General features: G+C 46.3%; 4 protein-coding genes and 3 long non-coding RNA genes across 13 annotated transcripts; 4 read left to right on the forward strand and 3 right to left on the reverse strand.

Annotated features, from left to right (window-relative positions):
- Positions 1–79,604: 79,604 nt before the first annotated feature.
- LOC129386651 (doenitin-1-like) lies at positions 79,605–213,135 on the forward strand. Of its 7 annotated transcripts, none has more exons than XM_072287280.1 (4): positions 79,605–79,906; positions 83,048–83,215; positions 123,804–123,989; positions 212,743–213,135. In XM_072287280.1, exons 1-4 carry the CDS (start codon positions 79,645–79,647, stop codon positions 212,775–212,777), a joined length of 651 nt encoding a protein of 216 aa, XP_072143381.1. In that variant the 5' UTR covers positions 79,605–79,644; the 3' UTR covers positions 212,778–213,135. The 7 variants fall into 7 exon arrangements, 2 of the variants coding, with proteins under 2 accessions (XP_072143381.1, XP_072143382.1); XM_072287281.1 differs by lacking the exon at positions 212,743–213,135 and adding an exon at positions 148,326–148,501 and having other exon boundaries at positions 79,615–79,906; XR_011893434.1 differs by lacking the exon at positions 212,743–213,135 and adding an exon at positions 171,885–174,118 and having other exon boundaries at positions 79,622–79,906.
- On the reverse strand, positions 95,688–100,756 carry LOC126537801 (uncharacterized). Its single transcript, XM_050184880.3, has 4 exons — positions 100,640–100,756; positions 100,429–100,568; positions 98,841–99,009; positions 95,688–98,582 (listed from the first exon to the last, which is right to left on the reverse strand). The coding sequence occupies exons 1-4, from the start codon at positions 100,754–100,756 to the stop codon at positions 97,974–97,976; spliced, it is 1,035 nt and encodes a 344-aa protein (XP_050040837.2). The 3' UTR covers positions 95,688–97,973.
- LOC129386655 (uncharacterized) lies at positions 111,037–113,290 on the forward strand. The gene is made up of 3 exons (XR_008613955.2): positions 111,037–112,632; positions 112,710–112,741; positions 113,167–113,290. It is a non-coding gene; the product is annotated as an uncharacterized lncRNA (long non-coding RNA).
- On the reverse strand, positions 127,822–131,460 carry LOC126538271 (uncharacterized). Its single transcript, XM_055073882.2, is given in 5 exon segments — positions 127,822–127,939; positions 128,869–128,932; positions 129,175–129,285; positions 130,919–131,037; positions 131,114–131,460. Coding segments are annotated over 5 exon segments (759 nt in total).
- Positions 213,136–219,550: 6,415 nt separating the features above from the next.
- LOC126538240 (uncharacterized) lies at positions 219,551–221,455 on the forward strand. The gene has a single exon (XM_050185125.1). The coding sequence runs from the start codon at positions 219,551–219,553 to the stop codon at positions 221,453–221,455; it is 1,905 nt and encodes a 634-aa protein (XP_050041082.1).
- Positions 221,456–225,855: 4,400 nt separating this feature from the next.
- Positions 225,856–228,347, reverse strand: LOC129386270 (uncharacterized). The gene is made up of 2 exons (XR_008613713.2): positions 226,298–228,347; positions 225,856–226,233 (listed from the first exon to the last, which is right to left on the reverse strand). It is a non-coding gene; the product is annotated as an uncharacterized lncRNA (long non-coding RNA).
- Positions 228,348–253,898: 25,551 nt separating this feature from the next.
- Positions 253,899–262,831, forward strand: LOC126539145 (uncharacterized). The gene is made up of 3 exons (XR_007601241.3): positions 253,899–256,002; positions 256,993–257,097; positions 259,763–262,831. It is a non-coding gene; the product is annotated as an uncharacterized lncRNA (long non-coding RNA).
- The last annotated feature ends 25,527 nt before the right edge of the window (positions 262,832–288,358 follow it).

The following is a 288,358-nucleotide window of genomic DNA, read 5'->3' on the forward strand; positions in this document are numbered from 1 at the left end:
TATCAATAATCCGTCGGCTACTTATTATTGTCTTAGATTTGTGTGCAAGCTTAAATTCCGTTTCTTGAGTACGCGCAACTGCACCCTCGGCTTATAATCGTATCCACCTTTTAATCGCAAAACAATGTGTTCATGGGACTGGCTGCTCCTTTGCAAATGGTAGTTGAGTTTCTTTAGCTCAATCAGTACGTAAGTCAGAGGTCGAGGAAGATGGATATTAGTAATACTAGTGGAGAAATTCATCCTGATGTTAGCGCTTTTTCCAGAGATGACCTGCCTTGGTGGATGGGCCACGTCATATAACTAAAGTGAAATAGAGCTCTTCTCTCGACCTCTGAGCTTCCGGCAAATAATTTGGACTGAATAATGAGTGTGCTTGTAATTCGTGATTGTGCGCGCTTACTTGCCTTAGGCAACTTCTTATCTTGATATCTTGTCGTTGAGATCTTGGATTCTTGCGTATTGCCTTCTCCGCAGTTAGCGTATTTCATTGGATAGTCTGTCGTTAGCTGCGCGACTTGACGATAGTGGGTTTGTTTTGAAAGATCGCACTTCTCATAGCCGCTGAAATGAAGCTAATATTGGGTGCTGCCCACCACGTTAGAAAACATGGAAAGAAATTCGGAAGCGATCTCTACAAATCTCTCTGCATTTGTAGTTATTTTCGTATTATCAACGAAATTCACAAACGCATCCACGTGAGTGTGCACGTGATCCGCGCATTCTTGAGAAACGCACTAAGCTTGGATGCCGTCCCGCAGCGAACGCTGCTTGTACACAAAGCATTACATGCACGTCTAACAATTTGCGATAACATGGTGCCTATGGTGTTCCGCGGCTGGGATTGAGGTTACTGACTAACGTAAAACGTAAAACTATTTCAGTATCTTTTTATTCCAATCTCCTGACGTCAAATTTGCGTAACCGCCGACGCACGCATCGGGCGGTCACCCGCAGGGTTGTCTCAACGAACGAAACAAATACTCCCCTCGTTCATAGGAGGTCATTTTTCTTTGCTTGAAAAACGAATAACATTGTTTGCACTGAGCGGCTTGTCTGATCCAATTGGCTGACAAGAGGCGAGGAGCATGCTCAAGTGGAGAGGGATTGGATGGGGCCGAGCCACTGTACTGAATATCGATAACCGGATGAAGAGGGTAGTGCCGGCGTCTGCGATTTGTGCGCTTTCACGTACTTAGCTGGCGGTGGCTCGTCGATAATCGCGGCGGCATGCAACGGAAGCTTAAGAATGACGCTAAAAGGGATCCTCAGCAAATAAGAGTTGGCAGAACGAAGCCGTAAACATGGCGAAAGTTCTGGAAAACGTTACACAGCCACGCCAAAAAGTCTTCTTACACGCAGATAAACCCATCCTCTCCGGCAGGTGCCAGTAGCCAGTGGCTGAGCGATCGGCGGTAGCCATCTTTTATTCCTTTCGGAACAGGGCAGCCTGCGGCTATTGAGAAGAAAATTCAGTTTTGTTCGGCATATTAATGCATCTTTAATGCGTACCCATCACTTGACTCGATAAGTTTTTGCCGTTTTGTGACGTCGCGTGACAGGCAGGTTAAGTAGGTGCAGACCGAAAACTTTTGACAAATAGCCGAGCGCTAATGGCAAAAAGGCGTCGAATCAGAAATAACTATTTTTGTTTTGTTTGGTCGAATCATGCATATTCAGCGTGTACACGTCATACCAGATGGGGAGCTATCGCGGTTTTCGTTACGTCCTGTCTGTGACAGACAGGTGAAATGGTGGTGGTCCAAAAAGTTTTTGACCAATCGCGGTGGGCTAATTGCAGAATTGGATAGGAAAGTTTGGAATAGTTTTACGTTATAGCGCCCTAGATCCCAGCTTCGGCTGCCCTATTCCAATGGACTGAACGTGCACTGAACTTTCAGTGAACGTTAAAGATCTAAATGTTGTTAAACTTATTCACTGCAATGTGAATCATGATTCGGTTTTCGGATTTAAAACCAAATATTTTTTTCATGTAAATTTTTCGCTTGATTTCATGTAATTTACAAGTCTGGAAACGTCGTTACTAATAAATAAGTACCCAACAACACCTGTGGCACGATTGAGAGTTGCTTGAAACCTGCTTTTGGGGTTCGCCGAGACACCGCCGGCGCACTGCAGTCGACGATAGACAATTCGCAACAGTCGCATGAAGGGACAGGCATTGAAGCCGAACGAAGCATAGGCGAAATTTCTTATGTTTAGATGTAATGTTCAAAAAAGAGCGTAAGGAATGAACACAAAAGGAACATCACTGCACGAGAAATGCGTAAATGCTCATTAAGCAATTGCTTTTTCTCCCAGGAAGCAGCAAAAAGGAATGGCTGTCTCATCGAGCCTGCTGCCCGCTTTGTGCTCAACGGCGACTCGGACGACGACAGCAGCGGAGCACGAGCGATCGAGCTTGCCCACCACCAACCACGGCTCGTGGACCTCATTCGGCACGGCGCAGGTGTGGAGATCGTCGAGGCATTGGTGATGGCTCGGTCGTCGCTGGTATCGGTCCGACGCTGCAACCTGGACGAAATTATGAGGCTAGCTGGTGTGGTGCAACAAGCGGAGTGCTTGGGCCAGCCCGACGCAGGTTTCCGGCTTCCTGACATCGGGGAAACCAACTGATGGCCCACTCTGCAGACCATCAGGCTTGCTGACGTTGTGCGGTCGTGAAAGACACTCCCGTAAGCTAAGCTCAAAGAGCATTGTCTCTCTGTCAGTGCACATGGGACTAACGCTGTCGCAATCTGCAAGTTCAGATTGATTATCCCGTTTAAAGACATTTCCTAGGAGTAGACGTTACTTTTTCGCGGAGAGGATTTTTCCCCTTGAAGGGGCAGCGCAATATGACGAAGACAGAAGGCAGGAACACAGAGGGCACACAGGATGTTTGCAGTGTGAATTTTACTATGAGGGCTTAAAGGAGAAGTGATGCTGCTGTTTTCATGTAGTTCATTATTATTATCATCATCATCACCCTATGTTCCTGTCCAGTGCAGGCCGTCGGCCTCTCCCAGTGATCCCCATTACCCCTTTTGTGCACCCGCAGATCCCAATGCCCACCTGAATATTCCTCAAATGCGCTGCAAGTTCCCTTCGCACCCATTCTGTAACTGTAAATATGCCGGCTGCCTGCGCATTACATATCCCACCCAGAATCGTTTTTTTCTCTAATACAAGCTTCAATATAGAAGTTTAGCTTGTCCGCTAATCCGGTAAAACGAAGGCGTTGGGGCGGAGGCGTAAACGTGAGTGGTCTGCATGGTGCAGCCACCTGGTGGCGCAGAGCTCAAACAGAAACGAAAAGCTAATATTGCATTAGCCGAATGTATTCTTCTTCGCTCCTGGCGTAAATTTTTGACCGCAACACGATTACGCCAGTGCCGAAAATTGACACGCGCTGCGAAGAAGAATACGCTCGGTTAATGCAACATTAATGTTTCTCTGTTTCAGCAAAGCGCCACCAGGTGGCTGCACCATGCAGATCGCTCACGTTTACGCCTCCACCCCAATGCCTTCGTTTTACCGGAATACCGGACAAGCAAACTTTCTCTGCTACCTTCTTTCCCAGAGCGCCTCTCTGGTCCTAACCGCTCTCATCCTTTCAATTAATGTTAGGTCTAATATTTTCGGGAAATCGCAGTCTCCGCTTCGCGAGTTCAAAGTGCAACAGGTCCTTATGCGGAATATGTTTTCGCGGTGAGCTTAATTTTTTTTTCACGGTGAGCTAATGCACGTGAACAATTTATCTTTCACGACAGGCACCTGCGCTAATATGATTTTACAAACACACAATTTTTTACATGGATGTAACGATAATGCAGGTTACTTCCATGCGCGTCTACAAACCTGTGTCTGTGTATAGGTGTGACTGCAAATGAGAACCAACAGCTCAAAGAACAAAATGTAGTATGGCTACATACATGCGTATGGTACCCGAAGTTTGTTCTTTCCGCGAGTGATGCTTTACTGCCTGCAAGAGACAGGCTCGCCATAAATTGGCGACATTTATCTATATTCAGAAAAATCCCGCATTGTTCTGGATGCGAAACGTGCTTATCACAATTGAACCCACAGAAAAATCTATACGGTATAGAGACGGTAAAATTTTCAGGCTGAGTCTTTCATTTGGCATGGAGGTACTTGAAAAGCTTCGTTTTTTTTCTCGCTCTGAACATGGCCCTTCCAGTTGACATTATGCTTGTCGTGGCGTCCCATAGACTCGGGTAATTAGTCCGACCCTATGTAATCTCGGCCTTGTAAGGCTTGTACATCATCAGCCAAAAATGGTTATCGTTTGAATCGATGTAGACATATCGACGATTCCAATTAGACGATTACAATTAAAGCAGTGAATGTGCTGCAACACAAAAATGCAAACAAAAAGCAACAAAAAAGGCAAAACAATCGGACATCCGTACAATACATTTTCAATAATAGTTCTCGTTTCCTTCGCTTTTCAGTGCTCTTCGGAGAGGACGCAAGAAGGCCAGCCAAGCCTGAACAGAAAGATGGACAGCCGTACAGTGGCAGAGGTCATCGGTACTGGTGTTCAAACAACGGAGCCTCTCGCTCATCTATGCTTCCCCTACACCAAAGAAGAATGCGCTAGCTGCCAGCTCTTATGGCGCCTCAACGAGTGCAACAAAGTGTGCATACACATATAAATCGAGCTTAGCAAAGAGGAGCGGCTCAACAGCAATCCTGATCTTCGCGACAGCATCGTCGCGAAGATCCAACCCGTGGTCTCGGGCCCTGCCAAGAAGGGCACGAGACCAAGGCGCTGATCCTTCTTGCAGTACTTCTAGAAAAGTACCGCTGCATCCCAGCTCTGGAGTCCAACGAGAGCTCGACATATTCGGCGACCGTACCCGCGGCGCACAGCAGGAACCGGGCCTTCAAGAGCCTGACATTTAACGGTATGCAGCTTGAGAGCTTTGCGGAAGGGCGTAGCGTCTTCTTCTGGCCTATCAGCCGTCTCGACCACCTTGAAGAGCTGCTGTTGAGCGACAACTGACCAGCTGTTTACAGCAACATGAGCCTCTTCGGGTTACCGGTGCTGGACCTTGGCAAGCGCAAGTTGACCACGCTTGACGTCGGTGCCTGGATGTGATGAAAAAGAAGCCAAGTGCTTCATCCAGGCTCTGACACACAAGAACTGCGTTGTCGAACTGACTGTCGCACGCTGCGTGTTCTCGTCTGGCAGTAGATGCGACCAATCGGGAGCGCGCTTCGCCCGGTGCCTGCGCTATTCGGAGACGAATCTGCAAATGCTGACGTCGTGAGCGAAGGTTTCGCCGGACGAGCGCCTCCTGAGGAGCTCGTCCATCATATCTCGTTGAGGTTCATATAGAACCGTACTTCGACATCAACGCTCCGCTTATTCGTCACCTGGCATCTGGAGGGAGCAGCCATTTCTCCTTGCTGCAAGTTGAGCTGCACGGCTGCGGCGACAACATCGCTGAACTGGCAGCCATCCAGGTAACGGGTTGTGTTTCGATTCCTGTTTTGAAAAGTTATCACAAAACTTACACAGGCATTACGAGTATGCGTGCGCGGAAAACACTAGACAGTGCATTAAATCAGAAATGCGATGTCCGTCTGCTACACGAAGGTGCGCATTCGCAATTTCAAAACATTTTCAAAAATATTCGCGGTGAGGCGTTGCAGGTGAACAATTTATTTTTCATGACAGGCCCCGCTACACAAAATTTTACATGAACGTTACGGAAATATATGTTCCATGCAGCTCTGCAAACCTGTGTCTGTGTTAGCTGTGACTGTAAATGAAACCCCACCAGGAGCAATATGTAGCATGGCGTGACACGCCACCTGCTGCGTGAAAGACTTCGGATGGTTTGTAAGGGTGTAGGGCTCGTATGCAAATATCACGTATAATATGCGCCATATTCAACAGCCTGCAGTGATAACATGGCGCCGTTGGTTTTCCACCGCTGAGATTGAGGTGATAGACCAGATATTTTGGTGGCAGGTGTAAACTCGCCGTGTACTTTAATGTACCAAGGGTTGTTAAACGTAATCCACTACAACTTCTTTTTATAATTCAAGTGCAACTTGAATTAGAAGCTAATTATGAGCTAATCCTACTGTAGTTGTGCTACTGAGAGCCATGGGAAATAATTTTCGTGGAAATATTCTGCTTGATTTCATGTAATGTACAAGTGATGTGATGTACAAGTACACAACAACATCTGTGGCGCGGTAGATCGTTGCTTCAAACCTGCTTTTGGGATCCCCCGAGAGCTAGTCTGCGCACTACAGTCGACATTACAGAATTTGCAGCAGTCGCCTGAAGAGACATGCACTGCAGCCGAGGAAAGCATCGGCGAAATTACTAGTTATATTTAGATACAATGTAGAAAAAAGAGCGTAATGAATGAACCAAAAGAACATAACCGCACGAGTAATGCATAGATGCTTATTAGATTATTATTATGCAATTTCTCTTACTCCCAGGAAGCAGCAAACAGGAATGGCTCGCTCGTCGAGCATGCGGCCCACTTTGTTCTCAACGGCGACTCGGGCGACGACAGCTACGGGGCACGAGCGATCGAGCTTGTCCACCAGCACCCGCGGCTCGTGGACCTCATTCGAGAAGGGCGCAGGTGTGGAGATGGTCAAGGCACTGGACATGGCTCGGTCCTCACTGGCAGCGGTCCAACGCTGCAGCCTGGACGAATTTATGAGGCTCGCCGGTGTTGTGCGAGAACGCGTGGAGTGCTCGGACCAGCCCGACGCAGGCCTCGGGCTTCCTGACATCGGGGAAACCAACTGATGGCACATTAGGCAGATCATCAGGCTTGCTGACGTTGTGCGGTCGTGAAAGACGTTCCGGTGAGCAAAACACACAGAGCACATGGAACTAGCGCTTATATCGCACATGGGACTAGCGCTGCAGCAATTTACAAGTTCAGATTGGTTATCGCGTTTAAAGACATTGCTTAACCAGAAGACGTTACTTTTTCGCGGAGATGATTTTTGCTGTCTGGAATGTACTGTGAGCTCATAAAGCACAAGTGCTCCTGCTGTTTTGCAAGGTTTTCGTGCATTTCAATATTACCATCACCATCAACCTATTTCTATGCACAGTGTGATTACCAATTATTCCCAGTGATCCCCAGTGGTCCCCAATGACTCCTTTTTTGCACTCTTTGATTTCAACGTCCGTCTGCAAATTTCCTACTTTTCATCACGCCACTAATTTCCTGCTTTCCTGGAATGCACTGCCCTTCCCTTGGCACCCATTCTGTAAATGTGATTGGGCCGGTTATCTGCCTTGCGCATTGCATATCCAGCCCAGGTCCATTTTTTCGCTAATTCCAGCTTGAATATCTTCTTTCTCTGTTGGCTCTGTGGTCCAAGCCGCCCTCATCATTTTTAGTCAAATCGCTCCCTGCGCTGTCCTTAGCTCATTGGCGAGTTTCTGTCTACTATTCGCACCGGTAGAATGCAATGATTTTACGCTTTCCTTTTCAATGACAGCGGTGAGCTTCCAGTCATTGATTTTGGTAATGTCTGTCCTATGTACGCAAAAAAATATTTCTTCTGTAAATGGGTAAATAACATTCTTATAATCAGGTTCCGATATGAGTAATTGACTTAGATGACTCTATTTGTGCAGATACTCTAGGGAATAATATGCGATTAGGAATACTTGTGCCATGGCCAGGCTAGTGGACATTACTAGTCTCCTGCGTACTGATCTTAAAACCTACTCTTACAGCTTCTCGGTTAAGGTGCTGAGTCGTTTCTTGCATTTCATCCACAGTGTTGCTCAAGACGGCAATGTAATCCGCGAACAGTAAGTTATTGAGATATTCCCCGTCGTGCCTTACTCCTCAGCGTTCCGACTCTAATAGCTTCTTTTAGCATGGAGAAGGAGAGCTTGTTGCCTTCTTGGTAGTACTTTTCAACTTTTATTGTGCAAGGTGGCTGTGGTTTATATAGATAGTTGTCAAGATATTCACGTATGACTCATGTATTCCTTAATTACGTAATGTCTTCATGAACCATGTTATTTCTACCGATACAAATGCATTTTCCTAATCTAGCAAAGGTATGCATATAGATTTATCTACGCAGATTTCCAGATTGCCGGATAGATGACACGGATGTAATCCATTGTAGAATAGCTTTTCCTAAAACTTGCCTGTTCTCTTGGTTAATTCCGCTGGAAATTATCTTGTTCATTTTATGCAATACTGAAATCGAGATATAGGGCCGATAATTCTTCAATTCTTTATGGCCCCTCGTCGTATGGATTAGCTGTCTGGTAAACTTGAAGGAGTGAAGCATTGCATAAAACGGACCACAACGATATAAAGCATAAAGCCGCCTTTACTTTGGTTATACTGAATGGTAGCACTAAAGTGGAATTACTCAAGTTCTAAACCGTAATCACCTTCCCTTTGTACGCTAAGCACATTCTGAACTCGAAATCGCGGTGCAGCTCTTTTTTGTGCATTAAGGATACATGTGTACGTAAAGGCTGCCGTAATCTGCCAACTTTAGGGTAATTAATCGTAGGCGTCACATAGTGCGTGAGCTTTCCGACTAGGCAGTTGGCTATAACAGCTATTATGCCAGGTCATAATAAAACCGTGAAAGGCGTAATAAGAGGTGAAAGCAATGAAACTCGACGCACTCAGTGTGCACTGAATGGTTGGAATACACGGTAAAATAATGTGAACCGTTAAAAGTGAGAAATGTTGCAAATGTGTCTTTAAATGAGACCCTAAGGGTGTAATTTATATAACTCAGACCCTAAAGATGCGAGTTATATACATATTTGCATCCTTTTTCACTCCTAAGGGCGTAAATTTTTTTACAGTGTCCTGGAATTTTGGCACGTTATATTTTTAAAACAATATTTTGAAGCAATCAAGGAAGGAAGCTAGCTGTCGTCCAAAAGCTAAATTTCATTATTGATAATAACACATTTTTGCACGCTTTGTCTCTGTTAGCAGTCTGCCTGCTTTAAATAGTTGTTAAGCACAAGCCAGTGGTAGGTCAAAGAAGTCTCTAAATTAAAGAATCGTGACGTCATAAGCCGTATTTTGGGCACATACATTTTAGAGGAATTAAGACGCCCTTCTTACTTGTGCGTCATGCTGCGTTGGGAATAGTTTAATCAAAATGCGATCTTCACACAAGATTCCTTTCTGAAGCATTAATGCTTCTGAACTCCCTCTAGAATCTTGTTACCGCAGGCCACTTCCAGGTTAACCTATGCCACCCAGAAAATCCATTAATGTGCATTAACGACAAAATAAGACCGCTCTCTTCAGTAGAAGAGACTCGGAAAACAAGAAGATGTGATCTATACTTTCAGTAGGCACGCTAGCAGAAATTGGACATTTCTGGAATAAATTGATGAGCCGGATCCGCTCTATTTCCAGGAACCGGCCGCCTTGGTGATTTGACTCGCTGCATTGGCCAGGAACCGTTCACGGGGTAGTGTCGTCACCAGGGCACATCCAGGATGAAACTTGCCAACATCGACAAGTGCCGGCGGCGCGTCCACCAGTTCCTTATGAATGCGGCCATCTCCAAGACTTGACTCGCTTGTGTGGCCTGAAACCTCTCCGGCTGCAGCGTGGTCACCAAGCTAAATCGTGCATGAAGCTTGCCACCATCGACAAGTGTTGGGGTTTGGAGGGGGGGGGGGGGGTGCGCGTCCTCATGACTACGGCCACACTGAACATTTGAATTGGCTTGCAACAACCCCGCGCACAGCGTTGTCACCAGGCCAGCTATAGACAGTTTTACTGAGGGCGCCGCCATTTTTCGATCGCAGTGCCGTCTATCGTGCGGCGCCATGCGGGGTCGCGCTGGAGGGTGGACGGCGAACGTACTGTTGACAACAAGTGACACGTTTTCGCGCTTCCCGAGAGGTGTGAACAAGTTGTCTGGATTTGAAACGTTCTTAGTGTGCCGTCACTAAGCTTGCAGCTTCGATATAGCCGCAATATCGAACGGCGACAGGCCTAGAGGCTCTTCTGATCGATAGGAGACGAGTGAAGTTTGAACACTGTCGATACGTAACGTTTGCATGGTACGTGCTATTCTTGTATGTCTAGCCTTGAACACTAATAAGGTATCACTCAGGTGACAGCAATGAGAGGTGTCTCCATGTGTCATGCGGTGTGCCGCACCAGCGTACATTCCTATCCAGGTAATTGCGAAGCTCCGAAGAAGGTCCGAGACCTATAGGTCTCGGATGGGGCCTGCGCGTGCGAGAACTAAAAAAACGAATAACTACTTTTTGCAGCAGCAACTTTATTTTCTGCACTAATACTGCGCGCAATGAGCGGCGTTGAAAGCTTGCCGTTGAGATTCGAGAGCACGGGGGAGGGAGCCCATGTGAAGTAGGGTTGGCCGGCACACGGTAGGCATGGCTTCGTCTACAGAAGGCAAATAACTCACTTTAGTTTCTAAGTTGGCACGTACTGTTTTCATTATATGTGGTCGGTCTGCTTCCGCCAGAACGTTGGTTGCCAATCGTGATAAAATTGGAATACGTTTCAACAGAATAAGTTTAATGTGCGTGCACGAAGAAATAGTTAGCTTCATCCATTCGCAATAGTTGACCGACTCGGATACGCACATTTAAAAGTTAAACTTTGGGGTTTTACGTGCCAAAACTACGATCTGATTATGTGGCACGCTATAGCGAGGGACTCCGAAAATCTGGGGTTCTTTAACGTGCACATAAATCTAAGTAAATGGTGTTTTTGACCCCATCGAAATATGCCCGCTATGGCTGGGATTCGATCCCATTACCTTCTGCTTAGCTGCCAAGCACTATAGCCACTAAGCAACCAAGGCGGGTAATGCTCACCTCTCTTCCATTACCCAGTTTGATCATGGGTGCCCAGTTCCGAGTTCATTGCCGAGCGCTCCCTATAGGAACAAAGCCTCACGAACATGCACGCGATGGTGTCAAATCCTTTCTGTTGATGCTGGCAATACAAAACGGAGGCTTCTCTGCTATCGCAGTGGCGGTGTCCTCGAAGTCGCCACGGCTGAAGATCCATTTCACGCTTGCTTTATAAAGTTATTTATTTAGCCGAATACAGCAGAGTGGTAGCCCCTCAACCTTGAGTCATCTCACATCGCAGAAATCCCAGACAGCACGCGTTAGAATCGCACTAATTTGAAATTAAACCGCTACTTTTCCAAACTTCCGCTGGCAGAAAATGGAATCCACACATACAAGTGCGAGAGCGAGAGTGGCGCGGAGCGCTGGTTAGAGGCTACGTCCCTCCTCGCCAATAAAACGGTCTATAGGATTAAGCTCGGACCACGGAGCCTCTCACATAGCTTGGCTTGCGACAATATATCAGGGGCCTGCTGACAGATGTTCAAGCACCTGAACGACAACAAAAAGTACTCCTTCATGTAGGAAACGAGCTCCGAATAGACGAGCCGAACAAGAAGGGTCCTCTCTATCGCGTCGGCATCGTGTAAAGAAGACCGACTGGAAACCCCGGAAGCCGCAGCTGACAATATGGGCCTGGGACCACGGCGCTGAAACATCTTTCAGTCGTGGAAATGCTCCGCTGCATCAAAGATCTAGAAATTACCTGGAGCTGGACGAATTCGAGAACCGACAACAACGCCAGACGTTGGATGCCTGGATGTGAGCCGGAATGAGGTGAAGCGTTTCGTCCGGGAGCTCACGTATTCGCCACAACTCGGTCGGCGACCAGATTGTTGGGTGCTGCCTGTTCACGTCTGGCAGCCTTTACGGCAACTCAGGATCGCCTTTCTCCCGGTACCAGCGTAACCACGAGACGATGCTGCGAAGCTGACGCTTAAGGCGTGGTCCTCCGCGGAACAGAGCCTGCCGCGGAGCATTGTCAGCAGAATGTCAAAGATGGAAACGCTACGCCGCTACAACGAGACATCTGGATATACCGTAAAGCCCTGTACGTATAACCCACAATCTATTCTCGTGCCTAGTTATTAACACCTAATGTCAAACAGAAGAACTGTGGGCCAGCACTTCTATGAAAGGACTTGTTTTTTATAAAGTTGTAGAACAAACATTCTTTTGTCGCAATGGAGAAAAAAAAGAAGCAACGCAATATTTCCAAATTTTCAATTTGTTCTAGTTATACCACCGTAGTCATATGTAATGGGCTATTAAGATCATTTGAATGAAATAATCTGGTTTAATTAAAATGCTACTGTTGAAATTCGCGGCGTATATTTATTGGATATATTCTTTCAACGCTATACTACGAAGGAAAGCCTAAATTCATGCCCTTTCTAGAGTTATCATGCACTTGAGCAGGCAAACGCCGCATGCAAAACCTAGTTCAAAATAATATCACTATATATGCCGTTGCGTCAACAAAAATGTAGAGATGTCTTTCTTTTCAATGTAAGTCCACTTATTGTTTGCTTTTCAGTTCATTTTCGAGAGCGTACAAGAAGGCGAGCCAAGCCTGAACAGAACCATGGAGATCGGAAGAGTGGCAGGGGTCATCGGTAGCGGTGTTCAAACCACAGAGCTTCTCGTCACCTATGCTTTCCAACACCAAAGTGGCAGGCGCTTGCTGCCAGCCGGCACAGCGCCTCAAGGAGTGCAACAAAGTGCTCCTGCACATATTATTCGAGCTTAGAAAAGACGAGTGGTTCAACAACGGTTCGGTTTTTCGCATCAGCATCGTGCCAGGCCTACCCAGCGGATACCCTTGGAGCAGCGGACAAGGACCCGCGCCACGGCGGTCAACCTTCTAGCAGTTCTTCTAGAAAAGCACCGCTGCATCACAGCTCTGGGTTCAACGGGAGCTCAAGGAATTCGGTGCCCGTGCTCGTGGAACACCTCCCGAGTTCCACTGAAACTGTCACGCCGAAAAGAGCGTGACAGTTTGTGGGATGCAGCTTCTTAGCTACGTGGAAGAGAGAAACCTCTTCGGGACGACCACCAGGCTCGCCCAGCTTGAAGAGCTCCTGTTTAACGACAACTGTCCAGCTGTTTACAGCCACATGAGCCTCTCATGGTTTCCGCTGCTGGACCGCCGCAAGCGCAACGTAACCACTCTAGACATCGGATGCGTGGATATGGGCCGAAAAGAAGCCGAGGTCTTCATCCGGGCTATGACACGCAACAACTCGATCGTCGACCTGACGAGTCGGACGGTGCTCGTTCACGTCTGGCAGTGGATGTGAGCACTCAGGAGCGCGCTTCGCCCGGTTTCTGCGCAATGCCAAGCCGACTCTGCAAAAGCTGACGCTGAGAGCCAAGTGTTCGCCTGACGAGCAGCTACCGTGGACCCATGTGAGCGCCGTGACACAAATGACCACGCTGACAGGTATCAACGTGGACTTCTGCATCTACGGTAAGGGCTTGAACGTATACTATATTTTCATGCCTATATAGTTACAAACCTTAAATGCACAAGTGATGAAATGCAGAACGATGCCATGGTTGTGCCGATGCTTCCATGAGAAGGCGCCCCCCCCACTTTAGGATGTTGTATAGAAGATATTTTTTTTTTGCTCAATACTTGCAATGATACTCCGTTCTTCGTTCATTCTATCTAATATCGCTATCTGATATGGTTAATCGAACTTGATTTAGACATGAAAGTGACTATTGAAGGTTCAACACAGCGGGAAAATTGGGGTTTATTTACTTATTTCAATCGGGCGGAAAAAGCGCCACATTTCCGGCAAATCATATTTTAGACAGCAGCACATTCTAAAGTCTTGGCAGGTGATGCAGTACCGTATTATATGGCTCCACACCAAAAACAACAACAAATAAACTAGGAGTGAACGTGGGGGTAATATATGAATTTTGCCTTCAGGTGGGAATTAACAGCCGTGGAGTACACGCTACCGCAAAGCCACTCATGCGGGCGATAATTGTATATTGCCCGCTCCAAATATTCTGATGCCTTCTGATTATTAAGTATTTCTGACAACCTCTCTCAGTATCAATAATCCGTCGGCTACTTATTATTGTCTTAGATTTGTGTGCAAGCTTAAATTCCTTTTCTTGAGTACCGCAACTGCACCCTCGGCTTATAATCGTATCCGCCTTTTAATCGCAAAACTACGTGTTCATGGGACTGGCTGCTCCTTTGCAAATGGTAGTTGAGTTTCTTTAGCTCAATTAGTACGTAAGTCAGAGGTCGAGGAAGATGGATATTAGTAATACTAGCGAGAAATTCATCCTGATGTTAGCGCTTTTTCCAGAGATGACCTGCCTTGGTGGATGGGCCACGTCATATAACTAAAGTGAAATAAAGCTCTTCTCTCGACCTCTGAGCTTCCGGCAAATAATTTGGACTGAATAATGAGTGTGCTGGTAATTCGTGAGTGTGCGCGCTTACTTGCTTTAGGCAACTTCTTATCTTGATATCTTATCATTGAGATGTTGAATTCTTCCGTATTGTCTTCTCCGCAGTTGGCGTATTTCATGGGATAGTCTGTCGTTAGCTGCGCGACTTGACGATAGTGGGTTTGTTTTGAAAGATCGCACTTCTCATAGCCGTTGAAATGAAGCTAATATTGGGTGCTGCCCACCACGTTAGAAAACATGGAAAGAAATTCGGAAGCGATCTCTATCGATCTCTCTGCATTTGTAGTTATTTTCGTATTGTCAACGAAATTCACAAACGCATCCACGTGAGTGTGCACGTGATCCGCGCATTCTTGAGAAACGCACTAAGCTTGGATGCCGTCCCGCAGCGAACGCTGCTTGTACACAAAGCATTACATGCACGTCTAACAATTTGCTATAACATGGTGCCTATGGTGTTCCGCGGCTGGGATTGAGGTTACTGACTACTGGCCGTATAACGTAAAACTATTTCTGTATGTTTTTATTCCAATCTCCTGACGTCAAATTTGCGTAACCGCTGACGCACGCATCGGGCGGTCACCCGCAGGGTTGTCTGAACGAACGAAACAAATGCTCCCCTCGTTAATAGGAGGTCACTTTTGTTTGCTTGAAAAACGAATAACATTGTTTGCACTGAGCGGCTTGTCTTATCCAATTGGCTGACAAGAGGCGAGCAGCATGCTCAAGTGGAGAGGGATTGGATGGGGCCGAGCCACTGTACTGAATATCGATAACCAGATGAAGAGAATATAGTGCCGGCGTCTGCGATTTGTCCGCTTTCTCGTACTTAGCTTGCGGTGGCTCGTCGACAATCGCGGCGGCATGCAACGGAAGCTTAAGAATGACGCTAAAACGGATCCTCAGCAAAGAAGAGTTGGAAGAACGAAGTCGTAAACATGGCGAAAGTTCTGGAAAACGTTACACAGCCACGCAAAAAAGTCTTCTTACACGTAAATAAACCCATCCTCTCCGCCAAGTGCCTGTAGCCAGTGCCTGAGCGATCGGCGGTAGCCATCTTTTATTCCTTTCGGAAGAGGGCAGCCTGCGGCTATTCAGAAGAAAATTCAGTTTTCTTCGGCATATTAATGCATCTTTAATGCGTACGCGTCACTTGACTCGGTAAGTTTTTGCGGTTTTGCGACGTCGCGTGACAGGCAGGTTAAGGGGTGCAGACCGAAAACTTTTGACCAATAGCCGAGCGCTAATGGCAAAAAGGCGTCGAATCAGAAATAACTATTTTTGTTTTGTTCGGTCAAATTATGCATATTGAGCGTGTACACGTCATACCAGATGGGGAGCTATCGTGGTTTTCGTGACGTCCTGTGACAGACAGGTGAAGTGGTGGTGGTCCAAAAAGTTTTTGACCAATCGCGGTGGGCTAATTGCAGAATTGGATAGGAAAGTTTGGAATAGTTTTACGTTATAGCGCCCTAGATCCCAGCTTCGGCTGCCCTATTCCAATGGACTGAACGTGCACTGAACTTTCAGTGAACGTTAAAGATCTAAAAGTTGTTAAACTTATTCACTGCAATGTGAATCATAATTCGGTTTTCGGATTTAAAACCAAATATTTTTTTAATGTAAATTTTTCGCTTGATTTCATGTAATTTACAAGTCTGGAAACGTCGCTAGTATTAAATAAGTACCCAACAACACCTGTGGCACGATTGAGAGTTGCTTGAAACCTGCTTTTGGGGTTCGCCAAGACACCGCCGGCGCACTGCAGTCGACGATAGACAATTCGCAACAGTCGCATGAAGGGACAGGCATTGAAGCCGAACGAAGCATAGGCGAGATTTCTTATGTTTAGATGTAATGTTCAAAAAAGAGCGTAAGGAATGAACACAAAAGGAACATCACTGCACGAGAAATGCGTAAATGCTTATTAAGCAATTGCTTTCTCTCCCAGGAAGCAGCAAAAAGGAATGGCTGTCTCATCGAGCCTGCTGCCCGCTTTGTGCTCAACGGCGACTCGGACGACGACAGCAGCGGAGCACGAGCGATCGAGCTTGCCCACCACCAACCACGGCTCGTGGACCTCATTCGGCACGGCGCAGGTGTGGAGATCGTCGAGGCATTGGTGATGGCTCGGTCCTCACTGGTATGAGGCTAGCTGGTGTGGTGCAACAAGCGGAGTGCTTGGGCCAGCCCGACGCAGGTTTCCGGCTTCCTGACATCGGGGAAACCAACTGATGGCCCATTATGCAGACCATCAGGCTTGCTGACGTTGTGCGGTCGTGAAAGACACTCCGGTAAGCTAAGCTCAAAGAGCATTGTCTCTCTTTCAGTGCACATGGGACTAACGCTGTCGCAATCTGCAAGTTCAGATTGATTATCCCGTTTAAAGACATTTCCTAGGAGTAGACGTTACTTTTTCGAGGAGAGGATTTTTCGCCTTGAAGGGGCAGCGCAATATGACGAAGACAGTAGGCAGAAACACTGAGGGCGCACAGGATGTTTGCTGTGTGAATTTTACTATGAGGGCTTAAAGGAGAAGTGATGCTGCTGTTTTCATGTAGTTCATTATTATGATCATCAGCATCACCCTATATTCCTGTCCAGTGCAGGCCGTCGGCCTCTCCCAGTGATCCCCATTACCCCTTTTGTGCACCCGCAGATCCCAATGCCCACCTGAATATTCCTCAAATGCGCTGCAAGTTCCCTTCGCACCCATTCTGTAACTGTAAATATGCCGGCTGCCTCCGCATTACATATCCCACCGAGAACCGTTTTTTTTCTCTAATACAAGCTTCAATATAGAAGTTTAGCTTGTCTGCTAATCTGGTAAAACGAAGGCGTTGGGGCGGAGGCGTAAACGTGAGTGGTCTGCATGGTGCAGCCACCTGGTGGCGCAGTGCTCAAACATAAACAAAAAGCTAATATTGCATTAGCCGCATGTATTCTTCTTCGCTCCTGGTGTAAATTTTTGATAGCAACACGATTACACCAGTGCCGAAAATTGACACGCGCAGCGAAGAAGAATACGCTCCGTTAATGCAATATTAGATGTTTCCGTGTGTTTCAGCAAAGCGCCACCAGGTGGCTGCACCATGCAGATCGCTCACGTTTACGCCTCCACCCCACCGCCTTCGTTTTACCGGAATACCGGACAAGCAAACTTTCTCTAATATCTTCCTTCCCAGAGCGCCTCTCTGGTCCCAACCGCTCTCATCCTTTCAATTAATGTTAGGCCTAATATTTTCGGGAAATCGCCGTCTCCGCTTCGCAAGTTCAAAATGCAACAACAGGTCTTTATGCGGAATATGTTTTCGCGGTGAGCTGATGCACGTGAACAAGTTATCTTTCACGACAGGCACATGCGCTAATATGATTTTACAAACAGACAATTTTTTACATGGATGTAACGATAATGCAGGTTACTTCCATGCGGGTCTACAAACCTGTGTCTGTGTATAAGTGTGACTACAAATGAGAACCAACAGCTCAAAGAACAAAATGTAGTATGGCTCCATACATGCGCATGGTAGCCGACGTTTGTTCTTGTTTCTGCGAGTGATGCTTTACTGCCTGCAAGAGACAGGCTCGCCAAAAATTGGCGACATTTATCTATTTTCAGAAAAATCCCACATTGTTCTGGATGCGAAACGTGCTTATGACAATTGAACCCACAGAAAAATCTATACGGTATAGAGACGGTAAAATTTTCAGGCTGAGTCTTTCATTTGGCATGGTGGTACTTAAAAAGCTTCGTTTTTTTCTCGCTCTGAACATGGCCCTTCCAGTGGACATTATGCTTGTCGTGGCGTCCCATAGACTGGGGTAATTAGTCCGACCCTATGTAATCTCGGCCTTGTAAGGTTTGTACATCATCAGCCAAAAATGGTTATCGTTTGAATCGATGTAGACATATCGACGATTCCAATAAGACGATTACAATTGAATCAGTGAATGTGCTGCAACACAAAAATGCAAACAAAAAGCAACAAAAAAGGCAAAACAATCGGACATCCGTACAATAAATTTTCAATAATAGTTCTCGTTTCCTTCGCTTTTCAGTGCTCTTCGGAGAGGACGCAAGAAGGCCAGCCAAGCGTGAACAGAAAGATGGACAGCCGTACAGTGGCAAGATCATCGGTACTGGTGTTCAAACATGGGAGCCTCTCGCTCATCTATGCTTCGCCTACACCAAAGAAAAATGCACTAGCTGCCAGCTCTTATGGCGCCTCAACGAGTGCAACAAAGTGTGCATACACATATAAATCGAGCTTAGCAAAGAGGAGCGGCTCAACAGCAATTCTGATCTTCGCGACAGCATCGTTGCGACGATCCAACCCGTGGTATCGGGCCCTGCCAAGAAGGGCACGAGACCAAGGCGCCGAACCTTCTTGCAGTACTTCTAGAAAAGTACAGCTGCATCCCAGCTCCGGTACAGCTGCATCCCAGCTCTGGAGTCCAACGAGAGCTCGACATATTCGGCGACCGTACCCGCGGCGCACAGCAGTAACCGGGCCTTCAAGAGCCTGACATTTAACGGTATGCAGCTTGAGAGCTTTGCGGAAGGGCGTAGCGTCTTCTTCTGGCCTATCAGCCGTCTCGACCACCTTGAAGAGCTGCTGTTGAGCGAAAACTGACCAGCTGTTTACAGCAACATGAGCCTCTTCGGGTTACCAGTGCTGGACCTTGGCAAGCGCAAGTTGAACACGCTTGACGTCGGTGCCTGGATATGATGAAAAAGAAGCCAAGTGCATCATCCAGGCTCTGACACACAAGAACTGCGTTGTCGAACTGACTGTCGCACGCTGCGTGTTCTCGTCTCGCAGTAGATACGCCCAATCGGGAGCGCGCTTCGCCCGGTGCCTGCGCTATTCGGAGACGAATCTGCAAATGCTGACGTCGCGAGCGAAGGTTTCGCCGGACGAACGCCTCCTGAGGAGCTTCGTGTGCGCCCTGTCACAAATGACCACCCTTACAGACTTCAACGCGCACTTCTGCATCTACGGTGAAGGCTTGTACGTACACTATATTTTCATGCCTAGGTACGAACCTTAAATACACAAGTGGTAAACTGCAGAAGAGCGCCATAGATGTACCGATGCTTTCATGATAAAGGGCCTCGAATTACAATGTCGTATAGCAGATAATTTGACCACCAAGCGTGTCATTGATTGCGTCACATCATTTCCGCGCAAATTTTCCTGTAGACAAAGATGCATAAATGGGTAAACTTATAGCACTTGGACAACAACAGCTTTACGGAAGTTTCACTTTACATCCATATCAGTATGTGTGTCAGGTTGCACATTCATTTTTTTAATTTGGAATTTCCTCTCTCGCAGCGCCCAATAGATCAGCAACTTTACAGGGCTGGTCAATCGGAACAAATTGCTCCGACTACACTCTCGAGAGAGCTCCATGAAGCTCTCTCGAGACGCGGCTTCTACATCGGTCAGTGTAGACCCCGGAAAACAACGCTACCGAAAGGATGCAGCCTTGGACGGAAGCATTGAGACAGGACTGCGCGCTCCGTCAGCTGGTAATCGAGTGTCGCTGTTTCGGGGAGCCCTAGTGCCTCAGTTTCCTCCAAGCGGTAGCAACAACCAGAAACCTATGCAAAGTCACTATTCTTCACCTGCCTGCAACGGCCAGCATTCACAGCATCTGCGGCCACGGGAAATAGCTACAGGCGGAGTGCATACGTTTCGAGGAAGGATTGTGCATACGTTTCGAGGAAGGATCGTACGCCTGCTTGGCTGGTTACATCGAAGCGTCTCCGTGCTCGCCGAGCCTAAGCTGGTCTTGCCTGTATGACAAGATGAGCTGAAGGAAGATCCGCGGGAGCACGTCAACGGCAAACTGATCAGAGGAATTGCCCGCAACGCCAGCACCAGGAGCGTCACTCGAACTGAAATTAAGCTGGACAGTGGAAGGTTATAAAGCCTTCACCGAATCTGCGCTGAGACATCTCGTTGAGCTTCATATAGCACCGTACTTCGACATCAAGGCGCCGTTTATTCGACACTTGCCCTCCGGAGTTGCCTGCTTTTGCTCCTTGCTGCAGGCTGAGCTGCACGGCTACGGCGACAACATTCCTAAACTGACAGCCATCCAGGTAACGTGCTACCATTTTCATACCCGCTTCTAAATTATTTTATCAAATAACTTACACAGAAATTAAGGATCATGGGTACACGGCAAACTCTAGACAGTGCATGATATCCGAAATGTGGTTTCCGTCTGTTACCAAAAATTGCCCATTCACAAGTTCAGTATGCAACAACAGGTTCTCACGCGGAATATGTTTTCGCGGTGAGCTTAATTGATGTATTTTCATGGTGACCTGATGCACGTGAAGAATTTATCTTTCATGACAGGCACGTGTGCTTATACAATTTTACACACGCACAATTTTTTACACGGGCGTAACGATAATGCAGGTTACTTCTATGCGGCTCTACAAACCTGTGTCTGTGTATAGGTGTGACTGGAAATGAGAACTAACCTCAAAGAACAAAACAAACGTATTATGGCTCCGTACATGCACATGGTAGCCGACGTTTGTTCTCGTTTCCGCGAGTGTTGCTTTATTGCCTGCTAGAGACAGGCTCGGCGAATACGGGCGAAATTTATCTATGTTCGGAAAAATGCCGCAATGTTCTGTAGAGGAAAGGTGCTTATTACAATTGAACCCACGAAAAAAATCTATACGCAATAGAGACGGTAGTATTTTCAGGCTGACTCTCACTTGGAAAGCAGGTACTTGAAAAGCTTCATTTTTTTTCTCTCTGAACATCGCCGTCCCAGTGGACATTATGCATGTCGTGGCGTCCCATAGACTGGGGTAATTAGTCCGACCCTATGTAATCTCGGCCTTGTAAGACTTGTACATCATTAGCCAAAAATGGTTATCGTTTGAATTTACGTAGACATATCGACGATTCCAATTAGACGATTACAATTAAATCGGTGAATGTGCTGCAACACAAAAATGCAAGCAAAAAGCAACAAAAAAGCAAAACAATCAGACGCCCGTACAATACATTTTCAATAAAAGTTCTCGTTTCGTTCGCTTTTCAGTTTTCTTTGGAGAGGACACAAGAAAGCGAGCCAAGCTTAAAAGAAAGATGGACAGCCGTAGAGTGGCAAGGGTTGTCGATAGCGATGTTCAAACAACGAATCCTCTCGCTCGTCTATGCTTCACCTGCACGAATGTGGAACGCGCTAGCAGCCAGCTGTTACGGCGCCTCAACGAGTGCAACAAAGTGCGCATGCACATATTAATCGAGCTTAGAAAAGACGAGCGGCGCAACAGCAGTTCCGATCTTCGCGACAGCACCGTCGCGGCGATCCAACCCGTGGTCTCGGGCCCTTCTTGACAGGGCCCGAGACCGCGGCACTGAACCTTCTTGCAGTACTTCTGGAAAAGCACCGCTGCATCACAGCTCTGGAGTTCAACGAGAGCTCGATGAATTCGGCGACCGTGCCCGCGGCGCATAGCAGGAACAAGGCCATCAAGAGCGTGACATTTAACGGGATACAGCTTGAGAGCTATGCGAAAAAAAGCCTCTTCAGGGCGATCAGCCATCTAGACCACCTTGAAGAGCTGCTGTTTAGCGACAACTGTCCAGCTGTTCACAGCAACATGAGCCTCTCCGGGTTACCAGTGGTGGACCTTGGCAAGCGCAACTTGACCACGTTTGACGTGGGATGCCTGGATATGTGCGAAAAGAAGCCAAGAGCTTGATCCGGGTTCTTACACGCAACAACGCCATTGCCGACATGACTGTCGGACGCTGCGTGTTCTCGTCTAGCAGTGGATGCGACCAATCGGGAGCGCGCTTCGCCCGGTGCCTGCCCTATCCAGAGACGACTCTGCAAATGCTGACGTTGCGAGCGAAGGTTTTGCCGGACAAGCGCCTCCTGAGGAGCTTCGTGTGCGCCTTATCACAAATGACCACGCTTAGACATCAACGCGGACTTCTGCATCTACGGTGAAGGCTTGTACGTACACTATATTTTCACGCCTAGTTACGAACCTTAAATACACAAGTGGATAACTGCGAAAAAGTGCCATAGTTGTGCCGGTCCTTCCATGAAAAAGGGCCTCTACTTTAGAATGTCGTATAGAAGATATTTTTGACCACCAAGTGTGTCATTGATTGCGTTAAATCATTCGCGCGCAAATTTTCCTGTAGACAAAGACGCATAAATGGGTTACCTTATAGCACTTGATCAAAAACAGCTTCACGGAAGTTTCACTTTACATCCACATCAATATGTGTGTCAGGTTTCATATTTCATTTTTTTTTAAATTTGGATTTTCCTCTCTCGCAGCGCCCAGCAGATCAGCAACTTTACCGGGCTGATCAATCAGAACAAATTGCTCCAGGTACACTGTCGAGACAGCTCCGTGAAGCTGTCTCAACACGCGGCTTCTACATTGGCCAGTGCAGACCCGGAAAACAGCGCTACCGAAAGGATGCAGCCTTGGACGGAAGAATTGAAACAGGAATGCGCGCTCCGGGAGCTGGTAATCAAGTTGCGTCGTTTCGGGGAGGCCGAGTGCCTCAGTTTCCTCCAAGTGGTAGCAACACACACAAACCTATGCAAAGTCACTGTTCTTCACTTGTCTGCAACGACCAGCATTGACAGGATCTAAGGCGTGATCCTTGAGCTCGGAATTGAGCACCGACACCGGATCTGTCTACATCACGTATCCGAGCTTGAAGTAAGCGCGCGACTTAACGCGCGACTTAACGCGGCATTCGAGGACGTAGGTGTCGGATGCCACGTGAGATCGCTTCATGCGGAGTGCATGTGTTTCGACGAAGGATCGTACGCATTCTTGGCTGTTTACATCGAAGCGTCTCCGTGCTCGCCGAGCTGAAGGTGGTCTTGCCTGCATGACAAGATTAGCTGAAGGAAGATGCGCGAGAGCACGTCAACGGCGAACTAATCAGAGCAGTTGCGCGCAGCGCCAGCGTCACCAGTGTCACGCTAACTGAAATTGAGCCGGACTTTGAAGACTGTAAAACCTTTGCCGAAACTGCGCTGAGACATCTCGTTGAGCTCCATATAGCACCGTACATCGACATCAAGGCGCCGTTTATTCGTCACCTGCCCTCTGGAGCGGCCAGCCATTTCTGCTTGCTGCACGGCTACGGCGTGAACATTCCTGAACTGACAGCCATCGAGGTAACGTGCTGCGTTTTCATACCCGCTTCTAAATTCTTTTATCAAGTAACTTACACTGACATTAACGAGTATGGGTGCACGGCAAACTATACACTACATCATATCCGAAATGTGGTTTCCGTCTGTTAAAAAAGTTGCGCATTTTCAAGTTCAAAATGCAACCACAGGTTCTCATGCGGAATATGTTCTCGCGGTGAGTTTAATTTATTTATTGTCACGGTGAGCTGATGAACAATTTATTTTTCATGACAGACACCTGTGCTAATATTATTTTACACACGCACAAATGTTTACATGCACGTAATGATAATGTAGGTTACTTCCATGCGAATCTACAAACCTGTCTGTACAGGTGTGACTGCAAATGAGAATTAACAACTCGAAAAAGAAAAAAGTAGTATGGCTCCTTACATGCGTATTGTATCCGACGTTTGTTTTTTCCGCGAGTGTTGCTTTATTGCCTGCAAGAGACAGGCTCGCCGAAAAGTGGCGACATTTATCTATTTGCGGAAAAATCCCGCATAGTTCTGGATAGGAAACGTGCTTATAGCAATGATAATAATCTTTATTTCACTCATGAAGTGAGGGCGTGCGGGAAAAAAAGCTGTCAAGTCAGCTTGACTAGTTCCCACCTCACCGGAGTAGAAATAGAAGAAACGGGACACTTTTGGCATGGCAACATAAAAACCACAAACAAATAGTAATAGTAATACAGCAATACATTTTCAATAAAAGTTCTCATTTCCTTCGCTTTTCAGTTCTCTTTGGAGAGGACACAAGAAGGCGAGCCAAGCCTGAACAGTAAGATGGACAGCCGTACAGTGGCAGGGGTCATCGGTAGTGGTGTTCAAACAACGGAGCCTCTCGCTCATCTATGCTTCGCCTGCGCCAAAGTGGAATGCGCTAGCTGCCAGCTGTTACGGCGCCTCAACGACTGCAACAAAGTGCTCATGCGCCGTCAAGAGCGTGACATTTACCGGGATGCAGCTTGAGAGCTATGCGGAAGGGAGTAGCCTCTTCTTCTGGCCTATCAGCAGTCTCGACCACCTTGAACAGCTGCTTTTGAGCGACAACTGACCAGCTGTTTACAGCAACATGAGCCTCTTCGGGTTACCGGAGCTGGACCTTGGCAAGCGCAACTTGACCACGCTTGACGTCGGATGCCTCGATATGGTGAAAAAGAAGCCAAGTACGTCATCGGGGCTCTGACACCCAACAACTGCGTTGTCGGCCTGACTGTCGGACGCAGTGTGTTCTTGTCTGGCAGTGGATGCGACCAATAGGGAGCGTGCTTCGCCCAGTACCTGCACAATCCGGAGAAGACTGAAAAAGCTGACGCAGCGAGCCAAGTATTCGCCGTACGAGCAGCTCCTGCGGACCTTTGTGAGCACCGTGTCACAAATGACCACGCTTATAGACTCCAACGCGGCCTTCAGCGTCTACGGGGAAGGCTTGTACGTACACTATATTTTCATGCCTAGTTACGAACCTTAAGGGCCCGTACATGGTCAGTCCGCCCGTCCGTTCCGCCCTCGTCCGGTCGCGTGCGGAAGCCCAAAAGGCGGAAGGTGTCGCAAAATTCGATGCACGCTCATCCGCACGAGCGGAACGCACGCGCACTCCTATTGGGCGACGCGGCCTGTTGACAGCTGGCAACCGTTCGGCGGAGCAAAGGTGTTCAAGGTTGGCAACGACCTTTGACAGCAGACGACACTGGCATATTTTTGCAGATGTGATTTCAAGTTTCCGCGTCCCGGTGAAAATGCGACTCTAGGCTGCCACATTCTGTTATGCAGCCGTATGTGTTGCATTGACACCGTCATCCTTCTTCGAAACATTGCAAAGTCGTCTTATCTGTGCCACCTTTTACAGATGTATTGCAATCGCATCACGCGACGTATTCTCGGATGATTACTTTCAGTGCGCGCTGCCTTAGCTGGTTGAACAAAACCTCCAATTATCCCACGTGCTGCGTTCTGCGTCACGCGAAACTGATAGTGTCGCCGGAAGCGCGGTGGCGCGGTTTCTGTAGTGCTAGTGACAGCTTGCAAGAATACCGAACACACGCACATCTGTCGCGGAATGCATTTGCGTAGGTCGCCAAGACGCACCTTTTTACTACTGAGCACACGTATGAGGCTCCGAGTACAGCTTGCTGACACGCTTGCTCGTGCTTTTTTTTTTTTTTTTTTACTCTGCCAATTTTAAGAGAGTGCTTAAAGCAGTTGGATGCATGGAATGCCTTTTCCTTTCTTTACAGATATAAAGGCACCAAAGATGAGGCATGAGACATGCACCTTAGAAATTTAATACTTGCTGCTTGTAAACTATCCAAACAACATATAACCTTAAATGACGTGCTCAGCGATGAATGAAGTTCTCACCGTGTGCAAAAAAGTTGTGCATGAGTGGTTAACTTCATGCAGCAAAGAATTGAAGGTTAAGCAGTGAGTGTGCAATTCATTATGACTGGCTTAAAGCAATATGTATGTATAGCGGTGACCTTATGCAGATATATGTATACTCATGAGATGTTTCCAAGGGGAGTATTTATTTGAAAGCATATAATTTACATTGCTGATAAGAAAACTTATTTGGAGTGAAATCGAACAATTAGATTCTTTCTTGCCAGCCTGGGTGGCCAATATGTTGCCACCTTACTACTTAACATACCTAATTTAACATTTCAACAATGTACAAACATTACCAAAGCGCACAAAATAAAGCAGTACCTTGACAGACAAGTCGAACATCCATGTTTGGTGCCATGGGTGAGAGAGGGAGCATGAGACTGTTTGATACTGTCAGCATCATACGTGCGCGTTCTATTTTGATTGCTCTACATATAAAAAATAAGCTCTACTCAGGTTATATGAGTTAGTTGGGCATGGGCTGCATGTTGTTTATGTATTTATGCAGTAACAACCTAGCTAGTTCATGCACAGCCATATTTTAGGAAAATGAAAAATGCATAGCATAACATAACAGCTAGCCAGTGCCTGTATTTATTTGAAAGCAAACAGAGATTATCAAGTGTAGCTTAGCAGTGAGATCAGTGACCTCTTGTGGTGTGAAAAAGTTGATATAGTTAGTAGTTTTGTGTTTGTCTTTCTTAATTAGTTGCTGTTTTAACATGCACATGACAATGAAATGAAGGCACGTAGGGCAGAAGACAGGGCCACACAAAAAGTGAGGAAACATTCATTGCCATTTTTTTATTTCCATAACAAAGCAGCGAATAGTTCCTTAGTTTCAGTTTTCTGAATAATGCACAAGGTGCTATGCGTAAAACTGAAAGATTGTAGTGTTCTATTACCTATTCGGGTAGCCAAATGAATGATACTCCCATTAGCACTGTGAGAGCACAGAAATTTGCAGTCAAGAGGCCGTAGTGGCTCAGCCTCTGGGCCAAATGTAAAATTGTTCCAAAAGAAAACATGCATACTGGTGAATTGGGTATGCATTCACATCTACTATTCAAATCCACACATCACAAGTAATCTTTCATTCCTTGGCGCATTTCTCACCATTGTACAGACTTTGTTTCAGCGCTGTGTGTGTGCAGCAATATAACTTGGTAAATCAAAGCTGTGGTTATTCAGTACACTGAAAGCAACTTTGCGTGTGGGTTAGCTAATATAATGCTCCTACATATTGGTCAGCTTAGTATTATCAGCCGCTTTGTTTACTAGTTCACTGTTACGCCTGAACTATACGGTGCCACTGGACAATGCTGTATCCCTGCAGGCACGCTAGAACAGCTTGGCTATGCACAAACAACCCTTTACATCGCACTTAAATTAAGGTGGTGTAGATTTGCTGTCACAATGTGCTTGTAAGCATAACTGCCGAGCATTCAGCAAAGTGTTTGAAATGTAATGGTGGATGCTCAGGTTTGCAGGTGTCACATTTTACATTTATAGTGCAAGGACACACCGATGAACAGGAAGGATACCACACAAATGCTCGTGTTGTGACCTCGCAGTCACAATGCAAGTAGTTTTCTGTGGGTTTTTAGCTATAAACATGTGAAGCAATCTGTAAATTCAGAACTGTATTAAGTAAACTGAGACACCATGGAAAGCAACATAACACTAAGGTGTACACATTTTCTTGTCACATCAGCGCTTTGTGGTGCAGGTCAAATATGTATACACGCTATTTGTAGCTGAAAACAGCATGCATCACATTTAGAGCTCAGAATGTTCAATGCAAAAGATTTTTAATGTGTCAGACATACATATGGTACCTTGTGCAATGCTTTGCACACAGATAGCTATGCTTGGCACAACTTCAGTAGCACATTCATAAGGAACTACTGCATGCAAAATCCGTTTTGCACCTCTCCTTTGATATTCTACCCTCCGACACAGAAGTACAGACTGGAATTTTTCTTTATGTCAGTATTTAAAAGGCAGACAAGTTTTTGGCATCACAGGTCTCAATCTCCCACACAGGGCACTTATTGAATGTTCTGAATGTGCATTAATTGCCGATGGTATATCTTCTATTGTGAAAATGGTTTGTTCGACATAGTTTTACCTGTTTATTTTTGAACACACCCACAAGTGCTCTGCCCTACTTGTATATACCTCCTTCAGTACTGGTATCTGTGCTGTGCCTTCATTAGCGCAGTAAATGTTGTGAAAGCTGTTAATTCATAAAGTAGGAAGCCTATCTTAATATAAACAAGAAACTTGCAGGCAAGGTAATCACGACAAACCAGCCGAGACGGTGGTACTATTCTACTTGTTTTCGCTTGTGATAGCACAAGTGTTCCCGCTTGTGCTGCTGGATGGTTGTGACTGATATGCTCACGGAGATTTGGGTCATTCACATTTCAAGGGATGAGTAACTGTTACATACGTGCATCGTCTTCCTCTGCCTATATCAATGACTTAACTATATGTGGCAGGTTTAGCTGTGTGATTATTGTTGTAGCTGAAGTGATGTATCACACATAGTTTCTGCGCACTACCCAATTGGCGAAAAGCATGCAGGAATTGGTTTTTGAGCTATTGGTTCAGTGGTGGCTTTCCACTAAACTGACTGTTGAAGAGGCAGATTTCACTTCATCGAAAGGCCCATGTGAAAATTAGCCTAGAACTCATGACGCCAAACACTGTCACCATGTGTGACTGAATAACAACACGTTACAGAACAATGAGCAGTGGAATTAATCTCACTAGTATACAAAGAATTGCAGCTGCATTCAGTATTTCACTGCTGGTATACTAAACACAAACCTTTATATGAGTTGTTTGGATGGCAAAAACAACAAGATTCCTCTAATAAGCTGTGGCAAAAGCTAGCTAAAAAGCTGCTACCCCAGGTACTGCATTGGCCTAAAATATGCATTCTCACATGCAGTGAATACAGGTCTTAAATTGGTTTACATAAAGGTATGAAATGTTGTAACTGCACCATGTGATAATATTTCAATACGATCAGCTGAATACCACATAGAACATCTTTAATGGGTATAGTTGGTACAACGTGCCTTGATATTAGAAGTTGTGCGGTTTTATTCAAACACACATGCACATAAATGCAAGGTACACATACATTTGTGTTCACGTGTTACTGTGTGCATCAAATGAACAGCACCACTTATACTACAAGCCATAAAGACAAATAATTTTTTCGTACCAGTCTAATTCCTATTAGCTATGCAGTGATTTTTTTTCTCACATGCAGCAACTCAACTCCATGCATAAGTTAAGCTGATGTTGCTAATCTAAGCTAGACATGGGCGTCCCATGTCCAGAATATCATAAAATAAAGAAGTGACCATGTGTACGGGCCTAAAATTGATGGTTTGGAAATATCTTGTCTGGCTGGGTAGTTAATTTCTGTCAAAAAAAAAACAATTCAGCATACTGACAAAGCAGTGTGGCTAACATAATATAGGGAGCAGACACTCTGCCTGCAGAGTCGCTTGAAAATTTTGCCAGCAGTTCGTGCTCATTGGCTGGCTTCGGTCACATAACTAATGCTTACATAACTGTGAAAATTCGTGTTCAGGATAAACTCATAGCAGCCAATAGGCACGTTTTATATTGTGATAGCAGCTGACTTCTCGGGACAATGCACTGTGGCCATGAAAAGCTAAAGAATGACAAGAGGCCAGGTCCCCCTTTCTATAGTCTGGCAGCGCAGCTGAAAACGGTTCAGTTAATGAGTGGAACCGTGGCCTATTCAAAATAAAGATCAGTCAGATAGCCACTTATAGCGTCCAACATCCCACACCCACGAATGATAGGTAGCAGTAAACTTACTGGCAGATGAAAGTGCACTGGAAAAACATTTATTGGACATACTTTACAGGCCCAAGTCAGTTTAATGCACATTATTTGCTAATGACTGTTGGCAGAATGAACACAAGGAAAGAAAATAAAGCACTTATCAGGCATATAATGCTGGTACTTGTGCTATTGTTCGCTTTAAACTGAAGGCTCGTGCCAAAACAGGCGACACGAACCAGGTAATCAAATAGGGTGGATAAACAAAGTAACCACAAACTTTCGCTAACCCAATTCTGCCTGCATTAGTAACGTGACCATGGCTGGCTAGTGAGGAAGAACTCTGGGCAAAATTTCTTTCACGCAGTTCTGTTGGCTGCTAGCAGAATAATATATAACACCATGCCTGTGACACTTACTTGTTACTACTCGTCCTACATGTTCATTTTTACATTCATATTGCTTTTTGTCAGCAAGCGTAAAATTTTTAGTTAATAAGAAGGTAGTATCCAGTTCTTACCTATAACATATTCATCTACCACGCCACTGGTGTCTTCATAAACAGACGCTGTGCTTAGTCACTAGTCAAAAACAAGCAGCTCAGATTTCTGGCTATGTAAGCCGCTTGCATCACAATATATAAAGCAATTTACTTCGTGAAATCTCGAAATTCTTGATCTTCACACTAGTGTCCACATTATGAAAATCAAGGCTGCCAGAAATTTGCATTCATGACATTAGTGCTCTCAGGCGCGTCCACATTTCACGACAGCGCTGAACGTCTTGACGTATGCAATTATTATAATGTTCCCTAATTTCCCCCCACAGATAGAAGCATCTTCAACCATGCAGTAACAACATTTGAAAGAAAAGATAGATGTACGAAGCAGAAAAGGCCGGTGTGATAGGGCTTATCTGTAAGGGTACTAAATATGAAAACGCGATCGGCAACGCTTCTGCACAGTTCACTTCTGAGCAAACGCACATCGCGTAGAACGAGCACTTCTACACCCAGCAACGCTGCGACACATCGCACATACATATCACTGTTTGTAGCTTGCAAACGCACTTCATAACAGCAAGAACACAGCTCGAACGTCGCGGTCACCTCGACGCGTCGCAGCCGGCAAAACGGCTCACACGCAGTATAGGACACACTTCATAACAACAAGAACACAGCTCGAACGTCGCGGTCACCTCGGCGCGTCGCAGCCGGCAAAACGGCTCACGCGCAGTATAGCACACGCGGAATGGCAGCGATAACAAGGCGATAAAAATTTATCGCTACTGATCGTATCATTACTTCTGAAAGTTGCGAAGGGCTGGCGTTCACCACTTCGCGGCAACGATCCGCATACACAGAGCAGAAACCAAACGTGTACGCTGGGTGCGCCAATCGGACGCTAGTTATTTCGCCACGCACTGAACATGTGTCCTGCTGCTCAGAATGCACGTGTATGTGATGGACTTCTCGTTTGCGACACGCACGCGAAGCATGGAACAAAAAATCACGAAGTCGACGGCTTCAAATATTTCTTCCGACGCTCTCGTAAACACAACACACACTTCCTGCGCTCCGTCTGTTTCTGTTGGCGATCGCACGCACTGATGAGGTCTGGAAGGGTACGCCGGCTTGCTGCTTTCGATGACTATCTCCGTGGGTGCCAGATAACTAGTAAAAATCACAAAAAGGAGAAAAAATAGACTGTTTGTGACGCGGCTGTAGCTTAAGCCTTACGTCCCCGCTTCGCTTCGCTTCGAGCAAGCGCCATTTTTGCTGTGACGACAGCCGAACTGTCCGCCTCGGACCAGCCATAGAGAGACGAGCAGGCGTGCGGAAGGGAAAGTTGCGACCGCTCCTCGCTCACCAGTAGAGAGCCATCAGCACGCGACCGGACGAGGGCGGAACGGACGGGCGGACTGACCATGTACGGGCCCTAAATGTACAAATGGTAAATTGCAGAAAATCGCCATAGTTTTGCCGATGCTTCAATGATAAAGGGCCTCTACTTTACAATGTCGTATAGCAGATATTTTTGACCACCATGTGTGTCATTGATTGCGTGACATCATTTGCGCACAAATTTTCCTTTACGCAAACACGCATAAACGTGTAAATGTATAGCACTTTATTAAAGGGAAGCTGAAACACTTTCCGAAAAAAGTGAATTCTCTGCGGCATTCTACACTTTTCAGTTTACTGAACACGAATATCTCGTTTAAAAAGGGCGGAAACAAACGCAAGCGGCTGTTTTTTGCAAGAAAACGGGCACCAGCGCCTCAGGACATCCCGCGAACGCCGCCGTAGCCCGTGACTGGTTGGAACCGCTGTGACGTCATTCACGGGGATCACCGGTCGGCACCGCCGTTTCAGAGCGTAGCATGCTGTTCTGTTCTGGCTTCACAGCTGAGTTGTAAGCATTAGGGAACGTTCTCGTGTCTTGGACAGCTTGTATTTTCGTTGTACATGTTCGAACCGACAGCCGACACAGAAAACTATGGCGCCAACGGGGGCAACGACGATGTGGATTCTGCCAGCAGCGAGAGCGATGTGTGCACCTTCTCGCGCGTTGGAAATCTTAGCTGGTACGCATGTTGTTGTTTTTTTATGTAGCTGCATGTTCCAATGACACGACAAAAAACGCGCTAAAGCGTCACTGGGAACTTGCTGCTGGAAGAATGCCGAAGCACTAACTTCTCATTAGATTGTAAACACGGGTGCAATTCCGCGATGTCAAACACCTTGCCGCTGCTTGTCAAAAGTTCCGTGGTTTTTTGCTTGTTGATACACGATCGCGAACATAAGTGCCGCGTTTGGCTACTTCAAACTCTTCAACATTATATGCTTCTGTCACACTGGCTGATTCAAACTCTTCGATTGGTGGTGGTAATGGAACAGGTTCATCAGGGGCTCGGTTCTCAAGGTGCTCTGCTAGAACCTGAAAGAGTGCATGGCATGGATGTCATGAATTTCAGCATATCATGCATGTCAGCAAACAGTTGGATGACTTAGTTTTGAAATACTTCTTCAGTAATTTATGTGACGGATTAGTTGTCTAGTGATTTAGTAATGTGAATTATTTGGTGTCTGTAATATCATGGCTAAACTAATTTATCAATTGCGTTAAATATGCACCAGTAAGCTGTGTACGGCGCCAGAACGTTGGTAGTGTCGAGAGGTGTCGTGGAGAAACAGAGGGAGGGGCATGAAATGTTGGCAAGTGTATGTTACCTTGAAGAAAGGTTTGCGTCCCTTTATACTTTGCTTTTTGCTTCTTGTATGCATGAAAACTTTTTGGAAGCAATCGTAAAGTAATACCATTACTTTCTTGCAAGCGGCAATTGGTAATGTAATTCAAATCAATGAGCTTAATACAAAAGTAATGAGTAATTTAATTAATTTCAAATAATAATTTTGCCATGCGTTATGCATAGCTAGTTCACTAGAAAACGAAAGTCAGCGGCGGCAAATTTCTCGTAGCGTCGTTTATTAAAGGGCAGGATGTAAAGAAACACGCCAGTACATGCCAGCACGCCAGCCCGGTGGCCTGTGCTGGCATGTATATACGTAACTCTCGACGGTCCTCTCCTCCGGCTGCCTCTTCACCCGGCGCTCCGGGAAGCGACGGGGGCGTGTCCGCGCGGAGGGGGGGGGGGGGGGGGGGGGGGAGTTAGAAAGCGATTTCCGCCCCTTATATTAACAAAACGCAGAAAAAATTTCACAACCGTAAATTAATAAGTCTGTTCTTCCCAACCACAGCAATTCATGGAATTTGAAAACCGTTTCAGCTTCCCTTTAACAACAGCTTCACGGCAGCTTCACTTCACATCCACTTCAATATGTGTGTTAGGTTGCATATTCGTTTTTAATGTGGATTTTTGTCTCTCGCAGCGCCCAACAGATCACCAACTTTACCGTGCTGGTCAATGAGAACAAACTGCTTCGGCTACACTGTCGAGACAGCTCTATGAAACTGTCTTCACACGCGGCTTCTACAGTGGCCAGTGCAGACCTCGGAAGACGACGCTACCGAAAGGATTCAGGCTTGGAGGGAAGCATTGAGACAGGACTGCGTGCTCCGGGAGCTACTAATCGAGTTGCGTCGTTTCGGGGAGGCCGAGTGCCTCAATTTCCTCCAAGTGGTAGCAACGCACAGAAACTTATGCAAATTCACAGTTATTCGCCTGTCTGCAACGACCAGCATTGACAGGATCTGCGGCGTGATCCTTGAGCTCGGAATAGAGCACCGACACCGGATCCGTCTACATCACGTATGCGAGCTTGAAGTAAGCGCGCAGCGAAAATGTTCGTCGATTTCCAAAGTCATGGTCAACATCGTATGTTTTGTTCACCCCTGGCAGCACGGCCCGAAGCGACTTAACCCGGCATTCGGAGTGCGGAGTGCATGTGTTTCGAGGAAGGATCGTACGCCTTCTTGGCTAGTTACATCGAAGCGTCTCCGTGTTCGTCGAGCAGAAGGTGGTCTTGCGTGCATGACAAGGTGAGCTGAAGGAAGATGCGCGGGAGCACGTCAACGTCGAAAAGATCAGAGCCCACATCGCCCGCACCAGCAGCGTCACGTTAACTGAAATTGAGCTAGACATTTGAAGATTGTAAATCCTTCGCCGAAACAGCGCTGAGACATTTCGTTGAGCTTTATATAGCACCGTACATCGACATCAAGGCGCCGTTTATTCGTCACCTGGCATCTGGTGCGGCCAGCCATTTCTCCTTGCTACAGGCAGAGCTGCACGGCTATGGGGTCAACATTCCTGAACTGGTACCCGGTTCTAAAAATTTTCATGAACTAACTTTCACAGACATTAACGAGTAGGGTGCACGGCAAGCAGTGCATGATACCCGAAATGTGGTTTCCGTCTGCTACAAGAAGGTGCGCATTCGCAAGTTAGAAATATTGCAACATTTTCTAATGCGCAATATATTTTCGCTGTCAGTCGAATTTATTGGTTTTCATATCGAGCTGATGCCCGTGAACAAATTATCTTTCGTGACAGGCACCTCATTTATGGTTTTACACACGCACAAATTTTTAGATGGATGTAACAATAATGTAGGATGCTCTGATGCCGCTCTACAAACCTGTGTCTGTGTGTAGGTGTGATTGCAAATGAGAACGAGCAACTCAAAAAACAATATGTAGTATGGCTCCGTATATGCGCATGGTAGCCGACATTTTTTCTTGTTTCCGCGAGTGTTGCTTTATTGCCTGCAAGAGACAGGCTCCCCGAAAACTGGCAACATTTATCTATTTTCGGAAAAATTCCGCATTGATCTGGATGGGAAAGGTGGTTATGACAATTGAACCTACTAACAAATCTATACACAATAGATAAGGTAGAATTTTCAGGCTGAGTCTGTCAATTGGCATGGAGGTATATAAAAAGCTTCGTTTTTTTAAGCTCTGAACCTGGCTCTCAAGTTCCAGTGCACATTATGCTTGTCGTGGCGTACCATAGACTGGGGTAATTAGTCCGAGCCTCTGCAACCTCGAACTTGTAAGCTTTATACATCATCAGCCAAAAATGATTATCCTTTGAATTGACGTAGACATATCGACGATTCCGATTAGACGATAGCAATTAAATCGCTGAACGTGCTGCTACATGAAAAAAAGCAAGCAAAAAGCAACAAAAAAGTTAAACAATCGGGCACCCGTAAAATAAATTTTCAATAAAAGTTCTCGTGTCCTTCGCTTTTCAGTTCTCATTGGAGAGGATACAAGAAGGCGAACCAAGCATGAACAGAAAGATGGAAAGCCGAAGAGTGGCAACGGTCGTCGATAGCGGTGTTCACACAACGAATCCTCTCGCTGATCTACGCTTCGCCTGCACCAATGTGGAACGCGCTAGCAGTTAGGTGTTACGGCGCCTCAACGAGTGCAACAAAATGTGCATGCACATATAAATCGAGCTTAGAAAATAGGAGCGGCTCAACTGCGGTTCCGATCATCACGACGGCATCGTCGCGAAAATCGAACCCGTGGCCTCGGGCTCTGTCAAGGGCCCGAGACCTCGGCTCTCAACATTCTTGCAGTACTTCTAGAAAAGCAACGCTGCATCAAAGGTCTGGAGTTCAACAGGAGCTCGATGAATTCGGCAACCGTGCCCGCGGTGCTCTGAAGGAGCTGGGCCGTCAAGAGCGTGACAGTTTACGGGATGCTGCTTGACAGCTATGCGGAATGGAGAAGCCTCTTCTGGGCGATCAGCCGTCTCGACCACCTTGAAGAGCTGCTGTTTAGCGACAACTTTCCAGCTGTTTACAGCGACATGAGCCTCTCCGCGTTACCAGTGCTGGACCTTGGCAAGCGCAACTTGACGACGCTTGGCGTCGCACGCCTGGATATGTTCAAAAAGAAGCCAAGAGCTTGATCCGGGCTCTTACACGCAACTACTCCGTTGCCGACATGACTGTCGGACGCTGCGTGTTCTCGTCTAGCAGTGGATGCGAGCGATCGGTAGAGCGCTTCGCCCAGTACCTGCGCTATCCGGAGACGACTCTTAAAATGCTGACGCTGCGAGCGAAGTGTTCGCCGGACGAGCACCTCCTGCCTACCTTCGTGTGCGACCCGTCACAAATGACCACGCTTACAGACTTCAACGCGGACTTGTGCGTCTACGGTGAAGGCTTGTACGTACACTCTATCTTCATGCCTAGTTACGAACCTTAAAAGGACAACTGGTAAACTGCACAAAAGCCCCATGGTTGTGTCGATGCTTCCATGATAAGGGCCCTCCACTTTACAATGTGGTATAGCATATATTTTTGACCACCAAGTGTATGATTGATTCCGTGACATCATTCTCGCGGAAATTTTCCTTTAACCAAACACTCATAAATGGGTAAACTTATAGCATTTGATTACCAACAGCCGCACGAAAGCTTCAGTTTACATCTATTTCAATGTGTGTTAGGTTGCATATTCGTTTTTTAATTTGGATTTTTCTCTCTCCCAGCGCTGAACAGATCAGCAACTTGACCGGGCTGGCAAATCGGAACAAACTGTTTCGGCTACACTGTCGAGACAGCTCCGTGAAGCTGTCTCGACACACGGCTTCTATACTGGTCAGTGCAGACGCGTACCGGAAGGATGCAGCCTTGGACGGAAGCATTGAGACGGGACTGCGCGCTCCGGGAGCTGGTAATCGATTGTCGCCGTTTCGGGGAGCCCGAGTGCCTCAGTTTCCTCCAAGCGGTAGCAACAAACAGAAACCTATGCAAAGTCACTATTCTTCACCTGCCTGCAACGGCCACCATTGACAGCGTCTGCGGCGTGATCCTTCAGCGCGGACTCGAGCACCGACTCTAGATCCGTCACCATCACGTATCCGAGCTCGATGTAAGAGCGCAGCGAAAATGTTCATGGATTTCCAAAGTCATAGTCAACATCGTGCATTTTGCTCACCCCTGGCAGCACGACTCGGAGCGAGTTAATGCGGCATTCGAGGCCGTAGGTTTTGGAAGCCATGTGAGATGGCTTCATGCGGAGTGCATGTGTTTCGTGGAAGCATCGTACGCCTTCTGTGCTGGTTACATGGAAGCGTCTCCGTGCTCGCCAAGCTGAAGGTGGTCTTGCCTGCATGGCAAGATGAGCTGAATGAAAGTCCGGGGGAGCACGTCAACGGCGAACTGATCAGAGCAGTTGCCCGCAGCGTCAGCCCCAGCATCGTCACGCTAACTGAAATTAAGCTGGAGGTGCAAGATTGTAAAGCCTTCGCCGAAACTGCGCTGAGACATCTCGTTGAGCTTGATATAGCACAGTACATCGACATCAAGGCGCCGTTTATTCCACACCAGACCTCTGGAGCAGCCAGCCATTTCTCCTTGCTGCAGGCTGAGCTGCACAACTACGGCGACAACATTCCGGAACTGGCAGCTATCCAGGTAACGTGCTGCGTTTTCATACCCGCTTCTAAATTCTTTTATCGAATAACTTACGCATGACATTAACGATTATGGGTGCACGGCAAACTCTAGGCAGTGCATGATATCCAAAATGTGGTTTCCGTCTGTTAAACCCGTGTCGCATTCGGAAGTTCAATATGCAATGACAGGTTTTCTTGCGCAATATGTTTTCGCGGTGAGCTTAATTTATTTTCGCAGTGAGCTGATGCACGTGAACATCTAATCTTTCACGACAGGCACCTGTGCTAATATGATTTTACACTCGCACAAATGTTTACATGCATGTAATGATTATGTAGGTTGCTTCCATGCGGCTCTACAAACCTGTGTCTGTGTACAGGTGTGACTGCAAATGAGAACGAACAACGCGAAAAACAAAATGTAGTATGGCTGCTTACATGCGCATTGTAGCCGACGTTTTTTCTTTTTTCCGCGAGTGTTGCTTTATTGCCTGCAAGAGACAGGCTCGCCGAAAGTGCCGACATTCATCTATTTGCGGAAAAATTCCGCATTGATCTGGATGGGAAAGGTGCTTATGACAATTGAACCCTCTAACAAATATATACGCAATAGAGACGGTAGAATTTTCAGGCTGAGTCTTTCAATTGGCATGGGGGTACTTGAAAAGCTTCGCCCTTTTTCGCTCTGAACATGGCCCTTAAATTGCACATTATGCTTGTCGTGGCGTCCTATGGAAGGGGTAATTAGTCCGAGCCTCTACAACTTCGGCCTTGTACGCTTTATACATCATCAGACGAAAATGGTTATCGTTTCAGTTGACGTAGACATATCGACGATTCCAATTAAATTGCGGATGCGCTGCAACAAAAAAGCAAGAAAAAGCAACAAAAAGTAAAATAGTCTGGCACCTGTACAATACATTTTCAATAAACGTTCTCGTTTCCTTCGCTTTTCAGTTTTCTTTGGAGAGGACTCAAGAAGGCGAGCCAAGCCTGAAGAGAAAGATGGTCAGTCGAAGAGTGGCAAGGGTCGTCGATAGCGGTGTTCAAACAACGAAACCTTTCGCTAATTTATGCTTCGGCTACGCCAAAGTGGAATGCGCTAGCTGCCTGCTGTTAGGGCACCTCAACGACTTCAACAAAGTGCTCATGCACTTGGGAACCAGGGCTAGAAAAGACGAGCGGCTCAGCAGCGGTTCCGATCATCGCGACGGCATCGTCGTGAAGATCGAGCCCGTGGTCTCAGGCCGTGCCAAGAAAGGCCCGAGACCACGGCTCTCAACATTCTTGCTGTACTTCTAGAAAAGAGCCGCTGAATCACAGGTCTGGAGTTCAACGGGAGCTCGATGTATTCGGCAACCGTGCCCGCGGCGCTCTGAAGGAGCCGGGCCGTCAGGAGCGTGACAGTTTACGGGATGCTGCTTGACAGGTATGCGGAATGGAGAAGCCGCTTTGGCGATCAGCCGTCTCGGCCACCTTGAAGAGCTGCTGCTTAGCGACAACTGTCCAGCTGTTTACAGAAACATGAGCCTCTCCGGGTTACCAGTGCTGGAACTTCGCAAGCGCAACTTGACCACGCTTGACGTCGGATGTCTGGATATGAGCGAAAGGAAGCCAAGAGCTTGATCCGGGCTCTTACACGCAACAACGCCATTGCCGACGTGACTGTCGGACGCTGCGTGTTATCGTCTAGCAGTGGATGCGACCGATCAGGAACGCGCTGCGCCCGGGACCTGCACTATCCGGATACGACTCTGCAAATGCTGACGCTGCGAGCGAAGTGTTCGCGGAACGAGCAGCTCTTGAGGACCCTTGTGAGCACCGTGTCACGAATGACCACGCTTACAGACTTCAACGCGGACTTCTGCCTCTACGGTGAAGGCTTGTACGTACACTTTATTTTCATGCCAAGTTAAGAACCTTAATTTGACAAGTGGTAAACAGCACAAAAGCGCCATAGTCGTGCCGATGCTTCCATGATAAGAGGCCTCCACTTTACAATGCCGTATCGCAGATATTTTTGACCACCCAATTTGTCATTGATTGCTTGACATTATTTGCGCGCAAATTTTCCTTTAGACAAAGACGCATAAATGGGTAAACTTATAGCACTTGATTAACAACAGATTCACGGAAGCTTCACTTTAAATCCATATAAATATGTTTGTCAGGTTGCATATTCATTTTTTATTTGGATTTTTCTCTCTCGCAGCGGCCAACAGATAAGCAACTTTACCGTGCTGTCCAATCGGAACAAATTGCTTCGGCTACGCTGTCGAGACATCTCCGTGAAGCTGTCTCGACACGCGGCTTCTACACTGGCCAGTGCAGACCTTGGTAAACGACGCTACCGAAAGGATGCAGACTTGGACGGAAGCATTGAGACAGGCCTGCAGGCTTTGGGAGCTGCTAATCGAGTTGCGTCATTTCGGTGAGCACGAGTGTCTCAGTTTCCTCCTAGCGGTAGCAACGCACAGAAACTGATGCAAAGTCACTGTTCTTCACCTGTCTGCAACGGCCAGCATTGACAGCATCTGCGGCGTGATCCTTCAGCGCGGACTCGAGCACCGACTCTAGATCCGTCACCATCACGTATCCGAGCTCGATGTAAGAGCGCAGCGAAAATGTTCATGGATTTCCAAAGTCACGGTCAACATCGTGCATTTTGCTCACCCGTGGCAGCACGACTCGGAGCGAGTTAACGCGGCATTCGAGGCCGTAGACTTCGGAAGCCATGTGAGATGGCTTCATGCGGAGTGCATGTGTTTCGAGGAAGGATCGTACGCCTTCTGTGCTGGTTACATTGAAGCGTCTCCGTGCTCGTCGAGGTGAAGGTGGTCTTGCCTGCATGGCAAGATGAGCTGAATGAAGATCCGCGGGAGGACGTCAGCGGCGAACTGATCAGAGCAGTTGCCCGCAGCGTCAGCCCCAGCATCGTCACGCTAACTCAAATTAAGCTGGAGGTGGAAGATTGTAAAGCCTTCGCCGAAACTGCGCTGAGACATCTCGTTGAGCTTCATATAGCACCGTGCATCGGTATCAAGGCGCCGTTTATTCCACGCTTGACCTCTGGAGCGGCCAGCCATTTCTCCTTGCTGCAGACTGAGCCGCACGACTACGGCGACAACATTCCGGAACTGAAAGCCATCCAGGTAACGTGCTGCGTTTTCATACCCGCTTCTAGATTCTTTTATCAAATAACTTACACAGAAATTAAGGATCATGGGTACACGGCAAACTCTAGACAGTGCATGATATCCAAAATGTGGTTTCCGTCAGTTAAAAAAGTTTCACATTCGCAAGTTCAAAATGCAACCACAGGTTTTCATGCGCAATATGTTTTCGCGGTGAGCTTAATTTATTTTCACGGTGAGCTGATGCACGTGAACAGTTAATCTTTCATGACAGGCAACTGTGCTAATATGATTTTACACAATTTTACCAATTAGACGATTCCAATTAAATCGCTGAATGTCCTACAACAAAAAGAAGCAAGCAAAAATCAACAAAAAATTTTCACATCCAGGTGATGCACGTGAGCAATTTATCTTTCGTGACAGGCATCTGATTTATAATTTTACACACGCACAAATTTTTATATGGATGTAACGATAATGTAGGATGCTTTCGTGCCGCTCTACAAACCAGCGTTTGTGTATAGCTGTGACTGCAATTGAGACCCAACAACTAAAAGAACAAAAGGTAGTACGGCTCCTTACATGCGTATAGTAGCCGACGTTGGTTCTTGTTTCTGCAAGTGTCGCTTTCTAGCCTGCAACAGGCAGGCTCGCCGAAATGTGTCGACATTTGTCTATTTTCGCAAAAATCAGTCCGCATTGATAGTAAAGGTGCTTATGACAACTGAACCCACGAAGCAATTCTCGGCGCAATAGAGACGGCAGAATTTTCCGGCTGAGTTTTTGGCACAGAGGTTTATTTTTTAGTTTTTTCGTTCGCTCTGGTGCCTTTGACAACGAAACCCATGAAGAAATTTTTGATGCATAGAGACAGCAGACTTTTTAGGCCGAGTGATTTGGTGAGCACAGAGGTGCCTGAAGAGCCTTTTTTTGTTCGCTCTGAAAATGGCCCGACTAGGGAGCATAATGCTTGTCGTGGCGTGCCATAGACTGGGGTTATTAGTCCTAGCATTTGCGACCTTGGCATTATAAGTTTTGTACATCATCTGCCAAAAATGATTAGCGTTTGAATTTAGTTATATTTGGCCTTGAGCCGTAACACGTCTCCAGCTTCACGCAAGACTTGCGCGGGAGAAGTTATCGTGCATAGCTGGTATGCAGACATCAAGTACAATACGCACCCTAGTCAACAGGCTGCAGCGATCACTTGATGCCTATGGTCTTCCGCTGCTGAGATGGAGGTGAGCGACTGGATCCCAGCTTCGGTGGCCTCATTTGGGCGTTAGCGAAATGAAAGAAATCTTCTGTACTGAACTTTCAGGGCACGTTAGAGAACCAAAGGTTGGTAAACTTGATCTGGAGTCCCCCACTGCAACCTGAATCATAATCCTGTTGGAGTTTTGGGACTGAAAATCAAATACCTTTAATTCAAATTTTAAGCTTAATTTCATGTAATGTGTAAGTGAGTCTTGAAATGTCGTTAGTAATATATAAGTGCCCATCAACATCTGTGGAACGGTTAAGAGTTGCTTCAATTAAGCCTGCTAGTGCAATTTGCAGAGAGGATGTTGGCGCACCACAGACGACAATACATAATTTGCCACAGTTCATGAAGGGATAGGCATTGAAGCCGAGGAAAGCATACTCGAATTTACTTGTTACGTTTAGATGGAATTTAGAAAAAAGAGAACAAAGAATGAACCAAGATAACATTAACGCACGAGCAATGTGCAGGCCCTCATTACGCAATTCTTTTTACTGCCAGGAAGCGGCAAAATGGACTCGCGCCCTCGTCGAGCATGTGGCCCGCTCTGTGCTCAACGGCGACTCGGGCGACTACCGCAGCGGTGCACGAGCCATCGAGCTCGTCGACCATCACCCGCGGCTCGTGGACATCATTCGGGACGGCGCAGGTGTGAAGATCGTCGAGACACTGCCGCATGGCTCGGTCCTCAGTGGCAGCGGTCCGACGTTGCAGCTTGGACGAACTTATGTGGCTAGCTGGTGTGGTACGACAACGCGTGGTGTGCTGAGACAATCCAGACGCAGCTCTGCGGCTTCCTGCATTCGGCGAAACCAGCTGATAGTACATTAGACGGATCACCAGGCTTTAGGTCCCGTAAAACCATGTGGCAATAAAATTGGAGTAGATGTGTCGTCAGAACCGTGCTTGTCTTCATTTAGATGTCGGAACGGTTTGGTTCGGACTTTCTTTGCGCTGCTGGTTGTGGAATCTTATGCGGAAAGAAATCTCAGTCAAACTTTTTCAACAACCGTACTCTTTTTCTTTGTATGTATAGTCATATCATAAGACGCCAACAAGGATAACACAGGGGAAATTTATTCTACGTATCACCGGAATGTGGGAAATAATCATTCGAATCGCAAGTGGATGTGAAAACAACCGACCGCAGGCGGGATATAAATACAAGTTTTGGCATTACGCGCGCGATGGTCTTACCAATTCAGCTACCCCTGCGCCGTTTTCCCATCTATTTTAATTTTTATTCTGGTGATCTTTTTTAACGCGAAAGCGTTAAGGAGCAGGTGTCGCAGAAAATCTAGCGTCGGCTTCCGGCGTCGGGTGTTACTTAAGAAAAAGATTTTCGAACCACCCATACCGAGGCCATCCTTGTGACGCAAGGAATTTACTGAAATAATTCAATTTCTGAAGCTAAACCATGTGTAAAGATTGTAAACTTCGACCTACACGGAACCCACAAACATGACAGCTCTCAAAGTAATATTTGACTATGCGAGAAAACAGAATTCCGTAACTCAAAAACTGAAAGAAACCACTTTTCCAGCGTTGCTACAGTTGAGACTAGCCGCCCCTTAAAAAAATTATTGCGGACTTGCTGCAAAAATTCTGCAGACCCCGAGTCACCCGGGATGCAGAATATCTGAAGGTGACAAAATTTCTGTCACCCCCTGTCACCTCCCAGCGCCCAATTGGTACACCCTTTCTGCACAAAGTCTGCTCAATCTGTGTAGCTGCAGGATACAGCATTTCTGCAGAAAGCATGCAGAGATTGTGGTGACAGGATGCAGCATTTAAGCAGACATTAGAGAGAATTTGTGTAGCCCCCCTACCGGGAACTGGCATGCGTGCATGCAATGAAATAACTGACGCAATAGTGTTCTTTGCACTTTTTATTTGTCTCAAATTTCTTCTTGGTTGGAACATTTTCTTCTTGGTTGGGACAAAAAATATCTCTTCCAAGGAATGAAGTAGTGAGTAAGGAAGGTAAGCAAAGCTTAAAACGGCTCTAGTTAGTGTAGCTTCATTGTTGCATCGTGACACACAGATTTAGGGGAACTGAGTCACACAAGTGAAGCGCGATATATCAGCTGAATTTAGTGAATAAGAAGGATTTGTACCCATAACCGCAAGCATTAGCTGGAAGTTACATGCACAGACAAATTGGAGAAAAGAAACTCGGAATGAATCGCAACCGAAAAGGCAACTCACTTGATGAGGTAGTCACATATACGGCTCGCTCATAAAGGCTTCAGCACCATTCGCAAGCCCACAAAATGCTTCCCATATTTCTCTCTTCACTTTGCACTTTTTTCTGAGCAGGTTTTCTGTCCCGTCAAAAGGCCATGTGCAACCGCATCTTGTGCGGTGCGGAGCCAAGTTGTCTTATGCATTTACTAGGCTGAGTATGTGTGTCCCCAGAGCCTCTGATTCAAGCACCAGCCCGTACATCCAACGTGAGCATGGTTGCTAGTGAGCAGTATCTTGTAAACGACTGCCTCTTCGTACACGACGAATTTGCGCACATGTAACGTCAAAGAAGGAGTCATTTACAAGATGTCACTCAGATGCAACTGCGCTTACACTGGACAAACAGGCCAGTGCTGGAATCAGAGGCTCAGGGATCAGATATGCTATCCGCCTATAGTAAATACACCGGACAACTTGGATGCACACTGCACGAGATAGGGTTGCTCAGAATCTTTTGACAGCGCGGAAATCCTGCTCAGAAGCAAGTGTAAAATGATGAGAGATATGAGAGCATTCTGCAACATCTAGGCTGGTGCTGAATGAAGCCTGCGTGAGGGGCCGTGTGTGTGACAACTAACCATCAAGCGCAACTTTCAACATATCGCATCGATACGATACGAATTGTTGACCTTGTGGGTTCTGATTCAATCTGATCATCCTTTTCTGCTCTTTTACCACATGCATCCGGCAGCAGATGATTGCAGCTATCGGTATAAATTCTTCCTACTTGTTCATGAAACTATGCTGACAGATTGTGCTTCACTTGTCGTTTGCTCTTGTTTCCACTAAATTTGTGTGTAACCGTGCCTGTCACAGCAGAACGAACGATGAAGCGGTGAGTAGGAATATTTACTCGCCACTTAATTCTTTGCGAGGAGCCGCTTTCGGGCCCTATTTTCTGCAGCATAGAATCTGTGCTCCTCTTCAATATGAGGTCTGCGCACTTTTACTTGCTGCGTGCATATTCTGTAAGAGAATGAACATTCATTTTAGAGATATAATCTAGGGACATATTTTTGGAAGTAAAAGCGTGAAACAATCTGATGTACAACGTCTTGCCATATATTGGCAAAATACAAGGGTCATACAGTTTAGGCAATTTCATGAATATTGGTCAGTCGACCGAGATGAGCTGGAATCCAATGTGCTGTATTATAGTCAATATAATGCTGGACAGCGCGGTAAGATTGCTAGCGCTGCTTGTTTGCCTAAGCATCACCCTACTAAAAAATCCTATTTGTTTTCAAAAGGGTCCTATGAAATAGGATTGTTTAGTTGGCCAAACAGGCCAATAAATAAATGACTGGATGCATAACCATAGAAACTTGATGCGTGGCTCATTTCAATCAATGCGAGATACAATCTCAGCGATGCTTCCTCGATTTATTTTCTGAATGGCTGTCTATCCCTTTAAGAGAAAAGCGGCTTCATTGCCTGAATGGAAAAAGAAAACGGTGCTTTGGATGAGGCTCATTATGGTACTATCTCAATATCTTAACAAGTGCCTATTCAGTTTGTACTTATCCCAGAGGCTTATAAATGACATAAGCCTCCCTTTGCACCACAGTTATGTCTATGCCAAAAGGGGATAAGGCTAGAAGTGGTCACACGCACTTCAGCCGTCAAATTATAATGCGTTAGGACCTTTGTTTGCCACATTTAATACTGGGTAGCTTTGTCGACATAACGTGATATATGTTTTTAAGAAATCATGGCGTGCCTGACCCCGTTTGTTAGGTGAGACAATATTGTTTCTGGTCCTCTTTAGGCGAGGTGACTATGCATTATACAACAAACAAAACCTTGATTTCCTAAGATTGTCACAGACAACAGCATATATTAAATTGACCATATTAAAATGCATGCAAAGTACCGCGTGGCTTCAAGGGTGCCACTACATCTATTCAGGCACACGTCGGCCAAGTTCAGCAGTCAACGCCATAATGATGTCTCCAGAAGTGGTGCATATCAGCAAGTTGACAAAATAATAAGCGACAGTGAGCGGGTGGGGTGCCTCTGCTATAAGAGATGCAATAGTAGAGTTGGAGCTTTATCCTGTGTCATGTGTGGAAGGGCCAAGTATGCCGAATTTTCGGTTACTATTACAACAGGCTGACTGACATGCACAACCAGACGTTTGTGGAACATTATCATAACATGCAATTTTTGTGATATCTAAGGAGATCAGCATGAAGCTTTATGCTACACTGCACTCGGGAAACATGCGAAAGGGGTACCCAAAAGTAAGTGGAATTATTTTTAAAAAGCTATGTAGTACTTATTTTTTACAAAACAAGCTGATCACCATGACGGTACTCTCGATTACACTTATTAGATTTGTCCCATCTGCGATTCCCTGCTTCGATACATCTTTTAAACTCGTCTGTTTTGACAGCCTAATAGCTCCCATCTCGTTTTTCCATAACCTCTTCTACGTTGCGAAATCGAATCCCTTTCATGTAATTTATCTGAGGAATACAGTTAGTGTGGGGCATATGATGCTTATGCACTCAAGCACACAATCATATTTCACTCAGAGGAGGCTACTTACGTAAATCGATTAAGCTGAAAGTAGGCCAGATTCTTGGTATATGATTCTAGTAGACCGAAACAGAAATTTACGAATATGGCACTACAGAAAAATGTTGTATGGTATGTCATACCTGCCAAGCTGCGAATTTAATATTTTGTTAAAATGCTGCAGACATGAAATCCTTTGTTGGGGAGATAGCACACATTTTCTTAAAGCTTCCTCTCAGTGGCCGAATTGTGGAATACATACACACATTTTTAACCATTATTTAACTTGAGATGCTGCACACAAAGCAGCAGAAAACTTCAAAAGTAGAAAGTGACAACATTGTTTTAGATAACAGAGCTTTTTCAGTGCTTTTGCTGCGGCTGATTTAGCCTGCTGCAGGCATTTATCTGAACTTGCTTAAAGCAAGAGTGCCCTCTGGTTTACTTAAGAATTTTGTGTTGATAATAAGAAAGCAACGAAAGTACCAAGCCAATAATTTTGTTACATTCATTTTTGCAATTTCTGGCAATGGGGACAGAGGATCCCTCAAGCCGTCATTTGCACTGCTTCTCCTTATAAATCCTACTGCACGGTACTGTGACAAAGGAAATAATGCAATCAATCAATCATTCATCTTTCAAGTGCTTTAAAACATGTTAAACAACAGAACTTCATTCTAGTAAAAACTTAACGCGGCATTCGTAAAATTCTACAATGAGTGCAAATTTGTGAACGTCAAGAAAATTCTGGAGAGTTGCCAAGTATGAGTTATACCAAGAAAACCCAAAGCTCATGTGAGTGGCAGTGACCGTCTAGCACACGCCTTGTCGCAGCATGCAGATCAGATGCTTTGACGCGCTGTTCAGGCTGCAGAAGTGCGGCAGGCTCCCAAGTGGTGTACAAAATTTGGCACACAAAATCGTGACATACCTAAACAAGAAGAAATGTTCAGTTTACTGTAAATGCTGCTGAAACTGTAAACGTTTGACACTGTGAAAATTCTCGTACAAACAGCTACATGAAGCTGCATGGTTGCACAAATACCCGATTATTACATCCCAGGCGGTTAGCATGCAAATGGAACTGGAGCAAACATGGATCTACTATCAAAAACTTGACACAAATGCACGTCTGTACAAAGTCAAATGCGACTTGCACAAGCAGAAAACTCCCTAACACATGATAAGCGTTCAAAAGCCTAATTTATTTATGCGGTGCAACAAAGCCATGTCCCAAAGGACGATGCATTGAAAAAGAACAGACTCCCTCTTTTTCAGGTGAGAAAATTGTTTCCATTAAAAATGATTACTGGTGCTGAAACCTCGGCTTCTCTGTGAAATTGGAAACCTTTGCAAATACACGAAGACACACGACAGCCAACACAAGAAATAAAGGTTGCCTGAACACACTATTTAAATAAACAACTTGCATAAAAGCTAAAATCTGGCCATGCGTCAGACAAAGCACTCGTGTGCCATCTCCCGCAGTCGTTAGCTGTGAAGACGACACATCGACGTAACTCTAGAAATGGCTATACGACTTCTCACTGAAAAATTACGTACACGAATAGTAACTTTCCGTGCTTGAATTTTCTCGCCCATTCAAATCAAACAGACCCCGGCGCAAGGAAACTTCATAACCGAAAGCAAATAATAGATAGGTTTTGGCCAGTGGCGTAGCCAGAAATTTCGTTCGGGGGGGGGGGGGGGGGGGGGGGGGCTAACGTTGCAGCTCGGCCTCCTCCTAAGAGGAGACATTAGGTCGGATGCTCTTATCTAAATACATGTAGAAGGAGAATTGGTTTTTCTCGGCAACCACTGCACCAAATTTGATGAGGTTTGTTGCATTTAAACGAAAAACCTAAATTCTAGTGACTGTTTTGTTTCGAATTTTCGATTTAGGTAGTCAATATTTTATTGAAAAGTGGCGAAATCGAAAATTTTCAGGAAACGAAACAATGCAGTTTACAACTCTGTATATCAGCAATGAAAATTGATATCACAATTCTGTGATTTGCACATAACAGGACATCTACAGCGGACAAAGTTGATATGTTACACATGACTCTAAAAAAATGAAGTCTTATGGAAATACGGCTTTTGCAGAACCCTTGTACATAACATAACCGATTCACGTAAGATACAAATAGACATATCGAATTTGTCCGCTTTGAATGGTGCAATGGATGCTGTTTACAGAAGCGGGATACCTGTTCTTGATGCAGAGCTATTAATTTGTAAACTTCGTGTTTCTATTTTTTTGGAAGTTTCGAATTTTTCAAAATATTTTAAACAAAGTTCAGGCCCTAAATCGAAATTCCGCTTCCCCGCTTCCAACAGACACTAGAATTTAACTTACTCTCTGAAATGCGACAAATTTCATTAAAAGCGATTCAGGAGTTATCTCAGAAAAGCGTTTCTACGTTTTACATGTATCTGAATAGGCCACGTCGGAGTTCGGCCCGAGCTAAAGCTTCCTCTTAAACAATTTGCCTATGGATCAAATACATGAATAATAACTGCATTATCATTGCCAAAGATGCTGCAAACGAATTCTTGAACGCTACGCACTGTCAATACAAGTAAAATATGTATTCTTTTCATAAAATATTATACTCGTATGTGCCGAAAATTGTGCCCAACATAACTGGTGTCAATGCTTCCATGTTTTTCGTCTATTTAATAAGTAAAGAAAATATCACACGAACTTTAGAACTACATCAGTTCGAAACCACCAAAGCATTCCATGCCGCTGATATGAAAAATGTAAAGGCCATGAAATGAACAAGTTGAGGACAAATATGTTAATGAAACGTTGTCATTCAAGATCCTTGTTTACATTCTTGTACATATGCAACGGCCAGTGAAAAATCTCAATGACGCTGTCATTTGTTCCAATGTATTACGCAGGAGCAGCTGTCACCAGTCGTGTATCGTGAGTAATTGCACCGAAATTATAGTCGCAACAGAGAGCACGTATAAAAAGCAGGAGTTTTGCAGAATATACGAGGGTGAGTCAAATGAAAGTGATCCAGTGCGAATATATGAAAAATGGGGTACTTTGTTTAAAAGTAGCCTTCATTTGCATTCAGACATTTGTCCCATTGACAAACGAGTCGCGTAATTCCCGTCTCATAGAGTTGCTTAGGTTGCTGCTTCAAAACGTCTGCAACTGACATTCACGTCATCGTCCGAGACGAATCTGGTTCCCTTGAGCTGTTTTTTCGGTTGCCCAAAAATGGGGAAGTCGCAAGGCGACAGGTCTGAGCTGTCTGGCGGATGTTGCAGCGTTCCCCGCTTGAACTTTGCCAGTTTTGTATTAACCACATCAGCGACGCAGGGACGGGCATTGTCGTGGAACAACATGACCCCATTCGTCAATTTGTCACGTAGTTTGTTCTTGATAGCGACACGCAGCCGATCCGGCGTTTAGCAATATCGGAAACAATTGATAGTCTCTGAAGATTTAGCAAATTCTATCAGTAATGGCCCCTGACAATCGAAAAGTAAAAGTCAACAATATCTGTCCGGCGGAAATGACGGCCTTTGCTTTCTTTTGGGGTGGTGAATTCAAATGTTTCCATTATAAGATTTGCTGTCGTGATTCAGGCTCGTAGTAGTGGCATGATGGTTCGTCTCCGATCACAATTGCAGACAAGAAATCGTCACCCTTATTGTCATACCGGATCAGATGAGTGAAGGCAGCGCCGAACATCTCCGTATTCTGGCGGTGGTCCAAAATCTTGGGCATCCATTGCGCATACAAGAGCCGATAGCCGAAATGTTGATGAATTACGGCGTGAACGGTGACGGTGAACCGAACCGTGAGCGATGTTCACACGCTCTGGCAGTTCATCGATGCTTATCCTCCGTTCTTGTGTCATCAGCTCATCAACCTTTGCAATTTTGTTAGGTGTGATTGCACGACGGCTTTGGCCCGGTCTGGGGTCGTCTTTACAAATTTCACGTCCTTCTTTGAACCGTTTGTTCTAACGCTTCACAGTGGCCAATGAAATGCAATGTTCGACGTACACGGCAGCCATACGGTGACTTAATTTCTTTTTGGGAAACACCTTCAGCTATCAAAAACCTCACGGCACTACGCTGCTCCACTTCTGGAGCGTCCATTACGTCACGCAACCATGTTCATCCCAGTGTATGAAAGCGTTAAAGAACATTTATCCTCAAACCTGCGTGTCACTTTTGTAAATCACAGATAATGAACAGAACCATAATTGCGCGGGGTGGGTAGGCTCACTTTCATTTGATTGCCCTCGTACATTAGAAATGCGAAAATACAATGGAATATACAAATGCGAAGACACAGCTTGATAACGGGCAAAAAAGTGTCACTGGAAACATAGTTCACTGCACGTATACACAAAACATACGTATAAGTCTCCAATAAATCTACGTATCTAAGAAAGAGTCACGCTATATAATGGGTCAAACAAGGCAAATAAACATGTTACGCAATCACAGATTCACAGAATCCTACATTCCATCCACTCACCCCCGATGTATTGTGCGCGACCGAAGGCGGCGCGCTTGCTCCTCACTTTTCTCCCTTGCGCACGCAAGACTGAGCCACCATCGTCGGCTCACCCATTTCCCCTCACCCCCCACATGCTTTCACTCGCACATACAGCATGCGGTGCACGGTCACGATGTTATCGCCCTTAGAATTTATGCGGAACGTGAGGGCGACGGCGACGGCAGGAATGCGCCTAGAGTCTCCATATAATTGCTATTGCAATAATATAATAAGAGTATCCGCAGCTGAAGCGTCCCATGGCCCATTACTTTCCGCAAAATAAGTAACAAAATAGAACTTTCACCACGCGACAATTCGCTGCGCCTCAACTTTCTTTTTTTTTTCCTTTTGTGGGGCGGGGGCACCATAATGAAAAAAAAAACGCAAAGGAAAGTATGTTGGTCACAATCGAATGCCTACTTTGGGCAACTAATGTGGCTATTAAAGGAATATCGAAGAAAACACGAGACGCTTGGTCCACCAAGAACCATGCGCATACTGCTCGGTATCCTACACCGGCGAGGCAAGACATTTTGGAGAGGTTGCGCTCAAGCGAACGCGGTGCGATCCGTCGTCCCCACAGTGATGGCGGCGAGCGACCATTGTTTCTTTTTCTCGTCTGCTAGCCAGAAAGCGTCTAAAACTGCCAGACGAAAATGCACTCGGCCAGAGAAAACCGAATGTGCACCAAAGTGCGCCGCGCGGTGGTCGGGGCAACACGAGAAAAACGCATGCGCTCTGGCTGGCTCTCGCAGCCCGCGGGCAGGGGAGCGAGAACAAAAAAATTGAAGGGGATCAATGTGTCCTCGCGATTAAAAGTCAAAGTAGAAAAAATAAATAAGAACGTAGTTACCTTGGCTGGCTTTAGTGTCTTCACTGGATGCTTTGGCGCAGGTGAAAAATATGTTGATATTTTTTTATGTGACATGACGGCAGGAATGAACCACCACAACGCTTCGTCCCATCGGGCCTCGCTGCGGGCTTTGTACAACTTGTCGGATAGTGTGTTGATTTGGCTTGTCTCGTTGTATGGCCCGATGTGTTACTTTGGAAAAGTTAATGCACCTTTGGCGTCAAATATTTATGGGAACATTAAACTTACAAAGCTCCGCAATTGAAAATCTAAAGCACATGTTTTGAAATATCAATGCACCTTTCACATCAAAAGTTTATGAGAACTTTATACCCATAAAGTTTCGGAATTGACATCCACGCGCTCCGTAGATTCCATGATAGAGTGTAGATTCCGCGGCCTCCGCGAGATGCCGTGCCAGCCCGTTCGCCATCAAAAGGTCCTTGAAATTTTGTGCTCGGATGGGGCTGCTAGCGTTATGTGACTCCCGGTGCATGGGCGTTGCCGCGAAATCCAGCCCGAGTTGGCAATTTTCGCGGTGAAATGGCTTTTTGAGCGTGAAAAAGACGTTCTAGACAAAATCCAGAATGATTTCCGGCGCCGGGGCTTGCTTTGGTCGGCGGTGAATGGACAGCACGAAAAAATTTCGGGGGGGGCTGAAGCCCCATAAGCCCCCCCCCCCCCCCCCCCCCCGGCTACGCCCCTGGTTTTGGCAACATCACGCTTTCGGGCAATTTTCATCAAACTGTTCGCTAAATGTGCCCTGCAACACGAACGAACATTCGAAAAGCAAATTACTAATTTCTCGCCACTTCACTAATAATCTTCTTATCCGTACAGAAATGCACACTTCACGAACTACAAGAATGCGCACACGCGCCGGACTTACCTTTCTAGGCGCGCTCGGAAACGCTTCTCTGTGACACAGGTGCGGCCGCATCGCACAGGTACCGCGGGAAGGACAGTCGGTGCACGGTGCTTCAGGCGTAAACAGTTTAGAATTGCAGATGAACTACAGCACGTGATAGTACAACTTTCAAAAATTTTTTTCGCGCATGCACAGTGATCCAATGCGAGCGCCGCGAGTGCCAGGGGCTTTTCATGAGCCGGGAACAAAAAAAGCACGAACGGGCCATAACTACGATAATTGGCATCGGCGCACCACACGAAAAATACTCAGAGCTACATAACGCCATGCCAGGGGTTTTGAATCATTACTACACACAAAAATCCCCACAATTGCTCTCGGCACGGCATACACACGATTACACTACCTCATCGGTCGCCGTCAGAGCGGCGTGCACGCCGTGACATGACCGTGGCAGTTGAAGACGGGAAAATAATCTCACCCGCAATTTTTCCGGCGCTGATGCCCGATGATGCCCGATGGATGGATGTTATGAGCGTCCCCTTTGGAACGGGGCGGTGGGTTGCGCCACGAAGCTGTTGCTACTATACTGCCTAATATACTACCTAGGTTAAACAATGAAAAAAAAAAACTCTATGAACTACCACGCCCAAATTTTCTGATCCCCTATCGCGAACTGTGCTTTTGTACGTCTCCGTCTTTTGTCGTTTCCCTACTTTTCTTCCACCAATCCTCCAATCGCCTCTTACTAATGTCTATTGCGGACATGCTTGCTTTACCACTGCTCCCGCTGAACCCAAGGGCTTCAAGGAGGCCAGTGGTGCCTAAATCGACCGCTGGGTAGACGTCTTCACATTCTCATAAAACATGCTCCGTCATTTCCCTAGCTTTACCGCAGCAGGCACATGCTTCTTCCTTCTTATATCTCGCCTTATAGGTGCGTGTTCTAAGGCATCGCGATCTCGCTTCGACAAGTAATGAGCTTCCCTTTGCGTTATCATAAATGGTTTCTTTCCTGATTTCGTTTTTTCCTCTTAAGTAGTTACTCATGGCAGGTTTCTTTTCCATTACCGCCACCATTAGATCAATTGAGCCTCTCTGACTTTTCGCTTGACCTTCTTTGTTGCTGCATTGCCCACCCTACAGGCCGCATACTTGTTGGTAAGCTTCCTAGTTCTTTTCCTCCACTGTGAATCAATGTTTTTCCTGTACAGATACCTGAACACTGTCCCAGCCCATTTACTTTCTTCCATATTCATCAGCCGTTCTTCATACTCAATTTCACTGCGAGCTTCCCTCACTTCAAAACTAGTCCAGCCCGTATCACCCTGCACAGCTTCATTTGTAGTCTTCCCGTGAGCGCCCAATGTGAGGCGACCCACTGACCTTTGGTTCCCGTCGAGCCCTGATTGTAGCCCTGATTTAAAGCAAACAACCGCATTTCCAAAAGTCCTGGAACCATTACACCTTTCCACATACCGCGGAGAACCTCGTGCCTATTGTATCCCCATAGCGCTCTGTGCTTCATTGTGGCTGCATTTCTCTTCCCCTTTACTGTTATGGTTTTTTCCTGTGTTTCCATATATCCATTGCCTTCGTTAATTAGATAGTTAAATGGGGTTTAATGACGCAAGAGCAGCTAAGGCTATGCTGCGCCAAACACGAGGTGTTTTAAAATTCAGTTTAAGGAAAAAGCTGTATTAGCATTTTCTATTTCATGTAAAAATCCAGTGTCGTCTAAACATTTACGGACGTCACATAATGGGACTAGCGGATCATCACCTAAAATTAGAGCAGGGTGTAAAGGTAAGTGTAGTTGATATAATTTGTGCAAAAGTGTTCGTCTGTGTGTTTCAGTCTCCGTACATGTGAGTAATATGTGTATAACTGTTAGTGGCTGTTGACATTTCTCGCATGTTGGTGTGTCTTCTTTCGTAAGTAAGTAATTGTGTGTGAGGTGTGTGTGCCCAATGCGTAGTCGGCATAAAACTACTTCGATGAACCGCTCCTGATGATAGCATGACTTCCACTCGCCGACTATGGGTTTCGTGAGATGAAGCTTGTTGTCTGTACAATGGTCCCACTCGCGCTGCCATTTTACCGTGAAGGGTTTTCTAATTGCACGGATGCTATCATTATATGGGAGTGTTGTGTTTGTAATTTCTTTGTGCGCTGCCATCAATACATGTCTATCAGCTGCTTCGTTACCCGGTATCCCAACATGGCTTGGGACCCAGCAGAAACGAATTGACCTCCCGTATTTGTTAAAAGCCACCATGTTTAAAATGTCTCCAATCAGGGGTTCACACTCAGATTTAAGATGTAGAGCCTTAAAGTGTAGTGTGCTTAAAGAATCTGTGTATATGACTGCATTTTTGTGTTTATCAGCGATAATCTTTTTCACGACAACCCAAATAGCGAAAACTTCGCCCGTGAAAACAGAGGCGTGTTGCGGCAATCGAATACTTTTTTCCCAATTTTCTGTTACGACCCTCACACCCACGTGCTCTTTCGTTTTAGAGCCATCAGCGTAATATTTCATGTTATTTTGATATTTGTCCTGAAGTGTACGGAATTCTTGTGTGATGTGTTCGCGTGGGGTGTCTGCACCACACAGGCGTGTTCTATTGTGATTGCTATACACATAAAAAATAAGCTCATATATGATGCACATGATACATGAACTATTGTAAGCTCTACTCAGGTTACTTGAGTTAGTTGGGCATGGGCTGCACGCTGTTTATGTATTTATGCAGTAACCACCTAGCTAGCTTATGCACAGCCATATTTTAGGAAAATGAAAAGTGCATAGCATAACATAAACAGCTGGCCAGTACCTGCATTTTATTTGAAAGCAAACCGAGATTATCAAGCGACTTAGCAGTAAGTTCAGCGACCTCTCGTGGTGTGAAAAGGTTGATGTAGTTAGTAGTTTTGTGTTTGCCTTTCTTAATTAGCAGCTGCTTTAACATGCACATGTCAATGAAATGAAGGCTGAAATGTGGAAGAAGTGGCGGCACAAGAAGTGAGGAAACATTCATTGCTATTTTTTTTTTTTTTTGCATAACAAACCAACCAATAGTTCCTTAGGTATGGTTTTGTGAATGCACAAGGTATTCTCCGTAAAAGTGAAAGACTGTTGTGCTCCATTATCTATTCACTATACGGGTAGCCAAATAAATGTTTACCCCATTAGCACTGGAGAGCACAGAAATTTGCAGTCAAGAGGCTGCAGTGGCTCAGCCTCTGTGCCAAATGTAAAATTGTTCCAGAATAAAACACGCATACTGGTGAAATAAGTATGCATTCACATCTATTATTCAAATCAACAAATCACAAGTAATCTTTCATTCCTTGGTGCATTGCTCATCATTTTACAGAATTTGTTTCAGCGCTGTGTGTGGGCTGTTATATAACTTGTCAAATCAAACCTGTTGTTATTCAGTACACTGAAAGCAACTTTACGTGTGGGTTAGATAATATAATGCTCCTACACATGGGTCAGCTTAGTATTATCAGCCGCTTTGTTTACAAGTTGTTCACTGTTAAGCCTGGACTATACGATGCCACTGGAGAATGCTGTATTCCTGCAGGTATGCTAGAACAGCATGGCTATGCACAAATAACCGTTTACATCGCACTTCAATTAACAAGGTGAAGACTTGCTGTATGAATGTGCTTAAGCATAACTACCGAGGGTTCAAAAAAGCGTTTTTAATGTAAGATGGATGCTCAGCTTTGCATGTGTGACATTTTACATTTATAGTGCAAGGCCCTATCGATGCACAGGAAGGATACCACACAAATGCTCTGTTGTGACCTCGCAGTCAAAATGCAAGTAGTTTTTTCTGGTTTTTAGCTATAAACATGTGAAGCAATCTGTAAATTGAACACTGCATTATGTAAGCTTAGACACCATGAAAAGCAACATAACACTAAGGTGTACACATTTTTTGTCACACAAGCTCTCTGTGGTGCAGGTCAAATATTTATATGCGTTATTTGTAGCTGAAAACAGAATGCATTTCAGATTTAGAGCTCAGAATGTTCAATAGAAAAGATTTTTGATGTGTCAGACATACATCTCGTATCTTGTCCAATGCTTAACAGACAGTTAGCTATGTTTAACACAACTTGTGTAGCGCATTCATAATGGACTATTACATACAAAAATCCGTTATTTTCTTTTTCTTTGTATATATACTCTTTTTCTTTGTATATATAGTCATATCATAAGATGCCAACAAGGTAAACATAGGGGAAATTACTTCTACGTATTACCGAAATTAAGGAAACAATAAATTATTCGAATCGCAAGTGGACGAGAAAACAACTGGCTGCAGGTGGGATATAAATACACGTTTTGGCATTACGCGCGCGATGCTCTTACCAATAGACACATGCGCCGCTTTCCCGTCTACTTTCATTTCCATTAATGTTATCATTTTTAACGCAAGGCGTTAATGAGACCATGTCGCAGAAAATCTAGCGTCGGCGTCTGGCCTCGGATGTTGTTTAAGCAAAAAGATTTTCGAACCACCCATACCCAGGCCATCCTTGGGACACAATGAGTTTACTGAATTGAATGCCTGAAGCTAAATACGTGGAAAGATTGTGAACTACGACCTACACACAACCTACAAACATGATAGCTCTCGGAATAATGTTTCACTATGCGAGAAAACAGAATTCCGTGACTTGAAAACTCAAAGAAACCCCTTTTCCAGCGTTGCTGCAATTCACAGACCGGCCGCGGCGTTCGCCATTTCTGCGCACTGGCACGCGGGTGTCTTGGAGCCCACGGAGCGGCGCACTCGATTCCGTGCAATACTTCCAGCTGGCGCTCGCCTCCGCCGCATCGTGACCCACGCAAAAGGCCGCGTTTATGCCACAAAGCCCGCCTCCCAATGACGGCCCGTGTTTCCCAGTAAATATTACGGTTACATACGCACCGGTTGCCGGAAAGTGTGAGCAGCAGTCAGGGATCTTTGAATGCCACCGGGTTCCAGCCCTAAAGGGTAAGTATAACTGTCGTCAAAATTTTTAAAATTCATTGATTGATTTGTAGAGTTTATTGGCGCAAGGGCCAGATATGGCCAAAGAGCTCCAAGTAGATGATCCGTGCTTCTCAATGATATGCGAGTGTTAATTGTGGGGAGTATATGATACACGGCTGCATAGTGGCCTAAAAATATTCGCTAAAAAGTGCAAAATATACATCTAGCGCAATATGGCTGTAAAAGGGCGTCATATTTATTCGCTCCGAAGTGCGTAAAATACAAGTACAAAAAATGACAGTGATTGATCGTTTCTGCGATGACAATAGATGTTTCTCGGGATGAGAGATGATCAGTAAAATATGTAGCGTCTCTAGCACTAGTGCCTCAGCAAGGCCTTGAAGGCAAGGGCTGGGAGGCACGTGCTCTATGAAGTGTTTTCATTGCAGCTACGACCTCCAGGTGGAGGCCGTGCTACAAGTAGCCTGGCCAAATCACGTTTAGGTTTTCAGTTTCAAATAAAAAGTTTAACACTGATTGAAAAGTAAAAAGGGGTTCATTGCTAAGAACTAATGCTGGTTGTAACGGTATATGTTGGAGATAAGCGGAGGGAAAGTACTTTTTTCTTTCTGCCTCTATTTCAGCGCATTGGATAAGGACATGAATAACTGTAGGCCTGTTGCCACATTTGGAACGTGTCGGAGGTTCGCTTCTCGTCAAAAGATAGAAGTGAGTGCCGTAAGCATGTCCTATTCTTAATCTACAAAGAAGCACTTCCTTATGCCTTGCTGCTCTTTCAGATATCCAGTTGCCTAATTTGGGTTTGATAACGTGTAGCTTATTCTATACTGCATTATCCCATTGATCCTGCCAGTACTTCCTCAGTTTATGGCGTAAGAAGGGCTTCAGTTCTGTTGCTGGTAGGGGTTTATTCACATTTGTTTCATTAAAGGCGACTGGCGTTGCACTTTGATCAGCAGCTACATTACCTTTTATGCCCCTATGGTCAGGTACCCAACATAGGACGATATTTTGGTTGTACATTAAGGCTAAGCATAGTTGTGTGCATAGTTCATTAAAAACAGGGTTCTTATGTTTCAGGAAACTCATCAAGCCCGTATTACGCTTAATGAATCTGTGAAAATGATGGCCTTATTGAGATTTCTTTGTCTGATGTGTTTTACAGCTGAGAGTATAGCGTACGCTTCAGTTAGCGTAGTTATTACGCTTCAGTTAGTTCAGTATAGCGTGCGCCAGTTGTTCTTTCTGCAACGTGACAGCCGCGCGTCCCGCGGTGTCCATCGAAAGTGGTCTCTCCTCATATTTTTTTCAGGAGGTCAATATGAAACAGACTGGTGCGGGTGCCAAGATCAACAACACAGTCGATTTCCCTACGTTTTTCCACTACAGTGAATGGGCCTTTCTAGGTTAGTATTAGCTTGTGGTTATCGGAAGGTAAGAGTAACAACACCTTGTCTCCGGCGCAGAGCTGACGTGGATTCGCTTTGCGATCGTAATATTTCTTTTGTGTCAGCTTGGCTTTCTGCAGCTCCTCGTGAGCAATTCTGCAAGTTTTCTGTAACCCTTCGCTAAGCTCCTTAACATAACCATATGTGGTCTTTGTTTCTTAATCAAGAGTTGCTTGTGTCCATTATTCCTTTAGTATGGCCATTGGTCCTCTAATGTATCGACCATACCGTAGGTCGAAAGGAGAAAAGCCGAGACTAGACTGAGGCACCTTTTTGTAAGCAATTAATGGCGCCAAGTATCTGTCCCAATTCTTTGGGCTTTCCTGGCACATGCGCCGTATCATTTGCTTTAACGTGCCATTAAAACACTCCACAAGGCCATTCGCAATAGGGTGGTATGGGGTTGTCGGCGAATGTCGGAAGGACAGTAGTCTGCTTAGTTCTTGCATTACACTTGAAGTGAAGGATCGGTCTCGGTCACTCAAGATTTCCCATGGTATTCCCACACGCGAGAACATTTCTACCAGGGTTTATGCTATCCTCTCCGTTTCAATACTTGGTAATGCAACGGCGTCAGGATAGCGTGTTGCGCAGTCCACCATTGTTAGGATATCATCATCATCATCATCATCAGCCTGGTTACGCCCACTGCAGGGCAAAGGCCTCTCCCATACTTCTCCAACAACCCCGGTCATGTACTAATTGTGACCATGTTGTCCCTGCAAACTTCTTAATCTCATCCGCCCACCTAACTTTCTGCCGCCCTCTGCTACGCTTTCCTTCCCTTGGAATCCATTCCGTAACTCTTTATGACCATCGGTTATCTTCCCTCCTCATTACGTCTCCTGCCCATGCCCATTTCTTTTCTTGATTTCAACTAAGATATCATTAACTCGCGTTTGTTCCCTCACCCAATCTGCTCTTTTCTTATCCCTTAACGTTACACCTATCATTCTTCTTTCCATAGCTCGTTGCGTCGTCCTCAATTTAAGTAGAACTCTTTTCGTAAGCCTCCAGGTTTCTGCCCCGTACGTGAGTACTGGTAAGGCACAGCTGTTATAAACTTTTCTCTTGAGGGATAATGGCAACCTGCTGTTCATGATCTGAGAATGCCTGCCAAACACACCCCAGCCTATTCTTATTCTTCTGATTATTTCAGTCTCATGATCCGGATCCGCAGTCACTACCTGTGCTAAGTAGATGTATTCCCTTACCACTTCCAGTGCCTCACTACCTATTGTAAACTGCTGTTCCCTTCCGAGGCTGTTAAACAATACTTTAGTTTTCTGCAGATTAATTTTTAGACCCACCCTTCGGCTTTGCCTCTCCAGGTCAGTGAGCATGCATTGCAGTTGGTCCCCTGAGTTACTAAGCAAGGCAATATCATCAGCGAATCGCAAGTTACTAAGGTATTCTTCATTAACTCTTATCCCCAATTCTTCCCAATCCAGGTCTCTGAATACCTCCTGTAAACACGCTGTGAATAGCATCGGAGAGATCGGAGGATATAACGGTTTCCTTTTGCCGATGTCGGTGAGAGTGGCCCGATTATATCAATCGCCACACGTCGGAACGGCGTGTCAATCACCGGCATGTTCCCTAGGGGGACACGTCCGACTAGGTGTTTCGGAACAGTGCACTGACAGATGCCACAAGAGCGCACAAATCGTGTCACCTCAGCCTACCTGGCCAATAAGATTCCAGCATCCACTCAGTGGTGCGTTTAATACCGTAGTGGCCTGCCAAAACTCCTTAGTGCGCCATATTAAGGACGAACTGGCGGAGGCTTTGGGGAACGACCAGTTGATCGACTTCCTTCCTCGTCAGCTAGCTGTAGTACCGGTAAAGTATTCCCTTGATAAAACCATATCGTACTTTTGCTGATCGCTTGCTCATTACCTTCCCGATGGACGAAAAACAACCCTCCAGGGTAGAGTCTGCTCTCTGCAACTCTTCCAGAACTTGTGGATACACTTCCAGTGCGTTTGATGCAGCAACGGGTAGCTTCTTTTCCTTGGTTCCCCTTGTTGACGCTACCCTCAAGGTAGCTCTATCTTGGGACACGCTTTGGTGCCGAACAGGCTCCTCTGCTGGTGCTGACTCTTTGTGCGGTTTTGACCTATCAGAAGGGTCATGTGGCGCGTCGAACCAATAGGGTCGAACACCCCGTCGATGTTCCCAAGGACATCATAGAGTGGCTTTTCCATGCAGAGTGCCAGTGTCGTTCCTCGAAAGAAAGGGGAGTCTACGTAGACCTTTGCCTCTGGAAGCTGCTTAAATGAACCGTCCAGAAAGTAAACGGTGCGCATGATACCGGCGAAATTCTTTTCCGGCACCACTGAACGTCTGACGACCACCGTATTGCATCCGGAATCTCTCAGCTTCGTCACAGGATGTACACCGAGATATCGGGTTGCCGTCGTCATCTCTTGCGTCCGAAGACCTAGACAGACCTCACACATTTGTGGGCGATGAAGCCTTTCAGCAGAGGCAGGATTTTATGCGGCCCTATCCGGAAACGGAATACAGCCAAGCCGGAAAGTATTCAACTGTAGGCTAAGAAGAGCAAGGTAACATGAAAATAATTGCTCTGGTTGCAATGTAAAACTCGTGTTTGAAATAAAACAGCCATGCTTATTAATATGTATATAGGTGGACAGTCTGTGAACAGCACATTATTAACCTGATAAATGTTTTGTTCCAGGCGCATTGTCGAAAATGCCTTTGGGATTCTAGTGGCACGATGGAGAGTCCTTCTTGGCCCCCTCAACCTCCTGCCAAAGAATGCAACCCATGTTGTGCTGGCCCGCTGCGCGCTGCATAACTTTTTGTGCTCAATGAGCAAATCTACGTATTCCCCGCCTGGTTACGTAGACAGTGAAGACCGTTATGGGAACGTTAACCAAGGCCAGTGGAGGGAAGAGGCTCAGATAAACGAGCTTTGTGGCTTGGCAGGAACGTCAAGAGATCACACGGTGGATGCTGCTTAGACGCGCGACCTCTTTGCAAAGTACTTTGCGGTGGAAGGCGCTGTGCCATTGCAGTGGACACACACTTACCTTCCAACCCCGTCTAATTATTAACATCTGAACGCTGCATTAATGAGTGCTTTAGGATGAGTCGCTACATTTCTCAAAACTATGTGGTTTTTCGAAGAGATCAAGCCTGCTCTACATTGGTGAGTGGCGTACTGATGGTTATGAAAGTGTTTAGTACTCCTCCAGTGTCACTGTAAAGCAAGACACTTGACTGTTAGAAAAATGTTTCCAGAATAGCGATTGTGGTGCCAGTTCATAGATGTGACGACATAGGCAGAGAACTGTAGGCTCACACCTTTGTTTTCGTTTGCAGAAGTTTCTGAAATGGTTGTACACAAACATTTGGCCTCTTATTTAAAGCACATTCCACTGGAACCTGGCTTCATCAGTGGGCAATCTTCTGAAACAAATCTTGCGTTTGTACATGAAGTTCAGGTCAACTGTTGATTTTTGAAAAGACCTTGATGTAGTTATCATTGAAATTAAATATTCCAATCGAAGTTTACTGAGCAGCCGGGCATGGAGCCACAGACTGGCTCTATACCTGTTGGGCTTCGAGCACCAACTAAGCAGTAAGCAAGAACCTATGGTGCACGTCACATGTAATTTTTGTTTCGAATACAAGAGTGTTATTGTGCTTTCTTATAACTCATGTATTTTATGTGTGAGAACTTCTGCACCATACGTTTGGCAGCTCTGTTGCAGGTGATGACAGCTGTGCCATGTAAATGACAAGGTAGCAGTGAACAAATAGTAGCGTATACTTTTATTTTCACTCATAATCGTGCCTGTTCAACAACTGTAAAATTTCTATTTCCAATTCCGACTGCTGTCGTTCTGAAAACGTTCTCAATTTATGGGCACCAAGCTGCCCAAAAACAGCAGGCGCATCTTCATTTTTTTAATCAGGTGATCTACAGTTGCAATTTCGTCAGCAAGCCTGTATCTTCTCCTTTTCGCTGCTACTGCTTGTGTTCGCTTTGGCGTAGCACTTCGGCATACTTAAGCTGAAGTTTCCTCGTCAGTTGTGCTGGAAGTCCCAGGCATAGGTGACTCAGTGGCCGGGGATCCGCATTCGTCGGTAGTGTCTGCAAGAAAAGCGGCTAAATTTAAGCCTCGCTACCCTCCTTTAAAGAGTGCCTCAGGCATAGAAATACTTACACAATACTATGTGACATGTGAAGACATGGAAACCCTGAGCAAGTTTGTTGTTATATGCACTGTAACTTGATATATTTATGATGTGATAAAGAAATGTTGTCTTACATTCTTTTTGACAGCACACGTTGATGAGGAGTATTTCCGCGCTATCGGGCTCTGCCTCAGCTGGCGGGATATTGCTTGTAGTGCTGAAAGAATAATGATGCTGCCTAGCAACTTATACATTACAGCATACACAAACACCGTCTTGTGCAAAGGTCATATGAAGGTAAATGTTCTAAGGACACTTAGCAGCTCAACAACATATCAATGATATACCAGCAGTAGAACAAATGTTTACTTCATAAAACTCTATTTGAACTTCACGCTTACCTTCCGATGTCAACTAAATCCTTCAAAACAAATTGCAATTTAAAATAAGTCCAGCGGACTTCTTTGCTATCGCTTGCCCCAGACCCACTTGGCGCACCAGTTTTCCAGGTGCGGTGCTTTTTTGAGAACATGTCCCTCAAGCTCTTCCAGCGAGCTTGGGCAGTCGAACCTAATATATGAAAATATGCCATTATCAAAATACACAAAGGTCAAATATGCTGGCAAGAGATAGATGTCACAGTGAGCAAACAGTGTACGTGCGGAAGGGAGTGTTAGAGCAACATCTAGGCGCTGTAATACAGTACAAACATATAACCCTATACAAGTTCTTAAGCAACAGCAATTCGTCAGTCGCGTCGGCCATTCCTATTGCATGAGTACGCTCCGCCTGTACCCTATTTGTTTGTTTATTTTTTTGGCCAAGGCCTCACCTTTCTATGCAAGCAGCTACTGCTTTTTGCTCATGTACATTTAGGTGCTGATTTACTTCGAAGCGTACTTTCCGCGGCCTGTTCACGAGCTACAAAGCAGTTGCACGGACGAAGGAAACGTTTATCGATGGTACATGGCACAGGCGGCACGGAGTCTGTATACTCCAGAAGGGAGACGCCGGTAGTGGTCAAGTAACATCGCCAATCCCTCGACTCTGGGAGACATGCGTTTTCGTTGCTGAATAGCATATAAACAGGTAAAAAGAGGCGCGCGCATGCACGCACTACCGAGTTTCAAAGGCAACGTAGAGCACGGTAGTGGCGACCGGTACGGGACGTACACGGTCGCCGTCATTTCTTTTTCAAACTCGTAAGACTCGACGAAGGTTCGACAATGACTCTAGCACTGGAAGTAGTGACGCGGGGGAAAAATCAGAACGCCGAAGGCAAACCGCGAAACGTGAAAAGTTTTGTTTACATGCAGCCCACTGACACGGGCCTGTCTGCGCTGCCCGTATACCGAGGGTGATGTATGCATCGTTCGCTTATATAAAGGAACAGTCACTTCAATGCGACATTGGAAACTTACCTTCTGGGTCGCCACTGATTTCAGCGACGACATCAGTTTATCGTTATATTCTAGCCGGGCCGATCTTAAATTGGGCCTAGGCGCCACTTCTACCGCCTCTCTGCACTCCTGCGAATTCATCTCTAGTTCGGCGCAGACACCAACACTAGCGCAGGCAGCTACGTGGTTGCAGCAGCATTCGCAGAAGACGCGGAAAGGGCCGCGGGCGAAAGACCAGCATGCCCAGCGACCGGAACTGGTGCCTCCCGATTGGCTGTCGTCCGCCGCTGCGCGCTCGACGCTTCGGCGGTCTCACGAAAACATTTGGACAGTCAGGGCGGCGGCGGCCGTCAAATTTTTGGGACAGTCGCGTCTGAGCTGCGATCGGAGAAGGTCACGTTGCTCCTAGCTCTGACGACTTCGCCTCGATTGCCACCACGTGTTTCGGCGTCGCACATGTTTGCGCCCGCTTAGGAGCACGTTGCCGCGCTTTTCGCTGCTTTCGGCTTTCTTCCCGCACGCGAGAAGAGGCCTCGGCAGCACAATATGGAGTTTCGGCCACCCGGCGAGCCGCCGCCACGCGTCCGCCATCGACGCCATGCCAGCTTGAGCCGGTTGACACTCGGCCCCGCGACCCTCGATGAGCTCCGGGCAAGGGAGGACCTCGAGCGTCGCGCCACTCGCATGCTGGGCGAGTGGCTACGTGTACGGGCCCCCTCGTTGAAGATCCCTGCAGTTCCCCCCGTGCCTACGACCGCACCGGCAGCCCCAGCGGCAACTTCGGCGCCATCCGAGAACGGCCCTTGCGTGCAGGAAACCCACGCTGAGGTGCCGCTTCCCCTCTCGGAAGACGAAGAAATGGACTTGACCAGTTCTCGGAAACGCGCCCGCGAGAGCGAGGATGACGAACCTGCCGGGCCACGCAAGCAGCCGCCGAGCGTTCCCCCCTGCACCGTCTCCGAGCTCCAACTTCCATCCGACCCTGCCACCCGTGTAACAGCCGTCGTCTCTAATGCACCGCTCCCCGTCGTTGCGCCCCAACTGTCACAGACGCCGGCTGCCGCAGACGAAAACGCCGCCGCAGTGCTCTCCGAGCGTTCAGCCCCTACTAAGCCCGGCCGAAAAAGGAAGCGACGCTTCCGCCAGTTTGCCGAGCTCATCACGGATGCGTCGCAAAACGCACATGCCTCCCCTGACAATGCCGCCGACACTGTGCTCTTCCGTCCCATCGGCCGCAAAAACAACTTTTTGAAGCTGTCTAGTGACCTTATCGCCGCCCAACTTTGCCGCATTGATGGTGTCAAACGCGTGCGAGTCAACTTTCGCCGTAACGTGGTTGCGGCAGACTCTGTGCCCGGTGCGGACCTGTCCCGCTTGCTGGATGTACGGGCCATCGCGGACATACCAGTGAAGGCGAAAGCTCTTGGCAAGCACTCTTGCGTCGGCGTCCTTTTCGGCGTTGACAGCTCCTTTGACAACGACACACTGAGGGACAACATAGAGGCTCCCGTTCCCGTTCTCTCCTGTTCCCGCAACGGCGCAAACGTGAGCGTCACCTTTGCCGGCAACGTCGTCCCCACGGACGTACTTCTCTTCAAGCAACGACGGCTCGTCCGACCTCGTCTGCCACGCCCACTCCAGTGCGACCGCTGCGGTGTGTACGGCCATGCCGGCGCCACTTGCTCCTACGACGCCCGTTGCCTCCGCTGCGGAGGTGGTCACGCGACAAGCGACTGCGCGGCGCAGCACCCCGCGTGCGTAAACTGCAAAGGCCGCCATGCAGCAACTGAGCCGCGCTGCCCACACTGGCAGCTCCAAAGGAAAGTAGCCATCCTGCTAGCCTCCTCCGAGCAGCCCATGACTCGGAAGAAGGCGCTCGAGCTGGCCAAAGCTCGCGTCGCGCAACCTGAGCATCGTCAGCATCAGCAGAACGTGCCCCGCCCTTCAGCGACGGTACAAGCTGGCGTGTCGTTCAGCGATGCTTTACGTGGCCGCAGCGTCAATCCCGCCGCGCCGGAAACCACGCCGCCTCCCGCAGTTGCCCCTGTTGGCGACCCGAGGGACGCCCTGATCGCGGCGCTCGCCGCAGCTCTGCGGGCGCTCATGGAGACCGCCCCGCACATGGACGACACGGTGCGACAGATGTGCACCGCGGCCCTGGCCGCACAGCAGTCCCTGCCTCGTCATGGCTAGCCGAGCAGCGAAACGTCGGCCGCGCATACTGCAGTGGAATGTCCGCTCGATGCGCCGCCGGCACCCGGAGCTTTGCCAGCTTCTTCTCCTGCACGAGTACGATGTGCTCGCGTTGCAGGAGACACACGTACGCGACGGGGAGTGCAACCTTCCGGGCTTCGTCGCCTACCACAGTGCCGTCACGTGCGAACTTCAGTCTTGTGCCGACGTTCCGTGCCGCGATCCCCTCCACCCACCCGGCCGCTCTCGAGCGTCTGTTTATGTGCGAGCGCGCTTTGGTCAAGCCGCCGTCTCTGTGTCCGACATCGTTCCCACCTCCGTGGAGTGCGTGGCTGTGACTGTGCGCGTTGGGGGGGTCGACACTTGTGTCGCCAGCGTGTACGTCCAGCCCGTGCAGCGATGGGATACCTCTTTCGTGGAGAGCCTCGCCGCGCGCATCGACGGTGACTGTGTTGTGTGCGGCGACTTTAACTCTCACCACACGGTATGGGGCAGCAGCCGCTGTGAGCCTAACGGCAGGAACCTGCTGAACTCTATCAACTCCTCTGGTCTGCTGATCATCAACTCCGGCAGTCCCACTTTCGTGCGTCGGAATGTGCGCGGGAGTGTGATAGACTTATCGCTGGTGAGCGAACGGTGCCATTACGAGTGGGTACGCAGCCCTGACACGCAAGGATCGGATCATTATCCGATCTCGCTTGACCCTCTCGGCCTCTGCCGCGACCGGATCCGCACCTACCGCATCACGGACTGGTCTCTCTTCAGGACGCTGTGTGCCACGCCTCCTCCTGTCAACACTGACTTCCTTTCACACATCTCAAGCTGCGTTGCCGCCGCGACCAAGTCATGTACGGTGCCCGCTGGAACGCCGGCGCCCGACATGAAACTTTTGAACTTACGCGCGGTACGTCGACGCGCCGAACGCCGCGCCATCAAAAGCGACAAGGTGGAGCACTGGACTCTTTACAACCGCCTTGACGCCGCGTGCCGTCGTCATGCCAGGCAGCGCCGCAATCAGAGCTGGCAAAGTCTCTGCCTCTCCTTGGAGGACACTCGCGATAAAGCCCGCCCCTGGCGCATCCTCGCCGCCCTGCTCAGTCCCAAGATCCCCTGCCGCCCTGCACTCTCCATCGCAGTGGCTCAGGGCTTGAGTGCCGAGCAGTTGGCCGAACTGTTCGCGGATACGTTCGCCCCGCCGTCTGTGTGCCCTGTCGCAGCCGCCGTCGAACTTCCGCCGCACAACATGGTTGAACGCCTCGCTCCTATGCGCTACTTCCCAACGAGCGCAATTATGGAGCATGTAGAAGTGTTGTGTTCTGCTGAGTTCACTATCAGCGAGTTGCGCATCGTCTTGAACAAGCACAAACGCCGCTCCGCTCCCGGTTCCGACGGCGTTACTCATCAAGTGCTCAGGAACATCGACGCAGCTCAACTTCCCTCACTTCTCGAGGTTTTCAACTCCGTCTGGCGCAGCGGCATCATCCCCGCCAACTGGAAAGAGGCGATCGTCGTTCCCATTCTGAAGCGCGGCAAACCAGCCTCGAACATCAGCTCCTATCGCCCAGTATCACTGACCTCGGTACCCGGCAAAACGATGGAGTCGATGGTTTTGAACCGACTCGAATGGATCGCCTCCGCCCTCGACGCTCTTGCCCCGGAACAGAGTGGCTTCCGCCGACTCCGCTCGACAGCTGATTCCATCGCGGACGTTGTCGCCACTCTCGAGCACGCTGCAAGCCGCCACGAAGCCGCATACCTGGTGCTGCTCGATGTCGAACGCGCGTTTGACGGCCTCCCGCACGGCACCATCATCCAAGCGCTTCGCGAGCTGCGCATCACCGGCCGCCTACTGGACTATGTGTCGGCCTTTCTTAGCGACCGAACACTCAGAGTGCGTGTTGGCAACGCGCTCAGCACCCCCCGCAGCGTGACCGCTGGTGTTCCTCAGGGCAGTGTTCTTAGCCCCTTTCTATTCAACTTGGCGCTTGCAAGGCTCCCCGATTTCATCCCGAAGCTGACAGCCTTCGAAGTCCGCGTGGCGATTTACGCCGACGACATCGCTCTTTTCGCTTCCGGGCCCACGGACTATGGCTACCAAGTGCGGCAATCACTGCAGTCTGCTATCAACGCCGTGGACGAATACCTCACCAGCGTGGGGCTTCAGCTCTCGGCGTCTAAAACCGAGGCGCTAATGATCCACCCCCGTGCTAGCCGTGCTCGCTCCGAAGTGCCCACGCTCTCGCTGCGCGGAAGCCCCCTCCCGTGGCAGAGAAAAGTTCGCTACCTGGGCCTTCACATCGACTGCCGCCTGAACTTTAATGCGGCAACCACACAGCTCTGCAGGGACGCCAGGAAAGTTGCAGGCGCCGCACGCTCCCTGCTCGCCCGTGGCCGCGGCTGCACACCGCATCTTGCGCTCCGAGTTTATAACTCGATCGCTACTTCGCGAGCGCTCTACGCACTCCCGCTCACCAACGCCAGTGCAGCCAACTGGAGGGCCGTTGACGTCGAACACCGCACTGCAGTTCGCCAGATGTACGCGCTTCCCCGCTTCTCGCAAGTGGGGGCAACTCTCGCCGAAGCGGGAAACTGGCCGCCCTCACTTCGTGCGAGGAAACAGGCGCTTCACCACATCGAGCGCCTGCAACGGTCGCCACAGGGCCAGTCTCCCGTGTGCCGCCTCCACACCCTCGAGGGCTCGGGCATGGGTCAGCATGCCACCGACTTCAGCGCCCGCATCGCGTCTCTGCCGCAACTGCTCCCCTTGCCGCCATCGCCGCACGCCTCCCCGCTCCTTGACGTTAACACCAGCGTCCCGGGCGTCACGAGCAAGCGCCGAACAGCACTGTGTGCCATGCAACAGGAGACGGCTGCATTGCTTCACGAACACCTACGTGATCGCCTCCTGGTCTTCACTGACGGCTCTGTCTCCAGTGATGGTTCCGCTGCTGCCGCGTGCACGGCACCGGACATCCCTGCGTCGCGTCAGTGCCGCCTCCGTTTCCCTGCCTCATCAACAGTCGCCGAACTCGCGGCCATTGACCTCGCGGCTGACCTTCTTTACGAGTGCGGTGCTTCGTCTGCTGCGATCCTCACGGACTCGCGCGCGGCTCTGTACATGCTGCGGAAAGACTATGCCGGTCTCCCACTTGTGCAGCGCGTGGGATCGAAACTGCGCCATGTCGTTAATCAGGGCTGCGACTTGGTTTTGCAGTGGGTCCCTGCGCACATTGGCCTACCCGGAAATGAAGCAGCTGACGCCCTCGCGAAGGAAGCTCTCGCAGCTCGCTTCCCCCTCGCCACCTCTGTCTCCCGCTTCGACGTGGCCAGGACGACTATCACGCGCACCCTCCGCGCGCATCACCCTGACCCACGTGTTGCGGCGGGGACACCCCCTCGCCTCCTCCCCCGCGCCGGACTCTCCCGCTGGGACCGCTCCTTTCTTCTCCGTCTCCGCGTCGGCTGCTACAACACCGCCGCCCGAGCGCACAGACTGCGCGGAACTGGCAGCCCCGCATGTGCGGTATGCGGCGAGGATGAGACTCTCGCACATCTCCTGCTGCGATGCCCATCGTTCGACGCTGAGCGCACCGCGCTCTGTACATCCTATCGTCGTGTGGGTCTACCCTGCAACACGGAGACAGAACTACTATTTCCCGCAGCCCACGCCTCCATCGCCAAGAGAGCGTTTGCTGCCCTTCTCGACTTTTTTGTCGAAACTCAACAGAGAGCGCGGCTATAAGCCCCGCATTGCTTCTTCTTTTTCAACCCTCTTGCCTTTTTTTTTCTTTTTTTTTTCTCCGCTCTCTTTCATTCTCTCTTAATATTTTCCTTCCCACTTCCCCTACCCTGTGCAGTGCTGTTGAGGTGTCCTCCTTTGAGAGACAGTTACGGCACTGCACTTCTCTCTTCCCTTCACCCTTATAATCACTACACATACACACACACGTCAAATTTTTGGACGCCGGCCGTCGGGCGTTCGTCGCCTGAGGAAGTTCGTCGCTCGGACGCCGGTTATTCGCTCCATGCATTCCGGGCTTTAGTCTATCGTGTTTCCTTTTCAGGACTTGCACTTCACGAAATTCGGGGGTGCACATCTTTTCCCTTCTTGTTCATTTCGATTTGACAGCGATTGCGTCGAAGTAGTGCACACCACCCCCTGTCCTATGGAAAACAATACCTAGGGGAAATAGGAAGATGCCTTAATGATCGAGCACACATGATCACTTTCAGGTACCCCTGGCAGCAATCTGTCCTTGCACTGCAAACGTTGCGAAATGGTTAATTAACATCGCCTTCATTACCACAAAAGATCAGGGGTTTAACTTCCACCAATGGTCGTGGGTGTGAGTGCATCAAAAACTCTCCTAAATAACTGTGTCTTAATTAACTGTCTTAATTAACATCGCATTCATTAACACTAATGGTCGAGGGCTCGACTCCTACCAAAGGTCGTGGCTTCCAGTGCCTTTATTAACTCTATCCTAATTAACTGTGCCTTAATCACACCAAAGGTCGTAGGTTGGTAGCCTTAATTAACACAATAGGTAGTGGGTTCGGCTCACACGAAACGTCGAGAGCGTAACCTTTTTGTACTTCGTGTGCTCACGCAGACAATGCCTGATTTTACGCCTCATGAGCCATATAATGCTAACACATTAGAAATAATTTTTACGAATTGACATCGTACACATTATTATATGATGTCCTTTGACATTAGCAATAACACAAGAAAGCTGTCTACTCTTCTCATCAGAAATCTTAAGGTGCATTGTCATTTGAGTTTCTGCTGTACTTGTGATGCCAAAAACATTAGACGATGCATTTCTCATGAATGTCTGTTGTCACATTAAGAACACATGACCTTCGCTACAGAAACTCATTGTTCATTTTCATAAGGGTAAGACCCAGAAAAGCCCTTACGGATGTCTTGTCAGATGGTTTGGGTGCTTGAAGTGTAGCCTCAACCTCTTTCTCGGTAGTGCGAACACCATTGGCGTCAATTCAATGTCCCAGAAGCTCAACTGACGTAATTCCGAACCTGAACTTTTCTTTCTTGAGGCACAGGCCTTTCTCAATTAGCCTCGATAGAACCTGATTCAGACGCTGTGCGTGCTCATTTGCACGATTCGCATTGACAATGATGTCGTCAAGGCAAACACTCACCCCTAGAATTCCAGGTAACATATGATTGGTCTGCAGTATCTAAGACAGCCGATCTCGAATTGCTTTTTACGCAACTATGTCTTACTTTTGATATGGTCATGTTGACTGGAACCTGGTGTGGTGAACATAGCAGTCTACTCAAGCTTCCTTCATATCACACATTTGTTTTAAATCGCACGAATAGTTGCGGTGGTGGCGTACTGTTGATGGTAAAAAGGCACTTTCAGTGTGATGTGTTATCTCAATTTTCTACCATCAACCCTGATTATGAACTTCCGTCACTTGTTATTGAAAACAAGTTTATCGTGGTCACACAACACCCCGCGAACAGAAATGTTAAATTCTTCGCTTTTCTTTACCTTTTCTTGTCCTTCATAGGTGAAAACAAATAAGATGTCATTTTAGGTGGTGATTTTAATGTTAACCTCCTTGCAGATAACTCCGCAAAAAGAATTTGAAAATCTATTGAATTCTTTTGCCCTCTTAAGCGTGATATGTAGTCCAACACGCGTTGCAGTGCAGGCCGAATCACTACTTGATCTACATATAAGCAAAATGCACATGCTTATTCTGAAAGCAGGCAGGATAAATACTGATATCAGTGACCACCGAGGCATTTTTATGTGCGTTCCGAAATGCAAATTTCCTAATAAAAGAAAAAGTACCAAGGTTATTTCAAGATATGTTGACTAAGAACCTGAAAAATTTCAAAGAGAAAGTTGATAATCATGACTAGAGCTATTTTCTTAAGGAAACATGTGCCGAAAGGACCTATGCTTTGCTGTTTAACGGTTTTTTTATGAATATACAACGAGTGCTTCCCTTATAACCATGCACAGGAACGACGGAACATTAGGAAGCCATGGATCACACGTGAATTTCTGAAGAAAATTCACAAAAAGGATAGGCTATATAAGAAGTTTGAAAAACTCGAGACCCTGAGATGCTTAAATCTTTTAAAGTGTTTAGAAATAAACTGACGGTGGAAATACGCAGTACACGTGATCAATATTTCTGTAACTAGTTTTTCTGCTCGATGAATAAGTCGGGCGAATTATGGAGGAAACTGAATGGACTCCCAAACAGATCTCTAGGCCGAAGCCCAGCGACAAAACTTCTGACTCGGGATAAGGAACTCACAGACATTGATTTAGCTAATGCATTCAACAGCTACTTTACAGAGATAACTAGTAATTTGGTGATTCTAATACTCTTCATATAAGAAACGAGAAGTCAACGTTCTTAACGCCAATATCAGAATCAGAGGTCATGTCGGTTTTTTATGGGGCTAAATAATAGCAAATGTGGTGACGCAGACGACATTGAAATAAAACCTGTGAAGTTTTTGATAGAAGACAAAGCAGAGTGCTTAGCTCACATATACGATCTTCGCTTATGTCAAGGAACATATTGCGGGGCACATGCAGCTCGCCGAAGTGACTGTATTGCACAAAAAAGAAAGAAAGAAAGATTTCACAAATTCTACACGTTTTCTCAAAAGAATTTGAAAAAAATGTTTCTTACCAGAATACCACATTTTAGCGAACAATGCAATATCGTTCACGCCGCGCAGTATGGTTTCCGAAAATATCGATCAACAGAAATAGCACTGCTAGAACAAAAAGAATTTATCCTGCAATCGCTCGAAAATAAAGAAGTAGCCCTTGGAATTTACGCCGATTTTACGAAAGCTTTCAATTTATTCACTTCATCCAGCTAAAGAAAGTTGAGATGTACGGATTCTGCGGCACGGTTCTGTCGGTTCTGACGTCCTACCTTAGTGAGCTCAAGCCGTACGTGTATTTAAATGGCTACTCTTCTAATATATTAACCATTTCTGCTGGCGTACCTTAAGGGAGCATTCTGGTCCCATTTCAGTTTAACTTATATTTGAATGACATTGTTAACGTCGATCCCATGGTGAAATTTCTCATTTACGTTGAAGATGTGACACTGTTATTTCCTCCAGGAAGTACGAATGAGCTAACTATGAGAGCGAACCGAGCGCTTGTAGAATGAGATACATGGGCGGAATTTAACAAATTGAAAATAAACGTTAGTAACACGAAGGATGTCATATACCGTGCAAAAAACAAGATTAACATTACCTCAGTCATTAAGCTGTACAACTCAAAGATTGAAATAGTAAGCGCATTTAAAATAACTGAAGTCTACTTCAGTGAAAATATAACCTGAGACATTCATATTGACCACTCTATGTCCAAACTCTCACATCGTCGGGCTGACGTATGCCAACAGATATATTTTACCGCCAAAGATTAAGCTTCTATTGTACAATGCGCTGTTCTACTCACATAAGAAATACTGTCAATTAGTTTGAGGGAACACAACAAAAGGTAATTTCCAAGGAATCATGATATTGCACAAAAAAATATATTAGGAAGTATTGAAAACGTCCCCATGAGTCACCCTTCCCACCCTCTGTTCTTGAAGTACTGCACAATGAAAATACACGTGCTACATCCGCATTGCTTGTGTTAACGTTATAAGCTTGAAGTAAAAAATAACAGCTATTCCCTATCACGGTTGGCATCGCTTTCCAAAAGGACCCCACCTTATGAGAGTCGAAGCACACACCCATGGCTAATCAAAACGTCTAGAACCGGATACGGACAAGAAATGTTAAACAGAACGCTACCGCATTTGCCAAATTTCTGCAATAACAACGGATTCACTCCCGAAACCGCGTCGAAGCTGGAACTGGAATTGTTTTTCTGTGGCAAAACTCCTTTCTGATGACAGAATTTCATATGGTTTTTTATCTCTACCCAAGTACACCATATGCACTGCAAAGTAACAATGTGCTGTTCATACTCCACAACGTGTAACATATTTTTGTCATTTCCTTCATTATGTAGCGCTTTTTACTTGCACTTTCTTCATGTTTGTACGTTTCCTTTAATACTGGTGTTTCACGCAGTGTAAAAAAACTTTTATTTCTAGGGTAAGTTATTCCCACTGTTGACGAGTCATTGTTGCATTACTATTTGTTTGTGCTTTTTATGTTGCTATGCCAAAAGTGTTCTGTTTCTTGTATTGTGTACTCCGGGGAGCTAGCTGGGAACTAGTAACGCTGACTTGTCAGCTTTTTTTCCCGCACTAGCTTACTTCATGAGTGAAATAACGGATATTATTATTATCTATTTTGGTATGCTTTCTTTTAAAGAAGCTCCTTCTCCAGCCAATAAATCTATCTTAATTCAGGCAAGGAAAAAAATTCTTTTGGCAGTCACCATGTCTGCAATACATTAAAACTGTGTGCCCAATGTGGTACCACGCTTATCTTCAACGAACACGTACATCACACCTACAAATATCTCTACGTGTATGTGACGCATGCCGTTCTTTAATTGCTTCGTTATTGTCCTCATTATACTGCACAGGGTAACTGAAAGCAGCCGTTCATCATACAGAAGCTACTTATTTGAGCGGACGTAAAGTTGGGAACGGCATAATTACATTTAGGTATGAAATATAAGCTAAGCCTAAAATATTTTTCTGAGATATCAGGCTCGAGAATAATTTATTTCGTTTATACCACTACCATAAAGCCGGATGACGCAGCTATCTTCTTTTCTTTTTTTAATTACACAAATTCTAATGTTTCTCGTCTTGCGATGTGATTATGAGGCACCTTACCCTGTTCATTCCTAACCACCTGGGGTTCTTTAACGTGCACCTAAATAGAAATATATGAGCGCTTTTCCATTTTGTTCCCATCGAATTCCGTGACCTGGTTTCGACCCGTGAGCTCGAGTTTAGCAGTGCGACGCCATATCCGAATGTAGCGACTAGTTCGGCTCCCGCGCCGCTTTCATTTTCTTTTTTTTTTAACATGGACTGCACACAAATTTCCCACGGCTTAGGGGCCAAAGGTTAGAATACATAACGGCTATTTAAAATTGTTTTCAGCAGCCGAGGTGCGACCGCAATAAAGGGACCCGTACCAATTATTCCGCATTCTGTTACGCGGGGAAGACGGAAACATGAGTGGAATGTTGCACTGCAGTTTTTTTTTTTTTTTTTTTTGTCGAAGAGAATACTTCTCGTAAATGTAAGTACAGGGCGCCGGATAGGGCACATATGTTTTATTTGTTCGAAGCGGTAAGCAGGAAATTTACCTATGTTTTTCCTTCTGCGTTTCCCAATACCTACTTATGGAAAACTGTATGTCCGAAACACACACTAGAGATGGATGCTCCTTGAAGAAGAAAAATATTTGTTCGTAAAAGGGAACCGTACAATAACATAGCAGAGTGAAAATCGACAATGCGGCCGCAATGCACGCACAATCACCGAGTGACATTACAAAAAATGAAAAAAAGAATAGAAAGAAAGATACCTATTCCCAAGGCATAATCAAATGTCATATGCAAATAAGCACAGTTTGGACTGTCTGAAGCATGGTTTGGGTACGGGCTAGTTGGTATTCCATTGTTTCAAACACAGCTTACAGCGCATACACAGTCAAGGGACCAAAAGAACGAAGACAGCGCTTGGCCTCGTCGTTCTTTTCGTCCCTTTTCTATGTATGCGCTGTAAGTGATGTTTGAAACATTGGACTGTCTGAACGCATATACAGGCGCGCGAAGTAGTAGGAATAACCCTTTTGAGAAGTATCGCCAGCAGTTTCCAACGGCGCTACCTTGACGCAGCCGAATAGACATAGCTCGCAGCGCCACCACAGTATTTTTCGTCGTCGCGCGCCTCCCTGCAAAGCCAAGTGCTGCACTCAGTCGCATTTTATTACACTCTAATACTAGTCTAGTACACTCTAGGCATAGGGAGAAGTAGAAAATTCCAATCTCATTCTCCCTATCCGTCTGCCCGTCGCGGCGCCGTTTATCACGGAGAAAGGAAGCTCCTGGAATTTGTTACAGTACGGCGCCAGCTCTGAAATGCAAAAGGCTTTCGACGTTTGCTCGAAGCTCCCGTATAGATACATGAGAACGGTGATGTAGCTTTTCTCGGCAACCCTTGCAACAATTTCGCTGACGTTTGTTGTATTTAAAATATAATGTGAAATCTGGTAAGTGCTGGAAGAACATGTTCGTTTTATGCCGTCACTGTATTTAGAAAAAGTCTCGAAATTTGGAAAGTATCTAGTCTACAACTCAGCGACATAGCAGTAAAAACGATATCACGATTTGGTATACTGCGCCTGATACTACATATAAAGCAAACAAAGTATATTGAGTATACGTGGCTAGTAAAGATACCTCTAATTGGCGAATGTGATTTTTCAGAACCTTTGTAAACAGTGACGAGTTCACGTGGACTGCAAAGCTATGTCTATAGCAAATTTGTCCGCTTCAAGTGCTCCAATCTATATAGAATAATGCAGAATACACTCCTGCCTGGCCATGCATCGGCTGTATACGGCTGTACTGAGCTGCGGACCAAGTGAGCTGAGGCCTGGTAGCTCCAATATCGGTTATGGTGAAAGTACGAGTATGTTAACTTCATGTTTCTATTTATTGTGTTATATTCCAAGTAAATATGAAAGGAAAGTTCACTGCAAACAAATTTAAAAAACGTCGCAAATAAACTTTGCAGCATTAAAATTTGTGAAAATGCTAACTATAATTTGTGGTGCACTTCTAAATGTGCCCTGCTCTGGTTGCAAATAAGGCAAAACGAAGAGGTCTAGATGAAATGCACGATATGCTGCTCTCACCTTCAAGCGCACATGAATATTTGAAGCACCTGTTTTAGCTGTAGCTTAATTATGAAAGTATATATAAGTATTTAATTTGAAAGAGTGATAAATTGAACGATTCAATCTCAAAACTTAGGAGTACAGGATGGTGCGAAGGTGTAAAAAACTTAGGAATTATTCAGCTTGCGAAATTACCTTTTTACTACTTCACTGAACACTTGACAGCACAGTTGTGATGCAGCGCGATGTGCAGATTTAGGTAGAAGCCAATAACTGGCAGATAACGCGCTGGTGTGGAGGTCAAACCGGTACTGTGAGAAAAACGCCAGCTGTGTGAGCCTGGGGAAAGCCGGCCAGGTGGAAACCCGCGTTACTGAGCGCGACTTTCTGCGACAGGAATATATCATTGGAGTCACCTATCTATATATCTGAAACTAGCGCTCACACTAAATTTGCGCAGCTGCTCAGCGTAGGGACACGTTTTCTGCTACCCGCCGCGATAGCTTAGGGTGCTGTGGCACCATGCTGTTGAGCTCGACGCCGTAGGTACGATAAAAGCGAAACGCAACAACGCCCGTGTACTTAGACTGAGGTGCGCGTTAAGTACCCCAAATGGCCAAAATTATTCCGGAGTCTTCATCTACGGTCTGCTCCATAGTGAGATCGTGTATTTGGCACATAAAACCATTGGATTTATTTCGCACGTTTTCTGTGTTCTCAATTAAAGAGCTTAGAGGCCTTGGGTCTTGTATGTAGGCTCATTTCAGTCGAGCACTATCGTTAACGTTCGCTTCATGCTTCTTCTTGTGAAATACGTATAGAAGCTACGACTGGAAGTACAGCGCGATGACACATGTACCGCTAACAGAAATGTGAACCTCTCAGGATAAAAAAAAAATTACAGACTGAAGGGAAGACAGTGCATGTACGTGTTGTTTAAGTGCTGAATATGTGGCCATTTCGGGCGCTAGATATGTAACAGCCGTAAAAGCAGAAGGGCCTAAATGTATATTTTAGACTTACACCTGGATAAAGATCAGCACAGATATCTTTTTAACGTTCTCACACAACGTTTCCTAGCCATCCTAGACGTAAATCCAAAATCGCGTAGCGAGACGTCCTCCACGCGTTTTATGTAGGACGTCCTTTAGACGGACCTAAAAAGACAGTTTGCAGCTGTTTTAAATATATGGACGTTTATTCCATTTTCGCTGGTTCAAGACGCCTACAAAACGTCTTGTACTCAGTGGGAAAGTCCCACGATTGAAATGGAACATTTTTACAGTGCAAGTGTCAAAACAGTGCGCAACGTCCCGACATTTCCGTGTATCATCGAGTTAGCACCGCTACACTTACACGCCTATCAGGTGCTTGAAGTGAATTGCGCAGATACGCGACTAATTCGTTTTATTGCCCGCCGTTCAATTGTTCACCTTTGACGCTTTTTTTTTATTTTGAGCTCTAAGCCGTGTTTTATGCTTCTGCCTAGTGAAAGAAAAGGGGCAAGAAATAAGAAATGTGCGTTTTACTTGTTCGAACAGCTGGGACCTTCTTTCCGCTTCAACACAAGCTCCCATTGTGCAATGAATGTCAGTTGCTTGATTCGAGCCTTTCGATTATTTCTGATGCGGCGGAAAACATCTCCGCAAGTGCGCACTGGGTGCGAAAAAACACAGTGCATTGCGATAAACGCAGTGTTTGTATTAGCTCTAGCGACAAGCTCAGGGGCTAGGAGAGGTGAGTATGCGACCCGTGTGGGGTTTATTTCTGTTGTACTGCCCAGCTTGACTGCGCCAGGGACATGTGAAGTAGGGTTCCTCGAATTATAAGGTAAAGTTGCCTCGCGACAAAGCGTATATAGACGAATGTTTAGTGAACGCTGGCAGTAGTTGGGCTAATCGAATTACGATCGTCGATATATCGTAGGATATATCTTTTCTTTCGACAGCTTGCTCTTCAAGTTTGCTTCTCTATCGGGACACACCCTGTCACCTATTCAGACAGAATTCACAAAGACAAGATTACATTACTGTTTTAATACAACTTACTGAACTCTGTGGAAATCTGTCGCAGATCTTGAAGGCTATTCTCTCCGCTGAAATAATTAGTTAATAATTTATTCATTTTTTAGTTTTTATTACTTTGTAAATATGCAGGCTTATTATTCGGCTAAAACCGGATTGGGAAAAACTTGAGAATAGCAAATTAGAAAACGACAAGGCATTTGAATGAAGAACAACTAGTAACTGGCTATTTTGTCATCAGTTACGCTTATGCTCATTCGTATTAAAATTACAGCGTGGCGATTTTCACATTATGTTCATTCCAAAGGTTATGGATAGATATTAAGGGGCGTTGAAGCAGCTGCTTCTTTCGCGAATATAATAACGGAGTGTGAATTATTTCGCCAAACTACCAATTATTTGTGTAGTGCTTGTCTAAGCAACCCGGCAATCGCGGATACCTATTAGGAAGCAGGCTATCGAGGATTACCTTTTATTGCCCTCTTAGCTATCACCAGCCTTCAAGGTGTCCAATAAGCTGTATTCCAAGAGGACGCTGTGCTTACAGTTGTGTGAGAATATATGCAGTGGTGAATACTGTGACCGGGGACTAAAGTATCTATGAATACTGCTATGGATATCTTAGCCTAATTTTTTTCTGCAGTGGAATCAGTGAGGTTCTGGAGACCTGAAGGTCTCAGTAAAGGCTTTCTCATCGAGCAAGAAGAAAAGGGCGCGTCGCAGGGCTTTCTTGCTATCTGGCTTGTGCAAGCCGGCAGGGCACTGACTGAATGTGCTGCGATTTGGATAATTAGGTCGTTTTTCTACAAATTAATATGATATCAATATATACAAGATCGTCGGGGAACAGCTGTGTAGGCATTGGCTGAAGCAGTAACTCTAGTACGCGTAAATTTCTCGTGGCTGCGCTAACATGCAACGTGCATCACAGCTGCGATGTGTGTGTGTGTGTGCGTGTGCGTGTGTGTTCGTGTGTATGCCGGGAACTATTTGGCTGTATCGCTTTAGACTCGACGGAGATCAGCGGCTTCTTTGAATTGACTGCCTGGATTGGAATTTTTCTTCTCTATCTGAACGCGTGGCTGGGGAAGTGAAACAGGAGTTCTCGTGTGTATGGCCAACCCATGCAACCACAGAACATCTAAGGGCCAATCGTTAAAGTAGAATACCTGCGTCATCCACCCGCGGCCTTCTCACATATTTCAAGTCTACCAGGATACGTCGGCGTTAGCCTCCTGTATCAGGGTGGTGGCGTTACTCAACACACAGATCATTGCAGTTGGTAAACCAGCATAATATAGGGCCTATTTTACGAAGACGTTAAGTAATGTTTAAATATAGACATTCTTATATAAAAGGACGTCTCCTATGGAGACTTTCCGTCAGTGGTGGCGCCGGCCCGGTGAGGGTTACATGAGGTAATCAGTACCTAATTACAAATCCATTAATTCGCTTTTAAGCTTTTAGTTTCAGAGGGCTCATCATATTTGAGTAATTAAAGCGAGTTCATCGTAGAAGCCATATGAACTTTTGGGTATAGAAAGCTGCGATTCAGTGCGGACCTGTGGCACGATGAATTTTGGCTTTAAGAGCCCGCGAAATCGACTGGGAGGCCGCAACGAGCGCAAAGCCACGCCCATCAAGGCGACGTTTTCCTTACGTCACCTCAGAACGGACAGCCAGTGCGCATTAACAGGGAGCAGGAGCCGAAATCGCAATTTAAGATGTTTACTTCTGCACAAGAAATAGCTGGTAAATGCGCTCCGCGTCAGCAGCTGAAGAAAAATATGAACAGCACCACATGTTTACATTGGGTTATTTGACCTGGTCAGAAATACGTCAAGAAAATTCAAACACTGCGTAGAACTGATAAGTGATGGCCGAAATTAGTATTCCTTGTCAACAAATATTAGCAAATGTAGACAGGATGATTACCACCATATATGGTGATGGTAATAACGAGACCGGATATGTATATATATAAACGTGAAGGAAGGGGTATTACCGAGGCGCCCTATATTTTTTATTAGCCATATCATAATAAGTCAAGAAACACTGACGCCAAGGACAACATAGGGGAAATTACTTGTGCTTAATAAATGAAATAAAGAAACGATAAATTGCTAGAAAATGAAAGTGGATGAACAAACATCTTGCCGCAGGTGGGATTCGAACCCACAACCTTCGCATTATATATATATATACATATATACAGACAGCGCTTGGCAGAGAGCACAAGGAAAACGCTTTGTGGAAGAGATGTTTTGAGTGAACTTATCCTTCACGGATTACTACGACGACAAAGACAGATAAATGAGTTTGGGAAAAACCTTAGGCCCGTGCTGCAACAGCGTATCAGGCCGAGATTGAAGTAAGTGTAATGAATGCTGCTATTACGATTACGAAAACTGTTCGAGGGTTCTTGTAAATGAAAGTTACCTGCATCTTATGGAATGGACCGGTCTGCCTGCATCTCTTGTTAGTATAAGTAATCTTCTTCAATTTAAAAATGTTTTAGTTAACTACATTAAAATCATGAAACTTGCGTCCAATATATCATGTAACTTTTCATGGTACAAATACTATATTTGCAAATTAACTAAGTATGTATTGACCTATCATTCCCAACTTGTGTATTGAAAAGTGTATCAAGAGACTTCTATGATGAGCTAACTCTATTATTTTTTTGTTTATGATGCATAAATTAGTGAGCTAGAATAATTTTTCATGGTTACTTATAATGTGCCTTTTCTGTATATCATTTTTACCACGTTTATGTAGCCTCTCCCCTCTATAATGTATACTTTCTCTGTGGGTACTGTAAATAAATAAATAAATCTTCTCCTTTCCGCAGTGGAAGGAAAGAAGCACAAGTGTCTGTACGTGCCGATAGGGGGCGTCTGCAATCTATCGTCCATCGTGTACTACTATTCGCCACTGGAAGGTGACTGCAAGAAATGGGACGGCTGCCTGGGACGAGGGTTCTACTTCTCCAGGCCACGCTGCGAGAGGGCTTGCAGAGGCAAGTGTCTATAAACGCGAACAACATTCTGCGGCATTGAAGGGAAAGAATGCTTCGGAGGTGGAACTACTACACCTGTGTTACTACACCAAGTAGCCTGGTAGAGCTCGGCAGCCTTTTCTCTTTCGGTTGCTAGGAGTGTAGGTACTCCCTTTCTTCTCGTTCAGCACAAATCCAGTACGACAAACGCGTTGCATCTGCGTAGCTTTTACAAGGGCTCCGTGGTTTCCGATAAATCGAAAAAAACGTCCGACAAACCCTCGTCGGTAAAATTTTTGACGATTCGGATAAATCCTATGCACTCAGATTTCAACGGCCCATATGACTCTGTTCCGTTCTTTATCGAAAGTCTTCCGATAAAGGACATTTTCTAAGCGGTTACTGACACATCGGCCGGTCTCCTACATGCAGAAGCTTCACAAAGACTTGCAACTCTCCAGCACCGATTTCAAGGTACTTCAGTTCAAAGATCTGTACCACTTACCTAAATACGCTCGGGAGGATTAAATTAAAACCAGCTCATTTGAGTAGTTCACGATTTGGATGTGCACTTTTCTGCCCTGTTGAAGTCGTCGCTGCCCCGTAAGCTAGGTCTTGCGTGCGTGGCCATAGGCATGACCATCGAGTCGCTGAAGAGTATGTCCGTCTAGGTGGTTCTCTCTTTTTGAACCCTAAAAGATGTTCTGGATTGCATACGTGCCATTTTGTCTTTCTTGACAAGCGGCTATGCCAAGGGAAATAAGTGTGAGAAGCTCAAAACTCTTGTTTCGTCGCCTGAAGTTGTGCACGACTTGCTGATTAAGCTATGGTTTCTTCAGACAAATTCGTGTTCTGTGCTCTCAATCAATAAGGAACTTAAGAGTACCCTGGTACTCCAGTTTACCCCATACTGGGGGTTCCTTTGCACGAGTTCCTCAGTCAATAGTGTGACCCACCTGAGGTCTTCACATCAGATGTCACAAGTCTGTTGGATCGCCTTGACGAGAATGACCGCCCAACGACTGTCGCAGATCTTCATGGAAAATACGTACGCTGCTGTCGCTGAAAAGTGGAGACAGACAGTTGAGAGGAACCGTTGCGATGTACTCCAGTACACCAGTGAATCGTTTCGGTGCAGTGTCCAAATAGTGAATCCAAATGGGAAGCATGAACTACCCCGTTCATTCGGAACATATGCGCCGACTTTTAACTTAGTGTTTCTTGAAGCTGACGACTTGAGCGAGCTCAAGAGTGATTTTTCCAAGCATTACAGCTATAAAATAAGTAACATTGATCAGCGCCTGTCGTTTTGGAGCCTTCACACAGTCCAGTTGCCAGTATTTTACCACTGCGTGCTGAGTCTTCTGACTCATCTTGTTTCTAGCGCAAAATCTGAAAGGGCATTTTCAAAGCTAAGAATCATCAATCGAAAGAAGCGCGCTTCCATCAGTGACACCAACGTTGTAAAGTATGCTTGCGTCTGTTACAACAAGCTATCAGGTTGTAACACTTACAAATGTAGGTGTGTTGTATTCAAGTATTTACGCTTGTGTGTATATGTGGTTGTCCGTTCAAACCTTCCAGACAACTAAAGATCGCTTCGTGTTTTCTGATGTTTTCGCATTCAGGTATATATTCCTCTAAGATTTTGGAGTATTGAGAATAATGTAAAATTAAACTCCTTATGTCGGAGAATTGGGACTTTCGAGAAATAAACACAGAGAAACGCCGATATACCGCGAAAGAATAAACTCCGTACAACACCCTCCGAATTTTAAGAAAAAAAAACTCCAGCAACAGGGAGCCGTACTTATTACTTACACAAAGTTCGGCGTATCCAAGGGAAGGAAGCGTGAGCAGCGTGGAAGAAGTGTAAAAAATGCGGATGAGCCTAGCGGCAATGCAGAATTGTAGTTTTAACATTGCATGGTGTGCTTTATGCCTTGTTTTCACATGATCACGTTCTAATGACTATAAAAATAATAAAATCTGCAAATAGTGTGAGTTAGGAATATACGGGTGGTCGTGCAGGAGCCACCCAAAGATGCAGTAACCATTTCAGGTGGCCGCAAAAGGGCGCTCCTACTACCGTCGGCTACTTCCTTCAGATTGCTTAAATCCGACATAGTTCACCCCGGAACGCCCTCGCCGACAACTTCTGGCCGGCTTCCACTTACGTGCGCGCAAGGCAGCTATCTTCAGTCAACACATCCTCAATGTGTTACATCAGCGCCTTCTGGGCAGCGCGTTGGCTCGACCATTTAAGCGTTTTTGTGATTGCGCTTTGACCCTATATAGCTTCGTGCTGTCGTGCTTTGTGTGCATCACGTCGATGATGGCGAAGCGGCAACGTTTGCATTTGTTAGCGGCACCTTCAGTTCATTCGAGTCGAAAGGCTAGCTGAGGCAGCCGCTCCATCAGAGGGGGGAAAACATGCCATACTAGCGAAGTGCCTTGGAAGCAACGGCTACAATATTAGCCTCGAGAACAACCTAGAGGGGCGCTGCGAGCGGCGCTCGCGCGTGAGGGCACGGACTCGCGCCTGTCGTCTGCTGCAGTTCGGGCGGTGCCCGGGCGCCTTCTGCAGTGTTTCTGTTTGTTTGCTCTCGTTCTCTATGCGTGTATACTTATAACGGGCCTCTCAAATATATCTTTTACAACGTCTTCGTTCGCGAAAATGTAATCAAGGAAGTTATTTCCAAGACGACAATATATTTCTAAAAGGCAACGCTATAGTGCCACTCACCCGCCGTGGTTGCTCAGTGGCTATGGTGTTGGGCTGCTGAGTACGAGGTCGCGGGATCGAATCCTGGCCACGGCGGCCACATTTCGATGGGGGCTAAAACACCCGTATACTTAGTTTTAGGTGCACCCTAAAGAACCCCAGGTGGTCAAAATTTCAGGAGTCCTCGACTACGGCGTGTCTCACAATCAGAAAATCGTTTTGGCACGTATAACCCCATAAGTTTTTATAGTGCCACTCAAGGGAGCTCAGACCAGCCCCTTACGGGTTTCTTATGCGCGGATCGACACTTTGCAGTGGTAGCTCACATGAATAATAGTAACATAGACACAAAAGCACAGCACATAAGAATCCAGTTAGGATACCATACCCACCATGGTGCAACATGCTTGTCACAATCAAACGATGGCTGTGTATGACTTGTACAACATTTACCTTGATTTTCACCCACTAAAACATGTTTGCTGACGACGAGTAGTTCACGGTACAATATCGAGTTGTTCTATTTCTTCACATAAACGCTCGGCAGTAACACGAGGACTTAACTAACACTGCAGTTTAGATTCTGCCAACAACACTTGCGTCTTTAACTGCTTCTCCAAAGGCCGTTCTGCACCGGTTAAACTTAAGTGGGGATAATTTGAAGCAAAGCTGATTGAGGCTTACAGCTCTTTGCCGCACACGGAAAAGAATGTACCAATATTTATTCCCTTTACATGCTACACGTTCCGCTCACTTGAGCAATTTACTGGTGCTTTTTGCTTGTGAAAAAGAGATGATGAAACTCTTTGGAGAACTGACACATTGCTGGGCCCAAATATTTGAGTGAAATATGGCTTTTGTACCTTTTCGCTACAGCCAGCAAGAAGCCGAAGCCTCATCCATTAGTATTGTGGCACCTACTGAAGATATCATTGTTCCCCAGTGAAGGTCGAAAGTCAAGTGAATTCGTGTGAGGCTTGTGGTGTCTTCTTTATGAGGCGGGTATGCGAGGTTTTCTTGTACGTACGGACGAAGCGAATAGTTTTCACTTCGTATAATTAAATAACGCTGGATCGAGACATGGTGAGGCGGAATGTGTTTGAATTTTCCATTTCAAGGGAGCGTAAGCTGCGCTGTAGTGCCTCGAGTATGCTATAGACATGGTAATTGACGCTGTAAAGAGCTACTTCATGTTTTCAATTGGAAGTTGTAGTTAAGGGCTCCGTGTCGCCAACAATGCGTGCCTCGCCGTAACGACAGTCGGTTGCTTCCGTTGTGGGAGGGGTGTGCCATGTCGTCGATAAAAGCTAGCGAGGGCCACTATGACACATTTCATCGCTTGCAGTTGACTGGTTCTTGATCTTAACCACAAACTTTTCTTTCATGTGATTGCTGTTATGGTATTCGTTAAGCATACATATACAATACATGATGCGCCGTCGTGTTAACAGCCAATGTTTTCTGGGTGACTGTTTCAGAGAAAGGTGAAAGAAGTACCCAACCTTTTCACAAAAAAATGCGAGCCTAACTCTTCATTTTAGGCCTTAGTCCAGTTGCCACATTTGACTAAAGCTCACCAGAGTAATAATAACCATGATGAAAGCTTCCTTCTTACAAGATTTTGTAATGTTGACACCAAATATCAAGGTTCCCTTCAATGTAAAATGCGATGTCTCTCACAGCTAAGTACTAAGAGAACGTTAAGTGTTTAGAGGAGCATCATACATAACTTCGCGTGTTGAGCTTGCAGACATTCTTTTTAAGCAACATTTGTGGACAGACACAGCGCATACATGGAATTCAGGAACAGTAGACACTTTCAGCGCTACATAGCTTGCGATATCCTAGTCGCAAATTTTCTCGATTCACGCGGTTTTGAAGAAGAAACTGCGGTTCAGGCGTGGCAGCAGAAATAATCCGAAATATTCATCTGTAAGTACGGCTCGAGCCGCCAATACCCCAGGCACGCACGAAGGGAACGAGCGGGCATGGCAGCCGAGCGAGCCGGAGCGAGCGGCGTCCTGGCCGGGACGTCACTCGAGAGAGGGCGCCACTCCAAATTCTCGCCGCTAATAGTAGTAGCAGAGTCCTTCCATTTTGGAATGACATGGAAGGTCTGTGGTAGTAGTCACTCTCATAGCCCAAATTTTGTCTGGCATCGTGCGCCGTGGGATGACATGATGCGGTGAAGTTCAATGCTCGTTCTTCTTTTTTTTTTCTTTTTCCTGTGCTGTCCTCTTCCGCACACCGCTGGAAGCGATTTGAAATGGGTGACGGTTGGTTTGTGCACGTGCACTCATGTTTAGTAGGTATTACTTCTGCGTCTTCTAGACGGCAATTAGTTATCGCTACTCCGTAGCAGCGCATCGCTTCTGGAAGCCATGCAGCACATACCAACCACTGGGTGAGAAGGCCTCATTGCACTGTTGTGCGAACCGTGCGGCCCAACGCTAAGTTCCGTCTGCAGACGCGGCTACCTTGGAAATTTGTCGCTGCCTTCTACGCTTGCAGCTCACTTTTTGTATTCCTTTTCTGCATTCTTTAAACATTTCGCATATTCAAGAAGCCTTTAAGTGCAGCCTTCCACGTCGGCTTTACCAAAGCGGTACATTCGCTTACGTCGACACCTTCAATCCCCGAACCTTGATAGCTTCAAATGTTGTGGAAACGGCGCACATCGCTGATATGAAATACTGTCGAAACCTAGCAAAACAAAAACACATGTACATATGGGCCCCGTTCTTCCACTGTAAGACAATGCAATATGAAAGGTCGAGCCCCTTAAACAATGGCTACTGTGAACCTGATATATAAATTAGGGGCTGTTATTCCTGCTTCTCGAATTTCTTCAATTTCAGTATAGTTATACTTTGCGCGTTTCATAACATACTGTTAGAGAAAACTATTCTCGCCTAAGCGCTCATCTATAGGTTATGTAGTTCTCTCACGAAAACGCGGATGCCACTGCTGACACCGTTTAGTATAACGGTGTGCGGCAGTTGTTTATCCTGTTGAACCGAGTGCGCCGTCTTCTTTCCCGTTTGACGCAGAGCTAAACGGTATATATCAGGAATTAAATAAATGTGTCTGCCTAACAACACATACACAGACCCACCCATATGTATACGTAGCGAGTGAGACAGGCCGCCTTCGGGAACGGTAACGTTTACGCGGCACCTAACTCTTCATTTGAGGCCTTAGTCCAGTTGCCACATTTGACTAATGCTTACCAGAGTAATAAGAATTATGATGAAAGCTTCCTTCTAACAAGATTTTGTAATGTTGACACCAAATATCAAGGTTCCCTTCAATGTAAAATGCGGTGGCTCTCACAGCTATGTACTGTGGGGATGCGCAACTCTCACGCGTTCCCTGTTATGTTGTTTTTCCCGCAAAGCTTCCGTCTCCTGCAGTGCGGCTTCGCCGCGTGGCCTGACGCCCGCGGCGGTCGGCGTGTATGAAGCGCAATACGAGAGATGTCGTGAGTGTTCCGCTGCTAACGCCGCCTCTCACGGCAGGGTTACTTGGGGGCGCAAGGGACAACACGCTTGCTCTTTGGTTCGGAACGGCAAGCAGCGCGGACGTGGCGCGCGTGCGCCGATCCATGCTTCTGCGAGACCGTCTCGCGTGGCCGCCTTCGAACGCGCCACCGTTCGCGTGACCGTACACGCGAACGACCAGGCGTTGGGATACAGCATGGGGCGAACATATTCGCTCGTTATCCGGTGGCGGTGAGTCGGATTTCTAGATTTGTCGCGCGCCCATCGGCATGTTTTTCGGATAGCAACTCGGCTAGCGCGGTGTATAAATGAACGGTGCAATAAACGCCCTCGTGATTGTTTGCAAAACTGTGTTGTCGTTCCTTTGTCCCCAGAGTACGGGTGAGAGAACCCTACATCTGGATGCCCAACGTGGACCTCTTGGGGCATCGGACGATAGATTTAACAGTTTTGCTTCGTTCGAGACGTTTGTTTGAACCGAAGCATAGGGCTAGCGTGGATTTTGATCGCTAGCGTTGGCGGCGTGCTTTCTTGAGCGAGGCGACGGTGGCTGTAGTGTGTTTGAACATGTCAACATGCTAAGTTTTATCGCAAGTGTTTATTTTAATGACATTCCTCGGTACGAGAGCCACGTGGTCTGCATCCTGGGAGAGCGAGGCTTAGCGCCCACGGAGCATTGGCAAGCCTGAAGCGAGTGAGTACGGAAACCTCGTGGGTGGTCCGAATTTCCTATGTAAATAGCTTCTTCTATCTCTTCGACTCTGATGAAGTCGCGGCTCTGGGAGCCGAGTGGCCGCGGGCCACGGGTGCCACTACGGGCTGACTGGTATTGCGGCCTGGCACCGGGCGCTCCGACACCGTCTGGGACGGTGGGCGCCGTCAACTCGGATGCTGTGTGCACCGAGCGGGGTAGGACCACCTAACAGAGCTGAAGTCTCCTCGCGGCTGCCTGTTTTGCGCCCATTTTGGGTGTTGTTTTTTAGATGCCGGTTGTTGTCAGGGTAGCGACGCTTTAGGCCCAAGGCTTAACGAAGCTGCCTGTCGCACGTGGAGGGAAACAACCTGGTGGACCGTGGCGTTGAGGTGTTGCACTTTGCTTCCCTCATTCTAGTTAGCCTCGCACGAAGTGAAATTACTCGTTCGACTCAAGGAAGCGAGCTTCGTTCACGTGAACTTAGCATCTGAGTAGCTGCCCGATGTTTTGCTAGCCGAGTTGAACATCGTACCACGTGGGCGATGCGCATGCAGACTTGCTCTACCTTGCCCTACTTTAGTGTTTGCTGAGTGTGTTGAGTGGGTACGCAGCATGAGTGGGGCCACCCCTGGTTTGCTGAAACCTGCACATCGTCTGCGCTGCTGCCCCGGACTACGATCGAGCCACCCCGAGCGATGGTGATGCTGTGGCCAGTTCGGTGCAGCGACTTCGGCGGCCGCCTGTATCCAGCTCGCAACACTCGGCGGCGAATAAAAAACTGGCGGTCACCGACAGCTACTGCGGCTCTCGCCAGCAGGGCGCGTCGGCGCGAGCGACGCTTGCTCGTTCCGACTACTGCATCGCCGTTTGCGGAGTCGTGGCCTGGAATCGTGCCGTCGAGTCTGCAAAGCTGCTGCTGTGACCGGCGGACGCCAGCGGTGTACCCAAGGACAATGTCGGCTTGCATGCTATGGACAGTGTGTGGACATTTCCTCAGCGCGGCCACTGTTGCATGTACTATCTTGTTCGCGAAGCATGGGTTGATGTTAGACCGTGTCACATGTTTCGCCGGAATAAGTAGTGATGTAAGGTTGGGGGGGATGTGGGGATGCGCGACTCTCACGCGTCCCCTGATATGTAGTTTTTCCCGCAAAGTTTTTGTCTCCTGCAGTGCAGCTTCGCCGCGTGGACTGGGGCCCGCGGCGGTCGGCGTGGTTGAAGCGCAATACGAGAGATGGCGCGAGTGTTGCGCTGCTAACGCCGCCTCACGGCAGGGTTACTTAGGGGCGCAAGGGAGAACACGCTTGCTCTTTGGTTCTGAACGGCAAGCAGCGCGGACGTGGCGCGCGTGCGCCGATCCATGCTTCTGCGAGACCGTCTCGCGTGGCCGCCTTCGAACGCGCCACCGTTCGCGCGACCGTACACGCGAACGACCAGGCGTTAGGGTCCAGCATGGGGCGAACATATTAGACAGTTTTAGTATAGCGTAAAGCAGCAAACGCAAAGAGTTAGCGTTAGCGTTGCGTGCAGCACACTGCGCATGCGCTATACGTAAACGCTGCTGGAGCTCTTACGTACGTACGCTATTTTCAGGATTTAGCGTTGAACGCTAACGCACGCAAGGGGAGCCTTACGTACGGCAAGATGGCTGCGCCAGTCGAAGTGAGAGCAGCCCGCTTCGGATCTATCGAGTCGTCTGCCTGCACTGCTAGGCTCTATCCTTCCCCACTAATGCTCGTGTTCGCCTTAGATTTGTGTGATGATGCTTCGGCAGCGGCGCACAGGTGACAAATGGGCGTTGTTTGCGATATACGTCCTCGATTAGCCGGGCAGTAGGCTTAACTAGAGGGTTTGCAAATGTTTGCTCATGTTTGCTGTATCCGCCTCGAGATGACGCCCAAGTGTATTTCGCTCGTTCGCTTGGTGTAGAGCCGCATGTGAAGCCGATGCATGTCATGTTGTCCGCGGCAAAACACAGTAGTGTGGTCGGTGCTGTGGTCACAATGCGTGTGCGTTTTACCAACGACGACGATATGAACCTCGTGAAGGAGGTTCTCGCCTTGAACCCATTCGGATGGACGTCAAGGTGGGCGTCCGTTGCAAAAAATTGGAAAGAAGTGGGAAATCCGCTTTCTGGAAGCGAAATTGCCGGCGATACGTCCCCTCCGGTATAGCTTCGACGTTGAGTGAATCTTGAGGACACGTATAACCTGCGCGGTCGCTCTCATTCCCGAAGCATAAGGGCGTCTATGTCATCCCAACTTAAAAAGGGCACGTATTATGGTTCCCACAGAACACTCGATCGCGGCATGCCAAGATTAATCGGTGTGTTTCGCGACTCTCGACAAGACAACGCTCAAACCAAACACCTACATGCGTAATTAACGCAGCGACTGTGGCTTTTGATGAGCTTGACTTAGGGACACACTTGCGGATTCGGCATTGGATAAGCTCGACATTTCGTGTGGATTTGGCTTTCCAGTACTTTGTGTTTTTACATCTAGATGGCGATGTATTTGTTTGCGTTAACGTTAACGCTTTTCTCCGTTCCGCTATTCTAAAACACTACCTTGTGCCGCGCAGTGCAGTGCAGTCGCACGCTAACGCTAACGCAAGGATTTTACGCTATACTAAAGCTCTCTATTCGCTCGTTATCCGGTCGCGGTGAGTCGGACTTCTAGATTTGTCGCGCGCCCATCGGCATGTTTTGTGGATAGCAACTCGGCTAGCAGGCATTGATCTATGAACGGTGCAATAAATGCCCTTGTGATTGTTTGCGCAACTGTGTTGTCGTTCCTTTGTCCCAAGAGTATGGGTGAGAGAACCCTACAGTACTAAGAGAATGTTAAGTGTTTAGAGGAGCATCATACATAACTTGGCGTGTTGAGCTTGCAGACATTCTTCTTAAGCAACATTTATGGACAGACACGGCGCATATATGCATCACAGGAACAGTAGACACTTTCAGCGCTACATAGCTTGCGATATCCAAGTCGCAAATTTTCTCGATTGACGCAGTTTTGAAGAAACTTTGAAGAAGAAGAAACTGCGGTTCAGGCATGGCAGCAGAAATAATCGAATATTCATCCGTATGTGTGCAGCTCGAGCAACCAATACCCCAGGCACACACGAAGGGAACGAGCGGGTACGGCAGCCGAGCAAGCCGGAGCGAGCGAGTTCTATAACTGATCTATAAAAGCAGTTTCCTCCGTCCTATAACTACTTATGGCGTTTTTCACTGGTCGATCTGGAGCAGCCGCCTGAATCCTCGAGCGAGCGCTCGGCTTTCACCAATCCGAATCTGCCAGTGGAGCGCGAACGCTCCGCGGGGGATCACACAGGAAGTCTGCGTGCACGTGACACAAACCGGTTCCGAAAACTATGCCCAACTTCCGCTTAGTACATTTCCACATCAACCAAAGCCTCCGTCCCACCTGCGTAATTTGACCGCGGCAGCACAGAACACCTGTGCGGCAGTCGTATAGAGTCTATCATTTTTGGTGTCGCGCCCGCAAGGACTGTGCATGGACAACGTAGGGTTGACGCCTGCAGTGCGCCGGCTGTTGCAGGATCTCCTCAAGGAAGGTGGAAATGAGTGCAACGGTAAGTGGCATTCACTCAAAATGCATCATAACATCAAATCCCGCGTGACATTCAAGGCTAATAAATTAAACAGCTGGTCTAGGTGCACCTCAAGGCAGGAGAAATAAGCGCAGGCAAAATATCGGAGCATTTTAAACCGCATTTTTGCCCCCTTGATCCATGCTCCGGCAGCATGCAGTGTGGTCGTGATTCCGGAAAAGTTCCGGTCATGCATTTTATAGTCAGTTACCCAACGAAAAAGTGTTGTCGCTTAGTATATTACGAACACATGTTGTTGATGAAGCGTATGCTCAGATATAAATAATGTACTTCAGGCGTCGAGCTCGCGTATGCAGCTTTCTTGTTATATTTAACAGCACATTTCACTTGTCAAACATTCTAATTATGGAGCAAAATTCATGCCAGCTGGAGAGATATACATTTATAGGGTATTGTAAATTGTGCTGCTTAGAGGGATTTACCGGCAACGGAAGCCTTTCGCACATACGCAAACACAAAAACGGTCTATAGTGGTCAGGTATAAGCCTCTGTAAATATCCCACTGTTTTATATGCTACACACGCGCACTGTCGTGTATTTCGCAATGCGCAGCTTATATCGAGTTTACCCTCTTTATAAGAAGCATGGCGAGCTTCGTGCGATACCATGTGTTCATTTTTTAGAAGACCTTGTTGCTTTCGATTCTGCCCGTGATATTTTATTCTTGTTTTATGCTTTCTGTACATGAAAGTGCTACCGATTGCGACGCCGACGCTACGACCACTGAAGAACACAGTGGATCTTCAATAAATGGCAAGTTGTTCTGCACTCAACAAAAATCTGGACAGAACTACTTTCTACGGCGAGTCCGCGCATTGTACCGTTCTCCTTTCACTATAAAACCCTCACCACCCGGCGCGCCCGCTCTCCCTGTTTGTTACAAAAATAAGAAACAGAAAGGGTCAGTCTCCTTTACCACTGCTCTACAAGTCTTTATTTATTTTTCTGTGGCTTTGAGGAAGAAATACGAAGTTTAGGTGTTAGGTGTTCATTTCACTAAACTAGAACATTACTGTTTCTATGCTAGTTCCTTGACCTTCGCAAGTGCTAATTGAAACACAGGAAACAATGTGCAAGAATTTCAGAACACATTCAAGAACTGCTCAATTTAGGAGCAGGCATCCCCCAGAGGAGTACTTGGAGCCATACTTCAGGGCGTTATCTCATATATGAACAATCTATTCAAAATATGTGCAGCCAAATACATTAGTGGCAGGGGCTTTTGCCAAGACGCTAGAAAACGCTTTCTTTTGTCGTTGTCGTAACATTTGTACTATTTGTTTCGTAAAGAACAAATGCTCAATTAAATTAATGATGGACAAAAATATAGGAGGCAATGTCTGAGTAACCAACATTTAAAGATCATGCCTGAAGAATTTACGTGCGCTGTCAAGCCTACCTTAATGGTTCATTTGCATTACTGCTTTTGAACTATCAAACGCAGGTTCAGCTGCATCCATTGGTGTACCTGCAAGTGGGGCTGGCCAGTTAAGAAAGGCTGCTGCACGTGGTAAGTATGCTTTCAATACAATCACCATTGGCTCTAATGGAAGCGGAGAGGGGGGCAGAGCTTAAGGTTGCTTTCCAGAAGAGACTATTGTGCGACGTTTCTAAATTTACACCCAAACAAGTTCCTTAGCTTCGAAAACACTTTTACGACGTCGCAAACGAAATGTAGACTGTGTGAATTTTTTTTCCATCTGCTAATTGCTGTAGGGGGATACCCACCATCATTCGTTGTATACAGCTCCAAAGCAAGTGTGGATACAGCAAAACTCGCTCCAGGCTTGGAATAAGCAGTTTGCTGCTCAGAATAGGCTGCCCCATTAACCAAAGGCTAACCTTTATTTCTTCTCGAAAACACAATTTTATCCCCTACAAAACCAGTTTGTGGTATCGCCACTGATCATTCTCTATAAGTGAAATGCTTTGTGCAAGTAAATGGCAGCCAAGGACAGTATGTAGCTCATCTGGTTTCCGACAAACATAGAAAATTTTGCAATATTATGAACAGTTGAAACTTGTACTTGGTGTAGAGTGATTCAGTTTGCTCCTGTTAGAACAACATTCTCTAAACTGGATCCCCAACTTTTTGCAAGTGCATCTAACACCCATAACACAATCTTCCTGCATTGCTTTTTTCCCTTAGGTGCAACTCAAACTTCATTGCTGAAGCAAATATGCCCTTTACCTTAACAAGGTTAGTGCTGGGCACAGCAAGTGTAATGGTTATCAATGATGAAAATTTATTTTGCTGTTGTACATTTCAGCTCCAGGGTGCGAGTGGACAAGCGGGGAGACAAAGCTGCTGCTTCATTTGTATAGCACTTATTTTCCTCAAGTGGGGCCCTCTAAAAAATTCAGAAACAAAAAAGCCATGTTCGAAAAAATTGCAGTAGAGCTGCAACGCAGAACTGGTACGATCAAGAGTGGAGAGCAGTGCTGCACGAGGTACAAAACAGTGCTAAAGAGGAAAAATGTGGCAGCCGTGGAAAATAACACATCTGGCAATTCTCCAGCTGATGTTCCCTATGAAGATGAGCTGGAGAAGAACAGGTGGCTTGACGACAGCCTGGAACCAGAGGTAGTGAGGGATGCGAGCGGTGTGGTGTCAAGAAAGACACACCCACAGCTGCCAGCATCAGAGTCCGTCTGCCATGGCACGTCTAGCTCTGCAAGTTCTACTTGTGCCACAGAGACTGCAGCTTGTTCCCTTGAGCAGGAGCAGCAGCCAAGAGACGATGGCAGAAAAAATCCCCCAAGTACAGCCCGGATGCTACAAATGACTGCATATTTGGAAAAAGTCGAAGAAATTTAAGAGCGCAGGGCAAAGCGAAAAGCTGAGAGACATAAAAAAAAGAAGAAAGGCGACTTGAAAAGATGCAGAGGCGGGATCAAATGCATGCAGAAAAGATGAGCCTTCTGCGTGAAGCTTTTGGCTTAGACCACAATGATTAAAATGCAATAAAAACATGTTTATTGCAAAGATGGTGCTCCTTGACATTACGAAGAGTATTGGACACATTCCTTGAAGAAAATAAAGCAATCACACTTTGACAATGCATAACATGGCACATACATGTACACAACACCACTTTTCCCCCCTATGAACATTGTTCTGACAATGTAAAAGAAAACTGTTACACAAAGATTGTATTGTAACATTTTTGTTGCTGTGACTTCTTGTTTTAATTATTTTAGGTGCTTTTGCTTTATGTAATTACGTTTCATAAATAGCAGCTGCAAAAGTGTTCTTTCTTAATAGAATACAAAGTTTATTCCTCTTGCGCAGTACAAAGCAGTACAGGGAAGAGGGGACACTGGGCAAAAAGCTGCTAAAGGCAGCTGAGAGAGCACCCAGTGCCCCAAGTACACATGAACAGCAATGGGCTGGTATATACAAGATTTGCATGCAACATTTCTCAACGGAAAATCAATATATGGTGCATTCATACACTACAAAAGAGAAAACAATACATAATGTCAACCTAAACGTTTTACAATATAATAATTCATGCCTATTTACAATGTAGGAGGAGTGCTTTCAAAATCCAAAAGCATGGATGACAGCTCATTTCAGGATGTATCTTCTAAACATACATTATTTTCAGCAAATATGTTGAGATAATGAGACACATTGTATGATAAAGATTGTCTGCGATATAAGGTGCGGCGAAAAGGTAGACGACAAGGCCAGTTATGTCGTACATTGTGGGGAGGGGTATAATGATGGGGCTTAAACTCTGTTAGTATAGGTTCATTACTTGATATAATTGCATTTTTGTACATATACAATAAATTGAATGGATACAAAGCATTAATGCTGAGGATACCAAACTGCTTAAAGTACAGATAACTATGGGATTTCTATGGTAGATTTGCAATTAACTTGATTGCCCGTTTCATGTTCTAACTGTTAGGTCATGGTCACGCAACTACTTTTCTCATCCCTGTGGAAGCTAACTCATTCAGATGTTTGGTGCAAGCAGCATGTCGCAGAGCACGAGCCTGTGGCACATGCCAGTTTTCATAATTATTTTCCATACATTACTTGATTACTTATAATTTCATTGCATTACAATATTTACATGACATATTCACATTATCCCTTACATCATACACAAGAAGCTACCAGTTTGCATTTCCTGCTCAAATGTACATTGCTTGAAGCAAGCATTCCCGCTTCGCTTCCCCTTGTCGATGCAGTGCAGCTTCACTTTATGTCAGGGGGCCGCAGTTCTGGCTGTCGTCATCTGGTGTTGCTTGCCAGTCACATGCTGAGCTTGCGTCGTCACTATATGGTGGCACATCGACATCACCACAACTAATGCAGAGGTTGCGCAAAACACAACAAGCAATGATGAACTTGTTCATCTTATCAACACAAAAAAAATCCAAGTGCAGCAGCTGGCGGAGCCTGCCCTTGAGGTCCCCGAAGGCGCTCTCAATTTTGACTCTCGTTGCCGAACATTTTAGGTTAAAGGCTCGTTGTCTTGAATTTAAACGTCCATAGTCGCGAAATGGGGTGATGAGATAATCACGAAGTGGATAAGCAGCATCCCCAAGCACATGGAACTTCCCAGAGCAACAAATGCTAGGCAACCGCTCGGCAAGCCTATACTTTCTGAAGATCCTTGAATCATGAATTTTACTCGGATTGCCGATTGTGACGTCCAGAAACCTCTTCTCGTAGTCACACACAGCTTGTAGAGTCAACGATGGGTAGTTGTGCCTGTTTACATATGAAGAGCGCACCTTTTTGGCAGGACATCGGACGCTTGCATAGGAGCCATCGATACATCCAATAGTATTGGGCACACCCGACACCTGCAATATTAAGAGAAATTTAGGAGCATCTGTGACAGATATTTAAAATTTAAGCATCTTAACTGAAAGAATGTGCTTCTCTTGAATGACTAGTCATATCGCCTAAATGGGGATTGAGTTTAATAGGGCTAGGTTTACTCATGACGATATAAGCCCAACTCATGTCAAGATATATAAAGGGAAAGCATGATGGCACAGACTATTTTTGCTAAATAGAGTGCATGACATGAAAGAGTGAAATATCAGTAAAATTCTTACTTTCTCAAAGTCTGCCGATAGCTGATTGCGGTCTGCTGGGAATATTATGAGTTCTTTGGCGATGTCCACTAGATAATCAAGTATACGCTCAACAATCCTGAATGCCGTTGCATCCCCGATGCCGAATCGACTGGCCACATTCCTCAGGCACGCCTTGTTTGCAGCGAACCTGAAAAAGTATACAAATTTTATGAACAATCTGTGTAAGCTAAAAGTAAAAAGTAATACCAGTTAAAAGTAATACCTTTAATAAAATGCTAGCCGTTCAAATAATGGCATGCCCTTTAATCTCTTCAGGTGATATGTACGATAATCGAGCTTGCAAGCTTTGTGCCTCAAAAGTAGTAATATTAGCCATTGCTACGTTTCGCCTACGACGCGCGGTATAGCCGGCGCGGATGCAACGGACGCCGGGGCTTCGTTCAAAGCGGCGGACATTTTGGCCCGTTCGGAGCTGCCGCAAAGCCTCCCCGCCAAGCGCGTCCAGGCGTGTTTCAGTGCCACGTGTCTTCGTGTGTGCGTGTGTGTGTGTGCCCACGCTTGTCAAAGCGCGGCAGCCGGGGAGAGGAGCTCCCCAAGTGTGAAGCGAGGAGGTCTGACCGGCGCCGGCTTGGCGGATGCGTCACTACATTCGTCTCAACGTGTCTCTCAGCCTGTCCGTGCCCCGCCGTCACGTGGTCTCGTCAGGAGGCCTTCCTCTTGCCCTCAACTCCGAGAGTATAAGAGCAGCTGCCCCCGGACGCCAAAAGAGAGGCTCCGATTTCTTCCGTTGTGTTACGTGCTCTCCCATCTCTCCACTTCGGTCGACCTGACCGCCCGCTCTTTTGCGATGCTAGAATAAACAAGTTGTTCTGTTACCAGTCGACTCATGCTTTGCCGGGACCTTCGGATGCTTCCAGTTGTGCCCCAGGCCGCCAGGCCAACGCTACCCTTGGGGCTTGCGACCCAGTTGCAACAACTCGTGCCAGCGGTCCGATTGCAACAACGGGCGTCAGCGCCGAGATTCCAACACCATGTATACAATGTATTGCTCACTCCTCACAACTTTTTTAACGCAAAAAGGGGTGGAAGCCTGGCTACTACAGGCTGCTTTTATCGCTATCCCTATGATATATGTACAAGTGTGTGCACAAACGTCATTAAAACATTCATCCTTCAACATCTGTAATCAAAATGTGCAAGATAGACTGCTGGCTAGCTTGTAAAAGCTACATTGTGTATAAAAACCGCCCTTGCGTTCCCTGGTTTTCTTCATCATTTACACCCATCAGTGTGTGTGTGTTGCATGCAACCAGTGGACCTTATACTGGACATTTATGCACTGTCATTAATTCTCACATGCACTAAAGAGAGACAGAAACAGGATTTCTGCGTGAAATTGGCATTTCAAACGAGTAAACATTTGAAGTTTGGAATGACCTCGGAAATCAAAAATACTACCGCTCGATCTAAACGCGCACCTTGTGCGTTTTGATCACGCCGCCGTGACAAAACGAACACCAAAGAATTGCATTTCACTACTTCAAGACAGCATGACGTAAGGTTAAGTAAACAGGCGCACAATACTTAACGCAGCTCGATGACTTACCAAAGGAAGATCAGAACGTGCTCTTCAGCGGTTTTCGAAGGGGACCCGCCACGATCACTACGTGGATAGAACTCGGAGTCCTCAAACCTCCTTATCAGGTCCTCCGCTGATCTTCTAGAAACTCTGAAGTTCCTGCGAAACTGCAAACAAGCAAATATTTAATAAATACAATAACGAGACATCTGCACTATTAATGTGGCGCTATGCTTACCTCCTCATCCGAGTATAGCCGCACAACTTCCTCAACGAATCCGACAATCCTAGGACATTTGCGCGGTGGTTCTGAGAATGCCTCTGAAAAGAAAACTTCGTAGAGTACTTGCGTCATCTCGCAATCGCTGTCGTCCGACCTGGAAGAGCTGCTACTCGAACTGTCATCGCTAAACGCGAGCTCTATAGCAGCACCGAACGCAGCCATTTTGCGAAGCAACACAATGTTGTGCGTACCGACCGGGTACCGATTTCGCTTGATGACGGAAGTGACGCCATGTGACGCGTTCTATTTCCGCCCGAATCCGCGTCTCGGCGGCGGAGCAAGTGAGAGCGATCCGGCGCGGAGCGAGTTGATCCGAAACGACCAGTGGAACGCACGAACCCGCTCCAGATCGACCAGTGAAATTCGGATTCGTTGCCGCGGAGCAAAAAATCCTGCTCCGAATCGACCAGAGAAAAACGCCATTACTTTTCAGCTCAGGTCCGCCGGTAGGTGGTGCATGAACTCGACGGCCCCGCTTGGCCTTACCTTCGCTAAAACTTCACGTGCACGGCTTGAGAGGGCAAAATAGTGCGCATTTCAACTTGGAAACCATATTTCGAGTCTTGTTGAGCGCAATCATATATATACCGGGTGCGGCAGGTATTTGAGAACAAAGTTACGCCCGCACGCAAACAGACACAGATACCGGATACACATAATTTATGACTATATAACGCTGTGTACAGGTGGCCATGCATGCAATGAATGTCGTCATTCAATGAAACCACCGGGAGCAGAAATCACAGACTCTACACACTGCCGAAACCGACCGAAGGCTGTGATGAGGTGTGTCTTCGGAAAATTCGCTATTGCATCAACAACAGCTTCCTTGAGAGCCTGAAGGGTGTTGTGTGGGTGCCTATTGGACTCCCTCTCATCTACGCCCCATACGTAATACCGTATTTACTCGATTCTAAGCACCCACTATTTTTCATGATCGCGATGCCTAAAGTGAGGGGGGGGGGAGTGCTTAGATTCGAAAAATCAAGAATTCCCACCCTCCCCCTTTTCGCTGCGACATCACGACGAGACGGGTGCGAGAAATAACATTTTATTTTGCAAACATCCAAAAGAAAAATCGGTGCAGACTGTGAGCCCACCGCTTGTGTCGGATGCTCAGTCACTATCACTGCCACTCACGAGTCCACGCGGCTCTGCAGTCCGGCTGTGCGACAAGATCACGCCGCGGGCGCCGTTCCACCTCGGGACTGCGACGGCTCCGGCTCGATGACAGAGCGAGCAAGCGCGCTTGGCGGCCTCGGCTACGCGCTCTTCCTAAAAAATAGGGGGGTGCTTAGATTCGCATCCAAACTTTTTTCCCAATGTTTTCGCGAAAATAGAGGGGGTGCTTAGAATCGCGAAAATACGGCAGTCCATTTTGTTGAGATCTGAGGGGCTGGGAGGCCGAATGTTTGGAGCCACGTAGTCGTGGAGGTTTTCGGCCATCCATTCTTACGTGGTATGGGTTGTGTGGGATGGTGCAGTCTTGCTGGAAAACATACAGGCTCTCACCTGCTACAGTAGCATCCAGGGCTTCACGACAGTGTTCAATACCTCAGTGTAAGCAACAGCGCAAACTCTGGCACTTTGGAGAAATGACTGTGGAGGCACCACGTCTACTTCACTGCTGACGACACCCCTGCAGGACCATCAGTGATGCTGGAAATTTTGTGCGCGTGACCTGGAACGTCCTCGGGGCTTTTGCACAGCCACCGATCATTTTTGGGGTTCAGGCTCTGGTCTTGGACGAAGTTTTTTTCATCCGAGGAAAACCGCAACATTCCAGGCTCGCCTGGGTGTATCAGTTTGATCAGGAGGCGCTTATTCAGGCAGTTCTTCGTTTTCTCAGACAAGAACTGTCCTCTCCACATAATATAAGACTTGTAGCGAAGGTCCTCATGAACCACACGACTGACAGTACCCTCGTCAACCTCCACTTCCTTGGCGAGGGCTCTTGTCGACTTGACAGGGTCTTCATCAATGATACCTTGGATGCGACTAATGAATTCTGGTGTCCTAAGAGTGTCAAAGCGCTTACAATGCGGTTTCCATTGTGAAACAGCGTGCAGTCACCGTTTGCAGCCTCCAATTCTTTCCGAACTTTGAACACCAATGATCGGGCAACCTTCAAGAATGCTGCAATCTCTGTCCTGCAGCCAAGGATGCGATAACTGCATGCCTCTTCATTTACTGAGTTAGATGAAATTCTGCCATGGTTACCTGCAGCAAAAAGTATTTGCAGCTATTATGTACTGTTACGTTTCGCCTACAACGCGCGGTAATGCCGGCGCGGATGCAACGGACGCCGGGGCTTCGTTCAAAGCGGCGGACATTTTGGCCCGTTCGACGCCGCCGCAACGCCTCCCCGCCAAGCGTGTCCAGGCGTGTTTCAGTGCCACGTGTCTTCGTGTGTGCGTGTGTGTGTGTGTGCCCACGCTTGTCAAAGCGCGGCAGCCGGGGAGCGGAGCTCCCCAAGTGAGGGTTGGCGATGCGTCACTACACTCGGTTCAGCAGGTCTCTCGGCTCGACCGTGCGCGCCGTCGTGGGCTCATGCTCCGCCGTCCCGTGACCTTCATCCCGTGACCTTCATCCCGTGACCTTCCCTTTTGGACCGCGACGCCGAGAGTATAAGAGCAGCTGCCCCCGGACGCCAGGAGGGAGGCTCCGATTTGTACTGTTGAGTTACGTGCTCTCCCGTCTCTCCACTTCGGTCGACCTGACCGGCCGCTCTTTTGCTATGTTAGAATAAACAAGTTGTTCTGTTACCAGTCTTCTCTTGCTTTGCCGGGACCTTCGGATGCTTCCAGTGCCCCAGGCCGCCAGGCCAACGCTACCCTTGGGGCTTGCGACCCATTGGCAATAACGGGCGTCAGCACCGAGACCCCAACAACTCGTGCCAGCGGTGCGATTCCTACAACTGGTTGCCAGCGGTGAGATCGCGACAACGGAGGCCAGCAGCGAAGAGATGCGGTTGACTGTATGCTGAGCAGCACAACGACCATCCGGGAGCAGCGCAACGAGCCCTGTGTGATGACTGGTTGCCTGCAGCGGAACGACTGCGCTGAAGTCTTGGCTGCGAGGTTTGGTGAGTGCGGGACTTTCTTCTTCTGAGTTTTGCCAGGCTTTTGTTAGTGTTAGAAACAGAGCTGGTAATTGGGGTTGTCGTTGCTGCCGGGTTAGTTTGCGGCAAGACAATAGTAGGCAGTAGAGAAAGCAGCATTCAGAGCAGCCATGGATTTGAAGTCGTTGCGAAAACCGAAATTGCTGGAGCTTGCGAGAGAGTTGGGTCTGGATGTCTCAGACAAACTCAGAAAACCAGAACTGCTAAGGGCTATTCTTGAGTTAGAAGCTGAGGATGACGAGCTGTCGGAATGCCTTGAGACCATTGAGGAGAGGGAGGAGCAAAAAGAGAAACAGGAGCGCGAACTTAAAGAACAGAAAGAGAAAGATGAGCGCGAACGTAAAGAACAGAAAGAGAAAGATGAGCGTGAACTTAAAGAACAGAAAGAGAAAGATGAGCGTGAACGAAAAGAACAGAAAGAAAAAGAAGAGCGCGAGCACGCTTTGGAAATGAAGCGTCTCGAGGTAGAGATGGAACGCGCTCGTAATGGAAGTCAGGCACACGGTGCAGGAGAACGAGTATTGTTCAAAATGACTGACCTGATGCGGCCGTTTAAGCTTGGAGAGGACATTGGTTTGTTCCTGGTTAACTTTGAGCGAACGTGCGAGAAGCAGGGGTTCTCTCGGGAAACGTGGCCACAGCGCTTGCTCACTTTGCTACCCGGCGAGGCGGCCGACGTAGTCGCTCGCTTGGAGAGAGAGGAGGCAGAGGATTTCGACAAAGTGAAATCGAGTCTGCTAAAAAAGTACCGGCTGTCAGCGGAGGCGTTCCGTCGGAAGTTTCGGGAAAATGAGAAAGGCAGAAGTGAGTCATATACAGAGTTTGCCTACAGGCTTATGTCAAACATGCAGGAGTGGCTCAAAGAAGAGAAAGCGTTTGGTGACCACGAGAAAGTTCTGCAGTGTTTCGGGCTAGAACAGTTTTATAGTCGGTTACCTGAGAACGTGCGGTACTGGGTCTTGGATAGGCCAGATGTTAGTACGGTGGCTAGAGCCGCTGAGTTAGCCGAGGAGTTTGTGACGCGTCGGGCTCGCGGAGCTAAGGACGGTCAAAAGGGTGAATTTGGCTCCAAGTTTGAGAGGCCGAAGTTCACACCCATGAGAGCAAAGGGGGATACACGTAGTGCGGATGCGAGTGAAAGCAGTCCGACCGAACGTAAGGAGACGGCGGCAACCGAAGCCGAACGCAGAAAGCGGTTCGAGACGAGGCAAGCGCGCGTTTGTTATACGTGCCAGAAGCCGGGTCACTTTTCGGCGCAGTGTCCAGAAACAAAAACACAAGTCGTGTTTTTGTCTATATGCAGCACTGACGAGAACATGAAGCTTCTCGAGCCTTACATGCGAGACCTCCTCGTGAACGGGAAAGAGTGCCGAGTGCTTCGCGATTCCGCAGCTACAATGGATGTAGTTCACCCCTCTTACGTAGAACCCGATATGTTCACGGGCGAGTGCGCATGGATCAAGCAAGCAGTGGAAGCTCATAGCGTGTGTCTGCCGGTAGCAAAAGTGCTTATTGAAGGACCTTTCGGAGCACTTGAGACGGAGGCCGCAGTGTCATCTATGCTGCCCCCCCAGTACCCGTACTTATTTTCAAACAGGTCCGATCACCTCCTGCGCGAGAAGGGGCTTTTGTTTGGTGAGGCTAGCGTTCAGGCCTTAACCAGATCGAAGGTTCGGGAGCTCGCTGCAAAGGCGGTAGTTGCGGGGCCGACGTTGTTGAACGATGAAAAAGGGTCAGAGGCGCAGCAAGCTGGTATTCAGAGCACGCCCGAACTGAATAAAATTGAGCCTGTAGCGTTAAAGGCAGCAGATACTGGAGAGGAAATTCCCGACACGGGAAAGTTAGAAGAGCTGTCTCCAGATTTGCTCATCGCGCCTACGTCAGACGGACTTAACAGGTTGCTAAAAGTCAGCCGGTCGGCTTTGATAGCCGAGCAAAAGAAGGATGGCAGCCTAGAAAACATACGCTGCATTATCAAGGAAGGTATCGCCAAGAAAAATGCTCGCTTTGTGGAAAGAGGTGGGGTCCTGTACCGGAAGTATCTAGACCGCAGGGGAGTGGAGTTCGATCAGCTGATCGTGCCTCAATGCTATCGTCAGGATCTGTTGCGCTTGTCGCATGGGGGTTCGTGGTCCGGACACCTAGGAGTTAAGAAAACTAAGGACCGTCTCTTGCAGGAGTACTATTGGCCAGGGTGTTTTCGGGACGCAGACCACTTTGTGAAGACATGCGACACCTGTCAGCGGGTGGGCAAGCCAGGGGACAAATCGAGGGCGCCGTTGAAGTTGGTACCTATCATTACGGAGCCTTTTAGACGGCTCGTTATTGATACAGTGGGACCTCTGCCGGTAACAGCCACGGGGTACCGACACATTTTGACTGTGATCTGCCCAGCGACAAAGTTCCCTGAAGCAGTGCCGCTTAAAGAACTCAGCTCAGTTGAGATAGTCAATGCACTACTGTCCATATTTGCGCGAGTTGGTTTTCCTGCAGAAATCCAGTCAGATCAGGGTACAGTGTTTACTAGCGCTTTGACGACAGCCTTTCTCGAAAGGTGCGGGGTAAGGCTGTTACACAGCTCAGTGCACCACCCCCAGTCGAATTCCGTTGAGAAGCTCCACTCCGTCATGAAGCGCGTGTTGAGAGCATTGTGTTTTGAACATCAAACTGACTGGGAGCTGTGTCTGCCTGGAGTGATGTTTGCTTTAAGAACCGCGCCGCATGCGGCTACGGGGTTCTCGCCAGCTGAGCTGGTGTACGGTCGCTCGCTGCGATCTCCGCTTCGCATGCTTCGAGAATCATGGGAAGGCAGGGGCGACGACCCAGTCGTGGTAGAGTACGTGCTTAAGCTCCTCGAACGCTTAAGAAGGGCACAGGAGTTGTCAGGTGAAGCAATGGCAGAGGCCCAGCAGAGGGCCAAGGTTTATTATGATCGGACAGCCAGGGCCCGTTGTTTTGAGGTGGGCGATGAGGTCATGATATTGCGCACATCGCTAAAGAACAAACTCGACGTGCAGTGGGAGGGCCCAGCACGGATTGTTCAAAAACTGTCGGACGTTAACTACGTGGTGAGTCTGCCAGGAAAGCGGAAAGCACAGCAAGTTTACCACTGTAATCTGCTCAAACCCTATAAGCAACGGGAAGCAGTGGTGTGCATGATGGTAAACGTGCCCGAAGAGCTTCCGGTCGAGCTTCCGGGACTAGGCTCAGTGACAAACAGGAAAGACACCGATCAAGTCATTAGTGACTTAATAAGTAAAGCATCGCTGTCGCCTGAGCAGAAAACAGAACTACACCAGCTCTTACAAGAGTTTCAAGGTCTGTTCTCTGAGAGGCCTGGTAGGACTTCTGTCCTTACTCATGACATAGAACTTACCTCCCCAGAGCCAGTACGATCCAAGGCGTACCGGGTGTCACCCCGCCAGAGCGATATTATGGAGGCTGAGGTAAAGAAAATGCTACAGCTCGGTGTTATTGAAGCGGGTGAGAGTGATTATACCTCCCCTTTGATTTTAGTTGAGGTACCGGGCAAGGAACCTCGTCCTTGCGTCGACTACCGCAGGCTTAATTCCATCACTAAGGATCAAATTTATCCGATCCCTAACATCGAGGAGCGCCTTGAGAGAGTGAGTAGCGCTCAGTTTATTTCCACCCTAGATCTTGTCAGGGGTTATTGGCAGGTTCCACTTACAGAAGAGGCTAGTAGGTATGCGGCGTTCATTTCACCAATGGGGACATTCCGTCCTAAAGTTTTGAGTTTTGGTTTGAAGAACGCGCCATACTGCTTTTCAAGCCTCATGGATAAAGTGTTGCGGGGACAGCAAGAATTCGCTTTACCGTATCTAGACGACGTAGCGATATTCTCCGCATCCTGGCCTGAGCATATGGCGCACTTGCGGGCAGTGCTAACCCGCCTGCGCGATGCGGGCTTGACAGTCAAGGCTCCCAAGTGCCAGTTAGCACAGGCCGAGGTTGTCTACCTCGGACACGTGATTGGTCGGGGTCGACGCCGCCCCTCTGAAATAAAGGTGGCCGCTGTGCGAGACTTCCCGCAACCGCGCACGAAGACCGATATTCGGTCGTTCTTAGGTGTCGCCGGCTACTATCAGAGGTACATCCCCAGGTACTCTGATATCGCGGCTCCCTTGACGGATGCTCTAAGAAAGACAGAGCCGCAAACAGTCGTCTGGGATGAGACGAAGGAAAGAGCTTTTAGCGCCCTAAAGAGCGCCCTAACAAGCCAGCCTGTGCTACGATCGCCCGACTACATAAAAGGGTTCGTTGTTCAGTGTGATGCTAGTGAGCGAGGCATGGGCGTTGTACTGTGCCAACGGGAAAATGGAGAAGTAGAACACCCCGTCCTGTATGCTAGTCGTAAGCTGACCAGTCGTGAGCAGGCGTATAGCGCCACCGAGAAAGAGTGTGCGTGTATCGTGTGGGCCGTTCAGAAATTGTCATGTTACCTAGCCGGCTCGAGGTTTATCATTGAAACGGATCACTGCCCTCTCCAATGGCTGCAGACCATCTCTCCCAAAAATGGCCGCCTCCTGCGCTGGAGCCTCGCTTTGCAACAATATTCCTTTGAGGTGCGTTACAAAAAGGGGAGTCTCAACGGTAACGCCGATGGCTTAAGTCGAAGCCCCTAACGTGGGAATCAGCCTCAAAATTGCTTGTTACTGATGTTTTTCTTCCTGAGGCAGGATTTTTAACCTATTGCTTTTGTGTACTGTTTCAAAGTGATGATGTGCTTTTTAGTGCAATTTTTCCGATTTGTGGACGCGTTCTGAGTGCTGCTAAACTACTGTAAGGAACTAGGCAGCAGTATAAAAGGGGAAAGAGCCTGGCAGGGCTTAGTGAGGGTTGTGCCGTGCTTGCTGACTGAGCGGTTGACTTTCGGCGTAGTTCTAACGCTTGCCGGAAACGAGAACAAAAATGTCGACTCTCCCGAAGTCACTTTGCAGTGTCCTGTGTGCACCTGAACGTGAGAACGAGGCCTTCTCTGTGCGCTGCGCTCAAGAAACGCCAAAGGACGCCCGACTACGGTTATGAGCATCATCGAGCGACATCCCTCCGGACAGCGGATGCATTCCCCTGACCATCGGGATCTCCTTCCCCCGGCGGGGCGGTCTGTTACGTTTCGCCTACAACGCGCGGTAATGCCGGCGCGGATGCAACGGACGCCGGGGCTTCGTTCAAAGCGGCGGACATTTTGGCCCGTTCGACGCCGCCGCAACGCCTCCCCGCCAAGCGTGTCCAGGCGTGTTTCAGTGCCACGTGTCTTCGTGTGTGCGTGTGTGTGTGTGTGCCCACGCTTGTCAAAGCGCGGCAGCCGGGGAGCGGAGCTCCCCAAGTGAGGGTTGGCGATGCGTCACTACACTCGGTTCAGCAGGTCTCTCGGCTCGACCGTGCGCGCCGTCGTGGGCTCATGCTCCGCCGTCCCGTGACCTTCATCCCGTGACCTTCATCCCGTGACCTTCCCTTTTGGACCGCGACGCCGAGAGTATAAGAGCAGCTGCCCCCGGACGCCAGGAGGGAGGCTCCGATTTGTACTGTTGAGTTACGTGCTCTCCCGTCTCTCCACTTCGGTCGACCTGACCGGCCGCTCTTTTGCTATGTTAGAATAAACAAGTTGTTCTGTTACCAGTCTTCTCTTGCTTTGCCGGGACCTTCGGATGCTTCCAGTGCCCCAGGCCGCCAGGCCAACGCTACCCTTGGGGCTTGCGACCCATTGGCAATAACGGGCGTCAGCACCGAGACCCCAACAACTCGTGCCAGCGGTGCGATTCCTACAGTACCTAGAGGGTGGGGGTCACGAAATGTGTATTCACAAATACCTGCCGCAACCTGTATATATACAAGCAAAGGCGCTGCGTCTAATAAGGTTGCCGGTCAGGCAACGGACCGCGCTAGGATCGGGCGAACGATGGTTGGCACGTTGATGTAATAATAAGCGCCGTCGACACTCAAACCTAGTGTCCCTGCATATGGTCCCGGTGGGAGCATACATAGGAACACTACCAAAATCCGTCGCTCTGCGCCATCTCGCACTCGTAGCTTGCGTCGTTGTCGGCCTGGTATGACAAAACGGCCCCAGCAACACACAGTGCTGAATAGTCGGCCAGCCGTTGGCGTCGGCGTCTTGTGCGTCTCGTATCGAACCAGTGTTACCGTGCCTTAAACGAATACGTGGAGCCAGACATGACCTGCCACCACCACCAAGAGGGGGCCGACGCTGCAAAAAGCGTTCGTCAACAACGTGATATTATGCTAGCCATTAATGAATGGCGACTGCAGCGTTGTTCACGGTGCAATATGAATGAATCCCTGGTCGCTTTCTGTTTTAAACGTAGAGTTTCAATGGTATGCTACACCCGTTTTCGGTGCCGCACCGACGTAGAGCTACGGATGGAGCTCCATTTTACTCGATGCGCGGCACGAGTGTTTCAGCAGTGCGCGTGCGTGCGCTTTTTTTTCGGGGAATTTGCCTCCGAGATCGGGTCACGCGGGCGACCCTTTCAATACGTTTTCACGACTAACCCGCTAGGGCAAGGCGCTGCGCCACTGCGCCGTAGAGAAGGCAGATGCGACATCACAGGAAGTGCACCTCGGCCCTGGCTTTATGTTATGGTTCCTGAAAGTGACTCGACGTACGTGTGGCGCGTGCTTTCTGTGATTCGAATCTGGAGACTGTGGCACTCTGCTTAGGAGAGAGAGAGAGAGAGAAACAACTTTATTTGCCACTGCAGGGTTGGAAGCTAGGGACTGGTCAATCAAGTCTTCCTAGACAGAGGGCTAGACCTACCTGCCCTCTGCCTAAATGTACTGGATCAACCACCCGAGAAATAGAGAGAAGGACAGGAAGGCAGAGAGGTTAACTGAACCACGGCCAGTTTGCTACTTTGAACATGGGGAAAGGGGTAATGGTGTGAAAATAGAGAAATAAGGGAAGAGAACTGGAACACCATTCGAAGGAGCCAGACGTACACGAACGGTCGCAGAGACGTACCTTCCGGTTTTAAATATTGTAAGAAGGATTTGAATTCAGAAATCTATTCATTGAGAAATATTGTGTCCAGAACAGTAAAGAACGCTGAAATCACAGCGTTATCAGCGGTCAGGCTCGCCTATGATCGAATACATGAACTCACGGGTCAGGTTTGTCAGCTATTCATGCATGTGTCACCGCTGTTGTGCCATACTACATGCACCACGTGGCTACCACGAGGCGACGAGTGCTCCCACTTCTCCGCGACGAATCAAGGATTCGACACGGGAGGCGACTTCAAGGAAGCGCTATGCCAGCTCCGCGGCGCCCAAGCATGTCTGCGACGAATCACGAATTCGACTCGGGCGAAGTCATCACCCTGCTCCGCCTGGTTGCTGCCGACGAGAACTCGCCCAAACCGGTACCTGCCGACGAGGGGTCGCCGAAGAGATTAAGGGAGAACCGGCCCAGTGTGAACTCAGAGTCGCTTGCAGCCGCCCAGTCGGTCTGATGCGCTCCTACTGCTACCTGTAGGCTATCACCCACTATCTGTAAATATCGTATAAAGTTTTTCGTTTCTTCTTCGTCTGAGGAACGAGTCCGCCTTTCGTCGTCCACCCCGAAGTCGCAACACCGTGCATTTCAGAGTATTCGTTGGTTCTCGCGTACACTTAAGCATCTACAATAGTATTCGGCTCGTGCACTCAAGCTGCTCAGACAAGACTCCTTCGGAATAGCATCGATGACAACATTAAAGAGATTCGGCATATGTAGACGCGTCTTTTGCCAAACGATGAATTCGTAACAGGGATAACATTCTGAAAAAAAATTGCAGTGAAAAAGTAAAATGACCTATACGAGTGATAATATTCTTGCTGCAGTAAAAGTCAGGTCTCCTCAGCGATTTTCGCGTCCACAGGTACCCGAATCCACTTAAAATATGTCGTCGAATGCGCACATTAGAGGAATTCACAGGTTCACCAGATGATAAAATAGCTTTCACATTTACTAAATGTATAAAAGAAGGCAAGTTTTGTCCATGTTTTATAAGTATTGCGCGTGATAACTGTTGCATCGTTCACGTCGGTATGTATTGGAGTCGCTTTATGCGTGTGGAATCAAGGGAGCACAGGAGCATAACTACACACGTGGGTGCGTGCCTTTCTATTCCTTTGTGCTTACGAACTGTTATTTCACCTCATATAGGCCTCGAGATCTGGTTACGCGGCGCCACTGTACCGGTACATGCAGCGCCACATGCGCCCATCCGCGGAGATTTCAGTTGGGGGCACTACTGTTTACGGCCGCGCCGCGCGCAGCGCTATGTGTGGAGATGGCGTTGACGAGTGATCGGCGTGTGTTGTTTTGCGGCTTTCGAAAAATAGAAAATATCGATCGCTACTTCAAGAAGAGCTGCTTACGCATGGGTGCGAAGTTGTGCTATAGCAAGCACGTTTACGCAGTAAGAGAAGAGTCGGTGAACGCAAGAGGCCCGTCGGACATCGTCGGCAAATGTGTCGCCCAGATGAAAAGCGTGGACTACGATGTGCGTCTTGAGGTGAGCCAATCCTTTCTTAAAAAAAAAAAAAGAAGTGCCTCAATATCGCTAACCGCTTCATTTTTTGTTTCTTTTTTAGTTGTCAGTAAATTGCAGAAATATCTTGCACGCAAGCTGTACATGCAAAGCTGACTGCGGAGGCTGGTGCAAGCACGCCGCGGCCGTGGCGATATTCGTAAATGAATACGAATATACATAGTGCACGGATGTTCCATGCGCATGGAAGAAAATATCATCGCGTCCCAACGTCGATGTCAAAAAATCAATCAAGGAACTCTTTTCCCGTACAAGAAGTTCGTTTTTTACGTTGTTTGTGTTTGTGATGCGACTTTGCCGCTGATTGATGCAATCAATTTTGCAGGTCGACCTTCGCGAAAACCAATTCTGCAGACGGTGAGCCCTGCAGCTCTTTTCTCGCAGTTTGCAGGTGTAAATTGTGTCATTAAGGAGCTTGAGGAGCGCGGGGACATGATCCAGGTGTCGGCGACGGCACATCTAGCAGACGCAGACGACAGCTTCGACCGAGAGTTGCTAAAAAAACATACTAGATAAGGAGGGCAGCATACACAGTGCGCTAAGGGTCACTTCGACCTCTCCTTTTATTCTGAAAAGTGAAAACATGGTCTCAAAGATGTCTATGCCTGAAAAAGATTTCTACAAACAATTCGTCAAAAAAAAGAACATTGATCAAATATTAGAGATTGCCGAAATCACCAAGGGCCAGGCTGCCGTAAGGAGGTTTGATAATTTTTTATTAACATACACTTCTAATTTTAAATACATGTGACTTGTTTTAACTGAGACATGTTTTCTTCCAGATGGCACAAAGAGCGCCGCATCCGCCTAACAAGTTCCAGTGCCCACAAGGTGAAGACGAGGAGAAGTGATTTTGATCGTCTGGCCCAAGCACTAGCTGCACCGAAATGTTTTTCTACAGCTGAAACTTCATATGGTAAGAATTAAAATAAGCTATATGGGCACCATGATTAGCCTTCCTGCCATTTCTTCTTTAAATGTCTCTCAGTATGTGCAGACCATGCACTCGTGCAAAAGATAGCAAATTCTACTCTGCACCAGTGTCTGCTAAATGGAAGCATCTTATCAGCAGCCTTTTTATTGTAGTGCAGGCAAATATGAGCATTTTCTGCATGCAGGAAAGAACACCGAAGGAACAGCAAGAGAGGAACTCGAGGTTTCTATGGGTCTTCGCATACAGAAGGTATCAAATCTGTATAATTTCCATCAATGCGTGGAAACTACATAATATGTTTTGTTGCATATCGGACTTGTCATATCAGAGAAGCAACCGTGGTTGTGCTGCAGCCCAGATGGCATCATAGATTTCGGCGACTCAATTCATTTATTCGAGATCAAGTGTCCATTTTCACTACGGGACAGTCCACTTATTGATCCCGTGAATGAAATTAGCTTTGTCCCTTACATCCATTATGTTAATGGGCAACTTACTCTAAAGAGCATTCATGCATATTTAACGCAGGTGCAGCTCATGTTGTACCTATTAATGCTCAACCATGCTTTCTCTTTTGTTTACTCGAGCAACCGGAGTGTGATAGTTCACGTCAACCGTGATGACTGCTTCCTCGCTGAATATGTTCCTAAGATGGAACATTTCTACTTCACATATTTTTTGAAGTGCCTCGCTCAGTGTTATCACTCTGCTCTCCGCTAAAAGTGTAGCTCGGCAAGTAGACATGCACAAACCTCATCAAATGCTTCATTAGAGACAAGTGTTCATATTTATGTGCATGTATATCCCACAAAAACACATTTTTTTTACAAAGCTAGTGTAGAAGTGCTCATGCACGTGCTTTTGTCACTGCTTCAGGAATGAGCCTAGTGAGTGAACAGAACAAAGCATTTCTGAAATAACAGCTCACAATCACACATGCTACAGTGCAGAGCCAGTCACATCCTTTCTTCAGATTGGTGCTATGTTCTCTTGTTTTCTTACTTAGACACTTACCCCTAGGCTGATTCTTAAACAATAAAAAATGGCAAGTTGAAAACCCAGTATGTGAGCACGACTTAACTAGCTCTCTCAAAAGGACCTCTTTTAACGCGACATAGAGCACACATGGCATCTTAACTTCGATGTTAGTGTGATATATATACATATAAATATGTGCAGGCGTCTCTAAAAGCCCGCATTGAAGTTAGGGCTTGCGCATGTCCACTTCGTTCTCTCCATCCATCACAGTGTTTAAACAATCATAAGTATGTTTACCAACAAGGCTAAAGCCCAATGACCAGCTAGTTATGTTTTTTCTGATGAAATTGTCAAGGCAATGAAGGACCTGTTTTTTAAAGGTTTGTGTAAGGAAGGTACCTGGCAGATTGCTAGACTGAAAAGTGGCGTTACTGACAAGACTATTATGTGTGAATATTGGCATGAGGTGGTATATTCCAAAATTTATTGTGTACGAGCTTTTTCACATAGACGAGTTCTTGGCCAAATGTAATGGCTTATAAGCTGTTGTAGTATGGTGCGGCGAGTGGCATTGTCAAAAGCTTCTTAGGGGTTAATGGCTAGGACAACTTTGAGTTGTGCTAGTCTGAGGTCGTTAATTATGTTGTCCTGTAGTTGAGCTAAAGCATCCTGTGTGGACATTTTCTGTAGCCAATGAGTGTGTAGGATGCGTCACATTAATATGTTTGTGTTCGGTTGAGGGCTATTTCTCTCACAAGTTTTCCCACACATGAGGTTAGTGAGGTGAGGCATAAGTTCTCAACGGAGTCTGTTTTGCAAAGTTTCATGTTGGTGGTTTTCTGTTTAAGAGCTGTGTGTTGTGTATGCCAGGCAGAATTTGCTTGCTTTAGCCAGAATTAGTAATCAGTCTGTGTGAGCTTGTATAATGGTTAGCTATTATTGAATTTGGCCATTATTTTGAAAGGTGTAAGCAGCTGTGAGTAGTACTTTGATAAGTGTAAGGTCAGGTACTATGTCATGTTTTATAGGCTCTCTGTGTTGAGTTGGTCAGTCTTGATAAATCAGGAATGTGTGTTCGACAGCGTTAAAGACTACTGTGCCTTTGTAAGTACACCTGTAGACCCAGACCATATTGGGTGCTGAAATTCCACATTGTGATGCGCATGAAATACTGTATGTGTTTGCATTGTTCAGCTTAGTGCTTTGAGAAAGCCAGTGTTTTGCTTAAGTGGGCTGTATATGTTAGCAATGTAGAGGTGATGTTGCATGTGGTATTGTCTTGTGCCAGTGACCACAGGTAGTGCTTCTGGAAGGGTATGTGGAACAATTGAGTGTATTACTCCTATGCACTCCTTGGATCATTTTGCTGCTGAGGTTTCAGTTCATATGATTATCGCAAGGTTTTGTCTCTACATAGCTAGACTGTGGTGTGGTATTCTATGCCGCTACATTTTTCACTAAGGCTTGCTTTTTTGTGTCTGATCTGAAGAAAAACTGATCAAGGAATAGCTGTGTTTTGGCCTCATGATTAAATGGTTCAGCTGGTGTGGTAATGTCTGGAACAAGGGTGGTGTTTGTTTCCATGATCCAGGAAGAAATTCGCATAAATTTCAAGTTTCGGTTACAGTAATTTAGAGACCTGCTTGCTTGCCACGACAGTTGCAAGCAGGCATAACACAGTACTTCTGTGCAGTTGCAATAGCCAGTCACGAAATTGCCTTTCTTTATGTGAGGCAAATAAAACAGTTGTTTTATTACACAGTGGTATTTACAGTGATATTTTTAGGTCTCAATGTAAGCTAATAACAGTGATACTTTTAGTTGGAGCTGAAAAGTCAATAAGCATCCTCAGAGAATAGAGGCATGTAATCAAAGTTGACTTTAAAAAATACCTGCCAACCTTTGAACATTAGAATTCTTAAAAATCTTGCCAACATAGCACTAGGGAGAGTGGAGAAGGCACGTATCCCCATTTTTTAACAAGCTTGCCTGGATAAATGTTCTGTGAGAAACAACCACACTTTCTTAATGATAATTTATGAGTCAGCGGAGAGTGACAGATGACATTCATATTATGTCACAGAAACTAGTTTTGTTTGTGATGATTTTGTCTGCATAAACTGGTGGTATTGTTCCACCATCAAGAATATGGTCATAGATGGATCAGTGAAACATTTCAGTGAACAGAATTTATCATAAAACTTCACATGGCCTTTGAAAAATTAGCGAAATTTTGCAAAAGTTACAGAAATTCGGTAGATTTGATAGATACATAAAGGTCAATAAAAGCAATGAGATCCTGTACTTAACCACAATTGCAATGTAAAAACAGCAATCAAGTACTTCACACTCAACACAGATCACACTCAATGCTGATACACTGGTTACAGGTGCCAAAAAGATTATCAACCATCACAGTGAACTTCACCAACATGAAGTTGAATTTTCACAAATGGGCACAAGTTCTGTTTCTTTATACTTTGCACTTGAATTCGGGACTTATGGATAAATGTCTTGGGCCAATAATGAAGGATAAGCAGCGTCTTTGTTGGGTTACAGGAGGAACAGAAGACATGGATAAAGCGACTAGCTTTCTTTTAAAAGCACTGTCCGAGGAGAAAGAAATGACAAATCTCTAGCCACAGAGGTATCCCGCAGGTAATGCAGAGAAAATGGAATCTACACCCCTGTTTCAGATGTGATGAGAACACTGTGCCAAGCTATTTCAAATGTTTGACAATAGGGCAAAAAAATGCAGCTGCAGTCTTAAGGAAGATAAAAAATTCACAAAATGCAGAATAGGTGTTGTGTACTGGCTTCCGTTAACATGTGGCAACGTGTACATAGGACAAACCGGTCGGTGCATAAACACCCGTCTAAAAGAACATGAACATTCTCTCGGTAAAGAAAACTATTCGCACTTGTCAAACCACTGTAATCTATGTCATTATGATCCGGTATTTTTCGACACCGACATTTTGTTTTCGGATAAAAACAAACACGTGAAAGAAGCATTTCATATCCAAATGTGTGCTGAAAAATGCATAAGCCAAGCATCAGTTGCAATCACTGACAAAGAATTTGCTTTTTTAAATACAGGTCGAACCTTTTTAATCTGTTTTTAATCTGTTTCTGTTTATACTGACGACTCTTGTTGCACATGCTCAGTGCTGATAGCTGGGGTATTTATGTTCTGTGTCTTTCCGAAAATAATACAGTTGTGAGTAAGCGCTCGTGTGTCTCCATTTCACTCTGCCCTTGCCAATTGTGCGTACTAAATATTTCACTAAGAAATATCTGTACGAGTTCCACACAAGGTCATTGGTAGTTTGCTAGTGATCTGCCTAGTGTTGCCTACAGGCCACAGACCTGTTGCTTATATAGTTGACTTTTTTCCCTTTCCATTAAATATTCTTGTGCTTTGTCTGCAAGCGTGAGTGCAAAGACAATAAATGTGAAACAAGCTTGGTGTTATTACAACAGAGTGCAAATGATGCAGCTTGCATTCACTGAGTTCCACTTTAGCCAAATCATATCAAAAGGAACCTCATTAAAAGTACTGTACACAGCGCCATGTGCACTATGTCAAGTCAAATTTTGTTATTTTACACACAACATAGATGAACATGTTGCAGCTGCTCTTTTTAACTTTTCAACTCTAAAGCATGATTACTAAGGCTCTGTTTGAGCTATGAGACACCATGGCAGAGGGCTTTGCATTAATTTTCACTGCCTGGGTCTTCTAATGTGCATTAAATTCACAAACACAGGTCTTTTGCATTTCTGCCCAAGGATACAGCTTGTTCCATTGTTAATACCAAGGTGAAAATCCTCAAACTCAACACAGTTCCTATAAAATCTGTACACAAGAAGAATGATGGGCCTAGCTCTCACAATTAAGTACTCCTTGCAATACACGCCTGAGGTCACATGCAATGGTTCCCTACATGATAAATGCTGGTAAAACGACTAATGCTGTCCTGAATTACCTGCAAATGCATATAATACAACAGTGAAGGTGAACATTTTCACGCCAGTTTCAATTTGAAGGAGTAAATCTTCGTGAAATTTCTTAATTTATTGTAGCATGTACATTAACATATAATATAGGCTGACAGGGTGAGAAGGTTCATTTCCTAATTCAGAATGAATAGCACGATGTTCTACGGCATTTGTCTTATGATTGTGTGTTTATAATTGGCGGTTGAAGATTCACCAGGATGCAACACATTCGCATGATATCACTCATATAAGGAATGAGATCATTAGTACACGAAAATTCATAATATTAAACAATTTTATTCGCTGGGTAGCTCTTTCAACATGGATGCGTAACTGAGCAATGTGGTAAGTTTGCTGGAGCTCATCATATGTAAATTGCATGTTTCCTTTAGAGAAAGGGGGCAAGACAACAATGCCCTTGTTTCCTTCCGCTGGTGCTTTTATGCCTGGAAAACCTTTGTCGGCTAACACAACATCGCCTGGCTCAATTCGATTGAGAAAGCCTGATTCTAGAGTTATGTGCGTGTCTGAAGCTCGACCTCCATAAGCCTTTGATACAAAAGTCACTGCACCATTGGGCAAGATTCCAATTAAAAACTTCAATGTGTAGCATCCCTTGTAGTGTGAAAAAAGAGCTCGATGCTGTTCTACAGTAGGTGGCTCTTCCGTTCTCACTTCAGTGCAGTCTATAATAAAACGACAGTTCGGGTAGTGTACCTTAAAGCATGCTGGCATAGTTGCCTTGACAGCAGCTTGCGACGGTTCAGGAATGAAGTGTTGCATTGAGTAAAGAAGATTCCTCAAAACGAAAAAAAAGATACGGCTAACAGTTGTACGATGCAGGCCAAAAAGTACAGCTATACTTGCAAATTAAATGCCAAGTTTCATCTTCATTAGGAAGATCACCATCTTTTGAGGGATAGGGACATCAACAGACCTCACGACTACAGATGAAAATAAAGACATTAGCATGGCAAACACATTTGCACTGACTCCACATAGTTCTGTGAATGCATCTTTCCTTTCGCAAAGAGAGCTGTATCCAAGGAAAACGCAGCTTCGCTCTTCTGGCCCAGTGGCGGTTGACCTCACTGCAGGTTCTGCTTGCACGCTGCTGTCTCTAGTTTCAATATGAGACACATGTGTCGATGCATCACACTGTGACACCACAGAAAGGAACAAGCTACATGGCCCCTTGAATGAACTGTTCTCTGTCTGAGTCATCTGAAAAATTCAATATTAACATATATTATTGTCACACCTTATTGTTGTGTTGCCATAAAAATGATCAAACAGACCAAAAATATAGGCGTTGTATGTTGTCTGGAACAGTATACAAGTCATGGACAAAAATCTTTGAACCTATCTGTATCAGTGTCAACTAGTTAGGTGCAGAAAAATATATTTTGTAGAACGGAAAATAGTAACAGAACGTAATCAGCACAACAGTTCATGTTAGCCCATAAGATTTCAAGATGCGCCTGCTTGGAACACAAACCGACTGTGTACTGTGTAAAAAAACGAGAGTCTTGCCACGGACGCAAACTCGTTGCATTCTTCCGACGCGGATGTGCCCTGTGCCGAGTCAAGACTGAAGGAAACGGTGGCTTCCAAGTTTGACGTTTCGTTGCGTTCTTCCAGTGCCGCTGTTTCGTGCTCTGAATTCAAGGAGACGGCAGTTTGACACGTTGGAGCAATGACTGGTCGCAGCGCGCTCCGTCGCTGAATCCTAGAAGAACAAGACAGAAAGCATGAGTGTTACTGCGTAAAAAGGTGCCCGAATGCACCATCGGGGCAAAACTACGAAGTTTCACTTTCAAGGTTCCACCAAGTGTTTCAAAACTTGTACTCAGAAGACTTTCCTTACGTAGTACTGCCCATGATTGATCGTCGGCGCTGCGATTTCGCCTTTATCAAGCCGATTATTTTCACGTGTTGCGGGCGCCCGCGCGCCGGCCGAACGCTCACGTAGTTTTCCAAACAATGATTCCGAACTTCCGATAATCATGTTACACTAGTAAAAGTCGGCACGAAACTATCCTCTGCTTACCTTTCAAATTTTCCCAGTTTTGTCTGGGGCAAGGCGGCATCACTCTTTTTGTAGCAAGGTGGAAATATTGTTGGAATGTACAGTCGTGAGCACGCTTAGCGTTAACACGGGAGCGCGTGCCCCACGGTGCTATCAGTGACGCCTACCGATGCGAACGCGAAGTTCTGCACATGCGCAGCATTTTTGCGGCGTTGCTATTTTACCATCGCGCGCATTGCATCATCGCAGCGCGCCGTCGTCGTCTGCTATATTTTGCCTCGGCTGCTATCGTCCGGTTTACCGCGATCTGCCAGTTACGATCAATGAAACAAGAGCTGGCTAGGTCTGTGCGGCAGTACCGGCCTTCGATTTACTTTTAGCTTAGATTTTGCGTGTCTTCTATACCAAATAAGCGCCCATTGAATTACGTTTTAAAACAATGTTACTACGTTACACCATCTCTTGCCTGCTTCTGAAGCTACCACCGTTCGTTCTTTGTCACTTCGTCCTTATTTAAGAGCGTTCGCGTGGGTTCCAGCTTTCGCCCTGCTTGCCGCAACAATTACTAACAACAAAACGTGTAAATAGCTAAATGGAGTCAGCACTCTAGGAAAGGATCCTGGACTACTGCTTTGATGATTAACACATCTTTATCCTCCGTCGTATCCTTTTCATCTTCATCCTGCGTCGTATTGCGGATGCCTCCTTCATGCTTAAAAGCCTGAATTATTCTATTCACGGTCTTCAATGGCCTGTTAACCGATGTTCCGATTTGACGTTGGGTGCACCCCTTATATGCAAGATGCACAGTTTCACGCCTCTGCTCCTCGGGAAACCTAGCCATGGCAGTATGCCGTCACCTGTGGAACGTTCAGAAACACCATCTCCATTTATATATTTGCTCATAGCATGCTGGGTGGTGGCGTGATCTTTATCATAAAACGTGCGGCAGCCGGCGCGCAACATAGCAGACGATGAAGGCGCTTTCCGATGACGCGATGCGCGCGGTGGTAAAATATTCAAGCCGCAAACGCACTGCGCATGTGCAGAACTTCACGTTCGCATTGGCAGGCGTCGCTGATAGCACAGGGCGGCACGCGCTCCCGTGTTTACGCTAAGCGTGCTCACGACTGTACGCTGGGTGCTGCGCGATGTTGCTTCTCTCGTTTCCCACGAAGTGAGCACTGCATATTCGCGTTTCATTCCTGTTCGGTTGCCACAGCTCTCGCTCTGAGCTGTTTGAAAGCAAGGAAATAATGTGTCTGAATACATAAGGCGCACAGACTGGCATTATAAAGGCATGGCGCAGCCCATCAGAAACAGGTCAAAAGAACACAGACGACACACACATTTGGCGCTTTGTTGTGCGCTGTCTGTGTTCTTTTGTTCTGTTTTTGATACGCAACTACTTTGCCTCCATCATGATATACCAAGAAGCCCAATGTGCAACATTATACTGGCATTAATCGATAGTAAGAGATGTTTACCTTGCTCGGCGAACAGCTGCGATCCACCTCTGTCTTCTTTCAGTCTCATACGATTTCCAAGGAAAACGGTAGAATTTGATCGGCGGCAATTTTCCAGCAGTGTTCCTGTAGCTGTTGTGACAGCCATAAACGCAGCAATACGGCGAATTGTCTTTCCTGGACCCGGTTTTCACAACCACGCGACGAGGCGCCATGCTCCCCTACGTTGTCAACGCGTCCACTTCGCATTCACCCCCAACCTATAATCGCCGTCACCCGCGACAGAGGGCGCTACGTGCGCGGCTTGAAGCTGCAGTGCACGAGCCCTATATTGTGCTCTGCGGTGTTCACATGATTCTTCTGATAAGCCTATGTATAATAATCTTCCATGATTTGCTGTAGGTATAACTTACTAAGTCTTTCTTTCGTTCTGGAACCCAGTTACTTACTCTTGTGTTATTACAACAGAAACCCCTCTAAACCAACGCGTTTTCATGTACTTGAAATAAATAAATAAATAAATTGTAAGAACAGGAGAAGAATCTGTCAGCCGTTACAGCTATGTGATGCATGTTGTTGTCAATTTTTCCTGGTCTTACAAGCAAAAGTACTAATGGAGCAATGGGAACAAGCTCGTCCGAATCACTGTTAAGAATTCACAGCCTACAGTTTCGATCAGAAGGAAACACAAACGCAAGAAGTGAGGCAAAGGAGTGTCACTCCTGTATTTCTATGTTTTGTGTTATCTTGTAGTTTGCTATACATTTGTCAACATCATGTCACTGGTCAAATTTTGTACTTGATAAGCTGTGTATGTGTGTGTTGCAGGAAATGGGACAAGAATGTTATGTTCCTATTGTTGAGTTGTATTCACGCTTTGTATTAATTTCGAGCGAAACAAATATGTGGCAGCACAAAGTTGAATCGCACATGCAAACTGTAAAAGAATGCAGGAAGAAAACGCCGGCTACTGTCTGCCGCATGACCACAGGATATACGAATGCAACCTGAAGAAATGTCAACGGGCGCGAAGCACGCGGTGAAATTATCTCAGATTTCAGCCTACAGAATTTCGGATCACTGGCTTTTCATAGCTATATGCAAGTGCAAAAAGACAAGGCCGTTGGAATGAAGTTACATGCGAGCAGTGTCAAAGGAAACAATTTTTGCGATGCTGTTGATATAACCGTGCTTGAAAATAAGGTTTCCCAGCCTACATATGATAGCGGGGGAGGAAACGCAGAAAGTCAAGAAGGGAATAGAGAGAAACAGAGCGCATGCACAGTATAACTGCCATTCCCAGCACAGTATAACAGTAAGCGCGTTCTCAGTGCTAGAATCGCTTGTGCAGGTTGGCCCTCCGCAAGAATTGCACGCTTTTTTCTTTGGAAACCTATGTGGACGCCGCCAAAATGTTTTCTGGACTGTTGCATGCTTATATCACCACCTGCTCGAATACAGTAGAGGGAACACGACGTATGCGCTCTACTTCTTCATAGCAGCCGAAAAACGCATTTTCTCTGAGGCACGAATCAAGCAGCGGGAAAGTGCGAAGCACATTCCATCTGCTTTCCAATTTTCTCGGAGTTTTTTAACTATGGTGTATACACCCCTTTGTCCTAGTACATCTTCACAAGCTGGCTGCTTGTCATGCCGTATTGTTAAAGGCATCACGCGGAAGCAGCATGTTTTGGCTTACGGCTTAATGCAAGTTGTGGACGAGCAAACTAACACAGTCTGATAACTCCTACGATGAAAAGCTTAGTGTGGCTGATGAGCTCTAAAAGAATTGTAGATGGTACCCGCGAGGCCGCAAGAAGTACGCGCTGATGACAGGCGTGTGCAAACACAGATACGCAGAGAGAAATTGGAAAAAATAAGTTTAGAACGCCAAGTAAACAAGTATTATACACAGAACTAATCATTTTGCATCTCTCCCAAATGTACTTGTAAAGTCATGCCACGGTGTTAAGCTGCTATTTTTCTCGGCCCATTTATGTTCGCTAACAGATGCTCCATACGGCATTTGCGCTCTGGAGAAGGACGAGGGCACCTTCGGCGTTCCGCCGTTCCAGAAGAAGTACTTCTACAACCAGATAACCCAGCAGTGCGAGGCTTTCGACTACCAAGGAAACGGCGAAGAGAATGCTAGGGCCAACCGATTCGACGACCAGTATGAGTGCCAAGTTAAGTGCGGTAAGCTGAGCGCGCAAACATTTCGCCAGGGCCGTGTAAGCGACACGTCGCAAGCACTTTTGCAGCGTTCGTGTAGACGATGCCTCGCACGCGAAACAGATAACTGCCGGCCGCATATCTCACTATGCATAGTAGCGTGTATTGTACGATATATACATGACGTATATGCTGTCTTCATCGCGTATAGCTTATGTGAACTAGCCTTCACCCCACCTATAGTCCACTTCAGAAGTTCACTTTCAGTTCTATGCAAACTACAGTCATTCTGAGCCAACAAGGCCGCACACGCATCCAGGACTGCGTTCGTGCCTCGTCAGCTACGTGCCATTATCGCGGAGTTGCTCAGAGGCGACCAATTGTGCTTGCGTATAGAAGTACAAATATGCCGCTAGCTTCAATGTAGCAATATCGAAAGAGCTAAGAGATAAATGCATTGTGGGGTAGGTTCTTGATATCGATCACTTGTTGGAGACGTTTATTTGTTAGCAGAGTAGGGAACTTCTTGGAACGTTGTACTTTCATAGCAATTGCCTGTGTTGGCAATTTGATTGGTTTGAACAGCGCTAAAAATCAGTCTCAAGATCAAAGGTCGATGAACTATCAGCAATGTATTCCATCCATTGCGATAACTTCATAAATTCTTAACTGGATGACGCTTGGTGGCTCATTTCTTTTACAATGCACGCAAAATTACTGATACCGTGCGATACTGCTTCTTGGAATGTGTCATTTAAGTGACATATTCCATTAGCTTCCTCATTAGGCTAAACGCAGCTTGAAATCAACTTTCTCTGAAAAACATGGCACAGACTAATTCTCTCGTAATGTATCCAATTGATTCCTAATGAAATTCACATTATTTGAATGACTCGATGCCTATTAAGGGAGCTAGTTCACAGCAAGTTGTCAACAATGACCCAAAAAAAAGGAAGCCTCATCGTGGAGAAACGTTTCTGTGAGGAAAAAATATTCTTTACTCAAGTCAAGAACTGTTTTTATTGGCAGAATTCATAAAGCTCATTCTATAACCAGGCGTGAGGAGATCGAGGCTTAGATGAAGGCTTGGTAAATGAAAAATTGCAATGTTCGGATGGCCAGATTTATCGACAGGATCAGAACCAGGAAGCGGGTGCGGCCGAAATTTCATTTCAGAAGCATATAGCGGTGGCTAGCCTTATGCGAACATTTAACATTATCAAACATATTCCAAATAATATGCTGCTCGATATTCGCGTAGGTTGGAATTTCCCTATGCGGGATTTTCGAAGTATTTTAAATGAACGGATAATAATTTGAAAACACGTACAATCGTCAATTTTGGTTTCGGAGAGTAAGTCGCGTTGCCATTAACCTAAATGACACACAACCAAGACTACTCATAAGCGAAGCATTCGTTTATAGTGGCCGATCGATATTTTTTTTAAACCTGTCGGGGTATTCGAATCGGTATGCGGCACGACGCCGCATTCTTTATAAAACTAATGCATAGCGCAGACCGACATTTCTAACGCCTCATGGCGTCTCGCTCAATATTTCGGGACACAGCGCCCGCGCGCGCGATGTCGGAAATGATGGCCTGCCTACCACTCTACCCGTCGTCTCCTTCGTTGGCGATGTGGCTTAGGTGGTTTCTACGCTTCGCTAGAGCCGCACCACCGTTGCGAATAGGTCTGCGTCGACGGGCACCTAACTTTTGAGCGCCGAAAACCGGCAAAGCAGCCCTATTTAGGCCTAACAAGCAATGTTTCAAACATCACGTACAGCGCGCACATAGACAGGGACAAAAAGAACGACGAAGAAAAGCGCTTACTTCGAAACTGCTTTGTATTTTCAGTAACACGCATATATATATATATATATATATATATATATATATATATATATATATATATATATACCGAGACAACAAGGCAAAAGCGCCCCCCCCCCCCCCCCCCCGAACCATAAAACCGACATGAGTATGCATTCAAAATTCAAAGAAACCAAGACCGCCGCCTTAAGATGAACGAGAGCGCATGCGTGACCTCAAAAAAAAAAAAAAGTATCATTACCTGTTAATGTAATTGACGGCTTACTAACCGAGTCACCTTCAGCGATCGCTGCTGCTTCAATGATAAGTCTAGTGCATTCATTAGGATGCCTAGTTTCGATAGTGTTTTTTTTTTTTTTTCAGAAGGCGGGATACAGCCGCATTGTGCGCAATGGAACCTAGAAACCCTTCCTGCCCTTCGCACACTTCATTGCTATGTTCTTGCAACCTAACATTGAGACAACGATTAACATTGAGACCTTACGGCCCTATATAAGACCGACCGCATTTCAGGGGTATCTTTTACACAACGCCTTTTGAATAAACTGTATACTTTTTTCTGTGATTAATACTGCAAGTCCTACGTCCCTTAGCAACAGGATTAGTTTTAACACAAAGCTGGGAAAGTTTTTTTGGAGTTGAGAAAACAACATCGATACATACTTTTTGTCCTATTTTTTTTAAGTTTGTGGGAGATCCCATGAACGTACGGTACAACAGCAGTTCTGTTTCTTCTATCTTACACCTGAGGCTCAAAGCTGTGAGGTTAAGCGATTAACTTACCACACTGTAAAAAATCGTCCGTTGTTTTTACGGGAATTTGACCGTCAGTTTTGGCTGCCAACTTGTTCCCGTAAAAATTACGGATCTCAGTTATTCTTAGTCACGGGCCTTGCTTGTGAAATTCACACCTTTCCCGTAAAAATAACGCAGACCTGTAATTTTTTACGGGTACCGTCAGTAAAATTTACAGGTCCTCCTGAAAATCACTCGTCAGTTGTTTTACTTTGCTATTAAATACCACCGTTACGGGATCAATTCCGCGGGCGAAAATGAAGCGAGACATTGCACAACTGCATCTTTACTTTCAATATTGAACATACTGTCCCTTAAAAACAATATATTTGCGTACTGTACTTTTAATCGCTTGTTTCACGCAGTCTGACTGTTCCAAATCTGAATGTTCTAGTCAGGGTAGTCGGGATGCGGAACTCTTTCTTTCCTGCAACAAAATATATCGCACTTGCTTACTGAAGCTGAAATAGGCTGCAACACAACTAAGCACCAATGCAGTGCAAATACCGTATCAGAGAAATATGCAATATACTGAGACAGCTGCCAGTAATTTGCAGGTAATTAGGGGCACCACAATCCTGGCCACTATATTGTAGCGATGCCTTATTCTTTGCTATTCTTATAATCCACCACAAACGGCTGTCTGATCCTATTGATAATGAGGGCACACCATCGCTCTGACCACTGGCCAAGCACGAAAAGCCATAAAAAGTACAGAATCGGAAAAGGCATCGCTACAAAATGTCAGCGCTGTCAACGGAACAAATAGAAACAAAGTAAGCAAGCAGCTTAACTTATTGTAATGGCCAGCTCACTTTTTGAAACACCACTGATACAGAATGAAAACTTTACACTCGAAAACATCCAGTGATGTTTTATAATGAACAACAAATATTTCAAAACACTTTATTGCACTTTACGCAGCTTTAAAATAATTTCTTGTGTAGATGACTTGGTAAAAGGGAACCATTTCTGTAGTTCGCATTGCAGGTTCTGGGCTGCTTGGAAGATGAAAAAGTATCCCTGCGTGTGGTCAACTAGTTCATGCTGTGGGGCAAAGTAAAAAGAATGACTCAGTGGGCTTTCAAATGCTATAAAGAGGTGCTTACATAGAATGTGAGTGCTCTTTAAAAGAGTGGTTTGCATTTTATGATAGGTAGAATCACTTATAACATATTTTCAAAGTTAGCACAAAACAGAGAAGGCAGGTATATGGGGCAGACTTACCTAGATGTTCCATTCACACTCAGTAATGCGCTGCACCAAGGCAAGAACTTTCTAGCTGACCGTCACATTTCATTTTTTGCCCTTCCTTCCACGGTCTGGGTTTATACCAAAAAATGCCCTAAATGCCCCCCCCCCCCCCCCCAATAAAGAGAAGGCAGGCATAATTGCAATAAAGCCTATACATAACGGCATTAAAGAAATAATTCGGATAATCGAATTTTTTTGAATGCCACAGCTCACGCTGATTTCAAACATGGCATACAAATAATGATTTTTTTAAAGAACAGCAGCCTACGAAAGGATTCAAAGTTGGACAAGTTGTTTCATGAGCAAGTTGAATAGGAAACAGCGCAAAAAAAAAAAAAAAAATCTAGTAACCGACAAAGCCTGCTGTGTACTTCTCGTCTTGTACCCGATTTTCCTGCACCGCTTCTCCAGCTAACACCCAGGAGATGTGACTTGACTTTTATCATACAGGTGCATTGGTGTAAAGTGCACGTGGGAGGTCTGACTGACTTTCATCATAGAAAAAAGCCACAGATGGGTTTTGATTTTAGATGCAACAAATCTCTTTTATTCTTGTGAACACATTTTACCTAAGGATATTTTAGATCTGCCTATTACCTTGGGGGCTTGCAAACTGAATATAAATCTCGCTGCTATAAATATGGGAGCAGCATGACCTTCCGATTAACTCCAATAATTGATGGTAGCTCGCAGCAGGAACCGGAACGCATTACTTTTGTGTAATTTGAAACTTAGGCCTCAACATTTTTCAGCTTTACAGACGTGTACTGTGAAGCTGAAAAAAAGTGAACTAAGCTTCAAATAGTCCAGTGTTATTTTTGATTTCACAGCAATGTCTGCTGGTTCCTGCCGCCAACTACCGTCAATTTCTTGTTCAAGCTAGGACACTGAACTTATAATATCCACAGCACTATTAAAGGTGCTTGTATACAGTTTCTTCCTCTTAAGGCCAGTAAAATATATGCTATTAATGCGCATGATGCAAAACAAATACAAGCATAAACAGAAAATAAAATATACCTTTGTATGAATTCAAGTGTGCATGACGCCTTCTCTGCATAACAAATGTGGAAGCAGAAGTAAGCTAAAAATTAAATTATGGGGTTTTACATGCCAAAACCACTTTCTGATTATGAGGCACGCCGTAGTGGAGGACTCCGGAAATTTTGACCACCTGGGGTTCTTTAACGTGCACCTAAATCTAAGTACACGGGTGTTTTCGCAATTCGCCGCCATCGAAATGCGGCCGCCGTGGCCGGGATTTGATCCCGCGACCTCGTGCTCAGCAGCCCAACACCACAGCCACTGCAGCAACCACGGCGGGTCAGAAGTAAGCTGGAAACAGCATGCAGAATGCTTGCTTGAACGTCTTTGCTGCTGCCACAACATGGCCATCAACAAGCAACAGGTACTCTTCAGGCATCCAGATGTCATCACCTAAACAAAATGAAAAGAGTACTTGTCACTTTTACATGATAGGGCTCACTGCTGCAACAACTGTTCTGTACCAGTCGTATGCAAAGTATGTGCATTCCAAAAGTTACGTTCTAAGGCACTTTCTAATTTTCACTGAGTGTCGTGTGCCACTTGTTCCTAAACCAACAGTTCTTTAGCTTTCTTTCAACCACAAAATAGTGTTGCAGGAAAAAAACTATAAATGCCTTTTGAAAACTATTTTGGGAAAAGTTATGAAGAGTATTTAAATAAATAGAAGTGAAACTATAGGCATCCTCAAACAAAGAGAGCGTGTACCATGTGCATACCCATTCAAATACATAAATTTTCGAGAAACTTGACCCGATTTTTTTAACCATTCCTGTATATCTGTGCTTTTAAACTTGACTATGACTCATTTGCATACAGTTAGCAATTTACAAGCCATTGCTATACAGTTACTTGTGAAGACTGCTGGCGCATAAAAAATGCAGATACTGGCTCTCTGGTAGCATACTGAATAACAGAAAGCAACCAGAAAATGAACTGAATATTAAGGATATGTCCATGTAGTTGGCAGACTGCGTAACCCATGGAACTGCTACATAAAATATATGGAAGAACATTAAAACTGCGATTCTGGAAAAAAAATTTGCATATTGCAAAGGCAACAGGCTCAGTGATCAAATGTATGCTCTTTCACTTGTTTTCAGTCAAATTAACTATATAGCATGCTCATACTTCCCTACATGGTGCGTACGAAGATCACAGTTTAAAGGGAATAATAGCACATATTGGGTGCATTTTGTTGCTGAACTGTCCTGAGAAAACCGAGTACTAAATCTTAATTTTCGCTGTTGAGTAGTAAGCTCTGTCGTTAACATAATGAGACACTAACATACTGGCAGCATAGTATATTCACAGGAAGTCATTAGTTATATTTTTAATCAATGGTTTCATGGCTTATGTGGAAATTCTAGAAATGGTGCCAGTGAATGTTTATTGCAAGTCAATATTTGTAAAATTCAAGAGAGAGCATGTGGTTTAAAACACTTGTCCTGAAATATCAGCATCAAGTATACCAACATTCCATATTGGTTTGTAAACCCTTGCATATGGAGGTCTCAGTTGTAGAACCATATGGAATGCTAATGTACTTGGCACCTACATTTCCAGCCAAATATTACGAACTAGGTGCTTGCGTTAGATATTTCCAAAAATGCGCCAGCCTGAAAGAATAACTAGCCCCGATTCTCCTATCACTATACTTGGTGTAAAACAGAGAAATAAAGTTACATATTTTAGTTTATTACACCGTCTTAACGTTCATTTCGCATTGACTTCTTTTCTCAATAACTAGACTGTAAACGCGAAATTTTAATGGTCTGGCATTCCGTAAATAAAAGAGGCCTCTACAACGATGCAATCACTACTGCCTGCTTTCTGTAGTATGGCAGTGTAATACGACAGCCCATAACTGCAAGTGCCTGATGTAACTCCTTAAGGTAAGTCATCAAAACACTCTGGGCTATACGGCTGCTACATTACTTCTTTAAGTACTTATCCTATAAAAATTGAAGCTTTTTGGCCCCATTTACAGTCAACAAAATGCCAAATATACTTTGAATGCACGTACCTGCTGCGATTATGCAGGGAGAAAGCGATGTGTCCGGGCACCTTTCTATCGCCTGCAAAGAGACAAAATGGATGCGATATATGTAGCACCCATGGGATGGAGTCAGGACTTCCACTGAGCTGGCCACCACACATTAATGTTGAGGGCAAACATACTTCTTTACTCTGAATGAGTCCATCTCGCTCTTCTTCAAACCATGCCATGGTCAGCAACACAATGAGAAGGAATTCAGCTTCTTCCTGCGTTGAACAAGGCGCTTCTCTCCATGCACGCATGATGTTTGGTTTGCCATGTTTTTCCTTGTCGAAGAAGCCTAGGATCACCCTCTTCTTGTTTCGGAGTGAATGATCCAATGTTTCCGTGACATTTACACCAAAAAGTTCGACGTGAGTCTCGAGCCCGCAGGGCATAAACAAAAATGGCCAAGCTCTCTTCAGCTCCGTAATAGAAGTGCCCAGCTTGATGCCGAATTGTTGAAGCCGGTGGGTTGATGCCATTAGCACCTGTACGTCTTCAGTGTACGAAGAGTCAGCCTTAAACATGGTTTGTAGTGCTTCCTGCTCCCTTCGCATTTCCGCATCGTCCTTTGTCGACGTTTCTTGTTCTGGGTATAGTACGCAACTTGACCGCTTTTCGCACACCGCATATCACGAACTTTTGCTTCATACACATCCTCCCTGTTTACATTTTCAACCCGGCACACGAGTTGGTTAAGCAAAGAGTCATAGCCAGTTCCAATTACAGTGCTATCAAATACATCTTTGAAAGAAGAAGGGTGCAGTTCGACGACCTTCCTGGCAACAACGGCAAGGTGTTTCCGTAGAGGTTTTAGGCAGACCTTCTTGACACTATGTATGATTACTCGAACCATCTTCCTACGGTTTCTTGGTGTCGGACGCTTACTTTTCTGCAAAGCCTCCAGCAGGGTTTTTGGCATGCTGTCCCAAGGTATGTCGAACGATTCTACCCAGTTGGAATTCAGGAAAGGATAGCCTTGTTTCATTTGTTCCAGCCCGCCATGTGCCCTCGACGGTGTTGCAGGTTCACTTTCGTCTGTTTCAGTTTGATCCACAGTGCCTGTGAAAAGAATAAAAGAGAATAAAACTGAAGTATAACTTCATTATAATTTATTCGAGTTGAGAGTGAAATTGCAAAAGATAGGTAAGGCCTTGAAATACCAAACTGTTTAGAAAGATTTATTGTTAAGAAAGTAAAATGAACATCGGAACAACACAGATGATGATACAAACTGTAGCGATGGGCTGCAGATTAATAGACCAACTAAGTTTCTTCAACGTGTATCCATATATTGCGGACACGAACATTTTTGTATTGCGCCTGCATCAGATTGAGTCCTCGCAGTCGGGAACCAAGCCTGCAAACTCCGGATTAATAGTAGAACGCCACAGCTCCTGCTACATCGCAGAAGCTCATTAATTTTATGGGCACTTTATGATCTCAGTGCACAATGTTCTGTAAAAGCCTGTATTTTCAGCCAACAAAAACCCTTGTTCGCACGAACATGCAATTGCGAGTATTACGCATACATTTTCTTCATTCACCGCATGAATAAAGAGACGGTTCACTACTGTAGGTATTTGTAGATATTGTACAATTGAACTGCATGCATACCCTAAGCCAGCCTATTAAACTCGCCTTCAATTTTTCTGATATTTCAGGACCACGTTTTCGATGCAGAAATACACAACATTTATTTGACTTACTTTTACTTTTGAAGTAGGTGATGAGCTTCCGTGCTTGTATAGGTTTCATCACGTCACATAAGTCTTGTTCAGTCAGCCAACAGAGGTCACCACACGACTCTACACCGAGGTCCAGCAGCTTGCTCATGACATTCTGTAGAATTTCAGCACTCAAGTTCGGAAGAGCATTCACCACTTGCAATCATGTGCTTCAACACGATGATCTTCTGTGCGCGGATATCATAAGCAGGAAGTGGGGAGTAGTCAGCAAGGTCACTTATGGGTAATGCACTGCAAGTGTTTGTCTCTCGCAGCACATAGTAATGAAGATGCGGCAAAAAGTTGGCTTGAAACACCTTGACAGCAACAAACACGCTAGCCCGGTTTTTCACGACAAATAGGCAGATTTCCACGAAGCATAGCTCTTTGTATAAATTCAATGCTACAAAATCACCAACAGTGTAGTCCGTGCCCTTCCACACAACTGTGGAAGGACACGGTGTCAAAAAAGGATCTACGGGACTCACGACTGTGGCTCTACTGCCTGCACGTGCGGCCTTATTGCGCCTCCCCCTGAGCACCACGGCGCCTGCGCTGCCTGGCTTGAAGGGGGTATAAAAGGAACCACTGAGGCACTCGGTCCACTTGTGAGCAGCAGTCGCTGGAATTAGGACATCCTTTGAAAATCTTTCTGCCTTTCCACTGCAGGTTGGTTTTTTTTTTACGATATTTCTTCCCATTTTGTGCTTCTGCCTGCGGCTGCTGCTCACTAGTGTTTCTTTGGTTATTGCCTGTGCTATATAACATGCCTTCAAATGCTGAACTGGCTAAAAAAATTGAGCAACTTGAATCACTCCTTAATAACAAACTTGACAACCTTGTTGATGAACTTGCTTCTAAAATTACAAAACAGCTTGATGACCAGGGTCTTGCTAACCTTACATCTCTGGCTGAGAGTGTGCGTCACATGAGTGACCAGTATGACAAAATGCAGACTACCGTCAGTGAATTGCTAAATTCAAACAAAGATTTGAGGGCCGAAAATGAAGCGCTCGCCAGGAGGATTGCAGCAATGGAACAATACAGCCGGCTAAATAACATTGAAATCAAAGGCATCCCTTGTACACAGGGGGAAGACTGCGCTGTCATTTTGAACACAATTGCAGAAGTTGTTGAATGCCCCATTGCATCGACAGACATAGACGCAGTTCACCGTGTCGCCAGCAAGACTCCAGAAAAAAGCATTATCGCCCGTTTTTGTTCGCGTGACAAGAAAAACGAGTTCCTTCGGAAAGCTCGAAAAGCACGTTTGCATACGTCTCTGATAGGTCTGACAGGTAGCAAGGATAGCGCTATTTACGTCAACCAACATCTGACCATTGACAACAAACGACTATTCAGCAAAGCGCTGGCCCTCAAAAAAGAAATGAAATGGCGTTACCTGTGGACTGAGAATTGCCATATCAAGGCGCGCAAGACTGATGACAGCAGGGTCTTCAGAATAAGTGCCGAGTCAGATCTGCGCATCTTCACATAGATATCAATTCGCAACATTTGTCATTTTCATAATCTGTTCTTGACAACATTTCCTCAATGGCATTGTTCTCAACAACGGAATCAAAATCGTTGCTCGCTGGTTCTAACTACTCATTACTACACTTCAATGCGCGAATTTTATGCAAAAACCAAGATAGCATTACTGCCTTTATTGATTCGCTTGGACATTCCTTTTCATTTTTGTGCATATCCGAAACTTGGCTTGACTCTTCTGATGGTAATTTATATGGTTTTCGGTCGTTCCATTCCGAATACTGTCACCGCAGTTCGGATCGGCATGGTGGTTCGGCTATCTTCATATCATCGAAAATCAAGTACGAACGTAGGCTTGACCTATGTTTAAACGTATCTAAATGTGAATCAGTGTGGATCGAAACTAACCTATCGTCTACTAGTAATCGCAATGGTCTAATCATTGGTTGCATTTATCGCTCCCCATCTTCATCTATTCCTGATTTCTTACACAACCTTTCCACAATTCTTCATAAAGTTTCAGTTGAAAATAAACAGATTTTAATAGTTGGTGACATTAACATCAACTTACTGGATACTGATAATAGTTTAGTAATATCATATAGCAATTGTTTTGTTGGATTCGGGCTTGAGTGTTTAATTACTTCTCCTACTAGATTTTCCGCTTCTGGAAATATTACACTTGATCACGCTTTAAGCAATCTCACACCATCTCCAAGTGCGGGTGTCATTGACATGTCTATCACAGATCATCTTCCCATTTTCGTTACCTTTGCTACAGAAAAACCTTATTATGACACTAATTACTTTACATCCAGGTTCGACCGGGATAACTTTGTTAATACAATAAATAGTACCAACTGGTCATCAATTGGTAATCTATGTGATCCTGAAGAGGCACTCGAAAAATTCTGCTCATTATTTTTGAAGGCTGCGCACGCTAGCACTACAACTGTCAAATGCAAAAAAAAAGTTTAAATTCCCACGTAATCCCTGGATAACTAAAGGTTTGTTAACGAGCATGCGTAAAAAAGATAATCTTTACAGGAAGACTAAAAGACAGCCGTTCAATGTGAATTTAGCGCATCGCTATAAACACTACAATACCATGTTGAACAACCTACTCAAAAAATCAAAACGGCTTTATTACGAGAAAGAATTCTGCAAAGCTAAAAATAATCCTAAGAAACAATGGCAACTTTTCAACGACTTTTTGAATGTTCCCCAGGCTAGTAGAACCATTGATAAAATAACTTATAAACATGACACTTGCACTGCATCGTCTTGCATAGCTAACTCGTTCAGTGATTACTTCCATGAAGTGTACAGTAATTGCCCGATAGCCTCTTCCTATCCATGTAACCGTTGCAATCACACATTCTTTTTCCCGTCACAGCCGATGAGGTCTGTTCTGCTATATTAAATCTAAAAAACACTTGCCCAGGTGTAGATAATGTCTCTGCCTATCAATTAAAACTTGTTGCCCCTTGCATTGCGGAAACACTTAAGCAGCATAATTAATCTAATTTTTAAATGCGGTACCTTTCCAAGTTCGCTTAAGAAGGCAAAAGTAATTCCTGTCTTTAAAAAAGGTGATAAATATCTTGTGTCTAATTATCGCCCAATCTCCATTTTGTCCTCCATTAGTAAGCTTATCGAGAAATTATTTCTGAAACGTGTAAACAGTTACCTAACAAAGTTTAAGTTGTTGAAATCTTGTCAATTCGGTTTCCGTCCTGGCAGTTCGACGAGCTTAGCTCTTATTGCCTTAACCGATTACATAAGGTGTTCTATTGACAGTGGTAAATTTGATGGCTCAGTATTTTTAGATTTTACTAAAGCTTTTGACACTGTGAATCATACCATTTTATTTGCCAAACTAGAATCTTTAGGTATAACAGGTCCAGCTTTAACTTTTCTTAAAGATTACTTACATGACCGTGAGCAAACAGTCTGTGTAAGGGGCGCTTATTCCGAGTCGAAAGTTGTTAATCAAGGGGTACCACAGGGCTCAATACAGGGACCCTTGTTATTTTGCATTTATATTAACGACTTACCCGATGTTCTTGACCTTTCTAATGCCATTTTATATGCTGATGATACCACTATTTCCATGTCTGATAACTCATTAGCAACCTTACTCCTTAAGCTGAACAATGAACTAGCAAAAGTTGTTGAATGGTGTCGTTTAAATCATTTAATTTTAAACCCTCTCAAAACTCAGTTCATGTTATTTAAAACAAAGCAGAAGATCGTGCCGTTTTTCCCCCGAGTAACTCTCGACAGTCACCTTATTTCTGCAGCGGACTGTGTTTTGTTCCTTGGCATAAAATTAGATCCTCACTTGAAATTTACTAATCATATTGCGTTTATTAAACAGAAAACAGCTTTCGGCATAAGAGCTCTCATAAAATCACGTGCATTCTTTTCAGAACACGCATTATTATCTTTATACTTTGCGTTCATTCACAGTCATATCACCTATGGTATTGCTTGCTGGGGAAATACGTATAACTGCCACCTCTCGTCTATTCAACACATACAGAACCAGGCTATTCGCATTATCACCAACAGTTCCTTTAACTCAACTGCTCTCCCGCTACTCCAGGCAAACTTTATACTACCTGTATCTGGCTTGTTTAAGTATCATCTAAGCGTTTTCTTTATTAAGTTACTTAACAAACAGCTTCCTTACGAATTTGTGGCCTACAAATTACTCACTAATACCAACCACACTAGGTTTGCGCATAATTACAACTTCTTATTACCTAAATGTAACACTAACTATGGGAAAATGGCATCCTCGTTTTCAGCTTTAAAAATATGGAATGACCTACCCCATTCACTTAAACTAACGTCATCTTTGAATATATTCAAACATGAGTTAAGATGCTTTATTTCTTATTGTAAATAGTTTCATGTCCTATAATATGTTCTCTGTATAATTATGCTTTTTGATATATGTACTTTTTCGTTTGTTGTCTCTTACTAATGTATTGCATTACGCGCATTCATTTGTTTTCCTTGTACTCTTTTATATTTGCTGCTTTAACCTACGTTTTGTATACATCTTTCTTTTTTTCTTTTTAGAACAGAGGGTCCCGTTGCAGTCATTGACTTTGGGACCCTCGTCTGCATACTATTTGTCGTTTACTTATTGTTTTTGGAATGATGAATAAAACTGAAACTGAAAACTGACCGACATGCTACAGAAGTACCAGGCTCCAGGTTGAACTGAGCAAGGCAAGCCTGAACATTGGCACTATATTCTCCAGCACAAAACGGTATAGCAGATTTGAAAGAGATATCTGGTCCAAAATATGCTTCACTATACAAGAATGCTTGCAACAGTTGGTGTTTCTCTGCAAGGGTTTTAGCAACTGCCTTAAAATTCTTTGAGGATCAAACACAATTTTTGAAGAAGGAGTGCTTACTCTCAAATCTGAGGGTCCACACATTTATCAAGGGCCCAAAATGAATCTGCATGCTTGCATAGTGAAGCATGTAGTGGTGCTTTGGCTTCAAAGGCTCCGAAGGAAACAGTTCCCATCTGTCCTCCAAGTACTCCTGAATAACCATACACAAGTATGCTGATTGCCCTTCTGTGATTACAGGTGCACACACGTCTACTATTTTCCTCAAGTTCAATTACAATCTCCACACTGGATCATTGCCGTGTTGAATCTTATGGCCAATCATGGCAGGCAGTAGACGAAACAAGACCCATGCTCTTACAGCTTCACCACCTAACTTATTGCTCCGTGCGTTCACTTCACAGGGTTTACTGTGTGCATCTGCTCCTTTGTACTTGAAATTCATTATACAGTCGTTGAGGTACTGAAAAGTAAGCCAGCGTTTGTTTTCAGCAAAGTACTTTAGAAACAGCAACATGTCATAAGCAACTACGCCTTCAAAAAGATCGTGACCAATACAGGGTGGAAGGCCTGGGTTACAAACATGGAAGTGGTCTAGCTTGTTAAAAATACTAGCACACTTCACACCTTCGAATGGCAACCCAATGTTCTCAGCCTGAGAAACAGCTTGGTTATAGTTAGCTGGTGTTCTTTTCTCCCCAGTTAATTAAGGCTTGTGTTGAAATTCTAGACATGTGATTAGGCAGTAGCGGCAGAAGTAGACAAGCTAAAGTTTTCTTGAAAGCCGCCAATGAAGTGCGATCCCACATTGTCACCCAGTATTGCTATTACTGTTCCTTTGACACGACTGTCATCGTGGTGAATTCCATCCTTTTCCAGTGCTACAAGATCGTTCAGCAGCAGTCCAAAAATTTTCTCCTGACCAAACTGCTTGAGATCGGATTCCAGACACAAAAGCGCTAACTGAATGTGATCTCTGCTTGATCGATTGTGAATACTGAAGTTGGCGAGGGTATAGTACACCCCCTACAAGCTTGTGTTTTTTTCGGGCAGAGCCAAGTGGGTTGGCCACCTCGAAGGCATCCTGATACAGCACGAATTGAACATTTTCAGAGGTGAGAAATTTGTTAGACTTGCAAATTAATCCATCAGTTATATCCGCCAGCTCCCCTCCAACTCCTGGAGGCTGCGGGTCGTACAAACACTGTGCTACTTCTTTGCTGGTCAATAGCTTTGCTAAAGTCTCCAAGATCGGAATGTACTGAAAACTTCTCTCCCTCCGGTATTTGTCACGACCAAGCCTGACATTTTTGGGTGCAACATATGCAAGTTTTTCTTTAAAGTATGATTTTCGCTTATACTCAGTGCTAAATAATGAACATGGTGCCTTGAAGATATTTTCTGTGTCAACTTCGCTCGCAATTTGTGACGCATCCCTCCTAGCCATTTTCTTTTGCTAGTGTTCGCGCAACTTTAACAAGGTAACTTGCCGATTTATATTGTGAACACGGAGGATGCTCTCAGCGATTACTTGCACTGTGCTAGAAGGCACCATCAGCTTCGCTTCAAGCTTAAGATAAAAAAGAGCGAGTTCATGCTCAGCACATTGAGTTTGGCTCATTGCTAGGCCCTGCAGTCTTCATTAATTCTCCAGTATCGTGAACGGAAGTAGCACCCTCGGGGCCTTCACTTTCATTAGGAGGAACCAAGGAAACTTGTTCATTGGTCTTCGCTTTGCTACCATGATTCCTTGATGAGTGACATGATAACGAAGACGTTGTCTGGAATAAATTCCCGCATCTTCTGAAGGGGCACTGAACAGCAACTCCCGACCTTAAATGTTGATATAAATGTTTCAATAAGGTAGCTCTGTTCTGAAAATCTTTTACGCAACCCGCTGCACTACAAAGAAAAAGGAAATCATCCCGGAGCTCGAAGCCAGGTCTGCACAATGGTGACTTGCTTGGATGCTTCCGGAGAATGTGACATCTCAGCGCGGCGTACGTCATAAATTGGTGAGAACAACAAACATGTACAGAAGGAATTGTTCGAGAACAGAAGCTTTCTTCGCCAAAATGACGACAATATCCCACAAGTGTCCCCGACTTAAACTCACAATTATTGCATGAACACATAGTGCTGCTTAGCTAGAGTAAAGATGAAATGAACGCGAACGCGACAATAGTAACACGAACACACGGATTACGCAATCATTCAATGTAATAAATCTACGACTCATGGATAAGACCGTTCTTAGCAAATAGATTCAAACGATGCCTTTTCTTCTGTGTCAGCTGAAATCCTTCAATTTATGTTCGTGCGCATATTTTCACGCTCCCGTTTCAGTATATCATAACCTTGCTCTTACAAAAAAATAGTTCAAATTTTCAGCACTGTATTTAGGTCAGTATGACAAGGACACCTGCACCATGTCTCTGCAGCACGCGCGAAATACACACGAAAGCAACCAAACACGAGAAAATGAAATCGAATTAATTTACAATTTCACTTTCCGAACAAAACACAGCATACAGAGAATACACGCCGCCTTGCAACCACTGCGCTAACATCAATGAAATGCATCGGCGAGCAACCTAAGCGCGGAAAAACACGATAAAGTTATTTGCGTGCGTCGCCAAAATCAACCTGTTTTACAATGAGACATGGCTCCAAATGCGTCGCACACAGTCCGTGGCATGCGAGCACACCAAAGAGAGAACGTCCAGAGTAAAATCAACCTGTTTTACAACGAGACATGGCTGCAAATGCGTCGCACACAGTCCGTGGCATGCGAGCACACCAAAGAGAGAACGTCCAGAGTTCCTGCGGTGAAGGGCGGAGAAGAGAAACATAGTTGAGGAAGCCGCAACGTGAACCACCTCGACTTCCCCAATGGCGCTGCCACCCCCGCTGCCGCCGCCGCGTCGCGATCTGCGGACAAGGCCACAACGCTCACAACAAACAAAGGCGGCAGCGGGCGCACGAAAGCATACAAAAGTGACGAAGAGCACTGCATCACGTGTAGTGCTCAGACTGGATAGCGAACAATTCGCAACATCACTACCACGTTCGCACGTCAATGAATGTGCCAAACCCGTTTAAATCAAAAGCGGGAGAAAGCAAACATGGCGAAGCCGAAGAGTGGCGCGGAAGCGTTGCGCAGGCGACACCGCGGACTTGGCAAGCTCAACCGCTAGCTCAACATTCAAACTAGATCGTATACGCTTCGCAGAACACCAATGACCCGTGCATAATCACTCGACCTACCCGCACTTACAAGGCGACCAACCGTTCTTTGTGTGCACTTATACGATTTCCACTTGGTTCAAGAGCCGCAGCGCCGGGACGGCCGAAGTTGCTGTAATGTGTGTCTTGCCTTCTACAGCGCGCGCTAATGCCTTAGCGCATGCGCGTTTCGCGCGCCGCGAGCGGCCGGCGCGTCAATGAGCATCCGCGCAGCTCGTCTTTCTTATCTCTAACTCCTCTCTCTTGGTCCCTCTCCAGGCTCTCGAAGCTTTTTAACGGCGGTGGCGCTGCTTTCTAACTTACGGTATAGATTTGGCATATTTTACGGCATATCTGCCGTAAGAAAACGCAATTTTTTACAGTGTACGCAAGTTCTCTGAGTCTGAGACAAGAAGGTCGCTAGGGTACCCTGCCGCCCTCAAGCTAGCAATCTGTGAACTAAAACTAGGTTCTATCAAATGATAACAGGATTTTGTTAGTGCGGTATGCAAGCAAGCATACACGACACCTCTCTTAACCAGTTTTAAATGGGCAGATGCATAGGATAATAGAGGCTTATTACCTCGCGGCTCATACATCCAGCATACATGTTGCCAGGTAATAGATAAATTCAAGTCTAAAAAGCTGAGTGACCCATTCGCCTGAAGCTCATGTGTGAATGTGAGTGGATATAAGCATTCTTCAAACAGATCCAACGTGTGACGAACAGAGGCTGCCACACAGCTGTGGTCACAGTTAAACAGAATTAAAAAATCATACACATAACGAAAGGTTTTTTCGATTTCTTTATTGCCCAGCCGTGACAAGACGTTCCTGTCTAGGTTATGATCCCTTCCTGGTCAAAGGATCTTTCGACGTTATACTCTTCCTTTCTCAACTTTCTGACGTCCCCTTTAAGGCTAGGTCCATAGATATAGAAGACTTCCTTTATTGTGTTCCGCATCAGGCGCTCTTGGCTGTTATCGAAGAAGGCATTAGTAGTTTTGGTGCTCTTGTGTTCCAAAATGAATGTGGTGTGTCCGTTTCACACTTTATAAATTTGCTTCAACTTTACCTTCCCTCAACTTTCGCCGAATGGCGTGGGAATGTTTTCTTTCAAAAAAGCGGGATTGGTATAGGGTCTTGTATCGCTACCTTGTTGAGCGAGTTATTTTTGGCTTACCTAGACAGGAACGTCTTCTCCCGGCTGGGCAATACAGAAATCGAAAAAGCCTTTCGCTATGGTTATGATTTTTTAATTCTGTTTAACTCTGAGGACAGCTGTGTGGCGGCCTCTGTTCGTCACACGTTGGATCTGTTTGAAGAATGCTTATCTCCACTCACATTCGCACATGAGCTTCAGGCAAATGGGTCACTCAGGTTCCGAGATTTGAATTTATCTTTTACCCGGCAACATGTATGCTGGATGTATGAGCCGCGAGGTAATAAGCCTATATTATCCTATGCATCTGCCCATTCAAAACTGGTTAAGAGGGGTGTCGTTCATGCTTGCTTGAATAATATGCACTAACAAAATCCTGTTATCATTTGATAGAACCTAGTTTCAGTTCGCAGATTGCTCGCTTGAGGGTGGCAGTTTACCCTAGCAACCTTCTTGTCTCAGACTCAGAGAACTTGCGCAGTAAGTGAAGCACTGAACCTCACGGCCTTGAGCCTCAAGTACAGGATAGAAGAAGCAAAACTGCTGTTATCCCGTGCGTTCATGGGACCTCCCACAAACTTAAAAAAACAGGACAAAGAGCAGGTATCGACATTGTTTTCTCTGCTCCAAAAAACCATGCCCAACTTTGCGCCAGGACTAATCCTGTTGCTAAGGAACGTAGGACTTGCAGTATTAATCATAGAAAAAAGTATACAGTTTGTTGAAAAGGTGTTGTGTACAAGATACCCCTGAAATGCGGTCAATATTATATTGGGCACACAGGTACGTGTCTCAATGTTAGGTTGCAAGAACATAGCAATAAAGTGCGCAAAGGGCAGGAAGGGTTTTTAGGTGTCCATTACGCACGATGCGGCTGTATCCCGCTTTATGAAAAAAAAAAAAGAACGCTATCTTAGCTAGGCATCCCAATGAATGCACTAGACTTATCATTGAAGCAGCAGCGATCGCTGAAGGTTACTCGGTTAGTAAGCCGTCATTTGCATTAACAGGTAAAGAACTGTTTTTTTAGGTTGCACATGCGCTCTCGTTCATCTTAAGGAGGCGGTCTTGGTTTCTTTGAATTCTAAATACATACTCATGTCGCTGTTATGCTTTATAGGGGGGGGGAGGCTTTTGTTTTGGTTTCTCGGTATATATACGTGTTACTCAAATTAAAGATCAGTTTGAAGTCAGCGCTTGTGTTCGTCGTTCTTTTGGTTCCTGTCTATGCATGCACTGTAAGCGACGTTTGAAACAACGGAATACCGACTAGCCCGTACCCAAACCCTGCTTCAGTAACAACCAAGGCCGCGCGGTCGTGATTTTCGCCGATGGCCTGAGTGGTGGTGGGCAGCAACGCGCCCCGTGAGGTTTGACGCTTATCGATGCTTGTTCATCGGTGATCTAGTATTAGATCACGCGGCCAGTGAGGGCTGTAGAAGCCCCGCTCGTGTTTGCGGGAGACGTCCGGACAGCGAGCGCGCCGGTACTATAGGTTCGTCTGGACGATTACTCCACGGAATGGCCGGGTTAGGCTTGCGTAGGAATGCAGACAGCCACCGAGCTGAACTCAAGGCAGCAAAGTCAAACAAACTGCCAGCCTCACGCAGTCAACGCCACGTTTCACGCCATGGCGACGATGCGCGATGGGCGAACGCGAAACGCTCCCGTGGCCTCGACGATCGCTAAATTTTAACTTGGCTTAAGCACAACACCTACCGAAAGTCGGTATATGGATTTTCTGTACTGCTGGCGCTGAAAAAAAATGTTGAGCTTCGGTTTTTTCCATAAAGTATACTCCTATAACAGCCTTAACAAGAAGAAGTAATTACAAATACGAAAATACTCTATTTTGTGCTTGGAAAGCACTTGCGTTTTCTTTTTTTATGCAAGTGAACTTCGGACTTTTTTAATGAAAGTTTTATTTCAATCCCACATCTATTTGAACTATTCGCTTCGAAAGTGTTCGACTATATGAATTTTCGCTTCGAAGCAATAAGTTGATACCTGATAGCACAAAAAAAAAGAAACAGAAGAGAGATCGGGCAGGAAAGAAACATCGCATGCAAGCAGGGACTGTCAATTTAGCAGAGGCTGTCAGAATTTCGCAGCTTGAAAGATTAAGCCGAACGACCACGGGGAGAGCTATCCTCGAAATGGTAGGCCTGCAAACAGATAGGGGACTACGAGGCAAGACAAACATCCCGCTGGACTGCCGAGAAAATATAATCATTCCCCCCCTCCCTCGTAACATGCATCCCATATTCAACACGGAGAGGAGGGAAAAAAGAGCAGAAGCACTAATCAAACGCTTTGATTCAATGGACAGCAAGTCGGTTGCGTACGTGGACGCGGCAAGTGGCAAGTCGGGTGCGGCTGTCGCCTCGGTGGTCGACGGCCGAGGTGCCCCCGTATCGGCCGCCACCATAGAAGCCGCAACTCGGAAACGGCTGAAGAAGTTGCGATAGCGCTCGCTTGCGTGGGAACGGAAGCAAATTTCATAATTAGCGATAGCAAAACGGCTATCTGGAATTTTGGAAAGGGCAGAATCCCGCCGGAAGCGGCAAGGGTTCTGGCCAGTAGACGGCTGAACAGAAAAATTAGCCTAATTTTGACCCCTGCACACACGTCCGTTCCTGGCAACGAGGCGGCCCACGAGTTAGCCCGAGCTCTTTACTTCCGGGTGGCTGTGGAACCGCCCGACTGCCGGAACATGGACGAGCGTCTGCAAAAGTATACGGAGATTGTCGAAAATTATCGGCTACGCAGGAGACTGGTGCCACCACCGGATAAAAGTCTAAACAATAGAGAGGCAGTCGCATGGCGGCGCCTGCAAGCTGGGAACTTCGTAAACCCGGTCTGGGCATACCATGTTATGCATGATAGAGAAAACGATGAGTGCAAACACTGTGGGGCGAGAGGGACCCTCGATCACATAATCTGGGAATGCGCTAGCTCACCAGGGGCTAAAGCAAATATAAATTGTAGAGAGGCCTGGGAAGCCCTGCTGCGGAGCGAGGACCCTACTCCACAGCAACACGCCATCCGCCTGGCGGAAGAAGCCGCGAAGAGTCAAGACCTCTTTGCTTGCTTCTAATCGCGGAGGTTCCGGCCCCCGTCCCCAAGGCCTGTGTGCCGGGGACGGGGAGTAGGGGCCTCCTTATCCGGCGGTACAATAAAGTTGCTATCATCATCATCAATTTAGCAGGTGGTTATTTTTCCCCCAAAATTGGAAGTACGCAGAGATAGATTTTGCGAAATTAACAAACAAGCTAAACGAAATCTGCGTTTTACAAGAAGTTCCTACTTAGAATGAAAAAGTGTCAATAGAATGCGTAATCGACGAACACAAATAAACGCGTGTTTTGTCAAAAGTAGAATGAAGGAAAACTGATTTACTAAACATAACTATAAATAAAAAAACGACCATAGAACTTACCTACAGATATGATGAAGTATTTAAGAGAGATTAATAAAGATACTGTAAGTTTGCAAGCATGAGTTAACAAAATAATGTTGAGAGGAGAGTATTAACTCAGAACCTCATGTTTTCTACAGTTTATTATTTATTTTTCTGTTGCCTTTGTTTGCATTTTTTTCTTTTGAGCTTATGTATGGCAGTTTCACATCGCTGTTTCCCCCCCCCTTATGTAATGTCCCCGAAGGGACCCTTAAGGGAATAATAAATGATGATGATGATGATGAAATGCTCTTTTGAGCAAGTCTAGCACTCCAAAAGTTAAGCGTTTTTACTGATAGCGTTCTGATTATCTCGTATAGCAATGAGATTCAAGAGTATCTTCTTGAAATATTATCGCCAGTGTGTTCCAATATGTTGCAATTGTAGGTATGTCCCTATATTTTCCAGCTTTGTGAGAATAAGATTTCTGAATATAAAATGCCATGTTTAGGCTTTTCGTAGCTGTGACCTTGCAGTTTTATATGTTCAGCGACTGCTTTCTTAAGTTTCTTTTACTTCGTCTGCATGGTGTCCGTTTTTTTCTAACACCCAATGACCGTCCCGTTCATCAATTGTATTCTTTGCGGCAGAAAGAACATTTAGGTATGAATAAGAGATTAGTGCTGGTACAATTAGAACTGTATTTGTGCTCATGATTAGTTACAGTGCTTCTAATGTATATTTTCCTCCTCCTCAACTGTAGGGTAGCCAACCGCACACGTGTCCTTGGTTTACCTTCCTAACTTTCCCTCTTCGTTTCTCTCTCTCTCTCATTTGTATGCCGTTTATTGACCCAAAATACAACAAAATTGCGAGAACCGGCTGCACACCACACAGGTGTTCGGCGCACGAATCGCCACAAATATTCGCTCTTTTTTAACGTTTTCGGTTCCTTTACCGAACCCTCAGAATTCTCATTTGCACCAACTTATTCTCCGAACTTCCAGGAAACGAGTAAGTCACATAAACGCTGCTTAGAAAAGCAGTTGTTCGGGAAAAGAAAAAAAAAAGAATTCGTGAAAACCTTTTTTTCCCCGCTGAGGCTTCTGTTTTTCGGCCATCGTTGAAGCTATTAGTGCATTATGAACACGAGTGGAGAGGGATAAGAAAGGTACTAAGGTAATACTGAAAGAGCGTTGTAACATTCCGGGAAGTAGATGTGATCAATATTTCCATGTATTGTTAATGTAGTTCAATAAAACTTATGAGAATAACCTTATCTTTTTTGTGCGCATATTATCCTTCACGGAATACCTAATATTCTATAGGTATACACTACAGGAGCGACAGCTTCTAACGCTTTGTCGAATCACAATGTGTCGTCAACTGTTATATGTTGCATAGGCATTTTCATTAAGGAAAACTATGTACAGAGCTGTCCCTTAGCGATTACATCACCGCTGACGCTTTACACCGACTGTTTCGTAAGTATAATAGTTCCTGTCACAACAGCAAACTGCTACTTAAATTTTCGCCCAATGATATTGCACCGCCGATACGGTTGTTCGCGTTTACGGATTCCCTAAATTGAATACTGGGTTTGGAATGTTTGATGGAGAGGTTGAAATTCTCTATGGCTAGGCTAATTCACGGAAAGGTCACACGAACCCCGTCACATAGCACTTGGATCAATTCGGTGCCCGTCTACTGCTTTTCTGCAATTGTTATAATTTTTTGATCGTTCCAATCGGTATGAAGCCGGTCGACGAGTCTCCCAAAATAATATTAGTTGGTCTTTGCATTCAAGAGATATTAATAAGTTAGAGTGCTATCTTGATGAGGTCGCCATTTCAATTTACCATGGCAATACGGCATCACAGTAAGAGGAATTTTCACTTTCCCTCATTTTGACCATCACATAAAAAGATCTAGTGACCTAATGTTAATCAATCAATGATGAAATAAACCAATGAATACCTTCTTACACAGCACTGAATCCGGTGCCTTATTACAAAGATTGTTGGCCCGAAGGATGTTGTGACACCCCTCCGGTGTGTAAAACCGATGAAATAGCCCACTTTACACTAAACATTGTCCACTGAAACTTATTGCAATGAACACGTGCCTAACAGACAGATCAAAACAAGTCCAGCCCATCCATCCATCCATATCAAAGTGACCGCATACAGATGAATATTTTGTCCAGCAGGGAACACTAATTAGTATGCTAATGATAATGATGAATATTGTGAAAATAATATGCAGAGGAACCCTACACCAATATTAGACACGTATAAAACAAGGAAAAAAAGCCCCTGCCACCAGACACTATACAAATGGTGTACATGTATTGGATGACTTCCTCTCGAGAAAAACCTTTAGCTCCATATTTTGCTTAGTTCAAGGAGTTCACGATGAATCAATCTCTCAGTAATCGACCGCAAGCTTTATAGAACAAGAACACTTAATTGCACCGAATACCATATCTGCGGCTTTTTATTCCTTATGAAAGTGCTTTTGTCCACATGTTTCTCATGCCTAAATTATTTAAATTTTGGGATATTATGTGTCACGATCACGATATATGTGGAGCGCCGTAGGTGGGGGCTCCCTAATTATTTTGACAGCTGTGCAAGTTTGTAATGGTTTATTGGCCTTTGTGCATTAGCATTTTGAAGCATATATACAGAAGTGTAAGATGCGCTTCATCTTCTGGACCCATTGCGCCGACAAACAAGCTCAACAAAACTTTCCTGCCCGTGCTTTGTTTTGCAGGACGTTCTTACAGAGCGCATAATGCAATAAAGCAACGTCACGTACAGGGTCTCACGTGGCCACCAGAGTATTATTCGTAATCTTCTGGAAGCATCGGAATAAAACCAATAAAGCGTTTCTTTATATTCAGAATTTCAAGAAGGGCTGTCTTTTCGTGTACCACGAACATCTTACACTTTTGGGCCGGACATCCAAAATGTTGTCGCTCGGTCTAACATTCTTTTTATGGCCGTTTTAGGTGAATAAACAAATGGAAAGACTGACACCCCCAGTCAAGCACCCCACTGAGCAACTCCAACGCCATGCACCTGTTGGCACGGCCTATCACTCCCACTCCTACAACAAAACGAATGTATTCAGAAGCAATGTCCTGGATTCGAGTGCACTGAAACGCCGCTGTTCACTGCTCAGAGTGTAATCACGTTGTGCCCCAATAACAATAAAAAAGAAAGTCAATTGGTGGGTTTGGTTTATTTATTGATATATAAGAAATATTTCCAAAGTCCGAAGGCATTGCATGGAGGAGTGGGGAGAAGAATTATGCAGTGCAGCAAGAAGTTATTCAACAGCAGGAATTGTCTGCAGCATTCTGAAAGTGTTTGCCGTCCGTGATGGCGGTGATGGAAGTGCAGAGGAGGCGCCATTGCATAATTGTTTTCCGGATAAGAGTCATTACACAAGCTAGTTCGGCATGACGGTACTTTTTTTTATTGCGAGGGTTAATGCCTCAGGCATACAGGGGTATGAGATGCGGGCGAATAAGGATGATGAAATAAATGAAAGTGATTTGCGGATCTAATGAAGTCTAACATGGATTGATAATGTGAACCCGGCGTCCAAGAAGTGTAGTAAGTAAGATTATGCGGTGAAAGTCCCGCTGCTGCGAGGTGCCGGAGCCTCGTCAGTTTCAATGCAGGGCAAACCCACAGCAGGTGGTGGATGTCGGCTTCAGCGTTTCGCGACTTGCAGACTGGACACCCAGGGTGAGGATATAACTGGCGAAAGGGCGGCCACTTCCGAGTCACGGCAAGAGTGAGGGCAACCCCGACCCGGATCCTCCTAAGCGCGTCCTCCTCTGCACGGGTAAGACCGCGGGGGAGGGTTGCCGCACACCGAACTACCCTTACTGTAAAAGCTTGATCCGAGCAACAGGAAATCAGGTAACATTGCCAGTTTTGATCGTGCGCGCATTACTAGGGGCTTATCTGCACTATAGTGTGGTGATATAGTTGCTCCTTAGACGAAGTGACCATGCTCAGTTACAGGAAGGTCACCGCCTCACCGCAGTTTAGCGCCTTCGTTGAACAATAGTGTTCAGATAACTCTTCTGTAATAGCTACTGTTTTTTTTCTTTCGTGCGTTACAGCAATGCCATTTCCTTTTTCGTGTTTCTTACTTGTTCAGATTTGCTCGTTGTTATGCACGTTGACAGATGGTACAACACCACTGTGCACAGTGAAGGGTCTTGCTTATAGGCAAACCCTGAGCATATTTAACTACATATTTCTACTCGTGAAGGAAATCCAACTACTACACCTTGCCCCAAAGTGCAAAAGTGTCCCCAAGATGGACTCACCGTGCATGTGCGCATATAAATGCGAAACAGTGTTCAGGCCAACCTTCATTGAAAGGAGCTGACATTGACACAGATGGTCATCGACAAAAGCTTTCTACCGGATATTTATTTTACTCCCAAGAATTTCTTGTCATCGGACGTGCAAAGGTGATATGGGGCGAAAGAACGTGACCTACCCTTGTTTCAACCTGGTGATCGTTCATCATGGACTCCTGTGATGGGCCATACGCCGAATTGTATTCGTGCAGCGATAATTCAATTTATATTTCAATATATATCCCGCTTCATATATAACAGGCAATGCCATGAAGTCTACGTAAGAATTATACTTCTCTCGCTGCTCGCCCTCGCCACAAAAAATTAGTGACGTTTCATTTCGAGAAAGCGGGTCACGCGCAAGCGTATGGCTGCCACTCCTATATAATTGCGATAGCAACTACATGGACATTCCAGGCGCATTTCTGCCGTCGTTGTCGCATGGACGTTCTGTATAAAATCCGAGTGCGATAACATCGTCCTCGCGCGCCATATGCTATATGTGCGAGTGAAAGCGTGCGACGGCGACTCCACGATCGCCGCTCAACCTCGCATGCGCTAAACAGGAAAGAAGGGAGGCAGCGCGCTGTCTTCCGTCGCGTGCATGGTGCCGGTGGGAGGCGACGGAGGGGGGGGGGGGGGGCGTTGTACCCCTTCATCAACAGCGTATTGTGCGGCCGCGCTCACGTTATCTTGAACACGATCTACAGAGTGTAGGTGTACCGACGGCGCCAGTGGCTCATCGGCGCTGTGTTCGCGCCGCTGAGTTTGCGTTGAAGCGCAAACTCAGCGCTTCGTCGCCTCAACTCGTTCGCTGCTGCTGCTGCGGTTCCTCACGGCAGCGCTTTGACAGGGAGTGTAATTTAGTTAGGAAGCCAATGTATGGAAGTTTACACGGCTGGTTAAACTATTATCCTTGCTTCGCATAGCTGTCTACTTATTTGCTATCGCAATCGATACTTCTGTTCGCTGTTGCGCTTCCGGGCTTCGCGCAAGACACTACGTTGGGCTTCCGAATGGGCTTCACGCTGTTGTTGAGTTTCCAAGCTACGGCGTCTTCGCTAAAACGCCCGCATTGTCGCAAGCCACCTCGGGAGTCTCCCGGGCACGCGAAGCCCGCACCTCTTGCCGGACTTGCTCAGCTTGTATCCGGCGCTTAGGGACGAATTCGGGGTCGGTCGAATCGTGGTCGGCCTGCTGGCGCTTTCGTTGCTGCTATGTTCTTCTTGCTCGGCGCTCGGCCACTCGATCACGAGACAAACCTGGTACCTCTACAGCTCATCACACAAGCCGTAGAAGCTGCCACAGGAGGTGAATCCTGCGCGCCTCCGCACACCTTACTCCTCCGCGACGCTTCGCCTAGTTTTCCCGTCCCCCTTCGCTCAACGTTATCTATACTTTCCTCTAGGCCTCGTTACTTTGCCATACATCCAGCGGAAGGACATTTACGACAACAGCATTGGTAGCAGTCTGTTTGAGGCGCGGGCTGGCGCGCATAGAACGCTGGCATATCGCCACCACTTCGGCCCAACCATAACCAGCACAATCTGTAGGGCATGCGGCGAGGAGGACGAAAGCATTGAACACGTAGGGCTACTGTGCAAGAACCTGCCCACTTTTCCGCCAGAGGACGCCACCTTCTCCCGCGCGCTGGGATTTCGACCAGCCGACGATGTCACATCAGGCAACGGGGACGAAATGCTCTTGGCTGCGGCGAACGTGACGAAAAGACGGCTCTCCGATTGGTGGACTCTAGTGCGCCGCTAATGAACCGACTCTCTCTCTCTCTCTCTCTTTTTACAACGCTGTCTTCTTTTTTTCCTTTTTTTTTCTTTTTTCTCTGACCTGAGTAGGTTGTAATACTATTCACCCGTTAAATTATGTGGTTTTACGTGCCAAAACCACTTTCTGATTATGAGGCACGCCGTAGTGGAGGACTCCGGAAATTTCGACCACCTGGGGTTCTTTAACGTGCACCTAAATCTAAGTACACGGGTGTTTTCGCATTTCGCCCTCATCGAAATGCGGCCGCGTGGCCGGGATTCGATCCCGCGACCTCGTGCTCAGCAGCCTAACACCATAGCCACTGAGCAACCACGGCGGGTGTTTTTATTCGATACCGCATCACTATGTATTCTTCAAGCCAGAGGTTCACGTTCTAAAAGACGCATTCCCAGGTAGAATGAGGAATGTAAGCAAGCACGAAGAACGCAGAACACGGCGTGGTGTACGTGATTCTCCAGCGGCAGAAAACTCATCAGATTTAAACACATGAAATCACAAGGTAGGCGAACACGACGGATTGCTGATAGGGAGAGCTGGCAAAAGTACATATCGGGAATTAATTGCAAGAAGGCAAAGCATAGAATCGTGTAATAAAATGTATAGGTCGGCCTTCTCAGCGTTTGCCTTTGGTTGATGATCAAGGCCAGAGACTGGAAGACCAGGCCACTTCGCTTGGAAAGCATTTCGTGCGAGTTTCCAGCTTAGAGCATTACTTCAAAGCTTTCGTGAAGTACGAGATTAGAGAGCAAAGTAAAGCGTTGAATCGAAAGCGAAGCGGAAATTAACAATACAACCACCATTTTGTTATAGCCGAGCTCCGAACGGCTTTCAATCGGGGGCGAGGAGTTATGGAGTCGCCATCTGTCGGAAACGCCTCCCTTGCGTAGTATGAGGGATCGCGCGGCGCGCTCCTCATAGGTTTCGCTTACGGCGCTCAATAAAACACCACGCGGCAGCCCTCCTGGACACTTATGTAGGTACTCTCAAAACGAAGGAAGCTTTAGACTGTCGATATAATAATCTTGGGCAAACTGAAAGCACAGAATCGTTTACAGACGCCATCTCATTGCCGAGTACGTACAGTGAACGCCACTGCGCGCGGTCGCCGTGATGGAGTCTCCCGAACCGGCTTCTTGCGTTAAAGGTAGGCAAACGCTGAGAGTAAGCTATGTGAAGTATGTTCTTATAATGGCTGTCTGTATAACCAAATGGGGCATAACAGAGTGTAGTCTCAATGCAGCGATCGCACGGGTTCGCAGCGACCGACTGCGCGTCTGCATGCATGTCCGCGCACAATATTTTGCTTTCGCTGTGAGCGCGTTTTCGCACCATGCCGTGAGCTTTAGGCCGCCGCAGATGAGCATTTCACAGCACACTAGCAACCACTGTTGCGTGGACGCTATTAGAACTGTTCAAAAATAATTTCGTTATAGAGACTTCGACACCTACGGCGACTGTGATGTGCCGTCGTGACAATTCAATCTTTTTTTTGTGCTCTAAATTCTTGGACATTTCAATATTATTTCTCATGTTGCGTCGCACTCTATGTTTTTCGGTATTCTCCGCGTGCGATTTCCCTTAGCTTCTTTTTCGCAATCCAGTGCAATAATTCATAGCACAAACATGATCATTTGCCATGCCTTCTTTATGCGCATCTTACCACTCCCTTTCCATTCCAGTGAACTTGCCAGAATCTAGTATTAACACGTTCATAGACCTAATAAAACGTCATGACATTAGCCGGGCAGAGTGCGCGGGCAAGCGTCCCAGTGCGCGTTTTCTGCTACTCGCTGAACATCGCAGTCCCGGCGCCGTAGCAAAAATCTTCCTCGCGTCTGTGCATGTTGCATACCCGAGTTGTAGTCGATGGCTGTCTGCTGGTTCTAAGTTTCGCGAGCCAAGCTTCACGCAGCTCCTTGGCCTGCGGCTACGTGTGAATAAGGCTGGCACCGGGCTCCGTTGCGTACGTCCGGCACTGTTCACTGAGCAGTAGCCTACTATGCTGCGCGCTTCCAAAGGCAGCCACTACCTATTATAGTATTTTCAAATGTTGTCAAGCAGAGGCCCAAGGCTGTAAAGCTTCACCACTTAATCAGATCCGCGGCGCAGGTGTGACTTTAAACTTTCGTTTTCAGGTCGCTTCGGCACTTCCCAAGCAGCCGACGCGGCCGCTGTGTCCACGTGATCCCTCATGCCACGTCACGCCTACGGTGGCGCCAGCTTTTCCAGTGGTGGAGCTCGCCCCCAATACTGGTGAAGAGTGTTCTCCGGGAAATTATCGGATTATGTACGTAATAATCAAACGCCTTCACCCTATTAGCCAAATGGTTATGTTGTCTTTTTTCAACACTATATCTGAACAACACGATACATTTCTTAAGCATGGAAAGATATTATTGTAGTACATATTTTTAAGCAGCGTAAGGATGCATGTTATGTGGCAAGTTACCAGCGTATAGCGTTCACTAGCTGTCTCCGTAAACTATTTGAAAAACATATTAATCGCCAGCTATTACACTTCCTAGAAGTCAACAACTTCTTCAACCTTATCAATGTGGATTTAGAAAAGGCTGATCCACAATCGACCACATAGTGCGAGTTGAGGCACACATTCTGGAAGCTTTTGTTCACTAACAGTTCTTTCTGCCGGTGTTTCTCATATTCAAAGGCTTATGACAACACCTGGCGCTACGAAATCTTGCGAGATATCTCCGAAATGGGTATACGCGGCAACATGCTTAACCTAATAGAAAGTTACTTATCGAACCGCACGTTCCATGTTAGAGTTGTCAATGTTCCGTCCAGGCCATTTATCCAGGGGACTGGGGTACGACAGAGTGGGGTACTTAGTTGTACCCTTTTTATTGTTAAAATGAATTTTTTATGCACATGCATTCCAGGATGTATGTTCTTTTGCATATACAGGTATATTGATGACGTTCAAATGGGATTTAAATAATGTAACTATGTAAATTGGAACGACCGATTCAATGTGCTCTGAACAAAGTGTCCAGATAGGCACAAGAGAATGGATTTAAGCTAAATTCCTTGAAAAGCTCCTGCGTCCTGTTTACGAGAAATACAGGCCTGGTCCAGACCTCTATTTTGAGCTGCATGGATGAAATATACGTGTTGACAGACAGCAAAAATGTTTAGGCATCATTTTAGACACGAAATTAACCTTTATTCCACACCGGAAGTACTTTAACAACAAATGCCTAAAAACCACGAACATTATCAAAATTCTGTCACACACAACGTGGAGTAGTGACCGGAAGTTCATCAGGAGTATTTACAAAAGGCTCATGCGAACAGGCTCAGATTACAGGGCGATAGTATACCAATAAGCTTTTCCTAGTGCATTGAAGATGCTGGACCCTGCCCATCACCTAGGTATGCGCCTGGTGACCGGTGCCTTGAAGGGCCCCTGAAACGGTTCGGACAAATTTTGTAGACGCGTAGAGTACAGCTTAAGTAGACATTCGCACCACAATTTAGGTGAAGCGTTACGTATTAATGGAGCTACAAGCGATTACAAGTTACCCTCCTCCCTAGCCATGCTTTTCCTCCTCAACTCGTTCGCCGAGCGATCGGGGCTAAGCTCCGCCTTCACTGCTTCTGCGTTACGATGCAATGTCACATCGTCGACTTCCGGTTGTTTTGGAGCTCGCCCGCGTGAAACCGCTCCGCTAGCCGCTTGGCCGTCGACCGCAAGCGAGAGCTATCGAAGCAGCATGCGTTGCGAGCCGTCTGTCGCAGCACCGAACGTGTCTGGTATTCCGGTAACCACACACTAGCTGAACGCTTCGACGGAATGGTGGAGGCATGAACTCAAACTGATGAAGGAACTTTAGCGTAGACGTACGTGAGCTGCCTGATCGGTCTCCACGGTCCAGCCACTCGTTGGCGCAGAGTTTACCCAACATAAAGAAAGAGCTAATATTGCTCTAACCAAGTGTAAAACATTTTAAACATTTACAAAAACAACGTGTTAACGATTACACTCCTGCGAAAAATTTGCACCAGGAGCAAAGAAAAATACATTTTGTTACTGCTACTGTGTCTGGTTGAGCTCTATGCCACCAGGTGGCGGCACCGTGCAAACCATTCACATTTCCGCTTCTGTTAATACCATGAAACGACACGCAAGGGGACACGGCCAAGCCCTGTCCCCTCGCGCTTGCGTTTACCCTAATACCGGACTCGCGAAACGCTATTGCGTCAGTAATCTTCCGGTGTAAAATGACAGCCGCAAGCGCGAAAACCCTGGCGCCAATCGGATAGCGGCAGTCCGAGGCGCTGCAGCCAGTCCGCTCGTCTACTGGCTTGCAGAGGGACACAATGTTGCAGCTTGACATATTGCGAGTCGCTACGTTTGCACTCCGCAACTCAACAAAGTCGAACCATAGCGCTCGCGAAAAGACAGACCGACACTGACGGCGGAGCTCTCGTCAAAGACGAAGAATGTTGTAGCAGAAGCAGACGACACATGCTGTGTGCCGGAAGTGCTTAAGTGTACTTAAAAATTGTTCTTGTGCATTCCCTTTATGTTGCTTTCTTTATATAAAAACGAATTAACTAACATTCCAACTGTTACGAACATCATTTGTTTGCCATAAAGTTGGAAAAATTATCGATCACGCGCCCTGATCAGCCAATCGGATAGCTAGCTCCACTGACGTCATATGGGTGATTTGCGTCGTATGGGTAGGGGCGGCTTAAAATTCCGCCGCGCAGTGTGCTGCGATCGGCAGCGATATGCATTTTTAAAACCTTGTACTAAATTACACGCTTTACGCGAAGCACTTAGATGCGTCAATTAATGATGAGAAGGACCTGCTCTAACGACTCAGTACGTTTGTAGAAAATCGCCAAAATCGTTTCAGGGTCCCTTTAAGGAAAAGTCCTTAAACTTCATCTTCACAGGTCGTACTGCCGTTTCTCGTACTTTCTAAAAGTGAACGCAAATTGCGACCAGCTTTTTTATGTAACCATAAATGACGTGGCAGCTGCAACGCTCTTTAATATTCGACCTGGAGCTAGAGACCCATTCTCTGCGCGTAAGAAGATTTTCTGGGGAAATGTGAGTTCCAGTTCTTGAGAAGAACCTGATGGTCTTAGCTGTCATAGCCGCCGTTGGAGTGGGAGCTTAGAATATGGCACATTCTTCAAAGAGCTTACAAGACACATCCCAGAAGCGCATAATCGAATGCATTTCCTAGAACTTTAGTCAAAGTACTATGTGCATAGAGATTTACACTGACGCTTCTACGTCACATGCCGGCGTATGTTATGCTGGAATTGGACCATCCTCCTCCGAATTCGATGACTTCATCCGGAAGCAAGCACCTTCATCGCAGAAGCTCATGCAATACTGTCCACTGCTAAGCATGAAAGCCAAGCTATACAAAGCCTTAAGGTCATGGTGTAAACACAGAATACCTGCACTTACCGAGCTTTATTCCGTTCTCTGCACACCGTGCATGTCGCAGTAATATGTCATATACTGGCTACGTGGGCATAGGGGCATCGAGCTTAATATTCTAGCACACGAAATGGCCACATCAATTGCATCGAAAGCTATCAATTCTACCTCTGCTGCCCCTTTCTTAGATGTAAAGCCGTTTCTCCGAAAGAAACTGAGAAGCCACCGACAGCGTATGTCTGATGCTGAAACAAATAATAAGCTTCACTTCAATGAGCCACAGTTAGGTTATTGGCCCTCTGCAAACAAAACATGGCGAACTGATGTCCTATTCTGTTGTCCCAGAATAGGACACAGATATGACACCCATAAAATAATTGGCGGGCCATATTATTATATAAACTAATATCGTGAACTGATATCGTCGCGGAACGTCAGTGCTTTCGTAGGTGCGTCTAGCGGCCAGCGGAATCGATCGATGAGTACGTTGTTGCATTACGTGAGCTCGCAGCTGCTTGTTCGTTCGCTGCACTTTAAGATGCGCTCCCTGATCAACTGGTGACAGTCATTACTTCGCAACATTTGCGCGAGCGCCTGCTGCTCGAGGGCTCGAGTCTTTCTTTTTCACGCGCTGTGCATCTGGATACTAAACGACTCGAGATGCCCAAGCATTCGCTTCCACAAGCGTACAACATGTTACTACTAAAAGCAACACCTCCTTCCACTGCTTTCGTTGTGGTTCTAATCAAGATTCTGCAGCTTCTTTCCATTGTCCGGCTAAAGGGAAACGTTGTCATTGCTGTGGTCTGGTTGGCCACTTCAAGTCAGTGTGTAACAAAAACCGACGCTTTGCTTCTATTCGTGAACTAAGCAGTGAAGCAGGCAACGACGTTGCAGATACTCTGGTTGTGACCGCATTCGCTCACGCTGGTATTCACGTAGAAGTTTTAGTAGGAAAGCTGAACATAACGTTCTTAGTTGACTTGCGCTTCACAGTTTCCATAATGTCGTATAAGCTCTTCAATCAGCGTTTCGCCAGTAAGGCACAATGTACTGTGCTTCGGACAAAGTTGAAGGGAATCACGGTCACTGACCTGGTCTGATGAGTAATCAGACGTTTCGGAACCGCGTACTGAGTTCACTGAGTTGGACAGGAAATCATCGTCACTTATATAGCCAGCACGTGACGTAATGAACGTGCGTAAACGGCAGGCATAGTTCCTGGTGTCCGGTTCATCGTAGCTGGCGTCGACAAAGTTGTTGGTCTACGCAAAACGGCTCATACATGTGCATGGCTGCTTTGTCTCGGAGGTTACGCACATGGTTCGAACAGGATTCATTTTGTTTTATGTCGTGTCTCGAGGCACTTAGTTTCTCGGTCTCCATGCGATTGAGGCTCTTAATCTACAAATTGATGCCTCATACCTCCGTTGTCTATATACAATTGCCATTGCAGATAATAGCATAGAACAATGTTTGGTTATGAGTCCTCCTTGATTTTATACAGGACTCTCCTGCCATGGGGAAGATGGGTGTTTTTGTAGTTTACGCCAGATCTTTTTCTGAAGGAACTACTGCACTCAATATGTTATGTAGTACGTAAGCAAAAAAACAGAATGAATGCACTTTTCGCGCATAAAACTTCTATTAACGAGATATGTGTAATAAAAAAGACAAATTGACAGATTCAAGAGTGTGCGATAACATTGAAGAGTGTTTGTAAACACAAGTTTTTGTCCACTAAGAAAAACATGTAACCAATGTTCTGAGATATACAAAATGCATTGCCATCTAATAGACACCACATATACCTCAGAAAAAAATCAAGATGTTTCATTGGGCATGTATTCCACTAAAAAAATTTCACTACAAGCACTACAGTTAGACTTGCCAGGCTGCGGCCACCGAGGTTCCCGGCTGGTTTGCGTCGTTTGCGTCGCTTCGTGTATGCCAATATGTTTCCCATTATCATCATTTGCGAGCCGAACTTATCGAACACATCTGGCTTTCTGGATATGAATCGTTTATGTCGCCACCTGTTGGTGAAAACAGTAAGGTGTTGGTGTTTATTCGCCGTGACCTCTCCTACATTCATCAGCCTGTACCACCTAATGACGATAATCAATATATATGCCTAAACGTAAGGAAAAAGAAGTTGGCCTTTACTTTTGTGGGCGCCTACCTATGTTCGTCAAGTCGATTTGATCACAAAAGACTACGAGACACCATTTCCTCAACTCTCAATCTCTGGGTCATTATTGGAGATTTCAAAGCCCATAATACATTCTGGGGAAGTCAGAAGATCAACGCAAAAGGCAGAGCTCTGGTATCTTTCGCCTCCAGAAATGAATTTTGGCTGCTGAATGATGGAAGTCCTACGTTCTTACGTGGCTCCACGTACAGCAGCTGTCTTGACTTGGCTTTCCTCTCACGAAGCCTTGTCAGACGTGCAGGGTAGTTTGAAGACATAGAGACGCACGGAAGCGACCATATCCCCACATACATCAAGATCAGAGGATTGTCCAGTTAAAAATACGGGATACGGTCCAAAGAGTGGACTGGTCTAAATTTCAGTCTATTATGGAAGAGCACTGCGACGCCAATCCATCTTTCGACTTGGAAGATGCAATCAAGAGCGCGGTGCAAGACTATGTGTACTCTCACATGCTCTTCGAAACTGACAGAATTTGATGTGGAATTAGAACGACTCCGAACAATCCTACGATGTGCTGAACGAAGATACCGACGTATGAAGACAATGGACGATTTACGGACCGCCAGACGCACGCAAAAGAAGATCCAGCGCCGGTTAGACAAGCTCGAATCGCAACGTTGGACTGCCTTTTGTGAGTCGCTAGATCCATGCAAGCCTTTATCGCAACTATGGAGAACGGTGCGCGGTCTCCGGACGCTCCCCGTACAGCGATTCCCATTCAAGGTTCCCTGCTTCTCTCAAAAGAGATCGGAGATTGACGTGGCAGAGGATTTCTGCGCCAGATTATCTGACCAACTCCTAGCTACCAACATTCCATCGCCACCACGTGATCACCGCATGGATCTACCATTCTCAATCCACGAACTTAAGGCAGTATTAGCTTTGTGCAGCCGCACATCAGCGCCAGGACCTGACGGAATTTCCTACCGAGCTCTGTGTCCCCTGGGCGAGCGAGTGAGAGGTGTTCTCCTTGAATTGTATAATGAACCTTGGAGAGATGGCACGCTACCAACAACCTGGAAGACAAGTTGCCTTGTTCTACTGCTGAAGCTTGGCAAGTCGTCGTTGGAACTCTCATCATATCGCCCGATCACTTTGGCGGGCTGTGTGGGCAAAGTAATGGAGAGGATGATCGTAGGACGCCTGGAGTGGTACTTGGAGTACCACAACAACTACCCGGATGCCATGGCGGGCTTTCGATGTGGTCGATCATCCATAGATAATGTCGTTGACCTGGTTACCTATATTCAGCATGAGAAATGCCGTAAGCGTCTCTGCGCTTCTGTATTCCTCGACGTTAAAGGGGCGTATGACAACGTTACGCATGAGGGCATCCTCTCTGCTCTCGCAGAGGTAGGAGTGGCTGGTCGGACGTTTCAATGGATACGGAGCTATCTCTCCATGCGATCCTTTTTTGTAAGCACCGAGGAAGGCCATACTTGTCAACAATATAGCTACCGCGGCGTCCCCCAGGCCGGTGTACTTAGCCGTGTGTTATTTAATCTAACTCTAATTGCTCTCCTTGAGCACGTGCCAACTACAGTCAGGCTATAAATGTACGCGGATAACATCTGCATATGGATGTCTGCAGCAACACGCCTACAGTTGCGAGCGAGAATTCAGATAGCCGCCACACAAACTGCTATCTAGCTCCGTAATCGAGGCTTGTAAATTTCTTCAGAGAAATGCGCAATAGTGCCATTTACGCGCAAATCCATGGCAAACTACAGCGTAATGATAAATGGCGAATAATACGACGGGTCTGATCGTACATGTTTCTAGGTGACATAATCGACAGGGACTTGTCATGGAGCCCTCGCGTATCATACGTGAAAAAACGGTTGACAGGCATCTGCCACCTGTTCCAAGTTTTTCGCTGGCAAGACCTGGGGAATGTCGACAATTGCACAGGGTGTTTTTCTAGGCTTTCTGCGATACAGCTTGCCAGCAATAACCAACACAGGTAAAACGAATCTACGCACAATACAAAGTCTTCAGGCTCAAGTGCTCCGGATCTGTCTAAACTCTTAAAAATGTCGCACCTTTAAGGGCGTAATGGGGGTGTATTCTCTTTTTACCCTTGTAAACACTCTTGAAACACCCTTTTTTAACGGAAAATGGTGTTCGATAAGAAAACACCCTTGGAACACCCCAGTCTTTCTCATTTACACCCTAATTTTACGGGAGTAAGTGAACAAGCTTACAGTATATGACAACTGAAGATTGGCAGTTTACGCTTCGATATTGGTTATACATGAAACACGCGCTACGTACCTGCGCTTGAATCAGGTAGTTGTAATGATTAGATCGGGCCATCTAGGCAGCAGCGCCCTGACTCTGAACGGCGGTCAAAAATGAAGTTTCCCACGAATATTGATGTCGAACGGATGACGCTAACGCGCCGACTTCGCATGGCCAGATATCTGCACAAGGCTTCGCATGATCAATGGCAAAATCTTTACAATGGTATCACTTAATACTTAAAGGTGTGCAAGAAGCGTTTAGACTGGGAATGGTTAGGCGTGAGGGATAACGGTAAATAGCTCACCAACTTACGGTTTGTACATGACATTGGCATACTCAGCAACGCTGCAGACTATCAGCAACAAACATTTGAGGACCTTAACGAAGAAAGTGGCAGAGTCTGATTGAAGGTTAGTATGCAGAAGTGAAAAGTAATGTTCCACAGCCTGGTGAGAGAACGAAATGTCATAATCGGCAGTCAGCCTCTAGAACCTGCGCAGAAATACGTGTACTGAGGTTTATTACTAGTAGGGGCCTCTGATCAAGGAAATTAACAAAAACAAAAGATTTGTTGGAGAGCTTACGGCAGGCATTACTGAATCATGACCATGGAGCTCACTGTTAAGCATTGCTTTCTACCGTTGCTAACATATGGGGCCAAAACTTGGAAGTTACCGAAGAAGCTTGGGAAGACATTGAGGACCGCGCAACGAGCGATGTAATGAAAAATGTTAGGCGTGACGATGATAGACGGGAAGACAGCGATGTGAATTAGAGAGCGAACGGGGATAACTGATATTTTGGTTGACATTAAGAGAAAGAAGTCGTGCTGGCCAGACCATGCAATGCATAAGGGAGAGAACCACTGGTCTATTGGAGTTGCAGAATGGGTGCTAAGGGAAGGGAAGGAAAGTCGAGGACGGCAGAGAATAAGGTGGGCGCGATGGAATTAGAAAATTTGAAGGCACGTGGAACTAGTTAGTACAAGACAGAGGTATTGCAGATCGCTGGAGAAACTTTCGTCCTGCGATTGACATCAAAATATGCTGATGATGATGATGTCACGACTTCCATGCCAGCTTCGTGGCATGTCATTCATAATATGTCATGCATGCGTGTCATGGTCTGATAGCTCAATTGCGTCGATTGCGGGGAGCGAGGGATTAGACAAGGGGGGCACGCCGGGCACTTTTAACGCTTACTAACCGTAAAATTTTTGCTAACCCTCCCCCCCCCCCCTTCACACGAAAAATTTTCTGGCTACGCCACTGTGGAGAGGCAGTCTAATGTTGCTCTGGACCCCTCCTTCTAGTTTGTCAATGGAAGCGGAGGAGGGGAGCTGCCGCTGTGCCGCAAACCTTAGGCAGCCCAATTACCGGGTGCATTTCCTTTTGAACGTTAATACTGCTCTAATGTCATTACACAGTAGGATTCACAGAGCTTCGAGGGCATGAGACAAGAAAAAAAACTACATACAGCCATCAGCAAGTCTTAGCTTGAGCAGGTCTTTGGGAGCTGGGCAAGAATCTCATAAAAAGAAAAGCTTCGCACCCCTCTTACATGCAGTGTCAGCTCTGGATCACCACCGACTGCACCTTTCGGATAACAAAAGTCACACAAGAACTTCTCGAGGAATTGTCTAAGTACGCGTAAGCATTGTGACACTTGCTCATCTACGCGCAGTCCAATGTCATTATCAGTGTTATGAGACTTGATCCGACTAGTATCAGCGAAAGCTGTGGCGACACGAGCTGCTGTGGTAGGCGGCGCAAAGTGAATTAAGCAAGCAGAGTACTGCAGGTGGCGCTGCCAGGTGCACTGATGATATTCCGTTGATTTTGAGCCGTTATCGCTATTTTGCGCTTCACTCATCCGCGTCGAACCGTTATCAACCTTTCTCCGGCGGCGGCTGCTTCTGGCACGGCCGCGCGAACCATATCATGAAAGCGAACTGAAATGTAATGCAATATAACCAAAACATTTAAAGCAGTAAGAAAACAAACAAAAACCAGGTTTGAAAGATGTTCTAGCATCCTAACCCGCCTTGGCATACAAATCAGTAAGAAAACAAACAAACACCAGGTTTGAAAGATGTTCTAGCATCCTAACCCGCCTTGGCATAAGGATATAAATATAACAGCAACAGAGGTGCATGCAGAGAAGTGTTTGTATATGTTTGCAAGATATGGACATTGTCTAAGCAATTGTGTTTATTTACTCGGGGATTCTTGGTGCCATGGCAGTGCAGTAAAAACTCAAGATGATGTCCTGCTCCTAATAAAGCACCTTTAGATATTAAAATTAAATTCTGGGGTTTTACATGCCAAAGTAACAACCTGAAGTTCTGGCCACCTGGCCTTCTTTAATGTGCACCTGAATAATACCCCTGTCACACGGCAGATCTAATGTCATTTCCAACGAATGACATTCGATCGGAATGTCATTTCTTTACTGTCACACGGGAACATGTAATGACATTCGTTGAACATCATATTTTCAATCAAATGAGTTCGCCAATCTCATTCGCGTTCGTTTTGGAACAGAATGTGTACCCTCGACACCAGAAGCCTTGCAATCAGCTTCTCAAACAATGCTTGTTTTTTCATCAGCTTCACAGACAGTACTCGCTTTTTAATTGTTTAGCAAAAAATAGCTGTTGTACTGTCCGTTTTATTACATAAGTTTTTACTTTCATGACGTTTAAGAAATATACTCTCAATCCAGTTACTAGGCGGCCGTCTTTGGCTTTGGCTGTGGCAGTCGTGTTCGTTCGCACCAGCCGCGGCCTTTTGGTTATACCCGTGCGCCTTTATTGTGTGTTTTGCCATGTGAACGGCGCGAGACGGCGATACAGACGTTCGGAGCCGCGCACATTGGTCTGAACAGGAGACTCGCACACTCATAAGAATGTGGCAGGACCACTTGGGAGACCTGCGGCGCACAAAGAGAAATGCCAAAGTGTACGCGGCCATTCAAGAGGGGCTGCGCGCTGAAGGCGTCGACAAGCCTCTCAAGGCTATAAAGTCGAAAATAGAAAACTTGGGCAACAAATACAGGTAAGCATCGTGTCAACAAAGCGATGGACAGCATTTTTGTGCTCCTTTATTTCAGTCGCACATCGCCTGTTAGTGATTTGAACACCACGTTGCATTCGCGGCTGGTGCGGTTGCATGCTTGCCGCCTGACGTTGACAACTGTTCACATTTCGGAACCTAGTTAACGTTTAATTGTTGCCGCCGAAATTTGAGTGTCATTTCTCTGTCGCAAAAATTGGCGCGGAAACCGGAAAACCTAACGTGTGACCCAGCATTAGAGCCCTGCACGTTGTAGCAAATGTGAGAGACGCGCTTCGCTCAGGACCTTCCAAGCGGCCACACCGCTCCGCAGACGCACCGCTTCTGTCGCAGTTACCGAACGCGCCTAGACGCTGCTTCGCAGATTAGTGAAGTGGTAAATGGAGCCAAGAGGGAATGTGGAAAACACTAGATGAAGATATGCGAACTGCTTTACATGCACCGAGATAAAGCTATAGGTAAATGTATGCAATAAACATCGAAAATCGAGAAATATTATAAACAATCGAAGCGTTAACACGCAGCCGATATGGTAGTGACGACTATAGCATCTTGTTTAGTCCTTTAAACATGGGTGTTGGGCTAGCCAGTGTCTGGTCCTCACAATAGCAAAATCAGTGCAGTTTGAAAATCATACAAAACCACGAAACGCACTAACATCTGTGAACCAGTCTTCATTAACTAGTTGCATTGAAATGACCAGTCACCAAGTGATTGACCTACATTTTCAACACAACTGGAGCCAGTGCATTTATTTTCTCTGGAGTGAAGTAAAACCAGGTGATGTGGAAAACATTTCATAGAAATTTTCTACAATGACGCTTTTTTTTTTTTTTACTGTAGAGACCTGTGCAAGAAACGCTGTACCGGCCCAGGTGCAATTGCATGGAAGTATTTTTGGGAGCTGCATGGATTCCGCGGAGCACTTCCCGTTAATGATAAATCATTAACTGACGAAATTGGCTGCAGCAGCGCAAGTGTTGAAGAGGTAAATGCCATACCCACTTTTTGCTTGTGGACACTTTCAGTACAATGTTTTTCTCATGTTAATGTTTTGGTGTGTTTCAGCTCGTTCATGACATGGTGCATGGCACACACTGCGACTCTGAGGATGTGCTGGATGACATCGCCAGCCATCCACCATCGCCAGAGGCATCACAGCGCAGTGATGACGCCGTTGTGCCAATAGCAGAAATGGATGCGCCAGTAGCAGAAACGGATGTGCCACCTGCCAATTCTACTGCCTTTCCTGCCAATGCGCCTGGCATTGGCAGGAAAACGCCAGTAGGAAGAAGACCTCAGAGGGAATCCCTACTGGCAAAAATGACTGGAGAGCAAAAGAAAATGAGACTGGCATACGAGAGATCTAAAGAAAAAGAAAACTCTTATCGCGAACGTGTTATTGTGCTGCACGAGCAGGCTGCCGAGCGAGAAGAAAGATTGATTTCGATCTTAGCAGACCTCAGCAAGAAATAAGTGCCTTCTGAGCCGTTCCACTTTCTTCTGTTATTCTTTTGCAAGAAACTTGTAATGACTGCACATGCATGTTGAGCAACTGGCTTGTACATAGCTTCAAATGACCAATTACTAACAACTGTTGGAAGCAAGATGTACTGATGTTTAACTTCCCTAGTTGCTAATCACATAAGATGTATGAAGTGCACGTGTGATATTCACATTGGAACTGAAAGTTGCACTACAGCACAAGAGCTTGCCAGACGGGGAAGATGCAGCAGAAATTAGTGTGCAAGAAGTTAATGAGCATAAAATGTGTAGTTGAGATCTGCTGCGTTGCTAATGTGAATACCAGGTGATGTTCACATAAAAACAGATCTGAACTACACGTCTTATGCTTGTTAACTCTTCGCACACTGATTGCTGCTGTATCTTCCCCATCTGACAAACTTTTACGCCCAAGTGCCACTTTCAGTTCCAATGCCACTGATACAGCCTGTAGACTCAGTGGTGCATCATAACAAACAACCAAGCAGACCGCACGATTGTGACAACTGCAAGTTAAAAACTACACTTCTCTCTGGATGGTCTCTTGACACACAAAACACTCGAAAAATAAAAACATTTGGGGCTGACATTTGCTAACATTACGCACAATACAATGTTTTTAGTTGCTACAAAAAATTTTAGATCCAATTCACTGTGGGATTCTGGAGACAAGTGAACTGTTAACAGCAGATCCAGCATTGCAGACCTAGACACAGACGGTGGGTTAAGGTGTTGTCCCAACATGTAAAACAATGACATTTTCTAGTCCACTTGGTCCCTTCTGTTCCAACAAGTGCTGTTCATCATCAAACGGAACGCTAGCTGCAACACCATCACTGCAGTGTGCATTTTATTGAGCCAGCTTGCAAAAATAATTTGCCAGCGCTGCCTTCACTTCTCTACCTTCACCACTGACAGCTTCAGTGCTGTGCATAGGCTGAGGGTAGTGCTGGTTGAAGTCATGCAGCTCTTGCTCCTATTGTTGTTCGATGGGGTCTTTCAGCATTTCACATATGTTGTGGAGAACACAAGCAGCTCGGATGGCTTGTTTCGCCGTCCTGATCTTGCACTCCATCCTCTTTGAAGTGTATCTGAAACGGGCTTTCAGTCGTCCAAAAGCATTTTCCACTATCCTCCTTGTTTTTGACAACTGGTACTTAAAAACTCCTTCCCGAGATCCTGCAACAGAATTTCCAAATGGCTTGAGGGGGTTAGGGGTCAAAGGGAACGCCTGGTCACAAAGTATTATAGTACCTACTCTTGTGCCCTCAATTCGTGATGCAGGTGACTTGAAAAAATCACTGTCCACCAAGTTGTGGAGCTCGGAGCGGCCCTAAACATAAACATCATGGCACCTGCCGGGGCTCCCTACATTGATGTATCTGAACAGGTACTGATGATCGAACAGTGCCAACAGTATGATGCTGTGCCTGCATAAAAGGAAAACAAAAAATAAGCCTTCATAAGCAATCTGTAGCCACCTTAAATGCAGAAATGTGAGTGTCACAGTTTGCTCAGAAAGGTATTTATTAATTATCACAGGTACTGGTGAATGCTTAGTAGCAAGGCTGTTGAAAACAGCAAATAGTTGGCTTCGAAACAGGTATGTAGTGCTTTTTAACGTGCGCAAAGGTGGACGAAATATATAAAGAAAGCTTACCACCCTTTGTAGTTGTAGTAGTCAGCGGCGTGCTCCGTTGGTAGCGATATTGCAATATGGCAGCCATCCAAGGCGTCGATGGCTTGTGGAAATCCGCTCAAAGCGTAGAACCATTTTATATGTTCTTGCATTTCTTCGCGACGGACCATGCGAAGCCAGCGATGCTCCAGCACCTTAATGACCGCCGAAAAGAATTCGCGATAAGCGACGTTTACTGTAGAACGCCCGACGCCAAACAGATGTGCGATGGTAGCATCTTCCGCTGTCAAGCGAAGACGGTACTATCCGATGGCCACTCGTTTGTCCGCGGTCACAGCCAGACGCATATTTGTGTCCTGGCGTTCCAATTCACCCCGCAATGAGTCCACAAGGTAGTGGAACGTGGCAGGTGTCACGCGGAACGACTGTTTGTAGTGCGCTTCGCCCAAGTGCGGTAGTGTGTCCTCGAACCACCTCTCGCTGCGCTGAAAAGCCCATCGTTCCCGATGTATGGGAGACGAAGCAGCCGCAATGGCAGCCATTGCGAACCAGTTTGCGCAAAGTCGCTCTTCATACTCCCTGGAAATGGCTTCCTGCGCTTCCAACTCCAGCGTAAGCTGCCTTTCCTCGCTACGATGTTTGGCCCGCATGCACATCAGAGCAGCGATGACACTCAATTGCCGTTCTCTTGCCTCTTCAGCAGAGGTAGCGGTAGCGCCCGTCGTGCTTTCCGCCATGTTGTTTACCTGATCTTGGGCTTGGCTTGACTCGACTTTTAGTTGCCAGTGTCGACGAGTTAGTGATCCGAAGTACGGTGTGAAATGGAGGGTCACTCATTCCGACGTATTTTAGCATATTAGAAAATAATCACTGAACAACATTAGGTATGACGCTATGTTTGCCTCTTTTTTTTTACTATCGGCATTGTCATCATTTTCAAATGACATTCGTTTTCGCCGTGTAACAGCGCGCGGCGATAATGACATTAAACCTCAACAAATGTCATTCGTTGTAAATGACATTAGATCTGCCGTGTGACAGGGGTATAAGTGCATAAGCGTTATTGCATTTTACCCACATTGGAGGGCAGCTGCCATGGCCTAGATTGAAGCTGTGACCAGCATGACTGAGCAGCAGGGCACCATAGTAACTGGGTTATAAAACCAGATCAGGATGAGAAATACTGCTTAGAACTACCAACTTCTTGGCTCACAAGCACTTTGCACTAAGTGAAAGGAGTATGGAGTACTGACAGCGACGTTTAAGTACCCATTTCTTTCTAGGCTGTCGACTCCATTATTAGGCCACGAAGCTTCAATTAGCCAAAACCACCCTGAATTACACAACCAGCTCAATACATGCACCTTGTATAGCACGATTTGGACATAAAAATGGAGGCAATTCATGTCGCCGAAATTGGAGGTGGCAGTCACACTATTTCATGCATTTTGCCTAAAGCATAGCCAATAATAATTCATAAATTTAAAAATATTCTTCTCAAAAAGTTTTTTAAGCCTGAAAGAAGGAGCCAAATGGTGTTAAGGTGCAAGAGCAGTTAGTTGCACGGCACTTGCATGTATTCACAGGCTTCTTTTAAGCTTGAAATAAATTTGTATTGCACCTATTGAAAGTAGAAAGCTAGGATTGGGAATTTTTCAGGATGTTGTACAATTTTCGCACCGACACTTTTGCCTTGAATATAATATTTGAGCAGTTAAATAATCGGTAATAACTAATTACCTAATTAGGCAAAATGCAAAAATTGGTTTCACTGGCTCAAAACGATGGCAAACATCACCTTGGTTCTTTCGAGCTACGTGGCACTTGTACATATTTAAACCTTGCACAAGTCACACAGACCACCTGGTACTTACAAAACATATATAAAAGCAGCTAAGCTCTGTGAGCCAGTCGTGTGTAGCTAATCATGAGAATGAGCCATGTTTGTTTGACTTAAGGGCACGATGAGATTTACACGCTCGACACCTTGTATGAGTGTGTTCTAGGCCTGTTCGTAGTTTAGCTGCTACATAAACAATATTTCTGTACATGTAAGCTCATATGCTTCTTTCAAGTGTATTGCCTCGTGTTTCCAAAATAAACCATCCTCGCACTTCCTTCGTTATGTCTTCATCTGTTGCTGTGCTATATTTTAAACATGCAACTGCACAAATTTTCATCTAGTTTTCATATTTCCTCGTTGTTTGATGGCTTTATTTCACAACAAGTTTTTTTATTGAAACCGTGTTGCACACAGCAGTGCTGTCTTGAGTGGGAATAGTTTTTTTAGATTGTCATTAATACACCTTGCCTGGGCAATGTAAGGCTTTCTACGTAAAACAGCCCTGCAATAACGTTTTATACTGCATTCCAGCATCATGCAAAAGCTGTTTACTTACTAGATGAGAATATGTATATTGTGTTGAAAGTAACAGAACTGAAAGAAGCCAGCAGATAATGAGGCCACGGAAAGCATATAGGAACATCTTTTAAGTTTCTTTATATGAGTTATAGAAATTATGAACTCACGGGAAATGAAAGTGGATGAAAAGACATGTAGGTTTGAGTGGGGAATGAATTCATAACGTTCACATTACGCATGCGATATACTAACGACAGTGATACTGTGGCCGCGTTCCAGCGTCGACAATCTGAGGGACCATTGTGGATGGGTAAATGCTGCCTTGGTAGCACAGTGGTTAGTGCATCGCATGCCTAATGCAAAGGTTGTAGCTTCGTTCTCTACCTATGGCTGGCTGTTATTTTCTTTGACCATTTTCATTTCCTGCTATCATTTCTACATTTATCAATAGAAAATTACAAATAAGTTTCCATGTGCCTTCCCTGGCTTCTTCCAGCTAAGAAAACTTGGGACCCTCAGTTCCCTTTCGTCTCGTTTGAAAGGACAGGAGCTTCACCTTAAAAACAATGAATTCACCTTGTACAGCATATCAATATGGTGGTCTCACAAAGAAATCTTATCACTGCGTGTGTATTACTAAGTGAAGTTTTTGTTAAAAGGATGATATAGCATGGGACCTAATTAGTAACCTTTGTTTACAGAGATATGAATAATCTAATAAATAGGAGGATTTTAAGAAGTTCTTCGAACATGGTCTGATCATGTGTTTAAAAAAACTTTAATCTATCATGATTTCAGGCATAACTGTTGCCACTGAAAAACTTTTGGATCATCTGCATGACATTGTTTATAGAGAGCACCAATACTTCTTCGATTGAAGTAGCCTCGTGGCACATGAAGCATCGCTTCTAGCATAGTCAAGAAAATGTTATCTGCATATATGAGGTGCATGTCTCTTATGCTCGAATGCTGTTTAAAGGCTGCTAATACGAAAATTACTTCATTGGCCTTCCAGAGATTGCTTTAGTAGTCTATGCTACTCGATCATAACCAATTTACCAGAATGAACTTTCATCACAGTTGGCTTTGAAATGTTTATGCAAAATACCACATTTGCCTACTAGACATGTGACTGCATTAAAACTTGGAATTAATGGCCAGTAAGATTTATGTGACAGCAAAATTAACAAAAAAATAAAAGCTTCTCTTGAGGGCAGCTTTCCCTCATTGCCGACTGTAACTCATCTTTGACAGTCAGAGCAGCATAACATCGGGGAGTACGAGTGTGACTCGTCGTTGGGGATATTGGTAATACCTCCAGTCCCTAGTACAGCTCAGGATCAGGGGTTAAAGATTGTGACTTCGTGATTACGGTTCTGCCACTGTTACACTTGAGTGTAAGCGTGTATGTACGTGTGCATGCATCAAAATGACTTCATGCTAGAGCAAAGCAACTGTAGTGCAGAGAGGCATGTCATCTTTATATATTTGCTTTGTAAAGATATGCTAAGTTTATCTTTTGCAGTATAGACTTGGCGCTCTTTGGCCAAAGGTGCCCTTGTGCTATTAAAACCTATCAATTAATTATATTTTGCAGTAGCAGGTGCTTATATTTCTTTTTTCAGGATCGGTGCACCAGTTTTAATTAGTTTTTCTTGAACTGTGCTCTTCCCACTCACAAGACTGCATGTCACCTGAGGTGTTACTTGTTCATTCAAAAATGTTGAAGTTGTCTTTGTCAAACTCAATTTCTTGCCTTAAACGAACTTGTACAAACTGACCAAGTGGGTAATTCTACCTTCTTATGTATGAAATATGTTGCTGTTATGAATCCTCATGATGAATGACACATAATACAAAAATTTACGTAATGAAACAATTTCAGGAAATGTTTAAATATCATCTAAACTTAACCATTCTTTCTTTATCATAATGCAGGGAGAAAAAGTCCCGGTAACACCCTGCATTCAGTATGGTGGCCCAGGCGTGTATGCGAGCAACCTCCTTTATCTGGACCAAGAACTACTCTTCAGTGTCTCGCAAAGACTTCTGCGCGAAGCCCTCAACATTCACGTCTCACTGGAATGGCTGCTAATCTATCAACGTTTCCATCACTAAGACTGCCATTTGTAAAGCTTCTGAACCCCTTTAAGAAAGCTTAATGATTTTTTATTTATTTTTCACAGTTGGCCATAAAATTTGAACAATTTGATATTTCTAACATTTTTACCTGGCACAGAGTGGCGCAATAACTTTTGTACCAGCGCCTAATGTATTTAAGCGATGCTCACTCGGATGCCTGTCTGTTTTTGTTAGTGTTTAAGAAATTTGAATGTCTGATGAGGTAACAGCATTTGAACTTGTCGTCGTGGTTCGTTTCAATGAGCTGCTAGAAAATAAGACGCAAAACTTACCACACGCCAGTTGTAGCACTTTTGTTTTCATGACCACAGTATACTCATTTCAAGAGATTCAAAGTGGGAAAAAAGCCTCAAGAACATAATCATCCTAGAATTGTCTTGTCCGAGTAAAAAAGAGCTTTGGTAAACAATAAGTGCGCATTACCTTGAGCTTAAAAGTGCAGTCATTCATTACTAGTCACTCGATATGAAATCATGCTGAGAGCTTACACATCTTCAATGACTAATGCCTCATACATCTTAGGCGCAGATTGGCCGCAATCCCTACAGATATATTTGATAAGACAATAGCTTGCACCGAGATTTACCACACAGTTGATGGCTGATGGCTTTTTTGTCGTCTTCATGTTGCTACCATGTATTCAATGTTCAGTTAGATGTAAAGGACACTACAGGCATTGAAATACCAAATGGCACTTGCATTTCAGGGGACAAAGTGCCCAGCATGCCTGTCCCAAAACGTGTTCTAGGGGCTACCTTGCCTCTATAGGTAAATAGACACGAGATGCTCTGTGTACAATGTAATCGGTGTACTTGTCTGGAGTGATTCAAAGATGTGCTACGGGTCGTACTGGCACCGTCTCCTTATAATGCATGGTTCCTGAAAGCTTGCAGCTGAGCATCTGCCACCACACTGAAGGAAATTCCCTAATTTATTTTGTCGATGTGGTTGAAGCTTTAGGAGCTGCAATGAACAGTTGTGACTGTGGCAGTGCTGCCGAACTAAAGCACAAATTACACACTTCGACTCACACAGGGCACTCTCAAAGTTTTGCTATGTGGTATCTGTGTTTGCTACCTGACCTTATGACACCTTTAGGAGCAGTCACAGGGGATTGCAGCTGCTGAAGCTTTGTCAACTGGCAAGATGAAAAAAGAATGCTATGCCATCAGTGTGGCTGCACACTCCGAGATGCAAGCTATCTTGAACCAGGTGTTCGGTACACGGTTCCTATGCAGCCAAAACATGGTGTTTGAGCCCTAAAAACAACTGCGTTCACAACTGCACACAAGTGCGCTGTCAAAACAGGAAGTTGAAAGCAAGCAGCATTTTAACGGTGTTTTTCGAAACATTAGCTCAAGTCATTCTTTCGCCAAGGCTGGTTATCATGGATAGGTATTGGGAACAGGGCGTTTGTGATGGACAAGGGGTCATGTGTCTAAAATTTATTAAGACCCAGTAATATGTGAGATGGATTGACAAAAGGTATACCTTTTGTTCTTCAGTGGCCTCTCTTGCAGAGGCATGACAGCTTCCGGCAGGTTAGCTTTAACTTTTTATGTCTAGATTTAGTGTGTATACTGGAACTATAACTAACAGTCAGCGCTCTGTCATGCCCAGTTTTTATGCTGTTTTTGTGATATTTGCAATATTTCGCTGATACTTCAGCTGAGCGAAGTATATGTCTTTACTGTTACTAGTTCTCAGGTTGAACTTCTGTGCAGTGCTCACTAGTTATTAGTAGTCAGGTTTTGTTCAGATAGATACACTCAGACTTGTTCTTTCTTATGTGGTGGTTATTTTCGTACTTTATGTTGAGATGCAGTGCTTTTCACATGAAAACTTGTGATGGTTTGTAGTGAGGTTATTTAAACAAACTTTTCTCCTTAAAATATAACTGAACAAGCATGTGCCACTATTCGGTGCTTATGTCTTTGTATTGGTATGGTGTTACTCCTTATCTTCCTTTTTACTTTTAAAATGTGTAAAACCATTTCTCTTTAATGAAATAATAAATATTTTTCTTCTGATATTTCGCCGCAAATTTTACAATGACTGTTCAGTTAGGTAACCTTAGACTCGCTGATTGTTATTCTGATAGTTTAACTTACAATGCCTGTGGGATATTCAGTGCAAGCACAGGGTGAGAAATGAACTAATTAATTGGTTTAAGTGGATAGCTGGCAGTAAATGGAACATCCAGAAATTTGAGGAAATAGTGCATGCTTATATATTAAACAGCATGCACAGCTACACACGCAGTTTTGTTTGTACATGGTGAAATATTACCCTAAGTGGAAGCGCCTCGTTGCACTTTGTTCTTTGGCTATCAGTGCAACCTTTAAGTCATTATATATGTGAAGGTACTAGTAGAAGCATCTCGTGGAGATAAGTGACAACTTTCATGAATAGAGGCGTAAGAGCTGTGATTAAAACAGGGCAAAAACTGTATGCTTGACAGGTAAATGTGTGCTTCTGTAGTACTGCACTAGTTACCATCGCCAATCCGTGCATTGCCTCTGCTCTATGGCATTCAATATTAGCTACAATAACGAGCTGTGGTGGCTTTGCCTCCTGCTCGAGCTGGTGTTGCTTCGAAAATTTTTGACCAAGAAAAGTTGAGGTTTTTTATTATTCCAGAAATGCATCTAACATAATGCTTTTGGTTGTGTGCTTTTTCCATGTAGTGATAAGTAGTGGTGCGCCAAGGAGCGGGATATCCTGTGTCCTTAGTGCAGCATGCTTTGTTATTGCATCTTGCTGGCAGTGTACTATCACTGCAGAGGAAGATGACGAAAAGCATGTGGTGTGCGCATTGCTGCGATCGTGAAACCTAAATTTTTTTGCCTGAAAGGCTCGCACATTATGTACACTGCCACATGATAGACCAGAAGCGCAATTTGGCAACAACTCACATTCTGGCTCATACTGAACAAGATAGTACCATAGCTAAGGCTAGGCAACATTCACAACAGCTAGTCTGTACATTCACTGCATGCCTGTAGTTAACGCTAAAATACTTTCAGGGATAACACGTTTTTGGAAAAGTGTTGTCCAAGTTACACCCACATTGAAAGGGTGGTGTCTGTGTTACACCCATATAGGAAGGGTGTTGTTTGTTTGGCACCCATGTCTTAAAGGGCGCTTTTTATGTAACAACCTTAGGCAGTGTGTCGTCATTTTAACACCCTTTTCTTTGTGGTCTGTAACTTAGCACCCTTTGCTTGGGGAGTAACAATACAACCAAAAAGGGTATCACCCATGGGACAAGCCATTTACACCCTTGAGTGTTAAAATGTTTATAGTGTAGACCTGCCTCAAAGTGCTTCAACAATGGCTACGATAGCAGTCGCTAGAGACCCACAGAGACCTTGTCAGCACCCACATTGAAATTGAAGTGCTCAGGACCCATATAAGGCATATATCCAAGACTCCTCGTCACCACTTAGCCTCTCTACCAGTGGACAGACCACACATCTTTCAGCCAAACGATAACCGCATATGATGAATCATTGCCAGCTTGTTTCACTCCGGCTGCGATACCTTCGATTCCTCCATGGTGCCTCGCTCAGCGAAAAATCACCCTCACAATACCTGGCATCTCGAAAAAAGCTGATCTATCATCACCAGCCCTTAAACAGCTCATGCTACTATATTTGTACGAGAACTACCGTGACTCTACGCATATTTACACTGATGGATCTGTCCTTCCAACCAGCTCCACGGCGGCAATCGTCGTACCAGCGAATGCTACAACAACCAAATTCAAGACGACCCACGCGACAACTTCGACGGCAGCAGAGTTCGCAGCGCTCTTTACTGCCCTTCATCACATTGGTGATGAACCGCCACACAAGTGGACGGTATTCTGCAATTCGAAGGCGGCACTGCAGTCTCTACTGTCACTTTACGACGCAGACCACACAAAGAACTAGTATTTCATATTACAGAAACGTTACACCATATAAGTAATGCAGGCCATGAAATAACATTCCAGTGGCTTCCATGTCACTGCGGGATTATCGGCAATGAACGGGTGGATCAAGCTGCCCGCTCAGCCCATACTGAGGAGCACCACGCCCCAATTCTTTCTAGAACTGACGCAGCACGGAAGCTCCGCCTACTTGCTCGGCAGTGCACCGCGTCGCAATGGAATGAGCCACATTTAAACAATACGCGACTGTACTCACTTGATCCCATATTAAGTCTTCGAGCGCCATCACAGCTTCGCCGTAGAGACGCCACGCTTCTATATCGAGTGTGGTTGGGCGTTGCCTTACCAAAGCCTATGCATTCCGCATAGAGATGACCGACACCGCTACCTGTGGCCACTGCGGCCACGAAGAATCAATTGACCACATTTTGTGCGCCTGCCCGCAGTACAGCCCACAGAGGGAATGTCTTCGCCACGAACTTGACCAGCCGGAAGACCAATCGCTATCGGAAAAAAAGAATTTTACACCAGCGAAAGGACCTACCGTCACAGAAGGCCGTGCAAGCACTATTGCGCTTTTTGCGATCTACCGGCCTTTGTGAACGTCTTTAAGTGGAACGCCTCTTGTGTGTGTATGTCTCCGTGTGTGCGTGCTTCTTTTAACGTTTTCCTCTCTGTCCTATTTTTAACCCCTGTCTCCCATCCCCAGTGTAGGGTAGCAAACCGGAGACTGATATCTGGTTAACCTCCCTGCCTTTCCTCTTTATCTCTTTCTCTCTCTTGAGATTTTGTTGCTCCGCGGGGAGCGTCTTATTGTTCCAGTATCACTGAAGCCTCAAGAAGTCGTCGCAGCACACGAGGTTCATCACGGAATTGTCAGGACAAATGCATGTGATACCAGAACATTTTTGTAGGCCAGGTACGGATCGGCAAGCTAAACTCGCGATTAAGATCTGCAGCGTCTGCCACGGAGTATAAAAAAGCGTTCAGGTAACTGCTACTCCACTGCAGCCGGTACCATTCCCAGAGAGCCCATGGCAAAGATATGACTCGATAACGTTGGTCCGCTGAACAAGCCCCGCACGACTGTCGATATGCCATTACACTGGTGGACTGTTTTTCGAAGTGGCTTGAAGAGAACTTTAGTAGCGAAGTCTCCACAGCTAGTCGCCAAGTTTAAGCGTGAAGTGCTTTTAGATCCCGTTATCGGCGACCATCAAGTGACCCTCAGCCAAAAGCTAGAGCCATTACCCGGGCACCCAAATGAAAACATCCGGGCAAGTTGCGAGAACAAAACCAGACCATCCGGGCAAACAGTCAAGATCCCATTACATACACTAGCTACTTCCCAAACAAGTTACAAAAAATATTGCTTCCGAGTTCTTCCTAACTTTTGTGAACAATATCACTCAAGCAGTAACTCCTAGTACGCTGAAGTTTTGTTTGTCATTTCCAATAGGCGACGCTGAAAAGGCAGATACAGGGCACTATAAACTTGTCATTTTTTTGCGCTGAGTGCGCTGTTCAACGCCAGCGGTCCGCGAGTTCCACGGCACGTCCGGCGCGCCGCCAGCGACGAAGTCGGCAGCGTTCGGCGCACCGCGAATGGCCGTTTGACCGAGACGATACTTGCAATGAAGTTCTGTCTGTGACAGGACACGATTCCATACGCATGGACCAACGCATAGTATGGCGTAGTGCGGTGTGATGTGGTGTGCCGTTGCGAACACGCACAACACCCTTTTTAAGATTGTGGCTAGTACCTTCTCCAAACAATCTGCTTTGCCGGTAGCCATTTCATGGTTACATCTACTATCGATTATGGAAGAGCCAGCAATTTTTGCTCTCTGTATTTTCCTGCGATGGCTACCCGGAGGAGTTCGTTTGTAACAATGCGCCACAGTTCACTTCCAGAGAGCTTGAGCACATTCAAACGGCATCGGCATCCGCCTTCTTTGTTTTCTTTATTATCCGCAAGCGAACGGCGAAATTGAACTTTTCAGATGAGTTTTGAAGTCTTGCGTTCAAGTCCCAGCTTTAGAGCAGCGTCCGGTTCGTCAAGCAGTAATCGAGTATCTGAAGATTTACCGCTGCACTCCGCATGCTGCTACTGGGATCATCCCTGCATTACTGCTTCATGGACGCATACCAAGGACAAGACTTGATGTCGTAGGATACCCGTTACGTACCTTCTTTAACGATCCAGACTCGGAACTTGAGCGCCTGTACCAACGGTTGAAAAAGCAGCAGCAGTAGTCAGAATATTCGGAAAGTCGTAGGTCCGTGAAAGACTACCGTTAAAGTTAGCGACATGGTTCCAGTGAAGGAGCTAGCCGTTTCTTTCAAGAGCTACTTCGCTTTCACGGCTCCCCGCAAGGTAACGAAAAAAACATGGGCAGTCGCCTTTTCGTCTCGACGATCGGAAGATATGGAATGCGTCGAAGCTCTCGAAGGCTTCAGCGGCAACTTCAGCTGCGCTTCAGTCATGGAAAACACCAATGAGCGTGTTCATGTTCAGCACGGGTCTCTCCCTGATGGTCCTCGAGAACTACGACCAGTCTCCGATCCTTTGTGCTCTCGACTCCCCGCTACCAGCTCAGCATCAAAACGCAGCTGACATGTGGTTTCCAACGCCAGTTCTCAACTACCCGCCTCGACACCCCGTCACTAGAGACAACTGGCACGTCGCCTCCCCTTAAGAAAATATGCGACGAGTTTCATATGAAAGACTTATGAGTTATGACATCACAGCCATTAGACTCTTTGATGAGTTTCTTTGGAATTTTCTGATGTATTCCTTATGTCACTATAAAACATATTGGCCACCGTCTTTTTGTTCAATTCTTGATGAGTGTTTTTTCTTGTGAGCATGAAATGTCTTCCTAATGTGCGCTTCAAAGCAGTTTTCTGGTGACTTTCTCATGTCTTCCTAATGAATCTCTAATGGGCTTATACATTAGACTGCTGGTGCTCTTAGCACTGCCATAAAGAAATTGGCCACCACGTGTTGTAACATTTTCTGATGTGTCCCGATGGCAGCCAGACTTTATTTAGAGATGTTACCTGTGCGTAACTGTCTGTGGTGCTTGATACGTGCAGCCTGTATGCGTGTATGTATGTCCAGCGAAGATGCAGCACTTTTGAAAACATGTACGTGTGCCCGTACATATGGTGAAATTTAGCAAGAACATTTATTGGGCATATCAATGCTTCCCTACATGCAGAAGGAGGTTAAATGAGAGGGAAACGCAGTCAGTCTGGTTACGGATGTGATATTTCCCTTTCATTTAATCTCGCTACTTATCATTGAGGAGAGACTGTTCTTGAGGGGGAGGTTCGTCTTCTTGAAGTGAGTGCACGTATATCCTGCATGGTAGAAAGGACCGAAAATTAACAAAACTTAGCAATCAACCACAGAAATACACGCTGTATCACTTGCTGCAGAACGATCTGGAGATGTTATAGCTAGTTCTGCGAAAAATTTATGTCATGTCGGTTCACACAAAGTTGTTGAAGAACCAATGTGTGGCCTATGGGTGCGGCAGTAACTACAGTAAGCAGAAATCGCTCTTGGCTGTGCCAACGTGCAATGTGGATCAGCTGTGGCCTGTGTACATGTTGTGAACTACTTCGGCTGTATCGGTTTCTACTTGACAAAGGACACCAGTCTGTCGACTGCTAGCGTGAATTCGAAAATCGTCTCACTATCTGATTACTTGGGATTGAAATGAGCATAGAAGTGCGATTCCTCTCGGCTAAATGGTCACTATGTGTGTGCGATAATCGGCAACAGTCCTTCAAAACCGCTGCATGGTTTTCAGCCGAGTGGCAGCGCTATTATCAGTTCGGTTGGTGGACCAAGTTCGAGTCTAGGATCATTTAAGAATACCGGGGTAAAGATAGTAGTGATAATGCGCTACTTCATACGTGTAACATATGGGCTCGAAAATACTACGAGAGGGAAAGGTAGGATGCTGAACGCCTTGCGTACTGGCTTGATAAGAAGTGATAGGGGCATGTGTAATTCAATTCCTTTTTTTGGGCCACTAGGCAGCAGGTCATCAAAATGGCTCGTGTTCCACTCGAGCTGCGCGAAAAAATTATTGAGCTCAGTATTGCTGGCTACAGCCAGCGGTATATTGCATCAACCACAAGGAGGCCACTAAAAACAGTGAACAGGATTGTTCAGGCCTTCAAGAAGGAACGCCGTGTGAAGGACGCTCCGCACAGGCGCAGACCTCGGGCAACAACTGAAGATGAAGACCGCGCGATTGTGGCTGCAGTAGCACTGAGGCCGCAGACAACAGTCCCTGAAATACTCAAGGAACTTGGCATTAAGGCGTGCCAGACGACTGTGAAGCGCCGCCTCGCAGAAGCTGGTCTAAAAAAGAGGATTGCTTGCAGGAAACCGCTGCTACGAGACACCAACAAAGCCAAACGCCTGCAGTTTGCGAAAGATCACGCTGATTGGACTACCTTCGACTGGGAAGTGTTGTATTCACGGACGAGAGTGCATTCACAACCCGGTGGGACCAGAGGCAAAGAGTGTGGCGCCCAGAAAACAGACGGTAGGTGATGTTGTATGCTTAAAGTTAATTATATCACTGTAAGAAATGCTGGAAAAACTCTACCGGATGGTTACCCTTTTTTATACATTGTAGGATGCTGTAGTCTCTTATATCGCGTATACGGCAGACAGAACTTGATATTCAAGGCACGGTGTTAGATTACGTTCACCAGCGTTAAAGTGGAGTTGTGTTCTCTAATATTGCTAATATTATTACCCTCATCAGTATTAGTTCGCACTTAAAGATACTTTAGCACATGATAAAAGTACAGACACGGAAGAGGGTAGGCTGAGTAGGCTGGCAACTGCCACAAACAGAGGCACACCACCAGCCCAATTGCTGTTTCGATACGAGAGAATAGAAAATAGCAAAATAACTTGAAAGAAATAGGAAAGTGAATCAAAACTTAAGACAGTACGAAACGTAGATATGAACAGCCGGCGATAAGTGCGCGCGCTATGTAGTACAGCGGAATACCGCATGTTTGGCGTAAAGGAAGGGTATGCGAGATAAGTTGAGTGACGGTTGGTCTGGTGTCAATGCATGGCCTTATAATACTTTTCTGCAGTTACAGACCAGAATACCTCCAGCGAGTGGCTGCAAGTGGGCGTTCAGCAGTGTCCGTGTGGGGCATCGTGACCAAAGATGGGCTTGGGCCACTAGTGCGCATAGAGGACAGATTCACGTCTGCCGCCTACTGCGCAATCCTGGATGACGTGATGGTGCCCTACTTGCTCAATGGGCCCTTCCCGGAAGGTGATTACATCTTCCAACAAGACAACTCGCCCGTACACACATCCCGAAGGGTAACAAGCTTTTGCGAGGAACGTGGAATCAACTGTCTAAGGTGGCCGCCCCAGTCTCCAGACATTAACATTATTGAGAACGTGTGGGGCCTTTTGAAAACCGCGTTGGCGGCACGGTCTCTGCACGGACTGTCAGCCGACTACCTTTGGGGGGCCATAAAGGAGGAGTGGGAGCGGCTGAGAAGCAACAGAGCACTAGCGGCCGCTTTGTATGACTCGCTGCCCTCAAGGATGTTAGCTGTCGTTGCAGCAAATGGGGACGCCACTAGGCACTGAGAAGTGCGTCGACAAAACATATTCCAGCTTTTTTTTTTGTGCGGAACACAAAGGAAACGTTTACGTATATTATCTACGTCAATAAATGTATTACGTGTTCTTGCATTTCGTGCTTGCTTCTTTTACATTACAGATACATTTCATTAAAATGTTTACAAACATTTGGAACATTGTTTTGCTTCAAGTTTCTTACGTAGCAACATCTCCTTCGCTGTCATCAGGTCAGGGTGCTTTGATTGTGCATGGTGTTATAGTATCAGGCGCAGATACACTAAACGACACAGAACTTTCTCAGCCGACAGACCAGTACTTTCCAGGTAAGTGGGATTCTCCCTGGAAGGAAAATTTCCACGGAATTCAGTGATACACTTTCTAAAAAGCACACCACAACCAAACCTTCCCCTGAGGGCATCGCTCTCATCTAAATAGCTTTAGTTAGGGCAAAGCGCATCTGGCGTAAGCCGAGAGACAGATTCTACGCTTCGACCGCGCTCGCGCACTACGCTCGATTTGTTAGCAGCAGACGACGCGCTGCAGGCGTCGCCCGTTGCGCCAGCGGAGGGGGAGCATAATCTCGCAGCGCTAGTCCACCGGCCATGAATCGTTATTTTTGTTTGCCAACAGATGACGCCAAAAGCGGACGCGCTTTCTTTAGCTGTCGGTTGACGGCGCTGTAGGCAGCCGCCGCAGAGCGCAGGCCACGCGCTCGCGTGTTCCCTTTCATAAAGGACGACAGTTCAGGACGACTCAGGCACCAGCCAGTCTGCCCGACGTACATTTGACCACATGTGAAAGGAATACAATACACTGCCTCTGGCACGTACTGGACAAATGTGGTGCTATCATTAACCAAGCAAGCCTCGCTTGCCTCCTTGCCTTTCTCAATTCAGTTGTGAACTGTTGTGCATATGCTGCCTACTTTATTTTTGCTGGAAATATATGTGCATAGCACTCCACAAGTGAATTGACAAAGGCACCCAGGCATTGGAGGCTTGCTTACAGATACCCAAAATTTGTCTCGTATATGTCAGGGGTATTGTAGTCTATTCTTTCGATCACGTGCGTGTTTGGTCCATTCTATATCGGGCATGCAGACTAGCCGGTGCCTTAGCATGCGCCTAGGAGAGCACCATATTTCACTCAAAGGAGCAGAGTACTCGTCCCATTTGACCATGCATTGACACAACAAGCTGTGCACTGGATTTAGATTGTTCATCTGTTTTGTTCGCCTATGGCAACCGATTGATACAACACATCAGTGAGGAGTACCACATCAAAAAATGGGACGTGTGTCATTTAACGCTCATTATGATTGCATGACAAAGAGAAATACTCTCTAATGACATGGAATAGCAATCACCATACTTAAATATTAAATTCTTTTTATGCAAGTTTGTTTACCATGCTTCTATGCATTCGCTGTTCAACTTGTGCCCTCCCTCTGAAACAGCTCTTTGGTGTAAACAATAAAAAAAACCCAGACATGGTGTGGTGTATTTCTCAATTGGGATATATGCCATCATACCGGCGGCCAACAACAGGTATGACGGTAGGCTTGAAATGTAGAACTATGCCAGTAGCTGATGCAAATATTCTATAAAAACTGGCACTTGGATGTCTCAAGGATGCATTGGATTGCCCGTACACGAGCACTTCTATGCTCATTTCAATCCCAAGTAATCAGATAGTGAGACGATTTTCGAATTCACGCTAGCAGTCGACAGACTGGTGTCCTTTGTCAAGTAGAAACCGATACAGCCGAAGTAGTTCACAACATGTACACAGGCCACAGCTGATCCACATTGCACGTTAGCACAGCCAAGAGCGATTTCTGCTTACTGTAGTTACTGCCGCACCCATAGGCCACACATTGGTTCTTCAACAACTTTGTGTGAACCGACATGACATAAATTTTTCGCAGAACTAGCTATAACATCTCCAGATCGTTCTGCAGCAAGTGATACAGCGTGTATTTCTGTGGTTGATTGCTAAGTTTTGTTAATTTTCGGTCCTTTCTACCATGCAGGATATACGTGCACTCACTTCAAGAAGACGAACCTCCCCCTCAAGAACAGTCTCTCCTCAATGATAAGTAGCGAGATTAAATGAAAGGGAAATATCACATCCGTAACCAGACTGACTGCGTTTCCCTCTCATTTAACCTCCTTCTGCATGTAGGGAAGCATTGATATGCCCAATAAATGTTCTTGCTAAATTTCACCATATGTACGGGCACACGTACATGTTTTCAAAAGTGCTGCATCTTCGCTGGACATACATACACGCATACAGGCTGCACGTATCAAGCACCACAGACAGTTACGCACAGGTAACATCTCTAAATAAAGTCTGGCTGCCATCGGGACACATCAGAAAATGTTACAACACGTGGTGGCCAATTTCTTTATGGCAGTGCTAAGAGCACCAGCAGTCTAATGTATAAGCCCATTAGAGATTCATTAGGAAGACATGAGAAAGTCACCAGAAAACTGCTTTGAAGCGCACATTAGGAAGACATTTCATGCTCACAAGAAAAAACACTCATCAAGAATTGAACAAAAAGACGGTGGCCAATATGTTTTATAGTGACATAAGGAATACATCAGAAAATTCCAAAGAAACTCATCAAAGAGTCTAATGGCTGTGATGTCATAACTCATAAGTCTTTCATATGAAACTCGTCGCATATTTTCTTAAGGGGAGGCGACGTGCCAGTTGTCTCTAGTGACGGGGTGTCGAGGCGGGTAGTTGAGAACTGGCGTTGGAAACCACATGTCAGCTGCGTTTTGATGCTGAGCTGGTAGCGGGGAGTCGAGAGCACAAAGGATCGGAGACTAGTCGTAGTTCTCGAGGACCATCAGGGAGAGACCCGTGCTGAACATGAACACGCTCATTGGTGTTTTCCATGACTGAAGCGCAGCTGAAGTTGCCGCTGAAGCCTTCGAGAGCTTCGACGCATTCCATATCTTCCGATCGTCGAGACGAAAAGGCGACTGCCCATGTTTTTTTCGTTACCTTGCGGGGAGCCGTGAAAGCGAAGTAGCTCTTGAAAGAAACGGCTAGCTCCTTCACTGGAACCATGTCGCTAACTTTAACGGTAGTCTTTCACGGACCTACGACTTTCCGAATATTCTGACTACTGCTGCTGCTTTTTCAACCGTTGGTACAGGCGCTCAAGTTCCGAGTCTGGATCGTTAAAGAAGGTACGTAACGGGTATCCTACGACATCAAGTCTTGTCCTTGGTATGCGTCCATGAAGCAGTAATGCAGGGATGATCCCAGTAGCAGCATGCGGAGTGCAGCGGTAAATCTTCAGATACTCGATTACTGCTTGACGAACCGGACGCTGCTCTAAAGCTGGGACTTGAACGCAAGACTTCAAAACTCATCTGAAAAGTTCAATTTTGCCGTTCGCTTGCGGATAATAAAGAAAACAAAGAAGGCGGATGCCGATGCCGTTTGAATGTGCTCAAGCTCTCTGGAAGTGAACTGTGGCGCATTGTTACAAACGAACTCCTCCGGGTAGCCATCGCAGGAAAATACAGAGAGCAAAAATTGCTGGCTCTTCCATAATCGATAGTAGATGTAACCATGAAATGGCTACCGGCAAAGCAGATTGTTTGGAGAAGGTACTAGCCACAATCTTAAAAAGGGTGTTGTGCGTGTTCGCAACGGCACACCACATCACACCGCACTACGCCATACTATGCGTTGGTCCATGCGTATGGAATCGTGTCCTGTCACAGACAGAACTTCATTGCAAGTATCGTCTCGGTCAAACGGCCATTCGCGGTGCGCCGAACGCTGCCGACTTCGTCGCTGGCGGCGCGCCGGACGTGCCGTGGAACTCGCGGACCGCTGGCGTTCAACAGCGCACTCAGCGCAAAAAAATGACAAGTTTATAGTGCCCTGTATCTGCCTTTTCAGCGTCGCCTATTGGAAATGACAAACAAAACTTCAGCGTACTAGGAGTTACTGCTTGAGTGATATTGTTCACAAAAGTTAGGAAGAACTCGGAAGCAATATTTTTTGTAACTTGTTTGGGAAGTAGCTAGTGTATGTAATGGGATCTTGACTGTTTGCCCGGATGGTCTGGTTTTGTTCTCGCAACTTGCCCGGATGTTTTCATTTGGGTGCCCGGGTAATGGCTCTAGCTTTTGGCTGAGGGTCACTTGATGGTCGCCGATAACGGGATCTAAAAGCACTTCACGCTTAAACTTGGCGACTAGCTGTGGAGACTTCGCTACTAAAGTTCTCTTCAAGCCACTTCGAAAAACAGTCCACCAGTGTAATGGCATATCGACAGTCGTGCGGGGCTTGTTCAGCGGACCAACGTTATCGAGTCATATCTTTGCCATGGGCTCTCTGGGAATGGTACCGGCTGCAGTGGAGTAGCAGTTACCTGAACGCTTTTTTATACTCCGTGGCAGATGCTGCAGATCTTAATCGCGAGTTTAGCTTGCCGATCCGTACCTGGCCTACAAAAATGTTCTGGTATCACATGCATTTGTCCTGACAATTCCGTGATGAACCTCGTGTGCTGCGACGACTTCTTGAGGCTTCAGTGATACTGGAACAATAAGACGCTCCCCGCGGAGCAACAAAATCTCAAGAGAGAGAAAGAGATAAAGAGGAAAGGCAGGGAGGTTAACCAGATATCAGTCTCCGGTTTGCTACCCTACACTGGGGATGGGAGACAGGGGTTAAAAATAGGACAGAGAGGAAAACGTTAAAAGAAGCACGCACACACGGAGACATACACACACAAGAGGCGTTCCACTTAAAGACGTTCACAAAGGCCGGTAGATCGCAAAAAGCGCAATAGTGCTTGCACGGCCTTCTGTGACGGTAGGTCCTTTCGCTGGTGTAAAATTCTTTTTTTCCGATAGCGATTGGTCTTCCGGCTGGTCAAGTTCGTGGCGAAGACATTCCCTCTGTGGGCTGTACTGCGGGCAGGCGCACAAAATGTGGTCAATTGATTCTTCGTGGCCGCAGTGGCCACAGGTAGCGGTGTCGGTCATCTCTATGCGGAATGCATAGGCTTTGGTAAGGCAACGCCCAACCACACTCGATATAGAAGCGTGGCGTCTCTACGGCGAAGCTGTGATGGCGCTCGAAGACTTAATATGGGATCAAGTGAGTACAGTCGCGTATTGTTTAAATGTGGCTCATTCCATTGCGACGCGGTGCACTGCCGAGCAAGTAGGCGGAGCTTCCGTGCTGCGTCAGTTCTAGAAAGAATTGGGGCGTGGTGCTCCTCAGTATGGGCTGAGCGGGCAGCTTGATCCACCCGTTCATTGCCGATAATCCCGCAGTGACATGGAAGCCACTGGAATGTTATTTCATGGCCTGCATTACTTATATGGTGTAACGTTTCTGTAATATGAAATACTAGTTCTTTGTGTGGTCTGCGTCGTAAAGTGACAGTAGAGACTGCAGTGCCGCCTTCGAATTGCAGAATACCGTCCACTTGTGTGGCGGTTCATCACCAATGTGATGAAGGGCAGTAAAGAGCGCTGCGAACTCTGCTGCCGTCGAAGTTGTCGCGTGGGTCGTCTTGAATTTGGTTGTTGTAGCATTCGCTGGTACGACGATTGCCGCCGTGGAGCTGGTTGGAAGGACAGATCCATCAGTGTAAATATGCGTAGAGTCACGGTAGTTCTCGTACAAATATAGTAGCATGAGCTGTTTAAGGGCTGGTGATGATAGATCAGCTTTTTTCGAGATGCCAGGTATTGTGAGGGTGATTTTTCGCTGAGCGAGGCACCATGGAGGAATCGAAGGTATCGCAGCCGGAGTGAAACAAGCTGGCAATGATTCATCATATGCGGTTATCGTTTGGCTGAAAGATGTGTGGTCTGTCCACTGGTAGAGAGGCTAAGTGGTGACGAGGAGTCTTGGATATATGCCTTATATGGGTCCTGAGCACTTCAATTTCAATGTGGGTGCTGACAAGGTCTCTGTGGGTCTCTAGCGACTGCTATCGTAGCCATTGTTGAAGCACTTTGAGGCAGGTCTACACTATAAACATTTTAACACTCAAGGGTGTAAATGGCTTGTCCCATGGGTGATACCCTTTTTGGTTGTATTGTTACTCCCCAAGCAAAGGGTGCTAAGTTACAGACCACAAAGAAAAGGGTGTTAAAATGACGACACACTGCCTAAGGTTGTTACATAAAAAGCGCCCTTTAAGACATGGGTGCCAAACAAACAACACCCTTCCTATATGGGTGTAACACAGACACCACCCTTTCAATGTGGGTGTAACTTGGACAACACTTTTCCAAAAACGTGTTATCCCTGAAAGTATTTTAGCGTTCACTACAGGCATGCAGTGAATGTACAGACTAGCTGTTGTGAATGTTGCCTAGCCTTAGCTATGGTACTATCTTGTTCAGTATGAGCCAGAATGTGAGTTGTTGCCAAATTGCGCTTCTGGTCTATCATGTGGCAGTGTACATAATGTGCGAGCCTTTCAGGCAAAAAAATTTAGGTTTCACGATCGCAGCAATGCGCACACCACATGCTTTTCGTCATCTTCCTCTGCAGTGATAGTACACTGCCAGCAAGATGCAATAACAAAGCATGCTGCACTAAGGACACAGGATATCCCGCTCCTTGGCGCACCACTACTTATCACTACATGGAAAAAGCACACAACCAAAAGCATTATGTTAGATGCATTTCTGGAATAATAAAAAACCTCAACTTTTCTTGGTCAAAAATTTTCGAAGCAACACCAGCTCGAGCAGGAGGCAAAGCCACCACAGCTCGTTATTGTAGCTAATATTGAATGCCATAGAGCAGAAGCAATGCACGGATTGGCGATGGTAACTAGTGCAGTACTACAGAAGCACACATTTACCTGTCAAGCATACAGTTTTTGCCCTGTTTTAATCACAGCTCTTACGCCTCTATTCATGAAAGTTGTCACTTATCTCCACGAGATGCTTCTACTAGTACCTTCACATATATAATGACTTAAAGGTTGCACTGATAGCCAAAGAACAAAGTGCAACGAGGCGCTTCCACTTAGGATAATATTTCACCATGTACAAACAAAACTGCGTGTGTAGCTGTGCATGCTGTTTAATATATAAGCATGCACTATTTCCTCAAATTTCTGGATGTTCCATTTACTGCCAGCTATCCACTTAAACCAATTAATTAGTTCATTTCTCACCCTGTGCTTGCACTGAATATCCCACAGGCATTGTAAGTTAAACTATCAGAATAACAATCAGCGAGTCTAAGGTTACCTAACTGAACAGTCATTGTAAAATTTGCGGCGAAATATCAGAAGAAAAATATTTATTATTTCATTAAAGAGAAATGGTTTTACACATTTTAAAAGTAAAAAGGAAGATAAGGAGTAACACCATACCAATACAAAGACATAAGCACCGAATAGTGGCACATGCTTGTTCAGTTATATTTTAAGGAGAAAAGTTTGTTTAAATAACCTCACTACAAACCATCACAAGTTTTCATGTGAAAAGCACTGCATCTCAACATAAAGTACGAAAATAACCACCACATAAGAAAGAACAAGTCTGAGTGTATCTATCTGAACAAAACCTGACTACTAATAACTAGTGAGCACTGCACAGAAGTTCAACCTGAGAACTAGTAACAGTAAAGACATATACTTCGCTCAGCTGAAGTATCAGCGAAATATTGCAAATATCACAAAAACAGCATAAAAACTGGGCATGACAGAGCGCTGACTGTTAGTTATAGTTCCAGTATACACACTAAATCTAGACATAAAAAGTTAAAGCTAACCTGCCGGAAGCTGTCATGCCTCTGCAAGAGAGGCCACTGAAGAACAAAAGGTATACCTTTTGTCAATCCATCTCACATATTACTGGGTCTTAATAAATTTTAGACACATGACCCCTTGTCCATCACAAACGCCCTGTTCCCAATACCTATCCATGATAACCAGCCTTGGCGAAAGAATGACTTGAGCTAATGTTTCGAAAAACACCGTTAAAATGCTGCTTGCTTTCAACTTCCTGTTTTGACAGCGCACTTGTGTGCAGTTGTGAACGCAGTTGTTTTTAGGGCTCAAACACCATGTTTTGGCTGCATAGGAACCGTGTACCGAACACCTGGTTCAAGATAGCTTGCATCTCGGAGTGTGCAGCCACACTGATGGCATAGCATTCTTTTTTCATCTTGCCAGTTGACAAAGCTTCAGCAGCTGCAATCCCCTGTGACTGCTCCTAAAGGTGTCATAAGGTCAGGTAGCAAACACAGATACCACATAGCAAAACTTTGAGAGTGCCCTGTGTGAGTCGAAGTGTGTAATTTGTGCTTTAGTTCGGCAGCACTGCCACAGTCACAACTGTTCATTGCAGCTCCTAAAGCTTCAACCACATCGACAAAATAAATTAGGGAATTTCCTTCAGTGTGGTGGCAGATGCTCAGCTGCAAGCTTTCAGGAACCATGCATTATAAGGAGACGGTGCCAGTACGACCCGTAGCACATCTTTGAATCACTCCAGACAAGTACACCGATTACATTGTACACAGAGCATCTCGTGTCTATTTACCTATAGAGGCAAGGTAGCCCCTAGAACACGTTTTGGGACAGGCATGCTGGGCACTTTGTCCCCTGAAATGCAAGTGCCATTTGGTATTTCAGTGCCTGTAGTGTCCTTTACATCTAACTGAACATTGAATACATGGTAGCAACATGAAGACGACAAAAAAGCCATCAGCCATCAACTGTGTGGTAAATCTCGGTGCAAGCTATTGTCTTATCAAATATATCTGTAGGGATTGCGGCCAATCTGCGCCTAAGATGTATGAGGCATTAGTCATTGAAGATGTGTAAGCTCTCAGCATGATTTCATATCGAGTGACTAGTAATGAATGACTGCACTTTTAAGCTCAAGGTAATGCGCACTTATTGTTTACCAAAGCTCTTTTTTACTCGGACAAGACAATTCTAGGATGATTAAGTTCTTGAGGCTTTTTTCCCACTTTGAATCTTTTGAAATGAGTATACTGTGGTCATGAAAACAAAAGTGCTACAACTGGCGTGTGGTAAGTTTTGCGTCTTATTTTCTAGCAGCTCATTGAAACGAGCCACGCCGACAAGTTCAAATGCTGTTACCTCATGAGACATTCAAATTTCTTAAACACTAACAAAAACAGACAGGCATCCGAGTGAGCATCGCTTAAATACATTAGGCACTGGTACAAAAGTTATTGCGCCACCCTGTGCCAGGTAAAAATGTTAGAAATATCAAACTGTTCAAATTTTATGGCCAACTGTGAAAAATAAATAAAAAATCATTAAGCTTTCTTAAAGGGGTTCAGAAGCTTTACAAATGGCAGTCTTAGTGATGGAAACGTTGATAGATTAGCAGCCATTCCAGTGAGACGTGAATGTTGAGGGCTTCGCGCAGAAGTCTTTGCGAGACACTGAAGAGTAGTTCTTGGTCCAGATAAAGGAGGTTGCTCGCATACACGCCTGGGCCACCATACTGAATGCAGGGTGTTACCGGGACTTTTTCTCCCTGCATTGTGATAAAGAAAGAATGGTTAAGTTTAGATGATATTTAAACATTTCCTGAAATTGTTTTATTACGTAAATTTTTGTATTATGTGTCATTCATCATGAGGATTCATAACAGCAACACATTTCATACATAAGGTAGAATTACCCGCTTGGTCAGTTTGTACAAGTTCGTTTAAGGCAAGAAATTGAGTTTGACAAAGACAACTTCAACATTTTCGAATGAACAAGTAACACCTCAGGTGACATGCAGTCTTGTGAGTGGGAAGTGCACAGTTCAAGATAAACTAATTAAAACTGGCGCACCGATCCTGAAAAAAGAAATATAAGCACCTGCTACTGCAAAAGATAATTAATTGATAGGTTTTAATAGCACAAGGGCACCTTTGGCCAAAGAGTGCCAAGTCTATACTGCAAAAGATAAACTTAGCCTATCTTTACAAAGCAAATATATAAAGATGACATGCCTCTCTGCACTACAGTTGCTTTGCTGTAGCATGAAGTTATTTTGATGCATGCACACGTACATACACGCTTACACCCAAGTGTAACAGTGGCAGAACCGTAGTCACGAAGTCACAATCTTTAACCCCTGATCCTGAGCTGTACTAGGGACTGGAGGTATTACCAATATCCCCAACGACGAGTCACACTCGTACTCCCCGATGTTATGCTGCTCTGACTGTCAAAGATGAGTTACAGTCGGCAATGAGGGAAAGCTGCCCACAAGAGAAGCTTTTATTTTTTTGTTAATTTTGCTGTCAAATAAATCTTACTGGCCATTAATTCCAAGTTTTAATGCAGTCACATGTCTAGTAGGCAAATGTGGTATTTTGCATAAACATTTCAAAGCCAACTGTGATGAAAGTTAATTCTGGTAAATTGGTTATGATTGAGTAGCATAGACTACTAAAGCAATCTCTGGAAGGCCAATGAAGAAATTTTCTTATTAGCAGCCTTTAAACAGCATTCGAGCATAAGAGACATGCACCTCATATATGCAGATAACATTTTCTTGACTATGCTAGAAGCGATGCTTCATGTGCCACGAGGCTACTTCAATCGAAGAAGTATTGGTGCTCTCTATAAACAATGTCATGCAGATGATCCAAAAGTTTCTCAGGGGCAACAGTTATGCCTGAAATCATGATAGATTAAAGTTTTTTTGAACACATGGTCAGACCATGTTCGAAGTACTTCTTAAAATCCTCCTATTTATTAGATTATTCATATCTCTATAAACAAAGGTTACTAATTAGGTCCCATGCTATATCATCCTTTTAACAAAAACTTCACTTAGTAATGCCCACGCTGTGACAAGATTTCTTTGTGAGACCAGCATACTGATATGCTGTGCAAGGTGAAGTCATTATTTTTAAGGTGAAGCTCCTGTCCTTTCAAACGAGACGAAAGGGAACTGAGGGTCCCATTTTTTTTTAGCTGGAAGAAACCAGGGAAGGCACATGGAAACTTATTTGTAATTTTCTATTGATAAATGTAGAAATGATAGCGGGAAATGAAAATGGTCAAAGAACATAACAGCCAGCCATAGGTAGAGAACGAAGCTACAACCTTTGCATTAGGCATGCGATGCACTAACCACTGTGCTACCAAGGCAGCATTTACCCATCCACAATGGTCCCTCAGATTGTCGACGCTGGAACGCGGCCACAGTACCACTTTCGTTAGTATATCGCATGCGTAATGTGAACGTTATGAATTCGTTCCCCACTCAAACCTGCATGTCTTTTCATCCACTTTCATTTCCCCTGAGTTCATAATTTCTATAACTCATATAAAGAAACTTAAAAGATGTTCCTATATGCTTTCGTGGCCTCATTATCTGCTGGCTTCTTTCAGTTCTGTTACTTTCAACACAATATACATATTCTCATCTGGTAAGTAAACAGCTTTTGCATGATGCTTGAATGCAGTATAAAACATTATTGCAGGGCTGTTTTACGTAGAAAGCCTTACATTGCCCAGGCAAGGTGTATTAATGACAATCTAAAAAACTATTCCCACTCAAGACAGCACTGCTGTGTGCAACACGGTTTGAATAAAAGAACTTGTTGTGAAATAAAGCCATCAAACAACGAGGAAATATGAAAACTAGATGAAAATTTGTGCAGTTGCTTGTTTAAAATATAGCACAGCAACAGATGAAGACATAACGAAGGAAGTGCGAGGATGGTTTATTTTGGAAACACGAGGCAATACACTTGAAAGAAGCATATGAGCTTACATGTACAGAAATATTGTTTATGTAGCAGCTAAACTACGAACAGGCCTAGAACACACTCATACAAGGTGTCGAGCGTGTAAATCTCATCGTGCCCTTAAGTCAAACAAACATGGCTTATCTCATGATTAGCTTATATCTTTTGTAAGTGCCAGGTGGTCTGTGTGACTTGTGCAAGGTTTAAATATGTACAAGTGCCACGTAGCTAGAAAGAACCAAGGTGATGTTGTTTGCCATCGTTTTGAGCCAGTCAAACCAATTTTTGCATTTTGCCTAATTAGGTAATTAGTTATTACCGATTATTTAACTGCTCAAATATTATATTCAAGGCAAAAGTGTCGGTGCGAAAATTGTACAACATCCTGAAAAATTCCCAATCCTAGCTTTCTACTGTTCAATAGGTGCAATCCAAATTTATTTCAAGCTTAAAAGAAGCCTGTGAATACATGCAAGTGCCGTGAAACTAACTGCTCTTGCACCTTAACACCATTTGGCTCCTTCTTTCAGGCTTAAAAAACTTTTTGAGAAGAATATTTTTAAATTTATGAATTATTATTGGCTATGCTTTAGGCAAAATGCATGAAATAGTGTGACTGCCACCTCCATTTTCGGCGACATGAATTGCCTCCATTTTCATGTCCAAATCGTGCTATACAAGGTGCATGTATTGAGCTGGTTGTGTAATTCAGGGTGGTTTTGGCTAATTGAAGCTTCGTGGCCTAATAATGGAGTCGACAGCCTAAAAAGAAATGGGTACCAGTCTGTCGACTGCTAGCGTGAATTCGAAAATCGTCTCACTATCTGATTACTTGGGATTGAAATGAGCATAGAAGTGCTCGTGTACGGGCAATCCAATGCATCCTTGAGACATCCAAGTGCCAGTTGTTATAGAATATTTGCATCAGCTACTGGCATAGTTCTACATTTCAAGCCTACCGTCATACCTGTTGTTGGCCGCCGGTATGATGGCATATATCCCAATTGAGAAATACACCACACCATGTCTGGGTTTTTTTTATTGTTTACACCAAAGAGCTGTTTCAGAGGGAGGGCACAAGTTGAACAGCGAATGCATAGAAGCATGGTAAACAAACTTGCATAAAAAGAATTTAATATTTAAGTATGGTGATTGCTATTCCATGTCATTAGAGAGTATTTCTCTTTGTCATGCAATCATAATGAGCGTTAAATGACACACGTCCCATTTTTTGATGTGGTACTCCTCACTGATGTGTTGTATCAATCGGTTGCCATAGGCGAACAAAACAGATGAACAATCTAAATCCAGTGCACAGCTTGTTGTGTCAATGCATGGTCAAATGGGACGAGTACTCTGCTCCTTTGAGTGAAATATGGTGCTCTCCTAGGCGCATGCTAAGGCACCGGCTAGTCTGCATGCCCGATATAGAATGGACCAAACACGCACGTGATCGAAAGAATAGACTACAATACCCCTGACATATACGAGACAAATTTTGGGTATCTGTAAGCAAGCCTCCAATGCCTGGGTGCCTTTGTCAATTCACTTGTGGAGTGCTATGCACATATATTTCCAGCAAAAATAAAGTAGGCAGCATATGCACAACAGTTCACAACTGAATTGAGAAAGGCAAGGAGGCAAGCGAGGCTTGCTTGGTTAATGATAGCACCACATTTGTCCAGTACGTGCCAGAGGCAGTGTATTGTATTCCTTTCACATGTGGTCAAATGTACGTCGGGCAGACTGGCTGGTGCCTGAGTCGTCCTGAACTGTCGTCCTTTATGAAAGGGAACACGCGAGCGCGTGGCCTGCGCTCTGCGGCGGCTGCCTACAGCGCCGTCAACCGACAGCTAAAGAAAGCGCGTCCGCTTTTGGCGTCATCTGTTGGCAAACAAAAATAACGATTCATGGCCGGTGGACTAGCGCTGCGAGATTATGCTCCCCCTCCGCTGGCGCAACGGGCGACGCCTGCAGCGCGTCGTCTGCTGCTAACAAATCGAGCGTAGTGCGCGAGCGCGGTCGAAGCGTAGAATCTGTCTCTCGGCTTACGCCAGATGCGCTTTGCCCTAACTAAAGCTATTTAGATGAGAGCGATGCCCTCAGGGGAAGGTTTGGTTGTGGTGTGCTTTTTAGAAAGTGTATCACTGAATTCCGTGGAAATTTTCCTTCCAGGGAGAATCCCACTTACCTGGAAAGTACTGGTCTGTCGGCTGAGAAAGTTCTGTGTCGTTTAGTGTATCTGCGCCTGATACTATAACACCATGCACAATCAAAGCACCCTGACCTGATGACAGCGAAGGAGATGTTGCTACGTAAGAAACTTGAAGCAAAACAATGTTCCAAATGTTTGTAAACATTTTAATGAAATGTATCTGTAATGTAAAAGAAGCAAGCACGAAATGCAAGAACACGTAATACATTTATTGACGTAGATAATATACGTAAACGTTTCCTTTGTGTTCCGCACAAAAAAAAAAGCTGGAATATGTTTTGTCGACGCACTTCTCAGTGCCTAGTGGCGTCCCCATTTGCTGCAACGACAGCTAACATCCTTGAGGGCAGCGAGTCATACAAAGCGGCCGCTAGTGCTCTGTTGCTTCTCAGCCGCTCCCACTCCTCCTTTATGGCCCCCCAAAGGTAGTCGGCTGACAGTCCGTGCAGAGACCGTGCCGCCAACGCGGTTTTCAAAAGGCCCCACACGTTCTCAATAATGTTAATGTCTGGAGACTGGGGCGGCCACCTTAGACAGTTGATTCCACGTTCCTCGCAAAAGCTTGTTACCCTTCGGGATGTGTGTACGGGCGAGTTGTCTTGTTGGAAGATGTAATCACCTTCCGGGAAGGGCCCATTGAGCAAGTAGGGCACCATCACGTCATCCAGGATTGCGCAGTAGGCGGCAGACGTGAATCTGTCCTCTATGCGCACTAGTGGCCCAAGCCCATCTTTGGTCACGATGCCCCACACGGACACTGCTGAACGCCCACTTGCAGCCACTCGCTGGAGGTATTCTGGTCTGTAACTGCAGAAAAGTATTATAAGGCCATGCATTGACACCAGACCAACCGTCACTCAACTTATCTCGCATACCCTTCCTTTACGCCAAACATGCGGTATTCCGCTGTACTACATAGCGCGCGCACTTATCGCCGGCTGTTCATATCTACGTTTCGTACTGTCTTAAGTTTTGATTCACTTTCCTATTTCTTTCAAGTTATTTTGCTATTTTCTATTCTCTCGTATCGAAACAGCAATTGGGCTGGTGGTGTGCCTCTGTTTGTGGCAGTTGCCAGCCTACTCAGCCTACCCTCTTCCGTGTCTGTACTTTTATCATGTGCTAAAGTATCTTTAAGTGCGAACTAATACTGATGAGGGTAATAATATTAGCAATATTAGAGAACACAACTCCACTTTAACGCTGGTGAACGTAATCTAACACCGTGCCTTGAATATCAAGTTCTGTCTGCCGTATACGCGATATAAGAGACTACAGCATCCTACAATGTATAAAAAAGGGTAACCATCCGGTAGAGTTTTTCCAGCATTTCTTACAGTGATATAATTAACTTTAAGCATACAACATCACCTACCGTCTGTTTTCTGGGCGCCACACTCTTTGCCTCTGGTCCCACCGGGTTGTGAATGCACTCTCGTCCGTGAATACAACACTTCCCAGTCGAAGGTAGTCCAATCAGCGTGATCTTTCGCAAACTGCAGGCGTTTGGCTTTGTTGGTGTCTCGTAGCAGCGGTTTCCTGCAAGCAATCCTCTTTTTTAGACCAGCTTCTGCGAGGCGGCGCTTCACAGTCGTCTGGCACGCCTTAATGCCAAGTTCCTTGAGTATTTCAGGGACTGTTGTCTGCGGCCTCAGTGCTACTGCAGCCACAATCGCGCGGTCTTCATCTTCAGTTGTTGCCCGAGGTCTGCGCCTGTGCGGAGCGTCCTTCACACGGCGTTCCTTCTTGAAGGCCTGAACAATCCTGTTCACTGTTTTTAGTGGCCTCCTTGTGGTTGATGCAATATACCGCTGGCTGTAGCCAGCAATACTGAGCTCAATAATTTTTTCGCGCAGCTCGAGTGGAACACGAGCCATTTTGATGACCTGCTGCCTAGTGGCCCAAAAAAAGGAATTGAATTACACATGCCCCTATCACTTCTTATCAAGCCAGTACGCAAGGCGTTCAGCATCCTACCTTTCCCTCTCGTAGTATTTTCGAGCCCATATGTTACACGTATGAAGTAGCGCATTATCACTACTATCTTTACCCCGGTATTCTTAAATGATCCTAGACTCGAACTTGGTCCACCAACCGAACTGATAATAGCGCTGCCACTCGGCTGAAAACCATGCAGCGGTTTTGAAGGACTGTTGCCGATTATCGCACACACATAGTGACCATTTAGCCGAGAGGAATCGCTACCGCCGTTTTTTTAATGTCCACGCAGATCCCCGTGCGGACGGACACGCTTGAATTCGGGGGTTAGTGCCATGCAAGGTCGGTTTGAAATTTATCCTGGAGCGAGTCTAAACTGGTATTTCTAGTTTCATTCGCGACGCAGGGACAATACAGCTGAAGCTAAAAATGGTTCCACGAGCACTAACACCTTTATTTGCTGGAGAACTATAATGCTGCATATTGTGTTCTTGGAAATGTATTCAGTGGTGGCTTAAGCAAAAGCGCGTTCCACGACGAAGTCATGGAGCTCGCATGACACAGAGTTTCCCGAATGATACAGAGTATCATTCAGTTATAGATGAAGAACAACCAAACCTTCCCCTGAGTGCATCGCTCTCACCTAAATAGCTCTAGTTTAGGCGAAGCGCATCTGGCGTAAGCCGAGAGACAGAGATTCAACGCTTCGACCACGCTCAAGCACAACGCTCAATTTGTTGGCAGCAGACGACGCGCTGCAGGCATCGCCCGTTGCGCCAGCGGAGGGGGAGCATAATCTAGCAGCGCTAGTCCACCGGCCATGACTCGTTATTTTGTTTGCCAACAGATGACGCCAAAAGCGGACGCGCTTTCTTTAGCTGTCGGTTGACGGCGCTGTAGGCAGCCGCCGCAGATCGCAGGCCACGCGCTCGCGTGTTCCCTTTCATAAAGGACGACAGTGTACCTATGAGATCACCATATTTCACTCAAAAGACCAGTATGCTCGTCAGACTTGGCCACACATATCCGCAATGGGGCTTCAGGCCGGATTAGGATTGGTTATCTGTTTTCACCCATGGTTGAAAATTGGCAAAAGAAATCAGTCAGGCCCACCACATAAATAATGATAAGTGTGAGCCAGCCCCCCTTACCAACGCATGAAGAAAGGCATCTTTTCTAGATTACAAGGGATATAAATTAGTCAGTGCCTATTTACTTACTTTTTTTTTATCCAAACACCGTTTATCGCAATTTCATGCCTTTGTATTGCAACTTATATGCCTTCACTCTAAAATTAACTTGTGCACAACACAAACGCACATCTAGTGCTATTTTTGTTAATCCTTCCATCAACTTAAACAGTCAGTTGTTAGCCGAGGTCATGTCGTATGGTCTCCTTTCCCTCGCTGCGTAAATTTTGTCCTGAAAAGATACATGAACTGACCGGCAAATTCAAATTGACACTGCAAGTTTCGCCGAGTGGACATGGCTGGTTCTCAGAAATGCACAAGAACAGTGATGGGTATCTGTTGGCACCCTGTAGTGTGTGCAAACTAGCTGCGACATTGCTGCAGTAGACACACTCACAACTGCTACAACGCCTACTAGCATGAATTGGGGCAGCTTGCAAATAATATGAAGTGAGAGAAAATACAGTAAGCTTACGAGAACACACCTCCCTACTTAAGTAACTGCAGCACAATGAATACTGGCCTTCCTATTTCATTTCAAGAAATTCGAGCTCATCATATGTGTATTTGCCAGTGGCAGTTTTTCTGAGAACAAGACTGAAATAATTGTAAATATCAATGTTAAACTATGGTATGCGCACTGCGTGCTTAGACCTGTGACATATATGGCACACTACACTTCAAATTTTTACATGGACAAAAAGTGCACATGTGTAGCATAAGCAGAACGCAAAATATGGAAATATTTGCTACAGCATAGGAAACAATTTCAAACAAATAAAACGAAAATTAAAATAAAATATACTGTAAAGTAAGCGAAAATAAAATTGAACTTGTAGCCAAGCGATTGATGCGAGAAAAATACTTAACGTCAGGGCATGTGAGGTGTAGTTTTAACTGAATAAGATAATGTGTGCATAAAGTCTACAAAGACAAATAAGCAGCAAGTGGAATAAAGATGTATAAATATTTTGCCTATTTAGCAAGCTGCATTAAGTAATATGTCGATAAATTTATCAACTAATGATACCGAGATCCTACTTTTGGGAACACGTACACTCAATGCATACCTGCCATGTCCATCCAGATTACACGCCGTGCTGCTGCAACCATGGCCACGGGTTATGTGCACACTGTAGGGGGTCACGGCTTCACCACTAAAAAGAAAATTATATGTTAACTTATATCTGTGGCCCAATAAGACTGTTACATCGTGAACACATGCAAGGAGCATGTAAAAACAGTCGCGAAAAGAATGCCTGCACTGGTGCAGGGTGGCAACAGAGCACAAAGTCGCTTCAACAAAGCAAACTTTCGTACATGTACGCCGCAGCAGCAGCGCATAACATGAATGTTTGTTTACATAACAATTCTAGATTTTCTTTCAAGACTTTAAGCAACTTTCCCCGGCAACGTTTAGTTACGTCAAAGTTATGGTGGCAACACCCCTTGAAAACAAACCTGTACCAGCAGCACGCTGTGATTGCTTAGATTTTTTCCCTAATACTGCTCGCAAACCGAAAACCTTGTAAGCAGAGATTATGTACAACGTCGAATCATTTATAAGCGAGGAAACGTCATTGCAGTAAGAATCGGTCAAGAGGCAGATGAGCCGTTATCTTGCGACTTCAGCAGAAAAGCGGGAGCTCACGCACAAGCGCGCCCGATCAACATAATTATTTTCGAACGTAATCTTTTTCATCGGAAGAAAACGCTTATGAAGATTTTCAATTCCGCATTACGGCAATAAATTTGCGTAACTAAACTCTGACATCCAGCAAGCATCGGCAATGGTTTCACTGTTATCGTGGGAGTTCTCTTCCTTACGTTCGCAAGGCACTCTATGCCCACATGAGAAGCACGCACAACACGTGTGTAGTTAGCAAGCGCGGTTACTCACCTTTTTAATGGTACAACACGGTGGAAAAGCACCCTCCAAGTTGCCGGTGCTGTGATGTTACTCCCAGCATACATGCCAGTGCATAGTAGACGAGCACTGGCACGCTAACAATACGCATTATTTCTTTGCGACGTCCACCCAACTTTGTACGACAACCAGAGACAAAGGGAACGCACACCGCGGCACGAACATCGTTGGTCCACATTTGGCTGGCGCGCCACTTATACGGCGAGTATGCAGCGAGACACAAGCTGTCTGTGGCACTTATGCGCACGCGAACTAAGTCACATTTCATTACAGCAAACACAAAACACACGATCAAACAAGCACATCGTTGCAGCTCGCACACCCGACCGAGTCGTTGTAAACAGAGCGGCAGGCTAATTGGATGGATGCTATGAGCGTTCCTTTTGAAACAGGGCGGTGGGTGGCGCCACCAACAGGTCGCACGGGGCCAGCCAATGCCTCGTCCAGCGTCATCTGAGGACTTGTGCGGCTGCCTAACTGCGCATAGTTGTTGCAAGACAAACAGAACCACAGATAAGTCTATATTGTAAGCTATAGCTTAGCGTAGCAAGAAATTCCATGACGCATTTTCAATTTTGAGTCGCTTCTGCTATCTGCAGCCAGCAAAAGCATGGCCTTCGATATCGGAAAGTGTTATCCCTATAGAAAGCCGTCGCTGTGGCGTTATTCGAACGATTCGCACTAAGGTCACCTCTCTTAAAGCCCGTGAATTACGTATTTCGCTCCTGCCCGTGCTAGCTGCGCGGTCACTTCATTTTAAATAACATCCTGCTGTCGTTAACATATACTCTATAGCCTCAGACATCGTTGACGCGATCTCCGAGGGACACATGTGCAGTGTGCGATGTTTGAGCGCCCGTTGCCACAGTGTCAGATGGAAAGCATCAAATCTGCTCGTGTGGCGCAGCTTACACCGCTGTCGTGCGTATCTTGCTTTCGTGTTAGTGTGTTTAATGTGCGCGGGTTGCACTCCTGTCATCCGTGCCTTCTGTGTTGATCGTGCGACCCACGAAGATTCCTCGAAAAACCCAAATGTCTCGGCAGCGTGCATTTGTCCTATGTGGTATGTGCCAGGAATGTACGCTGGCGTACGATGTGCTTGCAACCAAGTACTACAGTGCGTTCTTGCAAATAGGAGCTGCCGCTTACGCGCAGTTTTCCTTGTCATGATCATGTCAATCTGCACAATTGTCGACTGCCACTTAAAGACAAGGAACACAGCCCAGAAATCAAACTACGCAGAAGAAGGCATACGCTATATGTTTGCACTCTTTAACAAATGTGATAACGGGGTAACACTAACTCACAGTGATCGTTAAAAAGAAAAGAAAATGACGTCGCTGTTTTGTGCCTAGCCTTGATAAATCGGAATCGTTTCCAGAGTACCCTGCGCTCCCTCTGTGTAATATCGTTTTCTTCATTTTTGTCTCTTAGACTGACCCCAACGATGAATCTGAACCACTCCCACCAAAGACCAAGGGTCCGAGTGCCTTAATTAACGGTGTACTAATTAAGGGTACTTTAATTAACATCGTCTTCATTAACCTATAGTCATGGTCATGGTCATTAACCTATAGTCACCTATAGTCATGGGTCCGAGTGTTTTAAGTATATCTTAATGAAGGCGGTATTAATTAATGTACAAATAATTAACACCAAGGTTCGTGCGCACAACTCCCACACAAGATCATGGGTTCAAGTGCTTTAACTGTATATTAATAAAATGTGACTTAATTAAAATCACCTTTAACAACAAAGGTCGTGGGTCAGAGTGTCTTAACTGGCTATATGTTAACAGTACCTTAATTAACAACGCCTTCCTTAACAACAACGGTCGTGGGTTCGATTTGAAGCGAAGGTGACGGGTTCGAATGACTTAATTGCTATATCCTAATTATTGTCCCTTAATTAGCATCGCATTCATTAACAAAGGTCGTGGGTTTGGGTGCCTTAAGTAACTATCCTAACTGTGCCTTAATTAACATCACCTTCATTAACACTAAAAGTCGCGGGACCGAGTGCCTTAATTAACTATATAATAATTAACTGCTCATTAAATTAACATCGCCTTCATTAACACCAAAGGTCAAGGGTTCGACTCCCAGTAAGGGCCGTGGGTTCGAGTGCATAAATTAGCTATATCTTAAATAACGGTCTTGATTAACTGTGCCCTAATCAACACCAAAGGTCGTGTGTTCGTAGCCTTAATTACCACCATAGGTTGTGGGTTCGACTCCCATGAAAGGTTGAGAGTTTGTAACCTCTTTGTACATTGTGTGCTCAAACCGACAATGACGGATTTTTCGCCAGATGAGTCATTTAATGCTATCGCATTGCAAAGAATTTTTCACGGCTTAGCATCGTACACATTCATATATGATGTACTTTGACATTACAAATAACACCAAAAAGCTGTTTACTCTTCTCATCAGAAATCATAAGGTGCATTGCCATTTGAGTCTCTGATGTACTTGTGATGCCAAAAAACATTAGACGATGCATTTCTTATGAATGTCTGATGTCACATAAGAACACATAACGCTGTCTACAGAAACTCATGGTTCATTTTCATAAGAGTACGTTGGTTCCGTGAGCGAGCGTGAAGCAGTGCGTGCACAGCGAACTTCCGTGTCGAAAGCGGTAGAGGCGTTGGACAACGTGATTCATAAAGGCAAATCTGGGTAAACGTGGGCCTTCCACCGTCAACATCACGGTGTTGGACCAGCATATTCGGCGAATTATAAGGAGTTTCGATTGTTCTACTTCCACAATACTCTGCAGCTCTTCGTCGGAGACCGAGGCGGGTATTGCGTGTGTGACGCCACGTGCCTTCATAGGATCAGGGGCACGTAGGAGTTTGTCTCGTAAGCTGTGTCATTGATAGTGATTTTCTTTAGTTCCGTTGCTTGTAGACAGCAGATCGACGATAGGCGATCAGGTGCCAGGTTTTGCGTGGTGCGGATTTTGAAGTATGTGTTGCTGCGTTCCATTGAGTCCTGCCGCCGAGCGGATAGCGTTGCCGAGGATATCGACGTCGATTGCGGCAAGGTTCAGGCATGCCGTGAATTTACAGATCACCACTGTGGCTTGTTGCTGGCGCGGCGTTGTCCCTACAGTGTGCCAGTGGCCGAGTGTCGTAGCGGACGCCACTGCTTGCTCGATTTCCATGTTTTGGAAACCCGCGAACGCGCGTGGCGTCGGTGGTGCCGAGGTGGCGTCCAGCCAAGAACTTGGCTTAGCGGCCGGCAAAGCCAGTCACGTTTCTCCATTAATTGCGCAGAAACGATAAAAGTTCGTCTCACCGCAAGGTTCGTAGTTTTGACGTCGTTTTAGCCCAAGTTTGCAGTCCTATTGGGCAATGTTCCATTCATAGGGCGAAAACATCGAGGAGCAGATGTGGACTCGTGCTAACTCGTCGACCGCGCCCGCGCTCCACGACGAGTGACTCCGGCGCTTCGCAGGCCCAAACTTGCCGAACCGTCGTCGGGGACGGTGGCTGTAGTCACGGAGACTGCGCGCGTTCGGCGTGACCGTAGGAAAACGCGGACGGAACGCAGGCGTTAGCTCTATCCCATCTTTCGTTGCGTTGCCTCGTTGGTTTGGCTATAAGTGTAATTATATTGGTTATTCAATTAAAGATGTTGATTTCTCATAGAAGTAATGACCACTTCATCCTCAAGAGATAGAATTGTGCTATTTGCCAGAAGCAATTTTGAATTGATTGGTGGAGCTAAAAAAATACTCTATATTGCATAATTACCTACGCTTGCAATCACTTCAGTTCTATCGATCTTTTCTCAGCTTCTTTTTTTCTACATATGCTCTTATCGTCTGTTACTTATCTCGACTGCTGACCAGGGCATCCTTTCATCTTTTAATCCCAACGCTTCCGGAAGGTGGACATTTCCTATTGGTTTCGCTGGGTAAATATCTTGGCGCGCCATTACCATGTGCAAAGTCATTTCCGGACTTCTGCAGCACACACACGCCTCGTCCTGTGGCGCATATTTGTTCTGGCATGCTTTTGCTCCGACAGCATTTTGTTTACGGTTGACGCTGCGGCGTCCTTACGCCGCAGCGCTGCCCGACCGACGGGTTTTAGTCTATGCGCAAATGTGCGCTTTGTCTCCCCCCAAATGCATGCGTAAATGGCGCCACTCTCTGTGCTTGCGTCCTACACATTGCATAGGACTCAGTGTTTTCTGGAGCACGAATGTTTTTTATTGCGGAACTGCAATAGGTTGGAAAACGTTAAACAGCCCGTTGCTCCTCCAGTGTCTAATGAACGAACGAGCGAACGAACGAACGAACGAACGAAGTGGTTCTGCTTAAATCAGGATAGCTCACAATTCAGTCGCAGATGGGAATATGGGCTAAGCAGAGAGAAAGCCTCGCGCATTAAGGACAAAGAAGAAGTAGAAGAAGAAGAAGAACGCCGATCCGAGCCGACAGAGTATCAAGCCGCTCTCGCTCTCCTGCCTTAAATCCCAGCTGCATTAGAACATCTCCAGCGTCACAAGGGTATCCACGCCTACACGCCTTGCCCAGCTGCGGAAGCGTCAAACAAGAACCGCCCAGACCCCGACGAAGCCCCTGGAGGTCCAGATCTCTCGCTGATCATGTTGGTACCTGCGGCCGAGGGTGGTCAATGCACTACTGGTGGTGCTGGTACTGCGAGCGGCGCCTGTGGCCCGGTAACACAGCCCGAAGAAAAAGCCCGTCAAGATGCGTCAAAGGGCGTCGCGGAAGCGGCGCCGTCGTCGGTAGGATTGACGAGGACGTCCAAGTTGAAACGCGGCGACGGGGCGATGCGCGGTGGCGGCGGTAGCTTGAGATCACCTTCAAGCTGCGTGAAGCACAGGTCAGTGCATCTTTTCAGCCTGGAAAAGAGCTTAATCTGGCGACGCGAGGGAGTGCGCTTGCAGAACGCGGCAAGGCGAGCATTGCGTTCTTTAAGTGTTCACATTGCGTTCTGAGCATTGCACTGACACTCCAGGTACGTTCGCGCCGTCACCGCCTTGCTGTCCCATGTGTCACGTCAAGCCCGCGTAACGATACAGTACCCAGAGTGGTGGAGGACACATAATCACGTGGGGTGCTAGGACCAGCGCGGAAGGTTGTCCGCGAGGGGGAGCTGTTTAGAGGGACCCTCACCTGGTTTGGGCGTCGCAAATAAGCAGGTGCCGTGCGTAGGTCTCGTGCTCGCGATCATGTCTATAAACTCAGTGGGAGACTGCGCGAAAACGGCCAGAATTTCTAAAAACCCCGTTCGCCCTTACTCTCGTGGGTGATTCGTTTCTTGACAAAGAATGAAAGCCACATGCGTAAATGACTCTAGTTAAGACCTATTGCCTGCAACGTCACCGATTATAGCACGTTACTTCGGTAAATCATGCAATGCAGGACGAGCAAAACCGCCACTAAAAGTGTTACGCACAGCCCAGGAAATAAAAAAAATCAAGCAGTAACGCCACTCTTTGGGGATGATTACGTTAATGTGGTTAACATATGAGTCGTGGCGAATATCTAATCTGGTGAAGGGAAATTCGATACTAGTAGAGATTTTCGGGATTATGTCTATGCTATCTGATTGTGGAGTATAAGTTGTCTCTTCGGTCCCATTGGCACATACCCAGTGGCGTATGTTGTCTTCTCGGCTATAGAGCAGCCACAACACATCTAGTCCACAAGCTAGCAGATAACTTATATCACTGGGAAGAGCGGCGCAAGCTGGCTAGATAGATATATACGCAAATTCGCTGGAGTGATCTATGGCTGTGGGCTAACCGCATGAAAAGAGTATGCGTAAGCATTGTGCCACTTGCTCATTTCCACGCATTCCATGTTTGTCGTCCGGCGCTGTTGATGATGCAGAAGAAGGTTCAATAAGCGTATGCTTATTGGCCTTGTAGTCTGTGTTCGCTCTTGATCCGACCAATATAAACCGTTATCAGCCCTTATTACTCGTTGTCGACCTGATCGGATTTCACCCAACACTTACCAACCCTTATCGGTCGTTATCAACCTTACAGAACATGAGGCGACCCTTATCAGCAGTTATAAAACTTATTGGAATCACTCTGACTCATATCAACCCATACCGTCTTTATCAACCTTATCGTACATGAACCGACCCTTACCAACCCGTATAGGTCGTTATCAATCATATCGGACTCGATTCGACCCTTATCAACCCATATCGTTTGTTATCAACCTTAGCCGGTTCAATGTCACCCTTATCAATCGTTATCAACCTAACAGAATTGATCCGACCTTTATCAACCGTTATCTACCGTTACCAGGCATGTTCCTACCTTTATCGGTCCTTCTCAATCGTATCCGACTTGGCCGGACCCTTATAAATCCTTATCAGTCTTTATCGACCTTATCAGAATTATAGGTTAACAAAACTTATTGCTGGGCTAGTTGGTTCATGCTAATAAATCAATACTGGCTAGCGCATTTTCAAGACGGGACAGGACACCAACGCTTGTCCTGTGCGTCGGTGTCTTGTCACGTCTTGAAACTGCACTTAGCAGCATTCATTTATTATTATAATTTCTCCGACCATTCTAATAAGCACTTATCGATCTTTGGCACCTAATCCATCAGCGTCATACCATCATCAACCGCTATCAGACCCATATAACCCCTCATCATTCCTTATAATCATTATCAACTGGTTGACTGCTTATCTGTTTGTGTTGCGCAACACAGACAACGCGGTACAACACATTCATATACTCACCTTCTGCAAGTACGGCTGTACTTTAGCCAGTTGCGTATTCTGAGCGTTATGCGTCAGTGACGGTTGTCCTCGTTGAGTCAACATAGAAATGCTTAATGGAGTCTTGAACCACCCCTCAGGCTTGGTGATGCTACTGTGACCATCTCAGCCAAGTTTTGCTGTTATTCACGGCACGTGGAGCTCGCAAGGGAAGCGCGAATTCACCTTACGCTCAAACGATCTCTTTTGAAGCGAAAAGCGTCACTACGCCAGTCAACAGCGCGCTTCGCGCGAGCCGGCGTAAGTCGGAATTGGCTCCGCAAGCGTGTTCGGAGTCGGCGCAAGTGGCCACTGCCGCGCGCTATGCGTCCTCGTTTGACGTTCGCCGCAAGCGCGTGTTTATCGCTGAGGCCGACTATATAACCGCTTGCCAAAGAATAAGCGTGCGCATTCAACATGGAAGGAGAAGAGAGTGATACTACCGATACAGAGAGCTGTGTTTATGGCTGTAGAGAAATCGCAAGACAATGTGCCCAACAATGATGAATAAAGAAGTTTAATAACCCTGCATAACTTATGGTATATATCATTGATAAACAATTTGCATAACACAAGGCACACGTATAGCATAACCATAAGCTAACCAAAGCATATCCATTAGTGAAACCGTAAGATAACCATAGGCTAAATCATAAAGCATATCCATAAGTTAAACCGTAAGCATATCCATAGGCTAAATCGTAAAGCATAACCATAAGCTAAACCGTAAGCATAACCATAGGCTAAATCCTAAAGCATAACCATAAACTAAACCATAAGCATCACCGAACCTTTTCGCTTCGAGATATCCAGGCTGAACCTTAGCTAAGCCCAAGCCAATTTTTTTAACAGAAGTCTGCTCGTCATTCTCTACTGTATGCTTTATTTCTTAATAAAGCAGGTTGCCATACGCGGCTGCGATTTGCCAATAGCTGATATCAATCAAGAAGGGTGTTTCGATGGCGCGCTTCTTCCTGCTGTTACTCTGTTTTTTTTTTTTTAAATTATGGGGTTTTACGTGCCAAAACCACTTTCTGATTATGAGGCACGCCGTAGTGGAGGACTCCGGAAATTTCGACCACCTGGAGTTCTTTAACGTGCACCTAAATCTAAGTACACGGGTGTTTTCGCATTTCGCCCCCATCGAAATGCGGCCGCCGTGGCCGGGATTCGATCCCGCGACCTCGTGCTCAGCAGCCCAACACCATAGCCACTGAGCAACCACGGCGGGTGCTGTTAGTCTGTGTATTTATTGACAAAGTTAATCGAACAGGCTGAATTGAGCGAACATGTGCTTTTGAATTTAGATAATACTTACGTGCAGTGTTTTCCGGTCTGTAAATCGCAGCTTTGTATAAATCACACCTCCCTCAAAACGGCACTGCCGCAAAAAAAAAAGAAAAAAAAAAAAGAGAACGTGCATATAAGTCGCACCTGTTCATTCGGCAAGATGCTTTAAAAATACAGTGCCGTTTCACTTCGTGAACGTTGGTCACGCGCAAGCGTATCGGCGCCATTCCTATAGGATTGCGATAGCAATGATATGGACACTCCAGGCGCATTTCTGCCATCGTGGTCGCCGCGACGTTCTGTAAAAATCCCGTGGTCGATAACTTGGTCCCCTCGCGCCGTGTGCAGTCATGTGCGAGTGAAAGCGTGTGACGGTGAGGCGAATCGCGCACAAGGGCTGAAAGCGAGAAGGCAGCGCGATAGGGACGGGGGGGGAGGTGGCTTGTACTCTGGCAGCAACCGCGTAGTTTGAGCAGCGGCGCGCGCCCTATCGCGGAAAAATCCAGAAGATGTGACGACCTCGGAGTCGGTCTGCTCGCTGTCGACTTGCCACCGCTTGCGTTGCTGCTCCGTGCGTGTCGGAACGGCACTGGGCAACTCGATGACGAGGAGAACCCGCTACTTCCATAGCGCGCACACAACCCGTACCAACTGCCAGAAGAGGTCCACCTCAGCTTGCTTCGTGTGGCTATAGCATCCAACTCGATTTTGACGGCCGTTAAAGAAAAGATATATGTCGCACTGTTCTGTAAAACGCACCGCGAGAAACAAAACCGCGACTTATACATCGAAAAACACGGTACTTCTGGAAGAAGCCGACTCTTGTTTGCTCATGGACGCTCGGCCGTGGCCGCCCGCGCAGGAACTAAACTTTATCCACCCTGCTTATCGGCGTCGTAGCCGGCGGGTCTCGCTAGTGTCGACTAGTTTTGAACGCTCAACTAACCTCGAACCGAGCGGATCCAGCGCGTGCTCACTTCTGGCCGCTCCTGGTTAGACTACTTGGCAGACGAATTGATATCGCTTCAAAAAATGCACAAGTTGGATGTGGCTACTCTCCGTCGGTCTAGCTAGTGAAAGACAAAGCCGGTCCTAGAGTGTACTAGATTAAGATTGAGTGGGACGAGCGGCTGGGGCGGCGCTGCGATCGAAGTGGATTGGGCCGCTTCAAGGTCAAGGTCGATCATATAAGTCGGAATGCTTCGGGTGAAAAGCGGTTCAGAACAACTTGTCAGTCACCTCAGCGAGGATGATTATGGAAGCAGCGATTGAACCGCGATTATCTTTGGAGGGAGCAAACATTGGGAAAGAAAAAAAATGTTTTTTTTTATAATTAAAGCAAGACAGATTTAGATTCATTCTACGAAAATAAAAGTCCTTATCAATGTTATATATGCGTGACGAGTAAAGAAAATACAACTGTATTTTATTATTAGCAATAAATCTATTTTTTTCGGAGCTCATTTAAGACATGACGCCGCAATCACTTGCAATGCATCTCCATTTTTCTTTAATTATGGGGTTTAACGTGCCAAAACCACTTTCTGATTATAAGGCGCGCCGTAGTGGAGGACTCCAGAAATTTTAACGACCAAGGGTTCTTGAACGCGCACCTAAATCTAAGTACACGTGTGTTTTCGCCCCCATCGAAATGCGGCCGCCGTGGCCGGGATCCGATCCCGCGACCACGTGCTCAGCAGCCCAACACCAAAGCCACTGAGCAACCACGGCCGGTAATGCAGCTCTTTGAAGTGTGCAGACAGGCGCGCTCGTAAAGTTCACCCGTTACAACACGCGCCCCTCACTGTTTTGCTAGTGGACCCTTGTCTGAATTTGGGGACTCGGGTAGCTTTATTGTTTCTTAACCTAGTCAGTCAGAAGTAGTGAGTTACGACCACCAGATAACTGTTTACTTGTTTTCGTGTGACTGCGCTGGTCGACGGGTTTGGCGTCCGACGATAGGACCAGCACTCTACACCTAAAGCCTTCGTCGGCTTCCAAAAAAGTATGTTCTGTGCAGGGGTGCGACTTCGACACTTGTACGGCTGCCCGTTTTCTGCATCGATTTCCGCACTGAAAGCTCGAAACGCCCATCAAGTTAAGTGGCTGTGCGTTTGAATGTACAGCTCTAATGCCAGGACACCAGAATAAATTTTGCGCCTTCAAGAAAAAAAGATGACATCACTTCTCTTTTTAACGGATATGGCGCTACAGTAATTTTTTCTTCCATCAGAAGTGTTTCCTCGTCACACAGATGGCGCTAAGCCCCATGAACTGCTGATGACGAACCGCCATGTTTGAACGTAGGGGCTTGTATGGAGGCTCCGCTACCAGGTATATTTACCTTGTCAAGGTGACGCCGTTGAAAACTGCTGGCAATTCTTCTCGGAAGCTTCATTCATACTACTTCGCGCGCTGGTATCTGCGTTCAGACCGCTCAAGTAGCTGACGTGTATGACGTGTATATATACCTTAGGAATAGATGCCTTCCTTCTTTTTCTTTACTTCATATTTTCTAATGCCGCTCGATGATTGTGCGCACATTGCGGCCGTAGCGTATTGTACGGTTCCCTTAAAAAGAATGCTTTTTTTTTCTTTAAGCAGCATGTATCCCTCGTGTGTATTTTTGCGCATATAGTTTTCAATAAGTAAGTCTTGCGAAACGCAGATGGAGAAACATGTAAAATTCCGGCTTACTGCTTCAAACAAATAAAACATTTCTGCCCGATCCGGCACGCTGTACTCAGATTTACGGGAAATTCTACCCCCCGCCGCCCCCCCCCCAAAAAAAAGAAAAGAATAAACACTGCAGCGCAACATTCTATTCGTGTTTCCGTCTTCCTCGCGTAACCGAATTCGGAGTAATTGGTACGTGTTCTTTTATAGCCGTCGGACAGCTTTAAGTAGCCATTATATATCCTGACCTTTGGCCCGTAGGCGGTGCGAAATTTTTGCCCAGCCCACGCTTAAAAACAAAGGGGGAAAAAAAAAGAGGCGCAGTAGACTAATTACTGGCTATATAGTGGATATGGCGTTGTGCTGCTAAAATCGAGCTCACGTGTTCAAACAAGGTTGCTGAATTCGATGGGAACATCTTATCTGAATTCGACGACCGCTGCCTGGCACGTTGAAAACACCCGACTTTAGTTGCCTCTGAAGGATTCGTAACGGCAACATGCCGCCGCGTCAAAGGACAGCTGTCGACGCTGAAGGCAGAAAATGCAAGCGCACCGAGGCTGCGCGCGTTCTACGTGCCACTGAGAGGGCCGATGTGCTTTAAGCACGAGCCATCCATGCCAAGAAGGCGATCGTCATGAGGCCCGTCTCGGCCAAATGGGTGATTCATTGTGTGCCCGCCAGCATCGGCAGGATATCAAACAGCGTTTTGGGGGCCCTAGCGGAAGAGAGTCATCCAACGCGGATGCATAGTTGCCGGTGCTTTTCTTGAAGAATACGGTTACAATTTCCTACGGCCGAGGAAATTACGGTCGTAACTGATAAATCAAGAACAAAAATGATAGACGGAATACAGGTATATAATCAACGTTTATTCATCGAATCATTTGAACAACCTTGTCCCGATTCTTTAGCGTCAACACTTGGTCGACACTGTCTTTTTTTTTTCTTTGTATGAGAGTCTACGAGCTAGATCTCTCGAGCTTCAAAGCAGCTAAATAATCAACGATACTAACTTTCTTACGGATCAGTTCCGGTTTTATTTCTCGGGAAGTATGTTTGTCATGACGTCATGATGCTGAGGCTGGTAACGCGGAAGCAGAGGATCGTGGCTTATTGGCACTAGCTTTCGCTGCCTCGGTCGTCTGCAACGCCGCTACTGGTTACGTGACGGGGTGTAGCAGCATTGAAGATGATCAAGCGAGCCAGAGAGAGTGCCAAATCGGCATAATGTTGTGACGTTTAGCTGTGGAACGTTTATGTGTGCCTTTCTCTCCGTCAACAGTGGCGTGAGCGCGAAATCCATTCGCCTATGCGCAGATGGCCGCCCTGGAGGAGAGGTGACAGCGCCATGAGCCCGAGTCATGAGTCCACCATGACCAGTCCCTCAGGACCGCTGAGTACTAGGTTTCTAACGGCTGGAATTTCGGGTAGTTCATCGCAGCTGTCACCACGCAGGGCTCACATGAACTCATGGCGTTTTCCACCACCGAAGAGCGCATTGTCTGCCATGCGAGACTTCTCCCCGGGTTCCGCTTTCATGAGCCCGAAGTTGAGCCCCGCCGGCGGGCCCGTGACCCCAAGCCTGATGCTTTCCAGTGGCGGCGCTAGTGATTTGAAGGTATATATCCATGCGCCTAGCGGTTGATATGGGCTGGAGCATACGGAACTCCAGTTATGAAATGCAAGGGAGCGAACAATACAAAGAAAAAAGGTTTCTGAAAATAAGAAAATTTTTTTGCAAGACCTTTTCGTCATTGACTGACCACTTTCACTAATATAGCCAAGTTCCTAAACCTAAAACACGGCTTTCCTGCAATGCGACATTTCGTAGCCTCTAACGTGTTCATCTATACCAATACCTGTGCTGGGCATGAGAAGCAGCTCGCAACAGCAATATCCAAGCGGTAGCAATGGAACCTAACAGCCCGAAAACATCGCTAGAGGGAGTACAAGAAGGTCGAGGATTTGGTATGAAGGCGGCCCCGGAAGCTGAACCCGTGCCAGCAGATGCCACATTGCACATAATATTCAGAGCGAGGACGGGTTGAGCCACCGTGGTTCATGAAATTTTGTAGCGCAGGAAAGCTAACTTGTAGGTTTTATTACAACTCGTCCGTTATACGCGGTAGCACCGTATGTCGGTGCCTAGACTGAGGAAGACACAACGACGTCAATACGAAATGTACAGAAACAGCAGATGGCCATTACTTCTATTTTTAGAGATTGCTTTTTTTTTCCCCTCATTCCTGCGTTTTTCAGTGCTGTTGCTGCGGCTATCTTGCGCGCCGCGTGCGAGTGGTTTAGAGCGTGTATATACATGGAAGAGAGAAAGATAAAACTTATTATGTCCTTGATGGGACACAATTCCCTTCTTGACACCGTGGCCAGTCCTTGCTTTCTGGCGGCGTCTTCGGCCATCCGGACGGCCCAGAGCTGCTCCTCTGAGTCCAAGCTGAGCAGCCAAGTCTCCCACTGCTTGGCCGTAGTTATGATGCGTGTGTTAGTGCGGTAGGTGTTGGTGGGGGAGGCTTTGGGGCATTAACAGATAATGTGATCGAGGTCAGCGCGGGCTTGGCACGCTTTTCAAAGTGAGGTGTATGCGTCGGGGTAAATGCAGTTGTAAAGCGCGAGGTTCGGTAAAGTTCGCGTCTGAAGGAGTCGCCAAGTGGTGGATTGATATTTATTCAGTATTTTGTGTGCTGGGCGGCAGCGTAACCGCTCTCTGCGGTAGTGGAGGAGAATTTCTCTGAACGTGACCATTCGGTCCCGCGCGTGGCCGTGATGCTGAACAGAGGGCTGGTCGGGTTTGGAAAACTCAGGAGAAGGATGATGCGCCCGGCGTGAGAGAGCTCGGGCGCCACCGTGAGCGGCTGTTTCCAGCCAGACCCGAGTGACCAGGGGCCCAGATGATCTGGATGCGGCGTTGCCTTGAGAAAGGAGTGCCAGAGTATCTTCTGGGCTTGGGGCGCTATCAGCTAGTCCTCTTGTGTAGTTGCGAATGGCCGTTTTTGAATCGCTGATGATGCTGTGTGCAGTGGTAGCCGCGTAGGCAAAAGCGATGGCCGTTTCTTCTCCTTCTTCGCGTTTCGTGGTGAGTATTGATGCGGCCGCAGCCAGGCGGTATTGTGAGCCCGCGACTGCGACGACCGCCATGGCGTTTTGGTTGGGGTATTCCGCTGTGTCCACGTAGGCTACGTCAGCGGCTTGGCCATAACGCTTGTCTAGTTTAGCTCTTTCTGCACGTCGCTTCGGATTGTGTTCAGGGTGCATATTGCGAGGTATGGGCGGGATAACTAGCTGAGCGCGAATTTTTGGAGGGATGGGTACTTTTGGTCCGAATTGGGTGGAAATACCTAAGGTGCCTAGAATGTGCCTGCCCCTGGTGGAATTGGCGAATCGTTCGTATTGGCTAATACGTTGCGCTTCAATAAGCTCGTCTATGGTGTTGTGAATGCCGAGAGCGTCCAGTTTCTCATTAGAGGTGGAGATGGGAAGATGTAGGGCTTGTTTATAGGCCCTCTTGATCATGGCATTGAGTTTGAGCCTGTCAGTTGCATTGAGGCTGAGGTACGGGGCGACATAGGTGATCCTGCTCAGGGCGTAGGTGGTTACCAGGCGTATAAGGTTGTATTATTTCATGCTGTGATGTCGATTTGCAATGCGTGTTATGAGGCGAGTGGTTTGGTGTACATGAGTGTCTAATTGCTTGAGCATCTGCGTGTTTCTGCCGTTTTGTTGGATGCGTAAGCCAAGGATACGGATGTTAGGTACAGTAGGTATGCGTTTCTGGTGCACGTGGAGTTCTATCTAGGGCGGGTGAGGGTCTGGACATCGACCTCCCCAATTACGCTTGTACAGAAGGAGCTCCGATTTCACTGGAAGGCACGCCAGGCCGCGCGGTTCCACGTATGCAATGACCTCGTTGATGACTTGCTGGAGCGTGTCCTGGATGTCCCCGTCGCTGCCCCGGGTGACCCACAGGGTGATATCGTCTGCGTAGAGGCTATGCTTGAGTTTGGGGATGCTAGCTAATGCAGGCGGTAGCCCGAGCAAGGCCACATTAAACAGAAAAGGGGACAGAACCGATCCTTGCGGCGTGCCTTTGCTGCCGAAGTGAATAATTGGCGACTGCCACACTCCGATGGTAATGGTGGCCGTGCGACCTGTAAGAAAGTTCTTCCCGTAGTTATATGTTCGATGTCCAACCTGGAGTTGTGCCAGTTGGTTCAGTATGGCCTCATACGTGACGTTATCGAAGACATTGGTTGGGTCTAGCCCCAAGATGGCTCTGGTGTCCAGCCTGGCGCTTTTATCGCCATCGATAATTTGGTGCTTGAGCTGAATCATGATATCTTGAGCTGAAAGTTTCGGACGGAAGCCAACCATGGTATTGGGGAAGAGGTGGTTGTCGCTCATGTCTATATAAGCGTGTGAGGATGACGTGTTACTTCATGTGTCGGATAGGTCCTCGAACACGTCATCCTCACACGCTTATATACATGGAAGGAGCGTGGCAGGGAGGACAGCCGATAAGAAAAACTCATTCGCATATTTCCATCGTGTCGCATGTGCATAATGCCCTCTGGAGTTGCCTGGGCATCGCCACATTAACGTATTGACAGCTGCAATTATACGTGACCCCCGCAAAAGCATTGCAGAAACTACAGCGCTTACCTTTCTGCTAACGTGCAAGTCCCGTGTGGAGGTAGGTAGAATGGTAGCAAGGAGGCGGAAGAGTAGGCAGAGAATGGGTAGAACTGACGCAGTCGTGAAAAGAGTGAATAACCTTGCCACTCTTCGCTCGCACAGGGGGAGAAGGCGGATGAGGTAAGAGATGACGTGAGAAGTGAAGGAAACGCTTCTACGATAAAAATCACAGTGGTGGCGGGCAAACTGAAGTTGCGGTACCGTACGTTTCTGCTATTCCTGCACAATAAACACCATGCAAATCTGTCAAGTGGACAACTGACGCAGAGCGTGCGACGCAAAAGCGTCATAGCATATAGGCGACACTATTGAAGTGGTCGCACGTCTAATCAACTTTCCTGTACCCACCGTGGCAGCTTTTTAGCTATGGCATTGCTCGAGGTCACGGGAACAATTCCAACCACGGCAACCGCATTTTGACGGGAGGGAAATACAAGAACGCTAGTGCACTTAGATCTAGGTGCACGATAAGTAAGGCCAGGGTGTCAAAATTAATTCGTAGTCCGCTACTACGATGTGCCTCGTAATCCGGTAGTGGTTTTGGCATGTACAGGGACCGCACTTGAGGGAGAAAGGTAGCCTGTTGCACAATGTAGCTTGCATGGCAAGCGACTTATAAATTTCTGCAATGTATTTTACTCCACATGCGTCACTGTGGAATGTCAAACCTAATGGGAATAGAGTTTTTCATGATCGACGGCGACAGAAGTCGCGTAACTTATATACCAAGCGGGCACGCTCAAACGACGGTATAAGCACGCCTGTTGTCTCCGTGTTACTATAGCGCACGTAGTGTCTGGAGTACCCGTTTTGTAACCACGCGACGAGACCTGAGGTTGCGGGTTCTGCGCAAACGGTCGCTATGAATTTTTACGATTGTCCACTGGCCAATTTGTAAAATCACTTCACTTAGTAGCGTCGCCACAGAACGCTTTGCAAGTAGACGTAACTCTGCCTTAATTGGCTCGCAAACTGCCTCGAAATCCCTAGCTATCGCCTTTTGTGATCGATTGTAGGCACTTCCAGTACTACCTGCGCAACAATCAGGGTAAACGCCTGACGACTCTCGGTCATGCTGCCCGACTCACTCCTTTAATGAATAGTACCTTCAATGAGCATTTTGGAGGCTTCCAGAAACGTCTAGTTGAGATATTGAAAAGAACAGCGAACAACACAACGGTTCTAAGATGCAGTTTTGGTGATAACATTGATCATATAACCATTGGTTTGTGTTCTTTGAATGCTGGAAGGACACTTGACGTTAATTATATTAAAGAAAAAGAGACTTGCCTTCACTATTATATTTGGTGGCTGCCTGTTAACTACAGCAAAATGCACTCTAATATACAGCAAAGACATGCTCTACGCAAGCTCGTCTGCATGCTTCAGCTACCTTCTACGTGCCAAAGCGTCAAAACGAGACGTGGTGGTTAGCATAAATAAAGGGGACGCGTGCGAGAAAGCGCTAATTCCGGGCTAGACGCCTTGGAAGACGTCGCATGGGAGTGAGCCTAACTTCCATTGCTTCTAAATCCTTATCAAACAACATTCGTTCCGTTTTTGGTTTGGAAAACCTGTCTAAATAAGACGCATTCTCACATGACACCTCAAGCGGAAGAAAGAGAAAATTCCAGCACAGATCGCCGAAAAAGCCTTGTTTCAGGTTTCATGGATACGTATATATATATATATATATATATATATATACGTATCCAGCGGATGATACCATATATATGGTATCATCCGCTCGGTTCCAGAGAGTTGTTCATTGGTAAATCCAAGAACGGACAGCACTGCATTTGTCCGTTCGTGGATTTACCAATTAACAACTGTCTGGAACCGAGCGGATCGTACCACATATATATATATATATATATATGTATATATATATATATATATATATATATATATATATATATATATATATATATATATATATGTGGTACCATCCGCTCGGTTCCAGACAGTTGTTCGTAAATCCAAGAACGGACAACATTGCATTCCAATGAGAGCAGACATTCAACCCATAAAGAAAGCAATCGAATACTAGAAGAAACTACATGACGTCACAGTGCTGTAGCATATGTATATCGGTGTAGGCGACGGAATTAGAAGGGGAAGTTTGTACTTGATTTCCTTTGCTAATAAATTATTTTCCGCCATATGAATCAAATCAAGATGAGTCAACGAAATGCCGACGCTGAAGAAAAGGTTGACGTTCCTGGTGAATCAAATGTTTTGATAATGTGCATTATATCTCTGCATTCTCTCTTATTCATGTTTATTACTTACTATTTTAACATCTTATTCGTATTTATTTCACGCGCGATTGCGTCTACCTTCCTTCGTTAGCGTCTACACTTGGTTCACCTGTCCTCGTTCTTCTTTTTTTTTTTTTTTTGACGTCAGGGGATCGTGAAGTGTTTGATGCAATGTGGGTAATTTTCGATTATAATGGTGCTCTTGTGTTTATATAACAGCGTATATCATAGGGGCCCCCTCCACAACTCCTACGAGAGTTATAGGGCCCCACCTTTATACCATACCCAATGTACTTATCATCATGTGATTAACAAAAGGACATGAACTTGAAGTACTTTGACCCAGCAAATAATTCTTGCTTCTTGTGAACACCGCCAACGCCGCCTTCCAGGCACCAATACCTGCGGCCAGCACTGTTTAGTTCAAGCGAACTCGCTACGTTTCCCAAAAGTGTACCGTGCGGCGGCTTTCCCTGAACGTGTCTGTATCTGTAGCGGTGCACTCTTTACAGCGACATACTGCAGCGTGGGTACTTTTCAGCTATATTGGCGATAACGGAGCCTATACCGGTAATTTTACCTGCTCTACGACTAACTCTTGCATTTTACCTCGTTGAAATCTATATTTTGATACATCTTGTGTCTTGGTACAGCGCTCTGGAGGCGCGAAAGGGCAATGTTTATCTGGAAGTGTTTTCAAGATAAGCAAATTCCAAATAGGCCAAACCCGTGTAAAGTCTGCTAACAAAACCATGCCTACAATGCTTTACTCGAATACTTACTTGAAGTAACAGTTTGCTGGAACATAAGTGATTCAGTGTTGCCCTCCGTATCCTTTCAGTCTTCTTTATTTTTTATACTCTCATCTCACTAACGTTAAGTAGGATACCAAGCACGTATTTGGAGCTGTAGAGCTGTCTGCAAATACAGCGATGGTGCTGGTAAAGGGTGTTAGTATCGCGTACATGATGTGATAGGCGTGCTAATGTCATGGGAACAATTGCTCTACAAATCCAATGATGACACTCGTTCAGACAGTACTTATTTGGCGCATAACAATTAATGTTCTCTCGCGCGCCCATGTCTCCGAGTGGAGCAAGCTATCGCGGCCAGCCAAAGTCGTCATTGCCGTGGTGCCACTCTTGGTCATCGCAAGCATGGCGATCGTATTGTTCATCGGTCTCAGCGAAAAGCATGCAGTCGCACATGGCGGCTGCAAGAGCGAGGAGTGCCACCACTACGCCCGGCGGCTACGAGAGTCGATCAACGAGTCTGTGGATCCGTGCGTGGACTTCTCGAGCTACGTGTGTGACGGTTGGCGCCGTAATCACGAGTTCTCGGTGGCAGAGGAAGCCTTCATGTCGACGTTCGATAGTATGTCCAGCTTCGTGCGCGCCCTGGCTGTTCCCCCACACGGCCAGTCTGCCATCGAACGTTCGGCGGCCTTCTACCGCAGCTGCATCACCGTGCTTCGAGGGGAACGCGACGAGATGCCACGAGTGAGGAGCGCCCTCGCCGCGGCCGGCATAACGTGGCCCGACGTTTACGAGGCGGCCACGGACCTGCTGCACACGTTCCTCTACGTCCATGTACAGCTCCGTTGGAATGTCCTGTTCACTGTCGACGTCATTACCAACGGGAACGAAGACTCCATCACGCTGGACATGCGACCCTCTACAGAAACGGTACCTATCAAGAAACGCTTGCAGCTGTTGCAGAAACCACAGATGGCCAGAGAATACTTCGACACCTTAGTCTTGGCATTCGCAAAGGATGGCAAAAAGGCTGGTCGTCGTGTTAGTTTCACAGAGACCACCAACACCGAATCGCTCGCTTTCTATGTTCTCTACGCGAGTCTCTTAAACGGCACTTTAAAATCGCAGCCGATAGACATGGTCATGTATACAACAGTGCCGAATCTCACGAAGGCACGCTGGAATGCCACGCTCCATTCTCTCGGCATCACTAAAAAGGTTTCATTTCAAACCACCAACCCGACCTACGTGGCCAGCTTCCTTGCCTTATGGAACCACCTTGGGGAGTTAAAGGTCCATCTGTTTCTCTCCTGGTACACCATCCAGACGGCGGCGCTGTACACCAACCAGCGAACGATCGCAAACTATTACGGAAGCGTGAAAACGGCTCTCCTTTGGCATAGCGCCTTTTGCTTCAGCAAGGCCTACCTGCTCTCAGGAACGGCTGCATTCAACATATCGATAAACTACATGTTGGATGGTGCCACTAGAGCCGAGGCTACAAATGTGCTCTGGGGCGTTCGCAGATCTCTCTTACGTCATTTTCAACAATGGCCTCACAGTGACAACGACACTGTCGCCAAGATGCTGACCGTTAGCGAGCGCGACTTCGCTGTCAGCGCATTCGCCGTCTTCGACGAAAGCAACAGTGAGGATGCCGGGTTGTCAAGTAGCAACTCTGTAGACATGACGGACTCTTTGGTCGACAACTGGATCGCAGCCGCCGTTCCACACAGGGAGGATGTAACCCACTTTGCCTCGAAGGCCATTGAAATGCTGTCGTTCGCGGCGCTATCCGCGGACGGAAAGGTCGCGTTGATGCCCTACGCGTTCCATTTTCCTTTTTACAGTGCGCGCGGAATTCCGGCAATGAACTACGCGGGCGTGGGCTCGCACTTCGCCTACACATGGAGCCAGTGGTTCCTGGCACCGCACCTAACCTCCTTAGACAGCCCGCTCTACAGATTCTACAATTGCACTGGCCTCTCGCTGCAAGTAATCTCGAGCACACCGGCGAAGTTACTTGGCGCGTTCTCCACTGCCGCCACGCAGCCACTGTTCGAGGCATTCGGCAACGCATCTGCCACCGCGGGGACAAGTGACAGTCTGCCAGGATTGCCTACTCTGACCGGATCCCGGCTTTTCTTCGTGTCGCTCTGTTACTCAAAGTGCCATGGTAGCTGGACCGAAGGGCTCTCACATCCTGAATGCGGGGACTTCCTGCCGCATGTGAAGGCCTTCTCGGAAGCCTTTGCCTGCCCAGTCGGCTCACCGATGAATCCAGCCGAAAAGTGCGAGTTCTTTTGACTTGGCACTGCCTAGTGCTCCGACTTCATTGTCGCTAACCTTACAATAACTCAAGTGCCACCCGTGTTACTTATTCAATGCCTTCATCCATACGGCATTTATAGGATTTATCATTTCATCTTGAATGCCGGCAACTATCTTCGTAGAATATGATGCTTCAGATATTCGTGTTTTCTAGAAAGCAGACACCGCTTCCCCTGTCAACACTCTAAATATATACACAACCAAGGTGGGTTTGCTTGTCCCATGGGCAACACCCCCATGGTTAGGGCTTTAAAAGTTTTATAGCGCCGGACAAGGAAGACTAAGTAGGCGTTTGGACATAAAAGGCGTTGCTGAAAATTATCTATACTTCTGAGAGCCTTGGGAGATACAGGAGAATTTGAAAGTGATAGCTTTGAAAGATATAATGCATTTTTCGGGTCGTCTTTCGGCGCTATGATCATTTTTACTTACCAGAAAAAAAATTGCAGGAAGATGCCTTCATTGGTGCTCACTAAAGTTTCAATTCTACACCATAAACGTGATGGTGTGGGACAACAGAACGCCTTTTATGCACCCATAAATGTGTGAAAATGTCCAGAACGTATATTAAAACTGCATTAGCTATATTCTTGACTAACTGGTGACCTGTTAATCAGGTGATATGCGGTGAGATATCGTTCGATTCTTGGTACTTCACAGCCTGAAGCTTCACATGTGGAACCACAACCCAAAGAATATTTGGTCATGTGAGAATGGAAGTGCTTGGCGGTATTTAGAAAGCGCGATGTTTGAATTTCATGTCTATTCGAATTGACGTTCAATAAAGCCGTAAAGCAGGGGCAATATGAGTTGGTTCAATTGGCACTGCGTTTTAAAATTGAAAAGCACTTTTTCAGACTCAAAGTTAAACTATACATAAATAACATGAATCCAGTTTAATCATAGAAGAAATTACCATAGTTTAGCTGAAATGCGTAAATAAGAAAACAGAAAATGGAAGTTGACGAAACCGCAATTTCCTGCCCGGCTGGTTGGAGGCGATATAAGTGTCTAGAGAGTATATTATAACCGCATATAGTAGCTGAATGCGAGACTAACTGAAGACTTTTTGAATCAGGTTATAATGTACAAGATATAAGATTCTTGGTATTTCATACGCTGCAGTCTAGCTGCTGCAGCTTCGCGTTTGAAACCGCAATCCAAAGGTTTTTTGGTCATGCAGAAATGGAAGAGCTTGTCGACATTCAGAAAGCGCGATGTTTGAATTTGATGTCTCTTCAGTGTGACATTTGAAAAGTCGCAGTTTCACCAGAAAGGCGAAGCATTACAAATTAGTAAAAAGCTTTATAAAGTAAGGATAGTAGCTTTATCGGCTGTATAATCTTGTAAACATTTGCTTACTAGCTAAATAAACATTACGGTGTCACGCGCGCACAAGCAAACATGAACACATTTTACTAACGAACCGCGCACCCTCAGGGTTTAAGCGCTGTAATGAGAAAGCACGGCAGCACCAGCGACCGAATTGACCTTCCTTCTGCCTATCGCGTTAACGCTAAGGCCCAAACAACGAAACGTTCCTTTCCTTCGAGCGCTTCCTAACCTTGTGTGAGGCCTCCTTAAAGCAAAGGACCGATGGAGGAAGCAAGCGTACTCTGAAAGCTCCTTTCACCCGTCCTCACGTAAGGAGCGGTTGCCACATGCCTGGGTTCGAGATTATCTCTTAAAAACTTTACGCGAACACCATTATTCAATAAAAAATGTTGTATCGTCGCACAAGCTTTAAATTGAAGAGCTAATATAGAGAAGCGTGGACGATTTCTTCTAGTTTTGTTTACTAAACTTAAGAAAAGTAGCGCATTACAGTGCAAAACTTGATGTGCTCCATCAACGCTGGCACGCCGACGTCGTGCAGCGCCTAGCAACGCTTTCATGCCGTACGCGTGACTGAAACGAACATGCCTGGCAAGACGTACCGTGATCGCGCTACTCCGCATGTGGGCGACAGCGCGCATGCGCAAGCAAAGGTCACGTGGTTAAGCAGTGAGGTGAAGCGCTCGTTCAGGGCCAGGAGCGGCGTAAGGACGCATGGAGGTAGCTTTGGAGCTACCTTATGCCGAGGAAGCACTAAAGGCCCGTTTATAGTCCGACGTAACGGCCGCGCGCGCGCGCGCGCGCGCACGCTACGTCACGTCGGTGAAAACGACCCCTTTATAGTCGGGCGCACCGGCGCAGCCAACGTAACCGGCGGCTCCCAACGCGCCCCGACGTGCCCGGCGCCGATATGGCTCCTGAGCCATTCGCGCGTCGGAGACGGCGGAACTCTCGCACCACAATGCATTGCGCGCGAAGAAAAAGGCGCCAACACAACTCCGCAGACGGCTTTTGCGGACGGCGCGCGACTTGGCGAACGGTCTGCGCATGCTCCGAAGATAGCAGCCGACGGCGCGCGCGTTGAAGTATAGAGGGGATGGCATCTCGGCTGGCGCAGCGCAACCGACGCAGCGTGACTGACCGCGAACGACGCCCGCCCGCGCACCGATAACGTCGGACTATAAACGGCCCTTAAAGGGACACTAAAGGTTACTATTAAGTCAACGTGGACTGTTGAAATACCATCCCAGAAACCTCGAAACGCTTGTTTCGTGCCAAGGAGAGACTTATTTTAAGAGAAAATGCGTTCTGAAGCGTCCGCGTACCTCTAGCGCAGTTCAAATCGCCCGCCCTCCGATCGAGGAGTACTGACATCATGGTCTCATAGTGACGTCGCGCCATCGGTGAGTAGAACGGCGTCCGCAGACGGCGCTATGGCTTTTCTGCGCAAAACGCAAACGCGCGGCCACAAACAGAGCCAAGACACAGCCGACAGCAGGGAGTATGGTGGCTAGCGGAAGGAGAAACGCGCGACCATGGGGCTCTTGCATTGCCCAGAGCATAGAGTTACTATACTGACTCTAGAGGACAAGCTACCCATAGGGCCCATGCATTGAAATCGGGAACCGCAAGAGCGCCGCCATGTTGCTACGCGCCGACGTTGCCAGCTCCTGAGACGCTTGCTAGACTTGGTGACAGTAGTCAGTTTTAATCCGGCAACCGTAGCAGCGTAGCAGCATGGCGTCTCGCTTGTAGTGTCGTGATGTGTGCGCGTGCCGCCGTGTGTTTGGGCTTTATAAGTTGGTTCTTTATTCTATGTTGCGGGACGGTGTGGGTGTGGTCCATCTTGGCCGTACAGGTGGCAGTTATGCAACCGAGGGATGATCCTGTTGAAGTTTCCGGCGGTATACGGTTTTCAGCGGTTACGCCTGTTGCAGGAGCGTCACTCGACGAGGTTACGAGCTCGAAGCTTTGGTCAGATTCCTCGTTGGCGTTCCGTAATTCTCTTCGCACGGGCGCGGTATGTTGCAAAACCCGCTTTCGCGATCTATCGTCGCGATGATAGATCGGGTTTTTATGTTATTATAAGTACTGATCCAGCTGTAGGGCACATGTAACCGACTTCCGTCAGGAGAGCACCTGAGATTATAATAAAGCAGGCGGCGCAGGATCTCCAGGGCACCCAAGGGACAGTGGGGGGATCAAAGCTCGAAGCAGAACGGTACGTAGGTTGGGGCCGCCGAGGCAGGTGTGTGCCAGGGAGTGTTCGCACGGACAGCTCCCCTGGCACGCGCAGCAGTGCCTCGCAAGGTCGAGATACTTTAAAGGCACCTGCGCCCATGATCTTTCATTTGCCTCGGTGCAGTGAGCACGATTAACCAGATTAATATGGAGGGCATCCGGTGCAGTCGCGAATGCGTCATGGCAAATGTAGCTCGCGTCGCCTGGCGTGTGTAGTAATATCAGAGTTGGTTGTATGAACTTTATGCATAATACGCTTTGTTACGGTACCTTAACGGAATGGGCCTAGAGGACGGCGTTGGTACATTTTTTCGTACCGCCCTAATCCTATACCCCCCACTACAAACACACACATACCCCCCCTTTTTTTTTATTTATACATACAATTCCTTGCCATGACGGATCATAGCCTACTTTATTTTTGAAAAATAGAGGAGGCTATGGACGAATTGACCAGTTCAAGTTGTCAACGTGTCAGTAACTGTCATAGGAATCACTGTAATAAACGCAATTCCACAATCGGATTGTTTACTTTCATTTTTGTTGTAACACCGAGGACTACATAGAACTTTATTTTGTATATGTGAGAGAAGTATGTGGATATCACGAGCTTAAGCCACTGTGGCGATACACAGACAAAGCAGCTGCTACAACATGAACTGCATTGAGGGCCATACAACACATACATAATTAAAGGTGCAAAATATAGGGGGAAGCTTCAAAATACGCTCTGTAGCGCTGCAAATAATAACATATATTGTATGTGTGCAATAAATGTTCAAAAAAACAATGCATCAATGTCCCATTTGCCTTCAAGTTTATTACCAAGTTCAAGTTTACTGAAGTTTATTATGAGCATACGTACAACAGGCGCAGACACACCCGCAGTCAAGGTGGCTGTTCGTGGTGTGCTGGCTGCTTCAGTGTAAGAAAAAGAAATTGAGTGAATGTCGACACCAGTGCCACTGCTTCTTGCCTCTGACCTGCACCTGCCTCCGCGGCATCTTTGTGCACAAGTGTGCTGGCGTGGCGAGGCGTAGGAGTCATCCGAGAGAAAGAGTATTGTTTACATGGAGAAGTGGCTGTTCACATTGCCTGTCGCTTTCCCTCAAATGTTTCCTTGTCAACTAGGGTGACACACCCGCAGTCAAGGTGGGTGTTCGAGGTGTGCTGGCTGCCTAAACAAAATAAAAAGAAATTAGATGAATGTCGATACCAGTGCTATTGCTTATTGCCTCTTACCTGCATTTGCCTCTTGGCTTGCGGAGTCTGTATGAGGGTGCTGCTGTGGCTAGGCGTAGGCATTGTCTAAGCAAAAAGAAAAGGCCATTCAAATGGGGAATAATGGAAATAAATTCAGTTGTTATGTCTGCTTCTTGCACTCTTCTTGCCTAAAAGTTTTCAAACATAGTGTCCAGAACACACCAGCACTTTGACTGCTTCTGCTTTTTGCCTGCAGGTGTTGCTGCGAGATCCTTAGTATGGCTGCGTGCAGCATTGTAACACTTGGTGGAGGCATTTGACGTGGTAGCCAAAAATATAAAGAATCATCCTTGTCTGCATGAACCCTTTCAATTTCTAAATGCAGTGGTAACTATCACTATTAGTGCAAGGCCCCCACATCCATGCGGCAAGTGCCATAGCTCGAAACTGAATTTTTCCTTTACTGTTTCGCAAGGCGTCTGATATGCCCACATTAGATGTGATGTGTTTGTTTTATTTATCCCAGTGTGGAGAGAGCATCATTAAATGGTTTTTTTATTTTTGCGTGTCTTGTTTTTTGGTTTATTTCTGAATTTATCAAGCAGCAGTCTCATGATGCTAAAGTGACTTATGTAATGACAATCAGCTTTTGTTTTGCAGAAAAACAACGCATTTTCTGACCCATTGTTTGACATCCACTCACTCGCATAATTTTGCAGAGTATTCTACCTATATTGACTTGCTTGACCTCCACTAAAGAGTCTTGCATTTTCAAATACGACTCTTTCCTTAAAATCATTCGGCACTTCTCATAATTTCTGTACCTTGGGCTTCTGATACTCTGCATTCACTATTTTTGCTTGTTTCTGACTAGAAATGTCTTCTTTAATTTAGAGCTTAAATTTTACCTTTGGAACACACGGAAGGGCTTGCCATTGCATATCTGCATAAAAGGGAAACATATTTCATTAAACATTTGCAAAATCCAATTGAAGATTGATGAATGCAGCTTGCAGTGTGATATGACTGAATGAGCCATAAAAGTAACTCAACTCACTTGGTAAATTAAAGCACATATTAGTGTGATGAACAAGATATGTTACACTAATGTGGTGGGTTTTCTTGCTTATACAGCAAAATAATCGGTGCGCGAGAAAAAAAAATTATTTTTGCATACCCCTTGTACACACTGATTTAAGGAAAATGAGTTGGAGCTGTCCACATGATCTACTTATTTTACCTGCGAGTATGGTCAACAAAAATGTGCCCCAGCTGCTTAGTGGTACTTGAGATTATGTCAGTATTGCATATGTGCCTGTTGTCTAAAATAACTGAATTTTGAAAACGCTCGCAGGGATGTCATGTGCATATCTGCAGTTTATGGATACATGTAAAAGACTCAGCATCAAGGGCAAGTGAATGGTCCCACAGGACCGGAGTCGGTCATGCAAATAGATTCGCTGCACAAATTTGTGACCAAGAAAGATATTCCACATGATATTGCATGCAAGGAAGCGTTCAAAATATTGCACAGTTAATAAAACGCCTACGCTATTAATATGTGGGTTGATGCACTCGTTATGCAAAACGGAGGTGAGGCGTGCAGACAGGACACAAGAGTAGAGTATTTACAAGCAAACAACACGAGCGCCGCCCACTTCTCTACTCTTGTGTCCTGTCTGCACGCCTCACCTCTGTTTTGCATAATGAATCCTTACCAACTAGCTCAGCTTTCTGTCGTTCTAAGTCTCGATGCACTCGATTTCGTCCGCATTAGGCACTCGCCTCTTGATTACTTCGTGGCACAGAAATACTCGGCATCATGGCTGTTTTTCTGCTGTGGCCTTAGTAGAAGCATGATTGTTCAAAGTGCAACAATTAAATTAAACATATTCTTTGAGTTGCTTGTGGCTTCGCCAGTACAATTCCGGTGCGCTGGTCCGCCTGTCCAGCAATTTCCTACTGAAGGGAAACCAGCAAATAAAAACACCGCTCCGCATGTAGAAAAATGCTCTACTGTGACGCTTCTCAAACGATTGTGATGCACCACAAGAGCTGCCTACTCGCGTGATATTCTCTACAAGGAGATACATTCGTTTACTTACATGTGAAGGTATAATATGCCAGAGCACTTCGGGGCTTCGGTGGCACATAAGGCACGAGTGTGCCATAGCGTCCGATGTCGACGCGCGATCGCATGTCAAACCAACGCCTCAAACCTAAACTGTACGAAACTACTACGCATCTAAAAAACTGATTCGAAACCGAAATTCGCGTCATCCTTTATTGCATGAATGCGTACATCGCGATTTACATAAGTCACGGACTTAGCGATCGCTTTCTATAAACTTAATATTAACGAACCACCTTCATAAAGCCATCAGGCATGCGTATTTAGATGACAAAGCATAAGGTGACCTGTACTTGTTTTCAGCTCTTTCAATATTAATTGCGCTGGCCACATTGACCAGTAGCAACAGGGCGGCGCCCTAGAGGTTCCCACTTTTCCGGCCCAGCTTTTCCTCTAGAGTTGTTCTACTAACTCTATGGCCCAGAGAGCACTGCGAGAAAGGTGCTAAAAAGCGCCCTCTGTCCTGAAATGGGTCGTAACAAGCTCGGTCGTCTGCTTCGGAAAGCACGTTTACAATATGGACCCGCCACTTTCGGTTGTGGTGTAGCACGGCCTGCTGCGTATATCGGGCGCCGAACATTTTTTCAGGGGTGGCACGCTGCGTAAAGGCAAGAAATTATGCAGTGCCGAATACGTGTACGTCGTTCAAGAATTAGGCGGCGAAGTTTTAGCACGGTGTCAATCGCAAGTGAAGCGAGTCGCGTACGAAGTGGAACTACAGGTAAGGTTTGCACGCTAGCTGCTAGATTCAGGCGCACAAACGCGAGGAAATGCGTGCTATAAATGAATCCACAGCAGCGATAAGCAGACATCATGTGTACGGAACTGCTCGAGCACACGACGGTACGCGCCGCGATGTACGAACTGCTCGAGCGCACGATCGTACGCGCCGCGACGGCAGCGGTCTTTCGACATGCCGCCAAACGGCGGGCCTCCTGCAGTCTTTGTTGACTGCATGCCGCTAAACTGATGCAATGCATGTCAGCTCGCACGTGCGTGCGAATCGCGCTGTAGCGCGAGCTTGTGCGCTGCTCGCTTGATGTAGCTTTTAATGACAGCGCTCGAACATCGATGTGCTGCAATCAATACTGCCTTGCTGCGCTGCCTCAACGTGCTGGCTTGAGATCAAGGATGAGCGCATTTAACTCTCTTAACCTGTGCTGCTCGTAGTGGAGTAGTGAATTGTCATCGAATGAGCCCGACCATTTGTGCTCATTTGCACACACTTCACCACTTCGCATCGGTCGAATTGTTAATTGTCGCTGTGGCTGGGTGTCGAATCGTGAATTACCAGCCATGCCTGCTGCTATGTCGGTCTGCTGTCGGGACTGTAGGTTCAAAATACCGAAATTTCGAACGCAGATAATCAAGCAAGCTTCAAGATAGGCGAAGCAGTCAGCATGGCACGAAGTTTCGCTTACTCAGCGCGACGAACTGCAGCTATGCAGCGCGCTGGACGCTCCACTTCGTGAGGCCTTGAAGGAAAACGGTAGAATCTGATGTTGGGATTCAGGCCTTCTTGTTCATGGCAGCCCACGACGCAGAAGTAATGACGGTGACGCCTTTTCGAGGCTGGGCTAGGTCTCTCCGGATCGGCTTCACCGATTCCTTCTGCTCCCAGCATTACGTCCCACGGCACACGGAGAGTCCGTTTTCGTTAAACTATAGGCTGCGGCGAGCTCGTAGCGTGGTCGGCGTGGTCTGTGAGAAGTGACGAGCCTTTTCGCACTCGCAACAGGGCATAAAAAGTGCGAATCGACGCAAAACTCGGCCTAGAAACGTGCTTTGCCACAGCCAGGGCTCAATACGACCCAAGCTGGTACGACCCAGATGTCGTTTCCCGCACCGCCACCAGGCGCCGCTACTATACCTCAAACTCCAGCGCAAGACGCCCATAAGCTGGTACTTCATTCTATGACGCAAACTTTGACGCTCGTCGCAATGGACCCTGACACCAACAGATTGGCTCGCGATGGTGGGCTCAACTTCAGCGATTTGAGCACTGACGAGCGCGACCTGCTGCTGAGGGCTCGCGCTGCCGGCGTCGTCGCGTACTACGACGGCGGCCTCGACACCGGCTCTGCGGAGCGGGAAAGCAACGAGGGCTTCCCACGACATCACATGGACGTGGCATTCTCGCTGCTTGTTCCAAATGAAAGTTTCGCGAGCCAGCAGAACCCTCACAGCACGACGCGATAACCAAACTACTGAAACTCCAAAGCGTGCGCGGCGCAGAGTCGAGCGCGCAGAGTCGAGCGAAAACGAAACCTTTCGAACACCCATATTACTGAAGGGTAACGTCAAAATGTTATTTTTTCTTAGAATCGAATAGACGTAGACAAGTAGCATTTTTTTCCGTCTTATAATCGAATGAAATGGTATTTTTAATACGATTAGTTGAGTATTAGTAACACAAATTATGAGGAGTGCTTTCGTCATCGGGCTAGTACCGGAATGTCGCTGGGGGGTCTCAAATCGTGTCATGCATTTACCTCAATTTCTCGGTTACTAAAGCTCTGTTCGCGATTATATTGACGCCTTAGACGTTCTAGAACATTGCTCTACCACTTTAACTTGAGTTTCTGGTAAGCTTTAGTGTCCCTTTAAGGAAGCCTTCACCGAGGGCCCCTCAGTAACGAAGCTTTCAGAGTGACATAAGGTAGCCTCACCGCAATGAAAACTTCTTTACTGAGGTAAGGAAGATATCACTGTTTGGCCCTAAGTAGGTGGCGAGAACACAGCGTACACGAAGCTATCAGGCATCGACGCACCCTATCTCCATCAAAGATCGCTATCGAGATAGGGCACACGCGGTCGCGCCATGCCACCGCAGTAGTAAAACCCCTCTCCCCCCCCCCCCCCTCTGGTGCCTTGCGTGCGGCGGAAGACGGCGTCCCCGCTTTCATCCCTTGCGCGCGCGAGACTGAGCCACCATCATCGGCTCACCCTCGCACGCTTTCACTCGCACATACAGCATACTGCGCGCGGGGACAATGTTAACGCTCTTGGACTTTATGAGGAATATCATGCCAACGGCTACGGCAGAAATGCAACTGGATTGTCCAATATTATAATTGCAATGGCAATTATAAAGCAGCGAAGCAGGTGGAATAAGTTGATTCTGTTGGCGCTTTTTAATTTTTTTTAATTGAAAAGCACTTTAGAGCCACGAACCTCAAATGAACTTCCAATACAAGAAGCCAGCATACATCCAGGGACACCATAGAGCAAATTAGTTTACGTAGCTGAAATGCGCAAATAATAAACAAAAAGACGGAAATAGACCAAACGGCGACTTCCTACCCAGCAGGTGGGATTGGATTGTATTGGAGTGGATTTGCTTCTTTGATGACTCGTACCCACTGCGGAGGATTGGCCAAGGTTTGGATGGTATTAGGAAGATGTTGGTAGTACAAAAACTTGTAAAAGGGTCATATGGAAACGGATAAAAATAATGTTTGAAGAACTTAAAAAAACGAGCCGAAACCACTTCTTTCTCATTACGCTTGCGAGGCTCTTCCATTGAACAACCGCGGTGGCCTTTTTCCTGCCCTCTTTTATGGGTACTTGTGTTAAATATCCAGCCGTGGGAGACTTAGCCAGTGTCACTCAAGGCCAGAGCGGTGGATGCACAGAATTGGTGCAATCGCAGGCGTCATTTCATACGTGTACTTGGGAGCGGACGATCAGTACATTGACCTGTGGTGCTAATAAATTCTATACTTAACAATTTCTTGCGCCTATGGATAATCGAGGCAGCATGGCGTGGTTACGCAGTCGGTACCTAAGAAACAAAATAAAAAAAGTGAAATAGTAAGCGCAAGCGTACTTATTTTTCTCAATGCCCCGTTAAAGGGTACCTGAACAGTCTTGGGCATTTTAAACAGGCAAGAGCGATGCGTGGATTACGCTGTATATTGGCAGCGTCTCTAAGCAATCGTACTTATATGCGTCGCACTGAATCACACAAACTGCTGAAAACTAAAACGACATCAAATGCTACTTTTTTCTTGTAGCAGATGCTCTCTGCGCCAGCAGGGAAAAAGTTGCATGCTGTTTGCCAAGTGCCCACGTGCACCTACAATTTTTATAGAATATGCTGACTGTACCCGTTGACGAAGACTATAAACTCGGAGCGACGTTTATTTGCGGCAGCCTGAGTCCAAAAATCAAGTCGCGGTTTCACCGGAACGGCGACGCATCGATTACGATAACAAATTAGTAGACATCTATGCGTAGGAAGGATATTTGTTTTATCGGCTCTATAAACTCGTAAGAATTGGCTTACCATTTCAATTAACAAGCATGGTGTCACGCGCGAACATGCAAAACAAACACATCTCACTCGATGAGTGCGGACACTCGCTCTCAAAACACTTGGAGGAGGAAGAGTGGCTGCAGCAGCAGCGAGCGAATTGACTGACCTTCGTGCTGCCTCTCGCTTCAAGGCCAACTGAGTACCGAGAACACAGTGCAAACGAAGCTATACGCGCTCGGTGCACCTAGACTCTGTAGACTCATCGCAGACCGTCTTCAAGTTAGGGCTCGTGCGGCTGCGCTCACCCGCTGCACACGCACTGCCGCCGGAGTAAAAGCCCCCACTACACCTTCCCCCCCCCCCGCCCCATTACTTTGCGCGCGGTACTTTCTCCCTTGCTCGCTCGAGATTGCACCACCATCATCCGCTCACCCTCGCACACTTTCACTCGTACCTACAGCATACGGTGAGTGGCCTTGGTGTTATTGCACTTACACTTTATACAGAACATCATGGCGACGACACCCGCAAGAGCGCCTGTGTCAGCAGGCGTTTGGTGTGCTGCGACACCATAGGTACGAGCACATCCGCGGGGCACCCTCTCGCGTGTTGCCGTCTCCAGTGTAAAGGGGATCCTGCGGTTTGAGCCAAAGCCGGTTGTTTGGATCCTCAGCAGAGGCAACACACATCTTTGGCCTCGGCTTCACGTAGACAGTACCTCGGCCTCAGCCATCCGGGGGAAACGGTAGTTGCCTTTTTCCTGTCCTCCTCTCCAATCTTCGTCTTTCTCTCTTACCTTAAGTATTTCCTCTTTCATTTGCTTCCGTTTTCCCAGGCATCGAGGGTTAACGTTAAGGGGGTTGCCAGCTTTGGGTATACCATATTTGGTCCTAGTAATGTAGGCGGGTTGGAGGCTCTTTAACGAGACGACCTCTTAACGACCCTCCAGTATGCTGGTGGCGGACGTCGGCGTATTCACGCGATGGCGTTAGGGGCCCCGTGTCGAAGAAAATCTGGCATTGGTGTCCCGCGTCGTGCAGCTGGCGCATGCAGGGCCTGTCTTTTCAAGATCCCGCAGAGTCCCCTCGTTGGGCTCTATGTTAGGCGGCGGCGTTGCTACCGAAACTTCGATGTGTATTTATGGCAAGTAACCCCCCCCCCTCCTTTCCCGGTCGCCCTCTCTAACGAAGGCGCACTGAAGAAGCATTTAAATTTTTTGGCCGTCAAAGTGAGATTTTTCCATGTTTTCATGCCATAGACTCCGAGAAATCAGAAAAGGCAGCGAGAGTGATCTATCCTTTCATAGTTTCGAAATCACAGACTGAAGCGTTTGGACAAGGCTATAAAGTTTCCAACTTAGTAAGCGGAGACCTCCTTCTGGAAATCCGCAATAAGAGGCAACATGAAAGGCTGCCTAATGTTGTGTTTTTTGGGGACTTTCCAGTGACTTAAGTGTGTTCTGTGAATTTTGTTTGCTGTGTGTTCAGGAAAGATACTTAAATCAACGCAAACAAGCTTTCTTACACAATATGTCATTTTTCGGAAAGACCGCGACGATGATGCACCTTCGTCTGGTGGTGTGGCTATATAGTTAAAAGTGCTGCCTGCAAGCAGTTACAACTCCAAACGTAGCTTGAAACAGTTGCTGTCCGCCCACTGCTGTTAAGTAAGCTGGGAACTATTACTTTCAGTTAGATGCCTCTCAACTACGAGCTTCACAAAATAGAATTTCACTACCTTGGCGATGTATCTCCTGAACGCAGTATATTCGTAGGAGACCTAAAGGCGCACAGCACCCGGTGGAAAGTCTCACTTTGCGATGCGAGGGGTCGCCTCATTGAAAATCATCTTTATTCCATAGGTGCATGCCCCCTTAATAAGAAAGTGCCAACATTCTATAGCCTTCCACATGAAACATTCTCATCGATAGACATGAGCGTAGCACTAGGCACACTCATGCCATACCTTGAGTGGAACGATGTCAGGAACCGAGAAGTCGCAGCGGAGCTGCCAGAACAATAGGATCGGTGTAGCAGGCTTCTAGAACAGAACAGCCCGCGTCGTGCTTGAACATAAAACACGCGCTGCTCATCTTTATTTTTCTCGTCTTTCGCAGCCGGACCAAGACGCCGGCTGATAGCGCCGGCCTTAGCGTCATTGCATTGCGGCGTCGGTGGATTCTACAGGGCCACCCGCCCAGACTGAACGGCGATATGTACGCGTCAACGAGGCAGAGATCTTGGTGACATGCAGATCGTTCGATACGGCGGCGTCCTCCGCGGCTAGCTCCGTGGGGCGACTCAATGTAGGCGGGTTTGAGGCACTCGAACGAGACGATCTCTTCCCGACAATTCAATATGCTGGTGGCGGACGTCGGCGTATTCACGCGATAGCATTAGGCGCCGCGCGTCAAGCATCGACCATCGTTTCAGCAAAAATCATTTTAAGCCACGCATACCAAACCATGCAGACCCTCCAAGTAGCGCAATAAAGTTACACAACTAATTGAATTCCTCAAAGTGAAATACGTGAGAAAGGTCGTAAAGTACACTCAAACGCAATGTACAGACAAGATAGCGTCGGATTATAATTTGAATATACGTGAAAACGTAATTCTGTTACAGGGAAACTCAAAACACAGCCATTTTTCAGCGTTTCTGCTATTCATAAAGTGATCATGGGCTCCGAGATTTGCACGCGCAGGACACTCGCAAATCTCAAAGGCCATAAAGTGGCGCGCCCGGTTCCTCGTAACAGCTCCAGATAGCACTCGCATCCGCCGCATCGCGACTCATGCAAGAGGCCATGTTTCTAGCAGACAGCTCGCCTTCGTGCATAGCGTTTGACGCCAGCGTTTCCTGGCAAACATTATGGGTACATAAGCTGCAGTTGCCAGGAAGCGTGAGAAGCAGTCAGGGATATTTGAATGCTATCGCGTTCCAAAGGGAAAGCTTAAGTGCCCTCTAATTTTTTTCATAGCACGGCCCATTGTAGGAGTGTGTAAGAGGTGCATTTACAGTGTCTCGACTAAGAGGGGCGTGCGTCGCAGACGAAAGGTCCGGATGCATAAAGATGCTGGGGCCAGAAGATCGAGGCGGGACGGGGTGCAGTTGATGAATGCAGTTACCGCAGCGGCTCGGGCGAGGGGGCTGAAGGAACGAACAAGTCTCCAGTAAGGCGCAAGCGCGCACCATAGACGATTTCGGCAGTTGAAAAGCCAAAATCGTGATGAAGATGGCGCATCGGCTAAGCAGCACCATAGGAAGGTGGTCGAGCCAGTTTTCATGACCCAGGTGCACAGTGAGGGCGGCCTTAAGAGAAAGCTTTAGCTCGGGTGCTCCTATCTAAATACATGTAAAAGGAGTATTCGTTTTTCTCGGCAACCACTGCACCAAATTTGACGAGATTTGTTACATTTAAAATAAAAACCTAAAATCTAGTGACTGTTTGTTTCGAATTTTTGATTTAGATTAATCTAAATCAAATTGATAATTATCATTTCTTGTATTAAAGATTGGGAAATATTCAAAATTTTCAAGAAACGAGACTATCAAGTTTACAGCGACGCAACTGAGCAAGCAAAAACTATGTCACAATGCCATGAATCGCAGATGATAGTACAGCTAAAGCGGACAAAATTGATATGTTACACATGAATCTCAAAAGATTTTGTAATATGGAAATACAGCTCTTGCATAACCCTTCTACACAACGTAAAAAATTCACGTAAGATATAAATTGACATATCAACTTTGTCCGATTTTAATGATCTAATTGATGCCATTTACAGAAGCACGATATCTGTTCTTGATGCCGAGTTATTAATTTATAAACTTCGTGCGTCTATTTCTTTCGAACTTTAGAATTTTTGAAAATCGTTTTCACAAAATTGAGGCCCTAAATTAAAATTCCGCTTTCAACAGTCCATAGAACATAACATTCTCTCTCAGATGCAACAAATTTAATTAAAATCGGTCCGGAGGTTATCTCAGAAAAGCGTTTTTGCGTTTTACGTGTATTTCAATAGGCCGCGTCGGAGTTGGGCCCGAGCTAAAGCTTCCTCTTAAGCTGGCGATGGAGCCGGTCAACCATCCCGTTGGTACATGGATGGTATGCCGTGGTACGGCGATGCTTTGGTGCCAAGCTGGCGGTTGAGGGAAGCACTATTGCAAAACCTCGTGCCACTGGGAACCAGTGCGCCGGATTATGGGCCCAGTGCAGCGCGCTGGATGCTGGGGCGCTGGGAAGGCGCAGCGTGCTGGGAGGCACTGGCTACTCGCGCGAAAAACAGCTCTAGCGCGTTAAATATGCGGTGCCTGGACGCCGTATATATTTTTTTGAATACAGGAAGCAACAAAGAGCGTTTTAGTGCAATAAAAAAAAAAGGAAAGAAGACGTATAAATAAAACTTCCCCGACCAGGATTCGATCGTCCGACCTACAGATCCAAAGCCCGGCACTCTAACGGGAATAGACGGATAATTTGCCATGTCAAAGCCGAGAAGCAGTTTGTTTCGCAAAGCTACGTCTCGTACAGGCATGGCTGATGCGCTATCGCCCAGCAACTAAAACTCACGCCTGTACCAGAAAGAAAATTTGCTGTCCGTATTCAGCAGTATGCTTGGAAGTGCCACAACATCGATTTTCACTTGCGATTGGTATTTTAACTTCGAAAAAAAGTCCTAAATGAACCACCGACCCGGGACGGTGTATGAGCTCTTACTGCCGGTTTCGATAGCCGTTTCTTTTTCTTCACGCAAAGGATATGCAACGTTTCCTTAGTTCAGTGATGCCTTTCAGTCAACACACCTGTCTAGTCGTATATCTTCGTCAGAGAAGCGCAGGCTAGTGCTGGGGGCCTTAGGCGATAGCACATATACCTGTGTTTATGACGTGTCACATCGGCGGTCATCGCTTCTTGTGCTGGCACTGCAGACATGAAAAAATTGTTTATTTAAGAACACCGATGCGAAAGCTGAAATATAGAGTGATTTATACTTGTTAGAGTTCTTGATTCCTGAGCCTAGACGCACCGATAGCGTGAGGACGGACTCGGCGGATACGCTAGGCCTAAGCTTCGGTGGGGACCGATCTCGGCGCGGGTATATAGCTGGCGAAAGCTAAAATGTGTGTATTTGAGCCTCAGAACTTTTGTTAGTACAATAGGGAAAGTGGAAGCGCACGAATCACCTCAGCTTTGTTATCGGCGCGATAATATCAGTCAGCGATAGGCTTCGAACTCGGGGTCCGTTCGCGCGCGTCTGAACGACTTCTGCATATCATGTCCACTCCACAACACTGCGACAACGGCGACAACTACCAGTCATGGTTACGTGCGAACTACTGAAAAACGCGGCGTCCTCTGCGTTTACGTGGTTTCGTTCAAGAATTTAGCTATCCGCCCAGACAAAAGGGAAAATGAAAAAAAAAAACGAAAGTGATTTTCAGTTTCAAATGTGCATGAATAAACAGGGCAGCTCAGTCACCTTTATTCCAACCTGTGACACGAAATAGGGTTTTATAACCCCAAGATATAGCGTTATTTAGGACATGAGACTAGTATCAAGCGATGAAATTGTATAAAGCATTTAATATTCAGCAGCGCTCGTCCTTGCGTACTGGAACCAGCGCGGCACAAACACAACCAGCGCAGTTTCCAGTGCGAACCAGTCAACTGCAGCGAGAACCAGCGCCTGTACAGCACAAACCAGTGCGCCCCAGCGTCATGGCAGTGGAACCAGCGTCTCTTCCAGTGTGACCCCGCTCTTCTCCAGCGCTCTCACTGGTGTCCCAGTGAGTTCCAGCGAGTGCCAGCGTACCCAGTGCGACCCAGCGCCAAAAAGCGCGCTGGTTTCACACTGGAAGACGCTGGTTTTTGGAATGGGGAGTGAAGATAGTACATTCAAATTGCCGGAGGTGATCAGGGGCGCTATAACGTAAAACTATTTCAAACTTTTCTATTCCAATTCTGCAATCAGCCCTCCGCGATTGGTCAAAAACTTTTTTGGACCACCCCCATTTGACCTGTCACGCGACGTCACGAAAATTGCGATAGCTCCCCATCTGATATAACGTGTACACACGGATTATGCATGACTTGACCGAACGAAAGAAAAACAGTTATTTCTGATTCGACGCCTCTTCGCCATTAGCCCTCGGCTACTGGTGAAAAATTTTCGGACTGCGCCCACTTCACCTGCCTCTCACGCGGCGTCACAAAGCCGCAAAAACTCACTGCGTCAAAGTGACGTGTACGCGATAAAGATGCATTAATATGCAGAACAAAACTGAATTTTCTTCTGAATAGCCGCAGGCTGCCCCGTTCCGAAAGGAATAAAAGATGGCTGCCGCCGATCGCTCAGTCACTGGTTACTCGGACCTGTCGGAGAGCATGGGTTTATTTGCGTGTAATAAAGCTTTTTGCGTGGCCGTGTAACGTTTTCGGGCACTTCGGGCATGTTTACGACTTCGTTCTGCCAACTCTCCCATGCTGAGGATCCGTTTTAGCGTTATTCTTAAGCTTCCGTTGCATGCCGCCGCGATTGTCGACGAGCCACCGCAAGCTAAGTAAGGGAAAACGAACCAATTGCAGACGCCGGTACCACCCTCTTCGTCCGGTTATCGATTTTCAGTGCAGTGGCTCGGCCCAATCGAATCCCTCTCCACTTCAGCGTGCTCCTCGCCTCTTGTGAGCCACACAGATAAGACAAGCTGCTCAGTGTAGGCAATGTTATTCCTTTTTCAAGCAAACAAAAGTGACCTCCTATGTACGAGGATAGCGTTTGATTGGTCTGTGTAGACAACCCTACGGGTGACCGCCGGATGCTTGCGTCGGCGGTTACGCAAATTTGACGTCAGGAGATTGGAATAAAAACATATTGGAATAGTTTTACGTTATAGGGCCCCAGGTGTAACAATGTTGGGGCATCCGAAGCCGGAAACCCATGCTGAAACAAAGGCTTTGGCGACTATTTCTGCAGCGATCTCTGGAATGGGTATGAATTGGGCCAACAGGTGAAGTGGTCAATCACTGTCAGAATGTACCGGCAGCCGTGAGAGGGAGGATGTGGCCCAACCAAATCAAGATGGACGTGGTCAAAGCGACAGCCAAGTGGCCGGAAAAACCGCGTGGTAGTCTTCGTGTGGTGGGTCACTTTGGCGGATTGGCAATCGAGGCCCGAGTGGGCCCACTGGCGAACACCGATGTAAATGCTTGGTCAGACGTACTGCTGTATAACGAGGCGCTGCACGGCTCGGATGCTGGGATGGCAGATGTGAAGTGATTGGTCAACCGCACGACGAAACGAAGCCGGAATGAAGGGGCGATGTGCAGCCGCTGACATTTCGCACCATGGTGAGTCGGGCACAAACGGGTGAGGGAATAGTTGCAGACGGAGGTAATGGGAGTGGTCTTACAGCGCTTGCTACTCAGGGTATTCGATCTCCGCTCGAGTTAGATGTTCCCAGTCCACAGCAGATGTAGAAGTGCCGAGGGAGTTGATGCGTGAAACGGCATCAGCTGCCTCGTTGTCGGTTCCTTTGAAGTGCCAGATATCTGTTGTGAAATCCAATATAGAGGCTATTTGATGAAGTGCGCTTGCGACGTGCTTGTAAGTGCCCGCACGAAAGACGTACACCGGCAACGTGTGATTGGTTATAACGTAAAATGACTGACCCTCGAAGAAGTGCCGGCAGTGCTGGATGATGCAGTAGATGACGAGCAGTTAACGGCCAAAAACGCTCTAGTGAGTCTCGGCAGGTTGTAGGTTCCGAGAAAAGAAAGTCAATGGGTGCCAGTCGGAGCCAATTTCCTGAGCCAATTGATGATGCAGCAACATAATTAGCAGTTTTATTAACTGATGCCACATCACTATATACACCACAAGCAAGTGGTTCGGCTTTTAAATGACGCATTGCCTAGTGGAATAAGGAATGAAAAGAAGCACAAATGAGACAATGCGTGGTGTCTGCTACGTGACTCTTCAACAGCAGAAAACTTGATAAGCTTTAAACATATCAAATAACAAAGCAGGCGAACAAGATATATTGCTTAAAGGCAGAGCTGGCAAAAGCCCATTTCGTGTATTAATTCTTATGCGCAAGAAACAAAAGTATGAAATAGTTTAGGAGAATGATTACATTGGCCTTCTCACCATTTCCCTTTGGTTGATGACCAAGCACAGATTCAGAAGTTATCGGAAGAAAGAGCCAATGCGCTTGGATAGAATTTCGGGCGTGTTTTTATGTCAGAACATTACTCCGGTGCTTTCCTGAAGCACAAGAATATAGCTGAAAGTAAAGCATGGAATCGAAATTGCAGTGGAAATAAACAATACAACCGGCTCTTTTGGTGTAGCCCAGCTCAGGGTGGCTGGGAATGCCCGTAATAAGTCTGCTTCGGGAATTTATCGGATTATGTACGTAATAATCAAACACCCTCACCCTGATACACAAATAGTTCTGTTGTCTTTTTTAACACTATCTAGACAACAGGATACATTTCGTTGGCATGGAAATATATTACTGGGGTCCTAATCTTTAAGCAGGCTAAGGATACATCTTATTTGGCAAGGTACCGGCCTATAGCGCTAACTACCTCTTTGTATAAGCTATTCCAAAAATAATTAATCACCGGCTATTACACTTCTTCGAATTCAACAAAATGCTTGACCGTTATTAGTGTGGACTTAGAGAAGGCCGATCCACAACTGACCACCTCGTGCGAGTTGAGACATACATTCGGGAAGCTTTTGTTCACAAACAGTTCTTCCCAACAGTCACAAAATATAAGTGCGCGTGCGTTTCACCCTCGTCGAAATGCGGCTGCCGCGATTGGGATCAAACCCACGACCTCTAGCAATGCCATAGCCGCAAAGCTAACGCGGAGGGCACAGAAGTTGATTTGACGGTCAACCGCTTCCGTATGTCTCCTGGACCCGGCGGTGCACTTTAATTAAGGCGGCTTTGCTTCTGCAAGCCCTGCGTAAGTTGTCCGCTTGACATATTTGCATGGCGTTTATTTTTCAGAAATAGCAGCAACATACTGTACCATACCTGGAACTTAAACTTATACTGTCGTATAGTAGTGGCGTTTTCTTGCCTTCTCACGTCACTTCATCCCATCCCTTGTATGGAAACTGCATCTCCTCTTCCCTCCTCCCTACAATTGTATCTACGTGCCCTGTGGCCTCGCACATTAGTAGAAAGGGAACCGCTGCCGTTTCTGCAATGCTTCTGAGGGGAGCTACGGACAATTACAGCTGTCAAGCGGCTAATGTGGTGACGACCAGGGAGCTCCAGATGGCACTGTGCACATTCGACATGGTAGGGTGAAAACCGAGTTTATCCCGTCGCCTTTTCTCTCTTACTCGCGCTTATCATTTATATACACGCTCTGAACCACCCCCCGACGCGGTGTGCGCGACAGGAGCAGCCACAGCAGCCCACAGCAGCAGCAGCAACGGGAAAGTCGAAGGAAGAGGCAAAGAACGCTTCGCTTTAAAACGTTTCCCCTAGCATACCGCTAGCAAATCACTTTTTATACGGAAACGTTTTATGAACCAGAACCTTTTTAAACCGAAGCTTTTTTTTGCCTTTTCCCTCGGCTTTCTCACGGCTTTCTCCCTCGGCTTTCTCAGCATGTATATATATAAAACGAGGGGCGCAGAGAGGAAATGGAACGCGAGAAACTCGTTTGGACAGCACCGCGTCGAATGTGCACAATGCCCTCTGGAGCTCTCTGGGCATCGTCACATTAGCCCCTTGACATCTTTAATTATCCGTGACGATGGAAACGCTATTACTACAGATACGACAGCGGTTGCGTGCAAACGGTATCAATTTAAGTTCAAGGCACGCTACAGTACGTTTCTGCTATTTCGGAAAAATAAACGCCATGCAATTTGTCGAGCGGACAACTAACGCAGAGCGTGCAGAAGCAGATCCACATATAAGCGCACCGTAGGGTCTATGCGACACTACGAAAATGGTCACACGTCAAATCAGCACTTCTGTGCCCGCCGCGGTAGCTTTGCGGCTATGGCGTTGCTCGAGCAGGGTTTTCATCAACCGGGAAAACCGAGAACTCTCAAGGCTTTTGAATAGTCTGGAAATACTCAGGGAAATCTCTGGGAATTTTTGCTTCTGTTAGGGAAAATTAGCTGTAATTCTATTGAACAGGAACGAAAGTCACGCTAAAGTTGGCTCGAGTAACACAGAGGAATCGTAACAAATCGCCTTTGACGCCGGGTCATCGGTAGGAGTAGTTGCCCGTGCACAGCCAACGGCCGATTTTGCGGACATGCCCGATAATTCGAACGGCTTGGCGGCACCACCGCGTACCCCATAGAGTCAATGTATAAGAAAGGCTGAAATTTTGGACGCAAGAATCCTTCGCCATCTGATTTTTTAACTTTTTGCCTTGATCGCACGTCCGAAACGGCGTTAAGCAAAGACACCACTGCCTCCATATTTATTATCTTGCCGCCTCGAGCCGGCGCTCTCGCACGCAAATCCGCTGGCAGCCGTAGCGATCACCGCATCAACTCTAGGCCCAGCGGCTTCGACGTTCGGTATTAAGCTTCTTGCCCTTCGATGCCGTGTTTTTTGTTGAAATAATTCGCCGCTGTCAGCAATGGCACTAACTCCCCCGTTGTAATCCTCGCGATTGGCTTCGAAGTTTGGAAAGCACGGCGCGCTGCATATTACCGGTACCCGAAAGTTAGCTTCATCTCATTGCAGTACTGTTGTAGGGTGAAGCATTTCCAAAGTATTACGGTGAAGTTTACAATCGTAGGAAGGGGCAATTGTCATGGGTTACAGTACGAATTTAATTAATTATATACGCGTACATCCGCCGTCTCCTGTCACAGTACGAGCACAGATAGGCCTAAAAAGTGTACTGCAAAGCCTCCAGAGCTTTCTCTGTGGCCTGTGACGATTTCAGCCCCTAAGGGCTCCAAAATAGTTGCATTCATCTTTTCGGATTTTATCGTGGCACCTTGGGAGTCCGAAAAATCTGCCATTGACTGTACAACTGACCGAGAGGATGCTTCAAATAATCCGTAGGGCGAACGCGCGGCCGAGGGAGGACGAAAATAGAAAGGAGTGACGCAGTGATGAATCAATGGGAAAGGAAGCCTGCCGCCGCTTCTTTGAAGGCGCTTGAGTTCAAAAAACAAAGTGTTGACTGCCACCGAGATGCAGGTTTCCCACAAATAAACTAACTCTAAAAATAAACTCTTTAAAGCAGTGAAACGCAACACTGAGGCACTGTGCGCAGGCTGAAAGTATGTCAGGACAGTTGAGGTTGACTTCCCAGCTGCCGAGAGAGAATCTCACTTGTGACAAAGTTCGGGCCTCAGACCAATGAGCTTGCTATCAGTTGATAAAAAGATCTTATTTAGGAAAATGTGTGCTTCTGTATGCATCTTCCTTTTATTTGTGTTTGAAAAGTTTTGACTCCTATTGCAAAGGGTTTTACCATTTTTTATAAGATAGATTATTTGCTGTGCATTTTATTAACCCCCCTCTTCTGCTTTCTTTTCGAATAAAATAGACACTGCACCTTACTATTCAAACAGGATCAAGTCGTCTGTTTATTATTTCACATTATGACTAGAGAGTGACAGCAATGAAAGACATCGTGTCAGCCCGTCTGGACATAAAACAAAGTTCTGTGTCACTCAGAGAATTTCGCAATGGCAGTCAGGGAAAACCTGCAATATTCGGGGAATTTGGAAATATCCATTTGGTAGACACCCTGTCGAGGTTGCGGGTTTGGTCCCGACAGCGGCAGCCGCATTTCGACCGGGGCGAAATAAAGAAACCCTCGTGCACTTAGATTTAGGTGCACGTTAAGGAACGCCACGCTGTCAAAATTAATGCGGAGTCCGCCACTACGGCGGTTATGAAGTATGGCAAACAACAACGCCTCAAGCAAACACCTCCCTCTAGGTGTTCTGTGTACTACACACACAAACAGTAGTAGTGCAAGCAAGGTAACGTTGGCGGATCTGGTTAAAAACCTGTTGAGTGCGGCTGCTGATGCGAACGGCCATACGGCGGATCGCACACAAAATCGCACATGTGTCTCGCGCTTAACATATACTCATCACTCTCGTCTTGGAATAAACGTTCAAGAAACTAAACATTCGCCCTCAACAACACCCCTAATTATGATCAAAGCAAACAACACAGAATGCTTTGCTTACATAGATTCCCACAGTGCTTAGGATCTGCATAATTTTTTGGCACCAAAGCAGTCCTACGTGTCTCCAACGATGTTGTGTCACATATTATTAGACCAATCAATTCGTAGCGCACCCTTTCTCCAGAGTATGTTCCTGCGATAACAGTTTTGTATAGGACGTGCCTCCTGGCTCTTGCGTTTCAAGGGCTTCGTTAAGACAGTAAAATGCCAGACACTAGGTGCTATATTGCGCGCGATCCGATTGCGTACACTCAACATGTTTTCAACATGACCTGCCGCATGCGACCAACCTGCTGGAAATGGTTGCACGACTGCCACATCGGTCAGATTCCGCAATGACAGCGCCGGTAGAGTGTGCGTCATGGCCACGTGGTAGACCCGGCGGGGCGCTGCCGGCCATCGAGCGTGTCACCGTTCCGATCGTGCCAGTGCTTATTTTTTTGTGCCCGGTCGAAACGATGACCTCTTTCGCCGCTGACGGAGGCAAATAAATCCGCTACAATTTGTTTGTGGCACGAAATAATTTACAGAATAAAGCTACCGCGAAAGTTCGTATGCTATAAAACGTTGTGTGAAGCACTAAATCGTTGGCCTGATTTCAACTCGGAAGTGGTCGGCGCAGACACCGCTGCAACCGTCTATGCGAAGCTCGGCTCGAGTGACTCGCGTGTTTGCTCATCGCCACCAACGGCGTCGGGAGAACTAATCATATTATGACTTGAGAGCAACTTAAGTGTTCAGACATTGATTGTGCTGACAAATTTAGGCACTTTATTACCTGCTGCGGACGCATCCCAATGGCTGCTCGCCCCGAATTAGATGGCCGGCGAGCGAGGCCTATACCGTCTCCAAGCTATCGGAAGCTCGCCTGTATTCCTCGTTCGCTTCCGTCATCACCCCTAAGATCAACTGTACTGCAATTTAGGCCCGACGTGTACACGTTGTGCCGACCGACATGAGCGCTTCGTTATGCGAACTGCATGCGATCGTGTCGCAAGCGTCACCGGTGTCGCATTCGACGGCCGAGTGAGCTATGCGTGCCGGCTGCTAGCCATTGGCGGCTGTCAGCGGAGCCGAAAGTACGAATGCAGCCTAGCGGAAATACCCCCTACCTCACCCAGACCTAGACAGGAGGCAAGCACGGGACTGGCGCCACCTGCAAACAAACACTTTCCCACATTTATACAGGCTACGCAAAATGTACCCAGACAAATACAGCAACAAATGCCCGTGGTGCGAAGGAACACCGACACTGAAACACATAACATTCCAGTGCGCGTTAAGTCCGGCGGCTGCCACCTCGCCGCTGCTTGACAACTGGTCGTGGGAGGCGCGACTCGCGGAAGTGGAATTGGGAAGCCAACTGGCGACCCTTGACCAGGCCCGGCGAGCCGCTGTAACCAGTGGGGCCCTGGAAGAGGGGCTCCACCCACCATAACCAAACAACCTATACTACAATAAACGTTTACTCTCTCTCTCTACGATGTTCGCATAGACGTGTTTATATTTACATCGTTTGTTTAAAACGAGAGAGCTGGAAAACACGTTTGTTTTCACATTCTGTGCGAGGTTACGCAGTATTCTGAGCATCCATGCAGGGGCGCCGGTTCTGGGTGGAGCTACGCGAGTCGCTCATTCGTACCAAGTATCCCGAATTGCCGTATGCAGCAACACGGAAACGATGCGCCGTACTGCGGATCGCACGCAAGATCGCACCATGTGTGTCGCGCTTAATGCTTCTTTGCAAATATTTGCCTCTGACGTATTTTAGTGTATCATCATTCTTTCGTAATGTATCTTTCGTGTTCACTGTACACCTCATTAGCCATTCCCATACTTTTCTTACATTAGGTTTTACGCAACCTACAGTGACCGTTTTTAGGCCGCCTTACAGCCATATCACAGCTACCTCACGTAATTTGCCGCTACACTGCAAACTCATTCACCCTGGCTTGATACAGCACCCGCGCAGAGCTAAAGGCCATCCTAGATTATTTGGAGTGGGCCCTCGCAAATTCGTCTCAAGGTGACTCTGTTCACTATCATGTGTACACAGACTCCCACGCTGCCCATCGGGCATGCGCTGATGTTCTTACGCAGACCCCGTACTGCTGAAGATCCGGCACGATGCACGCCTGCTCCGCGAATGGGGTCACGATGTTACCATCCACTGGGTCCCTGCGCACTGCGGTATCCCCGGAAACGAGAAGGGTCACAGTCTGGCGCGCACTCACCTCTCTACCGCGCTAGCCAGAGCCTCCGATACTCCTTATCCTCTCCTAGCTACCACAGCTGATGTAGCAGATCCGATGGCAGACAAGCATGCGACCAAACAACGACGTACCACCTACTTCGCAGCAATTGGGCAATCCACTCTCTATACCATCGTTTCCCTCGAAGGTATTCACACGGCGAGAGTCAGTCTTGATTCGGAGAATTCAGACAGGCACCCTCCTTACTCCTCACTTGCTGAACCTTTTCCACAGTGGTGGCACACCACCACCACCCGTTAGCAGGTTCTGTTCCACGTGCTAATGTCGTGCTGATCTTAACCTCCTGTGGTGGTAGTGCCCCCTCTACATCCCACCTAGGCTTCGCGCCCTGACCACCATAAAGCGGGGACTTTGGCCCTCTTCTCTCCGGACTTGGGTGTACCCGGATACTATGCCTCCGAACCATGCCACCGAGCTCTGGCGAGCACTGCTGTTGTTCCTCCAGAACCCGGTGTTACGTTTCACCTCCGACGCGCGGTAGAGCCGGCGCGGATGCAACGGACGCCGGGGCTTCGTTCAAAGCGGCGGACATTTTGGCCCCTTCAGCGCTGCCGCAACGCTTCCTCCCAAGCGCGTCCAGGCATGTTTCAATGCCACGTGTCTTTATGTGTGTGTGTGTGTGTGTGTGTGTGTGTACATGTTGGTGCCCACGCTTGTCAAAGCGCGGCAGCCGGGGAGAGGAGCTCCCAACTGTGAAGCGAGGAGGTCTGACCGGCGCCGGCCCGGCGGATGCGTCACTTCTCGTCTCAACGTGTCCGTGCGGCGCCGTCACGTGCGCCTCATCCCGAGCCGTTCCTTCTTGCCCTCGACTTCGAGAGTATAAAAGCAACAGCCCACGGACACCGAGAGAGGCTCCGATTTCTTCCGTCGAGTAACGTGGTCTCCCGTTTCTCCACTTCGGTCGACCTGACCGGCTGCTCTTTTGCTATGCTATGATAAACAAGTTGTTCTGTTAGCAGTCGACTCGTCCTTTGCCAGGACCTTCGGATGCTTCCAGCTGTGCCCCAGGCTGGCAGGCCAACGCTACCCTTGGGGCTTGCGACCCAGATGCAATAACTGGTTGTCAGCGGTGAGATCGCGACAACGGAGGCCAGCAGCGAAGATATGCGTCTGTGCTCATCCTAGTGCTCATGCTACCGGCGTTTCGGAAACGTTGACTCCAAAGGCGCCCGTTCTTTGCCCAGAGTGAAAAGATCAGCGGAAAGCGAGGACACAACGGCGCACATAATGAACGTGATCGAGGGGGATAACCTCGCCAAGGCAGGTAGCCGAGATGCGGCCACAAGCGGACTGGAATGCGAGGCCTAAACTTCAGCAAGCTTAGGTAAAGAGCTTGAGGATAGACCACTGGAACCTTCATCATAACTTGCCGAGGTAACAGACGACCTAGCGAAAGGCGGGGCTGTACTGTAACCGGAACTTCTGCACCGGCGGCGGACGGGGACCGGGCCGCTGGAAGCGTCCCTTGGAACGCACGTTGTGACTTGGATGCTGACCACTTCTCCTGCAAGGAACAGCAGTCTTTGGCTGGACTCCTCCGCGGAACGCCAGTGGCGTTTCCTCTGGAAGGATAGTGATAGTGATCTAAAGAAAGAAAGGACGCTTGATTCTGCAACCCGTGAGGGAAGGATAGCGACGTCTCATGCACAGAACGCCACCGCGTCGGTTTAGCCGTTAAATGACCCCAGCAAGTGAAGGAGAGAGGCCAATGAAACACGGTCTGCGCGTTCAGCATGGAGGGACCGCCTGCTAAAGCACCACGCGCGCGCGTCTGCGCCAGGACAATGGCTAATTGGACCAGGAACACGAGCGCTGTCGTCGAGCCGTTTTTGCAGCGCGGCGAGTCCAGTCCGCCGTGTGGGCCAGGAGGCGTCTCTTACTGTACCGTGGACTCGAAAGGTAAGTGCCATGCTCCGGACTCACCTCCTCCACATTGCGAAGAAGGCTCCTGAAGCACCGTTTAGATACTAACCCCCGTGTTCAGAAATGCAACTTAAGTCGAAGCCCATGCTCGACTTAATTAGGATGACGCCTGGCGTTGACGTGCCCAAAGACGCTCACTGCGTTTCCATCGGCGCGTTCACGATTGGCGTCACTTAGATCAAGCTAAGCATGGGCTTCAACTTAAGTTGCATAGCTGGTTAGATACGGCACACTAAATGTGAGCTAGGAATGGCTCCTAGAAAAATATCGGGTAGGGTGTATCAGAGACGCAGCCCCAGGAGGGTTATGTGAAACGTATTGTGCGTGCTGCAGTCCGTGTATGGGCACTGGGGTACCGAAATGACATCACCAAATACTCAAGTTCGATTTGCTCATGCAATAGAAGGATAGCGTGTTTATGCTGCAGCTAGGGGGCGGGGATCCGCTGTTCTACATTTACAAACGTGCTCGCCATCTATTCGTAGTGGGCTTGTTTGTGTTGGAGGAGTTGTTTCGTGCAGCAGGGTGAAAAAATGCCCCTCCCCCTCCAACTGGTGGTACCCGAGAATGCCCGGCACCGCTCGCGCCTGCCACTCTTCTTGTAGATGGCTGGAAATGAAGCAGCTGACGCCCTCGCGAAGGAAGCTCTCGCAGCTCGCTTCCCCCTCGCCACCTCTGTCTCCCGCTTCGACGTGGCCAGGACGACTATCACGCGCACCCTCCGCGCGCACACCCTGACCCACGTGTTGCGGCGGGGACACCCCCTCGCCTCCTCCCCCGCGCCGGCCTCTCCCGCTGGGACCGCTCCTTTCTTCTCCGTCTCCGCGTCGGCTGCTACAACACCGCCGCCCGATCGCACAGACTGCGCGGAACTGGCAGCCCCGCATGTGCGGAATGCGGCGAGGATGAGACTCTCGCACATCTCCTGCTGCGATGCCCATCGTTCGACGCTGAGCGCACCGCGCTCTGTACATCCTATCGTCGTGTGGGTCTACCCTGCAACACGGAGACAGAACTACTATTTCCCGCAGCCCACGCCTCCATCGCCAAGAGAGCGTTTGCTGCCCTTCTCGACTTTTTTGTCGAAACTCAACTGAGAGCGCGGCTATAAGCCCCGCATTGCTTCTTCTTTTTCAACCCTCTTGCCTTTTTTTTTCCTTTTTTTTTTCTCCGCTCTCTTTCATTCTCTCTTAATCTTTTCCTTCCCACTTCCCCTACCCTGTGCAGTGCTGTTGAGGTGTCCTCCTTTGAGAGACAGTTACGGCACTGCACTTCTCTCTTCCCTTCACCCTTATAATCACTACACATACACACTTGTAGATGGCTGGGGATGCTGCGCTTGCCTCAACTTTCTATGCTTGTGCACCCTATACAACCGCTGCTTAGCGGACGACTGCTGTTTTACATGCTGTTTTAGCAAGCGACTCTCTGACCAAATTAAAAAGTATTTTATTTCAAATATACATCCAAATGGCACATGTCAGTTTATGTTGGAAGATGATCTTGATGTTTCGAGAAGTAAAGCGATTGAAGAAAAGACGATGCGCTCTTTTCTACAGCCCTGTAGGAAGCATATATGTTTTGGGCATGCGGTAGAGAAAAGTGGGAGGGCCAGACCGGGAGATTGGTGTTGACGTTCACGTCATGGTAATACACGGTTGCTCGAAGCGTCTGCGAAAAGTTCAAAGCTACTTAGAGGCTGTAGCTCCTGGGAGAAAGATGCGGCGCGTAGGCACTCTAGGAAGCTTACTTTCATTATCTTCGCACGCTGTTAACTGCCTTGGAAAACGTTTTCTGTTTGCTGCCCTAAAAAAGGTTATGCAAGAATTTACTCTCTGTAAATAATTGCGAGGAAAAACATTACGACAAAATGCATAAAAATATAGGAGATACTTAAGTCTTGTGTTCTCGACATTTTTAATATGAACCAATTTTAAATGCTTATATTTTTATGCTGATATGCCTAGAAACAAACCTGATGCTCTCTCTACTTGCGAGTTGCAGCATGCCGAAATAACACCTGAGACTTATATTGTACACGTACTTCGCCCTGCTGAGCTTCCTCCCTTTCTGAAGCGTGGATGGGCGGAAGAAGCTTTCCAGGTCCTTGATTTTTAGGAACCCGTGCCTCAACACAACCGAAAGCGGAGGGTCCATTGTGGCCTATGCACCTTCGCTTGCGGACAGCTCTTTTTGCACTACTCAGTTCGCAATCGCACCCAGTCTACGATGGGGGCGCTGGTGACGGGTTTTCCGCAGCGCGGCCTGGGCAGAGTCTGAGGTCTATGGCGGGGGGGGGGGGGGGGCTCAACCTCGCGTGCGCAAGGGCAGGAAGCGCGCCGTGTTCCGTGACGCGCATTGTACCATGGCACCGAAGGAAGGGATCGCGCGGGGGCGTTGTACTTGGGCCGCGCGCGCTTTACCTTGAAAGCACTCAGCTATGGGCGCACAGCCTAGGTGCGCCGACGCCTCGTAGCTTTGCCTGCGCTGTGTTCTCACAGCTGAGTTTGCGTTGAAGCGATAGACAGCACGTAGGTCACTTTGCTCGCTACTGCTGCCGCCAACGCGTCCTCTGTACGTTTCAAGCCAGCCAGATTCGGTAGAACCGGCCGTTCACCACCCTCTGCTATCGTAATTTCCTACTCTCTCCCGTCGGCTAGCTTTGCGCCTGTTTTACGGTCGTGGGGGACAGTACCACAGAAGACTTATATAAGCTTCGAGAAGGAAAACTGTACCTTCCACAGTGCGGTGGAAATAAGAATAGCGGTGGCGTTGTGAACTAAAGAATGCAACCGAGAGATGGCGCTAGTAAAACCAAAACTAATATCATCATTATTACATAGTGAGCAATATAGCCGCTACGATAGTGGCTGGTGGGCACGGAGGACGGAAACTCGGGAGAGGCCCTGACGTCACTCTTTGTGAAGCGAAAGTGAAGCCGGAAGTTAGCGTTGCTCATGGCGTTGCTCCGCCTATCGGGCCAGCTCTCCTCTCTTGTTTACATTTCTCGCGAGACCACGCCGCGCTGCGCGCAACCGTGCTGCTCGGACCCACGCGCTCCGCAACAATACTAAACAATCGTTAGCACGTTCACATGATTCCGCCAAAGAGGGCAAAATTTCCCGCGGATATTCCTTCGTCCGTTGCCATTACCGTGGCGCGGTACACTGCCTACAGCGTTGCATGCGCGTTCATTTCACGCACTTTAGTTCCACCTGTCCCACCTGGCCACAGCAACATCCGGTAGAGCACGGTGAAGATAATGGAGCGCAACAAAACACGGAGACCAACGCAAACCTGCCCGCACGGCGCCTTTGACACGGTACGAAACCTACGGAGCAACACGTATGAGCGCACAGAACAATAACAAAGCTGCCATTGTGGCCTGAAAGGCGGGGCCACTACAGCAAAGAAATAAAAAAAAGACAGCAAAACAATGGAGAACCTACTACGTCATTTCCTCCACACTTTTCTCCTAGCGCGTGGAGGGGGTAGGGCCTCTCCTCAGTTTCCTTCCTCCATGCTGGTGGGGATCGTCACGAGACGTTCATTTGAAGGATCGCCAGCTGTTTAGGCGCAGGCCCGAGTAACAGCGAGCGCGAGAGAGAAAATCTGGGGACTTTTGCTCCTTGAATATGAGACTCTGCCTAGGCACTACGGAGGATGTTCCTTAGCGCGTGTTCTAGGCGTTTGTACTTAGGCGTGCCGGATTGCGGAGCGGGTTCGATTTTGTTTACGCTCGGACACTGGCTGCCGGCACGGTAAAATAGGCGAAGCAGCGGGCACTCCCAATTTGGCGACCGCTGTGTCGGCCAGACCGTCTCGCACCTGCGCCGCTCGCGCTAGGTCAGTCGTGGCGGATCATAGCTTTCTGGCGCCTTATGGTGATGTACCTTGTAAGTAACATCACAGATGTTTCTGTGGGAGCAGTAGCGACCGTAGTATACCCTGGACCGCATATTTTAAAAATGTAGACGGCAGAGTGCCTTAGCAACTGCGGTTGAACACAAGTACCTGAAAGGCCACCAGTGACGACAACTGACTCAGCACCAGCGCCGCAGGTGTCAGAAAGTCTGTCCGACGTACCTTGAGAGGCAAAGTTCTGACTGGTGTCCAGAAGAGCGTTGCAGCGCCGAAAAAGACAACACACAGAAAGCGAGACAGGACAGGCGCTTTCTATGTGTTGTCTTTTTCGGCGCTACAACCCTCTTCTGGAAACATGCACCACTGCATGCACCCATAACAAGTATTATTCTGACTGCTGATGCAGAAGAGGCGGGGCGCGGTAATGCTGAACATAGCGTCCCAAGTTGGCGGCTGGACGCAGTTATATTTATTCAATCGTATTTTTAGCTGATTAAAACAACGTGTCATTATTTCGCATTATTGGCGGCGCCCCCTATTGGAAAATCCTATTTAAATTCAAACTGGGTTATACAGGTTTAAACTGGTTTTAACAGGGACCTGTTTAGCAACAAACAGGTATAAACAGGACCAGTTTACACACGAACAGGTTTGAACGGGGTCCCGTTTGGCATGCAAACAGGTATAAACTGGACCAGTTTACACACGAACAGGTCTGAACGGGGTCCCGTTTGGCATGCAAACAGGTATAAACTGGACCAGTTCACACATGAACAGGGCTGAGCGGGGTCCCGTTTGGCATGCAAGCAGGTATAGGCACCACCAGTTCAAGCAGAAATGGGTCTTAACAGGGGCCCTGTTTGCAACTAAACTGGCTTATACTGGACACAGTGGCACCATATAGGGTCGCCTGTTTGGCACAAAAGCTGCTTTATTCTGGAGCTTTGTGGCAACCATACTGGATGGTATCATGCATACGAGTTTAATGCTTGAATAGAACTGGGGAGGAACTTTTTATTGTTCGACATCCTGACAATTTAGCCCCTAGTGCTAAATTGGGGCCATTATCAAGCTCTACAGAAATTGCGTGACCACCTCGGAACATTCACAGACCAAACTGCGATATGCTAGCTGCGAATTTCAAACCGATTCCCGGTCCTGCCCAGTTGAAAAAGACACAGGAATTCCTGCTGCAACTACAGCAATTTCTGTTGTACGACAGAAGTTCCTAACGTTTCTGAAGTTGCGACAGACATTTCTGACGTTACGACAGCGATTCTGACGTCGCAACAGAAACATTCGGTCGCGACGGCCAAGAGTTCTGAAGTCGCAACAGAAGCACTTTCCGTCGCGGCCCTTTAAAATGTCAGCTTCGCATCGGTGGTGTACACTGTACTTTTTTTCTTGCGCGGTATTCAATCGTGCTTCTTTGGAGCCGGCAGTACTGATAGCACCGACACCGGCATTAAAGTCGACGTTGCCAATTGTTATAATTGTGCCGTGACGACGCGGCACCAGCAACGCCCTACCGGCCTCCTCAAAATCGGCCGCTGATCAAAATCATACCATCTGCGGGAATGGCTGCGTATCCGCTTTGTTTTATTTGGTAAGATGGGGCACACAGGCCTGTGGACTTACATGTGCGGTTACACTGACACATTAGTTAATTTCCCAGAAATATTGCACAAGCATATGCGAAGCGGGAAAGAAGTTTTGGATTGTTCCACAAAGTTGCGTGAAAAGCTGTCTCGCTCGGGTCTCATTAATCTGGTACAGCGCTGCCGTGAGAAGCCAGTATTCTGTCGAGATGAAGACTCACCCACGAGTGTTTATGTAGCTATATTGTATTGAACACACGAATTATATGCGAGCTCAAAAGTGTAAAGAGCAAGAGACAACTGTCGAAATTAGCAGTAACAACCCTCAGTGTCCCCGGTCACCGTTGTCTGTTTCTGAATTTCGTATGAAATATGGATATCGTTACAGCAAAATCGATGGTCTAGCACTCCACGATGTACCTGTCGATGGTAACAACACTTTTGCTCATCTAGAGATGCGGCAGTTGACGCGGTGAAGTGAAAGCGCATCGTGGCTTTTAAAATGCAAATGTAAACAGCAACCCAGACAGCAATTTACACTCTTGACATAGCTTCAACATACGCCAGCAGTGATGTTCGGCGTGGTGCAGTGGTAAGGTGCTTGTCTCGGAACCGTCAGGTCCAAAGTTCGAATCCTAGGCAAAAGGCATTTTTTTTTCTACTTTTATTTTTTTTATTTTATTTCGTATTAATAATTTTACATAACCTTAAAATGACCTCTGTCAATTTTTAATCAAATATTGATCAGGAACTACAGAATTTTCGACTACAGGGCGTCACACTACAGAGAACAGAACGACAGTCACAACGTCCCAAAATACGACAGACTGAAAATTTGCTGTTGTGTTTTTCAAGTGGGTGAGACGTCTATACGGCGTATACGCAGATTGCTGTCCTCTCTATTAAAAGCAACGTTGCTGAAACACGTCGTACAAGACGCTGTACGACTCGCATAACATCGAATTACAACGCCGTCACCATCCATGAGATCACCGAAAGCACGGTCGCTTTCGGTGGCGGCCTACAGATGGCAGCACAGGTAGCGCCGGTAAAGTTACAGGTGATATTATTTTGCCGTCCTCAGTTGTCGCCACATGTGAGTGCTTGCTGCATTGACGCCGTCCGATGTAGTTGTTTAATCGTGTGTACGCTGTGCCGAGAGAAATTGTGGTGCATTTTGTATGCATTGAGAATCACAAAACCCCTGGGACCGCGTAATGTAGCCCGCAGTATCCTTCGTGTGGTGCGCCGATGTCGAAGATATGACCCTTCGCGCTTCCTTTGTTCCGGGCTCATGAACAGGATCTCCTCCTCTGGCACTGTCGCATCGTATCGCGCTGTACGGAAGAATTTGGTGAAAGTTGTGCTCTTACGTCCTGTAGTTGATCCGCAATTCAACAGTGTGTGCGCCGGAAGGACCGTTGGTGCAGTCGATGCCGCGGCACCTGTGACGCTAAAAGGAGCGTTTTCCGAGTACGCCTAGAAAGGTAAGTCCGGCGCTTGCGCGCATTCTTCCTGTCTATGGTTCGTGAAGTGTGCGTTGTTGTACGTATCGCAAGATCCGTACAACAACCGGATGCGGATTTGTAAAACAGCAAGAATTATAAATGTGCTTTTCAAATGGTTGTTCTTCATGTCGCAGTGCACATTTAGCAAAAAGTTCCATGGAAATTGCCCTAAAACGTATTCATGTTACCAACAGCTCTATCTGTGGTTTATTTACTTTCACCTATGAAGCACGCTAGCGCGGGTGGTTCTTTGATCTAAATGGGCACAAAAATTCAAGCAAAGAAAGTTACTGTTTGTGTACATAATTTTTCATTAAGAAATGGTATAGTCATTTCTAGAAGTAGTACGTCGATGTGTCGTCGTCACAGCTAACAGCTGCGCGAGATAGCACCCGATTTCTTCGTCGACGCATGGCCAGATTTTTAGCTTGTATGGAAATTTTTCTGTTTATAGTGTGTCGTCAGATGACGTGTATTAGTGTCCTGTGTGTTTTCGTGTACTTGTAAAGGATTCCGATCTAGCAGAGAAGCCGAAATTACATAAGCAATGTTTCTTTTTAATCGAAAAATCTTTCTCTTTTCTGTATTGTCTCTCCAGAAATGAGGTGGTCTGTTGTAATTTTAAGCGCATCGTCCTTTGGGAGCAGTGCTTTGTTGCGCCGCATAGACAAGTTAGGTTTTGGAACGCTTTTCATGTCCTAAGGAATTTTTTGATAGTACAATTCACATTTCACGTTATACAGCTGTACGTTTGTGTGAACCTTTTCATAGTAGATTCATGTTCTCTACAGTTCGATTTACGTGTTATTTAACCGCCTGTGATGTTACAATCAGATATTTGCACAACCAGTTGCAGCTTCATGTAACTGGTTGTATGAGACTTTTTTCAAAATATGACGTGATCTTTTTATATCACAAGTTTGCAGTTTCAGCAGGGATTACAATAAATAAGTATTTATTATTGTTTAGGGATGGCAAGATTTTGTGAACCAGAGGCACCTCCACATATGCACCTGCGGCACTTCTGCAGCCTCAACAGCACGGAAAAGTACCTGATGTGCATGCTGTGACAAGGTGTGTGCAAAGCAGTTGCTGCCACTTACAAGAGCTGCAGATTTTGTTGGTATCATCCATGTTTGGAAACTCCTGAATTTTTCGTGGGTTTACAAATGTGGGCTCATTTTACAATTTTATTAATGTCATTTTAGAAAGACAATGAAGTTGTGTTGGTTAAGATGTTTTAAAGCTGTTGAGAGATTGATGGTGTGACATTGTTAAAATGCATGTAAAAAATTAGTTATAATGGTACTTGTACTGCTTTATTATTAGCGATGCAATATCTCTAACGAGAACATCAGAGGGGCACGTGCTTTTAGGAAGTTTAGTCAGATAAATTCCTGAAGCAGCGTAAAGCTCTGTAATCTAAAAAAAAATGTTGTCAGTTACTGGTTTCAAGTTCGCTGCTGCTTTTCGTGCTGCACGACAAGTTAAATAATGGTTGATAATGTGTGTGTGACGTAATAGTTCTGCGCAAACACACGAGGTGGAGAGAAGTAATTAATAAAGGGAAAATCAGACATCCACCCGCTCGTACCATTTGCAACAAAGGAAACCTGTATGTGTTCCTCAAAAGGAAAGCCGCACAGTTGAAGAAAAATTCGTCCTGGTCCGGGACTCAAACCCGGGACTACCGCCTTTCCGAGGCAGCCACTCTACCATCTGAGATAACCAGCTGGCTAGCACATGGCAGGGCGAAGTCGAATTACTTGACAACGCGAAGCAAAAGCAAGGGTTTGACATAATATTTTTTTCTCCTTTATTAATTACTTCTCTACACCTTGCGCATTTCCGCAGAACTATTACGTCAGACCCTTGCCTTTGCTTCATGTTGTCGACAAATTCGACTTGGCCCGGCCATCTGCTAGCCGCCTGGTTATCTTAGATGGTAAAGCGGCTGTCCCGGAAAGGCGGTGGTCCCGGGTTTGAGTCCCAGACCTGGACGGTTTCTTTTTTTCAATTGTGAGGCTTTCCTTTCGAGGAATCCGTACGGGTTTCTTTTGTAGCAATTGCTACGAGCGGGTAGATGTGCGATTTTCCCTTTATTAATAATGTGTGTGTGTATGCAACAATGGGGGTGCTGAGAGCAAGCTTTAAAATAATGTGTGCTATGTCCCCAACAAAGAATTTAGTGTCTGCAGCATTTTTACAAAATATTATGTTCACAGGTTGGCAGGTATGACATAATGTACAACAACAATGTACAACACTTTTGCTGTAGATGCATTTTCATAACGTCCATTTTCTGTCTACTTGAATCGTATATTTAGAATTTGGCCCACCTTCAGTTTGATCAAGTTACATAGGTAGCCCCCTCTGAGTTAAATATAATTAGGAGCTATTGTAGATATGCATGATATACCTACTCACTGTATTGTGACAGATATTTTTAGGGACTGTGTTGTGAGGCATGCTTTACCTGTATGTCTTGCTGCAGCTTGCCCGACAAAAGCATAAATGCTTTGCCCACCTTTATTATTATGCTTTCATGTAGACTTCTAACATCTGTGCCCACATAGACTCCATGTTCTTAATTACATTTTTCTAAGTATTCACTGTTGTGCATTACATTATTGTGTTACATTACTGTGCATTACATGTTTTTCTTTGTTTTATTTTGGAGGGGGTATTCATTTCTATAATAGTACAGAGAATAGGAGTTCAAAACAAAAAGCCACGAAAGGTGGCTTAAAAGTGTATGAAGCTTGGAATTCTACATTCCATCCCCTAAAGCGCTACCAGTAGTAAAAGATTCCTAATTGTCTTTTTTAGAAGCTAGCTGCCAGATACATAGTCCCATTAGGAGAGTATGTTATTTTTTCTTCTTTGGTCTGACTTGTTTTGTTGAATGTTCTCCTTGTTCAGAATTTGTTTTCTTGCCACCTCATGCAATACTCCAACTGGAGCCTATGAGCTATGTGTATAATAAATAAGTAAATTCCTAAAGCATGCAACAAACCATGCAGCATAGCATTTAAATGTTGCCAGTTTATAATGCTTCTTGAGTGCAGCGCATCATGGAGCTTGAGGCTGATCTCTTCAGATGTAAAACAAATTGCAGGGTATGAAAATGTGGTCCTACAAACTGCTGGTTACGCATGTCAGTCAGCCTGTTGCAGTGGTCACAAGTGAGAATGTAACCAGAAGCTGGGCGTGCTCGGCCATTTTGCATATGGCACAGGATAAAGCTTCACCTCTGCCATTGCTTCTCTTATAATAATGGCCTCCGAGTATACATGCAGAGTTATGCTTCTGGGGACACCTATTAACCTTATCAGGTAATACCATTAGCATATGGGTGCTATAATGTTGCAGTGCCTGCAGGATGGCCAGCATTACAACACATTAAAATTATTGTACAAGTCATGCAATGGTATCGGGATTGGCCCACCAAGTGACAACCTTTAATTACACTATACCTGGGATCAGCTCACTCAGTCAGGGAGACATCCATGCATAAGGGGAGGGGTATGGCAAATAGAGGGCGTTCGATTAATCTTTCTCACATAGATAGCTGATACATATAATCTTTCTTAAATTGGATGCTTTGTTGCTCAAAGTGAAGTTACTTATGGGCATAATGTCAGCATTTCGATCCTATTTATGCTTAACGAAAGTTGCTTTGTTCAGTGTCACTTTTTATATTGTTTCGCTTGTGATTCTAAGCTCACTTGTTTTATAGCTGCTGTAGGTATGGCTGGACCTGGAGAAGAAGTGTAAGCAGACCATGCAATGTTGCTGATCTGCGCTGATCTCCACATCCAAGTTGGTCCCGCGACAGTTGGGCACCATTGTGCCTTGCTTCATTGACAAGGTGATATAATATGGTGAGCTTGTACTTCAATATCGGTATTGAAAATTATGTTAAGGAAAAAAGACAAGGATTGGTCTTTATGATAGATACACTCATGTTCTTTCTTTAAGGTGTTCTTTTGACACTGTTCTGCATGGACAAATTTTTAGAGAACAGTCCTTTATTGCAAAGTGCCATGGCGCTAGTTTATGCGTTAAACTAGCACTCTTTCACCAAAAAAAGCCTTATTTAGCACACAATTCACAAGGAAAGAAAGGAGGCAACAGGACAGAGTGCTACTAACAGTTCAGTATTATTGCTCGCACAGTGATATTGTGCAAAAGGTGAAAGGGGGAGAATAGATCTGAATACATGCTGTTCGCACAGAAACATGGTGAGCGTGACACTTGTTTTACAATGATAAGAAGCAGTCTCACTGTCTAGTAATTCTCTGCATGGGGAGCTAGCGCCAGGTTCCTCGTCATACATATAAGAAAAGCCTCAGATATCTCTCCAGCGCTTTTGTCTTTATATTTTGTCACGATCAAGCAGCTTTCAAACATAGGTGCATGTGCGCCGAGAGCAGTGCACTACCACTGCTAACTGACCCATGCATCAAGTTTGCTTGGTCACGCTGCCAGTCATTTATACATTGGCCGGTTTATCCGGTGTAGCCTCTACTGCACGAAATGGTATGTGATAGACACTGCACCTGTGTACTGTACGTGCTTTGTTACATGATTTTTTTTTTCAGAGATAGTGATGCAGGCCTTTTCATTATTTACATGCCTACACAACAAACCAAGCCAGCATGAGGCAACTGTTCTCGGCACGAAACAAACTTGATTCGTTAGTTTTCGTTCATTGGTGCGATCACACTAAGGCAGACAAGCTTGTAGGCTGTGCTTCTGCAATTTGTACAGCACACTGACAGCACTGGTGTGGGCCACATCTGTGGGCTGACTTATGGCACCTTCTACAGCGCAGACCACTTGTGTTGGGCGAGGCACCAATGTTGACGTTTGTTCCCTTGTGCAAAACAGCAGTCCTAGGTTTTGAGTAGTTGTAGGAAGACAAGGTAAACACAACTTCCATGGCTTGAGTGGGCTCATTTCTCTTGGGGCATCTAGCTTTTTTTCTTGCAACTGTGCAGAGGTGCTTCCCTAGAGTCTGTGTGAAAATGGCATAGAGTTGTGCATTCGGGAACTCCTGAACAATGATCTGCTATAGTTAGGGCTTTGCGAAAATGCACTGTCTACCAGTTGGTAGAAGGTGCATTATTCAGCCACTGATTTCCTGTTGGCATGCTTGCACTCGTGCTGTCAGTAATTTCTTGGCTTGCCGAATTATCTTGAGGCCCCACGCTGATGATGCTACCGATGTCGTCATGTGCAGACTTTTCAGGATGAGGTTTTTTGCTTTGCAAATGTTGTTGAAAGGTAGGTGGTGCTTACAGGTAGCTATTCTAGATATTAGTGGAATGAATTGGCCCATCTTGCTTCATCAAACATCGTCACGCCGACATCAGTTGCACAAACAAAAAACCTGGCCTACTCGCAGCGTCGTGCACGAAGAAACAAACAAATCAGCTGCTGGATTGTCTTGACATGGCATACTAAGCTGAGACCGGAACTGCTGTAGCTACAAACCAGGCAGAGACGATGATGATGAGCAGGGATTTGCAGTAGCGCCACTTCGTGGGGCAGCAAGGAGGCTCCGTTCAAAACAAAAATGTCGTTCAGCAAGTAGAACCATGCAACGGTCAGAGTCGGTGCATGGTGCTCTCGATCAAGTTGGCTCAAGGAGTGTCCGAAAAATCAGACGAGAGGTTGCAAGGCGACCGAACTTTCGGAAGTTGTTATACATTATGGTCCATGGGGAGAATGGCGGTGCCGTGAAGCAGACCGAGTAATCAAGTCCGAATTTTCGGAGTCCGGAAAATCAGTCGGCGACTGTACCTATACCTATGTGTCTATGTATACCTAGGTGCAACAGTGTTTGCTATGATCTGTGCAAGAATTGCTGTTGCCCGTAGATGCCCAACATGTCGGGTGTCAAGTTGTAAAATACCTTGCAAAAGTGATCTACGGAAAAATACCGCTTCTGCTATATTTCGCTTTTGCAAGAAATTTTGCGGCTGCTGGCACCTACCTTAAAAGGCTTTATATGGTCTTCGCATGGCCAGGGCCTTCTACTTTTGTGAGTTTGCTTATCTCGAAATTTACCCCGGTTTTTATAACTTCAAGTTGGCGGGATCCCTAGTCTCCTTTAACGTGTACCCAATAGACCTTACATAGGGGTTTTGGCATTTCCCTGCCATCTAAATGCAGCCATTGTGGCCGGGATTCAATCCCACGCCCTCTGCCTGAGCAGCGCAATGTCAAAGCCAGTACACTACGGTATTTTGCTGGCAGAAGGGTTTAGTTTCTGAATAATTTATTATCTCAACCTGTCGGTGTTGTTTTTAAAGGTATTTCATGTTTGTATTCTGTTGCTTCAATACTAGTAATTATTGCTAATCAAACGATGTGTCCATCTTTTTCCTATAACACTTGCTTCAATCGCCTGCTAATTGTGACAGCTTATTCTCCCACAGTACTCCATGTTCCCTTGAAACATAGGCATTGCATGAAACCACATATTTTTCAATAAGATTTATTCATTATCTCCTATGACCGGAATGCTGAACCTTTCTTATCTGTGGGAACATAGGCGAATTTGCCTATGTGCCAACCTGTTGCATGAGTCAAGATAAATTATTGGCTTTACTTTTTCAGGTGTCCTGCTCGCTCTCACCCAAGCAACCCACTCCAGCGGTCTTCTCTCGGCAGACTGGATGCATCGAAATACCGTTAGAAGGTCCAATAAACAGTGCTTGGGACATTTATGACATGCTTTTTTTTAAGCCGGATGACTTCAGGCTTAATGAAAGCTCAAGTTGGTGTACAGAAATACCTACGTAAAGTATACTTGTCTTTTTCACTTACAAGTACATGCCAATACTTTGCCTGACATTTTTCGCCCCAAAATTACGCTTTACTGTGGATTTGTGAACAAACCATTACAACAAAAAGCACTGCATTAAAACGAGTACAAGTAATCGAACAAATACTAAATCTGCAAGAATTACATTTGCATACTAGTAGTAAATATGAAAATGAGGTACAGTCTTCTTCAGGGTGCATTTTCTTGTAGGTCATACATAGAGAACGTACTCGTGGGTCATACAAAACTTGTTCATGATGTATCACATCAGTGTTGGTAGTGCTAATCAATTTATGCCGAAAATTGTGTTTATCTTCGTATCAAGCAATGTACCAGGCAAACCTACATGTGAAAGTGGCATTCTTGTTGCAAACATAATGCAGATCTACTTCTCTTCAATGCTGATCGCAAATACACAAATGTACAAAATAGGTTTAAGAGTAAATTATATTAAGCAACATCAATCCATTCTGAAAGGACCAGGTATGAATGCAGCAAAATATAGGTCTGAACAGGGGCAAACAGGTCTGGGTTAGATAGGACGGGATTAAACGGGTCAGGATTAAACAGGATTTAAACGGGTCAGGATCAAACAGGATTTAAACGGGTCAGGTTTAAACAGGATTTAAACGGGTCAGGTTTAAACAGGAATAAACAGGATTTAAACAGGTCAGGACTGAACAGGATCAAACGGGGTCCCGTTCCATAACCCTATTTGATGAAACCCGTTTGAAAACAAATAGGATTTTCTAGTAGGGCCTCCAGGACACCAAAGCGGTAACGGGGACACCAAATCTAGAACCCGGACTGGTCCCTGGCTTGAGTACTCGTCGAGGCCTGCGCGTGCCAGGGGTGTATAAGATCGGCTGTCCACTGTTGCGGAGAGCCAATTTTTTTATGCGAACACGACCTGGCATGCTTCGGCCTCCGCGGCCTCAACCCACAGGCCGCCCTGCTTTGATCCCTCCGCTACCCCTTGGGTGCCCTCGAGATCCCGCGCCGCCTGCTTTACGATAGCCTCAGGTGCTCACCTGAGGCCTCCGTTTGCTGGTTACATGAGCCCTCCTGGAGCAGTGCTTGTAGGAAGTCCAATCTATCGTCGCAACGAAAAAAAGCGACTCTCGGCTTATACAACATAAGGCAGAACCTTGTCCCTTCAGATACAGCGATCACCAAATGGGGCGTCATTGCCCACTGCCTCACCGCGCGGGCAGCCAGCGGCGGAGCGCAAAGAATCTCGACCCCCCTCCGCAATGCCGGCATGTCTAGGGAACAAACGCACAGAACAAGCGCTAAGGAACCACCTCTGTAGTGCCTAGGCAGAGTATTATATTCAAGGAGCAAAAGCCCCCAGATTTTCTCTCTCACACCTGCTCTTACTCTCGCCTGCGCACAAACGGCTGGCGATCCCTCAAATGAACCTCTGCTCGTCAAGCTGGCCGCTCGCTGGATTTGGGCACATTGTTACCACTTTCGCAACGGTATTCATGTGTACGGTACTCTAACGTGACTACAGATGTCTTTATTATGTCGCCAGGTGGCCGAGAGGTCACAACTGGCAAAAAACTTCAAACGAGTAAGCTTACATTGTTTATTGTCAATGGTGAATGAAGCAGTACATGCGCACGATTTTCACACAGGTAAGGGGGAGTTAATGTTATGGGTAACTGAGTTTACAACATACAGAAATACAGATACCCATCTGTTTAATGAAACTGAAAGCTTAATTTGAGTTTCTTAAACGTGTTTGACAAAGCACAAAGAAGGGTAAACGAAGCTTCAGACAACAATATTTATGCCGGGCTACCCTCGTATTTGTTTTTCGTACAGTGCTGCTTGACGTGTTTCATAGCTTATTGTCTGTGTTGAACGATTTCAACTATATTCAAAACATGAACATAAAATGTGCTCGGTAAAGACGTACTGTCAGCAAGATAACTCAAGCTGCAATGTCCCACTGTTTTCATGACACATTGGCGAGAGGCGCGAAGTGTATGGGGAAAAACGTTATGCTAAATTTTACATCATACATTGTCTACTCTTGGGAAAAGACGGGGAATGCGGGAGATGGAAATTCAAGTCGGTGAGCAAAACTTGAACAAGGTGAATGCAGGAGCCAACGTTTCGACAAGTGGACTTGTCTTTTTCAAGGCGACGTACGCTTTCCTCGCCACAGTATATATAGGTGGGGTTCTTCTAAAGGGGAGAGGGTGTGAGGCGTGAGAGTGCGGAAACGAGGGAAGGTGTGTTAGCGCTTCGAATTGAGATAAAGGAACGTTGTGCACAAGGTCAAAGCCAGGGCCACCCCTCACCCCCCACCCCGGTCTGTCAACCCACGCATGTTATCCGGCGTGTCAAGGGCATCTGACGCGCCGGCTGAAATAAAAAAAAGAAAAGAAAAAAAAAGCAGAGGAATGGAAAGGGAAAAAGGGGGGGGGGGGGCGGATACGCCAAGAAATCCAATTAAGTGTTGTTGCCTATAGCTTGAAGTTTAGCATAGCGAATATATTCTAAAGCTCCCTTTGAAACGTTTATGTCTATTGGTTGCAATATGTTGAACTTATGGATAAGGTATGATTCTCTGTATTTTCTTTCTCGTTCAGAACGGAAATTTGATTGTAAGATGAAGAGTTTAAGTTCATCAAAGTTATGACCTGGTTGGTTGAAATGCTCGGCGACGGCTTTGGGAAGCTTTTTAGCTATGTCCGCGCGGTGTCCGTTTAATCTGACGTTCCTTGATTGTCCTGTTTCACCGATATATTGTTTCTTACAGCAGGAACATTCGAGCATATAAATCACATCCGAACTTGTACAAGTGAAGCTAGATTTGAGTTCATGTGTATAACTATTTGCGGTGCTTTTAATTTTAATGTCACTTTGAAGGTGCCTGCAGGTTTTGCACCTAGGGCGACAACATGCTCTTATTACGGGGGAATGCTGTTGGCTGACTTTTGCGTGCACTAACACATCTTTAAAGTTCCCGTTTCGGTGATAGGTAACCCTAGGTACATCCAGGAACGCTTTTCGCAGACGCTCGTTACTTGATAATATTGGGTGGTATTTTCTTAAGATGGATGCTGTTTATGTTTGGGAGTGCACGCACTCATTAGAATATTTTGTTATAGAGGCCAGCGGTCTGTCAGATTCTATTGTGGGCTGTCTCTACGCCAATTCCGGCTGTCTCTCCAGTCTCGACGCGGCATCATAAGCTCTATCGATAGCAACTTGTGGATAGTTCCTTTCTGCTAGCGTTGTTTTAAGGTCATTTATGTGGTGGATATAATCGTGGTCTTCGCTGCAGATTCTTCTTATACGTTTCGTTTGTTCGACAAGCAAGGAATTTTCGTCAGCTGGAATTTTTGTCAGTCAATCAATTTTTGGCAAGGATGGCGCACCGTGCGTATACATGCGCGCGCGAGACGGTTGATGCAGCGCGCTCGACATGGAGGTTAAGGAGAGTCGAGCCGCTGCCAGTCGGCGCAAAAGACTGGAAAACGTAAATTCTTCACACCCCGAGGTTGTCGCTTGGCAGTTGGCCGTCGAGTGTCGAAAGAACGAGCGTGCCAAGGTAAAGCGTGCAGTCGAGACACCGGAGCAACGCGAAGAACGCCTAGCGAAAAGACGTCGCCAAGAAGCTCAACGCCGTGCTATGGCCCCCCAACAACAGCGGCAGCATCAAGAGAGTGTCACAGACGATCTCAAGACTCTTCAGTGCTCCGTCTGATTACAAGGCCAAACAAAGTCATAGCCGGATAAGCTAAGGTTAGCAAGCAAAGCAAAAGATTAACCAAGCATAACCGTACCTTTACGCTACGTATATCTTGGCATAGCTGAGCTAAGCCACTGCCAATTTTTATTTGTTATCATCGATCGCATTGTATTTTAGAAGAGCCAAGAAAACTCAGTTAACAAGGCTGAAAAAATTCCAGTAAGCCACAGTGGCATGACGCGAAAAAAAAAATTATCAAGGTCTGTAATGTCAAATTGAAGCCCCTGGTGTTTCAACTCGATATTAAAAAATTGAAACGTTGACTATTATTTTTTTCTAGTCATAAGCCTATTTCCCAGAATATAACGAAATCAAGTTTTGAATAGAATACTTATTAGCCTAAACGATTCTATAGTGTTTTAATTTCGCTTCTCTTTAACGCTTGTGAAGAGAATGCATGCGACACCAAGGAATAAATATTTGCTTGTGTGAGCTTCATGCGGGAGATTCACTTTCTCTCAGAAGCTCTCCAGAAGGTGCTGATTTTTTTATCTTTGGGAGTCGCTTCGTTATATCTGTAGGAAACCAGGAACGTAATATTGATTGTGTAATTGTACATTGTTGGCAAGGGGTGTATTTTTGGGACGTACATCAAAGCACCACAGAAAAGGTTTTTTTATGACCGCTTTTATTGTTAACGTGACGTTTTGTTTTACCATTCCTAATATCTGGTTACTCTTGGATATAGTAAAACGAAAAAGGTGACAGACAGAAAACGTGATTTTGGGTTAATAGTACAGGTTACCAAATAGACTAAACTTCATTCAGATGAACCAAATAATAAAAAGAAAGGGACCATCCCAGGTGGTTCATGAAGTGTCTGGTACATATATAAAAAGACAAAACTTATCATTGTCTTAATGTATTTCTTGCTTAAAGAAAAGAGAATGTTGGCCTAGTCCATGGTTAGAACGCCGGCCTCTTATGCTGACGGACTGAAGTTCGATTCCACCTTTCAGTTCGTTTCTTTCTTTTTATCTTGATTGACGAGGTGGTTTGAGGCAGAAACCTACACATTGCAAAGTGTGTTGAGTGAGCTAGAGAATGCAATAAAAGAAGATCAGTGAGTAGTTCTCATAGCATGAACATCCCCAGCGCTCCGAGCTCTGATATGAGAGAAAGCAGGGGAAAGACATAGCATGCATGCGCTCGCCTAGGAAATGTCAGAGAACGACCGCTGCGGGTGGAGTAACTCGCCACCTCGCATTATTGCCTTTGAGCATCTCGTTTCATTTTTTTTTTCCGCTTTTATTCGGCGCTTAGCCTTCCTTTTTGAGGTACGACGGTCATTTCCTGTACGTAGAACGTTCGAGGTGATAGGTATATTCACTATAAGCACATGGTACCTGCACTGTCAAACTTCAGTGATCGAATGCGATGGACGTGTGCTCGCGATCACCCAAAATGCAACTTATGCGCACTTCTCTTTATGAACATCTCTGAATGGGGCACAAGTAGTTTGTGAGAAGAGCCCCCCTTAGTTGTGTCGCTGTACTGTTCCCAATTTTCTGCAGGTAATGGCGCTGCTACAGTTTGGGACAGAAGCCTGTATCTTATGCGCTGTCTGCACCGCCCGAGCAGAGCGACACCGAGGATGGCGGACCTGTTTCCAACTTGGGTTTCTACTCGAAGCTTCCTAGGGAAGGAAGAAGCGGCCGAAAAGACCAGATCCAAGACAACACGCCAGCTGCTCGCAGTCAAGAGAATGGGTCCCTAGCGGAGGGTGCCCGGTTTTCTGCTTGCCTCGAGAACGAAGACGGTGTCGACTGGGACGAACTAGTCACTCGCCTCGATCTCAGTTTCCTTGACGAATAGGCAAGAAAACGTGTTTGAAAAAAAAAAGCGGTCTCCATTTGGCACATGTAATCCAAAACGGGGCCTGACACATTACTCGCATACAGTGGTTATTGCCACTGACGGAGTGCTTAGCCTTAGCCTCACATTGACATAAATTATTTGTCCGTGTACCCGTGGTTTTGTTAAAATTAAAGCACTCCATTTATGTTCTTGTGTTAAGAGTAACAAATGGCTACATGAAAAAAATGTGTGTGTGTGTGTGTGTGTGTGTGTGTGTGTGCGTGTGTGTGTGTGTGTGTGTGTGTGTGTGTGTGTGTGTGTGTGTGTGTGTGTGTGTGTGTGTGTGCGCAACACAAGCAGAGTATTACATTTCTATACGGGAAACAAATTCATCAGCCTCATTTATATCTGCTACAACAAAACAGAATTTCAAAAATGGGCATCATATTTCATCATCATAACGGGTCTCCGCCGGCTAGTCCTTCAGGACCTCAATAAAGTGCATTGTCTGTCTGTCTGTCAAATATGGACTTTCTCAAATATTATCAGAAATTAGGGTTAAACAGAGGACTTCACGTGAGATGTTAACTTGTAAACATATAAAGAAAACGAGAGTAAGACAGTGTCAATGGACTTATAAGCTGGGCTCTGTAAATGTATTGAACGCTACAAAAATCGCACACCGCTTGTGTCCATTCCTTGTTCTATTCTTTCTGTATCTAATTTAGCATATTTACAAATGATAAACCCTCCCCTGCTATGATATCCTCAGAATCTTACATCAGACTGCCCACCTGTGACAACATCATTTTGCGCTTGTGCCCAGTCAACATTATGAGCAACTAGCCAATCCCAGGCATTCGAAACAAGCTCAACGTTCTGCAAATTAGTATCAACCAACGTTCTGCTTATATCAGTCGTGCTATGATCGCGTGCACTGAATAGGCAAATGGCTCTGCTTGAAAACACCTCGAGCAGCATGCTTGCCATCCAGACCGACTTGTGTAACCGAGATTCAAGCTTGGCAATACCAGAACATAAGCGAACCTAACTTGAGACCGCCAGAGGCACTATTTACATCCATCGACAGCAGCCCCACTGGAGGTTCTCTTATTACTATAGTATGGCAGACTAGCATTCGTCCCAGCTAACGCTGCATGTCATCAATGTCGAAATTACATAACTAGGCAATATGTGTGGTTACTCTCGTTCTTTTGCACTATATCAACGCCTGAGATCAAATGCCTCACTACATTTTAAAGGCAAGCATTGGAACGAGTTGGAGTTGTAATGAGAATATTCAGTGTTGCATTCTTGTTTTTGTAACAAAAGCGTTTCTCGTCTTTGACGCATACTTCCCCAATAAGAATATACCAAAACTAAATCCTCGTCGGACATGGAAGCACCCCGCCTGCCACGTTCACAGCAACCACGCCGGCATTTCTCATCCACTCGTCTCTTTCCTCGGTCCTTGTGGTGGCGTCCTCTGGATAAAGAGGTACAGACCTTGAAGACCGTGCTTTCGCTCGTTGCGTGAGCCGTAAGCGGCTGCAGGAGCCGGAAGCACGTTATAGGCGAGTAGAGAGAGAGAGAGAAATTTATTTACAGAAAGGCAGAGAGGTCGGCCTGAGCTATAACTTGCTCTGGCCTGCTACTCTACACTGGAGAAAAAGGACGGGGAGGGAAAGGGCTGATGAATGATGATGGTATAAGGAAGAGATGCTTATATACAAATTCACAGAGTTGTGACATCTCTAAAGCCGTGCGTCCAGCCCAGTGGCTTGGAGAAAAGCTATAGCGGCTCTTGTTACCCGGGCTGCGCTGATTGCATTAGGCCAAGGACCTAAATGAAACTCGTCTGATAGCGGTCTCTCCTGGATCTTTGCAATGGAAGAGACTAGTTGCTGTCGTTCTTGCACGCACGCGGGACACGCACAAAATATATGTTCAAGTGTTTCTGGCACCTCACGGCATTCACAGTTTGGGCTAGTATCACTGGCACCTATCATATGTCTGTAACGGTTGGTGAATGCGACACCAAGGCGAATCCGGTGCACCATGCTCGTGTGGCTTCTTTTGAGCTTGTGAGGCATACGAAATTTTATTTATTGGTCCCATTTGTGTAATCGCTTGTGTCGTCGATCTGGTTGGGTCCAGTACGTGTTCTAACGTAGAGTTTCGGTTTACGCGACGAAGTAGGGCGTTTGTGTCTGTTCGTGAGAACGGAATGCGTACTTCACAAGCATTATCTAAAGCAGTTTTCGCTTATGCGTCTGCCTGTTCGTTCCCGATCAGGCCACAGTGTGAGGGTATCCATTGAAACGTGACATTGTGGCCATTTCTAGTTGCGTGGTCGAGACGCTCTGTAATTTCTATAGCTATGGAATAATACGGGCCCCGTCTGAGGACATCGTCAATCGTTTGAAGAGCTGGCTTGCAAACGCAGAATATCGTCCATGCGTGAGGAGGCTCCTCGGAGAGAAATCGAAGTGCCTCCCGGATAGCAACAAGTTCTGCGGCAGTTGATGTTGAGCTATGGTCTAGTTTAAACCACCGAGCGATGGTCATATGTGGAATGACGAAGGCTGCAGTTGAGGCATATGGTGTGACAGAGCCATCGGTATACACCTGTAGAGTATCTCCGTAATTTGCAGAAATGTGCGACAGGGTGAGTTGCCTGAGGCCAATAGATGCAACGGATGACTTTTTAGTAATTCTAGGGATCTGCAATGTAACGACAGGTTTAGGCAGAACCCACGGGGGTATTCTCGGAATACAGGCGGGAGAAAATCTTGACGGCAAAACACTCAGATGGCGCGATATATTCCTTGAAAAGCTGGAACCTGGGTGAGTGGCTGGGAGCGATGACAGAGGAAGGTGCCTGTGTCGGGTCAACACGCGAAGGTACATTCGAAGAGGCTCGCAGAGCAAGTATAGCCCAATAGGACAAGCACGAGCTTCCGCTATTGTTCCATTGGTTGACGTGCATCGTGGGAGGCGTAAACATGTGCGCAATGCTTGAGCTTGAATGCTCTCCAGCGCGCGCACACAGCTAAGTCCCATGCTTGAGAGCGCCGGAATGCTGTACCGTATATACCCTACGAATAGTGCTTGGTACAATTGGAGTAATGACAACTCCGAGGGGTCCCATCTTGTTCCTGCAACGACGCGAAGGACGTGAACAAAACTCTTCAGCTTTTACTTCAGTGCGGCGACGTGTCTTGACCAAGATAATCCCTGGTCTATGACTAAGCCAAGGAATATGTGGTGTGTAACCGTAGGTATCCCTACTCCGTTAACGATTATCGGATACATGGTCATTTGTTTTCGCATGAATGTAATCAGGGAACATTTTTCTGTTGAGAGTTGGAGGCCCTGACGCCGCAGATACTTAACTGATTGTCACTGCTCGTTGAAGCCTAGCACGCATTTGGGGACGGGTGGCTCCAGATGTCCATATTAATATGTCGTCCGCATATGCGCTAATCTTCACCGTGCTAGGAAGTTCGGATGCAAGGCCAATCAATGCAACATTGAAAAGAGTTGGAATGAGAACTCCCCCTTGTGGAACACCTCGATGTATATGGTACTGTTCGGTGTCGCCATCACTTGTCGACATATACACCGTGCGGCCACTGGGGTAGCTAACAATCCATGCTTATAGCCGGCCACCGATGTCTAAATCTTCCAGTGCATCAAGGATTACATAATGGAGTACATTGTCGTATGCACCCTTAATATCTTGAAAAACAGCTCCAACTAACCGACGGCGACTTCTTTCATGTTCAACAGTGGAGACCAAGTCGATAACACCGTCAATGGAAGAACGGCCTCTTCTAAATCCGTGCATAAAATCAGGAAAGCAATTGTTTCTCTCTAGAAACCATTCCAGCCTTGACAAGACCATTCTTTCCATTACTTTGCCGACGCAACTGGCTAAGGCGATCGGTCTGTAGGAGGAAAGCTCCTTAGGACACTTCCCCGGTTTAAGCAGCGCTACAACGCGACTGCATTTCCAACAATCTGGAACATTTCCTGTCTCCCACGTCGTATTATAATAAGATAGAAGACGTCGTGATTCAGTGCCAAGCTGGCAGAGTGCAGCGTATGTGATTCCGTCTGGTCCTGGTGCCGATGAGCGTCGAGAAACGGAAATCACAGCGTCAAGCTCTTGCATCGTAAACGGTACTTCGAGTCACTCATCAGGTGACGGGGGCGCGATGGTGACAAGGGATGAAGTCACAGCATTAGATGCGTCCACAATGAGTTTACAATAGTCCTCTGCTACCTACAATTCGGTCCGGCGTTGATGTAGAGCCACCGCACGGAATGGGTGTCGTTGTGGAGTTGCCTGGAGACTTCGTATGACCCGCCAGATCTTAGGTAGAGGCTGTCTTGGATCTAGGGATCCACAGAATGCCCTCCAACGCTGTCTGTCAAGCTTCTCCAGATGTCGAAGAACATGTCGTTGAGCTCGGCGACTGTTCGAAAGATCTGACGGTGACTTTGTCCTTCTGTATCGCCGTTCCGCGCGGCGACGGATTGCACGAAGGGCCTCATATTGTATGCCGACCGATGATCTGTGCCTGGGTATGCTGACTTCTCTGGTTTTGTCCCGCAGGGTAGAGGCAATGATGTCCTCTATTTCGGATGGAGATGTCATACTCTGACAGGCGGTGTCGACAGAAGTCTTAAATAAAATCCAGTCTGTTTGACGAATGCAACGTGAGGCTGAACGGCGAAACCAGCTAAAGTGAACGTAAGTGGGCAGGGGGTCACTACCACGAGTCTCTAGATCCGTCGACCAGCATGCTGAAGACAGAAGGCTCCTTGATACTAACGTTAGGTCAAGACAACTGCTGTAAGACGTGCCACGAATAAATGTAGGAGACCCGTCATTGAGCACATTTAGTCCCTGATTACACATGAAGTCGGCCAAATATTTGCCACGAGAATTCATCGAAGTGCTACCCCGCAGGGGATGATGCGCGTTAAAGCCACCAATCACAATATCAGGACCTTGCGATGCTTGCAACAGAGACATCAGGTGCGAGCAATCGATCCTCGCTCTTGGGTGGATGTATTCTCCAATCACTGTAACCGTGCGACATCTGTGTTTTATGGTAAGGCATACGCAATCATTAGTGGTATGCGATGGGACGTCATGTTTGAAATACACCAGATCGTGACGTATACAAACTAATACTTTGCTCGAGGTTTGGTCGTTACGAGAGCACATCTGTACATATCCAGAAATACGGAAAGAAGAATTCATATTTGATTCACAGATAACAATAACTGGAAATTGCTACTTAAATGCCCGCTGTCGGAAATCCGACAAACGACCACGTAGACCTCAAGCATTCCATTGCATAACAAGCGATTTACGCATCCGTTCTTCAAACATCATCGCCATACTTGCTTAGTGAAGAACCACTAGCAGTGGCTTCAACACTTCAAGTAGCTGCACGGCAGCCTTGGCAGCCGGGGTATTTAGGCCGGAAAGGATCCTGCGCATGGAGCCCATCAAATTTTTCATCATACTCGTGACGTCAATGTCATCCATCTTTTCATTTTCTTCAGTGCGGATAGGAGCTGTGCATAAGGGCGTTCCCGCAGGCCTTGATGGTAACAAGGGCCACTGAGTCTCCGATGTGTTTGGGGCCAATGGCGAGCCGCCTTGTGCTTTCGCAGCATACAAAGGCTTTGAGGCACGTGCTTCTTCATTCCTGAGACGAGGAGGGGGTGGATGCTGCACTTCAGCTGTCGTTCCTCCTACGCGAGGAGGGCGGCGGTCCCGTTGATGTTGGTGTCGTGAACGGCTTCTGCAGTGGCGGATAGCCCTTGCCGCTTCCCTGTATGTGGAATGATCTCTACCGATCTTCTTCGGGATACCCATTTCCTTCCTGATCTTTGGGCACTCTTGTGACGTTGCGCCGTGAGCACCAGAACAATTTGGGCACTTCGCAGCAACGTTGCAATTGCTGTCTCCGTGAGGTCCACCACATCGTTTGCATGTTACTGCACCCTTGCAAACTGCACTGACATGCCCAAGTTTCGTACACTTGTGGCATTGTAAAAGCTTTGGCACGTAAGCATGTACCGGATGCCTCACATATCCAACCTTGACGTGTGTTGGCAAAGTTTCCGACTGGAACACTAATTTCACACATCGGTATCGTCCAAAACGGTGAAAGCTGAGCACAGGAGCCGACTATGATAGTAGTTTCGCCAGGTCAGTGTCTGTAATATCAATATCCACATCGTAAATGACGCCTGTCGTCGCTTCCTTACCGTATGTGCGGAATGCGCGAACAGGGTGCTTCCTAACTAGTGACGTTTTTCAGTGTCTCCAGTACTGTCGGTGTATTGACTTCCACCGAGAGGATGTTCTTTCGAGCGTTTATACGAATTTCTTCTACTTGACCATGGGCAGTTCGTTCAAAATATTCCGACAGGCTCAGCCTGTTCAGTGTGTTGAGGTTGTCTGTTGCCGTCGTTGGTACGTATGCAATAGTGTATGACTGCTTGCCACTTGCTTTTTTGTCGCCCGGCGACTGGTCGGTGATGTTCTTCGTTTCTTTCTCTCCAGACGTCGGCTTGACACCATGGTAAAATCGCTGTCCGAGCTCATATCATCAGTAGAGGAGCCATCATATGACTCAATCGGAACCATGCTGGGGCCGAACCGGTGACTCACGTCACCGGCATAACGAACAGGCCGTTCAGGACACAATTGCTGGGCGGGGTTCGGGTCCCCACTGCAGAGGACGACGTTCCCAAGTTTTCTAGTCACTGATTGCAGAGATCACAGAAAATAAAATAGAAAACGCAGCGAGCTCGAAGCTGAAGCTGCTCGCTACGATCACTTCTTCTTCCTCCCAATATCATAGGCGAGTAATTTTGAGTGCAATCTATTCTTTTCTATACTTTCGATACCATTAAAGGGACCGTGAAGCGATTTTGACTATTTTCTACAAACGTACCGAGTCGTTAGAGTGGGTTCTTCTGATCATTAATTGACGCGTCTAAGTGTTCCGCGTAAAGCGTGTAATTTATTATAAGGTTTCAGAAATGTACATCACTGCTGACCGCAGCACGCTGCTCGGCGGAATTCGCAGCCGCCCCTACTCATATGACGTAAATCACCCAATTGACGTCATGTGGGCGAGCTATCCGATTGGCTGCTCAGGGCGCGTCATCTATAATTTTTCCACCTTTTTGGCCAACAAATGATGTTTGTAATAGTTGGAATGTTAGTTAATTTGTTTCTATAGAAAGAAAGTAACCGAAAGAGAATGCACAAGAACAATTTCTCACTACACTTAAGCACTTCCGGTACACAGGAAGCGTCGTCTGCTTGTGTTACAAGGTGCTCCATTTTGACAAGAGCTCCGCGGTCAGAGTCGGTCTCAATCTTTTCGCGAGCACTATGATTCGACTTTGTTGCGTTGTGGACTGCAAACGTAGCGACTGGCAATATGTCAAGCTGTGACATCGTGTCCCTCTGCAAGGCAGCAAACGAGCGGACTGGCTGCAGCGTATCGGACTGCCGCTATCCGATCAGCGCCAGGATTTGCGCGTTTGCCGCCGTCACCTTACACCGGAAGATTACTAACGCAATAGCGTTTTGCGCGTCCGGTATTAGGGCAAACGCAAGCGCAAGGGGACAGGGCCTGGCCGTGTCCCCTTGCGTGTCGTTTCACGGGATGAGCTGAAGCGCAAATGGGAATGGCCTGCACGGGGCAGCCACCTGGTGGCACAGAGCTCAACCACACACAGTAGCAGTAGCAAAATGTATTCTTTGCTGCTGGTGTAAATTTTTCGCAGGAGTGTAATCGTTAACACGTTGTTATTGTAAATGTTTAAAATGTTTTGCACTTGGTTAGAGCAATACTAGCTCTTTGTTTGGCTGGTTAAGCTCTGCACCAACGGGTGGCTGGACCGTGGAAACCGGTTAGGCAGCTCACCTACGTCTACGCTAAATTTCCTTCATCAGCTTGAGTTTATGTCTCCGCCGTTCCGTCGAAATGCCCAGCTAGTGTGTGGTTACTGGAATACCAGACACGTTCGGCGCTGTGACAGAATGCTCGCAGCGCACGCTGCTTCGATAGCTCTCGCTTGGGGTCGACTGCCAAGCAGCTGGCGGAGAGTTTAGAGTGGCTTCACGCGATCTCTCCTAGAGAACCGGCCGGAAATCGACGACACGACGTGCCATCATGACGCAGAGCCAGTGAAGGCGGAGCTTAGCCCAGATCACTCGGCGAAGGAGGTGAGGAGAAAATGCATGACTATGGAGGAGGGTAACTTGCAATGATCTGTAGCTGTCTTAATATGAGACGTTTCACACAGATTGTGGTGCGAATGATTAACTTTAGCTGTACCCTACGCGTCTACAAAATTTGTCCCAACCGTTTCAGGGGCCCTTTAATCTAACCGCGCGGTAAATAGGGGCCGGGGGTTATCTCGGCGGTCTTCAGAAGGTTGGTTCTCGTTATTCAGGCGTGAAGGCGTGGTTTTTTCCATATTGTCAAAAGCGTGATGTTGGTATCGCATGTGACGTGCCCCGTATAACAGGGTTTGTGTATGGGATCCCGATATAGGATAGGAGGATAGGAATAAACTTTATTTGTCCAACGGGTATTGCTGTTGGTGCCCGGGGCGAGGCTTGCAGGGGTCCATCGCCCAACGAAACTGACATAATCCCGATATCTTCATATATGTTATTAACTATGGAAGGTATCAATGTTTTCGATATGGTTTTACAAGAAATAAAATTTCGTAATCGAGTGAAGAAACTTTCAGTACAACTTGTTTAATAGGCTTGCCCGGTCACTGGCTTTGATTGGCGTATTTTCAGGTCACATCGGTTATTCGGATTCCCCAACGCAGGAAGACGTCAGAACGCGGGATTGCATGTTCCTCGACGCCTAAGCGCACTATTCGCGATAGCCCTTGATCGCGTGAAAAACAGAAAGAAGCATCAATTTGAAGCTAATTTTTAACTCTTTACCTGAGCGAGGTAGATAGGAAAGTCTTGAGGAAGAAAAGATTGTGGGGATGTATAAATAATGATGCAGTGGAAAACATCTATGCCACACCCGATTTATTCAAGCTGTCTAGGTGACTGTTTTTCACCGTTGCGTTTGAAAGAAATTGCCGTTAAATCATCATCATCATCATTACTAGCATCGCATCTTGCCATTTGACACGCGATGTGACACGTGCGCGCCGCGTGGCGTCGATACGGACAAACTTTGCATTGGAGTTCCGTTATATTCCAACAGGCGTCCCGACATGTAACAGTCGCGTATAGCAGTTATATGCTGCGCGTAGCAGTAACTTGTTAACTCACGGAAGCTAGGCGGCTGTTTGTCACCGCCCAGTTTTGAAGGGGATGCCAATAAACCATCATCCTCATCGTCATCAACAGCAACGTAACGTACCACGGGTCAAGGGATCTGATTTGTGCACCACGTAGTCTGGGTACCTGTGTTCACTCTTCGATAAACGTTATGGCACCTCCTCGCAATGTTCGAACCGCTGCTGAAAGAGCGAATCGTAAAGCCACGCGCGTGGCGGCAACCAGGAAACATCGGGCTCAGCAGGCCACTGTGCAGAGAGCAGGACAAGCCGCAGCGCGAGCCGTAGGTTGCCATCGACGACGAGATGACAGTTCAGATCCTTCTTGTGAAAACGACGCGAAGAGACTTCGCCGCGAAGAACGTGTAGTGCGTGGCGCGATAATATAACTCCTATGGAGCCGCTCCTCCGACTACGCTGTGACTATGCTGCGTGTACCGCCTGGGCATGTGGCGTTTGTTTTATTAAGTTTTACATAAGTGCAAAAAGAAAGGAAAAGAAGACTAAGCAGAAGAAAACGCACTTAGTATACGATTATATAGAGCTTCATGTCAAATGATGACGACTGTGGTCATGCTCATGGCAACATGCCTGACAGTCATGCTGCCGGCTAGTCTTTTTCGCTAACCTCCCTGCCTTTCCTCCTTGTCTCTCGCTCTTGCGTGGGTGAGTATGCGTGTGTGTCTGTGTTCGCGTAGGTGAGTGCGTGTGTTTAGCTGGAGTATGTACATGTTTAATTGCGTGAGGGAGTATGTATTTGAGTGAGTGAGTGAGTGAGTGAATGAGTGAGTGAGTGAGTGAGTGAGTGAGCGAGTGAGTGAGTGAGTGAGTGAGTGAGTGAGTGAGTGAGTGAGTGAGTGAGTGAGTGAGCGAGTGAGTGAGTGAGTGAGTTTGTGCATGTGTGTGAGATTGTGCATGTGTGTGAGTGTGTTTGCGTGACTCAGTGTGTACTTTTATTAGTGTCCTTGCGTCAGTGAGCGCGTCTCCGTAATTAATTGTGTCTGTGCTTGCGTGAGTGTGTGTGCGTGCTTGAGTTAGTGAGTATGTGTGTGGGTGCGGATGCGCGTGGTGTGCGCATTATTTTACAGAGAGCAGCAGGAGGCCCGTGCAGCGACGGGCGCCAGGTTTCGCAAAGGAAACTGTGCTTCAATATAAGTGCGTTATTGCGAATTATATTGATATATTGAATTGTAAGGAAGAAAATTATTTTCGTACTCCCCCGTTACATCCGTCAGATGCATTGCAGACTTCCTATTCACGCACACCGCGGAAGAAACATACCGTCTTACCCGTTTGCCCGTTCACTCTTGCTAGTGTCGGCGCCGATTCATGCAATATGTTGCTGGCTACATGCACTATTAAATATACAGAAATCGAAGTTGTCGAACACGACCTGCGATATCGTCGCCAATAGCCTTCGTGCGGGCCGTCAGGGTCGGCTTTCAAGCGTATTTGAGCCACTGTCCGAAACTGCAGCCTTCGTTCTTGTCAGCCTGTCCGGGTGGTGACGCAGTGGGAACGTATTCTCACTGCGTCACCACCCGGACACAACCCGAATGTGTTCTCACCTATACGCTTGTTATTGTGAAGATGAACACGCTTCCTTATTCACTCCCTCAAACCATCTTCTATTTTATTTAAGTAGACGACGTACCAATAGCTTTTTATTCATGTAGCCTCTCAGTCTGCGAAATGCAAGTACAGCTTGGTACTGATGATAGCATCCAATGGTCAGACCAAATTGTGTTCAATTTCAGTCCACATAAAACCTCTTGTGTCATTTTTTCAAGAAAGAAAGGACTGCTACTGATCCCGCTATCGAAACACCATGATAGCATATTCCTCTGAAAAAAAAGAACAAATTATTGGGTGCCATAGTCGATTCAAAACTGAGTTTTATCCCTCATATCAAATACCTCAAGGCCAAGTGCGTGAATACAATGAACATACTGAAAGTTCCCTCGCACGGAAATTGGGGCTATGACAGACGTTGATTATTGAATCTTTACAAAAGTCTTATACGATCGCGTCTAGACTTCGGGGCTGTAGTGTATCAGTCTTCCACACCGAGTGTCCTAAGAATTATTGATCATGTTCATAATTTAGGCATATACTTCGTTACAGGAGATTTCAGAAATAGGCCGCTACAAAGACTCGATGTAGATTCCAATGAGTGGTCACTCCGTCTGCAAAGCTCGTTGTACCGTTTCGTGTATTTCCTGAAAGCACACTCAAGCCGTTTACATCCTTGTAACGAAACCGTAAACGATATGACTTGTGACGCACTTTTCCACAATTTTCCAACAGTGTGAGAACCCTTTTCACTGCGTATGAGGAACCTCAGCGAAGCTATGGCTGTTCCACTTCCTGAAAGAACTTTAATAGGCCCAGCCATACCCGTACCACTGTTGCTGTGGCAGCTAATGGATTCTGACACGCCTTGTGCAGAAGAGACAAAGAATACCCCGGAAATACACATGGAAATGCACTTCCTAGAACTTTAGTCAATGTATACATGGCCAAAATTTTACACTGATGTTTCAAAGTTGCATGCCGGCGTTTCTTATGCTGCGGTCAGCCCATCGTTCTCGGAATCCGGAAGTTTGCACAGAGAAACAAACTTCCTTACGGCTGAGGCCTACGGAGTATTGTCGGCTGTAAGACATGCCAAGGAAGAAAACTACAAAAAAGGGAACAATACACACAGATCTATTAGGCGTCGTCAAAAGCTTAACTTCTGTACAAAAAATAAAAATACTGTCTTTACTCAACTTTATTCAATCGTCTGCGCTTTTTACGCATGTAATCAACATATCATAGTATGCTGGATAGCTGGCCACAGACGCATTGAGAATAATATGCTTGCCGGCCATACAGCCAGATCAGTAACTACAAAACCAAGTAATTCTTCCATAGATGCCCCTGTCATACATTTAAAGCCCTTTCTAGGGCCTATTGGGGACACTGAAACATTTAATAAATTTCACGTTATTAAGCCATAACATAGGAAACTGGCCGCAAATAACAAAAATACGACAAACTGCGGTTATTTTCTGCCGTGTTATGATAGGCCACACGTATGGAACTCTCGGACCTATTGACTGGTGATGACCCTCCTGTATGCAATAAATGTGGTGAGACTCCGATGGTCCTTCACGTCTCGTTGGAGTGTCGCGAACTAGAAGCTCAAAGAAAAAGCATTTTGCCCCGGCATAAAGACGAATCATTCCCCTCCAGCCAGCAATGTTTTCTGGCAGTGAACCAGTATTTGAGAATAAGTTATTTTTAACGTTTTTAGGATATCTTCGTACAATGCATGTTACAATCCCAAGTTATAGTAGCACATCCTCCGACTAGCATCTGCTGCTGCGATAGCATTTTTCTAAAGCACGTGCCTCCCAGCCCTTGCGTTGAAGGGCTCAGAGGTGAGGTACGAGTGCTACTGTTACTCACACGTTTACATCATCCCTTTGTAATATATATTTTATGCACATACTACATCATCAGCCATTGTCATTATTTTAATACTTGTGCATTTTACGAAGCTTCCAGCATCAAATTGTTAGTCTTCTCTACAGCCAAGGTACATTTCTCATTAACAATTTAAATTCACCACTCTAACATTTCCCACGTTCTCCCATCGACAATTCATTTATTATCTTTTTCTTGGCGCTCTTTGACCACACCTGGCCGTTGCGCCAATAAAATGCATAAACATCATCGAACCCAGTGGACTTCTATGTGTAGGCTAGAAAATAAAATCGCATGCTCTAACAACAACAAAAAAGAAGTTCCCTGAATATATCTCGTGATGGGGGGGAAGGGGAATGTCCACGTTGTAGCGATTAGCATAGAGCAATGTAGCGGCCCATCCTATTCCCTACCTTGAAACTTGTTATGTACGATGCGTGCGTATGCAGCTGGGCCACTCCCTCACACACGCCTTTGGATATGCTGCTCCATCTAGCAGCGCCACCTGGAAGCTCACGTATGTAGGAATGTATATTTAGTCAAGATTGTCGGAATATATACGATGAGTGTTGAATTTCCCTCTGCTCCGGAGAAATTTCAAGGAATTTTCGGTGATTGAAGACACTCAGTCACCTAAGTTGCCGTCAAAGAAGTTCACTGAAGGGCGTAACATACCTTAGAGAGCGCTGTGAACCAGCTCTTGCGTTGCCGTCACATTCGTTACTCTTCCTTCTTGATAATTCTAACTATTTTAGGATATAAATGAGAGTGTCCCACTGACGTATGATAACAAGACAGCTGCATAAGAAATTCTTGACAAGTGCGTATTTGTCTTCATGTCATCATCACCATCAACCAATTTTGATGTCCAGTGCAGCACGAAGCAATTTCCCAAGCGATTTCAACTTCGCCCTTTCTTGTCCTAGCTGATTCAAGCTTGTGCCTGCAAATTTTATAATTTCATCACCCCACCAAATTTTTTGCCGTCTTCTACTGCGGTTCCCTTCCCTTGGCATTCATTCTGTAACTATAATGGCACACAGGTTATGTTGCAGGAACACAAAATAAATATTACATATTGTAAAAACTGAACACAGTTACATAAACAAAAGCCTAGTCATAATGAATTTGCGGGAATAATGAATTGAAATTGCGGGACGCAGACGTTTTGCGCATACCGAAGAAATCATGTTCTTCATAGGTTTTTCTTGGAGCAACGCAGGTTGCGTGCGCAGTTCAGCGACTTTCACCTCCTTACCTATATATCCCTGTAGCTGATGCAGTGATCATTGCTTCTTTGAGCTCGTCCCTCGTCGCTCACTGTTTGGTTCTGTGTCGTAGTGATCGCATTCACACATGTAAGACAATAAAATCAAGGAAGATCTATTATGATAAAAACGCTGATTTATTATGGAGGAAGGCCAATAAATGCAAGTAAACACTCTTACACTTGTACATGCAGCAAGCACGTACGGGGATCATCGTGTCTTTTCCACCCGTGCGGTGTGCCCAAAACTTGTGTTTGTGCATAATCTACATCTCTAATCGTCAATGATGAGTAGATGATCCTCTGTGGGCGGTTTGTCGTCGAGGCTGTCCTTTTCGACTGGCAGCCGAGCACCTTCGACTCGATGCTCAGTGAGGTCAAGTGTTGCTGATGACTCGCTGTTCGCATCCCACCAGACTTAGGTTCTTCCTTCTGGGCCACGTCGAACAAGGTCTTTGTTGGAGGCGAGCTAGACATCTTCGGTGAAATTCTTCAGTGGCGCATCGCTTCCAGCTGGCACCAATGCTTCGGCTAACATCACAGCCATGGTTGTCTCTGGTGAGCAGGCGAAAATGAGAAGAAAAAAAAGGACTCATCAGGAATAAGTCATTGTTTAACTTGTTTTACAGCACTACTGGCGACAATGATAGTCCTTACAGTACACCTGATGTGCGATAAGTGAAATCATGTCGAGCGGGTCTGACAAAATATCATCTGGTCTGGAAGAATCGCGACGAGAACGGGAAACAGACACCAACCATGGTGAAATTGTCATTGTGAACAACGCTCCCTTTGGTGGTCGAAGCACAAGTTCAGAAAAAAAAATCGACCTTTGCCGGCGTTTCGTTTCAGTTCTCGCCGATAAATGAAATAAATACACAACACATTCAGTTTGCATTGCTTCTTTCAGAAACTACAATGCAGTGTTCCCGAAATATGTGAGACTTAGCCGTTCTAATTACAGAGGTCATTCGTGAGTTGAGGGAGAATGATGACTTCCATCGGTGAACAAAAAAAGCAATGGTCGTAAATGCAGATAAGTGGTCATACCTGACTGTTGTGGCGACCGGTGGTCCGAAGATGCGGAATATTCTTTAATCGTGAAGGAGCAAGGAAACGTGGGTCTGGGACCGCTATCCAACACGTTTTAAGCACAAGTTTATATTACATATTTACAAGTTTCAAACAAGTGCAGAGAAATAGGTTCATGAAGAAGTTCTAGCATCCAATCACTACATGCGTCCGTCGCACTTTTAATGCCCTGCGTGCGCACTGTTCAGTCGCCTTCCCTAATCCGGTGTCAGAAGGTCGATGACATTAGGTCCCACCAATTCGGAGGTTTGTTGCTCTTTCCATCAGAAGGGAGTTTTGTCGAAAACAAACGCACATCACTGGGCACAAACAGGGGATGGGGGATAGCACAGTGACCCCATCTCCGGCGTGGACGCGCCAGTTTGGGCGGATTACAGGTGAAGGACCGTCGCCTTGCTCATTTCTCAAACCTCTCCTGACAGAGGTACTCCACAGGTCGCCATACATCTTCACATTCGAGAGCAATTTTGTCGAGGCCGTCGGCATGTCCCCCACAATTGCGCTATCCGTGACCGGAAGTCGTCGTTGGGTGAACGACCGATCACTACACTGTCGAGTAGGGTAATATACGCATCACTAACTCCTTCGATTTATTGCAATAAGTTTTGAGGGAATGCTAAATGCATTTTCGTGCTTGAAGAAAACTATTGCCGACCATATCAACACAGAGCACCATAGAGCAGCCTTCTTTCTCTCTGGCTTGTGCGATCTGGCGTTCACACCTTTGCATGCCTTATGCCAATAGGAAGTCTAGCATTTGAAAGCCATTTTGCTAAAATTCAGAGCTGTTTTGTTATGTTGTTTCACTCAAGATAAACCCTGGAATCCAAAAAGCACTCGTTGACTCCACGAATAACTATCAGAAGTGTAAAATCTTGGAGACCAAGCCTTAAGGTCTCACCATCAGCCTCGGTACCTGCATGGCTGCGGCGTATTTGGCTTGCATCTCTCTCCTATCATAAGATCACTATGCTGTTTGGATCGGTAGTGCGATCAAAGAACATTTAATGCTTAAACTTGTGCTGCGGGAGGCCAAGAGCTTTTGCATATGCCGATGCATGCAGTAACATGTGGTTAGTCACGACAGCGTCCTGAACATCATTGTAGTGTTTCCTCGTGTATTACGTTAAAGTTTATGTAAAGCACATATTTAAAATAGAAAAGTCAAAGGCACACGTTAGGCAAGTTATCGCGGGTAAAATCACTGGGAGATAAATTCCCTGCAGAATCCTGCTAAATACACGCGTTCCGCAGTGTCAACTATAGAAAGATCGAATCTCGCACCTTTCACAGGAAAATCAGATTTTTTCAAAGAAAGCAAGACAGCAAAAATTTGAATATCTGCAAATCATGACAGCCCGTGAGGTTATGTGGAGTCGCTAGATGCCAGCACACTGTAGTCTTTCCCAGCGTTAACAACACCAGATTACGTATGCACAAGAGCGAAAGTATTAGGTAGATACTCAAACGCCATTGCTCACCTTCACCTGTTTTTGCATCCTTGCGGTTTTCTTCGACTCCAACCAGCCTCCATGCTTTCTCTTGTTTGAAAATTGGGATGGACTTCGTGCCATAGCTTTCGCTTGCTGCATCCGGTTCGGAACGGGGTACACGCAGGTAGCCGAATGCAGCGATGCGCTTGCGCGGAGCCATCCGTCGTGTGGATACACCATTAGCAGATGTGCCATAAAGCCAACTGATTTTAGCTGCAGGCGCTGTAAAATACGCCGTTGTTTTGGACCTTTATAATAGGCGTGCAGCTTGGATTGCAGCAGGTGGGGCGCAAAGGCGTTGGGAGTAATCATGCTGGACGCCTTATGACTACTTCGTGGATGGTGAAGTCGCTTCTCAACTGTTTCCCGAGATAAGAGTAAAGTCCTCGTGAACTCCTCCGACGTTGTGGTGCCTCTTCTTTCTGTCGTGCTTGGATCTCAATGTGTTCACTGTTCTTTTTTTTTTCAAGTGTCCTCGTCTCGGCAGAGCTGGTATCGCACAGCTCAAAGTTCTCGTAGTTTACTCACAATATGCAGTTTGCTCGAGGAGAATATAGATGCAGTTTTTGAAGCTGTCTCAGATGATGGAAATGAATGCAGTTACACATCTGTCTGTACAACCGAACTCCACGGCATGCAAGGCAAGAGGAATGCTCAGACCGGTTGTTCATGCGCGCGGAATGACTGGTAGGAAACGAAAGGAAACTTTAAATATCGACTGGCTGAGATCCTGACGGGAACATTACCCCACCTCGGGGATGTGCGTTGACGAGTAGAGTTCAGAGACAATAATAATTGTGTGTCGCTTTCAGAGTACCATTCCCCAATACTATCCCTTCTTCTCCCACATCAAATAGTGGCTGCCCAAACGTTGGGGCAACACAAAGCACCGCACGTGCAAAGTAATGCACAGTGAGCAAGTAATACCGCGAAGGGTCCACAATGGAGCTCGCATCCCACAACGATTGGGTGTGGCTTGGGTAGTCTTTGTGGCTTGCGGAGAGGATCGTATCTAAATGAAAATCACACGAGTACACAAGGATGAGCATGGCACTTTCCACATATTCAAACACAGACGCATAGCCAAGCCATTTTTTTTTCGCGATCCATGGCCTTGTCCTTGTCTGGGGAAAGGGTTTGGGGCACGCAGGTGGTGTCGTATGTCGTATTATGCCAGGGAGTACTGCCACGGAAATTCCGAAAGGGGATAGAGGGGAGGACACGTAACCAGGTGTTTCCACCCGTTGGCTGCGGCCCTCTTGTTGTGGAATGCTTCCGCAAGTTTATCACACTTCCACTTGTCAAATGTCAATGCAGTTGAAACTCGATTTAACGAAGTAATGACTACGCTCGAATTATTTCGTTAAATCGGGAAGTTAGGAAAATCGAGTAAGAGATCTTTTTGTCCTTCGTAATCAGAAATTGTAAAGCTGCGATACCAAAAAGATACCGCGGCATTATAATTGCCTCTAACCCACGCCTGTGCGTGTAAAAAGTCCGCGGGTGCGGCCCAATTACCACCGCCCCTAGCGCCATTTGATATATGTAAAAACACTAGCGATTGCTGAGTCCGTTGTTGAGTGCATGGACGTGGCGTGCAGCCTCATCATAATGAAGCTAGGGCCGTGACTAGGGTACCTAGATGTTTTAACTTTAAAGCGTCAGAGCGCACACTCGAAAAAAAAAAAACACCCGTGTGCGTCAAAATTTGAAACAAATCAGAGCTTTCTTAATGTATTTATTTGTGAAAAAGCTTCGGTAAATCTGGTTTAATACAAGCAAGTTTATTTAATTCAGGTTGATGACAACATTGAGTCTTATGGGTACCTGCCGGGGAACGGAAATTTCATGGTTAGATCGGGAACTTTGTAAAATATGGTTTCGTTAGATCGAGTTTTAACTGCATACAGAATGGTAGATACACGAAACATTTAAGTCGTAGTTGCCCTTTAAATACTATGAGTAATACTCCTACTGGATTTTTCTTATTGTATCTTCAATACACTAAAGCTTACCGTTGTTTACACGGTTGTATTTAAACAAACCCTCCGAGAGAGGCCTATGTGTGACCAGTGCGGCCGTTTGATATGTGGGTCTGTCTTCGTTTTTGCTACTAAGCATAGTAGCTAGCCCGGCATAAATATCAGCAAGAACTGGAACATAGAGAACTTGCGACGGGGTACGTGCACATTGCGTCTATCAATAACGTTATCGCTGTACACCCATTGTCGCACCCAGCAGATGCGAATAAAAATGAAAAGAGACGGCGGTGGAAAGAAACACTAACGAATTCCCGTGGAGAGAAGAAGCGGCGCAGGGTTCCGCGATGGTAATGGTCAGTATGTTGAATTACAACAATAGTTTGTTCTGGTTTTCTATGGGCTAAGTTATATTTTTCAGAAAATACCTTTCTCAGCCACGCGCTGATACTGCTGCGAACGATTAATTTTTACACAGATTCAAGCTTTCTCTTTTCTTTGCTTCTTTTCTTATTGTGCGCGTTGCCGACCCCAAATCCCTCCACTGGCAGCGATTGATGTGCACAAACAAATTCGTTTCGATCGTCGCTGTCACACTGCGAAGAGTGGTGTTTCCGTCGCGTGTCATAAATATGGTATTTCCTGATCGACAAAAAATCGCACCGTGTCAAACGGCATTGAATGTGCTAGAACCGTCAGAAATTCCGCAAAAGTACGACGAAAAACGCAGCATACTCCTGCGTGTGGTCCATCATTTCACCTCATTCAGACGCTTGAAGCGCGCGCATGGTGGCGCTGTAAACGCTGGCCTCCAAGAGTGAGCGTAAGTTTCACTTTTCTGTTTCCGTCTGAACCGATCGCCTCCTCTCAGCAGGGACGGTGCCGAAGGTTGTTGTTGTTGTGGCCTCAGGATAGTGGGCTGAGAATAAATGTCTACAAAAGACATCTATCCTCAAAACAGCTCAATTATCTTTGTTCGCGCTGAACGTGTACATGTGTGTGAATATGTGAGTCAAAAAACTGCTTACGTGTGTTTCCCGTTTTTTTTTTTTTTCATTTCTATCGAAATCTTACACGTGCTGCGGCCTGTAAAATTTGCAAATTTGAAATTTGCAAAATTTGACCTTGCAAGAGTGTATATATAACGACCAGAAGGGTAAATAAATCTGGTGTTGAAAGCTAGCGCTGTGTGTCTCAGATGTACCTCTCTGTTGTCTTTGTTCAACTTACGCTACAATAAAATAAGAAAGGCAGAATTCTGTAGTGTCG

Source organism: Dermacentor andersoni, chromosome 3 (genome assembly GCF_023375885.2).
Source record: "Dermacentor andersoni chromosome 3, qqDerAnde1_hic_scaffold, whole genome shotgun sequence".
NCBI lineage: Eukaryota > Metazoa > Arthropoda > Arachnida > Ixodida > Ixodidae > Dermacentor > Dermacentor andersoni.

What these genes read in the sequence shown, in the direction of transcription:
- LOC126538240 (XM_050185125.1), top strand. Translation starts at nt 219,551, where the DNA reads ATGGCGATCGTATTGTTCATCGGTCTCAGCGAAAAGCATGCAGTCGCA.
- LOC126537801 (XM_050184880.3), bottom strand. Translation starts at nt 100,756, where the DNA reads ATGACGCAAGTACTCTACGAAGTTTTCTTTTCAGAGGCATTCTCAGAA. An exon ending in GGCTATACTCGGATGAGGAG is followed by an intron (nt 100,569 to 100,639) that starts GTAAGCATAGCG and finishes GCTTGTTTGCAG; the next exon opens with TTTCGCAGGAACTTCAGAGT. An exon ending in CACGTTCTGATCTTCCTTTG is followed by an intron (nt 99,010 to 100,428) that starts GTAAGTCATCGA and finishes ATACTTTTTCAG; the next exon opens with GTTCGCTGCAAACAAGGCGT.
- LOC129386651 (XM_072287280.1), top strand. Translation starts at nt 79,645, where the DNA reads ATGCTTCTGCCTAGTGAAAGAAAAGGGGCAAGAAATAAGAAATGTGCG. An exon ending in AAGCTCAGGGGCTAGGAGAG is followed by an intron (nt 79,907 to 83,047) that starts GTGAGTATGCGA and finishes TCCTTTCCGCAG; the next exon opens with TGGAAGGAAAGAAGCACAAG. An exon ending in TGAGTGCCAAGTTAAGTGCG is followed by an intron (nt 123,990 to 212,742) that starts GTAAGCTGAGCG and finishes GCCTATGCGCAG; the next exon opens with ATGGCCGCCCTGGAGGAGAG.